We start from the raw sequence: 288,358 nt of genomic DNA on the forward strand, positions 1-288,358 counted from the left end.
CCCCACGACATACCACTGAGAACACGGAGGACATTTAGAGAACGGGTACAACGGGCAGCCAAATATGACACATGTGGAGACCAACTGTTTCCTGTCAAATGTAAAACCTAAAAATTTTGTTGTCTCCACGAATGGGAGAGCAACGGGACCGAGTCGTAAGGACGGTGGGAGAAACTCTTTGTAGCGCCAGAAGTTAATACAGACCGTCTTCTCGGCAGAAAAACGGAAGCCATTGGCGACACTCCAGGAGTAAAGACGGTCAAGAGAACGCTGAAGACAGCGCTCCAGGAAACACGTACGCTGCGCGCTGCAATAGATGGTAAAATCGTCCACGAAAAGGGAGCCTGATACATCAGCTGGGAGGCAATCCATTATTGGATTGATCGCTATGGCGAAGAGAGCGACGCTCAAAACTGAGCCCTGTGGCACCCCATTCTCCTGGCGAAAGGTGTCTGACAGGACAGAACCCACACGTACCCTGAACTGTCAATCCATTAAAAAGGAACGAATAAAAAGAGGGAGGCGACCGCGAAGGCCCCATGTATGCATGGTGTGGAGAATACCCGCCCTCCAACAGGTGTCGTAAGCCTTCTCCAAATCAAAGAACACAGCCGCGGTTGGGCGCTTCCGCAAGAAGTTATTCATAATGAAGGTCGACAAGGTAACCAGATGGTCACCAGCAGATCGGTGCCTACGAAATCCACATTGTACATTGGTAAAGAGGCGTCGAGACTCGAGCAGCCAAACCAATCTAGAGTTAACCATTCGCTCCATCACTTTACAGACACAGCTGGTAAGCGAGATGGGTCGATAACTGGAAGGCAAGTGCTTGTCCTTCCCCGGCTTAGGAATCGGGACAACAATAGACTCGCGCCAGCATGCGGGAACATGTCCCTCAATCCAGATGCGATTGTAAGTACGAAGAAGAAAACCTTTACCCGCAGGAGGAAGGTTCTTCAGCATCTGAATATGAATAGAGTCAGGCCCTGGAGCGGAGGACCATGACCGGGCAAGTGCGTTTTCGAGTTCCCGCATGGTGAATGGGGCATTATAACTTTCACGATTCGAGGAGCGGAAGTTAGGTGGCCTAGCCTCCTCTGCCTGTTTGCGGGGGAGGAAGGCAGGGTGGTAATGAGCGGAGCTCGAAGCCTCTGCGAAAAAGCGGCCGAAGGCATTGGAGACATCCTCAGGGGCCACAAGGACGTCATTTGCGACAGTCAAGCCAGAAACTGGTGAGTGGACCTTAGTGCCAGATAGCCGGCGCAGGCTACCCCAGACAACAGAAGGAGTAAAACTGTTGAAGGTGCTTGTGAAAGCAGCCCAGCTGGCTTTCTTGCTTTCTTTAATAATACGACGACACTGTGCACGTAGTCGTTTATAATTGATACCATTCGCCACTGTAGGGTGGCGTTTAAAGGTGCGTAAAGCACGTCGACGAGCACGTAAAGCGTCTCTACATGCTGTGGTCCACCAGGGGACCGGTACGCGACGTGGAGAAGAAGTAGGGTGAGGGATGGAATATTCAGCAGCCGTGAGGTGTGCGACCTGACTATCGCAGCTTGGGAATGTTTGATCCTGAAAGGTCGCCCTGGAAGAGAAGAGCCCCCAGTCTGCTTTGGAGATGTTCCAACTAGATGAGCACGGAGAGGGGGTATGCTGCAGGAGATGGATAACACACGGCAAGTGGTCGCTTGAATATGTATCAGAAAGTGCATACCACTCGAACCGGCGTGCAAGTTGGGGAGTACATATAGAGAGATCTAAATGGGAATAGGTGTGAGATGTGTCCGAAAGAAAAGTAGGGGCGCCAGTATTGAGGCAGACAAGATTGAGCTGGTTGAAAAGGTCTGCTAACAGGGAGCCCCTCAGGCAGGATGCTGGAGAGCCCCAAAGGGGATGGTGGGCATTGAAGTCTCCAGTTAACAAAAATGGTGCAGGTAGCTGAGCAATAAGTTGCATCATGTCTGCCCTGGTAACGGCAGACGACGATGGAGTGTAAACGGTACAAATGGAAAATGTAAAAGTGGGGAGAGTAATTCGGATGGCAACTGCCTGCAGGCCGGTGTGCAATGTGATGGGATCGTAGTAAATATCATCCCGGACCAGCAACATAACCCCTCCATGAGCTGGGATACCTACCACAGGGGGTAGGTCAAAACGCACAGAGGTGTAGTGTGCCAAGGCAATTTGATCGCATGGGCGTAGCTTCGTTTCCTGGAGGGCTACGACGAGCGGACGGTGCAAGCGGAGCAGCAACTTAAAGTCCTCTCGGTTGGAGCGAATGCTGCAAATATTCCAGTGAATAAGTGCCATCGTAAGAAAAAAAAGAATGAAAGAAGGGGTCACCTCGAAGGCCGCTGAGGGCCTGGCTTCGAGCGAGCACTGCCGCCGCTATCAGTAGGCGGACAGTCAGCGTCCATTGGGTCTATAGGTTCATCGGCCATCTTGGGAAGATGGCCGGGAGGGGGAGCTTCCTCCGCCGGTGAACGGCCAGATGTTCGGCTACCAGCGGTGCGGCCAGGCGAAACGGATGACGGCCTGGGGCGGCAACCGCTGGGTGGCGCAGGAGAAGAAATGCGCCGTGGCGGAGAAGGAGAACTGTGCTTCCTATTAGCCTTCTTGGAAGGTCGTTTGGTGGAAGTACCGGTCGAAGGTTGGGAGGTCGAGGTACGTAGGAAGTCTGCACGGGACAGTTCCTTCTTGAAGGCCCGTGCATCTGACTTCTGGGTCTTCGTCTTAGCAGAAGCTGATGAAGGGGCTGTTGTCTGTGGGGTGATGGGAGGAAGAGGAGACGTCGACCGCGCGATCTTAGCACTGGCCGAACGGACGACCGTGGTGCTGAAGGTCAGATCGCAGGTCTGGGTTGCCACCTCCCTGGTAGTCCGAGGAGAGGCGAGGACAGTACTGTATTTCCCCGCTGGGAGCAGTGTGGGCTTCCTACTAGCCAATAGCTTGCGAGCAGCCGAGGTGGACACTTTCTCTTTGACCCGAATTTCTTGGATACAGCGTTCTTCCTTACAGACAGGACTGTCGCGGGAGGATGCGGCATGGTCACCCTGACAGTTCACACAACGAGGAGACGGAGGTGGACAGTCACCCTCATGGGCATCCCTGCCACAAGTGACACATGTAGCCGCATTGGAACAAGACTGGCGAGTGTGATTGAAACGCTGACACTGGTAGCAGCGCGTAGGTGTCGGGACATAGGGGCGAACAGAAATAACCTCGTAGCCCGCTTTGATGCGCGATGGCAGCTGAACACTATCGAAGGTCAAGAAAAGTGTCCGGGTCGGTACAAGGTCATTGTTGACCTTTTTCATGACCCTATGGACAGCCGTCACGCCCTGCTCAGCGAGGAAAGATTGAATCTCCTCGTCAGTCAAGCCGTCGAGGGATCTAGTATAGACCACACCACGAGACGAATTCAAAGTTCGGTGAGCCTCCACCCGGACAGGGAATGTGTACAGGAGTGTGGCCCGAAGCAGTTTTTGTGCCTGAAAGGCGCTCTCAGTTTCGAGTAATAAGGTACCGTTACGCAACCTGGTACAAGATTTGACAGATCCGGCTATGGCATCGACGCCCTTCTGGATAACGAAAGGGTTGACAAGAGGAAAAATCCTTTCCGTCCTCAGATCGAGAAACGACAAGGAACTGTGGGGCAGGCGGTAGTACTTTTGTCACTGGTAGCTGGTCACGTTTCCGTTTTTGGGCAGAAGTCGAGAGAGATGGAGTGAAATCCATTGCGGAGGAATCCCCCATGATTGCCAGCGTTTCCGATGGCGCGCTCCTTCGTTGTGGGGACCCTCTCAGAGGGCACTCCCGCCTTAGGTGAATGTTTACACCTCAGGTCACACCTCCCGAGAAACAGACGGAGGGACCAATCGGCATGGTCGGAAGGTATCAGCTCAGGCAATCACCCCTCCCCGGGCCTGGCCTTTACCAGGGGGTACGCGTGTGCCTTACATGTCTACCCAGGGCGGGGAATTACGCGTTACCCCGTCACCGGCTACGCGTGCGAACGCGTGGGTCGGCCTTCAGGCGCGCACAGGGAGGAAGGAAGAAGAGGAAAAAGGAGAGAGAGAGGGAGGGGGAGAGAGAGAGAGAGGACAGTGTCTCAAACGCTGAGGCGGAGACCAGAGAAGGCAAGGAGAAGAAGGCAATGAGAAGGCAAGGAGAAGAAGGCAATGAGAAGGCAAGGAGACTATGCAGGGGAAAGAGTAAGGAAGACAGTGAGGTGGAGAAGAGCAAAGAAAGGAACCAACCAAAGGAAGGAAGAAATGAGAAGTGAAAAAGCAAAATGACCGCAAATAGAGGTCGTGGAACCGTCCGTCTCCGGACGCAGGCGCTAACTACCCCCTTGAGGGGGAGGGACTCCTTTTAGTCGCCTCTTACGACAGGCAGGAATACCTCGGGCCTATTCTAATCCCCGGACCCGCAGGGGGGTCTAAGCGACCCATGAGCTCCAACAATTATTCTGATTACATGCTTTTGTGCAATGAACACTCTTTTACTCAATTATGAGTTACCCCAGAATATGATGCCATACAAAAGCAAAGAATGAAAATAGGCGTGGTAAGCTAATTCACTGAGATGTATATCGCCAAAATTTGCAATGACCCTAATAGCATAAGTAGCTGAACTCTGACGTTTCAGCAGATCTTCAGTGTGTGTGTTTTCTAGTTCAACCCCTCATCAATGCATACACCTAGAAATTTTGAATATTCTACCTTAGCTGCAGATTTCTGATCAAAGTCCATATTTATTAATGGTGTCATTCCATTTACTGTGTGGAACTGTATGTACTATGTTTTGTCAAAGTTTAATGAGAGAGCCCATTTGCAGAGAACCACTAAAGGATTTTCTGAAAAACATCGTTTACAATTTCACCACTTAATTCTTGTCTGTTGGGTGCGATAGCTATACTTGTATCATCGGCAAAAAGTATCAGTTCCGCATCTTCATGAATATAGAATGGAAAGTCATTTATATATATTAATGACAGCAGAGGACCTAAGACCGAACCTTGCGGCACCCCATTCTTGATTGTTCCCCAGTTTGAGAAATCACCAGTTTTTTTGCATATTATGTGAACTGCTTATTTCAACTTTCTGCACTCTTCCAGTTAGGTATGATTTAAACTATTTGAGCGCTGTCCCACTCATACCACAGTACTTGAGCTTATCTGGAAGTATTCCATGATTTACACAATCAAAAGCCTTTGAGAGATCACAAAAAATCCCAACGGGTGACTTCCAGTTACTCAGAGCATTTAATATCTCGTTAGTGAAAGTATATATAGCGTTTTCCGCTGAAAATGCCTTTCTGGAAACCAAACTGACTTAGCTCAGCCTCTACCTAGTGACCAGAGCAGTGTATATAGTGGACTTTTACGTCACCAGCAGCGAGGCTAATGTGGACTATTATGAAGAGCTTGTACCACAACACCTGGACTATCTTGAGTTGAGTAATTTTCTATTCTCTTGAGTAAAGAACCCAACTAATACTTGCGGACAGTTTGTATTATAGAAGAGGATACCGGCCACCAAACAATATCCCCTCCTTGCTTCCCACGGTATGTGCCTACCGTGAGAATGAGATGACACAAAAAATTTAATTTTAACTGTTATTTTCAAACAGATAAATTTTGTAACTTCCATATTAATATTACAAATTCTGAAAAATGGTGAGTATACTTACTTGTTACAGACAGAGGGGCCACATTGGCAAAATCGACCAGTGCTACTGTTGTATTCATGTTTAGGATAAACAGTTGTTTCATTACATTAGAGTCTCTCAATCATTTTGTTAAGTCCCATAGTGCTCAGAGCCATTTGAACCATTTTGAACCAATTATTTTCACATTACAATTAAAAATGCATCAGGATACTGATTTTTTTCATATTACACAGTAGTCAGAAAAACAACAATGGCCATTTGAAATTCTCTTTTATACAGTTGTGGAAATCAAGTGGTTTAGCACTTCAGCTCTTACACCATCCAAAATTTTAGTGAAACCGTTACAGAGAGTTTCAAAGTTTTGTTCTGCTGAGCCTATCAATTTATTGACGGGGAAAAGTTACAACCTCTAAAGTTTTAAACTTCAAATAATCCATCCATATTACAAACACTTATGTATACACATATGTATATTCCACATCTCCTAAACCACTGGATCAGTTTCAACCAAATTTGGTACACACATCCCTTACTGTCAGGCAACAATTGCTGTGTGGGTAAGAACCACCTACCTATTACAGTTCAGGAGTAAAATGCCATACACATTGAGATGGAAAAACAGTCACATCATGCATGACGTTTAAATTTATTATAACTAAATAGCTGAACAGATTTCATAAAACTTGATAACAAGATAGCTCAAATCCTGAGGAAGAACAAGCCTTATTTACAAAGTTTACAGTACGAGATACTTACTGACTAAGAATCTTACGTGAATTAGGGGAAGTATTTACTCTTTCACTTTTGAACTTTATCATTTTTGTGAAAATGCTTGTGTTAATTTGTGCTACTTGATAAAATTGAAAGAAACAAATACAGTGCTTATACAATCCTCGATGTGTTTAATCCATACTTCCAAACTATTTGTTGCATAATATGTAGCTACTATGCTTGCTATCCGGTATTTGTCAATGGGAGTACTTAGTGACTTGCAACAAACTTTAATTTCAAACCGTTACTCAATTTTTTCTGACTTGCAGCCCTCACAAAATTATGAGACGAAAAAAGTTATCACATACTACATTTTGCAGTTTTGCAGTTCATGCAGTTAAAATGTCACATCAGGCATGATGTTTAAATTGATTACTACTTTGCTGCTAACTCTATTACCAACACATTTAGCAGACAGTATTCACATTTGCTGCTGAATGTACCACAGAGGGAAGGGAGGGGGCAGACAAGGACGGGGTGGAGGCGACAGATGGATGGGGATAGGTGGGAGCATTATGGATCGGTGGGGGGGGGGGGGCTTGCATACACAGGCAATGCCACATACTCAGATACTTACATATCTGAAATCACAGTTGTGCATCGGTGCATTGCAAAGACCATTACTATGTAGTAGTTTATGAAGAAACTAGTTTATTTTAATTTACATATTGCACAGATAAATGTATAAAAAGCTGTAACTCAACCAGGTTCTTGCAAGTTAACAGAGCAACATAACTTCACATTGTTATAATACTTAACAAAAGTTATCTATAAATAAATTTGTAAATCCTAATTTTCAAATATGATTTCCCCACAACTTATTCCTTCATTTGCTTTCTTTCCAAGAAAGCTGTTACACGATCCCAGTGTGCTGTATGCTGCAATATGTTCTTTCCATTTACAACCATATCTTCTGGAACACCTGTCTCAAATGGTTGTTGCCACCTAAAAAATAGAAATAAAGTGCTTTTTGTGTTGATTACCCACAGCAACAAACAGTGGATGTAAGTGATACAATCAGCAAAGAACTACAAGCACAGATTCACAGGACATCACTGGCAGAAAGAGACTTATGACACTGATATCCAGCTACACATGTAACAATAAGGACAAATAAGATTAGGCATTAACTCACATGTACATGAATTTTTTATTGGATAGTCAGTTCACTAGAAAGGGAATCACATATTAAATAAACTGATAACATTCATCTACTGTTTCAAACAGACTGTCAGTAGATTAACATGTCCATTAAGTCTAAACACTATCTAATTCCTATAATGAAGAACAAGTACAAATACATAAGCACTTAAGATGGATACATATTCATGTTTGGTGAGGAAAATCAACCAAATTTCACAGTAATCAACTACAGTGGTGTCGCGCGAGGAGATCGCTGACAGTTGCAACTGACTTGGTGCACCTGCTTTCCGCATGTACACAGTACCTCCGTGTTGTCAGTGCTCTACAGACGACTATGCTCCCATCACAATTACTCAATAGTTGACGTCTGTCACTTGCTGCTACAGTTTTGCCACATCGGTTGCCGGCTACCGCTCTGTTACAGGCGGCACAGAAACACAGCGGGCTCGCTTCTCGAATGCTGTTATTGTGTAACGTAGAGCAATGTCTGAAGCGGTTGGCACGAGATAAGACAGCAATAGGAGATGATCTGTCCACAGCTGATTTTAAGTGACACACGACTTAATTGCGCCAGAAGGATCATTGTACAGCCCTGAATTTAAACTTGTGTCCTAAACTAAACAAAACCCAGTGATTTGCAATGTAGCCAACAATGTGGCAGTCAACAATCTACAGAAGAAGTAAAATCACAATCACTTTTTTCACGGCTATTAGAGTTAACCTCTACAAGCAAACTAAGACCAAAAAACTTCAATTTCAGTGCTAAAAGCAAATTGTAAGTTCTCTCTCTGACTGATTATCTGAAATCATCCTCTCACTGCCTACACCAGCTGCCGTATTACCAACCGATGAGCAGTCCTGTTTGGCACTCAGTTGGAGGTTATAGACAGCACAAGCAGATTTCAATGAAAAGGGAATGATAGGAAGAAAAACAAGTGCAAATAGATTAAGTGCAGTCTTCAAAAATTCTGCTTCATGCAATGTCACGCGAAGCTTGTCTAACATAAGCTCGTCTCTAGGATTATAAAAACTCTATACGTAACGCTGAATTGCGCCTTGTGTATCGGGTATATTGAAATACAAAATAAGAGGGTCAGACTCAGGATTCGGGATCTGAAAACATCATCAGGAAAGAAAGCCAGACAAGCACTTGGAAGTGAACCAATTGCTGTGGCAGTTTGGCAACAGTGAATGTGTGTGACATTGAGCACTCCGATTTCAGGAAAGCAGATACAAAGCCAGAAGTGTCAACTAACACATAATTTTAATCATACTATAGTTTCCACCAGTAGTTCCCATGGAAAGCTGGCAACAGTCCTCCCAGCAATCATCTGTTGCCAGCCACTCAATGCCTGTTGTGTGTGGTGAGTAGCACTATCTCCTTTCATATTGTCCATGTTCCATCCTGGGTTTTCTATCCTTTGAAAATTTGCTCTGACAGCTATTTTGCACAGATGAATTTGTATCCTGCATCAAACTGTCAGGAATCTAGCTATTACTTATACATCTTTATCCAAATGATTTGAAGGTTTCTCTCTAAATTACAATCTATCTATCATACATATAAAACGCAATGTCGTGAATGACTCATCACACCCAAACCAAACTGCCAAAGACAGGATCTTTAAATCTGGAGAGACTGTTGATCTTATACTGAAGGCATTGTTTAGGAAGGGATTTTTGAAATCCCATGCATAATAGAAGGAAAGCTTTTTGAAAATATTAGCTATTAAGTCGATTTCGAAGATAGCTCTAAAGAACTCCTGAAGTTTCTTTGAAGCTACAGCTATGAAAATTGGTATTTGTCTTCTTGGTTATATACATTTTTTTTAAAAAAATTGTGTTAGTGTTTTTGGAAATTACAATGCTAATGTGGTGAAACAGAGAATGAGATTTTTTATGCAAATATTTCATTATGAACATATTTTAAAGCTAAATCTCAAAACTGCAATTTGGCTTCTCAGTTATAAATAAAAAAATAGCTGTTACACTGTTTTTGGAAATTAAACTCCTTAGGGGATGAAACGAGAGATAAAAGTGTGTAAGAAAATATTTTCTTGTATTAAAAAACATTTTAAAGTTAAAAATCTGCTAATTGGTATTTCACTTATCAGTTACATATAAAAAATGTGTTTTAGGGATGAACGTTTCTATGGAAATGTCTCCACAAGAATGCAAAAGGCATGATTAATGCCCATCTTTGACTCCAGCTAAAAGAATCACTTTTTGGTAAGAAGTAAATTTGGGAAATACCATGCTTCTATGGCCTTAATTAGCATGAAAAGTTTAGAAGTTAGTGCAATTTGTGAACAACATAAAAATTCAGTTTTAAAAAATCTGTGCAGAGCACACAGTCAGAGAGTGAAGCGGCAGATGCTAAGCTGGTAATCAATAAAACTAACTTTTACATGTAAATTATCTTTCCTGCAGAAGTTAGAATGGGTTAGACTTGTGAATAACTTAATCATGGGACTTTAAATTTAGATGCTTCATTACCAATATGAAAAAAAATGGCAAAACAAATTTTGTTCACCGAGTTTTTCCTAAATACCCAGGTTTTTCTCAACCCTGTAGAAGATGTCACCAGTATGGAGCTGGAAAGAAAGAAAGAAAGAAAGAGAGAGGGGGAGAGGGAGAGAGAGAGAGAGAGAGAGAGAGAGAGAGAGAGAGAGAGAGAGAGTTATGGAATCATTAGGTTAAATGGTAACCTAACAGGAAGTAAACCATAGAAGATGGTTTAAAAACCACTGAGAACAAACATGTGGGCCAGGATTGTTTTTTAATATTAATCACATTATAAGGCTGCTGCACAACCATGCCACAATGGTTTGGAATAAATTTAGTAGAATGACAATATCAATTGAGAATTCTATCTGCTGTAGATAAGGAATGCAAAGTTTGTAAATGTCTCAGAAAGCACTAGCACATGTTCACGCAAGTAGGACCACCTAACCAGAGCTTCATAAAAGATGCATGTGAAACATGTCCTGTTACCTTTAGTTGCTACTTGCTGAGAATTTCCTCACTCATTGACAGCATTTGGGAGATTCAAATGCATTATTAGCAAGTTTCTTCTTCTGAGTGTATTGTACCAGAGTTCTTGAGAATTTTATTTTCTTACAAATAAGTGTACATATTGTGAGTCAGAATAGCAAAATATAAATAGAATGTGCTGTGTATCAGACAAATATTTGGAATATGGGTTCAGGGTGAAAGTGAGGTAAGTTAGTGCATCCAGACCATACCTGAATAACAACTGAGAACTATAAACAGTGCAGATCCAAGTAAGGGTACACGTAATTCCAACAGAGCAATATACCTGTATGGTAATAGCTTGCTACCTATGCCACTTTTCCTGAGACTATTTTAACAAACAATACTGGAAATAATGTGTTTTGGACAGATCTTTAATGTGGGATACCAATCTGCACATTTCATTATACAAAAGCACGAGTACAAAACAAAAATAACAAAATAAGGCACATTGTCTTCGTATACATTTCAATTCAAATTCGGCACTTAGTTTGCTTCTGTCAGCCAAACACAGCACAGGACATGTGATTAAAAGTAACACCACTATTTTATCACACATACAGATTGAATACATGCAATGAGCATTAAATGTGTAATTCAGAATTGAAAACTGCAAAACTTTTAAGATTGCAGCAGAGTTAACATACACTGCAAAAGATCTCTTTGAAACATTTTCCGCACAGTCTATTGCAATAAAGTGTTGAGAAATGTGCTACCTGTAGATCTCATCTTGCAGTTAGGTCTTTGTATCAGTAGTTAGGAAAGCAAACACAGTCTAACCCATTTAGGGAGCCCTGGAACCAAAATTACAAATGGTAAACGTCCCAAATCTTCCCTGGTGTGGCAACCGTAACCAGCATCTGAGCTCTACTGGTCGGTTTAATGATTGTGTGTGTGTTCTCTTCCTGTAGTCTTGGAAACCATCATACTATACATTGGTTATAGAATACGAGTCATGTTGTAAGAATATACTCCAATCACAAGTAAATGAGATGAACAGTGAGAGCACACAAGATGCCACATATACCTCTCATAGAAATGAAAACAACAAACTGGTGAACAAAGGAATTCGAATCAAAACTTCCAAAACAAAACGCTAGAGTAATAATGTGTGATTCTTGTGTAGAACAAATAGGATGTATGTACTCCTGGAGGTCCCTTCCTCACACCTTGCTGTTTCAAACTGACATTACACCATGACACTGCAATAAATACTTCTAAATATGTATGTTACAATTTTTATATTCTGTAGCATAGCAGTCAGTCAGTCCACGAAGATATGAATTTTGTTATTTCAATTATTTAAATCAAGATTATACACTGGACTTCAATTGAAATATAGAAACATACATTTGCTGGAACTTACCATACAGCAATGAGGTCTCTTAATGATTGAACCAGTTGATCATTATTAGACAGTAAAGCATCCATATGTTGATTCCACTCACAGGTATTTGAGAATTTGTTGGAACTTTCAGATTCACGTGTTTCATCCGAGTGCATGCTAATGAGATGCTCTAAACGAGGATCGTCTGAAAATTATTTTTGTTTCGTAAGCCATATCAAAGTTTCATCATCCTAATGATTTTACAGGTGTCACTTTGTTCTATTTTATTAAAAATGCAGCATTTTGCAGAAATTAATTCAGCCAGACCATCGTGAACACAGTTCTTACAAAGTTCTGGCACATAAATTGAAAGACCAATCATTATTTGCAATGTTTTTCCAAGTTACCATTTCTTACCTGCGAGGGTAGGCATTTCAGGTAAACTTAGTGTCACATGTCTTGCCATCCTCTTTTGCGCCACAAGATCCAGTATATAGAACAAGTCATTATATGCTATACCAAAGTCCAATGACTCTTGTAAAGTAGAATCTCTGTTCATCAGCGATACCATGGTTTCATGCAACTGCAATCAAAGAAAGATTGGAGGCACAATTTGGATATTGCAGTTCTGTCATTAACACCTCAAATAATAATAATAATAATAATAATAATAATAATAATAATAGCTCCTGTATACAAAAAAAAATTTAAAAATGGCAGCTTCGATTCTAAGAGAGATGAAATCATTTATTACAGAAAATCTATTTCATTCACTACATGACCCTCTTCAGTGCAAATATTAGTTTTAAAATTTGTGCAATAAAAGCACATATTATAACTTCAACATGACCTCAACACACAATAAACATAGCAGCCAGTGAACAAATATTTCTTCTGTTTCTGGCCACGTTGAATGAGGATGATGATGACTGGTTTGTGGGCTGCTTAACCGCACGATCATCAGTGCCCGTACAGTGTCCCAATCTTTACACAGTCAAATTTTAGCCACGTTCACAAATAATGATGATGATGAAATGATGGTGCAACACAAACACCCAGTCCCTGGGCAAATAAAATGCCCGACCCAGCCGGGAATCGAACCCGGGACTCTGTGATCCAGAGGCAGCAACGCTAGCCACTGGACCACAAGCTGCGGACGGCCATGTTGAAGTTGTTAGTATGTGCTTTAATTACCCGAGTCTTCAATACTTATTTTTGTACTGAAAATGGCCATGCAGTGACTGAAATCAATTTGCTGTAATAAATGATTTCAAATCTCTTACAACTGAGGCTGCCATTTTTCTTGTTTACAGTACTAATACCGTGGTAGTTGAGAACATGGTTCCCAGAGGAATCCAACCTCAATAAAATAATTTACAACTACAGAAACTAACTTACAAAAATGAATCTTAAAGGGGAAAAAAAACATTTTCTCAGCTTCCGGATGGTGTTCGACACAATTTCATACCTTTGACAACAAAGCAGAAGCATATGGAATATTGGACAAGCTGAGTGATTGGACTGAAGATTTTCTAGGTAACAGAAAACAACATGTCATTTTCAATAGAGAGAAACCTTCAGATGTACAATAAATAAATGTCCAAATGTTGAAAGTACCTTGAAGATTTTCATGGAAAATACTGTTGTGTACAGAGATGTTGCAACACTAGGAAATTGAATCGAAATCCAACACAATCTGCAACTGATCAACGCTCGGTGCAGGGATTGGCAGGTGACCCTCAACGTAAAACAAATTTAATGCATTGCAAATAAATAGACAGGAAGACCCACTGCTATATGGCTGAACAACTGCAGAACACTCACTGGATGCAATCACTCCCATAAAACATTTAGGAATGTATGTATGGAGCAGTTTAAAGTAGAATGAACACATGATACTTATTGCTGAGGCTGACACCAGACTCATTGGAAGATCCTGAGGAGGTGGAGGCAACCCACAATGCAGGCAGCTTACAAAACCCTTGTTCAACCAATACTTCATGAACCTCATCAGGCTGGTTTCTGTATCAGATAGGAAAGACACAAGAACAAGGGCATACAAAGCAGAACAGCACATTTCGTTAAAGGTTCATTTAGTAAGAGAGTGAAGATGATGCTCAGCCAATCCCAGAGCGACGCTGCAAGAGAAGCATTCTGCACCACTGTGCACTTTACTGTCAAAGCTTCCAAGAGCATACATTCCTAGAATATATATATATGAAGATAGTAATTGTACTCGAGAGAACAGATACCATTGATGACTGTGCAGCTTCTCTAGAATGAATGATAATTGAAACCTTCAGCTGCCTACAGGTGTTGTTGGCATACCTCGATGGGGACAGCTGGAAATGTGTGCCCCGACCGGGACTCAAACCCGGGATCTCCTGCTTACGTGGCAGACACACATTTTCAGCTGTCCCCATCGAGGTATAGCAACACCTGTCGGCAGCTGAAGGTTTCAATCATCATTCATTCTAGAGAAGCTGCACAGTCATCAATGGTATCTGTTCTTTCGAGAACAATTACTATCATCATATATATAGTTACAGGCTACCCAGCCATTGACCTTCGTCTGTGCGAATGCGCACAGGTTGCCTGAACTCTTATGGGAACCGACAACTGAGTGTGCGCGAGTAATGAGCGAAAGGGCAAATATCTATTAGGTACATTACGTATATAGACGGTGGACAGTTGGGAATGTGGGTCTCACGGGAAGCGTGCAAGGGATAAGTCCCTGCAGTCGCGCTATTCATCTGTACCCTCGGTGGCTCAGACGGATAGAGCGTCTGCCATGTAAGCAGGAGATCCCGGGTTCAAGTCCCGGTCGGGCAACACATTTTCAGCTGTCCCCATCGACGTATATCAACAACCCCTGTCGGCAGCTGAGGGTTTCAATTAATTATCATTCCTAGAAGAGTTACTAGTATATTGATTCCTACAACATATACAGGGTGTACGTATAGTCCGGGAACACTTTCAATTATTTATTGCACAAGAACCAAACATTGGACAGAAATTATACATGTCATTTTGAAGAGAAACCCTGAAAGTTTTTTTTTTTTTTTTTTTTTATGCCACCACAGCATAGTTTGGTAAGTTGCTGATAATCAGTGCTAGTCACAAATGTAGCGCGTTCAGGTGCAGAGCAAGCTTTCTGTGTGTTGGAATTCGAGAAAAACAAGTTTGCTACAGCTGTTCAACGATTGTTTAGAACCAAGTATGGCAAGAAGCCACCAACAAGGAAGGCCATTTACCACTGGCACAACAAATTTGTTACAACGGGTTACTTGTGCCTGACAGAGAGAGGCAGATGTCTCAGTGCGAGTGAAGTGAATGTGGAGCACGTACGAGAGACATCTGTAAAGAGTCCAAAGGAATCTGTGAATCGTGCATCCCGTGAACTCTAAATTGCTCCCATGACAGTGTGGAAAGTCCTGTGACAGAAGCTGTCTATGAAACCATTCAAATTGGAGCTAGTGCAGAAGCTCAATGACGACAAAGACAAGTGTTTTGAGTTTTGTTTACAGTTGCAACAATTGAATGAGGATGGGATGGCATTGTTGATCGCTTAATTTTTAGCGATGAAGCCACTTTTCACACTAATGGGAAAGTGAACAGGCATAATTGTTGAATATGGGGTTCAAAGCATCCACACGAATGCATTGAATTTGAGCGTGATTCCCCAAAGGTAAATGTTCTTTGTGCTGTGTCGCGTCAAAAACTGTACAGGCCACATTGTTCTTTGCCGAGAGCACTGTCACTGGATATTCCTACTTGGACATGTTGGGGCAATGGCTGATGCCTCAAATGCAATCGGACTCTCCGTTCATCTTTCAGCAGGATGGGGCTCCACCTCGTTTTCATCGTGAAGTTAGTCTGTACCTGAACACGGAGCTGCTGCATCGATAGAGCGTCCTTGCTACAAAAGGGGACAGCTGTTTCGTGAAAGGGCCTTCCCGATCACCAGATCTCAATCCGTGTGACTTTTTACTGTGGGGACACATTAAAGATCTAGTGTATGTACTGCCTCCACCACGTGATTTAGCAGAGCTCTGGGAGAGAATACGGGAAGCGACTGCTGCATTCGACGATAATTGAAAGTATTCTTGGACTTTATGTACACCCTGTATTTCGCGAAAAGACCATGGAGGTAAAATTAGAGAGACCCCTGACCTAACATGAAAGCTTATCAGCAATCTTTCTTCCCACGAATCATTTGCGAATGGAATGGGGAAGAGGGTGGGGGTGAGACATGATACATAACGTACCATCCACCCACACCTGACTTTGCTTTGTGGAGTATAGATGTAGGGAATGGTTAAAACCAGCTGACTGCACTTACTTCCATGATCTCATACATTATTGAAATAATTTCAAAACAATTTAACCATTGTATCATAACGGAAGCGCATAATCCCTCCTCCATTCTAATATTTTTATTGAACAAATTTTTGCATGTCTTCATGTAGCTTAGTCTACCAACAACAAGTAAGGCACTCCTTCCTTTCTTTGGTGTACGAGGGTGGTTTGAAAAGTTCTCGGAATCACCACAAGAGGTCAGCACCAGCACGAGTGTTTCACGTGATATTCATTGGACTGTTGTCCGTAAACAGGTGTCATGCTCTTGGAAGAGAGCTGTGGCTGTGAAGTGGCTCTGTTGTTCCCACGTAGTGATTTGCAAAGATGGGGGAGGGGAATGAAAATTCAAGATTCGAGCAGTGATTAAGTACTTTGTAAAGAAATGTATGAAAGCAAAGGACATTCATGCCGATTTCCGGAATACACTGGGGGACAATGCTCCTTCATATACAACTGTTGCCAAGTGGGTAAACGAATTTACATTTGGTTGAGAGATCTTAGATGATTCGCACAGTGGCCGGCCAAGACGTGTCACTACTCCAGAAATCATTGCATAAGTGCACAAAATGGTTGTGGAGGTTCGCCCATTGAAAGTGCGTGAAATTGCTCACACTTGCCAGATATCATCTGAAAAGGTATATCGCATTTAAACTGAAGAATTAGAAATGAAAAAATTATCTGCAAAATGCGTGCTGCGACTCTTGACATGTGCCCCCACACGTGCCGGCGGCATGGCAAAATTACACGCACTAAGGTATAAATTGTTGTCACACCTACTTTATTAACCTGATATGGCTCTGACAGACTTCCATCTCTTCCCAAAACTAACAATTTTTCTCGGTGGACGCAGATTCACTTCAAATGAAGAATTGATAGCTGGAATTAACAATTATTTTGCAAGTCTGGAGGAAACTCATTTTCAAGATGGGATCAAGGCACTAACATTGTTGGACCAAGTGCATTAGTCTACAAGGAGACTACATTGAAAAATGAAAAAAGTTTCAGTGATGTAAGTACTTTTTTTCTATTCCATTCCGAGAACTTTTCAAACCATCCTCATATCTTAATTAAATTTCCAGCTTCTTATAAAATGCCAAGGTGTTCCTTCCACTTAGTGACACCTGCAACAATTTCTAAAATCTAACAATATTATGGAAAGGGCAGCTGCTACTCCTCATATAGCACAGGTGCAGAGTTGCCGAAAGGCACAAGGAAAAAACTGCCAGAAAATCAGCTTTGGAAAAAACTGCCAGAAAATCAGCTTTCAGCCAACAAGATATTTGTCAAAAATATGCTCCCCCTCCCTCTTCTCCACACACAAATACAACCTATGTTTGTGCCTATCTGCAACTCAGCATCTCCGGTATATGGTGAGAAGCAACTATCCTTTTCATAATACTGTTGTATTCCAACCTGGATTTTCCATTGTTTGACTTTCTACAATCTCTTCTTCATTAAGCACTAACCTCCATACGATTAGGTTGCTGCGTAAGTTCATAGCATTTGTACCTAAGCTTATTAAACACTACAGATACACGTAACAAGGATTTAGTCATCACTGACATATTCTTCTTCAATATTTACAACAGTCTGCCAATGCAAGGGTAGCTTTTCAATTCAACTGTAGGAATCGTGTGGCTATCAAGTGAAGAACTAGTCGAGCCATGCTCAGACAGCGCTTTCATCTGGAAAGAGAGTACCTTGAAGGTTGTTTGATAGAGCAGAGAACGTGGAAATCTGAGGTCACAAGATCAGGTGAATAAGGTGGGTGCGGAGTGACTTTCCAACCCAGCTCCAGTATTACTTTTCAGTCCCGGTCATTGTTCTTGGATTGCATTTGCCAGACATTTCAGTTGTTGACAGTAAATGTTAGCAGTAAAGGTTACACCTTAGCGAAGCAATTTGTAGTACACCATACCGTCATTGTTCTACCAGATGCATAACATTATCTTTTCTGGATGCATGCACGTCTTGTACAGTGAGTAGCTGCTGTGTTTTCCTTAAGTTAGCATAAAGACATCATTTCTCAACAACAACAACAACAACAACAACAACACAAGATACAAATGGTCGGTGTTGTTCATGAGCTAACTGATGACGCAAGCGGAGATGCATATATGGCCACCTACTCAATTTTGTGATTTTGGCTTGGGCCATGAGCTACCCAAACATCTAATTTTTTTACCCTTCCCCACTGCATGCAAATATCTTCTTGTTGTCTTCAGTCCTGAGACTGGTTTGATGCAGCTCTCCATTCTACTCTATCCTGTGCAAGCTTCATCTCCCAGTACCTACTGCAACCTACATCCTTCTGAATCTGCTTAGTGTAGTCATCTCTTTGTCTCCCTCTACTATTTTTACCATCCACCCTGCCCTCCAATACTAAATTGGTCATCCCTTGATGCCTCAGAACATGTCCTACCAACCGATCCCTTCTTCTAGTCAAGTTGTGCCACAAACTCCTCTTCTCCCCAATCCTATTCAGTACCTCCTCATTAGTTATGTGATCTACCCATCTAATCTTCAGCATTCTTCTGTAGCACCACATTTTGAAAGCTGTTATTCTATTCTTGTCCGAACTATTTATCATCCATGTTTCACTTCCATACATGGCTACACTCCTCACAAATACTTTCAGAAACGACTTCCTGACACTTAAATCTATACTCTATGTTAAATTTCTCTTCCTCAGAAAAGCTTTCCTTGAAATTGCCAGTCTACATTTTATATCCTCTCTACTTCGACCATCATCAGTTATTTTGCTGCCCAAATAGCAAAACTCCTTTACTACTTTAAGTGCCTCATTTCCTAATCTAATTCCCCTCAGCATCACCCGACTTAGACTACATTCCATTATCCTTGTTTTGCTTTTGTTGATGTTCATCTTATATCCTCCTTTCAAGACACTTTCCATTCCGTTCAACTGCTCTTCCAAGTCCTTTGCTGTCTCTGACAGAATTACAATGTCATCGGCAAACCTCAAAGTTTTTATTTCTTCTCCATGGATTTTAATACCTACTCCGAACTTTTCTTTCGTTTCCTTTACTGCTTGCTTAATATACAGATTGAATAACATCGGGGAGAGGCTACAACCCTGTCTCACTCCTTTCCCAACCACTGCTTCCCTTTCATGCCCCTCGACTCTTATAACTGCCATCTGGTTTCTGTACAAATTGTAAATAGCCTTTCAGTCCCTGTATTTTACCCCTGCCACCTTCAGAATTTGAAAGAGTATTCCAGTCAACATTGTAAAAGCTTTCTCTAAGTCTACAAATGCTAGGTACATAGGTTTGCCTTTTCTTAATCTAGCTTCTAAGATAAGTCATAGGCGTCAGTATTGCCTCACGTGTTCCATTACTTCTTCGGAATCCAAACTGATCTTCCTTTTCCTACTGTCGAATTCCAGTCACCCATGACTATTAAATTTTCGTCTCCCTTCACTACCTGAATAATTTCTTTTATCTCATCATACATCTTATCATACATTTCATCGGTTTCTTCATCATCTGCAGAGCTAGTTGGCATATAAACTTGTACTACTGCAGTAGGCGTGGGCTTCGTGTATCTTGGCCACAATAATGCGTTCACCATGCTGTTTGTAGTAGCTAACCCGCACTCCTATTTGTTTATTCATTATTAAACCTACTCCTGCATTACCCCTATTTGATTTTGTATTTATAACTCTGTATCCACCTGACCAAAAGTCTTGTTCCTTCTGCCACCGAACTTCACTAATTCCCACTATATCTAACTTTAACCTATCCATTTCCCTTTTTAAATTTTCTAACCCACCTGCCCGATTAAGGGATCTGACATTCCACACTCCGATCTGTAGAACGCCAGTTTTCTTTCTCCTGAGTCATCTTGAGTACCGTATTTACTCTAATCTAACCTGCACTTTTTTTCCGGTTTTTGTAATCCAAAATACCGCCTGCGGCTTAGAATCTAGTGCAAAGCAAGCGGGAGTTCTGAAAAATGTTGGTGGGTGCCGCCACAACTAACTTCTGCCGTCGAATATATGTAGCACTACAAAGGCATGATTTGTAGGCACAAAGATAAATACTGGCACCAAAACCTCTGCGTCAGTAAATAAATTAAAAAAAAAAAAAAAAAGGTTGAAGACTAGCCTTTTTCCTCCACCCCGAGTTTCGACCACTGCATTTTGGTAGATTATCCAACGAAGTAAATACAAATTCCGTATTGTTCATCTTCGAATGTAGCTGCATTTCAATGTACTACAAAAATGCGACTGGCAAGACTGTTTGGGATGTTTGTCAATATGGCCTACTCTGCGTTCTGAATTTTTTCCTACCTGTGAGAAGAGATGGTTGCTAATAGGAACTTTTATGAATTGTGAATCACATGCAGTATTCTCTTCACCATAAGAATAATACGAATATAAACATTTTGCCATGTATTGTTTCGTGTTTGCTACTATCTCATTTAAATCCTGTCTGCCTATTAAACTACGAAACTAGAGTGAGACAACAGCAAACACGGAAGAATATACATATCATGTAATGTTTATATTCGTATTATTCTTATGCCTAATAGTGATACAGTCAGAAATGAAGCACGGCAATTGACTAGATTTTTAAATCTAAGATGACTAATTTCTGTGCAGAATGTAATGAACTAAAAAGCCACCTGCAAAGATTTTCAAACGGAGAAAAATTTTCGTTAAAATTTCGTTCAGAACATCATCTATCATACGCAGACTATTATTTGGTTCTTGTTGATCATTATCAAAGAAAGCAATAGTGTAAGTAACAACAAATGTTTCACTAGTGAGACGATTCCTCTCTATTTTTTATTTGTAAGCGGCGGTAGCGCGCACAAAAGCAGGCCATCCCGCAAGCGGCGACAGGCCGTAAACACGCACAATCAGAATGCGACAAACAATGCATGACACAGTACAATAATGCATTTTCAGCTTAGAGTGACGTAAACACCTATAACACAGAAAACGGCGCTTATCAGATCAAAGAAAAATAAGCAATCAATTCAAACCAGACGAAGCACGTGAAAAGGAAGGGTACCCGTATAAATACGGACGGAGCGCCTGACGCATAGCAATGGCTACCTGGTAAACCTTAACTGCTAAGCTTACGACTCGAACCAAACTACTGCAGCTGTATAGTCATTCATTCGACCTAAATTGTGTCTCATATTAAAATTAGACGAACTTTGTTTCGATTTGGAGGTGGGACCTAAAACTTTTCTCTCCCCTTGAATTTCGAGTCTCAAATTTCAGGTGCGGCTTAGATTTGGGAAAATTTTTTTTCCTTGATTTCAAGTCTCATTTTTCAGGTGCGGCTTAGATTCGAGTGCGGCTTAGATTCAAGTAAATATGGTAGTTCCCGCCCGGAGATCCGAATGGGGGACTATTTTACCTCCGTAATATTTTACCCAAGAAGACGCCATAATCATGTAATCTTACAGTAAAGCTGCATGCCCTCAGGAAAAATTACGGCTGTAGTTTCCCATTGCTTTCAACCGTTCGCAGTACCAAAACAGCAAGGCCGTTTTGGTTAGTGTTACAGGGCCAGATCAGTCAGTCATCCAGACTGTTGCCCCTGCAACTACTGAAAAGGCTACTGCCCCTCTTCAGGAACCACATGTTTGTCTGGCCTCTCAACAGATACCCCTCTGTTGTGGTTGCACCTACAGTATGGCTATCTGTATCGTTGAGGCACGCCAGCCTCCCCACTAACGGCAAGGTCCATGGTTCATGGGGGGGATTTATTTCAATACTACAATATATATAACAGTACAACTGCCTACGAGAGCATAGGCTTTCACAGCCTTTGTCATCTTCAATAAAACAGTTCTGGGTGTAAAACCATGTTATGTTGATGCCACTATACTCAGAACCAGTTTATTGAAGAAACAATAGTTTAATCTACAGCCAAAGATAGATTTCGTCTTATGTTTCCAAACACAAGCTGTAACATTTCTTCTGTAACAGAAGCAGTGAAAGTAGATATTGCAGTTTTCCATTCATCGATGGATTTTGGACAGTTGCTTTTGCTAAACCCCAGAAGAAAAAAAAAAAAAAGGGTCAGGTGGTGTTAGGTCAGGCGATTGTGGAGGCCAAAGTCCCTGTTAAATAATGCGATCACCAAAAACATCAGCAAGCAGTGACATTGAAACGCGAGCTGTATGTGAAGTTACACCATCTTGTTGAAAATAACTGGTTAACAATTATACGGCACTGTGGAGAGACTTTTTGAATGTTGGCAGAGTCCACTTGATGGGAAGTAACCCAGACAACAAACTGTGTGCGTCTGCACGCGCGTGCGCCCCCCTGTATGTGTACGCACTCAATTTAGTCTATCAGTTCTAGTGGGCGCCTGTATAACACTCGTCATGTGGTGCAAGGAAAGATGAACATGACAGAATAATATTAAATAGTAGCAAGTAAGCCGCAGAACATATACTGTGCATGGGTGCTTTCGCGTTTGCAGACATTAAGCGGGCAGTGTGGAATACAAGGAAACAGCAAGAAGTGGTGACAAATTGCTTCACCCGCTGTGGGTGGCACATTTTACGTTTTGCGGTGGTGGCTTGACTGTCAAAGAGCAACCACACTCTCCAAAAATGAACATGAAAGACAGGATGGTTTTGCAACAGTTGAAATATACTGCAATCTGGACTGTCATATTGAGCCTTCAAGGCATATGTCTTATGAAAGTTGTGTTCTTCTCTAATTAATGAATCACACTAATGAGCTGTACAACTACTCAAGGAAATATATGTCTGAAACTAGAGGACGTGCTTTTTATGATATGAGTAAGTTTTCTTCTTTTGCTCCAGTAACTTCAGAATGTTAAGAAGCCAAGCCTTTCCTCAGCAACACACAGGATTTCAGAGGCACTGATTAGCAGGACCCCTACTTCAAGAGAATCAACTGTAGCACTGGATTAAAAGGAAAAGGTAAATACTTCAGATGTTACGTCGGGTAACAGATCTTGTGAAGTGTTCTGACTCGGTTTCAATTACAAGGTGCGAGCCAGCAGCTACATGAAACCCTAAAACACGAAGAAAAACACTTCAGTGTGCGTGCTCTTGTGAGATCAGACTGAAGTTTAACAATAAAGATGATGGGTGACCTGTTAAACACTTTCACTGTACATCAAACTTTGGCACACTAATGGTTTAGTCGAGTCATCACATGGATTTATGAGTGGGATCCTGAGAAAAAGTGGAAAAGTAAGGAGCGGCACACAGACATCTACTTGACCGAAGAAAGCTCAAATAAGCAAATCAAAGATCAAAACAAAGCAAATTTGCTTTTTTGACAGTAGGGCTATCGTGCATAAAGAATTTGTTCCTCCAGGACAAACTGTCAACCAAATGTTGAAAGGCTCAGGAAAGAGAGAATTATTAACTGAGAGTGGACATTGCACACAAGTGGATGCTGTTCGTGACATCGCCCCATGCAATGCGGCCACTTCCATCCTGGAATTTTTGACCTCAAAAGGCTTTCATGTTGTTCTGTGGCCTCCTATTCACCTGAACTGAGTCCTTTTGATTTTTCCCCCAAAATTGAAAAATGTCTTAAAATGACATCATTTTGGGACTCAGGAACATTCAGAAGAATGTGACAGAGAGCACTGCAACCCAGAGTGGGAACAATGACTACCAGTGTATAGTTGCCCAAGGGAGTTCCCTTGGGCAATATTATTGACTGAAAAAATAAAAACTATGGTACATAAAAAAATCAGTCTCATTACTTTTCTCCCACATCAAAAATACAGAAATGATGGTGTAACTACATATGCATCATGCAACATGCAACATGAAAGCTATACAAGATCTGCTTATCTGCATGGAAGAGGAGAAGGAGATACTTACAGCTTTAAGTTCCTCTGCTGAAGCTCTTCTCAATTTGTTCAATAGTTCTGTGAGACGATTTGGTGCTTCCTTGGATTCTATGTCTAGCTGTAAACGTTTCCTTCTAGCTTTTTCCGCTGCTTCCTCAATATTGTGCCAGCTATGAGACAAATCGCTAGCTAAATTCATTAATTCCTTCTGAGCACTTTTCTGGAAAAAAAGGCCGTACATTAAAACAATATTCATTTCAGCTGTTGCAGGTATAGAGGAACATGAGTTATTTCTTGGCAAGTATTACATTTCTTCAGCATCAATGAATGTTGATTCTACCGCACACACCGTGTGGCCTTTGTGAGAAAGCATTAACCACAGGACAAATAGCAATCACAAACTTTACACAGTTACATAAGACATAATATGGCTGATATGATTTTACTTCATTTAAAGAGTTTTGGGCGGATTGGAAAATCCCTATCTTAAACAATGTAATATTTACTCATATAAAAGGTACCTTTTTTCAGCAATTATTGGGAATAAAAACTTGAAGAAAATATGCCTTGGGTTGCACATTTCTAGCCACTAACAGAGGTATTTCTGAAAGTATTGGTTATTTTTAAGATAATTATATTTGTGAAAAGTAGACAAACTTTCTACACTTTTCGATGTACATAAGGCTAACTTCTTTGAGATTTACAAAATACGAAAACCCCCTTGTTAAAATATGCACAATACTCCAATGAGTATACCCCATAATTTTGAACAAATTCTGGTTAATAGAAACTGAGAAAGTACACTTTTTTCTTGAAAAATACAACTTACAGAAAACAGCCATTAAAGTTGTCAATGCCTCCCAGCTCCATACATTGGGTTGTCTGCATCCTCTTCCATTTCATCTTGCAATATCCTTTTTCCTGCCTGTCTACCCATTGTTTCAAAGTCTCAAACAGTTCTCAGACACAAAAAGCCTTTCTTTATCTAAATTTAACATTTGTTTTACTGCAAAATGACCAAAGGTTTCTAGCAGCCTTTTCAGTACTTCATATCTTGCAACATTTCCTTCACTGAATGTTGTCACTGCATCCAAGACATCAAAATGCAGTATACTGATTGCCACCAACACTCTCGGGAATTCTCTCCCAGATTACACTGTTCATGGACTCACTAGGATTTTGGGAGTGATTTTCGTCAGTGGACTTACATCTGACAATTCCTTGGAAGTTTCTTTCAAGATTTCTACTTGCAAAAGAAATAGCTGGTTTGTAAATAGAATCACTTTCTGGAAGGCCTATGACTGGGTTTATTGTCTCTTGAAGAGGTGAAACAAAACTGCCCGCACAGCTTTTCTAATATCTTCTATGCTACTGCTATGCCATAATAGTTTTGAATTCTTTCCACGACAGATTTTTCATGTCTATTCTTACCATCTAATCGTCAGCCATCTTCCAATTTCTTTCCCTTATATGCAGTTTTCAGTCCTCATACCCATTTGCTTTTTTGCACTCCTGCTTGGTGATCGTTACATTTTCTCCACATAGCTTCTCTTCCTCAAGTGTTTTGAAAGCTACTGAATCACTACCTCCTAAATAATTGCTCTCAGAGGTGGGGGATTCAAAAACCAAATTTCAATCTGAGAACTATTACATACGAGGGGCATCTGAAAAGTCCGTGCAAAGTCCAAGAGATGGCACCACTGGCCTGTGTCGAGGTCATGTTCAGTTAGTAGTATCTTTTCAGCCATATTGGCCTATTTCTGTGTGTTTGACATTCGTGTGAATCAAGGAAGTGGAGTGATTGTCAAAAAATGGACAAAAAAATTTCGTGTGGTGATTAAACATTACTTTATGAAAGGCAAAACACCTCAGGAGACTAAAGAGAAGCTTGATAAACACTGCAGTGACTCTGCACCTTTCATTAGAACAGTTTATAAGTGGTTTCAAAATTTTTGGAGTGGCCATATGGGCACAAGTGATGCTGAACATTATGGATGCCCTGTGGAGGTTACAATTCCAGAAATCATTGATAAAATCCATGATATGGTGACGGATGACAGAAGAGTTAAGGTGCGTGAGATTGCTAGTGCTGTGGGCATCTCAAATGAATGGGTACATATTATTTTGCATAAATATTTGGACATGAGAAAGCTATCCGCAAGATGGGTTCAGCGACTGCTTACGCTTGACCAGAAACTGAATTGTGTGAAGCATTGCAAGGATGATTTGCAGCCGTTCAGGAAGAATCCGCAGGACTAAGCGTCGTTTCGTCACTGTGGATGAAACATGGATACATTACTATACTCCTGAGCTCAAACAACAATCTAAACAATGGGTTACCAAGGGAGAATCTGCACCAAAAAAGGCGAAGACCATTCCTTCGGCCAGAAAGGTTATGGCGACTGTCTTTTGGGATTCGATTATCTGGAAAAGGTAAAACTATTACAGGTGCATATTACAGGTGCATATTATTCATCGTTATTGGACCGTTTGAAAACCGAGCTGCAAGAAAAACGCTGGTGATTGGACCACAAAAAAGTCCTTTTTATCACGACAATGCACCTTCACACACCTCAGCAGTTGTGGTCACAAAATTAATGGAAATAGGATTCCAACTCATTTCACATCCCCCTATTCTCCAGACTTGGCTCCCTCTGACTACTATTTGTTCCCCAATTTGAAGAAATAACTGACAGGACAATGATTTTATTGAAACGAGGAGGTGATTTCAGGAACTAATAGCTGTTTTGCAGACTTGGATAATTCCTATTATTCGGAAGGGATCAACAAATTAGAATCACATTGGATGAAGTGCATAAGTCTAAAAGGAGACTATTTTGAAAAACAAAGGTTTACCCCAAACACATAAGTAGCTTTTATTTATGCACAGACTTTTCAAATGCCCCTCGTATACATGGTTACTCGCACAATGTTTTGTTGAAACGAATGAATAAACCAGAACTAAGGAGACAATATGTGTTTTATTTATTATTGGGAATGGTAAATTCTGTAGACCATGACCAGAGAAAAAAAAATGGAAATTAAGATATCAACCTGTCCGGAGCCCCTTAAAATTATGGAAATGATAATTTTCTTATGCTCCTTCAGATATCGAAAAACAGTTGTTTACTGTGTGTTAGAGGATATACAGTCATTGACAACATATTCATTTCCAAGAAAGTCATACGTGGAAAACATGATCCATAATTAATCAACAAACTGAGGTTAGTGATATAAATATTCAGTGTGTAATCACAGGTTTTTCATTGTTCCACAGGTCTGTGATCAACTACTTTAAGAGAGGCTACAGATATTATCTAATAGTTGTTTCATAATGTCCACTGGACCCTCGCCCCCCTCCTCCTGACTTAGTTTTCCATTCCACAAACGATCCTGCTTACACATGTCACATGCATATATGTCAATGTGTGCACGGAAGTGAATGTGGAGAACATGTGATCTGAGTAACTGTTTATAACTCTAGAATTTTCCCATCTTCCATTTTTGTGCAGTTGCTATCTACAAATGATAAATTTGATCCATTGGTGGATTTCACACAGGACCAAAACTTATCCTTTGACAAACTGGCAATGCAGGTTTCACTTTCAAAAGCACTAAAGACATCTTGCACAGCTGATCTTATGTCTGCATGAAACTTTTTTTGGTTATGTTGCATTGCTGGCCACACCAACAGGAAGAGGCACACAATCAGAGCTCCACAGTTTGTTGTTTTGAAGAGGGTAAACTCAGTCCAGTGTTTTGAGCATGAAAACATGGTCCAAGCAGACTGTATTCTTTTTATTATCCTTGGGTCATGTTCAAGCACCCACAACACGTTCAGATATGGTGACATTGGTTTATACGTCAATTGTTGACAAGATCTTGCACATACATACACTTCATAACCCAAGTTATTTACATATCTTATGCTTCCAGCTTCTTTTCACACTCCAATACATTGTTGATACATGTGAATAGGTATGCTTCTTATTTTGGTGCGTATGTGGCACAAAGGCAATACAACAATGTATGTGATAACGTCCTTTAGCTGACAAAAACAAACTTCCTATGTCCTAGTATAGGCACAACTGTTATGGTATGACTTAAGATGTTTACAATCTTATCTGTGGATGGTCAATAACATTAAGTAAGGTACTGGTGGAATATTCACTGACATAAGCTTGTTATTCTCTCACATGCTATCTTGTTGGAAGTAAAGGATTGAAACTCTTACATCAGATATTATGTCATGTGTAATATTAGAAATTGTGGTACAGTCCAACCACAGAGGCCTTTTAATGAGGTGTGCCAGTAAGTTTAGGAAATAAAATAATACTGATGTACTAAAATAAATATCTCTCGCTCCCTCAAACACACACACACACACACACACACACACACACACACACACACACACAGTAGGTGAATCTTTTTTCACCATGCAGTGTTATAATGAAACTGGAGAACCATAGTTGGATTACACCATGTCATTAGTCATTTCAACAATATATTACAGTACAGATATTGGAACCTGAAAGTGTTATGTGAAGAAGGGCCCTACTTTGAATTGCCTGTATAGACCACCTAAATCACACTACAACTTTATGCGAAATGGAAGTAGTAGCTACAGTTTTGAGGAAAATATGATCCTCCTGTTAATAATTTACCAATGGAGATTTTAGTTTTTAGTGTGACTAATATGCCCCATGTCTATGCCCGGCATATTTTTAGAGGTATTAATATGACAATGAATGTTACATTTGTACATGTAACATGACATCATGTAAGAGCTATGAATCAGCTGGTACTATACGAGTTTCAATATAAGCTGTAAATGAGGCTATCTTCCACAAAACAGTAGCTAATACTTCCTTTCTGCATTGACTTTTACAGTAATTTAGATTCCTCATACAGGCAATCTAAAGCAGGTCCTCCTCCCTCAGACAACACCTGTAGATTCCAATATCGGTACTATAATATATTGTTGAAATAACTGTACTGACTATGGTATATAAAATTTGTAACTGGTTCTAATGTACCATTTGTTACTTAGCACTGCTTGCACCTTGTCCCGCACCTTTCACAGGGTTGGAATGGTGACTATCTGATTTGGCCAGAGGCTCTTCCTGCCGCCACCCCGTAACCCCCCCCCCCTCCCTCCCAGGACAGAATCAGTGTACCCCAGCTGTCTGCATCTAGTGTAAATCATGAAAGAGTGCAAACACGTTTCAAATGTCTGCGAGTCTTAACTGAAGCGGGTCGTGGGGACCAGTCTGGTTTACACCTAGCGGGATGTGGAAAACCTCCTAAAAACCACATCCAGGCTCGCTGGCACACCAGCCCTCATCGTTAATCCATTGGGCAGATTCGATTTGGGGCTGTTGTGCCTACCTGAGCCCAGGAAGCAGCGCATTAGCACTCTCTGCTAACCTGGCGGGTCATACCATTTGTTACTACATCAGTATTATTTCATTTTCTACACTGACTGGCACACCTCATTAAGAAGCCCAACATAATTTTCTGTAGATGGACTTTGTACTGTAGTTTCTAATATTACATGCAGCATGTCGTATGATGTAAGAGTTTCGATCCTCTACTTTTAATAAGATAGCACAAGTGAGAATAACAAATATATGTCAGTGAATATTGCACCAATAGCTTACCTAATATCATTGATCACCCACAAATCAGACTCAACATCTTTGGTCATGCCACAACAGTTGTGCCTATACTATGATGTGGCAGCTTCCCAGTTTTGTCAGCTAAGGAACCTAATCATGTACACTATTGTATTGTCTGTGCCACAAACACACAGAAATGATGCCTAACCTGTCCACATGTACCAGTGATATATCAGAATGTGAAATGAAGCTGGAAGTTTATAGCAGGTAAGTATCTTGGATTAGGAAGTATATGTATTTGCAAGAGCTTGTAGAGAATTGATGGATAAACCAACGTCACCATTTTTGAATGTATTACAGGTGCTTTAAAATCACCCACGGTTGAACTTGGTCAGTTTCACAGATGATAAGAACACAGATTACTTGGACCACGTTTCCATTCTCTGATCACATTGAGGCTGTGGGGACTGTGTGTAGCTTATCTGATTTCTGTAACTTTTGAAGTCTGCTGTAAATGTATTTTAATATCTGATCACTATTTAAAGATGTGATGTTGCTTAGTACATGATAGGAATTTTGTGAAAAAGGTCATTCCAAAGACTTCTAAGAATCAGCATGTACTTATTACAGAACAACTGCAGTTTTATGTAACAAGCAGTATAATCATTGATATGTCAGAATCAGAACTGCAAAATAAAAAGCAAATTTCCATGATTTTTCTGTTACTTTTTTTAGACAGTCCCTTCTCTGGTTGGGACAAACAGTTGTGAGAGGTACAAATCTCTGTTTGTTTGAGAAAATGGAGCAGTATTTTGTAAAATCTACATGAAGAATACACAATATAAAATATACAGGTGTTTGTGAGTTAGTTAAATGCTGTCTATTTCAAACCATACTCAATTCCCCCCCATTATGGCTAACATGGGAATAAGTATTGAAAGGAGTAATGATACAGCAGACCTTACAAGGAATCACAAGAAGCTAAAAAGTTGAATATTTCAATATTTACAGGCACTGGATTACTCAAGTGCATGACATCATCCCAAATCTAACATTTGCCGTCTATTCAGCAGGAATGATGAATAAATTCAAAAGTATCGGCACTGGTGCAAATAGCCTCTCACCTTTGATTTCTTTTAGATTTCATAAGCAGTGTAACTGGAGTAATAAGAATGGCAACATTGTTGACGGAGCGACAACACTTTACCCTCCACCTCCCATAACAACCAGAGGTAGCAGCACAGTGGATGCAAAAAGAGAGAGAGAGAGAGAGAGAGAGAGAGAGAGAGAGCGAGAGATGAGGTGAGGTGAGGCAATACTGACCCTACAACTTATCTCAGAAGATAAGTTAAGGAAAGGCAAACCTATATTTCTAGCATTTGTAGACTTAGAGAAAGCTTTTGAAAATGTTGACTGGAACACTCTCTCTCAAATTCTGAAGGTGGCAGTGGTAAAATACAGGGAGCGAAAGGCTATTTACAATTTGTACAGAAACCAGATGGCAGTTATAAGAGTCTAGGGGCATGAAAGGGAACCAGTGGTTGGGAAGGGAGTGAAACAGGGTTGTAGCCTCTCCCCGATGTTATTCAATCTGTATATTGAGCAAGCAGTAAAGGAAACAAAAGAAAAATTCAGAGTAGGTATTAAAATCCATGGAGAAGAAATAAAAACTTTGAGGTTTGCTGATGACATTGTAATTCTGTCAGACAGCAAAGGACCTGGAAGAGCAGCTGGACGGAATGGACAGTGTCTTGAAAGGAGGATATAAGATGAACATCAACAAAAGCAAAACGAGGATAATGGAATGTAGTCGAATTAAGTCGGGTGATGCTGAGGGAATTAGATTAGGAAATGAAACACTTAAGTAGTAAATGAGTTTTGCTACTTGGGGAGCAAAATAACTTATGATGGTTGAAGTAGAGAGGATATAAAATGTAGACTGGCATTGGCAAGGAAAGCATTTTTGAAGAAGAGAAATTTGTTAACATCGGTACAGATTTAAGTGTCAGGAAGTCTTTTTTCCTAAAAATATTTGTATGGAGTGTAGCCATGTACGGAGGTGAAACATGGACGATAAATAGTTTAGACAAGAAGAGAATAGAAGCCTTCGAAATGTGGTGCTACAGAAGAATGCTGAAGATTAGGTGGGTATATCACATAACTAATGAGGAGGTACTGAATAGAACTGGGGAGGAGAGAAATTTGTGGCACAACCTGACTAGAAGGGATCGGTTGGTAGGACATGTTCTGAGGCATCACGGGATCACTAATTTAGTATTGGGGGGGAAGCATGGAGGGTAAAAATCACAGAAGGATGTAGGTTGCAGTAGTTACTCGGAGATGACGACGGTTGCGTAGGATAGAGCAGCATGGAGAGCTGCATCAAACCAGTCTCTGGACTGAAGGCGGCAACAACAACAACAACAACAACAACAACAACAACAACACTTTGAAAGAATAGAAGTAAGTATTTGGAAATACAGACCACTCAGTGCTTTAGTAGTTACTTACTAGAACTATGCACTGCATATGTCCAATGGTATATTATTTCAGCTTACATATGTAATGTGTATGTAGGACAAAAGCTAATACTTACATATCTTTCATCAAGTGCATTAAGTTTCTTTTCAGCATCAATTAGAACAACACGGAGGAAGTCTCTGTCGCAACGAAGTGAGCTACTACGAGCCGAAATGATTTCCTTCAGTGAATGGCAGACTATATCACTAGTCTGTCTCGTAACTTGAAGCTTTGCCCATTCTCTTACAACTTCTCTGTCTGCTGAATCTGATAATGCGTGCTGAAAATGGACAGAACATTTACATTGCAAAAAATTCAAGTATATAATTACAAATTGATTTGCTTTCTTTCCCGCTACCCTGCTAAATATCTGACAGAGCTGCAACATCCCAGGTATAAGGACAGCTGTCACTGCCCATAAAACAGTCAATCAACAACCTTATCAGTAGTATTAGTCAAACAATATTATTGCACCTGAAAGTGATGGCACTGTAGTCAGCTTATCATGATATTTCATGAGGACATGCTGAACCACTTGACAGTATATGCACAACTGTCTTAAAGCAATTCACAGTGTGATGCACTTTTCTATTCACGACTCTAGTTGTTTACTGTAACATCACTGCATGTTTCCGGTAATGCCTACAGGTCAAGTGGAACAATTTCGTGGTCAGGTAGCACAATCCTGTAAAACTACGGTAATTTTAAAAGCTAGCCAGTTACGGTGCTGACCTAAAATATATCGATACTGAATATTATCAACTCTTGTTCTCAAAACTTAATCCACATGCACTACAATCAATCCTGTCGGAGGAACATCCACAACTGAGAATTATACCAGAGGTTGAAAATACTGCCACAGTTGCAAGGTTGTTTTATTTAACACATGACCACTTTTGGGCTCTTATACGCCCGTCTTCAGGTGTACTGAAAATAGGAAGTTATAGGAGATAATTTTTACAAGCAGCAAACATAAAAAGTAAAACAAAAAAATCCATAAATTTGAAAACATTTATAAACTGTTGGTTGGGCTAGGTGCTGTGAAACCTCAGTCAATGCCAAAGTGACAAGACAGTACTATGGAACACTGCCTGGGTAAAGAAATATGCACAGAATACCAGAACACTTACACTCGGTGCAGTGACCCCGAGTGCCACAGTGGCGAGTACAAGATGCGGTGTGCTACCAATAAGCGCAGAGCTAGGAGTAGAGCAGACACGAAGGAGGAAGCAAACTGGTAAACCAGAGTGGCAAAAGTACTGCCATCTATTGACGGGAAGAAGAACGCGAGGCCACTAGCCCAGCCATTCACAATCTGAATTGGTGATTTACATTAAAAAACATTACACAAAAAATGTTAACAGTGAATTATGCATGGTAAAGAAAGATGTTGACCAAGGCAGCACAGAACTGTAGTAAAACTGAGTGGAAGCTGTGACATAAAATTTATGTAATGTATTACCTGCACCCGTTGGTAACACACATCTTCTACTCGTCCAACACGGCCCTCGGGGTCACAGTACCGAGCGTAAGTGTTCTGGTATTATTTACACATTTCTTTACCCAGGCAGTCTTCCATAGTGCTGCCTGACGTCACTTTGGCATTGACTTACATTTCACGGCACCTATCCCAACCGCCAGTTTTTAAATTTATGGATTTTTTGTTTTCTTTGTGTGTTTTCCGAGTGTAAAAATTATTTCAAGTCTCTTACTGTTTTCAGTACGACAACTGAAGATGGGCATATTAATAGCTCAAAACTGGTCGTGTGTTAAATAAAAGACTCTTACAACTGTAGCAGTATTTTCATCCACTGGCCACATGCATTAGTCATGACTGACAGTAATAATTGTTCAGTGACATGTTTTTATTATTTTGTATACGATTTCTCCTGTGAATTGGTGCCGACTCAGAAGAGCAGTACACATTAATTATTAATAATACAGGGTGAGCCAAAAGTCTTAACACTTGAATTTTCAATACTTCACAAAATAACATAGGTAGTGATGTAAAAATTTACACATGCTTGAAATGACATAGGGTTTTATTGAAACCAAAAAGTGTGCAAAATAACCAACAGATAGCACTTTGTACGATACAAAAGCAATAATTAGGTTGTTAGGCAAGCTTTCAGAGGCAGAGGCTGCTCCTCTAGGCAGAAGAGCTGAAGGGGAGAGAGGTGAAGGAAAAGGACTGGAGAGGTCTAGGAAAAGGCACAGATTTGGGGGAAATCACCCAGAACTGCACGTCAGGGAAGACTTGAAGGACGGGACGGACAGGAAAGATGCCGTGTTCCATCTGTGTTCTGCCACCGGTTGATGAGTAAATCTTATCTATTCAATTACATTACATTGTCAAAAATTGATTGTTTTCATTGTTACAAAAGCAATAATTAGCATAACAATTGATTTTCAGTAAAGATGATGATCTTTATAACAAGCACTAAAGATTAATCACATACAGTTTATGTTCCTCACCTTTATCTACAATAATGATATAGGCTGAGGCAGAAACATCAACTTACACGATGTACAGGCAGGATTAATCCCATTTCACTCACTGCCAAGGCACTATTGCAATATTGGAGAGCCTCTGCAATACTGATGCGAGTTTAAAAGTGGAATAGCAATGGGCTGAGGTGTGAACTGCAATTTGTATATGGGAGGGAGATTACAAGAGTATTCATTGCAGCGGCAACTGTGGCACAACAGTCAACACATCTGTGGAGTGAGCAGGAAACCCGGGATCGAATCCCAGTACTGGTAAAAATTTTAGTTCATTGCTTTAGCCTGCAGCATTACTGTAAATGCTCAACATGTCCGCTGTCTCATCAACAATACCTGTGGTCGACGGACTGTGTCGCGAACAGCACTGTACAGCATATCAGTAGGCACGGCGAGAAATTGCCGTCTGATTGTACCACAGCAAATTACGAGGGCAGTTTGAGAAGTTCTCACAACGAAAAAGAAAAAAAAAAAGTACTTACATCACTGAAATGTTTGTTATTTTTCAGTGTGGTCTCCTTGTAGGTTAATGCACTGGGTCCAACGATGTTCCAGTACCTCGATCCCATCTCAAAAATGAGTTTCCTACAGGCCTGCAAAACAGTTGCCAATTCCGGCTATCAATTCTTCATTTGAAGTGAAGCGTCATCCACCAAGAAAAAGTTTCAGTTTTGGTAAGATGTGGAAGTCCGATGCAGCTACATCAGGTGAATAAGGCAGGTGTGGCAACAATTCGTGCCTTAGTTCGTGTAATTTTGCCATGGCGATGGTACATGTGTGCGGATGCGCATTGTCTTGATGGAAGATCACTTTCTTCCTTGCTAACTTTCCTCCATGATCTTTTTGTTGCAATTTGTCCAGGATGTTAGCATAGTATTCTCCAGTAACTTTTTGCCCAGTGGGGAGATAATCTACAAGTACAAACAGGATCCCTTTTGCTTCCCAGAACACTAATGCCATGACCTGAAGGAGTTGTCTTTGCTTTCTTTGGTGGCGGAGAATCAGCACGTTTCCACTGCTTTGACTACTGTTTTTGTCTCTGGGGTATAGTAGTGCACCCGAGTTTCATCTGCGGTCACAAACCGGTGAAAAAAATCCTGTTCGTTTCTCCTAAAACAGGCCAAACATTGTTCTGATATGTCCATTCTCGTGCGTTTTTGATCCAGAGTCAAGAGTCACGGCACCCATCTTGCAGATAATTCTTTCACTTCTAATTCTTCAGTTAAAATATGATATACCCTTTCAGATGACATCTGGCAAGCATGAGCAATTTCACGCGCTTTCAATCTGCAATCCTCTGTGACCAATTTGTGCGCTTTTGCAATTATTTCTGGAGTAGTGACATCTCGGTCGACCACTGCGCGGATCATCTAAGCACTCTTGACCAAATGTAAATTCATTTGTCCACTTGGCAACTGTTGTATAGGAAGGAGCAGAGTCCTCCAGTGTATTCTGGAAATCGGCATCAATGCCTTTGCTTTCATACCTTTCTGTACAAAGTACTTAATAACTGCTTGAACCTCAATTTTTTCCTCTTCGCAAATTACTTTGCAGGAACAACAGAGCCACATAACCACCACAGTTCTTTTCCAAGAGCACTGATGTGGCACGTGGTTACGGGCAACAGTCCAACGAATATCATGTTAACAACTTGTTGCAATAGTGCTGACCTCACGTGGTGATTCCAAGAACTTTTCAATCTTCCCTCGTATTATGAGTTGTCATCTTGCATTGAAAGCGTAGCTTGGCATGGACCCGTGAGGAGAGCAGATTTTGTTTCTCACACACACTGGCTACTGGGCCGTTTCGAGCCGTGTCCTTGACTAAAGCTGCATGCAATACATTCCTCATACCCTCTACGAATCTGAAGTAGTACTATTAAATATTAATCTATTTCATACTTTGTATACCAAATTCTATTGATAACACAACCGTAGTGTTAAATTTTCAAATCAATAACCTCCATACTTCCGGAGATACAAATTTTTATTTAAAACAAACAATAATGGTGCTGGCATTGTGAAACTTAATTACGGACTGTAGAGTATTGATCTTTTGTATGAACTGAAACTACAGCCAAGAGGACACGTTCACATTATCTAATTTTCTGGAATTTTCTTTAGTTTCATTACCACAGATTTCTTACATAATTAAAAATACTTTAAAAATTATTATGTCATCTGTTTTGGTTGTGTGCGTGTTTTGAGAAGGGGGGGGGGGGAGGAGGGAGGGAGAGAGAGAGAGAGAGAGAGAGAGAGAGAGAGAATGGATGACATACATAAGCTGAGAATGTGATATTTCGTTAGAACTATGTAAATGCATTCATGAGAAAGTTTGTGCAATAGGGGAATTTGCAACTTATGTCTGAGTGAGCTTGATTTTGTAAAAGGCAGCCAGAAGGGGCGTTGAGTATAAAGTTTGTTAGTAATTTGTTTTGTGAAAAGGGATCATATTTTGTTTTCATTAAATTTTATTTAGTTGCAACCATACAACTGCGATCTGAATGCAATTTGAGTCAAACTGAAACGACAATTCAGAGAACAAAATGTTATGAGGATATCTCTGCTGGGGGAGGGGGAGGGGGGGGGGCACGTTTGGGGTTGATTTGGGGGAAGACACCAAACAGTGAGGTCATCGGTCTCATTGGATTAGGGAAGGATGGGGAACGAAGTTGGCCATGCCCTTTCAAAGGAACCACCCCAGTATTTGCCTGAAGTGATTTAGGGAAATCATAGAAAACCTGAAACAGGATGGCCGGACACAGGACTGAACTGTCGTCCTCCCAAATGCGAGTCCGCAGTGCAAACCACTGCGCTACCTCAGATATCTCTGCCGGAAACGTGTCAAGTCTCACCAGTGCTATCACCAAGGACTGGGAACCTTCCTATCGAAAGATGTGAGAACTGGAGGAAGATTACTGGAGGTGTATTGGTGTGATGCAAATTGCCATTGACAACACTGTCATTAACTAGTGTCCAGCCAGCACCGCCAAATCTGTCGACTAGCATGGACACAACCATGGACAACTGCAGTGGAAGTGACTAGTTTTTTAAGGTTTTAGTTCTACCTAGACATTCTTCGTCGTTTTTGGAAGTATTACTTATATTGTAGTAATAATTTTTTTCAATTACTCAAACATTAAGCTGATGCTTATTCCATTTCTTATGAGCTGCAGCTGTAAGCTGGCTGTCCTACGAGGAGGAGGTGGGGCTCGTCGCAACATCCGATGTGCTACGAGCTGAATGCGAGCCTCTACTCCCAGCATTCTCCACTCGGGAGCCGAGTGAAAGTGTGCGGTCAGTAATTGCCATTTGTTTTATTTGCTGGGAATAAGATCAGGTCTGATATTATTATCTCCACGAAAAATTGCCACGATCTAGTTCACTTACGTGCAATGAAGTCAAGTCATGAAACAGATGCACGAGTATCACGTTCATACTGATAGAAACTGGTTGAAGTCTGCTCCTTTCCTACGAGATTCACAATACCTTTCCTATTTCGAAGAACTGCATCTGTAGTACAATGAATGGTATAATGTGTTGGATACACTGAAGTATTTATTTCAAGACTCTAAATAGTCATAACATTGTTCCGGTGCCAAAAAATCACTCTCTCAGACTTTTGTAACATCTCAGACTCTTTTCCCCTCTGTGAAACTATGTTTGTGTGTGTTCCTTAGCACAACTTATACTGCAGTGCAGTGCCGAGTACATCACATTTCTTCTGTTTATAAACAATTTGTTTCTTGTCTGGGAGAAAGTGATAAATTTTTGGAAATAAAAAGGGAATTTCTTAAGATTTAAAATAAATTTAAGGGTTGGGAAGTCTTTCCTGTACATATTCATCTGGTGTGTAGCATTGTGCAGACGTGTAATACGGTTTGGACGAGAAGGAAGATTATGTGGGCAGATCAAGTAATCGAGTAACTATGAACAAAATTGGAGAAACAAGAAATTCGTGGCACAACTTTACTAAAATACCGGATCAGTTGGTAGAGCACATCCTGCGGCACGAAGGGATCGTCAATTTGGTAATGGAGGGAAGTGCGAGGGGAAAAACTGTAGGAGAGAACAAGGGAGGACTACAATAAGCCGGTTCAAATGGATGGAGGCTGCATCAATTATTTAGAAATGAAGATGCTTGCATGGGATAGGCAGCTGTGGAGAGCTGCATTAAACTTATCTTTGGATTAAAGACCACAACCACAACAGCACAAACATTTAATTAATTTTTTCAGATTTTCAGTGACAGTGTGATAACATGCTCTCTGTTAATATGACAACTGTCCACATTTCTTTGGGAACTATTCACAAAAAGTAATGAATCTGGGAAGTCTCATAGTAACTTACCACAGCATTCTGCACCAGACTATCAATGGCCAGTTCAATATTAGATTCATTCTCTTTCAACTGCTTTTTCAGGGCTACATTGTGAACTTCTGCCTCAATCAGTTCAGCATACAATCCTACATCTGGTGTCGGTTCAGGTGGTGCCGAGATGTGAGACTTTGCAAGATCTGCAATCACCACCTCCTGTTCTGCTATAAATTTTTCGACCACGCAAGGAGTTTCTGATGGTGAAGACTGCTGCTCCTAGTAACAGAGTGAAGTATTATTGTAAGTTCACAGAATTATTAGTACGACAACAGAGACAATTATCCGTACTTTTCTTCTTATGTTACCAGTTGCACGTATCACTTATATACAACAATGTACCAACATAAGGCCATTTTAAATGAGAGGTCGCCATAACTTCGGCTATCTGAACACACTTCCTGTCCGACCAAAACTCCTAGCTTGTCACACATTACTGCTATAGCAGTTGAAATTTCAGGAATATTGATAGTTCTGATGTGAAAGCCATAAATGAAGTGTTACCTGTGTTCTGCCTCAGTTAATTTGTAGTTAAATTAGGAATGAGTTGAAAGGGTACAGGAACCATAATACAATTATCTGAGATTCCCTTTTGCTTTGCTTAGGTCAGCTTACCTTAGCTTAGCTTCTTCACAAAACATTCTAATATTAATTGGATATTGCAGCAGGAAACACTTCTTTTACTACATTTCTGTCCATGAACATTAACATTGTTCACATTAAGTAGTCTTTCCAATTTATGAGATAGACAACGTATTTTCTGCTGTCCTTGTGATGTCATCCTTTTCTGTTACGAGCTTCAGCGTTCTCTGGGGCAGTGCTGTCTCTGAGAAGTGGTGAATCTCCACAGAGTGCTGTATTGTGGTAACCAGTTGCTTGCGGAAACAAGATGTCCATCCTCCCGATTTTGTGCCCGTATAAACGAATTCTCTACTTCTCACTTATTACCCACTTAACAAAATTCCTATGTGCTGATGACCATCACTCACTGGAAACATAGCAGGTGTATAAGTACTGTATGTCACTGGAATTTGGCTGCAATAATTACACATCTGTTTGAAACTGACTGACAATATTTCATTCAAAGTAATCTCTATTGCTATTTATACATTTCTCCCACCTCTCCAGCAGGCTATGAATGCCATGCCAAAAAAATTAGTTCTTTCAAAGAGAACCAGTCAGGAGACATTTTCATTTTCATATGAATTGAAGCGTTGTTCAGTGAGAGTGTCCCAGTGATGCAAATAGATGTTAATAGGACGAAACCAAGTCTGAAAACTAAGCAGCATGCCCTAGTATTTATCAACTGAATGCCTGGATCATTTCCCTGGCCCATTTTGCTGTGTGATGGGGTGTTATCATGGAGCAATACAACTTGTCTTTTTCCCTATTCTGGTCATTTTTTACTTAATGCTCAAATTAAATAGATCGTTTATTGTTGGCAGGGACCAGTGTGAATGGCTTCACCAGATTTTAGCAGCTCATAATAGATGACATTCTTCTGGTCCCATCAAACAGAATACAGTGAAACCTCTTTATAACGTTCCTCCATATAATGTTTTCCTCTATATTACATCCGTTTTTTTTTGGTCCCAACTAAAAGTCCATATAAACAGTGTTAAATTTTCCTCTTTACCGAGTTTCCTCTATATTACAATTTCCTCCATGTAATGCTCATATTTTTGGAACCTTCGTCAATTATTCACCTCTTTATAACGTTTAAGTGACTGGATGTAGACACACAGTTTTCCGTTCTGTGGATTCACAAGAAAGCCCGCGCTCAGTGTATTTCATAGGTCAGTGGCAAAACCCGGTCACATGACATGTGACGCACATTCTGCTTGCGATCTTTTTGGTGCCATTTCAGTCAATGCTTTGGATTCATAGCGTGTTGTGTGAGCTGAGCAGCAAACAGTTTGTGTGTCTAGTGAGAGTGTGTCTTCGATATAACATTATTATTATTATTATTATTATTATTATTATTATTATTATTATTATTTCTTTACTTTCTCAGACTTTTTAGAAGTCTGGTTAAGAATGGAGTTACGCGGACCTTTATCAAGCGTCACTTCCTTTTTGCTGTACGGTATATGTTATATTGCATTTAGGAACTTTCGGGTAATTGCGCATGTATCAATAATTACGGATTTCTGTAATTGTATATATAAGTTTGGATGTAGCTGTATTGCATTGATGTACTGGTGGATATTGTGTGGTATGACTCCTGTAGTTGATAGTATAATTGGTATAATGTCAACTTTATCCTGATGCCACATGTCCTTGACTTCCTCAGCCAGTTGGATGTATTTTTCAATTTTTTCTCCGGTTTTCTTTTGTATATTTGTTGTATTGGGTATGGATATTTCGATTAGTTGTGTTAATTTCTTCTTTTTATTGGTGAGTATGATGTCAGGTTTGTTATGTGGTGTTATTTTATCTGTTATAATGGTTCTGTTCCAGTATAATTTGTATTCATCATTCTCCAGTACATTTTGTGGTTCATACTTGTATGTGGGAACGTGTTGTTTTATAAGTTTATGTTGTAAGGCAAGTTGTTGATGTATTATTTTTGCTACATTGTCATGTCTTCTGGGGTATTCTGTATTTGCTAGTATTGTACATCCACTTGTGATGTGATCTACCGTTTCTATTTGTTGTTTGCAAAGTCTGCATTTATCTGTTGTGGTATTGGGATCTTTAATAATGTGCTTGCTGTAATATCTGGTGTTTATTGTTTGATCCTGTATTGCAATCATGAATCCTTCCGTCTCACTGTATATATTGCCTTTTCTTAGCCATGTGTTGGATGCGTCTTGATCGATGTGTGGTTGTGTTAGATGATACGGGTGCTTGCCATGTAGTGTTTTCTTTTTCCAATTTACTTTCTTAGTATCTGTTGATGTTATGTGATCTAAAGGGTTGTAGAAGTGGTTATGAAATTGCAGTGGTGTAGCCGATGTATTTATATGAGTGATTGCTTTGTGTATTTTGCTAGTTTCTGCTCGTTCTAGAAAGAATTTTCTTAAATTGTCTACCTGTCCATAATGTAGGTCTTTTATGTCGATGAATCCCCTTCCTTTCTGCTTAATGTGAATCTTTCAGTTGCTGAATGTATGTGATGTATTCTATATTTGTGGCATTGTGAACGTGTAAGTGTATTGAGTGCTTCTAGGTCTGTGTTACTCCATTTCACTACTCCAAATGAGTAGGTCAATACTGGTATAGCGTAAGTATTTATAGCTTTTGTCTTGTTTCTTGCTGTCAATTCTGTTTTCAGTATTTTTGTTAGTCTTTGTCTATATTTTTCTTTTAGTTCTTCTTTAATATTTGTATTATCTATTCCTATTTTTTGTCTGTATCCTAGATATTTATAGGCATCTGTTTTTTCCATCGCTTCTATGGAGTCACTGTGGTTATTCAATATGTAATCTTCTTGTTTAGTGTGTTTTCCCTTGACTATGCTGTTTTTCTTACATTTGTCTGTTCCAAAAGCCATATTTATATCATTGCTGAATACTTCTGTTATCTTTAGTAATTGGTTGAGTTGTTGATTGGTTGCTGCCAGTAGTTTTAGATCATCCATGTATAGCAAATGTGTGATTTTGTGTGGGTATGTTCCAGTAATATTATATCCATAATTTGTATTATTTAGCATGTTGGATAGTGGGTTCAGAGCAAGACAGAACCAGAAAGGACTTAATGAGTCTCCTTGGTATATTCCACGCTTAATCTGTATTGGCTGTGATGTGATATTATTAGAGTTAGTTTGGATATTAAGTGTGGTTTTCCAGTTTTTCATAACTATGTTTAGGAACTGTATCAATTTAGGATCTACTTTGTATATTTCCAATATCTGTAGTAACCATGAGTGGGGTACACTATCAAAAGCTTTTTGGTAATCAATGTATGCGTAGTGTAGCGACCTTTGTTTAGTTTTAGCTTGATATGTCACCTCTGCATCTATTATCAGTTGCTCTTTACATCCTCGTGCTCCTTTGCAGCAGCCTTTTTGTTCTTCATTTATAATTTTGTTCTGTGTTGTATGTGTCATTAATTTCTGTGCAATGACTGAGGTTAATATTTTGTAGATTGTTGGTAGGCATGTTATGGGGCGATATTTAGCTGGGTTTGCTGTGTCTGCTTGATCTTTAGGTTTCAGATAGGTTATTCCATGTGTAAGTGTATCAGGGAATTTGTATGGGTCTGCAATGTAACTGTTAAATAATTTAGTTAGATGTGAATGTGTTGAGGTGAACTACTTTAGCCAGAAATTTGCTATTTTATCATTTCCAGGGGCTTTCCAATTGTGAGTAGAATTAATTGCTTGGGTGACTTCATGTTGCAAAATTATCGCTTCAGGCATTTGTGGTATCATCTTGTATGAGTCTGTTTCTGCTTGTATCCACCGTGCATGCCTGTTATGTTGTACCGGGTTTGACCATATGTTGCTCCAGAAGTGTTCCATGTCTGTTATGTTTGGTGGATTGTCTATTTTAATGTGTGTGTTATCTATTGTCTGGTAAAATTTCTTTTGGTTTGTGTTGAATGTTTGGTTTTGTTTCCTTCTATTTTCACTTTTTTTGTATCTTCTAAGTCGTTTGGCCAATGCTTGTAATTTCTGCTTCTTTTCATCTAATTGCTCTATTGCTTCTTGTTGTGAGATTTTACCTAACCTTTTTCGTTTTTTGTCTGATATTTCATTTCTTATAAATTGTGTTAGCTGTCCGATGTCTTTTCTCAGTTTTTCTATTCTGATCTGTAGCCTGTGTTGCCATGCTGGTTTTGTGGGTTTCTTCTGTGTGTTGGTTGGTTCTGATCTCTGCCTAGTGTGTATATTTAGTGTAGTGAGTGCTCCTACATAAACCAGTAGTTGTAACTCTTCCATTGTTGTATTTTCATTTATTTTGTTGTGTATGATTGTGTTGATAGTTGTTATTGTTGTTTCGACTTGTGGGTTATTTGGTGGTGTATGCAAGATTGGTCTAATGTCTGTATCTGTGTCTTTGTATTCTATATATGTCAGCTGAAATTTCTCTTCTATATCTAACATGTGTGTCACTTCGTGTTCTATTTGTGCTTGTTCTGGTGGCTGTCTTAAGATGTCGTTTTCCTCTGATTGTTTAATTGATGTGTGTTGTTCTTTGTTTGTTTGCTCTGGGATGTTTGAGTCCATTACTGTATTTTCTTCTTCTTCTTCTTCTTCTTCTTCTTCTTCTTCTTCTTCTTCTTCTGATTGCACATTATTTTGTTCTAGTATTTGTTGTACTTGTTGTTTGATGTTTTCTAATTCTGACTGGGGTATCCTGTTATTTTTTATTATTACACGGATCTGATCAGCTAGTCGTTGTTCTGTTAAAAATTTTAATTCTGGGTATCTGGTAATAAATGTTGTGTATACTTGTGATCTGTATCCAGTTGTGTTGGTTCCTAGGTTTGTTGCTTGGTAATAACAGAACATGAGGTGTCGATTAACTTCATCTGACCATCTCATCCTCTGTCTTTGTTTTCCTTCTAGGGTGGTTGCAGGAAGCATATCCTGCAAAACACCTCTATTTGGATTTAAATCATTATCCAGTTGGCTAGCAGTGTCGTTACCATTGTGGGCGGGCATAGGGTTCAAGCGTCGTCCCCGACCATGACGGCACTTGTCCGAGGCTTCTTTAGTTCTGTCCTGAACCAAGTAATCACACTAAAAGGGGGGTTAGCCCTATTAGTGGTTTGTTCTTTTCATCGCCTTTTACGACTGGCAGAACATACCGGAGGCCTATTCTTTTCCCGGGCCTATTATTATTATTATTATTATTATTATTATTATTATTATTAATATTTTTTTTTTTTACAAAAAAAAGCTTTCATCAGGTTACATGAGTGAAAAGTGGAAGAACATTTATCTGGAAGAGAAGTTTTCTGTTATTAAAAAAGTGGAGGCATCTCCTGGTGTGTCACGTGGAGCTAGCTAAGCAATTTGAACTGGTCCCCTCAACACTCAACACTATTATGGAAACAGATCGTCGATAATGGAAGGGTTTGAGAATTGTGGAAATTCGAAACGCATGCGTGTGAAACCATCGACTTACGATGAAATGGAGGAAGTTTTATTAACTTTGTTTCAGCATCAGCAAGCACGCACTGCAAACATTCCTATAAACTTAACTATTCTGAAGGAGAAGGTGCTTCAAATACCACTGCAGTTAGGAATGGAAAATTTTAAGGCGTCCAATGGATGGATTAATAAATTTTGACAGCATCATGGTGTTGTATACAAAGCGGAATGTGGAGAAAGTAAAAGTGTGGACGAACCAACTGTAACTCAGTGGATGCAGACTCTCCCTAATCTGATACATGGCTACAAACTGCGTGACATTTATAACACTGACGAAACCGGCATGTTTTTCAATTTAATGCTGGATAAGACATTTACTTTTTGTGGGGAAAATTGCCATGGCAGTAAGAAGAGCAAGAAATATTTTACCGTTTTGTTGTGTACAAATGCCGATGACAGTGAAAAACTGAAACCTTTGGTTATCGGGAAGCCAAAAACTCCGAGGTGCTTCAAAAACATTTCCACGTTTCCGTGCAAATATACAAACAATGCCAAGGCATGGATGACGAGTGATATATTTTTACGTTTTCTCAGAGAATTTGATGCCATAATGGGGAGTGCTCCAAGAAAAGTGCTGCTGTTTGTGGATAGATGTGCGGCACATCCACCGGATGTATCCTTTCTGAGAAATGTGAAAGTAATTTTCCTGCCACTCAACTGCACCAGCCACCTGCAACCTTTGGACTTGGGAATAGTAGACACCCTTAAGGTTAAATATAGGACAGCCCGTGTAAAAAAAGGCCTTGAATTTGATGGACCAAAGAAAACCGGGAAGCCAGCAGAGCTCACAACTGAAGCTGAATATTTTACAGGCAATGAATTTAATTATGTACTCGTGGAGGGAAGTCAGTGCTGAAACTATTAAAAACTGTTTCACAAAAGCGGATTCTGTGAGAATGAGATGGCAGCTCCTGTGGAAGATGTTGCAAGTGATTCGCAAGAGTTTCAGGAATTAATAGGCAGTGATTCTGTCACTTTTGAGGACTTTGTGGCTGTGGATGACAACGTGGCAACCACAAGAGTACAAAGTATTGAGGAGCTGACTGCAGAGAGAAGCTTGGAGAATAATAGTGGTAGTGAAAGTGGCAGTGACAAGGTAGATGACCCTATGCCCTCATATCCTAAGGCAGCTGAAGCCTTTGAAACATTCAGGAGATATATGATGGCCCATAGACTTGAGGACAGAACGAGCAATAAATGATTGCCATACAGTCAAGGAGAAATAGAAAACAAACATGCTTGCTTGAATATTATAAAAAATCATAGGTATGTGATTTTCAGATTGCATAGGTTCCTAGAGGTTTGTTCAAATTTAAGTTCCATTTCATAATTTCATTATTAAAGTAATTTTTTGTAACTAATTCTTTTTAATCTGTACTACTTACTGTGTTTTTATGTAATATGTGCAGTATAACATAAACAAAATTTGGCTCATATTCTATAAGTGGGTCAACTGAAGAATGGGATACCACCTGTCAGCTTTGGACAATGATGTCATATCTTAATAATCTGTTATAACTTTTTACAGTACAAACTGATCCATTTACTTTCACCCATCCACCTACTGGGCCCCATGTTTTAATTACAAAAAACTAATCATTTGATACATTTATCATTTGCAATGAATATCATATGGTATTGTGAAAATTTAAAATCTCATCTATGGCACCATTTGTCAAAGCTGATTAGTGGTATCCCTATCTTCAGTAATGCCCTATAATTATTATTTGGAAGCCTTCCTCTTTATAATGTCTTCCTCTATACAGTGTTCAGAATTTGTGATCCCTTGAAAAACGTTATATAGAGGTTTCACTGTATTGTCTTTTTCCAAAGCGATTTGGTCTTACACTGGATGTCTATGGTTTGCCTGAATTCACATATGATTTACAACACTTAGGATTCTCAAAATTATCCATTTTTCATCACCTGTCACTATTTGATGGAGAAACGACTTTCTTTTTATCTGATGAGTAGTATTTCACAAGTGGTCTTTTGATCTGCTTTCTGTATTTCATTCAGTTCATGCTGAACCAATTTCCCCACTTTCTGCATCTTTCACATAGCTTTCAACCAAAGAGAAATGGCTTTCTGAGCCACATTTAATTGTTCTGTGAGTTCCTGTTGAGTTTGATCCTCATCCTCATCCTCATCCCCATCCCCATCATCATCATCATCCTCCCCCTCCTCCTCACCACCACCACCACCACCACCACCACCACCACCACCACCACCATCCAATAAAGCCTGCAATTGGTTCTTTTTCGATGGTTTCCCACACTCTTTTCTCACATAAAAAAATGAATCCTGTCCATAAATCTTAGTTTGTAAGCAAAAAACTCGATATGTTTACAGGTTTGAAACATAACAATGCATGGAACTTGGGTTTGTGTGTGTTGACATTCATCATCAGCTGTTACAGGAAGCAGACGGCGCTGCAGACGCGGTCTCACAGGCCCTACATTGATGCCTAGCACGATCTATAGGGGAATTCCTGTTTCATACTTCTACACCTGGTACAGGTAGAAAGTTATCACTTTTATGAAGTGATATGTTATAATAAGAAAAACATCATTAGCTTTGTCCGGTTACAGTTGTGCAGAGGAGAAAGAAACAGTAAGTGAAATTAAGGAAACATCAAGACTAAATGGGGATCTGCCCCATATCTTTGCATGTGAAGCAAGGCACTTACCCACATAGCCACACCACCTGTGTTTCTAAACAAGCATTTCTCTCTTACAACTGAACTAGCATTCTCTCAGAAAATGCTCCCCGTGACAGAACTCAAAATACCGGTCCAGAATGCACTAGCCCTTGCTCCACATCCACAGGCTTGCTCGAATGACTGCATGCTCCACCTGCTACGGCCTATCTGCGACTTTCTCACTGCCTTATATTGTTTATCTGTTCTTAGTCTAAACAGCACAGAGTGAATTATTTATAGTTGTTGTTGTGGTCTTCAGTCCTGAGACTGGTTTGATGCAGCTCTCCATGTTATTCTATCCTGTGCAAGCTGCTTCATCTCCCAGTACCTACTGCAGCCTACATCCTTCTGAATCTGCTTGGTGTATTCATCTCTTGGTCTCCCTCTACGATTTTTACCCTCCACGCTGCCCTCCAATGCTAAATTTGTGATCCCTTCATGCCTCAGAACATGTCCTACCAACCGATCCCTTCTTCTAGTCAAGTTGTGCCACAAACTCCTCTTCTCCCCTATTCTATTCAATACCTCATTAGTTATGTGATCTACCCATCTAATCTTCAGCATTCTTCTGTAGCACCACATTTCGAAAGCTTCTATTCTCTTCTTGTCTAAACTACTTATCACCCATGTTTCACTTCCATACATGGCTACACTCCATACAAATACTTTCAGAAATGACTTCCTGACATTTAAATCTATATTCGATGTTAACAAATTTCTCTTCTTCAGAAATGCTTTCCTTGCCATTGCCAGTCTACATTTTATATCCTCTCTACTTCGACCATCATCAGTTATTTTGCTCCCCAAATAGCAAAACTCCTTTACTACTCTAAGTGTCTCATTTCCTAATCTAATACCCTCAGCATCACCTGATTTAATTCGACTACATTCCATTATCCTCGTTTTGCTTTTGTTGATGTTCATCTTATACCCTCCTTTCAAGACACTGTCCATTCCGTTCAACTGCTCTTCCAAGTCCTTTGCTGTCTCTGACAGAATTACAATGTCATCGGCGAACCTCAAAGTTTTTACTTCTTCTCCATGAATTTTAATACCTGCTCCGAATTTTTCTTTTGTTTCCTTTACTGCTTGCTCAATATACAGATTGAATATCATCGGGGAGAGGCTACAACCCTGTCTCACTCCCTTCCCAACCACTGCTTCCCTTTCATGTCCCTCGACTCTTATAACTGCCATCTGCTTTCTGTAAAATTGTAAATAGCCTTTCGCTCCCTGTATTTTACCCCTGCCACCTTCAGAATTTGAAAGAGGGTATTCCAGTTAACATTGTCAAAAGCTTTCTGTAAGTCTACAAATGCTAGAAATGTAGGTTAGCCTTTTCTTAATCTAGCTTCTAAGATAAGTCGTAGGGTCAGTACTGCCTCACGTGTTCCGATATTTCTATGGAATCCAAACTGATCTTCCCCGAGGTCGGTTTCTACTAGTTTTTCCATTTGTCTGTAAAGAATTCGCGTTAGTATTTTGCAGCTGTGACTTATTAAACCGATAGTTCGGTAATTTTCTCATCTGTCGATACCTGCTTTCTTTGGGATTGGAATTATTATTTATAGAAACCTTTAGAAAGCACCTGTCTGCACACAAATCCTTTTTATACTTTCATGTACATACATATTCAGGCCACTACAAGGTGTATGGTAGAGTGTACCTCGTACCAGGGTACTGTAATTAAAGTGCAACTACTCGCAGAGGTCCAGTTTCAGCTGTAACTATCATATAGCAGTGAAACTTTGCTGATATGCTAATGCAGAACCAATTTATATTCGAAAAAACTTGGTTCCATTTTTGGCCACCAGGTGTGAATCTGGCACTGTACCTTGTACAACAGTATGGCATCCGTGCCATATTGACGGGGTTGCTGTTTTTGTAACTGACCGTGCGGTATATGCCCCAGGTGGTGCTAGCACTTGGGCTGTGCCTCAAAAATTGTCTATCCCATGGTCAACAGTATGGAAAGTTTTGCGTTCCATTTTACACTAGTATCTGCACGACATCCACACAGTGCAGTAACTGGAATCTCACAATCTGCAGCAACTTTCTGAATTTGCTCTTCGGTTTCTGGCACAGACCAAATTTTATGACATGTGGCCTGTCATCATTTGAAGCGATGAGGCACATTTTACACTACAGGGTGCAGTGAATGCACGGCACTGCCGAATTTGGGGTACTGCTAAACCTTGTGTTGTACACAAGAGCCATTGCCCTTGTATGAGATTGTGTAATGTGGATTCCTGAGTACCTATACAGTGACATCTTCACATTATCGAGATGTCCTCTTACAGCACGATTCCTGCTTTGTGAAACAACTCTGTGAAATCCACTGTTTTCATGCAAGATGGAGCAACATCTCATGTCACTTGCCCAGTGAAAGATCTGCTTAATGCAACCTTCCATGATCGTGTTATGTCTAGAGGTTATCTACAGGGTGTTACAAAAAGGTTCAGCCAAACTTTCAGGAAACATTCCTCACACACAAATAAAGAAAAGATGTTATGTGGACATGTGTTTGGAAACAATTTCCACGTTAGAGCTCATTTTAGTTGCGTCAGTATGTACTGTACTGCCTCGATTCACCGCCAGTTGGCCCAACTGAAGGACGGTAATGTTGACTTGGGTGCTTGTGTTGACATGCGACTCATTGCTCTACAGTACTAGCATCAACAGGTTAGTGTTCACCACAAACGTGGTTTTGCAGTCAGTGCAATGTTTACAAATGCGGAGTTGGCAGATGCCCATTTGATGTATGGATTAGCACGGGGCAACAGCCGTGGCGTGGTATGTTTGTATCGAGACAGATTTCCAGAACGAAGGTGTCCCGACAGGAAGACTTTCGAAGCAATTGATCGGCGTCTTAGGGAGTTCCAGCCTATGACTCGCGACTGGGGAAGACCTAGAACGACGAGGACACCTGCAATGGACGAGGCAATTCTTCGTGCAGTTGACGATAACCCTAATGTCAGCGTCAGAAGTTGCTCCTGTACAAGGTAACGTTGACCATGTCACTGTATGGAGAGTGCTACGGAAGAACCAGTTGTTTCCGTACCATGTACAGCGTGTGCAGGCACTATCAGCAGCTGATTGGCCTCCACGGGTACACTTCTGAGAATGGTTCATCAAACAATGTGTCGATCCTCATTTCAGTGCAAATGTTCTCTTTATAGATGAGGCTTCATTCCAACGTGATCAAATTGTAAATTTTCACGATCAACATGTGTGGGCTGACGAGAATCCGCACAAAATTGTGCAATCACGTCATCATCACAGATTTTCTGTGAACGTTTGGGCAGGCATTGTTGGTGATTTCTCGATTGGGCCCCATGTTCTTCCACCTACGCTCAATGGAGCACGTTATCATGATTTCATACGGGATACTCTACCTGTGCTGCTAGAACATGTGCCTTTACAAGTACGACACAACATGTGGTTCATGCACGATGGAGCTCCTGCACATTTCAGTCTAAGTGTTCGTACGCTTCTCAACAACAGATTCGGTGAGGCAGACCAATTCCGTGGCCTCCAAGCTCTCCTGACCTCAACCCTCTTGACTTTCATTTATGGGGGCATTTGAAAGCTCTTGTCTACGCAATCCCGGTACCAAATGTAGAGACTCTTCGTGCTCGTATTGTGGACAGCTGTGATACAATACGCCATTCTCCAGGACTGCATCAGCACATCAGGGATTCCATGCGACAGAGGGTGGATGCACGTATCCTCGCTAATGGAGGACATTTTGAACATTTCCTGTAACAAAGTTTTTGAAGTCACACTGGTACGTTCTGTTGCTGTGTGTTTCCATTCCATGAGTAATGTGATTTGAAGAGAAGTAATAAAATGTGCTCTAACATGGAAAGTAAGCGTTTCCGGACACATGTCCACATAACATACTTTCTTTCTTTCTTTCTTTTTGTAACACCCTGTAGATGCGTGGCCTTCAAGATCACCTGATCATGTGACTTGGCTCTGGGAAGATCTAAAATAATGTGTTTACCTGGGACACATTTGGTCTCTACGTGCTCTGAAGGCCAGTATACAGAAACACGTTGCTCAGATTTTACCTGAACTGCTGCGGCCAACTGTCGATCGCATCATTTTACAGACACAGCATCTCGATGTCTCTGGCGCTCATATTGAACAAATTGTGTAACTGAGATTAAAAATAAAAACAACATTATGATTTTCTCACTTGTTTGACATTTTCTGACCATGTCTCATTCCTAATGCATTACATACGGATACATTTCTATACATCTTTCTAACATTAACACAACCACATTTGCGTATGGTGGCCAAAATTGGAACTAATTTTTCCAATGCATAAATCCATTCCATCTTAACACATTAGCATATCTACCAAGTTTCACTGCCATATGATGATTACAGCCTACACTGGACCTCTGTGGATAGTTGCAATTTGTTAAGTCATTCCCTTTCTTCTTGCACTCTCAAATGGAGGTAGGGGCAAAAAACTGTTTCCGTACAAGCCCTGATTAACCTCCTCTTAGTGGCCCTTACACAAGAGGTATATTGGGGGCAGTAGGTTCATTCTCCCATTTATCACAAATTCCAATTCTATAATCTTTCTCAGTTGTGATTTGCTGAAAGAATGCCTCCTTCCCTCCAGGTATTGCAATCTGAGTTCACAGAACACTTCCATAGTACTTGCCTGTTAATGGACCGATGTCAAAGAATAGCCATGCGTAAGGTTCTACCTGCATATGAAAGCTCTCTGCAGTGCAGCCTAATTTTATATAATGAAATTGCTCTATGAATCTAAAAGATATGGAGGGGGGGGGGGGGGAGGGAAGGGGAGATTTCTTTTGTGAAAGTACCCTCTGCTGGCACACTGAATGTGCAAGTAACTTAATGAATGCAGCAAGGTGATACCCTCAACAACCAAATACGTACAGTTACATTAATAACAAAATGAATGCTACAGCAGACCTCTTCACTTACCTGCTTAGCATTCTTGCTGTACGATGTGATGCAATTACTGTCACACATTAGCTTCATGCCATTCTTAAGCTGCTCAGATGCTGCATTCACAGTCAAAGTTAGGTTGTTCAGCTCACGAATTTTATGTAGCATACTTGAAGCTTTTTGATCTGAAATAAAACAGATGTCTACTACGAGTAACTGGAATCTGTAATACTGCGTGTCCTATAATAACCACACTTCCTCCTAGACCAGCATCATCTACCCCAGGATTCTAAACTCTACACACATCAATCATGCTTCACTCATGTTGTGAATGAAATATGCTGTTGAAGGAAAAGAGAGAAATGGTCTCTAACTTAGCTGCTGAACAATTGCAGGAGGAAGCAAAATTTCTTTTACACATGACAATGTTACTGGCAAATGAAGACAAACATTTTTGGCAGGGTAAGTTGATAATTACAGGAAAGAGGGAATAACTAAGTTTATGACAAACAGCATCAGTATTGCATGAGGTTATTTAATGATACTAGCATACAAAGATAATGATAACAGAACATTTCAAACATGACCTGTGTGAAAATAATGGATGTTAATCTACTCAATAAGAACCTGGTTGTCATGTTCTTTCAGAAGACCTCAAACCCACAAACATTCCTTGTGTACTCACCTTTCCTCATCTACATATTCTGTTCTCCTCAACTGCACTTCTTGGGGATGTCTCTCCATTCTCTTCTCATCTTTTGTCCAACATAGCTGACCACAAGACTGCCTCACTAAAGGAATTCACAGTTTTCAGCACTGGGATGTCTGTCTAACTGACATCTATCTAGTGTTACCATCTAGTGACAAGTTTTGGAACTTAGGAGAAAATACCATGGACCACAAACTGTTTATGAAGAAGGCAATGAGTGATGAAGTAGTATGTGCTAATAATTGTTACAGTGCATCTGTTTCATGAAAATGAAATCATCATCTCCGTTATGGAACTGCCTGAAATAACTAATTTTGTTTGTTTATACATCACTGACATTGTTTTGAAACATTACTACTGTTCTCTGATTCTGCTGGTTTATCACTGAGTTAGCCGAAAGTACATGCCCGGCAAATATGATAGAATATAAAAAACAAATATCGGTAGGCGCTACAGCAAAGCAATCTTCAAATTATACATCGACAATTTTTATGCAGTGTGTCATGTTTTTCATTTTCCTGAAAACAAATGTCTTGGCACGGTCTTATTAAACAACCAGCTCCATATTACTAACAGAAGACAAAGTTACAATCAGAATAAGACACTGCTGCATCACCATTTTGTTGCCAACTTCTGAATATTACTCTTTCAAAGAGTGCTAAATACTTAGGCACTGTTTGAACAATTTTATGAGCCAGTGCAAATGTAAGCTTCAACTGTATACACCTTTTCATTCACATAACACTGAATAATTTCCTTACTTTCAAGCAACAGGTGAAGCTGCTAGCCAATCACGCAATATTCAGATCAGGCAACCAACAAATAGTGAAATCACAATGTGTAGACTGCAGAGCAAGACTGTTTTTACCTTCAAAATATGGCACTTATAATGCTTTTATGGGATCTCAGGCTTTGATTACGAAATTGCAGACAACAAGGCCAACACAAAAATGACAGATTGCGTTTCCTGAGGACAAGCTGACATTGTCACCTTTAATTCCCATGGCAAACAGATATTATCTGCTGCATCATGCTGCAGGGAAAAGGGGGGGGGGGGGGGACTCAGCACCATAGCCAACTGTGTGATTGTCTTTGGCACTCCTCACCTTGGAGGTGGGACTTAATTGGGCATTATATTCCGACTGTTACTATGCCTTTCCATTTGGCATTAGTCAAGTTTTTTCAAAGCTTTCATTTCACCAATCAAAGAGTCCTGACAGTTTCTTTGGCTGTGTGTACTGCATAACCTTGACAACAATGTCACTGACAAAGTGGCTACATACAGACAAGACTTCTACCAGAACTTAACGGAAAGCCCGTCGGAGGGGGCATTACTTCTCAATAATCACATCTCCCTGGAGAAATGTAGGAACATATGAAGCATTACTGATCTTGCCATTTATCTTAGACGATTGATTAAAGAAAGGGAAATCGGTGTTTATAGCATTTGTAGATTTACAGAAATTCTTTTGACAAATTTGGCTAGAATACACTATTTGAAATACTGAAAGCTGCAGAATTAAAAAAAGGGAACCAAAGACTATTTACAACTTTTATAGAAACCAGAATGCAGCTGTGAGTCTGAGGACACTAAAGGGAAGCAGTGGTCAAGAATGGAGCGAGGCAGGTTTGTAGCCTATCCCCAATGCTATTCAATAGGTAGACTGGATAAGCAATGGAAGACAATGCCAAATTTTTCCTAAGGAATCAAAATGCAGGGAGAACAACTCAAAAATTTGACATTTGCAAGCAACACTAATTGTCACACAGCAAAGGACTTTGAAGAATGGTTGATCACAATGGATGTCTCTAAAAGGGGTTGTAAAATGAAGAACAAAGGATGCATTCCTGGAGCGAAGAACTATCTAGATGTTGACATGGGACCACATCTGTTACAGTGCTGTGGATCTGAAAGCAACTATATAACTCCTATCATCCAATTGATCATGGCAGGAAGGATAGTTTAAATATAGAACACTGAAAAGGAAACATCTTTGAAACAAGTGTATTTATTATGCATGTGCTTTTTACTACCAATGTACTACTAGTTCCTTTATGGTTGATCACAACAAATCGTGAAATGTTAGTTACGTGTTCTTTACTGACAACCTTCAGTCTCTCTCTCTCTCTCTCTCTCTCTCTCTCTCTCTCTCTCTCTCTCTCTCTCTCTGACCTCCTCCCCTCCTACTCATCATCATGCAACATGTGGGAATCCATAACACTGGAAATTCCTGGATGGAATAATACATATATGTGGGTAGCACACACTCAAAAACAGTTTATGACAACATTTGAATGATCACTACATATGGCCAACTCTAAAACTGGGACCAAACTTTAGCAGTATGGTGGTATAAACATTGAAACACTACTAGTAATAGTAATATTAATAATAATTAAAATCAACTAGTGCATATTACAAGGCTTTAACCAACCAACCAACATTGGAAAAGACGTACGTTTTTCTTTGATCTCTCTTTTAAGAGATTCTATCCTCTCCTTTTGTGCTAATTCCTTTGCTTTCTTCTCCTGGACTTCCATTTTTAATGCTTTGTATTCTCTTAGCAATGCTAACCTTTTTTCTTCCTCTGACTGCAAGAAATAAAATGCAGCATTATTAATAATTAGTTGTTATTTTGGTGGTTTTGGCTTTAATGTAATGACAACTGGACTGATAGGCCAGTGTCAGTCATCAGATAGCTGTTTATGGAAGACAGACATACTGTACAAATATTTTTAATAAATTTAGTAAACTGTCAGAGTTGAGAAATATGGAAAACAATCAACATGAAGAAAAAAAAAAAAAAAAAAGCTCAAGGTGATGACTCATCATACGATTTCTGAGATTTCTAGGTTGAAATTCCAAATTTTCCAGAAGTAATTTTTTTTTGTATGTGAGAACAAGCTTTATTTATCTAACCTCCATGGCTGCTAATTAAACACTTTTAGTTGCCACATGATTTAATGGTTGTTATTACACATTGAGCTAGCATTGTAAACAAGTTTGCTAAGAAATATGAATACAGGGTGTACATCAAGTCTGGGAACACTTTCAATTATTTACTGCACAAAAACCAAACATTGTACAGATATCATACATATGTCATTTTGAAGAGAAACTGTGACAGGTTTTTTTTTTTTTTTTTCACGTATACCGCCATAGCGTAGTTTGGTAATTTGCCGATAGTCAGTGCTAGTCAAAACACGGCTGTGTTACAGAAGGGGACGCTGCTTCAGGAAATGGCCTCCCCAATCGCCAAATCGCACTGTGAGACTTTTTTTCTATGGGGACACATTAATAATCTGGTGTAAGTACTGCTTCTACCACTCGACGTAGAAGAGCTCCGCGAGAATACAAGAAGCGACTGCCACAGTCAACGATGCCACGCTGGTACGGGTATGGCAAGAATTCTATTACCGTATTGACATCTTCTGCCGGGTCACTCACGGTTTGCATATTGCATGTTTGGGGGAGGGAGAGGGGGGGGGGGGGGAACACCTTTCAGAGTTTCTTTTCAAAATGCAAGATGTATGACATCTTTACAATGTTCAGTTCATGTGCAATAAATATTTTAAAGTGTTCCTGGACTTTATGTACACCCTGTGTAATGTTCAATATGAATAGCATGTTCAATATTAATACTCTTTAATAACAGAAATTTGTGATAATTTACTATATATTTTATTCATACTGAGAAAACTTATTAGAATACAGTATGAAGGAAAGGTAAAGTAACAGACAACAAATTTACTAATGAATTTTTATTGTTCTACAGTAGGAAAAATACTCACCTCAGTAGTCAAAAATAGTGTCAGCCAAAACCAAAAGAATGTCACATTAGCTTTAAACTGATTTGGAAGTAGTATTTGAAACAAAATGGTTGAGAATGTCATAATGAAATACTATTCCAAGGAATTTTTGAACGAAGGTAATTCAGATATAATATGGCACCACATTTGCTTACAAATTTTACTGAAGATAAATGAAATTAAAAAGCACTATGTTACTCTACATAACCTCCTTCACTGGGCAGTACACTTCTTAGCCTCTGTGCTCACACATCAGAAGCAATTCCCTGAAGTCGTCAGTGAATTACCCCAACTAATACCACTTTCTTTAGCTCGAGCATAAGTAATTTAGCGAGTTTAGAATAGGTGCATTTCACCAGTTCACCGACCCACGCACACTGGTGTGCAGTGCGACAGAGGGGGAGAAGAGAAGTGGGCAGAGGCAGACGGAGGACAGCAATTAGGGAAGATCGAGGCCTGGGGGTTACGGGAGAGTGTTCCAACTAGTGCAGCTATGATTAAAACAATTTATTACAGAATAACCATTTGACATAATAATTTACTAATATATAAGAAACTATCAGCCTCGATTGCGGTAATGAAACCGACCTTTACCTAGGTTTCAGCCCAAATAATTTGCCCGTCTTCAGAAGATATACCTGAATCTATAATTTGTCTAAGAGGGCATGGTCTTATTTCTAGACCATGCCCTCTTAGACAAATTATAGATTCAGGTATATCTTCTGAAGAAGGCTCAATTATTTGGGCTGAAACCTAGGTAAAGGTCGGTTTCATTACCGCAATCGAGGCTGATAGTTTCTTATATATTACATTACCACGATTGCTGACTGTGCTGCAATGTTGAAAGTACATAATAATTTACATTTGATGCTGTTACATAGTTACTGGTTTTTTTTTAGGACCACTTATGTTAGTAAACCTCAATGTGAGCTCCCTCGGTAGCTTGGAGAATGCCAAGGCGGTATTCCCGTTCCTGCCAGGTGTTTCGTAACGTGTATTCTGTCACGATATCCACAGCAACTTGTATCCCAGCCTTCAGTTCATCAAATTCAGCAACTGGTGTGACAAAGACTGTCCTCGATGTAGCCCCAGAAAAAAAAGGTTGAGGGGCGTAACATCTGGAGAGCAGGGTGGCCAGGGTGTTGGACCGTTCCTCGCAATCCACCGATCTGGAAATGTTTCGTCCAGGAAATCACTCACCATCAAAGCCCAATGGGGGGTGCTCGATCTTGCTGGAAAAGTATCCGCAGTTGATATTCTTCTAACTGTGCGGCAATGAACTGTTGCCAAACATGTAAGTAAACGTTAGCAGTAATGGATTTTTCCGTGAAGAAAAACAGACCAAAACCCTTGTTATGCACGAGGCCACACCAAACATTCATTTTTTCACTGTCTCACTGTAACTGTACAGTAGCATGCAGAGACTGAACCCCATATATGGACATTATACCTATTTACCATTCCACTGACACGAAAGGTGGATACATCAGTAAAGCATATGCAATTTAAGTAATCATTAGTGCCATCAATCCTGTTGAGATTTTAGCCCGCCGCGGGCCTAGTAATACTAGGGCCCGCGGCTGCCAGCAGCCTCGCTCAGCGGCTAAGTCCCGTTCAAGGTCACCCGCCTCTAAGGCGGCGCACACAGCCAGTTGCAAATTCAGCACGTGTCAGCAAATCATTCGGTTGCAAGGCCTGCACGATTTGCACTTTGTAAGCATGCAACCTAAGACTTTTGTGAAGAACCTTCATCACACTCGCTTGAGATATTTGAAGTTCACACGATGCTCGACGAGTCGATTTAGATGGACTGTCGAAACGATTGCCGAACACGATCGACAGTTGCATCACTCACACGAAGCCCGCCACTTCGAGGACGATCTTCAACGCTGCCTGTTTCGTTAAACTTTGCATCCCGTTGCTTTACTGATTTAACGTCAGGAGGTCTGTGTCCATAAGAAGCCCACAATTTACACCAAACACTGATGGGCGATTTCATTTCGTGAAATGAAAGCATACACTGCACTTTCTCCTGCTTCGATGCCATTTCGCCAGCAACTAACGTGACCTAACAGACCCGCATCTGTGTTGTGGAGCACTAGTGCCATCTATTGGTTACAACAACTAGCTACACTAACCTATGAAATGGCATCAAATGTAGCTTATTATGTTATTCTGTTATAAATTTCTATAATCAGGGCAAGACTTTGTGCTCACCCTGTATTTCTTCTGTCACCCAACATTTCTTTATAGTCACTTTCGTTGCCTTTATGTCTGTCCAACTTAAGTGACTGCCCTTTTTTGAAAAGTTCATTCCTCTTCAACTGAACTGCCTACTGTGAATTTTTTTGTCACAGCATCTACAGCCTTAGATAACCTCAAACACACCTCGCCCATCCTCAGTACTTCAGTATCCAACTTCTTTCCACTTTGATTCTTCCAGAAGATTATCTTACACTTCTCTCTACTCTTCATTACTCAGTTGTGATCTGAGTATCTGCAGCTGGGTATGCCTTAAAACCCAATATCCGATTTTGGAATCTTGTCTTACGATCCAGGTGCGTCTCCTCCTCTAATGAATCATTAACAGTGTATTCGCTATTACCAGCTGAAATTAGTTGCAGACGGAGCTATTGAAATAATAGTCTGCTCACTCAGAACTTGGCATACAGACTGTTATGAAAAATACCCCATCACTGAGACACGTTAACATTTCACTGTCACACCGAACACTGAAGTGGAACCGAGGCTTGCAGCAGAAAGTGACTGATTACAATCTGGCAACAACCCAAGATTCTTGGATTTCCCAAATCTTAACCACACCATTATGGCTCACCTATATTACCATCGAGGGAGTACATACAGGTTATGTAATTAACATAAGAACAATGAACAACTGGAACCAACTGAATGAAGCATTGCAGTTGTACAGACACCGACTTCATCTTCGGGAGTAGTTTGCTCTGTCCTATCACCCAGATTTTGGCTTTTTGTCATTTTCCTAAATCACTTCAGGCAAATACCAGATATGTGCCTTCAGCAAGGCCACAGCTAACCAACTGTCCTAGCCTCATAAAACATATTCTGTGTGCATGTGTACTGGAGCTACTTGTATTCCTAGTGTTATGGTGAGACATCTTACACCATCATGACAATTTCTGGGTTAAATAAGCACATACGTAAAAGAGAATGACATAGATCTGGTCTGCTGCTATCTGCTCAAGCAGTCTATGAATGATAAAGTACAGAGGAAAATCACAGGTGTATCAGTAATGGTAACGCTAATGCAAAAAACAGCAAATAATCACCACAGAGATTTTTTTAAAATAGTGCGAACTTACATTTTTTTCATCAGATACAGACTTCTTTTTCATTTCACTCATAGCCACACGTCTCCGTATCATCTTCACCTCTTCTGGACGAATGCGCATCATCATATCTTCTATGATTGGTCGTATTTGTGGATTACACACACTGGATAGTACAACATGCTATTACAATTGGTTTGCCGTGTTAAAAATAAAAGTTAAAAGTCAAAGAAATAATATAAATACAAAAGTTACAAGACACCAGAAAATATCAGGGTATTTACAAATATTTAGCAAATTACACAGCACAGTAGTGTCACCTAGTGAAATGCACAGTTACCACCGTTTTAAAGTTTTTCATTTGTTACTGTTAGAAAAAACAGCTCAGAAACAGACGAACAACTAGAAAGGCAACAGCACAACCAGTGTTCGGCTTTAGTCAACTGTTTAAATACAAACAAATATGAACCTAGACTATACTAGATGCCAGTCTTACAACAACCTTTACTTAGCATTCACATTCATTGCCTTCATCAACTCGACCAAGTTATCACCTTTCACCCTAAACTAGACTTCAGGCTACTGCTACAGAACTGTGTCATCACAACCAATCAACCCCATTTCAGCACGACTCCAGTTGTACCGTACTCATTCTAGCAGCTCACCAGAAACTGGCTAAGGTTTTTCAGCTTGCATTTAAGGAAACTTGCGAAAAATGGAAATTGTGTGTGACAGATTTGTTATACGACTTTACAATTTTTGTAATGGCCAAAATCAACAACCGTGCCTCAAATCCTATTGTTCAACTTTTGATAATCACCTTCACAGATGGCTGTTTACAATTCATCACAAACATGATTCTGTGAGAAGAAAATTATGTTAAGATGAGACCCGAAAGGACTGGCACATGACTTACTGTGATACAACCCAAGGCGCGATGAGACTGCAACGTATTTGATTTTGCATTAACATATAGCTATGAAAAAGATCTGTTCCCAACATATGCCACAAAACTTAAGTGTCAATTACTGTAAGGAAATGCTTAAAAAATTCTATCAATGGGAAGCAAGATGTCGATACAAAATCCTAACAGGAGACAAAACTGTCATATTCCAGAAACTAAGTAACGATCACGTGTTCGTGTGTCCGAGTCAAAGTGAGACCGATAGAGGTTTACGATAATGATTGAAGTAGAAAAAATAAATTAGAAACTAGAATGCAGATTACCATGGCTGGCTGATCATGAGAATAGAAAGGAGAAGCAAGCCACTCTGCATTACATTAAAACCACCACCCTAAAAGCCGTACAGTGGAGGACACAGAGGGACAAAGGACATACCCTAAAACTCATATCAAATGATAAAACACACCCTCACAAATAGAACATAGAACTAAAGCTACTGTTGGAGCATTGTCGCCTAACACCGAAGGTAGGGTGCTGGGAAATTTAAAAGTCCGCCACAGAGCGGCTAAAAGTGGGCAGTCCAGCAAGAGGTGGACGACTGTAATTTGGAAGCCACAGCGATATTGAGGTGGGTCCTCGTGACGGAGGAGGTAACTAGGTGTGAGCCACGTACGGCCAATACGGAGACGACATAGAACAACTGATTCTGTGCAAGAGGCCCGCAGGGAAGACTTCCACACATTCGCAGTCTCCTTAATGACACACAGTTTGTTGTGCATACTGTTACGTCACTCCGTCTCCCAAAGCTGAAAAACCTTGCGGCATAAGACAGAACGCAGGGCAGTTTCATCAGAGATACCCATCTCCAGTGGAGGTTTCCGCACAGCCTGTCAACAAGTTCGTTACCTGGGATTTCAACGTGTCCTGGGGTCCACACAAACACCACTGAACAAGTGGACCGTTCCCGGGCAGACGTGGCCTCCTGCATGTTTGCTACTAAAGGATGGCAAGGGTAGCACTGGTCGGTAGCTTGTAAGCTGCTCAGGGAGTCAGAACAGAGAGGAAACTGCTTACCAGAACAGGAACAAATGTACTAAAGTGGATGAGATATGGCCACCAGCTCTGCAGTAAATACACTGCAGCCGGCAGGCAAGGAATGCTGTTCAATATGTTCTCTGAACATAGGCAAAGCTAACATTACCGTCAGCCATCGAGTAAACAACTTCAGAGCCCCAGTACACGTCAAGAATTGAGAGGAAGCGACCGCGGAGAGCGTCGGGGTTAAAATGGTCCTCAGGGCCGTGAAAAAGGTCCAGACGACGCTTCGGCCGAGGTATACACCGTGGAGGTGTACGTGAATGGACCTCGAGCAGAGATGGTAAAGAGAAGGACTCCAGTTCAGAGAGAAGGGATCACACGCGAACCGAAATCGTGAGCCCTAATGTTGGCCGCCGATGCGGGAGATAAACTGCTGCATGCGGGAAAAGAAGACAGTAATTTAGATGCTCAGAGGAGCTACGAATGTGCGCAACAAAACTGTCAAGCAGTTGTGCACATCGGATCCACAATCGAGTGACTCCGGCCTCCACCAGGACACTGGTCACCGGACTCTTTCTAAAAGCTCCTGTCGCTAGGCAAATGCCACAGTGGTGCACTGGGCTGACTAAACGCAATGCTGAGGGCACCACCGAGCCGTAAACCAGACTCCCATAGTGAAGGCAGGATTGAACAAGGGCTCTGTAGAGCTGCAGCAGCGTAGAGTGATCTGCACTCCAGTTGGTGATGCTCAGGCAGTGGAGGGCATTGAGATGCTGCCAGCACTTCCGCTTAAGCTGACGAAGGTGGGGAAGCCAAGTCAATTGAGCTTCTGGATGTCCTAAGAATCGCTATATCTCCACTACAGTGAGTGGATCATCAATAAGATAAAGTTCAGGTTCCGGATGAACGGTACGACGCTGACAGAAGTGCACGACACACGACTTTGCGGCAGAAAACTGGAAGCTGTGGGCTAGAGCCCGTGACTGTGCCTTGTGAATGGTACCCTGCAGGCGCTGCTCAGCAACACCAGTACTGGAGGAGCAGTACGAAACGCAGAAGCCATCTGCATACAGAGAAGGGGAGACCGACAGCCCTACAGCTGCTGCTAAGCCGTTGATTGGCACTACAAACTTGAGATACACTCAATACGGAGCCCTGAGGAATGCCATTCTCCTGAATATGAGAGGGGGGGGGAATATGGGAGGCACCAACCTGGACACAGAGAGTACAGAGCGAGAAGAAGTTTTGGATAAAAATCAGGAGCCGGCCCCGGAGACCCCACTTATACAATGTGGCAAGGATATGACGTCACCAGGTCGTGTCAAATGCTTTACGCAAGTAAAAAAAAAAAAAACAGCAACCAGATGTTGGCGTCTGAAAAAGGCTGTTTGGATGGCAGACTTGAGGGACACAAGATTATCAGTGGTAGAGCGACCCTGGCAGAAACCGCACTGACACGGAGCTAGTAGGCCATGTGACTCCATCTCCCAACCCAACAACCAACACACAGTATGTTCCAGCAGCTTATAAAGAACATTGGTAGGGCTGACGGGCTGATTACTATCCGCATCAAGTGGGTTTTTACTGGGTTTGAGCAGTGGAACGACAGTGTTCTCCCGCCTTGCGATGAAAAGATGCCATCACAGCAGATCTAGTTGAAGACGATGAGGAAATGGCACTTGTAGTCAGAAGAGAGATCATCTGACTGTGGATCCAATCCGGCCCACGAGCTGTGTCGGGTCAATGTGCAAGTGCGCTGAGGAGCTCCCACTCCATAAATGGAGCGTTAAAGGGTTCACTGTGGCGTGTAGTGAACAAGAGGACTTTCCTTTCCACTCGCCGTTTCAGGGTGCAAAAGGCTGGGGGGGTAGTTCTCCGACGCAGAGGTTCAAACACAGTGCTCGCCATTTGCGTCTGCGTCGGTACAGAGCACGCCGTTGATGGTAACACTAGGGACACCTGTTGGGGTCTGGTACCCAAAAAGACATCTGATCTTTGTCCAGACTTGGGAAGGTGACACATGGCACCCAATGGTCGACACTTACCTCTACCAACACTCCTGTTTCCGTCGTTTTACAAGCTGGCATACACGGGTACGGAGCCGCTTAAAGGCTATCAGATACTGTAAAGAGTGCCGCTCGTGTCTCTGTAGAGCTTGCCAACTAACTGCCTCAGTAATTTCCGGCGACCACCAAGGGACTGTCTTTCGTCGGGGGGCACCCTAAAGAGCGAGGGATCACCTGCTCAACCATCACATCGATGTTACCATGTCAGGGAGAGTCAACAGTGACATCAGAGGTTAAAGTTTCCCAATCCACCTTGTTTAAAGCCCATCTGGGCAGGCATCTGTGGGCCTGGCGCTGGGGCAGTGACAGGAAGATGGGGAAGTGGTCACTACCACACAGGTCATCACGTGATCTCCAGTGGAATAGATGGGAAAAGTCCTGGGCTGCGAATTGATAAATCAATGGTCAAGTAACTAACTCTAACCACACTCAAATGTGTGGTGGGCCCAGTATTTAGGAGGCAGAGGTCGAATTGCGTCAGTAAAGTTTCGACAGCTCTGCCTCGGCCAGTAACCACGGTGCCACCCCACAAGGGGGTTATGGGCGTTAAAATCTCCCAAAAGTAGGAAAGGTTTAGGGAGTTGATAAATCAGTGCATCTAATACATTCAGGGGTACTGCACCATCTGGAGGGAGATATACGTTGCACACAGTTATTTCCTGTGTCATCCATATTCTGACAGCCACAGCTTCAAGAGGGGTTTGAAGGCACACATTTTCACTACAGACTGAGTTTACGACATAAATGTGAACTCCACCTGACACTATTATAATAGCTACGGTTCATGTAATATCCCTTATAGTTGCAGAAGGCAGGGTTCTGCATTGCTGGGAACCAGGTTTCCTAGAGGGCAATGTAGAAAGCAGGTGTAAAGCTTAACAGTTGTCATAGCTCAGCCATCTCCCGATCCCATAAATTATGATCAAAGCGCCACAAACTAGGTTGGCCACCACAATCAACACACACACACACACACACACACACACACACACACACACACACACACACACACACACACACACACACACACACACACACAAAAACCAACGAAAAAATAAACCAAAAGAAGGACATGACCCACCCACACCTCAACCCCCCAACCAACCCAACCTCCCCCCTCACCCCAAAACAAAAAACCCATTAAAAACCAACTGCAACATAAAAAATCTCAATCACACACTACAACTCAACAAAAAAGATCCTCCACAACTAAAACACAAACCAACACAGTCCCCCCCCCTCACAAACACCATCCACCCCATACTGAGCCGCAGCCACCCACCCTCCCACCCACCCAAACCACCCTAACCAACCACTTTAGGCCCATACATTTTACTAGCAGCCCTTTAAAAAAACCCGAAAAACACAATAGCCCTCAGGGACACTCTTTCGCCAACAGTACTCATCTAAATGAGACTGAAGGTTGGAAGAGCACCTCTCCCCCCCCCCCCCTCCCCAAAGAACTGACTTAACAGTCCCCCCACGTCCCCTCTATTGTATTTGTCCAAGCCCCCATCTCAATTTTTGAACTCTAAGCTATGGTTAATGACTAAATGATTGAATCCCCTCTCACCCAACCCCCTGTATGAAGAAAATGCATCAAACTACTGTGGACCCCGGTTCAATGTACCCCTCAATTAATCCCACTAATTCCGCCTTAGACCTCCCTTCCATAACCCTAAAAACACATTCAGAACACCTACTTACTCCCCCCCCCCCTCCCCCCTGGAACCGGAACAACAGCCCCCCCCACACCCAGACACCAACTACAGACTTACCCCTCCCACACTTCCTTTTCACATCAACCCCATGCTCTCCCCCCCTCCCCCCAGCTAACCCCTGTACTTAATAAACTCTGAACACACTTCACGGCAAAAAGAAAACCAATCAAGCACACTCCTCTCACTCACAACAGTCTCATGCACGCAAAAACTGTGAGAGGATCTATAACAAAAATAATAAGTCACCAGTACAATCTCGTGCATGCCCAACCTAGACTTCTCGAACCAGGAACCACACCGTATGGAACGCCAAATGTCATCCTTTCGACAGCACCACATACAACCGTCCCTGGTCCGAGATGCCAGAACTTTAGCCAACTTCATTTCTTCGCTACAAATAGAGCACTTCACGACCCTGGCAATTAAACCAAACAGCTGCAAAAACTGTCAGTTCCAAAGCAGTGTTTCCCATCATTTCCCTCAGATGCGCGCTATTAATTTTATCCGTCATATCTATTCCTTAACAAAAACCGAATAATTTACTCAAATTACCACACGACCTACAGTGAACAACACTAAATTAACCTTCACACAAAACCACTAAATCGTTAACTCACTGAAACGAATTCCATTACAAACACAGCCAACACTAACAATTCTGTATAATGAGCAAGAGCAAACTGAGCCCATTACACCACACAAACGAAAGCCCAGAACATACCACCAGAGGGCACAACAAACCACAACACGACGACATCTACAAACACACCACACTCACAAACCAAACTCCACACAGTCATGACGTCACACACCACAACACCCTTACGTCATGGGTCAAAGCCGATGCGTGGGATCGGACGCTTCTGTCGACCCTAAATTTACAGTCTTCTGAAGCAACATCAGTATGCTATGCAGTTTCAGTAATAATAATTCAAGTGAGCAGTAGCTTACACATTAAAACAGATATTGGATTGTCAATTCTGTCTATTTATGGAAAATATTCCAGGAAACAAATGTACTGAATATAGTAACAATATCTAAGCTGCAATAAGAGGCTATAGACATTACAACAAAGTGGGAAGAGAACTCACTACTGTTCCAAGTGAATAGTTTGCAAACAATGTCCTACATAAAGAGACGGACAAGCACCAAAGAAATAGGTCTTTACATGAACATGGAAACAGATGCAGCCACCAGTTACACCTCAGCAGGAAAGAAAATAAAATCTTGTGCTGTATAATGAAAGAGAGTTATGCAATTAAGTGATCGAAGACAAACATGAAATATACACCTCCTGTACACTCAAAATTATTCATTACATAGCAGTTTTGAAACTTAAGGACTACCTGAAATATATAAATTATATAGACAACTGTACTATGACTGAGGGGCTTTTGCAATACATTCAATTGAATAGTGAAGAATGCTGTACAAACATGTAACAGAGCAAATATTGCAGACCCATTTATGTAACTGTGTTTACTTGGGCACATATTTATGACATACATACAACTTACATTGTCTACACGTGGATAAATATACAGTAGTCTAGAATAGTCAATCATCAGGTTCCCAAATCAGAAGACATCTGAATTCTCGGGTCTGCTCAGGCCAAATTCAAAACTTTCTTTGGTACAATCAACATTACTTCACTCCTAAATCCAAGAAAGCTCTACAAATTAGGAGAAACAGTTAAGAAAAGTCAAATTTTAACCATGCTAGAAACAAGATTGCAAAGTGAGAATGCCACCACGTAGCAAGGATTTTGGAAATTACAGACTATTCAAAAAGCAAAAAAGGCAAAATAACACCAATCAATATACCCCATGTGGTAGATTGTATTAACAGTTTCATAAGACATTCAGAGATCAATAATCAAAGTGAAGAACAAAATTAATGACAATTTACTTTGAATGTGCAAATAAAATTTAAACAGTAATTAATGTAAATCAACCAGGGGGGAGGGGGGGGGGGGGCGGGGACAGAAAAGTAAACATGCGATGGGGGTGTGATAGAAAAATTAATCTCTAAAATTCCACAAAATCATGGGAAAATTTTAACAGAGTATTTTAATGATTAGTTAGTGCAAGAGAAAATGCAAGGAAATAATTTGTGACTTCCTTGTGCACAAATGGAACAAGCAAAATGGATACTTGTCTAACTGTGTAGAAATTGTAACCACAAAACTGTCAACACATTTCAAACAAAACAAAAAATATTGCTATCATCTGACAAGAATTTAGGCGAAATCCGTACTGATCATATCACAATCTCACAACCACATCACAAGGGGATTTTAAATATGTACAAGTACACAAATGTCCAAATATTTACAGATCACTACCTAACCACAGTGAAACTAAATTTAAAGCCTCAAAAGCTCAGCAAACAGATACAGGTAATACCGAACATGATACTGATTAACTCCAAGCAATGCTATTAGCAAATGAACTCAAAACACAAGCACAAAACTCCAAAGAAATCTCAACAGAAACTTATCGAAACTGCATAAACTCAAATTCCTCTACAAAGATGGAAAGAGACTTCCATGGTGGAACAAAGACTGCGCAAGCAGTAAAATCTTGACAAAGGGCATTCAAATCATGAAATAATAAACTGGAAAAAAAAGTGCCAAGCAACTCTAAGCAGCTTGAAAATTGAACAAAAAGACATTATGAGAAGTGATCTTCAGGCTTATAAATAACAGGGATTCTTATATGAAACACAAAGCTAAATGGATACCAGCCCCAAAAACTGTTTCATGAAAGAAAGTGCACACTTTGCACATAACCAAGAAATAGATAATTTAAAAAACTTCCAAACTGCCCTAAACCCAAAGAAAGATTTCTATCAGAAATTCTAAAAACCAATTCAGATTCACAAGCATCAAATGAAGGGGAAATTGCTGGACAAGAGGTTAAAAATAAGCATTTGGTTAGGACGGAACTGTTGCAGAAGTCCTAAAACCTCCCACAAAAATTTTAAAAGAAAATTACAGTGATCATGCAAAATATCTGACAGAAAACCATACAAACTGGAAAACTGCACCGATACATCCACTACATAAAAAAGAACCATAACCAATAATACCTTTAGACGGGCCTTCAGTTTGTGCCATACAAAATTGTCTTAGTACACACACAACAACCACCACCACCACCACCACCACCAACCTGAATTCAAATTCGGCGAATATCAAGAAAATTCCAGACCAAACAGATATTGTCTAAAACAAATTTTAGCTATGAAACTAATTCCCACATCAAAATACTTATAATAAGAAGGCATCTTTATAGATTTTAAGTAAGCTTATGAGGAAAAGTAATCAGAAAGTGGCGAAAACTGAAATTACAGTTTAAAATTGATGAACCAATCAAATTCAAGAGTGATTCTCAACCCAAATATATATGTTAAACTATTCAGTGACAGCTTCCTGACTAAAAAATGACATCCGTGACAAAAAAATGCATATCAAAATACACAAAACTGAGGCACTACAATACAGCCACAAAACCAGTCTGTCTACATGGGACTGAAGGCACTGAAGAAATCCAATGTGAAAAACGAAAATAACATTATTAGTTTGAAATCGCATTTAGGAATGAAAATACTGTACACAGAAATTGAACGGGCAGAAATTGCGCTTCAGGGTACTCGTCCTGGCACAAAAATCTAATGAGACCATTACAGTTCGATCCTATGAGCGCAAAAAGGAGCTATTCTGTAAGACAACGTAATACAAACAATAAGAAAAGGTAAAACTAAAACATAAAATGCCCCTAGTTGTACATGGTGTAGTCAATTAGGTCCCAAACGTGATAATTATTATATTACATTATGTTCTCGTTACAATAATGAAATGAAGTATTCAGCAATAATCCAGCGAGAAAACGAAAAAATAGCACTATGGTTACAGGTGGCTGTCAAGAAAAGCGGATTTAATTGAATAGCTCAAACCTTCGCAATGTTTCCTCGTCTGGTGGAGGAAGACCAAGCCCTGCTCTCCAACTGACGACTTTTAATTTAAACTCTTCCATCTTCTATTGAACTCTGTTAACACTAGCTCACTGTATGTCACGCCGATTTCCTCTTTCAACTCCCGCAGAAATTTTCAAATGTCAACAGAGTACAATTCGATTATCGACATTTGTTGTCGATTACATCAAGGTCGATTAAAAGTTAACCGAAAAAATCGGCCTTTCAAAAATTGTAATACACCACCCTCGTTTTAAGTTAAATGAGGGAATTAATCGCGATTAAAGTTAACTGAGGTTGTAGACTCGTTTACCTTGAATTCATCGCAGTTAAAACGAGGTAAGCAGCTGCCGTATGAAGATGGCGGCCCGTTTTGATGTTTTATGGGCCCGTTGTACAATCTTGGGCTGTAAATCCAGGGATGGCTAACCGCGGAATAGGCTAATCACGGGTTGGAGAGTGCAATGTACGACACCTTCTTATTCCCCGATTTGTTATTCCCGCAACTGCGTTCCCGTTCAGTTAAGTTGCCAACAACTTAATATCACACTGGCTATTTTCATGTACTTCATTTCATATACTTTAAATGTCGTCTGCAGAAATAGCAAGTCTAACGTTAACAAAATTATTCGTTTGATGGTGGTAGATACTGTAGAAGGATTCAAGAGTGTTGTAGAAAACTTCAAGGAAGACATTAGTGCAAAACATTTAACTGAGTTTGTAAGGTGCTTGCATGTACAACTTGTAACGTTCTATCGAAAAATTCGTTAAAGGATCATCAGATATTTGTTGCTTACCAGTAAGAGATCTTTCAGGATTTCCAAATAAAGTATGAGAAAAAGTATGCAACAGTTTCCATTCAACTTCATAAATATCGACAGAGCAGCTACAGCAGACGTACGATTTGTTTTCTCCCAAAAAAGAAACGCATAAATATTACACCTAGGCGAGAGATCGCTGGCGCCTGATACGTGAAATTTAAGCTTCACGTTCTATACGATGAAATTTACGATTTGATAAAGTCAATGGAAGGACATCACAGTTTAAGTAGGGACATAATATAAAAGCAACTGCGAAATGCGGTCAATCATAATCAGACCACGAAAATAAATAACTTTAATTTAACTGACTAATATGTCCAAATTAGATACATGATGATTAAAATCTTTATCTTATCTTAAATCTCTGAAATTTTTTTCTTCATACATTCTTTTCTGTTACATTGCTAAATAATGTCTCTTTTGTTGTTCTAAATCTTTATCAGCTCTTTTCTTCTTTATAACTGCTTTTACAATTGCTGCAGATACATCAGTGATGAATCAATAGTTGCTAGATATGGGAATGAAGTTAATAATAATGGTAAAAATCCACTTCATGTTTCGTTTCTTGTTTGTTCATTAAATATTCAACAATTTTTTCACAATAGGAATACCTAATCTAATAATTAAATTTCCAGCAATTTTTTTATCTCTTCTTCGTTTTTGTGCAATTGTTAAATGCTGATGAATATTATTTAATTATTCGTTATTCAATTAACTTTTACTGATTTTGATTCTATTTTGCCATTTGGATGTCCAGCATAATGAATAATAAAGTTATTCATTGATATAGATTAAAAATTAATAAACAATATTTTTGTACTCCTCATTCATTTTGATCAACATTTAACCCAAGTCCTAATTTTCGTTTTCCATACATTATTCTTCTAACTGCAATTGAAGCCAATTCTCCACCAACTGGAGCACCTACATCTTCATGTACATGGATACTCTGCAAACGACATTTAAGTGCCTGGTAGAAGGTTCATCGAACCACATTCACAATTCTCTATTATTTCAGTCTCGTATAGCATGCGAAAAGAATGAACACCTATATCTTTCTGTACGAGCTCTGATTTCCCTTATTTTATCGTGGTAATCGTTTCCTCCTACGTAGGACGGTGTCAACAACATGCTTTCACGTTTGGAGGAGCCGGTGATTGGAATTTCGTGAGAAAATTCCGTCGCAACGAAAAACGCCTTTGTTTTAATGATAGCCATCCCAAACCCTGTATCTTCAGTAACACTCTCTCCCATATTTGGCGTTAATGCAAAACGTGTCCTCTTTGAAATTTTTCGATGTACTCCATCAATTCTATCTTATAACGATCCCACACCATGGAGCAGTATTCTAAGATAGGATGGGCAAGTGTAGTGTAGGCTGTCTCCTTAGTACATCTGTTACATTTTCTAAGTGTCCTGCCAATAAAACGCAGTCTTTGATTAGCCTTCCCCACAACATTTTCTATGTGTTCCTAACCAATTTATGTTGTTTGTAATTGTAATTCCTAGGTATTTAGTTGAATTTATGGCCTTTAGATTTGACTGATGTGTCTTGTAACCGAAGTTTGACGGATTCCTTCTGGCTCTCATGTGGATGACCCCACAGGGTTTGTTATTTAGGTTCAAATGCCAATTTTCGCAACATTCAGATATCTTTTCTAAATTGTTTTTCAATTTGTTTTGATCTTTTGATGACTTTATTAGTCGATAAACGACAGCGTCATGTGCAAACAACCTAAGATGGCTACTCAGATTGTCTCCCAAATCGTTTATATAGATAAGGAACAGCAAAGGACCTATAACACTACCTTGGGGAGCTCCAGAAACCACTTCTCTTTTATTCACTGACTTTCCATCTATTACTACGAACTGACCTCTATGACAGGAAATCACAAATCACGTCACATAACTGAGACATTATTCTATAAGCACACAATTTCACTATAAGCCACTTGTGTGGTACAGTGTCATAAGCCTTCCAGAAATCCAGAAATACTGAATAAATCTGAAATCCCTTGTCAATAGCACTCAACAATTCATGCGTATAAAGAGCTAATTGTGTTTCACAAGAATGATGTTTTCTAATTCCATGTTGATGGTGTGTGAATAGACCGTTTCCTTTGAGGTAATTCATAATGTTCGAATACAATATATGTTCCAAAAACCCTGCTGCATATCGACGTTAATGATATAGGCCTGTAATTAAGTGGATAACTCCTACTGCCTTTCTTGAATATTGGTGTGACCTAAGCAAATTTCCAGTCTTTGGGTACGGATCTTTCATTGAGCGAACAGTTGTATATGATTGTTAAGTATGGGGCTAATGCATCAGCATACTCTGTAAGGAACCTAATTGGTATACAGTCTGGACCAGAAGTGATTTAAGTTGCTTCACTACTCTTAGGTTATTTACTTCTACGTGAGTCATTTTGGTAGCTGTTCTTGATTCGAATTCTGGAATATTTAATTCGTCTTCTTTTGTGAATTCATTTCGAAAGGCTGTGTTTAGTAACTCTGTTTTGGCAGCACTGTCTTCGATAATATCTTTATTGCTAGTGCACAGAGAAGGCATTGATTGTGTCTTGCCACTAACATACTTCATATACGACCAGACTCTCTTTAGACTTTCTGCCAGGTTTCGAGAAAAAGATTCCTTTTGGAAACTGTTATAAGCATTCCATACTAAATTTCAAGCTTTGTAAAAGATCGCCAATCTTGTTGATTTTGCGTCTGTTTAAACTTGGCATGTTTGTTTCGTTGTTTCAGCAACAGTGTTCTGACCCATTTTGTGTACCAGGGAGGATCAGCACTGTCGTTTCTTAATTTAGTTGGAATAAATCTTTCAATTTTTGCCGATACTGTTTCTTTGAATTCAAGCCACATCTGGTCTACACTTATATTATTAATTTGGGAGGAATGCAGATTGTCTCTCAGGAAGGCGTCAAGTGAATTTTTATCTGCTTTTTTGAATAGGTATATTTTTCGCTTATTTTTGGGGGATTTGGGGGTAACAATATTCAGTCTCGGTACGAAAATCCTATGTTCACCAGTCCCTGTATCAGCATTGATGCTTGTTATTAATTCATGATTATTTGTTGCTAATAGATCAAGTGTGTTTTCACTACCATTTACTATTCACGAGGGCTCATGGACTAACTGGTCGCAATAATTTTCAGACAATGCGTTTAGCACAATTTCGGATGATATTTTATGTGTGCCTCCACAATTAAACATATCAAGGGTAAATTAAAGTCACCACCAACGATAATCGTATAAGTCGGGTACATGTTTGAAATCAAAGTCTAGTTTTCTTTTAACATTTCAGCAAATGTATCATGTTAATTGGAGGGTCCAATAATTATATTATTCCGATTGTCAACAATGACATCTTACCCACACTAACTCACAGGAACAAACTACTTCAATTTCGTGACAAGATAAACTACCACCACCGACCATGTTTAGCCTATTCTTTCGGAACACCGTTGAGTTCTTCCCAAAAATTTCGGCTGATCTATAACGATTTGAGCATCAATGCTTTCTATTAGCGCTTGGAGCTCTGGTACTTTCTCAATATAGCTACGACAATTCACAGCTGTTATACCGAAGGTTCCTGTATCTACATTCTTCCTGTGTTCAGCCGCACCCTTTGTGACTGAAGCCCTCCTTGTGTTTTCCTGAGACCCTCTAACCTAAAGCATATGCTTTTTCTTTTGCAGCTACTTGTAGTTTTTTATCAGTATCATGGTTTTTCTACTTGTTTATCATCTCTATACAAAATATCATATTCTTACATGCTTTATCTAATGGATTTATTCCTTTATCTCCACGTTCTAATCTTTCATTTACTTTAGTCCCAGGGTCATAGCAATTATGACCAGGTTAATGCATTTCAGATGGTAAATTATTAATTGCATTTCTTTTGGATTGTTAATCATTAAATTCATTAGTAAACTTTTTTGATATTCGTAATTTTTCATTGTGATAATTTTTCTTTCCAGCTAATTCTTCTCTGAGGATTGTTTTTCTGCTATCAAAAAAATTGTTCAAATGGGTCTGAGTACTGTGGGACTTAAAATCTGAGGTCATCAGTCCCCTAGAATTCAGAACTAATTAACCCTAACTAACCTAAGGACATCACACAGGATCCTGTCAGGATTCGAACCTGCGACCATAGCGGTAGTGCGGTTCCAGACTGAAGCGCTTAGAACCACTTGGCCACACTGCCCGGCTGTTCATCTATCAATTAATTAACTTACATTATTTATCCACATATACTCAACTGGTTTTTCTGAATATTTTTTTTATTAAATCTTCACCAACATTTTGAAATGAATTAGTAAGATTCTTTCTGAAAAACTAGGAAAATAATCTTCAACAATTTTTTTATCAAATAATTATTCTTATTTTCTTTAACTGATTTTATTTTATTTGGCTTATTCTCAGAATAAGCAACATTTGAGTCATATAAAATTATAGCATAAATTTATAAATCAAAAGAATAGAATTCCTTGCCTAAATCATCCAAAGTAATTTGTTTTTCAGTTCAAAGATTCGTCAATCCATCAGTAACTAAATATTCTTTTTCATCAGTTTTTAATTTATCTTAACTGAATTCAACTGAATATTCACAGGTTGCAATCCAAAAAGAGTAGATTTACTATGACTGACAAATTTTAACGTTCTTTCACTTATTGTTTTAATATCTTTTTTTTATTTTTTCCATCATTAACTTCTTCTTCATATTTATTAAATAAGTCATGTATTTCTTGATGAAAAATATTATTTAAAGGCAAGAAAACATTTTATTAGCTTTGTAATTACACCCTGGATACGAAAAAAAAACACATTTACTGTAAGAAAATAAACAGAAGTTACACACAAGCCAAGAATAAAGATATTGACAGCAGAGTCATGGAGCAGCACATAAATATAGACGTCAAAGAATTTTTTCTTTTCTTTTAACACTTCCTACAAAAGAAAAAATCATGAAATTATTGCTTTGTCTCTTGCATGCCAATTTCTGAACATAGAAAATTAAATCGAACTCGTTCAAGAGGTTTCGTCAAAATATCTGACAACTGGTTGTGTCCATCAATGTGTTCCAAGAAAATCTCACCGTTCAGATATCTTTCACGAACATAGAAATGTCGGACCTCTATATGTTTAGAACGTCGATGATATTCTGGATTTTTTGCCAACTTCAATGCACTAGCATTGTCAATGTAAAGAACTGGAGGCTGCCCCGACATTTCCACTAATTCTGATAGCAGATGACGTAACCAAACTAACTCTTTTGCTCCTTCACTAGCTGCAATTATTTCCGCCTCGGTTGTGGATGTGGCCACTACTTTCTGCAACTGACTTGTCCATGACACTGCACCACCTGAGTACTTTGCAAGAATTCCAGTTGTTGAGCGCCTTGTCCGGTTATCACCTGCGAAATCTGCATCAGCGTAAATCTTTAACTCTTCTTTTTTATTATATACAATTCCAAAATTTAAGGTCCCTTTCAAATACCGGAAAATGCGCTTTACTCTATTCCAGTCTTCAGTGGTTGGTTTCTCCATAGCTCAAGCAGCTTTATTGACTGCAAAAGTGATGTCTGGACGAGTTACTGTTGAAAGGTACATGAGACAACCAATTGCTTCGCGGTAGGGTACAGATGACGAAACTTCTTCGTTTTGATTATTGTCCTCACGTCCAATAGGAGTTGAGATTGTATTGCATTCTGCCATTCGAAATCTTTGCAGAATTTCTTCTGTGTATTTCTCTTGACTTATCATTATTGCTCCATCTTCATATTGCTTTATTTTTATGCCAAGAAAATTGTCAAGACTGCCAGTTGTTATTTCGAATTCATGTTGTAAAACATCCATAAAAACAGCAATTTCTTTCTTGTTACTGCCGACAATCAGGCCATCATCAACGTAGATTGTCACATAAAGGCTATTTCCATTTTGTCTACGATAAAATAGGCATGGGTCTGCATCACTGTTTGAAAAACCAGCTTTCTTCATGAACTCAACAAAACGTTTGTTCCAGCAACGTGGCGCTTGCTTCAACCCATAAAGACCTTTTTTTAAGAAACATACTCGGCCTGTACCATCTTCGAAACCTTCTGGTTGTTCCATATATACTTCATCTTCAAGTATTCCATTCAAAAAAGCTGTCTTTACATCGAATTGTCCTAGCAGCATTTTCTTTGAAGCAGCTACAGCCAACAGAGTTCGCATGGTGTCATAACGTGCCACAGGGCTAAAGGCGTCGTCATAATCAATTCCTGCTTTCTGAATACAGCCTTTTGCAACCAATCTGGCTTTAAAGCGAGTACCTCCATTGACTGCGACCTTTCGCCGTAGAACCCAGCGGTTTTGCAATACTTTGGCATTCTTCGGACGGTCAACCAGCACCCAGGTATTGTTTTCCTTAAGTGATTGAAGTTCTTCACTAATAGCTTGCATCCATTCTTCCTTCTCTTTTGACTGCAATATTTCTGAAAAACAGTTTGGATCTTTGTATCCAAGTGCATCAACTTTTGTTGCCATACAAAATTCACCACTTTCCATCCTGGTTGGTTTTCTTCATTGTCTTTTATTCTTCTGTTTCTCTTCATTAGAAGATTCAGCAGCTTCTGCTTTTAGAAATTCTGTTAATTCTTTATTTTCTTCAGATTCACTCGACTCTTGACTTTCTCTAGAATCGAGAGTGCCAATTTTTTCTTGAGTTTGGCTTCCTCCAGAAGTGTACAGCCTAGGAGATTTACATTGGTCATCTTTAGATGAATTCGGATCACTAAATTCTTCCCGAGGGACTTCAAATTCAACATGATCACTATGTAAATCACAAACAATTTCTGGCTTAAATTTTACATCGTGACTCAACACCACTTTTCTTTTGGATGGAATCCAAACTCTGAACCCATCTTTGTCATTAACATATCCAACAAGTCGTCCAAACACTGCCTTATCATCAAACTTGGAACGGAATTGTTTGTTAATGTGAACATAGCAGCCTGTACCAAAAATTCTGAGATGATCAAGTCGTCCTACTGGTCGATTAAACCATAGTTCATAAGGGGTTTTATTTTCAACTGAAGATTTTCCAGTACGATTTATTAGGTAGACTGCTGTGTTACATGCCTCTGCCCACAACCCTTTAGGTAATTTACTCGGATTTAGCATTGACCGGGCAGCTTCAACAATGGTCCTATTTTCCCGTTCAGCCACACCATTTTGTTCAGGAGTGTAAGGAGGAGGAATCAGTAGCTCTATTCCCCTGTCTGCAAGCAGTTCACTGACATTCTTATTGTTAAATTCTTTGCCACCATCACATCTAAATTGTTTGACAACATGTCCATTAGTTCGTGCTTCATTTAAAAACTGCTTAAGCACAGTACACACTTCACTTTTGTGTCTTAAAAAGAAAATTCGACGAAATTTACTAAAATCGTCTTTGAAACATACATAATAATGCTTGCCTCCAAAAGATTTCGTGCTCATTGGTCCATTTACATCCGCGTGGATTAATTCACCAGTACTGGTAACGCGTATTGTTCGTGTTTTGAATGGCAGCCTATGCATCTTTCCAACCGCACAGCCGTCACAAAATTCACTCTTGGCATCTTCCACATTAATGTTCATTCCTTTTAAAATATTCTTCACATGTTGTTTATTCTGATGACCAAACCTTTCATGGTACACTTGCAATGTTTCGGATGAAGTCATCAAGCTCATACGATTCATTTTTGCATTTCTAACAACACGCATGTTCAACACATAAAGTCCATTTTTCACATAACCTGTCATAACAATATTGCCACTGACTTGTTTTCGAACACAGACATTATTATAACTAAAATTAGTACTGTAGCCTCTGCAGGCAATGGCTCTCACAGAGAACAGATTAGCACTTGCATCAGGGACGTATAAAACATTGTCCATTCTAGCATTGTACCATTTATTGTTTCGTCGGATTTGGATGTAAACTGTTCCTTGACCGTACGCACACATTTTCACATCTTGTTTTCCCAATGAAATTACTTGAGGAACATCAAATTCACTATACGAAACAAAATACTGTTTGTTGGGAGTAATATGATTTGTAGCGCCACTGTCGCAATACCATTTATTTGGGTCACTGTGATTACTGGTACACACACCCATAGCGTATGAAGTAAATGCAGCGTGTTCACTGTCTCGCTTCTTCTCTTTTCTTTTATTGCTGTCACGAGTGTTCTGTGGACACTCTGCTGCCCAGTGACCTAATTGTTTGCATTTATTACACGGAAACTTCTGTTTTAATTGTGACTTCGTCATCTTTACTTGCTGATTACTTGTTTGCAGTTTTCTTGTTTTAGAAACGACAAAAGCTGCACTTCCATTAACGTCTTGTTCACGCAGTTCAATAGTACAGAGTTTTTCAATCAATAAATTCAAGCTTTGCTTTTCTGTCGGTATCGTATCCCAGAGATCCTTAAAATTGTCGTAGTCTTTTCCCAGTGTAGACAAAATTCGACCATTTAAGATTCTTTCAGATAGCGTATTTTCTTCATGTTTTGATAATTCATCGTTCAGGTCCACAAATAACTTTTGCAGTTTGGCCACATGTGCACTAATATCTTCCGATTCATCACGTTTAACACGGAAAAATGTTTCAATCAACATATTCAAACGCTGAGTACTGCTACGTTCAAATCGGGCGCGTAATTTGTCCCAGATTTCTTTAGCATTCTTGCACGTTAAGACGAGTTCTGCAACTGGTTTACTTAGCGCACTTGCTATAAGACTTACTGCCTTTGCGTCGTCCTTGAGCCATTCCACATACGCTTCTTTTTGTTCACTTGTCGCATGTTGCGGCAACTCTACACGTTCACGTGTACCGTTAATAATATCTTCTAGTCCATATGAACGTAGCACCATAGAAATATGCCATTTCCATTTGGCCCAGTCGTCAGGTCCTTCAAGCTTATCAATGCTGGCCTTATAATCGCCGCTAGCAGTCATGTTTCTTTACAGACATACGCTCATTTCAAATATTATTTTAATTAAACTGTGTTGTTTGCCTTTACACGTGTACTGGGCCCATAACCTGATGAAAAATATTATTTAAAGGCAAGAAAACATTTTATTAGCTTTGTAATTACACCCTGGATACGAAAAAAAAAAACACATTTACTGCAAGAAAATACACAGAAGTTACACACAAGCCAAGAATAAAGATATTGATAGCAGAGTCATGGAGCAGCACATAAATATAGACGCCAAGGAATTTTTTCTTTTCTTTTAACATTTCTGATTCACTTATTGGATAATGTCTTTTATCACTACCTATTGTTCAATTAATGGAATATCGTTGAATTCTTCTAAATATTGTTGACTATATGGAACATTTGTTTTTCAACTCATATATTTTGTTCACTTGCTTTTATCACATTATCATCCATACTTTCCTTGTTTAACTTGTTCAGTTACATTGATAACTGGTTTTTACTTTTTCACAATCTGTTCTTGGTTGTTCCTTACATTTTTTAAACTCTTCTTTTAATTGTTCTTTCACTTTTCTATTTCGTTTAGATTTTTTAACAATTGCTGGGTCATATCCTGGAAACATTTATTTAGCATAAAAATACAATAATCATTTTTTATTTCTTGTCCATCTTTTATGTTCAACGTTTTTATGTTCAACTTTTATTTAACATTTCAAATTTTAAAAAAATTTTAAGCTTTTTTCCGTATTTACCATTATTAATTTTTCTTGTCACATCTATTGTTATAATCCAGATTCATCATTATTCCAACATTTGCTTCACATTTCTTTAAAAACGTCGGTGTTTAAGTTACCACCAACAAATTCATGATAAATACGATTTAAATTTGTGTCATCTTGCCTGAAAATAGTTAAAAAGTTTAGATTATCTAACCAATGTTTTGATATTATTGAATAAGTTTGAGCTAAGTAAACACAATCTATTCCTTTAATCTAGTACAATATTCTCTTACTACATTTTGATTTTCAGGAATGAAATCATCATAAACTAGAACTGAATTTCTTTGCGTTCATCTAATGGAATAATTTCATCATAATTTTCAAGTAGCAATTTTTAATTCATCTTATCTTCAATTTTTTCTCATCTTTTTATAAATTCTTGATATTTTGCCTCATTGAAACTTTTTGAACAAACTTACAAATGACTAATTTATTTTCAGTTTAACCATCCTGGAGCTAGAATATACTTATCATCCATTAATGTTGTTTTTACACAACCACTTGGTACTATCACTGATCATCGAACTGAGTGTGGCAAAAGTTCACCATGGTTTTTTTTTCACGAATTCTTATTTTTGGTTTCCAATCTGAAATTTATTTACATAATTTTTATTAATATTAATGAGTAGATTATTTCAGTTGATTGATAATTCATCTGTTCTGAAGAAAAGACTATATGTTCCATTGAAAGAAACTTATAAAAATGTTTCACTGGTTGGTTTATATTTAACTTTTTTAACTCCAAATATTACAACAAAAAATAGTAAATATACTAATGAAGAAACGACAGAAATTCCAGTTGGTCAACACAGCTCGAAAAATTAAGAAAACTTTATACAGTGGAAAAAAATATAACATACATACTGAGGAAGATAAAATTTTGAATAGAGTTGTTACTGAAAGTTAAATTATTTATAGATAAGAAGATTGTATTGTACAACTTTTACGAGTTAATAATCAAATTACTGAAGCTAATGTATAAAACAATTGCTAATAATGTTCCTAAAATTAGTTCATTTGAATTAAGAAATATTAATTTTGATCTAGCTAATGGAATGTTAGTTAAACACACTGATCATTTTCATAGAGAAACTAATATTATTTCTGCATTTAAACCAAATTCTGAATTTGGAGGACCAATCATTTATGAACCAAATTATCCTATACATGTAACCATTTTTGACACCATCAAAAATTTAATAACTACTATTACTGATGAGAATTTAATTGACTTCAATGGTGCTCATGTAACAGCAATTTTAGAATGAATTAATAATTTTTTCCTTAAAAATCATGAACCAAATCGAGCGTTATCAGTTTTAGTCATTTCCTGTAAATGAGAAGACTAAAAGTAGTTTAAACCTTCGTGACAAGGAAACAGAAATTAATATTAATATTAGTGATACATGTATTCATTCTAATTTTTCACAACTTTATATGACATTTGATGTTATTCATACAGATGAAACAGATTTTTCTGCATATGATTGTAAGTTGAATATTAAACTATTTTATAATCATGTGTTAAAAATGTTTGATGTTATTACAGTTAAAAAGAAGGAAACAATACTTTATCTAGAATAGAACATCCATTTATTCCTTCACCAAATCTTATTCCATTAACTTCATTTCTGTCCAATGACTTTACTACTGAGGGACATATTATTAACAATGATGAAATTAAAAACTAACAAAATGAATTGCTTCATCAATTAGAATTACTTGGTGGATTTTTAAGGAGTTTAAAGAAATAATTTTGTAAGGTGATCTAACAATAACTTTCACCTGGGGTTCAAGAAAATACCAAGAATATTCTGTTCTTCAATGGGCTATTAATAATGAGAATGGTACACCACCAAAAGAAGGCAAAATTGTTGTAAAAAGTATGGAAATTCGTGTTCCTATTAATAAATATGAACCAGAATATTCACCTGAACTGGAACAAGAAAGTCTTAAAAAACGCAGATGTTCCAATTTCTTTCCTTGAACTACAAACAATAAAGTTTGTTGCATTACAGGGAAAAGAAATTTTGAACCAGATACTACTAATTATTGTAATTTTGCCGAATCTTGTGTGCCTAAATTTATTTTTTTACCAAAATAATCGAAAAAATAGTCAGTTTTATGATTCTTCTTTATTGTATCATGTTAAATTACAAATACTTAAGTTAAAAAATTGAAGAATTGAAGTTTTTCCTCAAGAATGATGGATTCTTGATCCTCCAAATAATTTTTAAAAGCTTTCAATGCTTTTGAAGGTTTTAAAAGAATAATGCAATTAAATAACGATGTAAATGTAAATATTCAATTTTATTCAAAATTATCCTATCGATGTCATAAATATGAAAAGAAGAATGAATGTTTTAACTACCGAAAAAACAGCAATGAAATTATATGCACTTCTTATTGAAAATATACCTAATCATACAATAGCATATATAATTATGTATGCTAAAAAGGATTTAATTTATGATTCACAAAATACAATTTTAACTGAAAATTTTTAATTACGCAAATAAATAAAATTTTTTAACAAGTTATAAAAGTGTTATCTTCATTTTTCATTTCCTTTTGAAATGTTTTCAGAAGATTAGAGAAGACAAAAGCTGAAAAAATTACGGTTTTAATTTTTGGAAACCAGTTTTTTCTATATACATAAAACCAAAACCAAGTGCACATGAATGGTAGAGTTGAAATTCTTGTAAATCAATTTAACAGTTAAGTAATGATTGTTTGTAAGTGTTCACTAAATTATAAGAACTTAAAGTAAATAAATCTTACAATATTTAAAAAGCTGGAAGTTTAATAACTAAATATGGTGACAAACTTCTGTTTCTTTTAGTTTGTTATACTAAATATTTTCAGATTCTATGATAAATTAGAGAAAATTGTTAGATTAAATTTTGTTTATTGGGGTGAAAAACAAAACAAAGATTGTTTGGTTCTGTTACTGAATTTGAATAAATTTTAAAATTTGTATTTTTTTTTAATTTTTAAATTGAATGATAATTTTGTTTGCGGATATAGACAAATTTTTAAATGGGGGAAACAGCAAAACTAAGATCTTGGCTTCATATCGAGAAATTTTTAAAAAATTTTCTCTTTGGTCCAGAAATCCCATACATATACTACTGACCATGGTGTCATCAGCATATCTTACTAGATGTGGCTTTGAGGGTTGTGTCATGTCATTGATGTAACAAAATTAAAAAAAGAAAAGGACCAACAATTGACTCCTGCGGCAACCCCTAAATTACTGTACCCGTAGAAGACCGGAACTCTATGAACATATTACCTACAGCGGTACAGCACGTGTCACAGATGACTAGGGTGAACAATGGCTGTGGAGATGTGTACGGGTGAACAGATGTTCCACTGTTGGGATGCCTCCTCAACAGCTGATAGCAAACATTGGTGTAAATCAACCTCTACAGCAGGCGCTTGGTTCATGCATTCTAACTGCTGTTCATCAGTGACAAAAGCTGGAATTTGCATGCCAATACTGCAGCTGGATGTCCATTGAGTGGTGACAGGCGGCCTTTCCAGATGAATCACGTTTCATGCTGCACCAGACAACCAGACATTGGCGTGCGTGGCATGTAAACGTCTGAAAGCAAACACCTTGCAACCAGGAGGTAGCATTATGGTCTGGGGATTGTTTTCTGGCATTCTGTGGATGACGAAGTCATTCCGGAAGGCGCAACGGATCGACACAAATACGCATCTATTCTTGGGGAACATGTCCACCATTACGTGAAGGTTATATTTTCTTGGCATGAAGGCATCTACCGACAAGATAATGCAACATTTCACACAGCCCGCAGTGTACACGTGTGGTTCAGAGAGCAGCAGGGTGAGCTTATCATACTCTTGGCCGTCAAACTCTCTGGATTTAAAGCTAGTTGAGAATCGGTGGGACCATCTCAATCTGGCTGCTTGTGCCACGGAGTCTCATCCGAGAAACCTAACGCAGTTGGCCACTGCACTTGATTAAGTATGGCTCCACATCCCATTTGGCACCTTCCAGAACCTCACTGTCCCTCTTCTTGCATATCTAGTATTGCAAAAGATGGTTATTCAGGCTTTTGATGGGTGCTCACATTAATGTAACTGGACAGTGTGCATACTTACAGGTCTAGTATGAGAAGGATGTGACACGTAGTTGTACATGACCTTATAGTAGGGAACATCTCGGCTTCTGCCTGAAGTAATTTGAGAAAACCTGGGAAACCAAAATCAGGATGAAATCAAAAGAGTTTTATAATCAATAACTGTTTATAGAAGTCGTTGATTTTCAGCTGTTTTGCCATACAACTGTCTCCCTTGTACAAATTTAGATAAAATACACAGTAGAAATATTAATATTAATTAAGGTGCTGAACAGTTCATATAACAACAACAGGTATGTTGATTCAAGTATTGCAATAGTAGTTGAATAATTATTGCTAAACTAATATATCATAAACACAGAGTTCACTATTTTGTCATATGTTGTTTAGATATTTTCTCACTATGTCATAGACGGTGACTACTCCAAGAGGTTGCTACTGGAAAGAGGGACATGTACACGTTTCTGAAACAGATTCTTCAGTAATTCTTCATGGTGAATCCTTAATAGGGAGCAAGTAAATGGGAGGCAGTGCACATCAGCAACTGTTTCATTTCCTCCTCACAATAAGCTGCCTCATTAAGACTGAGGAGGTACAGCTGGTCTGGTAATTTCCCATGAGATAACCCCAACTTTATTAAAATGGGGCTGCTACTTCTCCTGTAGTTTGTTCTGTGGAACTGACGTCACAATGGGATCTTGAACTTCTGCGTAGTGCCTGCTCTTTAATTACCTTGATGAAATCTAGTCTTCTTGCCAAAGGATATTGATGCTGGATATGATGATGTAAAATTCTGTATGAAGTAATTTTATACTTAAAAGTATCCCTGTTGTTAATACTTCCATTGTAAGTTTGTCCACTTTTTCATTGTTTCTGACTTCTCTGTGTGCTTTTACCCAAGTCATCTCTATGACTGTTTTACTTTTCTGTTACACCGAATACAGTGTTCTATTCTATTGATAGTACAATTACACAAAAATGAACTCCAGTTTCTTGTTGACATAGAATTTAAGAGAGACATTGAATCATTGACCATCAAAACTACATTTGGGACTATGTGCATAGCATAATTTAGTTTTTCAATTATAGTGAATGCTTCTGGAGAAAAAATTGAGGTGTTTTCTGCTAACTGATATTTTCTATCATCTCTTAACCGTGGGTACTGAAAGACGCATCCTAAGTAGTCATTTAAAGTTTGCTTAGATCTAGTATAGTTGAAGAAATAACCTGGCCATTTATTGAGCATCTCCCCATACATTTTTGAGTAAGTATTGACATGATTTTTTTATGGACTAACAATAAGACGCATAGGTAATTTGTACATTATAACGGAACATAATGCTTCTTGATGACAATAATTTTCATTTTTAAATAATTCCATAACTTGTGATTATGGTATAAGGTTTGGGTGATTTTTCTTCTACAGTTACCTTTGGCCACAATAGAGAAGGGGCTTGTACATGTGATTGCTGGATGCTCACAAATGGACAGTCGCTTTAAGGTCAGTTGCTTGTGAATCTACATAAAAAATATATTTTTACTTTTTCCTCTTAAATCAAAGTTTAAAGTATTTTGAAAAATTGGTAGTTAAAAGAATCTGGCTTCAAAAAAACATTTCAAGTGCGAAAGCAGTGGAAACATAGATATGGCCACACACAGGGATCTTCAAGCTGGTTTTTAAGCAACCCCCCCCCCCCCCCCCCTGCTCTACTGAAAATTGGGAGTTCACAGAAGCAACTGCATTGCAAATGCAGTACGCCACTAGCTATGGAGACCCTTTTTTTGCGTATGTGAAGCTGACTTAAAGACGACATTTGAAGTGTGAAAGTAGCGGAAACACGGGTACGGTCACACAGTCGGGGATCTTCAAGTTGGTTTCCAAGCAACTCCCCAGTGTCCAAAAAGAGTGGCACCACAGCTATAGCCCTTATCACATAGGACAGCACATCCACGCATAGAGGTGAAGGGGTAAGAAAGCACGGAGGGATGAGAACTGCGCATGTAGCTGCAGAGAATGGGCAAAGTAAGTCGATTTTGCCAAGCTGCACTGCTGAGGACAACAGTTAGACTCATTTGCCTACAGTACATCGTATTATACGTTTCAGATCAATGATGGGAATAGTAAATATTAAAATCAGTTCTGATCAATCATCATGAGAGAAATATTAATTCACATCTTGATGACATTGCATCCACTGCTCCACAGATTTACTCTGCATGATGTTGGGAGGTGAGAACAGCTGACACAGCTTTGTGAAGATGTGAAGTACAATTTTTCTCAAAATGACAATTGTCTAATGACAAGATCACTGAAACTGCTTGCAATAATTATCATTTATTGCTCTAAGCTCTACAACCATGTTATCTGAATAACAACTTACATCACACAGTCAAACATGAAAATATATGTAGGTATATGAGCTGAGAAGGGATATAGTGGGAAATATTCAGTCTTCTCAAATAAGAACAGCAATTTACTAAAAACATACTTTTGTATTATTTCATTAGAGAATATATAATCACAAAAATTTTGTTATAAATGTCTGCAGAAAAGGCAGCAATCACATATGCTGCCAAGAATTTCATCAGACGTCCCTGATAAAGCTTCCAATACATTGTCTAGTGCTGCAAATACTGAAATATCAGTATCTCTCGTGGAATGGATACTCTGGATGTTTTGTTCTTCTGGAATAGGGAAAAAGAAAGATGAAAAAGCAATTAATAATACATACACCAACTAAATGAAGCTATGAGGCATATTATAAAATTAAAGGCCATTTGCTAATAGTAAAATTTAATCTTTTACATCCATAAAAGACACACTTCTTAAAATATTCCGGGCTATTATGCTGTTGTTTGATATATTTCTTGTTAGCTTTCAACAAGAAATTCATCTGACCACAACATAACAGTTGTAATACTTTAATAAGGGTGATATTTGTTAATATATAACAGCATTCAGCTGAAAACAATGATGCAATGCCATGTATTAATTATTTACAGAGCCACACAAGTCAGTATTTTGAAACAGTGGAAGAATGGAAAAACAGTTAGAAGCTGAGCTCAGGAAAAGTCAGTTTATGTTCCACATATAGAAAGGAACACACAAAGAAATACTGGTCCTGATGTATTCTAGAACATAAGTACAAGAAAGGGAAAACCGTGGTTATAGCATCTGTAGATTTAGAGGAAGCCCGACATACTGTTAACTGGAATACATTCTTTGAAATTCTGAAGGTAGTAGGGGTAAAATACAGAGAGTGAAATATTGTTAGAACTTGTACAGAAACCAGATGGCAGTTATAGGAGTTGAGGGGCATGAAACAGAAGCCGTGGCTGAGAAGGAAGTGAGACAGAGTTGTAGCCCATCTCCGATGTTATTGATTCTGTACATTGAGCAAGCAGTAAACAAAACCAAAGAAAAATTGTGGAGTAGAAGTTAAAGTTCAGGGAGAAGAAATAAAAAATCTGAGGTTTGTCAATGACACTGTTATGCTGTCAGGGACAGCAAAGGACTTGGAAGAGCAGTTGAATGGAATGGACAATGTCTTGAAACGAAGATACAAGATGAACATCAACAGAAGTAAAATAGGGGTAATGGAATGTTGTTGAATAAAATCAGGTGATATTGAGGGACTCAGATTACGAAAAGAGATGAGTTTTGCTATTTCAACAGCAAAATAACTGATGATGGCAGAAGTACAGAGAATACAAAATGTAGAGTGGCACGAAGAAGACAAGTGTTTCTGAAGAAGCGACATCTGTTAACACTGGAAATTAATTTAGTTGTTACTAAGTCTTTTCTGAAAGCATAGCCTTATATGCAAGTGTAACATAGATGATAAACAGTTCAGACAACAGCATGGATGATAAACAGTTCAAACAAGAGGAAGCTTTTGAATTGTGGTGCTACAGAAGAATGGTGAAAATTAGAGGGATGAGATGGTGGTGGTGGTGGTTTTCAGTCCAAAGTCTGGTTTCAAGCAGCACCCCACACTACTTTATATTGTGCAAGCATCTTCATCTCTGAATAACTACTGCAACATACATCTGCTTACTGTATTCGCCTCTCGGTCTCCCTGTACGATTTTTAACCCCTCACACTTTCCTCCAATACAAAATAGATGATCCCTTGGCATCTCAGAATGTGCCATATAAACCAACCCCTTCTATTAGTCAAATTGTCCCATAAATTTCTTATCTCTCCAGTTCTATTCAGTATCTCATTAGTTACGCTATCTACTCATCTAATCTTCTACATTCCTCTGTAACACCACGTTTCAAAAACTTCCATTCCATTCTTGTGTAATTTGTGTATTGTCCATGTTTCACTTCCACATATGACTACACTCCATACTAATACCTTCAGAGGAATGGGGGAAAAAGGAATTCATGGTACACTTTACCAAAAGAAGTGATTGGCTGACAGACTACATCCTGAGGAATCAAGGAATCACCAGTTTTGTAATGGAGGGAGTTTTAGGGGGTAAAAATTGTAGAGGGAGACGTAGGGATGAATACGGAATCAGGTTCAAGTACATGTAAGTGGCAGTAGATATGCAGAGGCATACACGCGGCATACTAGCACGGAGACCTGCATCAGACCAGTCTTTGGTCTGAAGACCACAATAACAACAGTCCTTTGGCTGCAAGTGAAAGCAAAAAAGAATGCCTTTGAAAACTGTTGATTCAACCAGATGTGAAGGGTGCACTGTAATTCAATGTTTATGTGCAAAAGGATCTCGAGACATTCAGATTCGTCAAGAATAGCGACTGGTTTATGGGCTTACAGTAATGAGTCACAGGGAACTTGAAAAACCAACAAAAGGTTGGACATAATTTCCAGCCTAAATACCTTGGTGTCACACTAGATTGGTCTCTCACATATAAAAAATACTTGGCAAAAACAAGCCAAAAACAAAAGACCGAAAACAATGTTGCAAAGAAACTAGCCGGTACAACACGGGGTGCCGACGCATCGACTCTACGTACTACCGTACTTATGCCGGTGTACCCAGTTGCTGAATACCGCGTTCCAGTGTGACAACATAGTGCCCACACAAGGTAGCTGTACATACACCTGAATGAGTCAGTGAGGATTATTACAGACACATTAAAATCCCCTTCAATCCCCTGGCTGCACCCAATCAGTAACATCCCACCACCTCAATTGCGACACCAAGAAGCAATCGATCGAGAATGGAGGAAACTACACCACACCAGCTACCCACAAGACCTCTCAATTCATAGTCTTAAACAATCCTCCCCCAGACTCCTTAAAATCTTGCAGTCCACTGTGGCATAATGAAAGGAACAGTAAGAGATTTGACATTAAAGAATTTGTTGTTATTGTGGTCTTCAGTCCTGAGACTGGTTTGATGCAGCTCTCCATGCTACTCTATCCTGTGCAAGCTTCTTCATCTCCCAGTACCTACTGCAACCTACATCCTTCTGAATCTGCTTAGTGTATTCATCTCTTGGTCTCCCTCTACGATTTTTACCCTCAACTCTGCCCTCCAATACTAAATTGGTGATCCCTTGATGCCTCAGAATATGCCCTACCAACCAATCCCTTCTTCTAGTCAAGTTGTGCGACAAATTTCTCTTCTCTCCAGTTCTGTGCAATACCTCTTCATTAGTTATGTGATCTACCCATCTAATCTTCAGCATTCTTCTGTAGCACCACATTTCGAAAGCTTCTATTCTTTTCTTGTTTAAACTATTTATCGTCCATGTTTCACTTCCATACATGGCTACACTCCATACAAATACTTTCAGAAACGACTTCCTCACACTTAAATCTATACTCTATGTTAACAAATTTCTCTGCTTCAGAAACGCTTCCCTTGCCATTGCCAGTCTACATTTTATATCCTCTCTACTTCGACCATCATCAGTTATTTTACTCCCTAAATAGCAAAACTCCTTTACTACTTTAAGTGTCTCATTTCCTAATCTAATTCCCTCAGCATCACCCGACTTAATTTGACTACATTCCATTATCCTCGTTTTGCTTTTGTTGATGGTCATCTTATATCCTCCTTTCAAGACACTGTCCATTCCGTTCAACTGCTCATCCAAGTCCTTTGCTGTCTCTGACAGAATTACAATGTCATCGGCGAACCTCAAAGTTTTTACTTCTCCATGAATTTTAATACCTACTCCGAATTTTTCTTTTGTTTCCTTTACTGCTTGCTCAATATACAGATTGAATAACATCGGGGAGAGGCTACAACCCTGTCTCACTCCTTTCCCAACCACTGCTTCCCTTTCATGCCCCTCGACTCTTATAACAGCCATCTGGTTTCTGTACAAATTGTAAATAGCCTTTCGCTCCCTGTATTTTACCCCTGTCACCTTCAGAATTTGAAAGAGAGTATTCCAGTTAACATTGTCAAAAGCTTTCTCTAAGTCTACAAATGCTAGAAACGTAGGTTTGCGTGGTGCAAATGTGGAATGCTGCAACAATAGCACACCAAGGTGTCCAAGATCCAACTGACAGCCTACCAGGATTTCATCTGCAGAGAAGTGAGTGGAAAATGCTGAATAGAATAAGAACTGGCCACACCAGATGCAATGCTATGGTGCACAAGTGGGGACTCCGAGATCCTCGAGCCTGTGACTGTGAGGCCTAAGAACAAACTATGCAACATATGTTAGAGACTGTCCTCAGAGGAAGAGTCCTGGACCATATAATAAATTTGTTAATGCTACTCCCTGTACTGTTAGTTGGCTTCAATCATTAGATATTGAAATATAATTAAATCAAACAATGGAAAATCCAGATGGAATGTAACAATACAAGAGAAGGAAAGTTGCTACTCACCATATAGCGGAGATGCTGAGCCGCGATAGGCACAACAAAAAGATTCACACAATTATAGCTTTCGGCCATTAAGGCCTCAGCAGTACACCACACACACACACACACACACACATACACACACACACACACACACACACACACACACACACACACACATGCAAGTGCAACTTGCACACACACCTGCAGTCTCAGAGAGCTGGCAGTGTAGTTTCAGCTCTCTGTGACTGCAGACGTGTGTGCAAGTTGCGTTTGCGTGAGTGTGTGTATGTGTGTGCGTGTGTGTATGTGTGCCTACTGCTGACAAAGGCCTTAATGGCCGAAAGTTATGACTGTGTGAATCTTTTTATTGTGCCTATCACGGCTCAGCATCTCTGCTATATTGAAATATGATTAAATGTATCTGGCTTTTTAAACTTGCAATTATGTCAGTAATATTAAGTTAGTAATTTTCACAATTTAAAAATGTGTATAAAATTTGTGCCAAAACGTAAAACTAGACTATATGTAAATACTTAACTAGATATACATGTATAATTAAATTTTATGTACTTGTCACTGTTTGCTGTTGTTGCCATACGATAAATAAATAAAGACTTGGAAAGTGGTAGCTTAACTCTGCATGATAAACAACCTAGTGTCAGGCATAGTATCCAGACTGACAAATCGTGCAACTCGTGGAGGAGTGGGCCAAAAATAAAAGATCTGATCAACAGATGGCCATCGGAGCTGTGGCTTACGAATTTTCTCACGACAGATGCTCCATTATTTGCACAATTATCACGAAACTCAGATGTAGTGAGTTGTAGGCAACACGGGTACTGAAAATGGTTACCGAGTGACACACTGTCACAATGCAAATGGAATACAGGGCTGTGGAGTAATTCTGGAACACAGAGATCCTCATACTGTCTGAAGGTATGTGGTTGATCACACACCTGACCTGCTAACTGCCCTCTGCATTATGTTGACGTGTGGCACCACTGCCATAACAATACAGGGCTATTACAAATGATTGAAGCGATTTCATAAATTCACTGGGGCTCTATTCATTGACATATGGTCACGACACACTACAGATACGTAGAAAAACTCATAAAGTTTTGTTCGGCTGAAGCCGCACTTCAGGTTTCTGCCGCCAGAGTGCTCGAGAGTGCAGTGAGACAAAATGGCGACAGGAGCCGAGAAAGCATATGTCGTGCTTGAAATGCACTCACATCAGTCAGTCGTAACAGTGCAACAACACTTCAAGACGAAGTTCAACAAAGATCCACCAACTGCTAACTCCATTCGGCGATGGTATGCGCAGTTTAAAGCTTCTGGATGCCTCTGTAAGGGGAAATCAACGGGTCGGCCTGTAGTGAGCGAAGAAACGGTTGAACGCGTGCGGGCAAGTTTCACGCGTAGCCCGCGGAAGTCGACGAAAAAGCAAGCAGGGAGCTAAATGTACCACAGCCGACGGTTTGGAAAATCTTACAGAAAAGGCTAAAGCAGAAGCCTTAAGGTTTACAATTGCTACAAGCCCTGACACCCGATGACAAAGTCAAACGCTTTGAATTTTCGGCGCGGTTGCAACAGCTCATGGAAGAGGATGCGTTCAGTGTGAAACTTGTTTTCAGTGATGAAGCAACATTTTTTCTTATTGGTGAAGTGAACAGACACAATGTGCGAATCTGGGCGGTAGAGAATCCTCACGCATTCGTGCAGCAAATTCGCAATTCACCAAAAGTTAACGTGTTTTGTGCAATCTCACAGTTTAAAGTTTACGGCCCCTTTTTCTTCTGCGAAAAAAACGTTACAGGACACGTGTATCTGGACATGCTGGAAAATTGGCTCATGCCACAACTGGAGACCGACAGCGCCGACTTCATCTTTCAACAGGATGGTGCTCCACCGCACTTCCATCACGATGTTCGGCATTTCTTAAACAGGAGATTGGAAAACCGATGGATCGGTCGTGGTGGAGATCATGATCAGCAATTCATGTCATGGCGTCCACGCTCTCCCGACTTAACCCCATGCGATTTCTTTCTGTGGGGTTAAGTGAAAGATTCAGTGTTTAAAGCTCCTCTACCAAGAAACGTGCCAGAACTGCGAGCTCGCATCAACGATGCTTTCGAACTCATTGATGGGGACATGCTGTGCCGAGTGTGGGAGAAACTTGATTATCGGCTTGATGTCTGCCGAATCACATATCGAACATTTGTGAATGCCTAAAAAAACTTTTCGAGTTTTTGTATGTGTGTGCACAGCATTGTGAAAATATCTCAAATAATAAAGTTATTGTAGAGCTGTGAAATCGCTTCAATCATTTGTAATAACCCTGTAAGTCGATACAGCATTTCATCAATCGCCTCTGCGCGATACCTTGCCAGACAGGAAAATAACTCGACACAGGGATGCTACAAAGGGGTATGCTCGACACTTTACCAGCAGGTGAGAGTACTGCGATAGAGTGCAGATTGGAGGGGACCTTTGTGTCAGGTCAGACAGCCTCTACCAGGCAGCTGTCTGCCACACTCGTCTAGTCCTGAGGTTCAACACTGCCGGGCTGCCCACAAAACCTTTGCCAAGTTGACACAAGTTGTAGTAAGTGCAGTCACTGGCACACGAGGGCACTGCACGGGCACCGGCTTTGTCATCACACCAACTCCCAGCAGAGTATGCGGCTTTACAGCACGACCATCCTCTCTGCTCCGGATAGGAAGCTGTCGTGGACCGATCACACTCGACAGAGGAGACCACGCACCCGTATCGGCTCCTGCTCGACGTAACGATAAATAGTTTTACTGCGACCTACTGGTCTCGCTGCAGCTGACCTCACCTCTGACAGTCTCGAGCCCTGCCTGCTGACCGAACCCACAGTACCTGGGCAGGAGAGCAGCTATATCATCCTGACAGACCGAAGCAATGTTCTCCCACCTCCCAATGATGAACTGTGACACCCATCCATTACAGCAAAGAGCAAAGAATGTCCAGTACCGACAACATGGAGAGAATTTGTCTCTCACTGTTACAGGCAACTAGATTCAGATGCCCTACACCGACATAATATCAAAAGAGCAGTCAGTGCAGTTTTAACATTTAATTTGCAAAGAAAAATAATTGCATAATCTTCTTACTCGAGTTGCAAATTATGGCTGCAACTTTCTGGAATGAGAAAGGCATGCTTTAGGTTGATTTCATGGAATGCTGCTCAATAATTACAGCTGACACGTAATGGGCAATGCACACCAAACTGAGACATACCGTCCGACATTAACGGTGTGAGGAAATTGTCATGTGCGGTAGTATTCCTTCGTGACAAAGCGTGCCCACACACTGTTGCCTGTACTGATGAGAAGATTCGTTGTTTGTGTTGGGAACTTTCTGATCATTCACCCTACAGTTCTGACTCTGCACCTGGTGGTTATTACCTTTTGTTGCATTTTAAAAAATGGATTGGTGGTCAATTATTTGAACATGACAAACTCAAAACTTGTTACTAACTGGATCAACTGACAGGTAGAGAACTTCTAAAGCAGACAGGTTGAAAAATTTAATCCAACATTACATAAAATGATCAGCAACATAAAATGAATAGCAATTATCTAGAACAACAAAGAAGGTACGCAGGAAGTAAAAGCCACTAAAAAAAAGTTTTTTCTAAAGAAGAAAGAAATGGAACCAAACAATGGAAAATCCAGGATGGAATGTAACAATATTCTGAGAAGGAAAGTTGCTACTCACCATATAGCAGAGATGCTGAGTTGCAGGTAGGCACAACAAAGAGATTTTCACACTTAAAGCGTTTGGCCAATGGCCTTTGTCAACAATAGACACACATACGTACAAACCACACTCACGCAAACGCAACTCACACACGTCTGCAGTCTCGGGCAACTGAAACAACACTGCAAGCAGCAGTACCAGTGCACGATGGGAGTGGCAACAGGGTGGGGGAAAGGAGGCTGGGGAGGGGAGGTGGAGGGATAGTATGGTGGGGATGTCAGACAGTGAAGTGCTGCAGGTTGCGCGGCTGGCAGGGAAGAGGTGGTGATGGGGGAAGGAAGTAGTAGAGAAGGACAGAAATAGGCCGCCGTCCTCACCCATCCGGCCCCGTCCCTGCTCCCATTCCAGCACTACACAGCCATCACTCCACCACCGCACCCAGTCATTTATTTTATTTTATTATTTTTTTATTTATTTATCTCTATTTCTCTCATTTTCCCCCGCCCAACCTGCAGAACTTCACTGTCGGCTTTTTTTTTGGTCATCAGTCTACTGACTGGTTTGATGCGGCCCGCCACAAATTCCTTTCCTGTGCTAACCTCTTCATCTCAGAGTAGCACTTGCAACCTACGTCCTCAATTATTTGCTTGACGTATTCCAATCTCTGTCTTCCTCTACAGTTTTTGCCCTCTACAGCTCCCTCTAGTACCATGGAAGTCATTCCCTCATGTCTTAGCAGATGTCCTATCATCCTGTCCCTTCTCCTTATCAGTGTTTTCCACGTATTCCTTTCCTCTCCGATTCTGCGTAGAACCTCCTCGTTCCTTACCTTATCAGTCCACCTAATTTTCAACATTCGTCTATAGCACCACATCTCAAATGCTTCAATTCTCTTCTGTTCCGGTTTTCCCACAGTCCATGTTTCACTACCATACAATGCTGTACTCCAGGCGTACATCTTCAGAAATTTCTTCCTCAAATTAAGGCCGGTATTTGATATTAGTAGACTTCTCTTGGCCAGAAATGCCTTTTTTGCCATAGCGAGTCTGCTTTTGATGTCCTCCTTGCTCTGTCCGTCATTGGTTATTTTACTGCCTAGGTAGCAGAATTCCTTAACTTCATTGACTTCGTGACAATCAATCCTGATGTTAAGTTTCTCGCTGTTCTCATTTCTACTACTTCTCATTACCTTCGTCTTTCTTCGATTTACTCTCAAACCATACTGTGTACTCATTAGACTGTTCATTCCGTTCAGCAGATCATTTAATTCTTCTTCACTTTCACTCAGGATAGCAATGTCATCAGCGAATCGTATCATTGATATCCTTTCACCTTGTATTTTAATTCCACTCCTGAACCTTTCTTTTATTTCCATCATTGCTTTCTCGATGTACAGAATGAAGAGAAGGGGCGAAAGGTTGTCTTACACCCTTCTTAATACGAGCACTTCGTTCTTGATCGTCCACTCTTATTATTCCCTCTTGGTTGTCGTACATATTGTATATGACCCGTCTCTCCCTATAGCTTACCCCTACTTTTTTCAGAATCTCGAACAGCTTGCACCATTTTATATTGTCGAACGCTTTTTCCAGGTCGACAAATCCTATGAAAGTGCCTTGATTTTTCTTTAGCCTTGCTTCCATTATTAGCCGTAACATCAGAATTGCCTCTCTCGTCCCTTTACTTTTCCTAAAGCCAAACTGATCGTCACCTAGTGCATTCTCAATTTTCTTTTCCATTCTTCTGTATATTATTCTTGTAAACAGCTTCGATGCATGAGCTGTTAAGCTGATTGTGCGATAATTCTCGCACTTGTCAGCTATTGCCGTCTTCGGAATTGTGTGGATGATGCTTTTCCGAAAATCAGATGGTATATCGCCAGACTCATATATTCAACACACCAACGTGAATAGTCGTTTTGTTGCCACTTCCCCCAATGATTTTAGAAATTCTGATGGAATGTTATCTATCCCTTCTGCCTTATTTGACCATAAGTCCTCCAAAGCTCTTTTAAATTCCGATTCTAATACTGGATCCCCTATCTCTTCTAAATCGGCTATCCACACCATTACTATCCCTCCCCCTCCTGTCCCAGCCTCCTTTCCCCCACCCACTTACCACTCCCATCATGCACTGGTGCTGCTGCTCACAGTGTGGTTTGGGTTGCCTGAGACTGCAGTCGTGTGTGTGAGCTGCATTTGCATGTGCGTGTGTACGTGTGCGCGCGCGCGCGTGTGTGTGTGTGTGTGTGTGTGTGTGTGTGTGTGTGTGTGTGTGTGTGTATGTGTGTGTGTGTGTATTGTTGACAAAGGCCATTGGTCATAAGCTTTAAATGTGAAAATCTTTTTGTTGTGCCTATCTGCAGCTCAGCATCTCCACTACATGGTGAATAGCAACTTTCCTTCTCAGAAGAAAGAAATCGAAGATTCCTAGACAATGTTTCACCAGTTCTATGACTAAGCATTACAGAAACATAGAATACAAAATAATTATTGCTACACTCATTAATAAATATGACTGTAATGTGATACATTATGCAACTATAAAGCAGTTTTTAGCCCATTTTCATAATTTTCAATACTGTTTCATTAGAGTACTGTGACTAATTTTACTTTTATACGATCTTCATAACAACTATTCAAAACTGACATGCTCCCACAAGAGCAGAGAAAATATTTTCAAGTTACTTTAAAGAAATTACTTACACTCATATTTATACCAGTGACGAACAATAATTAAATGTAATTGAGAACAAATTATAATCTCCCTAGTGTTAAATACATTAAAACATCGAACTTATATATAAGAGCTTTGCAACAACTGTTTGAAAGTAATGTGAACCGGAGGTATCAAGAAACCTTTACTAATTTATTTAATGACAATTACATGCAGTCATAGCCACAAGGACATACATGGCACAATATACCATTAAAGAATTGTCCACAAAGTAAGTTATAATGCGCCCAATATATCTAGAGACATGAATTGCTCCTTTGCCAAAATCACAAGTGACACTAATGTATCCAACGTAATAATGCTTCCATTTTAGCACTTGAAAATGGTCTGAGGCCAAACTCGTACATCACACATAAAATAAAGTGAATAGCAGCAGAAGGCATCATGAAATCATTCAATAAATTCATTGCACCTGCAGACCCTATTGAAACGAAAATTATAGATTTTGTGTCTTTTCTTTTTGTGACTGAATAGTGCTTAGTTTCTGAATACACCTTGTACTATTATATAAAGGTAGAAAACACACTTGCTAGGCTGCCATAGACTCACAACCAACATATACACAGTAACGAATAAAGCAATGAGAAGAGAGAATACTTACTCTGGTGCAATAGCATCATTAAACATTCGGCCCTTTGGTCCTTTGTCAAGAGCATCTAGTTCATCCATATCTTCTTGCGTCAGTTCAAAATCGAAAATCTGAAAATTTCCTGAATGGTAATGTTATTGTATCACAGGTATATGACAGGTTTTCATTTAATACCTCAGAAACTGTGTACAGGTGCGTGCAGCAGTTTCTTAAGGACGGAGGGGGAAGGAGGAGGGGGGAGGAAAGTATGCCACAATACAAACAATGGAAACTCCAGGTTGGAATACCCATGATACAATGAAAAAACAGATTGCTACAGACTGTAAAGATGACACACTGAGTTGCAAAAAGGCACAATGAAAAGACACTTACACAACAACTTGCAACCAAAGCCTTCGTCAGACACGTGCATTCGTGCAAGCAAGCACACCTCACGTACACACGTCTGTCATCTCCAGCAGCGTTAGCTGAAAGCTATTGTGCATCTTTTTGTTGTGCCTGTCTGCAACTCGAAGTGTCATCTTTATGGTGAGTTATCTTTTCCTTACATTGCTGATATGCCACAATACAGGTATACTAGTAAGGACTGCAGCAAAGGCACAATTTCTGGGAGTGGGCAATAGTGTACTTGATTAGAGCTATCACAATAAGGTGCAAAGGATGGGAAATTAAAGAGATGGAATCTGGGCAAGCTGAAACAACCAGAGATAGTCGAGAGTTTCAGAGGATGTACCATGCAATGACTAAATGAAGCAGAGGTAAGGTATATGGTAAAAGTAAAGCCAGAAGCTAGTTTACATATCCTGCCTACTTATGATGCCTATATGTTACAAATAATGTGCACAATTAGACAGACACAATTAAATGACATATCAGACTACAGATAGGATTTGGAATTTTCATTCTTTTGTGGAGCACACACATCAAACGAAAGGAAATTCTAGAGTTAAACACTTTCCTATCATACAAAAGTATTTTTCAAGTATTAACCTCGGTTATTGGATACAGCATACAAATTGGAGTAATAATGTGTTTATGTGCTGTCATGATTGTACACAGAACGGTACAATAATATGATGTTGAATGAAATGCAATCACATTCAAGAAAACTGTGACTCTGGACAAAAGTTTGTTAAATATAATTAAAATCTGCCTGTGTAAACAAAATACATTAACAAATAAATAGTATCACTTTATGTTTCCTGCGAGCTCTGCTGTCACTTCATACACATGACATTCTCTTTAGCTGGATCGCAATATAAAACTGTTTGAGTTGTAACCCTGCCTACAGAATATTCATCCACTTTCTAGATGTAACTGTTTGTTGTGCCACAGACATGTACACTCTGGTTAGCCTTGGAAGGACTGAACTATGCCTGAATAGACATCAATGAGAGCAAATGAAGTTAAACACGGTTTTGAAGAGAAGAAAAATGTTGGACATAGTAACAGTGGTGATTCTGGATAAGTATATGTAATTAAAAGTACCATTTATGAAACTCATAGGTAACCACTATAAATGCAAACTTATTTTTTTATCGCCCCCCCCCCTCCCCACCAAAGTTATAACTTGTTTGCAGAAATCTGTGGTTGGAATTCTTTCTACTTTAAATACTGTTATTCTGGTATTGTGGTACAGAAACATAAATCAATTTAATTTAGTTGTATTTACTGAATTAAAGAAACAAAAAGAATTATTGTATTCAAATACAACAGCAAACTGATGAAATTTTGATTTAAATTCCTTTCATAGCCAATTTATACATATAAAACACAACATCAAAGTGTAGATCAGCATCCATAATGCAGTATAATGTCTGCTTGTGCAATTTGATGTCTACGAAGTGCCAGTAGTAGGTGTTTGAGTGAACAGACATTTTTACACCAATTCCAGCTGCTTCTGACATCTGGTGTTCAATGTAGAAGCTGCGAACTTTCTAGACCACCACAGAGATTCACAAGAGTTGTAAATATATTTTCAACATTGTGGTAAAACATGTCAACTGAGCTGACATGATGTAAGGTTACATCCAATGCACTTTCTGACATTTTTTCTGTTACCACCATAATATCATGTGAGCTGCACACTAACTGTTCAAAATTCGTAACTATTTTTTGTGCTGTCCTTTTACTATTGAACACATATTGTATTAAAGTAGATGTTAAATATATTTAACACATACAACTGTGAATATCAAGAACTTTTTCAGATTTAGCATTATTACGTTACAACTAAGACACACTGTCATGAACATTTGAAGCCAAAGGTATTCACATTTTTGAAATAAAATTATGATAAATCTACAGCACTTTGATGCCTATGTGACAGATTACAAGTTCACAGGTTTGGGATTCTATCCTCGGAGTGTTGTAAATTTATTCTTGTAGTTAATGTGGCTTTTATCTTTGGCAACACCACATATGGGAAAAATCTAGATGCATTACTATTTTAATTCCATATTAAACTGCAGGCCTCCTAGAATGAGTAAAACAGTTGTAAAGATGGAGGAAGATCTCTAATGGGACAAACCGATCTTAAGAGAGATGATGATTACTTTTTGGACCTGTGGTACTACATTTACGACACTGCAGGCATGTATATCTTAAGACAATAAATTGAACTATAATCATACTGAATCTGAGAATCATTGCCTGCTGCTCTAATTTACTAGATAATTCACCAAAGACAAACACTGAATATATGTTCTGAAACTACACGTGTAAGTTATATACTGTTTTCACCAATTAGAATGGGGATCACAAAGTTAAGGGGACTGCTGTACGAACACATGCGGAAATCTTGCAAAATTTGTCAGTTTTCTAAATAGTGAAGCTCAAAGAATAAGAATTGTAAGTCCATGTAATGCCTATACCATCTTTTAACAGATCTTTGGAGAACATTTTGATGTAAGAACCATACAGAGATTCCAAATGACAGACAGTAATTAAATTAAATTCTTTATTTCACAAAATAAATGATGGTATCCCACAAGTTTCTATTTTGGCCCCACTTCTTCTTACTTTTTATACATACAACCTTCCAGAAACAAAGTGTAGGAAATTTATTTACACTGATGATGTTGCTTTAATCTCTCAGGATCCAAGCTTTAGGGAAGCTGAAGCAACACTAACCTCATCAGGCCTGAAGAGATTGGACAAATACTTCAAACATAATTCTCTTCGACTGAATCCTCAAAAGACTTGGCATCAAACTTTCGACCTATGGACTAAACAAGCAAACTACATACCTACCATATTTAGTGTGGTGTCACCGCTAGACACCACACTTGCTAGGTGGTAGCTTTAAATCGGCCGCGGTCCATTAGTACATGTCGGACCCGCGTGTCGCCACTGTGTGATCGCAGACCGAGCGCCACCACACGGCAGGTCTAGAGAGACGTACGAGCACTCGCCCCAGTTGTACGGACGACATTGCTAGTGACTACACGTACGAAGCCTTTCTCTCATTTGCCGAGAGACAGTTAGAATAGCCTTCAGCTAAGTCCATGGCTACGACCTAGCAAGGCGCAGTTAACCATATCTGGAGAGAGTCTCACTTGTATTATCAAGAGCGATGTACCGCAGAAGTGAATAAAAGTTAAGTATACGAGAAGCTCCGTTCTTTTCTTTATAGCATTCATAGAGTATCCTGTTTCAGACTTAACGCAAGACGGCTTGAGTTGACACGTGCCCTTTCGGCTACCTCCCTTGTGTCTAGACTGTCTTGTCTAGACACAGCATTTAGAATCTGACTCTCCAATATTTTAACACTCAAAAATACCTAGACATGACCTTTGACAGGTCTTTCACGTTAAAAATCCAACTCCAGAATGTGGCAATTAAAATCAAAACTCACAACAATATAATCCATAAGTTAATGGGAACTACCTGGGACAGCGCAACAGTTCTCAAATCATTAGCTTTAGTTCTTTCATACTCAGTTGCAGAATACCTGGATAAACAGTGCTCGCTCTAAAATAATCGAGACACAGCTCAATCAAGCAATCACAGGGTGTATTCGTCCCACAAACATGCATTGGCTACTGGTCCTTGGTAATATTCCACCACTGTCCATAAAAAAATCATAACTGATTTTGAATATGTGAACAAGAATAAAAAGCAACCCAGAATTGCCAATTCATTCAGAAATTTCATTATTAAAAACAGCAGCAACTGAGGTCTACAAAACCACTGTTTTACAAATATCTTAAATTGGAACAATCACATAGTTAATTATGTGGGTAGAGCAAACCAATGACTGCGATTCATTGGGAGAACACTTAGAAGGTGCAACAGGTCTACTAAAGAGACTGCTTACACCACACTTGTCCGCCCTATTCTGGAGTATTGCTGTGCGGCGTGGGATCTGCATCAGGTGGGACTGATGGATGACGTCAAAAAAGTTCAAGAAGGGCAGCTTATTTTGTATTATCACAAAATATATTATCACGTATCATGCCACAGACACAATACGTGAATTGGAGCTGCAATCATTAAAACAAAGACGTTTTTCATTGTGACGGGACCTTCTCATGAAATTTCAATCACCAATTTTCTCCTCCAATTGCGAAAACATTCTGTTGCCACCGACCTACACAGGGAGAAAATGGCTCTGAGCACTATGGGACTTAACATCTTAGGTCATCAGTCCCCTAGAACTTAGAACTAATTAAACCTAACTAACCTAAGGACATCACACACATCCATGCCCGAGGCAGGATTCGAACCTGCGACCGTAGCAGTCCCGCGGTTCCGGACAGCAGCGCCTAGAACCGCACGGCCACCACGGCCGGCACACAGGGAGAAATTATCATCACAATAAAATAAGAGAAATCAGGGCTCGGACAGAGAGATTTAAGCACTCATTTTTCCCATGCGCTTTTCAAGAGTGGAACAGTAAAGAGACAGCTTGAAGGTGGTTCATTGAGCCCTCTGCCAAGCTTTTTATTGTGAATACCAGAGTAATCACATAGATGTAGATATAGATGTGGGTCACAGCAATTAGCCTGCAGGATAATAACTTCAACAAGCAAGGATTAGGAACAATCAATGACAGGAGCAGTCTAACATGAAGTGTCACCAACTACTCAATATTCTCTGTGAGCAACCAAAAATTTTTATCTACCCTTATGATGCTGGCATACACTAAATTGGATCAGAACTGGCCAAGGCAGATGTGGAGTGTTGCTGCACCAATAGTATGCAAGTTCTCCCTTCCACGTGACTGCGGCAACGAGCAACAAACATCTACATCTACATCTACATCTACATTCATACTCCGCAAGCCACCCAACGGTGTGTGGCGGAGAGCACTTTACGTGCCACTGTCATTACCTCCCTTTCCTGTTCCAGTCGCGTATGGTTCGCGGGAAGAACGACTGTCTGAAAGCCTCCGTGCGCGCTCTAATCTCTCTAATTTTACATTCGTGATCTCCTCGGGAGGTATAAGTAGGGGGAAGCAATATACTCGATACCTCATCCAGAAACGCACCCTCTCGAAACCTGGCGAGCAAGCTACACCGCGATGCAGAGCGCCTCTCTTGCAGAGTCTGACACTTGAGTTTATTAAACATCTCCGTAACGCTATCACGGTTACCAAATAACCCTGTGACGAAACGCGCCGCTCTTCTTTGGATCTTCTCTATCTCCTCCGTCAACCCGATCTGGTACGGATCCCACACTGATGAGCAATACTCAAGTATAGGTCGAACGAGTGTTTTGTAAGCCACCTCCTTTGTTGCTGGACTACATTTTCTAAGGACTCTCCCAATGAATCTCAACCTGGTACCCACCTTACCAACAATTAATTTTATATGATCATTCCACTTCAAATCGTTCCGCACGCATACTCCCAGATATTTTACAGAAGTAACTGCTACCAGTGTTTGTTCCGCTATCATATAATCATACAATAAAGGATCCTTCTTTCTATGTATTCGCAATACATTACATTTGTCTATGTTAAGGGACAGTTGCCACTCCCTGCACCAAGTGCCTATCCGCTGCAGATCTTCCTGCATTTCGCTACAATTTTCTAGTGCTGCAACTTCTCTGTATACTACAGCATCATCCGCGAAAAGCCGCATGGAACTTCCGACACTATCTACTAGGTCATTTATATATATTGTGAAAAGCAATGGTCCCATAACACTCCCCTGTGACACGCCAGAGGTTACCTTAACGTCTGTAGACGTCTCTCCATTGATAACAACATGCTGTGTTCTGTTTGCTAAAAACTCTTCAATCCAGCCACACAGCTGGTCTGATATTCCGTAGGCTCTTACTTTGTTTATCAGGCGACAGTGCGGAACTGTATCGAATGCCTTCCGGAAGTCAAGAAAAATAGCATCTACCTGGGAGCCTTTATCTAATATTTTCTGGGTCTCATGAACAAATAACGCGAGTTGGGTCTCACACGATCGCTGTTTCCGGAATCCATGTTGATTCCTACATAGTAGATTCTGGGTTTCCAAAAACGACATGATACTCGAGCAAAAAACAGGTTCTACAATTCTACAACAGATCGACGTCAGAGATATAGGTCTATAGTTTTGCGCATCTGCTTGACGACCCTTCTTGAAGACTGGGACTACCTGTGCTCTTTTCCAATCATTTGGAACCCTCCGTTCTTCTAGAGACTTGCGGTACACGGCTGTTAGAAGGGGGGCAAGTTCTGATGATGATGATGTTTGGTTTGTGGGGCGCTCAACTGCGTGGTTATCAGTGCCCGTACAATTTCCCAACCTTTGCTCAGTCCAATTTCGCCACTTCCTTGGATGATGATGAAAAGATGAGGACAACACAAACACCCAGTCATCTCGAGGCAGGTGAAAATCCCTGACCCCGCCGGGAATCGAACCCGGGACCCCGTGCTCGGGAAGCGAGAACGCTACCGCGAGACCACGAGCGGCGGACAGGGCAAGTTCTTTCGCGTACTCTGTGTAGAATCGAATTGGTATCCCGTCAGGTCCAGTGGACTTTCCTCTGTTGAGTGATTCCAGTTGCTTTTCTATTCCTTGGACACTTATTTCGATGTCAGCCATTTTTTCGTTTGTGCGAGGATTTAGAGAAGGAATTCATATAACACTTGAATGTTGCCTCAAAGCATCCAAAGGAACAAATGGAAGACCTTCACGATTTTCCTGTAGAAACTTCTGACTGGATTTCAAACCTGGATTTAGAACTACGAAGCCATTACAAACTTAACATTGTGTGTCTCTGTGCAGCTACTCACAGATGTCCAGTGTGGGTTGTAATCATTATATAGCAGTGCAGCCTGGTAGATATGCTAATGCGTTATTGCAGAACTGAATAATGTTGGAAAACAAATGAGTTTCAGTTGTGGTCACCAGTTGCAAATCTGGTGCTGTACACTATTTGTATGACAGTGCGACATCCACACTGTCATTTGACAAGCCAAAATGTGAGTGAACGGTATGGTTTCACTGCCAGTGGAACTGTTTTATGTTAATGGGTACAATTACAGAGCTGCACTGATAGAGTATTGCTGACTGAAAAGTCTGAGAAGAGGTCGGATAGCATTCAATGGTTTAAGGACAATGATAATGAAATTTGAAAACACAGATGAGCTTGGAGTGGCACATGGAAGACTAAGGCATTCTACACCACAGGAATTTATTGACGAGGTTGCTGTTGCTGTAACTGACCACGCACTGCATTGCCCAGGTAGTGCTAGTGGTCGTACAATATCACAAGAATTGGCCATCCCGCGGTCAACGGTGCAGAATGTTTTGCGGTCTATTTTACATTACTACCCGTACAAGTTTGACTGGAATACTCTCTTTTAAATTCTGAAGGTGGCAGGGGTAAAATACAGGGAGCGAAAGGCTATTTACAATTTGTACAGAAACCAGATGGCAGTTATAAGAGTCGAGGAGCAAGCAGTGGTTGGGAAGAGAGTGAGACAGGGTTGTAGCCTGTCCCCAATGTTATTCAATCTGTATATTGAGCAAGCATTAAAAGAAGCAAAAGAAAAATTCGGAGTAGGAGTTAAAATCCATGGAGAAGAAATAAAAACTTTGAGGTTTGCCGATGACATTGTAATTCTGTCAGAGATGGCAAAGGACTTGGAAGAGCAGTTGAACGGAATGGACAGTGTCTTGAAAGGAGGATATAAGATGAACATCAACAAAAGCAAAATGAGGATAATGGAATGTTGTCAAATTAAATCACGTGATGCTGCGGGAATTAGATTAGGAAATGAGACACTTAAAGTAGTAAAGGAGTTTTGCTATTTGGGGAGCAAAATAACTGATGATGGTCGAAGTAGAGAGGATATAAAATGTAGACTGGCAATGGCAAGGAAAGAGTTTCTCAAGAAGAAAAATTTGTTAACATTGAGTATAAAGTGTCACGAAGTCATTTCTAAAAGTATTTGTATGGAGTGTAGCCACGTATGCAAGTGAAACACGGACGATAAATAGTTTACACAGGAAGAGAATAAAAGCTTTCGAAATGTGGTGCTACAGAAGAATGCTGAAGATTAGATGGGTAGATCACATAACTAATGAAGAGGTATTGCACAGAACTGGAGAGAAGAGAAATTTGTCGCACAACTTGTCTAGAAGAAGGGATCGGTTGGTAGGGCATATTCTGAGGCATCAAGGGATCACCAATTTAGTATTGGAGGGCAGCGTGGAGGGTAAAAATCGTAGAGGGAGACCAAGAGATGAATACACTAAACAGATTCAGAAGGATGTATGTTGCAGTAGGTACTGGGAGATGAAGAAGGCTTGCACAGGATAGAGTAGCATGGAGAGCTGCATCAAACCAGTCTCTGGACTGAAGACCACAACAATAATAACCTGTACAAGATCCAGACAGTGCAGCAACTGAAACCTCATGATCTGCAGCAATGTTCTGAATTTGCTCTTTGGTTTCTGGTATGAACTGACATTGATAACATGTCACCGGGCAACTTTCTATGGAGTGTTGAGGCACGACAAGGTGCAATGAATACACAGAAATGCCAAATTTGGGATACTGTTAAACTGAGTGTTGTGCATGAACAGACATTGCACTCACTGTACGAGAGTGTGTGGTCTGGATTGACAAGAAATTTATTCTTAATTTCTTCTTCTTTGAAAAGAATACACCTAGAGGGCCTGTCAGGTCATCTGTACATTATTGAAACCTCCTTGTACAGCATGTGATTTCTGCTTTGTGAGAATGCAGCTGTGTGGAATGCAACGTTTTCATGCAACGTGGGGTAACACAATGTGTCACTTGCACAGTAACACCAACAACCGTCAAAAAGAAATGCAAAGTACATCTACTTAAAAAAGATAAAAAATGCTCTTAATGCCTTTTTAAGAGACAGTTTCCACCCCTCCTGATCTGATCAAATTAGCGTAGAAAAGATGTGGAATGACTTCAAAGAGATAGAATTGACAGCAATTGAGAGGTATATAACACATAAATTAATAAGTGATGGTACTGATCCCCCATGAAACACAAAATGGATCAGGTCGCTGTTGCAGAAGCAATGAAAAGCATGCCAAATTTAAAAGAATGCAAAATCTCCCAGATTGGCAAAGATTGCAGAAGTTCAAAATATAGTGCGTACTTCAATGCGAGATTCTTTTATAATTGTCCAACATAACTCTGTCTTGGAATCTGGCAGAAAACCCAAAAAGATTCGGGTCGTGCATGAATCACACCAGCGGCAAGACGCAATCGATACCTTCACTGCGCGACAACAACTGTGAAATCACTGATGACAGGGTCACTGAAGCAGAATTATTAAACATGATCTTCCGAAACTCCTGCACCAAAGAAGATGAAGTAAATATTCCTGAATTCCAATCGAGAATGACTGCCAAGATGAGAAACAAAGACGTTGATATCCTGGGTGTAGCAAAGCTGCTTAAATCACTAAAGGCAAGGCCTCCAGTCCAGACTGTATACCAGTCAGGTTCCTTTCAGAATATGCTGATACAATAGCTCCACATTTAGCAATTATATACAACTGCTTGCTCACAGAAAGATATGTACCTAAAGACTGGAAAATTGCTCAAATCGCACCAATACCCAAAAAGGGAAATAGGAGTACTTTGGTGAATTATAGGCCCATATCACTAACCCTCCACGCTGCCCTCCAATACTAAATTGGTGATCCCTTGATGCCTCAGAACATGTCCTACCAACCGATCCCTTCTTCTGGTCAAGTTGTGCCACAAACTTCTCTTCTCCCCAATCCTATTCAGTACTTCCTCGTTAGTTATGTGATCTACCCATCTAATCTTCAGCATTCTTCTGTAGCACAACATTTCAAAAGCTTCTATTCTCTTCTTGTCTAAATTATTTATTGTCCATGTTTCACTTTCATACATGGCTACACTCCATACAAATACTTTTAGAAACGACTTCCTGACACTTAAATCTATACTCGATGTTAACAAATTCCTCTTCCCCAGAAATGCTTTCCTTGCCATTGCCAGTCTACATTTTATATCCTCTCTACTTCAACCATCATCAGTTATTTTACTCCCTAAATAGCAAAACTCCTTTACTACTTTAAGTGTCTCATTTCCTAATCTAATCCCCTCAGCATCACCCGATTTAATGCGACTACATTCCATTATCCTCGTTTTCCTTTTGTTGATGTTCATCCTATATCCTCCTTTCAAGACACTGTCCATTCCGTTCAACTGCTCTTCCAGGTCCTTTGCTGTTTCTGACAGAATTACAGTGTCATCGGCGAACCTCAAAGTTTTTATTTCTTCTCCATGGATTTTAATACCTACTCCGAATTTTTCTTTTGTTTCCTTTACTGCTTGTGCAATATACAGATTGAATAACATCGGGGAGAGGCTACAACCCTGTCTCACTCCCTTCCCAACCACTGCTTCCCGTTCTTGTCCCTCGACTCTTATAACTGCCATCTGGTTTCTGTACAAATTGTAAATAGCCTTTCGCTTCCTGTATTTTACCCCTGCCACCTTCAGAATTTGAAAGAGAGTATTCCAGTCAACATTGTTAAAAGCTTTCTCTAAGTCTACAAATGCTAGATACATAGGTTTGCCTTTTCTTAATCTACTTTCTAAGATAAGTCATAGGGTCAGTATTGCCTCACGTGTTCCAACATTTCTAGGGAATCCAAACTGATCTTCCCCGAGGTCAGCTTCTACCAGTTTTTCCATTCATCTGTAAAGAATTCGTGTTAGTATTTTGCAGCTGTGGCTTATTAAACTGATAGTTCGGTAATTTTCACATCTGTCAACACCTGCTTTCTTTGGGATTGGAATTATTATATTCTTCTTGAAGTCTGAGGGTATTTCGCCTGTCTCGTACATCTTGCTCACTAGATGGCAGAGTTTTGTTAGGCCTGGCTCCCCCAAGGCTGTCAGCAGTTCTAATGGAATGTTGTCTTCTTCCGGGGCTTTGTTTCAACTCAGGTCTTTCAGTGCTCTGTCAAACTCTTCACGCAGTATCATATCTCCTATTTAATCTTCGTCTACATTCTCTTCCATTTCTATAATATTGTCCTCAAGAATATCGCCCTTGTATAGACCCTCTATATACTCCTTCCACCTTTCTGCTTTCCCTTCTTTGCTTAGAACTGGGTTTCCATCTGAGCTCTTGATATTCATACAAGTGGCTCTCTTTTCTCCAAAGATCTCTTTAATTTTCCTGTAGGCAGTATCTATCTTACCCCTAGTGATATGCGTCTCTACATCCTTACATTTGTCCTCTAGTCATCCCTGCTTTGCCATTTTGCACTTCCTGTCAATCTCATTTTTGAGAGTTTGTATTCCTTTTTGCCTGCTTCCTTTACTGCATTTTTATATTTTCTCTTTTCATCAATTAAATTCATTATCTCTACTGTTACCCATGGATTTCTATTAGCCCTCGTCTTTTTACTTACTTGATCCTCTGCTACCTTCACTATTTCATCTCTCAAAGCTAGCCATTCTTCTTCTACTGTATTTCTTTCCCCCATTCTTGTCAATCGTTCCCTAATGCTCTGCCTGAAGCTCTCTACAACCTCTGGTTCTTTCAGTTTATCCAGGTCCCATCTCCTCAAATTCCCACCTTTTTGCAGTTTCTTCAGTTTTAATCTACAGTTCATAACCAATAGATTGTGGTCAGAATCCACATATGCCCCTGGAAATGTCTTACAATTTAAAACCTGGTTCCTGAATCTCTGTCTTAACATTATATAATCTATCTGCGACCTTCCAGTATCTCCAGGCTTCTTCCACGTATACAACCTTCTTTCATGATTCTTGAACCAAGTGTTAGCTATGATTAAGTTATTCTCTGTGCAAAATTCTAGCAGGCAGCTTCCCCTTTCATTCCTTAGGCCCATTCCATATTCACCTACTATGTTTCCTTCTCTTCCTTTTCCTACTATGGAGTTCCAGTCACCCATGACTATTAAATTTTCTTCTCCCTTGTCTATCTGAATAATTTCTTTTATCTCATCATACATTTCTTCAATTTCTTTGTCATCTGCAGAGCTAGCTGGCATATAAACATGACTGAGACATGAATGTGAGCTCACTGTTAAGCTCCTCAAACCACTGTAGCACAGACGTTACCCTGCTGGAAGAAGCCATTACCATCAGGGAAGACATTGAGAGCAGAGGGATGCTGGTGCATTGCAGTACTATTCACGAAGTCCACAGCTGTTACTGTGTCTTCAATTACTATGAGTTGAATATCCCATATACTGTAATTTTGTCTCCACTGGCCTATATCTGTGGCACGATGCACATTTCGAGCAGCCGTTCACTGGACAATGGTGTATCCAGACAAGAATATCGACCTGGTGTGACAAAGAATGTGATTCATCCAACCGGGCTAAAAGTTTGCACTGATCCACAGTTCAATCTCTGTGGTCTAGTACCCACAGCAACTGCAACTGATGATGACGATGTGTCACACGTGCCGCAAAAACCCACATTCGACGAAGTACGCGGGATGGCGTGCTCTGAAACACTCGTGCCTCCTATGTTACTGTACTCTGCCATTAGACACCGCTTTCCAGAGCAGCAAACCTCCGACCTCCACATCCTGTGACTCGAGATGCGGAAGTCCGACAGCTTGTTGCCTACTCACAGTTTCACTGTCCTCTATCCACAACAGTAGCACACTAACAGCTTCACCATTTTTGAGGTGCCTGTTCCCTGGGACCAGACTGTAACAATGTGTCCTTTGTCAACATTTTTTACATCAGCAGACGTCCGCATTTGTCAGTAGAATGATTCCACACTTGTCTGCTCTGCTTGTACACTATCCTTACAGCATCACATGTCCACAATGCCACCAGGAGGAACTCTATCTCAAAGTGGACAGTGCTCATCACATTTTGGATCATCAGTGTACTTTTAAGGAGGACAGTCTGTAAGGTTGCACTCGTAGGTATCAAAACACTGACAGTATTTAGGCATACACAAATATCAGTGTATTCGATTATAACAACAAATGTTGTCATTTTGATAGCAAAACCATACTTGTGCATAAAATACAATAATGATCACTGTTAACACATTGCTAAACCCTCTGAGCATGCACTTTCAAACTGACAAACAAACTGTCAGTGCTGTTCATGTGGGAAGCAAACTGACAGGGAGACCGTGCCTATTTGTCACCACCAGTTTCCTCCAAATTTATGGTGGCCTCGGCTAGAAATAAAACTGACTAAGTGTGAGCTCTACATGGCCATGCATTTAGGAAGAATTGTGGCACAGGTCTGGTGAGGCACAAGCCATTTGTGTTAGCATAGTTTCCAGGCTGCAGTCGTAATGTTTGAATACTCTATTAGTAGTGTAGCGCTTGACACAGTCACGTCGATTAAATATTTGGACGTAACATTGCAGAGCGATATGAAGTGGGACAAGCATGTAATGGCAGTTGTGGGGAAGGCAGATAGTCATCTTCGGTTCATTGGTAGAATTTTAGGAAGATGTAGTTCATCTGTAAAGGAGACCACTTATAAAACACTAATAAGACCTATTCTCGAGTACTGCTCGAGCATTTGGGATGCCTATCAGGTCGGATTGAGGGAGGACATAGAAGCAATTCAGAGGCGGGCTGCTAGATTTGTTACTGGTAGGTTTGATCATCACACGAGTGTTACGGAAATGCTTCAGGAACTCAGGTGGGAGTCTCTGGAGGAAAGCAGGCGTTCTTTTCATGAATCGCTACTGAGGAAATTTAGAGAACCAGCATTTGAGGCTGACTGCAGTACAATTTTACTGCTGCCAACTTATATTTTGCAGAAAGACCACAAATATAAGATAAGAGAGATTAGGGCTCATACAGAGGCATACAGGTAGTCATTTTTCCCTTGTTCTGTTTGGGAGTGGAACAGGGAGAGAAGATGCTAGTTGTGGTACGAGGTACCCTCCACCACGCACCGTATGGTGGATTGCGGAGTATGTATGTAGATGTAGATGATGTAGAAAGAGTACAGAACACTAATCCGTGGGTCGCGGGGTGGTTCTCTATGTGGAAGCTTGCTTTATTTTCAATTTTCGCGTTTCTTATACTGCAAATAAACAAAGTAACCCAGTAGTTTACAGTGGAATATGTTATAACCTTTCCCAAAAAAAAAAGTTGCCCACAGTCTTTGTATGCCTACAAGGAGTACTGGCTCCATTGGACTGAGGATTCAAAGAACACTGGATCAGTGCAAAGCAAAATGGAGGAATCTCATCATTACTTGTCAAAATCTCGGAAACTTATAACAACCTCATACAAAAATTTTTTGACTGATGTGATGAAACCCAATTTATAATTGACTCTTGGGGAAAATAAAAGAAATGAAACAGGATGAGATTTTTCAAGATGAAGAAGGACTGCTATCGTGCAGCATTAAAATGATTCCTTTCAAATCACCTCCACTACTGCAAGACTTGTAATGTCTATTTTTATTCTACACTCCTGGAAATTGAAATAAGAACACCGTGAATTCATTGTCCCAGGAAGGGGAAACTTTATTGACACATTCCTGGGGTCAGATACATCACATGATCACACTGACAGAACCACAGGCACATAGACACAGGCAACAGAGCATGCACAATGTCGGCACTAGTACAGTGTATATCCACCTTTCGCAGCAATGCAGGCTGCTATTCTCCCATGGAGACGATCGTAGAGATGCTGGATGTAGTCCTGTGGAACAGCTTGCCATGCCATTTCCACCTGGCGCCTCAGTTGGACCAGCGTTCGTGCTGGACGTGCAGACCGCGTGACACGACGCTTCATCCAGTCCCAAACATGCTCAATGGGGGACAGATCCGGAGATCTTGCTGGCCAGGGTAGTTGACTTACACCTTCTAGAGCACGTTGGGTGGCACGGGATACATGCGGACGTGCATTGTCCTGTTGGAACAGCAAGTTCCCTTGCCGGTCTAGGAATGGTAGAACGATGGGTTCGATGACGGTTTGGATGTACCGTGCACTATTCAGTGTCCCCTCGATGATCACCAGTGGTGTACGGCCAGTGTAGGAGATCGCTCCCCACACCATGATGCCGGGTGTTGGCCCTGTGTGCTTCGGTCGTATGCAGTCCTGATTGTGGCGCTCACTTGCACGGCGCCAAACACGCATACGACCATCATTGGCACCAAGGCAGAAGCGACTCTCATCGCTGAAGACGACACGTCTCCATTCGTCCCTCCATTCACGCCTGTCGCGACACCACTGGAGGCGGGCTGCACGATGTTGGGGCGTGAGCGGAAGACGGCCTAACGGTGTGCGGGACCGTAGCCCAGCTACATGGAGACGGTTGCGAATGGTCCTCGCCGATACCCCAGGAGCAACAGTGTCCCTAATTTGCTGGGAAGTGGCGGTGCGGTCCCCTACGGCACTGCGTAGGATCCTACGGTCTTGGCGTGCATCCGCGCGTCGTTGCCGTCCGGTCCCAGGTCGACGGGCACGTGCACCTTCCGCCGACCACTGGCGACAACATCGATGTACTGTGGAGACCTCACGCCCCACGTGTTGAGCAATTCGGCGGTACGTCCACCCGGCCTCCCGCATGCCCACTATACGCCCTCGCTCAAAGTCCGTCAACTGCACATACGGTTCACGTCGACGCTGTCGCGGCATGCTACCAGTGTTAAAGACTGCGATGGAGCTCCGTATGCCACGGCAAACTGGCTGACACTGACGGCGGCGGTGCACAAATGCTGCGCAGCTAGCGCCATTCGACGGCCAACACCACGGTTCCTGGTGTGTCCGCTGTGCCGTGCGTGTGATCATTGCTTGTACAGCCCTCTCGCAGTGTCCGGAGCAAGTATGGTGGGTCTGACACACCGGTGTCAATGTGTTCTTTTTTCCATTTCCAGGAGTGTACATCTACATACATATTCCAAAAGCCATCATAAGATGCAAGGTGGAGGGTACCCAGTAGCACTTGTAATGGGACACCCTCCTCTAGCATTGCCTTTTTTTTTTATGTTGGAGTAGCCAATAGCAGGATTAATCTCGAATCTAGTATGGGCTAACATTATCTCAGCTGTTTCACTAAATGAATTTCATATGATTTTGTATACAATGTATTATATTTTGGCTAAAATGTATAAAAAGAAATTAATTTGTTACAATCAATATGTACAGCTAAAATTACTCTTATTTTAGAAATATTTGAAACTACAAAATATCTGGCATACTTAAAATTCATATTATTAACTATGCAATCTAATGCTAATTATAAAATTAATTTCTGGACTCATTTATAAAGTAATGATATAACTTGGTGAAGATTATTCATTCGTCAAGAAAGTTTGTACACTCTTTTGCTTTGTAAACTCTTTGGAATACTCTGACGACTGCAGAATGTAGGGAGTAGTGAATATGCCTCTGATGGAAATGCACAAGTTGTTTAGTTTTGTCAATAACAAAGTAATTGTTGGTTTTATGAAAATGGAGATTGTGAAGTCACTGTGATATAGAAGAATGGGATAAAATACATTACTGGCCATGAAAATTGCTACACCACGATGACATGCTACAGATGCTAAATTTAACTGACAGGAAGAAGATGCTGTGATATGCAAATGATTAGCTTTTTAGAGCATTCACACAAGGTTGGCACCGGTGGCGACACCTACAACGTGCTGACATGATGAAAGTTTCCAACCAATTTCTCATACATAAACAGCAGATGACCGGAATTGCCTCATGAAACATTGTTGTGATGCCTCATGTAAGGAGGAGAAATGCATACCATCACATTTCCGACTTTGATAAAGCTCGGATTGTAGCCTATCGCGACTGCGGTTTATCGTATCGTGACGTTGCTGCTTGCATTGGTCGAGATCCAATGACTGTTAGCAGAATATGCAATCGGTGGATTCAGAAGGGAAATACGGAACACCGTGCTGGATCCCAACGGCCTCGTATCACTAGCAGTCGAAATGACAGGCATCTTATCCGCATGGCTGTAACGGATCGTGCAGCCACGTCTCGATCCCTGAGGCAACAGATGGAGACGTTTGCAAGACAACAACCATCTGCATGACGCCATTTGCTGCAGCATGGACTATCAGCTCGGAGACCGTGGCTGTGGTTACCCTTGACGCTGCATCACAGACAGGAGCACCTGTGATGGTGTACTCAACGACTAACCTGGGTGCACGAATGACAAAACATCATTTTTTCGGATGAATCCAGGTTCTGTTTACAGCATCATGATGGTCGCATTCGTGTTTGGCGACGTGAATGCACTTTGGAAGCATGTATTCATCATCGCCATACTGGCGTATCACCCGGCGTGATGGTATGGGGTGCCATATGTTACACGTCTCGGTCACCTCTTGTTCGCACTGACGGCACTTTGAACAGTGGACGTTACATTTCAGATGTGTTACGACCCGTGGCTCTACCCTTCATTCGATCCCTCTGAAACCCTACATTTCAGCGGGATAATGCACGACCGCATGTTGCAGGTCCTGTACGGGCCTTTCTGGATACAGAAAATGTTCGACTGCTGCCCTGGCCAGCATGTTCTCCAGATCTCTCACCAATTGAAAATGTCTGGTTAATGGTGGCCGAGCAATTGGCTCATCACAATACGCCAGTCACTGCTCATGATGAACTGTGGTATCGTGTTGAAGCTGCATGGGCAGCTGTACCTGTACACGCCATCCAAGCTCTCTTTGACTCAAAGCCCAGGCATATCGAGGCTGTTATTACGGCCAGAGGTGGTTGTTCTGGGTACTGATTTCTCAGGATCTATGCGCCCAAATTGCGAGAAAGAGTTCTAGTATAATATATTTGTCCAATGAATACCCATTTATCATCTGCATTTCTTCTTGGTGTAGCAATTTTAATGGCCAGTAGTGAAAAAGAAAGTCATAGCAACAGAAAGTACTACATTAACTATCTAGTCATCTGGAACCCACACAATTAACATTTCAGCTTCAAGAGTCTACCCTTAGATGCAAGAACTGCAGCCAACAACAAGAGAAAATGAAGATAAGTAAAAAGTTTTGCATATCTTATGCCTCTCTAAGCTTTTGACACTTTTGCAGAGACAGAGAAATTTAATGGTGACGTGTGGGAGGGTAAGATTACACACTATTAGTCACATCCTTTCCTGTTCAACTCACAAATAGTGAGAGGAAAAAACAACTGTCTATATGCCTCTATACGAGCCCTAATATCAGGTAAAGAGTAAAAATAAAGTGTAACCAAAAAGCTTCAAAACTGACTAACAACCAAAACATGGTATGATCACTTACATCGAAGTTCTGCTTGATGCGATCAGGGTTGACACTTTTTGGGATGACCACAATGCCTCGCTGTACGGTGTGACGCAGTAACACTTGGGCAGTCGTCTTCTTGTACTTCTCTGCAATACGTGACACTACCGGATCTGTCATGGGGCTCAAGCTTACTAACCTGAAAAGGAAAGCAAAGGAAGGACATCCACCCATTAATCTCATTTAACTCTTGACTCTAAAATATTCTGCTTTCTTACAGCAAAGTCATAACAGTGACACTAAAGCATTGTCAATGGGTGTGTACATGGGAGTTGAATGTTCAATAAGCCGCTGCAGATAATTGTAAAGGCAGAAAGGCTTCAGTAATGAAGTCTTCTTTGGTTATCAGTCAAGATGTTACTCTGCCACAGAACAACACCTCGATTTGGCTGATAATCCGAGAAGACTTATCATCAAAATTAGTTGAGAAACCTTGCATTCCCATAAGGGCTTCAGTACTCAATTCTTCCTCCTAACCATCACTCCCACCTCAAACTAAAGCAGCAAATGTTTTTTTTTTCAGTTTTATTCCATCAAATCAACAACTTACTGGAACATGTATTTCATGCAATGCCACTAGGAAGAAGAGTGTAAAAAAACTTTAACTATAAGTGTAAAATTATTTAATTGTATCTAAAAACAAAGATGATGTAACTTACCAAACGAAAGCGCTGGCAGGTCGATAGACACACAAAAAACACAAACATACACACAAAATTCAAGCTTTTGCAACCAATGGTTGCTTTGTCAGGAAAGAGGGAAGGAGAGGGAAAAACGAAAGGATGTGGGTTTTAAGGGAGAGGGTAAGGAGTCATTCCAATCCCGGGAGTGGAAAGACTTACCTTAGGGTGGAAAAAAAAGCTTGAATTTTGTGTGTATGTTTGTGTGTCTATCAACATGCCAGCGCTTTCGTTTGGTAAGTTACATCATCTTTGTTTTTAGATATAATTTTCCCACATGGAATGTTTCCCTCTATTATATTCAAATTATTTAATTGGATAGTTAAGAATTCTACTCACCAAGCGGCGGCAGAACACAGACATAAAAGAGTGCTGTGATTGGCAAGCTTTTGGAGCCAGTGGCTCCTTCTTTACACAGAAGTGTTGAAGGGGGAGGAAGAATGGTGAAGGGTGAAGGAAAAGGACTGAAGAGGTCTGGGAAAAAGGGTAGATTTCGGGAAAGTCACCCAGAACTGCAGGTCAAGGGAGACTTATAGTATAGGATGAGAATGAAAGACTCCTTTTCCTTCACCCTTCTTCCTTCCCCTTCAATCCTTCTGCCTGAAGAAGGAGCCACAGGCTCCAAAAGCTTGCCAATCACAATAGTCTTTTATGTGTATGTTCTGCTGCCACTTGGTGAGTAGATTTTTTATCTATCCAATTAAATAATTTGAATATAATAGAGGGAAACATTCCACGTGGGAAAAATATATCTAAAAACAAAGATGATATGATTATAATAGAGGGAAACATTCCACATAGGAAAAATATATCTAAAAACAAAGATGATGTGACTTACCAAATGAAAGTGCTGGCAGGTCGACAGACACACAAACAAACACAAACATACACACAAAATTCTAGCTTTCGCAACCAACGGTTGCCTCATCAGGAAAGAGGGAAGGAGAGGGAAAGACGAAAGGATGTGGGTTTTAAGGGAGAGGGTAAGGAGTCATTCCAGTCCCGGGAGCGGAAAGACTTACCTTAGGGGGAAAAAAGGACGGGTATACACTCGCACACACACATATATCCATCCACACATATACAGACACAAGCAGACATATTCAAAGGCAAAGAGTTTGGGCAGAGATGTCAGTCGAGGCGGAAGTGCAGAGGCAAAGATGATGTCGAATGACAGGTGAGGTATGAGTGGCGGCAACTTGAAATTAGTGGAGATTGAGGCCTGGTGGATAACGAGAAGAGAGGATATATTGAAGGGCAAGTTCCCATCTCCGGAGTTCGGGTAGGTTGGTGTTAGTGGGAAGTATCCAGATAACCCGGACGGTGTAACACTGTGCCAAGATGTGCTGGCCGTGCACCGAGGCATGTTTAGCCACAGGGTGATCCTCATTACCAACAAACACTGTCTGCCTGTGTCCGTTCATGCGAATGGACAGTTTGTTCCTCGTCATTCCCACACAGAATGCGTCACAGTGTAGGCAGGTCAGTTGGTAAATCACGTGGGTGTTTTCACACGTGGCTCTGCCTTTGATCGTGTACACCTTCCGGGTTACAGGACTGGAGTAGGTGGTGGTGGGAGGGTGCACGGGACAGGTTTTACATCGGGGGCGGTTACAAGGGTAGGAGCCAGAGGGTAGGGAAGGTGGTTTGGGGATTTCATAGGGATGAACTAAGAGGTTACGAAGGTTAGGTGGACGGCGGAAAGAAACTCTTGGTGGAGTGGGGAGGAATTAAATAATTTTGTCAATAATTGATTGTTTACATTGTTATATTAACTGTAAGTGTGTAGCTCTCCACGCAATATTAGCGATGGTGCTAGATTACTCTTTCTCCCCAAATCCATTTTTGGTTTCTCAGTTGAGGCTCCATGGCATGAACAGCCCAATCAACATGGAGACACATATTCTTGATTGGGTTTAAATCTGGGTTGTTTGGTTGCCAGGGGAGTACAATAAACTCATGCTGGTACTCTTAGAACTTGCTTGTAGTGGAGACATGGTGACCAGGGATATATGCATACTTTTCTTGGTCCATCCTGCCTTCCAGATCTTTGAGATCACCATGTACAGAATGCTGAGTTGGGGATTTTCTCCACTCAGGGTCTAGATGTTTGTGTTGTCCTCATCATTCAGGAATCAGTGAGACTGGAAGGTGAAAAGACTGGGAATTTGTACAAGTGCTGATAACTGCACTGTGGAGTGCCCCAGAAACCAAAATCATCATCATCATCATCACTATTGAGGAGCATTTAGTGACAAGGTGATTACAGATCATCGTCCAGGGCTGACTTAGACAGGGAAGTCATTTAGTGAACTCTTAGAAGTGAAGAGACAGTTGTTGTAAATTGCATTTGCTATGTACTGTGAAGTTTACCTATGATTATTTGCACTCAGCCATTGAGGGTCTTTTTTGTGTTACATTAAATGTAGTGTTGCAGACTTCATTATTCGACAAGTCACACAGATAAGTAAACCTTTTTACCCCATTTAATATAATAGAGGGAAACATTCCACGTGGGAAAAATACACTCCTGGAAATGGAAAAAAGAACACATTGACACCGGTGTGTCAGACCCACCATACTTGCTCCGGACACTGCGAGAGGGCTGTACAAGCAATGATCACACGCACGGCACAGCGGACACACCAGGAACCACGGTGTTGGCCGTCGAATGGAGCTAGCTGCGCAGCATTTATGCACCGCCGCCGTCAGTGTCAGCCAGTTTGCCGTGGCATACGGAACTCCATCGCAGTCTTTAACACTGGTAGCATGCCGCGACAGCGTGGACGTGAACCGTATGTGCAGTTGATGCACTTTGAGCGAGGGCGTATAGTGGGCATGCGGGAGGCCCCAGTGGTCGGCGGAAGGTGCACGTGCCCGTCGACCTGGGACCGGACCGCAGCGACGCACGGATGCACGCCAAGACCGTAGGATCCTACGCAGTGCCGTAGGGGACCGCACCGCCACTTCCCAGCAAATTAGGGACACTGTTGCTCCTGGGGTATCGGCGAGGACCATTCGCAACCGTCTCCACGAAGTTGGGCTACGGTCCCGCACACCGTTAGGCCGTCTTCCGCTCACGCCCCAACATCGTGCAGCCCGCCTCCAGTGGTGTCGTGACAGGCGTGAATGGAGGGACGAATGGAGACGTGTCGTCTTCAGCGATGAGAGTCGCTTCTGCCTTGATGCCAATGATGGTCGTATGCGTGTTTGGCGCCGTGCAGGTGAGCGCCACAATCAGGACTGCATACGACCGAGGCACACAGGGCCGACACCCGGCATCATGGTGTGGGGAGCGATCTCCTACACTGGCCGTACACCACTGGTGATCGTCGAGGGGACACTGAATAGTGCACGGTACATCCAAACCGTCATCGAACCCATCGTTCTACCATTCCTAGACCGGCAAGGGAACTTGCTGTTCCAACAGGACAATGCACGTCCGCATGTATCCCGTGCCACCCAACGTGCTCTAGAAGGTGTAAGTCAACTACCCTGGCCAGCAAGATCTCCGGATCTGTCCCCCATTGAGCATGTTTGGGGCTGGATGAAGCGTCGTCTCACGCGGTCTGCACGTCCAGCACGAACGCTGGTCCAACTGAGGCGCCAGGTGGAAATGGCATGGCAAGCCGTTCCACAGGACTACATCCAGCATCTCTACGATCGTCTCCATGGGAGAATAGCAGCCTGCATTGCTGCGAAAGATGGATATACACTGTACTAGTGCCGACATTGTGCATGCTCTGTTGCCTGTGTCTATGTGCCTGTGGTTCTGTCAGTGTGATCATGTGATGTATCTGACCCCAGGAATGTGTCAATAAAGTTTCCCCTTCCTGGGACAATGAATTCACAGTGTTCTTATTTCAATTTCCAGGAGTGTATATCTAAAAACAAAGATGATGTGACTTACCAAACGAAAGTGCTGGCAGGTTGATAGACACACAAACAAACACAAACATACACACAAAATTCAAGCTTTCGCAACAAACTGTTGCCTCATCAGGAAAGAGGGAAGGAGAGGGAAAGACGAAAGGATGTGGGTTTTAAGGGAGAGGGTAAGGAGTCATTCCAATCCCGGGAGCGGAAAGACTTACCTTAGGGCGAAAAAAGGACGGGTATACACTCGCACACACACACATATCCATCCACACATATACAGACACAAGCAGACATATTTAAAGACAAAGAGTTTGGGCAGAGATGTCAGTCGAGGCGGAAGTGCAGAGGCGAAAACTGACATCCTTTCGTCTTTCCCCCTCCTTCCCTCTTTCCTGATGAGGCAACAGTTTGTTACGAAAGCTTGAATTTTGTGTGTATGTTTGTGTTTGTTTGTGTGTCTATCGACCTGCCAGCGCTTTCGTTTGGTAAGTCACATCATCTTTGTTTTTAGATATATTTTTACCTCATTTGTGTGACTTTGGTACTAATTTGTTGCAGTGTTGTAGAATCTTCATTCTCCTATCCTGTTACCTGACCCTGGGGCATGGCTGTGTAATAGTGGCAGGGAGAAATTGTGTTAGCAGTGTACTGCACCAGAAGCCGTTTCACGAACTCAAAAACTCTGCCTACCGTAACAACAGTGGCAACTCGTCCTCCACAGCAGTAGCGACGAGGCCTTCACAAAACTGGCGACGAGGGTTTACAAAACTGGTGGTGAGGGTATACAAAATCAAGCAAATATTTAAGGCTCCATTGCGAAAGGCAACACTTCTGGATCGGGAAAGTTGTACTTTTGTTTTTGGCACTCTTAAAGACAGCTTGTAGAGTGGAAGGAAGAAGACAGAAGAAGAAACAAGTGCCGGAGTCTCTGCTTCGACTGAACAATGTCCTACAAAGCCGACATGGAAATGTGCCTCAGAACTCGGTATACTGAGGACAAAAATGTGAGATCACATGAAAAAAAGTCCTTAAGGTGAGATTTTTCTGAATGGCGTTCGTAAATAAGTTACCAGATGAGTGCCCTTTAGCACGCCACATTTTATACTTAATTTCCAAATGCAGTGAACTGTGCCAAGGTTATGTTTTCAGGTGAATGTGTTATATATTACACCTCACTTACTATAAATACAGGGTGTCCACAATGAGACTCGAACATTTTAATATCCTATATCTTTTTCATTTCAGATGGTGGACCTGTGAATCCTGAAGGGGTAGACAGAGCAACTCAACAAGTTTGTGGTGTGCAAATTTGATACGGCAAGTGGCCTTAGTGGAGCTGCAATCAATTGTTTTAGCAAAATGGAGGATATGAAGGAGTGTGCACAAGTGGTCTGGCGGTATGCAGAGACAAAATCGGAGACGCAAGTGCAAAGAAACTTTTGTCGAGTTTACAACAAAGCGCCCCCATCGTTGAAGACTATAAAGAAGTGGTCTGATTAGTTTTTGGCTACTGGGAGTGTTGCGAAAGGGCACAGTGGTGGTAAGCCTGGGATCAGCGAACATTGTGTGGAACAAGTGCGGTGGTCATTCGAACAAAGTCCATAGAAGTCAGTGCGACAGGCAGCACGAGAACTTCATACGAAATGCTCAATGGTGCACAAAGTGCTTCATCAGAGATTACGTTTGTACGCATATAAAGTGCAGGTTGTGCAAGAAATCAAGCTTGATGATCGATAAAAGCGAGAAGAATTTGCACGTGTCATGTTAGATCGCATTGCTGCGGACAAGACATTTTTATCACGCATGATGTTTACTGATGAGGGAACCTTTCACATATCAGGGGCAGTCAATCACCACAATGTGCGCATCTGGGGTCTGAAAATCCACGTGCACCTAGGGAACACATGCATGACAGTCCGAAAGTTAATGTGTGGTGTGGTTTTATGATAAATCTCATTGTTGGGCCATTTTTTTTTTCAGGAGCCGACTGCGGATGGAGCCATCTACCTGGACATGTCGCAACAATTTACCGTGCCACAGATAACAGACCTGCAGCCAAATGTGATGTTTCAACAGGACAGTGCACCATCCCATTGGAGCCTTGATGTCTGAATATTTTTAAATGACACATTCCCGCAATGATAGATTGGCCGTGGAGGTCCAATTCCTTGGCCGCCACGTTCGCCCGACATAACCCCCCTCGATTTTTTCTTGTGGGGTTATGTGAGATGTCGGGTATACACTACACCACTAAAGGACCAGCAAGACTTGAAACAGCGCATAAGAATTGTCATCAACTCTGTCACAGAACAGATGCTCCGCAACACATGGCACAAAATCGATTACAGACTCGATATTCTTCGCGCCACCCGTGGTGCCCATGTTAAAGGGTACTGAACTGTCCACCTGTGTATGAAAACTTGATGAGCTGCTGTATGATTTCCCTGTATTTGTTCGTCAATAAATTGTGTTTCCTCTCAGATTTTATGAGTTCAAATGTTGGAGTCTCATTGTGGACACCCTGTATTGTCATTTGGGTCAAAGAGAATCCTCATCACATAGTTCAGTTAGAAAGGAACCTGCCTCATGTAATGATACAGGCTGCAAAGACACTGCAACATCTGCTCGGACCGCAGTTTTTCGAAGGGACTGTCAATGGTGCAAATTATTTGCACATGCTACGAATATGATTAATACCTCAGCTAGAGGAAAAGGGGCCTCACAGTACACACACAGTTGGAGCAAGATGGTGCTCCTCCATACTATGCTTTTGCAGTGCCCGAGTTCCTAAATGAACACTTCCAGGATGTGGATAGGTCGTGGTTCGTCAGTAACACCAGTTACCTCGAAATGGCCGCCAAGAAGTCCTGTCCTCACCACACCTGACAGCTCGTTAGGGGAGTCATTAAAGTGCACGTGTCTGCTTGTCGTCGTGCTATGAACAAAGAATTGCACACACTGTTGATGATGTATTTCAGACTATAACACCAGACATGTTCAAGAATACGTCAAGAAGAGCGTGGAGGCATATGGAAATGTGCTTAAAGTGTGATGGGGGACATACCAATATCCTGGACACTTAATACGTAAGTAAATACTTGTGCTAAAACAAATCAAATCAATGAGCATTTGGTACTAGGAGGTATGCGGTGTCTCACACACCGTGTAGATGTAAAAGTCTAGTGAAGATGCTACTGTCCACAGAGAATAGCAGTTGATATTTGTCCTTTATTCATTTTCATTTCTTTTAGAACAGTGGTCAGCCTGGGGGCTGCACGGACCAATTTCGTCTATCCAACAGAGCTATCATCTTTTCAGTCACAATACGTACAACAAAGCTACCAGAGATGAAATGTTCTTGGGTGATCAGCTGACAGGTGGCATCAGCTTGTCACAACATTTCAACAAGTTTCGTACACATGGTCCTCGCTTGATGATGGGTATGAAATTCATCAAAATGTTGCGACAAGATGACGCCACCACTCACTTCGTCACTCTAGAAGACAGTTGTTTTCCATTTTATTTCACTACTCTGTTCAAGAATTCGTGCCCTCCTCACCGTATTGCTTTGTTTTGTGGACATCTGTAAACATTTTCAGAATACAATGGAACACAATTTGTGAAAATTTAAAAGATACGTGACAATCCCATGTAAAACAGTTTTTGAAATTTGTGGTAACTCATCACAAAGTATTCTTATTGTGAACCACTTGTTTTCACAAATTTTCTCATTCACTTTCTCAACTAAACCACCACTGACAATGGGACCCTCCATACTGTAAATCATGTATTTTGAAGCTCTTCCAATATGTTGTAGAGGCACTTACCCTGAGTACCTGGCTATCCGCTTTTTTAGTCATGGGCCTTGGTTTTTGAGAAAATCGGTTTTGAAGTTTATTGCGCCCTTTGTATACCCATAACATTACGTATATTCCAAGCAAGTCAGTGTAGCGCAATGGTATAGGGTCACGGCTACTGTGCTGAAGGTACCATGTTCAGATCCTGTTCGTGTACTTTTTTCTTTTTTTTCCAAAATCAATCGAATTTTTCACTTTTATTTCAAAGACTATCAACAAACAGTGTAAGGTGTGCAAAATTATGAAGATATATTCAGTTATTAATGTTTCCAAATACTCATTCCATTTGTGGTTCGCAGTTGGAGTTCCATATGTTTGTACAACGGTCGCTTCTTGTATTACCTGAGATCGATCTCCGCCCATTATCGTCCCCTCTCCCACGAAGAATGTTTGTCGTAACAGGAACCCCAGCTCCTAGCGGCAGCCAATGACGATGTAAATTGCTTTTCTTTACGTTCACATCTAACTTCAGCGTCAGTTGCTCACAAAGCGTCTCTAGTGCCGTGTGTTAGAAAAATTCTGTGAAATGGAAGAACCAAGTGTTTCTGCAGTAGTGCAGCCAGAAGAAGATCCACAAGTAGATGAGTTGAACGAAGGATCAAAAGGCGAAATCACAAATGCCATTAAATAGGCCGAAAATCTACTTCGCGATTTGAATCTCATAACGAATACACCGCCTAGCATGATCTCTGCCATTTCTGTTGCAATTGGCAAAGAGATATGTATCGCAATACAGGATCTCTTGGCTGAAAGACAGATCATTATTGATGATGAATTGATAGATTTCAACGAAGAAGATGAATTAGGAGACTATGTTGCGAACCACAAATGGAATGCATATTTGAAAAAATTAGTAACTGAATATATCTTTATAATTTTGCACACCTTACACTGTTTGTTGATATTCTTTCAAATAAAATTGAAAAATTCAGTCGCTGTTATCAAAAAAAAAGTACACGAGCAGGATTAGAACGCAGTACCTCCATCGCAGTAGCCATGAACTTTTGTAATGTTATGTGTGCCTCACTGTTTTTTCTTTCTTTAACTAATTTGTGCCTGATTTTATTCTGAGAAGCTCAGTAATGTATGTAAATACCGTAAATGTAAATGTGATTCAAAAAGTACTTGAAGTGAAGTGAAGCGCAACTGGACAGCAAGAAACTCTTTTGCGCACAATCCCCGCAATGAGAACCTTTGAGTATGGACTCTAAAAAAAAAAAAAAAAGTACGAGGGCTATCCACAAAGTACATTACCTTTTCGTTTGTGTCCGTTAGGGGCGGGGCTAGTGCGGCCATCTTGGTGTCATGGCATTCCGCCGCTCAGTTGGCATCCTGCCGTGTTAGTGAGAGGTTTGTGCTGTATTCCGTTGAGTTACTGTGACAGTTTGAAATGTCAGTGTTAATTGAAAATGCCGCGAAGTGTGAAGTGTGTGCTGTAATAAGGTTTCTAACTGCAAAAAACTGTACACCGATAGAAATCTATCGGCAGCTTTGTGAAGTGTATGGGGACAACATAATCACTGAGGGTGGAGTGCGTCAATGGGTCATAAAATTTAAAAATGGCCGAACTAACGTTCACGACGAAGAGCGAAGTGGAAGACCCAGCATAGTGACTGCCGAACTTGTCGAAAAAGTTGATGCCGCGGTTTGTGAAAACCGTAATTTCACAATAACGGAACTCTCTATGAGTTTTCCACAAATTTCACGAAGTTTGTTGCACAAAATCATTACCGAAAAGCTTGGTTACCACAAGCTTTGTGCAAGATGGATACCAAAAATCTTGACAGAGATTCACAAAAATCAGCGAATGGCTGCAGCATTAACGCTTTTGGACGCTTACGAGAAAGATGGTGACTCATTACTCGATCGCATCATTACTGGTGATGAAACATGGGTTAAGCATGTGAACTGCGAGACAAAATTGCAGTCAATGCAGTGAGGGCACACAAATTCCCCCCAAAAACCCAAGAAATGGATGCAGACAATGTCGGCAAAGAAGGTGATGGCGACTGTCTTTTGGGACAGAAAAGGTGTGATTTTTGTGGATCTCCTGGAAAGAGGCACTACAATAAACTCTCAAAGGTATTGCCAAACTCTGCACAACCTCAGAAGAGCAATACAAAACAAGGGCAGGGGAAAGTTGGCCTCAAAGATCTTGCTGATTCAACAACGCCCGGGCCCACACGGCAAATGCCACTCGTGAAGTTCTCGAATCTTTTAAGTGGGAGTTGTTTCCTCATCCACCGTACAGTCCCGACCTGGCACCGAGCGACTTCCACTTATTCCCAGCAATGAAGACATGGTTGGTTATGCAGCATTTTGATGGGGTGCACAGCTTCAAGAAGAGGTAACCACGTGGTTGAAGGTGCAGGCAGCCGAATTTTACAACGAAGGAATTTCCAAGCTCGTCCATTGCTACGATAAGTGCCTTAATTTAAATGGCAACTATGTAGAAAAGTAGTATTTAAGAATGGCTTTCATCTGTATATAATAAAAAAATTTCCAATACCTTATTTATTTTTAATTGTAAAACGTAATGTACTTTGTGGATAGCCCTCGTATGTGTAAGAGTTGCCACAAATTTATGTATACAAATTTTCTGGTAGCGAAGAACAGAGATATCTTGTTTTTGGAAAAGGAGGTGAACTTCATTGTCGTCGCCATCTATCAATCGACAGAATTGTAAGTGTACAAAGTTCACTAAAATACAGGAAAAGAAATACATTCTCTATAGTTTTCATTCAATAAGTAACAACCTCTCATGATTTCTTGATTACAGTAATTGGATTATGTCCTTGTACAATAGTATGGTGCTGATCTCCGCTGACCAATTTTGATGTAGCAGGACGTGTAGTTTGAAGAAAGTTTGTGTGCCAAGCAATCTCCTTTTCTCACAAAAAGCAGATTGGTGTTTGATCTTATTTACTTACAACAGTGGTCCCTTAGGTTAGAAAAGGTACAAAAACTTGGGCTCAAAGCTATCCGCAAAATGGCCAAGTAACTAACAGAGTCGTATTTTGAACCTTAAAGAACAAAAATTTCCTCCAAATTGTAATACGTCACCAACTGATGAAGAAGCTGATCATTCAAGGAGGCACCAACCAGATTTCAAGTACCAGTTATGACTTAAAGTAAAAATCTCAATCAAAAATCAATCTCTCTCTCTCTTTCTCTCTCTCTCTCTCTCTCCAAACACACATATATATATATATATATATATATATTCATATTATTATAAAAAAAAGTCATTTTATACCTTTACCGCTGCGCTACACTGACTTCCTCGAATTATATGTAATGTTACAGGTATACAAATCACGCAATGAACTTCAAAATCAATTTTCTCAAAAACCAAGGCCCATCACTAAAAGACCAGATAACCAGATACTCAGGGTAAGTGCCTCTACAACATACTTGAAGCGCATCAAAACCCGTGATTTACAGTATGGAGGGTCCCATTGTGAGAACAGGAGACCACCCCCTCTGTGCTTCGTCATGAACACACCCTGAGGAGCTGTCACCAGAGTTATTGGGGGAGGTTATTATTTTTCAAAGATCGACCTGGCAGAGGCGTATTTACAGCTGCCACTTGACGAGGAATCTAAATACCTTCTAGTTATCAATACCCCATTTGGATTTTATCAACACCAGCACTTGCCTTTTGGTGTGGCAAGCATGCCAGCTATACTTCATTGCTTTTTGGAGCAACTTATTGGATCAGTTCCAGGCTGCATCAATTATTTTGATGACATGGTAGTGTCTGGTGACTCCACAAGGGAGCATCTGCAGAACCTTCATGCTCTGTTTTCTGTTTTACAGCCTGAGGGTGAAAGTGCAGGTTGCACAAAAGACAGCTTTTTCAACTGTCAATCATTTATTTGGGTTATGAAGTGTCATATACTGGCATTAAACCATTGTACCAGCATAGTGATGCTATTACCACACTGCCACACCCCACATCCATCAAGAAATTACAGGTATTTTTAGGAAAAATTGCATACTATCACAAATTCATACCAGACGCAGCTGCTGTGCACAGCCACTCCATGCATTATTACGTGGGTCACTCCAAAAGAAATGCATGCTATTTTTGTAAAAGTACAGTTTTCATTCTGCATGTGTGAAAGTTTTACAGTGTGTAGATACATCCTTCCCACTTGTTTTCAAACTTAGTTCAACCTGTTCCCGTGAGTGGCGCTGTTACAGCATGTCTTCAACATGGCTGCTACACTTGACGTTCGTCAGAAGCAACGTGCTGTCATAGAACTCCTGTGCTGTGAAAACGAGACAGTGGGAAACTTCCAGAAGAGGTTGGAAAAGGTGTACAGAGATGCAGCTGTCGACCGCGGTACAGTTAGTCGGTGGGCAAGCAGGTTACGTGTTACGTGATGAAAGCAGAAACAGCAATATTGAGGATTGTCCTCACAGTGGCAGGCCTCGTACTGCACACACTCCAGACAATGTGCAGGGAGTTAATGAATTGGTGACTGCTGACAGACGCATCACAGTGAATGAATTGTCATGCTACGTTGGGATAGGGGAAGGAAGTGTTTGCAGAATACTGAAAGTGCTGGCATTAAAAAAGGTTTGTGCCAGGTGGGTTCCCAGGATGTTGACAGTGGCTCCCAAAGAAACAAAAAAAACGGTATGCGGCGAACTTTTGTAACAGTGCGAGAATGGTGGAGATGAATTTCTTGGTAGAATTGTGACAGGTAATGAAACGTGGCTCCATCATTTTTCACCAGAGATGAAGAGGCAATCAATTGAGTGTCATCATGCAAATTCACACAAGAAAAAAAAAATTCAAAACCACACCTTCTGCTGGAAAAGTTATGGCTACAGTGTTTTTCGATTCCGAAGGACTCTCGCTTGTGGACGTCGTGCCAAGTGGAAGCACCATAAATTCTGATGCGTATGTGATGACACTGAAGAAACTTCAAGCTCGGCTGAGTCGCGTTCGACCAAATCGGCAAAAGCAGGATGTTTTGCTGTTGCACGACAATGCACGGCCACGTGTCAGTCTAAAAACCGTGGAAGCGATCACAAAACTCGGATGGACAACACTGAAACACCCGCCTTACAGTCCTGACCTGGCTCCCTGTGACTATCATCTCTTTGGGAAACTGAAAGACTCTCTTCACGGAACAAGGTTTGAAGATGATAACCCTTGTGTACGCTGCCAAACAGTGGCTCCAACAGGTCAATCCAGAATTTTACCTTACGGGTATAGAGGCGCTCGTTCCAAGATGGTGTAAGGCAGTTGAGAGGGATGGAAATTATGTGGAGAAATGAAAATATTGTTCCTCAAGGATGTATCTACACACTGTAAAAGTTTCAAACATGTAGAATAAAATATGGATTTTTAAAATAACAGTACATAAAGATGCTCCTTTCCACTGGGCCACAGCTTGTGACCAGGCATCCAAGCTGTTGAAATCTAATCTGCAGTTGGCCTCTTGTTTGCACTTTTAAGCCAGGCCAGTAACTCGTGTTAGCAACGGACATGTCTCAGTCTGGCCCTGTGTCATCCATGTTCATAACCGTGCGGCTAGAACTGAATGCCCTATTGCATATGCCTCTGAATCCTTAAATTCAGCACAAAAGCATTAGCCTCAGACAGAGGACGAGGCTTTGGCAATCGTATATGCTCTACAAAAATATTAATGTTTTTCTATACAGATCCATGTTTCACCTGAGCCCAGCCCACAAACTGATGGTTGTCTCTTTTTAAGTCTCTGTTTTAGAGGTCCAAACACATAAAAGTCACACAGTGAAAGGTCAGGACTGTACGGTGGATGTTCCAGCGTTTCCCACCAAAACTGCTGCAATGTCATCTTCACCGCTTTGGCTGCATGTAAGAGGCATTATCGTGCAGGAGGATAATGCCGTTGGACAACATGTCTCGGCATTTCGACTCGATGGCTCGTCTAAGGTTCTGTAAGGTGGCTTGATAACGCTGGGCATTGATGGTGGTTCTCCGTTCCAGGAACTCGGCAAGCAGTGGACCCTCATAGGACATTGTGACCTTACTGGAACTGGTTGCACGGCCTTTGATTTCTTTGGAGGTGGGGAATTTGCATGTTTCCACTGTTTGCTCTGATGCTTGCTTTCCTGTTCAAAATAGGGACACCACATCTCGTCACCTGTGACAATACGCAAGAGAAAGCCGTATTCCTCCTGACAATAACATTGCAAATGACTCAAGACAGTGCCATTTGAGTATTGCACTGTTTGGCTGTCAGTTGGTGGGGAACCCTCTGTGCACAGATTTCTCAAAAGTTCAAGTGTTAGTGCATTACAGTGTGGGCGGTACTCGCACTAATACCCAGTAACCGATGGATCTCCTCCACTGCGATTCTGCAGTTGTCCGAGACTAAAGCATTCATTTCCGCAACCGTTTTCAGTGTGATGACACGAAGATCCCGTCTGGGACGAGCATCGTGTTCCAGTGACTCGCGACCCTCGAGGAATTGTTAGCGGCATTCCACAACACTTGAACGACTCAGGCTGTACTCACCCTACACGGCCTTCATCCGTCGATACATTTCACGGCCTCCAACTCCCTCTGCCACCAAAAATCGAATCCCTCCTCATCGCTCCTGCTTACTCGCCTGCACGTTCGGTAGTGCACGATAACTTGTGTGATCACCTCCTCTTTGGCATGAGACCGCACTGGCACTATGCAACATGAAACGGTGTGCACGCGTCAATCTCTCTGCCGATAGATGGCGCCACCGTACCCGCAGTTATGTGGTGCCACCTTACGTGTGAGGCAAAGGTAGACACATTGACCAGGTTTCATTTGAATGAACCTCATAGTTCAAATGGTTCAAATGGCTCTGAGCACTATAAGACTTAACTGCTGAGGTCATCAGTCCCCTAGAATTTAGAACTACTGAAACCTAACCAACCTAAGGACATCACACACAGCCATGCCCGAGGCAGGATTCGAACCTGCAACCGTAGCAGCCGCGCGGTTCCAGACTGTGACGCCTAGAACCGCTCCGCCACTCCGGCCGGCTGAACCTCACAGTTCCCTTCTACAGCTGTAGACTGGTTGAGTCATCATTCCCAGTCTTGTTAGCAGTGCTGAAAGGCTTCAACTGGTGGAGCCTTTAACATGTCAGTCACATTCTTTTGAATGTACTACAGAGTCCCAAAATTATGTCATTTTAAGGCATTTTTTTCAATTTTTGGGAAAGAAAAAAGTCATAGGGACTCAGATCAGGTGAAAAGTGACTGTGGAACAACAGGAACGCCTTTTGAAGTCAAAAATTCTGTGACGGAAGTGGGCGTGTGACACGGAGTGTTGTCGTGATGCGGCATCCACTTGTCTGCAATTTCCGGTCTCACTCAGTTCACCCTCTACCTGAGCCTTTCGAGGTCATCTTCGATCTTCATAAAACACCTGGTTGACAGTTTGTCCCGGAGGAACAATCTCACAAGAGGATGCACACATTCAATGTTTTCATTGGTTTTTAAAGCTGAAGGTCTCCCTGAGAAAAGTTCATCTTCAACGTGTTCTCGGCCTTCGTAAAATGATTTGTACCAGAGAAAAACTTGTGCTCTTTATGAGAAATGTTCCCCTGTAAGCCTAATTCAACATTTCAAGGGCCATACTTGTGAATTCCCCAAGTTCGACACAAAACCTGGTGGCATAACATTGCTCTAAATTCCGCTATTCCATTTTTGTACCACACAACAAAATACAGCTTTGGTGATGGCACTTTCAAAACCATGCAATGACTGCATGGAACTGAAACTAAGACTGAGCATCAGGAAGGGATGAGCACACTAGTCTACACAAGTAGAACAACACAGCATTGCCATTTCTCTCACCGTCTAGTCAGTCTTATTGTTTTTCTCGTACACATCATAAATTTGTGAGAATGTACATTTGGAGCACAGAATTGTATGGCACTGTGGACTCAGAAAACTGGAAAAGAAGAGGACTGAAACATTTTAGATGTGGTGCTACAGAAGGATTTTGAAAATTATGTGAAGTGTTAATATGAAAAATGAGGTGGTTCTCTGCACAATCAGCAAGGAGGTGAACAAATGGAAAATATTGACGTAAAGGAGGATGGGACGAAAGGACATGTGTTCAGCCGTTAATGAACAACTTCCGTGGTACCTGATGGAACTGTATAGGGAAGACAGATTTGAATACACCCAGCAAATTTTGGAGGCAGTTGAATGCCAGTGCTACTCTGAGATGACGATGTTGGCACAGAAGAGGAATTCACAATGGGCTCCATGAAACCAGAGAAAAAAACAAAAGGACAAGTCTAATTAGGACTAGTGCTGTGGAGTTTTTGTACAAACTTAATTATGTACAAGATTGTCAGAAACAGACTGAAAAGCTTGTAATGGTGTTGTAGGGTAGATTGTGCTGAGAGATAATTGTTAAGAAAACAGTTTGATAAGCTGTAACATTGCTCATTTAATTAGCATTGCTGCTAGCCAGTCAGGTCATTGTACACCACTGGCCATTAAAATTGCTACACCATGAAGATGACGTGCTACTGACGCGAAATTTAAATGGCAGGAAGAAGATGCTGTGATATGCAAATGATTAGCTTTTCAGAGCATTCGCACAAGGTTGGCGCCGGTGGCAACACCTACAACGTGCTAACATGAGGAAAGTTTCCAACCGATTTCTCATACACAAACAGCAGTTGACTGGTGTTGCCTGGTGAAACGTTGTTGTGATGCCTCGTGTAAGGAGGAGAAATGCGTACCATCACGTTTCCGACTTTGATAAAGGTCAGATTGTAGCCTATCGTGATTGCGGTTTATCGTATCGCGATACTGCTGCTTGCGTTGGTCGAGATCCAATGACTGTTAGCAGAATATGGAATTGCTGGGTTCAGGAGGGTAATACGGAATGCCGTGCTGGATCCCAACGGCCTCGTATCACTAGCAGTCGAGATGACAGGCATCTTATCCGCATGGCTGTAATGGATCGTGCAGCCACGTCTCAATCCCTGAGTCAACAGATGGGGACGTTTGCAAGACAACAACCATCTGCACGAACAGTTCGACGACGTTTGCAGCAGCACGGACTATCAGCTCGGAGACCGTGGCTGCGGTTACCCTTGATGCTGCATCACAGACAGGAGTGCCTGCGATGGTGTACTCGACGACGAACCTGGGTGCACGAATGACAAAACATCATTTTTTCGGATGAATCCAGGTTCTGTTTACAGCATCACGATGGTCGCATCCATGTTTGGCGACATCGTGGTGAACGCACATTGGAAGTGTGTATTTGTCATCGCCATACTGGCGTATCACCCGGTGTGATGGTATGGGGTGCCATTGGTTACACATATCGGTCACCTCTTGTTCGCATTGACGGCACTTTGAACAGTGGACGTTACATTTCAGATGTGTTATGGCCCGTGGCTCTACCCTTCATTCGAGCCCTCTGAAACCCTACATTTCAGCAGGATAATGCACGACCACATGTTGCAGGTCCTGTACGGGCCTTTCTGGATACAGTAAATGTTCGACTGCTGCCCTGGCCAGCACATTCTCCAGATCTCTCACCAATTGAAAAGTCCGGTCAATGGTGGCCGAGCAAGTGGCTCATCACAATACGCCAGTCACTACTCTTGATGAACTGTGGTATTGTGTTGAAGCTGCGTGGGCAGCTGTACCTGTACACGCCATCCATGCTCTGTTTGACTCAATGCCTAGGCGTATCAAGGCCGTTATTACGGCCAGAGGTGGTTGTCCTGGGTACTGATTTCACAGGATCTATGCACCCAAATTGTGTGAAAATGTAATCACATGTCAGTTCTAGTACAATACATTTGTCCAATGAATACCCGTTTATCATCTGCATTTGTTCTTGGTGTAGCAATTTTAATGGCCAGTAGTGTATTTGAGCACTTGCACATGGTAAAATGCGGCAATGCACAGATATCTGTAGGTTCTTGAGTTACCATGTGTTGAAATGGTCATTAAGAGTTAAAATGTGCCCGTTTCATAACTGATAAATTTAGGCCAGGTACATTTCTTTGCTTTGAGGAAACCAAACGAAGAACATATTTGGTGACACTGTCGTTGTCAGGCTGCTTGAATTTGCATGTGCAACCACCTAATTGGCTAACTTCAATGCTAATTAAATTGGAAACCACTACATATCACATTTTTCTTAGCAATTATTTATCAGCACACCCTACCTTGCAATGCCATTACTTTTTTTTTTACTCAATACCTCGTGCACTTTTTTCTATTGACCACCATTTCAGCAACTTGTGTGTCCCTAATCTACCAAAGTTATCCAATCAGGGAAATGGGGTCTATGGTTTAACATGGTATCCAAACTGCGTGTTGTTTCTGGTGAATCCTCACATCATTGAGAGCTTAAGTCTACGTTCAAATAATACAAATAACCTTTGGTCAGATCGGGATTCAATCGCACGACCTCTCAGTTTCCATTACACACACACACACACACACACACACACACACACACACACATATATATATATATACTCTTTACCACCTGGCCCAAGATGGATATAAATAGTTCATCCGCATCCCTAAGTTTTGATGACTGAGTTTGTCAGTATCAAAACATTTTATGTGTATGGCCCTATCTTTTGATTGCATTGACTTGGTAGAAGGTTAAGTTATTTAAGCTGCCAAGGGACCACAGACCTTAGTATTTGATATAGATTTCAACTTGATATATCTACCCTTTTCTGACTTAAAGGAGTCTTAACAGATGGACGACAAATGGCAAAATAAATATTTTTTAGGTGACATAATTGCAGATTAACAACTTCTGGTTTTTTTTTTTTTTTTTTTTTTTTTTTTTTTTTTTTTTTTTTTTTACTTGCGCTGTGAAACTTTGCTTCTTGCTAAATTTTATTATTGTAGGTCAACAGGAAGTATCCTACAGGTTCTGATGAGTAAGTTTTCGAGTATGAAAATATGGGATATAAACTGACTGAATTGCGTTAAGAGCTTAAATTTTTTTTGCCCCGCCAAAGGACTATAAAATTTCAACTTATATGCATACCCATTCCTGAGAGAAAGGGTTCTTGACAGACAGACAGATGGACAACAAATGGACAGAAAATATTTTTAAACTCCATGTTGGAATATCAAACAATATTGTGAAAAGGATAGATTGCCACTCACCATAAAGATCACCCACTGAGTTACTATTCACCATAAAGCATAAAGACAGCCCACTGAGTTACAGTCTTTCATTGTGCCTGTATATAACTCAACAGGTCATCTTTATGGTGAATACAATCTACACTTTCTGTAATACTGTGGAAAATATTTTTTTAGTGTGAATTAATTGCAAATTAACAATTTTCAAATTTTTTGCTTTACTCGCACTGTGGAACCTTGCTCCTTGTCAAATTTCACGTGTGTACGTCAACGGCAAGCGCTCTATAGGTTTTGATAAGTGACATACACTAGTTCAGTGTCTATATTTGATGGTGCCTGTATAGTCCAGTGCAGTAGTTCTTCAGACATGCATGCGTACATGTCCGTAGGAAAAGAAACCTCTGGCAGTTAATAACTGTATTGAATCATGAAATGTATAGACATGAAACTTCCTGGCAGATTAAAACTGTGTGCCGGACTGAGGCTCGAACTCGGGACCTTTGCCTTTCGCGGGCAAGTGCTCTACCCGAGCACGACTCACGCCCCGTCCCCACAGCTTTACTTCTGCCAGTATCTCATCTCCTACCTTCCAAACTTTACAGAACCTCTCCTGTGAACCTTTCAGAACTAGCACTCCTGAAAGAAAGGACACACTGCTGCAGAGTGAAAATCTCATTCTGGAAACATCCCCCAGGCAGTGGCTAAGCCATGTCTCAGCAATATTTTTTCTTTCAGGGGTGCTAGTTCTGCAAGGTTCGCAGGAGCGCTTCTGTAAAGTTTGGAAGGTAGGAGATGAGATACTGGCAGAAGTAAAGCTGTGAGGACAGGTGTGAGTCGTGCTTGGGTAGCTCAGATGGTAGAGCACTTGCCCGCGAAAGGCAAAGGTCCCGAGTTCGAGTCTCGGTCCGGCACAGTTTTAATCTGCCAGGAAGTTTCATATCAGTGCACACTCTGCTGCAGAGTGAAAATCTCATAGCGTATTGACAAATTGTGAATATGGTACAATAGCTAAGCAGTTTTACTGGAAACAAGTGAAAATTTGTTTTTGACTGTGAATCAAACCAGATTTACCTATTGTCATGAGTGGTCACCTTAACAACTTTGGCTATCGCTTTCAGGACTGACCCAAATTTCCATGTCCCACTGTCTGCTTCTCATAGTGCTCACACAATTCTGTGATTCCCACACAGGAAGAGACATATTTATGAGGTACTGGGAGAGACTGAATTGCGAGTCATGTCTGGAAAGTAAGTCATGTTTTGTTCTACTGCCACCGCAGCACTGGTTTTGCTGTGCCATTCGTATGCACTCGCCTCTCCACTACATTTCCTTCCCAGTGATGCCATTACATATTTGACAACCTCTGAGCCTACCGACTATGAATTGTGTTTTGTAATATGGTTTTTCAACATAGAGAATGTTAAGCAAGCTGAAATTTATCATCAACTTGTAGAGATTTATAGCGAAAATGTAATGAGTGTTAGATTGGGGAGAAAGCAAATGAGACAATTAAATGATAGAAGAAACAATGTTCATGGTGAAGCACAGAGTGGACAACCATCTATTCTCAGTGGTGGTTTGGTTGAGAAAAGTGACCGCCGATGAAACTTTGGTTTGTCACGTCACTGCAGAATCAGAATGACAGTTGATAGATGGATTTTTTTTCCTCATTACACGATACATTTTCAACATACAGCACAATGTGCAAATGTTGATACTTTATCGTGTTTACCGATCGATCTGGATCCAGAGATTGAGAAAGAGGAATTGCTATGTTTTTATTTAGGTGTTATGCTTACCGCTAATGTCAATCCTGTTCCTCCTTTATTACTTATGTCTCTCTTCATTTCATTCTCAATCTATAGTGAGTGCTCTTAGGCTGTTTACTCCATTTAACAGATCCTGCAGGTCTTCCTCCCTTCCAATGAGGTTAGTGATATCATCAGCGAGTATGGTCACTGACATATTTTCACCACGAATTTTAATCCCACTTCTGAATATGATACTGGCTGTTGTTGTTGTTGTGGTCTTCAGTCCAGAGACTGGTTTGATGCAGCTCTCCATGCTACTCTATCCTGTGCAAGCTTCTTCATCTCCCAGTGCCAACTGCAACCTGCATCCTTCTGAATCTGTTTAGTTTATTCATCTCTTGGTGCAAGCTTCTTCATCTCCCAGTGCCAACTGCAACCTACATCCTTCTGAATCTGTTTAGTTTATTCATCTCCTGGTCTCTACTCTAAGGTTTTTAACCTCTGTGCTGCCCTCCAATATTAAATTGGTGATCCTTCGTGCCTCTGAATACGTCCTACCAACCGATGCCTTCTTCTGGTCAAATTGTGCCACAAATTTCTCTTCTCCCCAATTCTATTCAATACCTTCTCAAGAGTTATGTGATCTACCCACCTAATCTTCAGCATCCTTCTGTAGCACCACATTTCGAAAGCTTCTATTCTCTTTTTGTCTAAACTATTTAATGTCCATGTTTCACTTCCATACATGGCTACACTCCATACAGATACTTTCAAAAAAAGACTTCCTGGCACTCAAATCTATACTCGACGTTAAATTTCTCCTCTTCAGAAACGCTTTCCTTGCCATATGGTCACACTGGCTATATATGCAATAAACTTACTTGCTAGCATCACCGCCTCTTGCGTGGAACAGGTTGGGCATCTGAGGAGATCCCAAGGGAGCGAATGCGCAGACCGTCACGTCGAGTGCTTTGCAAAAGGCTGCCAACTCCCGCTGCTGGAAGTAGATGTGCAGCTCCACCTGCAGGTTGGCCGGCTTGATGCGAGCGGCCTGCCAGATGCGTTTTATCTGGCCGGAGTTGAAATTCGACAGCCCGACGGAACGGGCTCGACCGGCGTCCACTTGTGCTTCCATCGCCTGTGAGATGGCAAAAAATGTACAAAAATTAGCGAGACACAAATGCCGAAGCAACATCTTTCACTTTTACAATACACTGCTAAAGTAAAATCAAACCATGGAAAATCCAGGATGGAATGCAACACTATTTTGAAAAGAAAGATTGCTACGCACCATGTAGTGGAGATGCCGAGTCACAGATAGGCACATCAAACAGACTCTCACAAATATAGCTTTCGGCCAGTAAGGCCTTCGTCAAAATTAGACAAAAAACACACACATACACACTCATACAAATGCAACTCACACACACATGACTGCAGTCTCAGGCAACTGAGACCACACTCACTGTGGCCTACTATGACTCAGCATCTCCATTGTATGGTGAGTACCAACTTTACTTTTCACAGTATTGTACTTCAGTAAAAATTATTCCATTCCATTGTGACAGGGTGTTACGGCAACAGTTTCAAAACCCGCAACTAGTGATTCTACACTCCTGGAAATTGAAATAAGAACACCGTGAATTCATTGTCCCAGGAAGGGGAAACTTTATTGACACATTCCTGGGGTCAGATACATCACATGATCACACTGACAGAACCACAGGCACATAGACACAGGCAACAGAGCATGCACAATGTCGGCACTAGTACAGTGTATATCCACCTTTCGCAGCAATGCAGGCTGCTATTCTCCCATGGCGACGATCGTAGAGATGCTGGATGTAGTCCTGTGGAACGGCTTGCCATGCCATTTCCACCTGGCGCCTCAGTTGGACCAGCGTTCGTGCTGGACATGCAGACCGCGTGAGACGACGCTTCATCCAGTCCCAAACATGCTCAATGGGGGACAGATCCGGAGATCTTGCTGGCCAGGGTAGTTGACTTACACCTTCTAGAGCACGTTGAGTGGCACGGGATACATGCGGACGTGCATTGTCCTGTTGGAACAGCAAGTTCCCTTGCCGGTCTAGGAATGGTAGAACGATGGGTTCGATGACGGTTTGGATGTACCGTGCACTATTCAGTGTCCCGTCGACGATCACCAGTGGTGTACGGCCAGTGTAGGAGATCGCTCCCCACACCATGATGCCGGGTGTTGGCCCTGTGTGCCTCGGTCGTATGCAGTCCTGATTGTGGCGCTCACCTGCACGGCGCCAAACACGCATACGACCATCATTGACACCAAGGCAGAAGCGACTCTCATCGCTGAAGACGACACGTCTCCATTCGTCCCTCCATTCACGCCTGTCGCGACACCACTGGAGGCGGGCTGCACGATGTTGGGGCGTGAGCGGAAGACGGCCTAACGGTGTGCGGGACCGTAGCCCAGCTTCATGGAGACGGTTGCGAATGGTCCTCGCCGATACCCCAGGAGCAACAGTGTCCCTAATTTGCTGGGAAGTGGCGGTGCGGTCCCCTACGGCACTGCGTAGGATCCTACGGTCTTGGCGTGCATCCGTGCGTCGCTGCGGTCCGGTCCCAGGTCGAAGGGCACGTGCACCTTCCGCCGACCACTGGCGACAACATCGATGTACTGTGGAGACCTCACGCCCCACGTGTTGAGCAATTCGGCGGTACGTCCACCCGGCCTCCCGCATGCCCACTATACGCCCTCGCTCAAAGTCCGTCAACTGCACATACGGTTCACGTCCACGCTGTCGCGGCATGCTACCAGTGTTAAAGACTGCGATGGAGCTCCGTATGCCACGGCAAACTGGCTGACACTGACGGCGGCGGTGCACAAATGCTGCGCAGCTAGCGCCATTCGACGGCCAACACCACTGTTCCTGGTGTGTCCGCTGTGCCGTGCGTGTGATCATTGCTTGTACAGCCCTCTCGCAGTGTCCGGAGCAAGTATGGTGGGTCTGACACACCGGTGTCAATGTGTTCTTTTTTCCATTTCCAGGAGTGTATAATCCGTGCTTCCTCCTGCTACCCTCATCAGTGTAAGTTGAGCATTTTTAAATCTATAGTGTGCCGAGAGAAACAAAAACAATAATATTTTTTGATTTTTATTATTATTTCTCTCCTTTCCACTACTTACCCCCTCCCCCCTGCACACCTTCTCTCCTATCCTCAATCTAAACTGCAGCACTTCACTGTCCGCCACTCCCACCACACTATCCCTCCCCCTCCCCACCCCAGCCTCCTCCTCCAGCCAATTGCCACTCCCATCATGCACTGGTGCTGCTGCTCGCAGTGTAGTTTCAGCTCTCTGAGCTGCAGATGTGTGGCCAAGTTGCGTTTGCATGAGTGTGTGTGTGTGTGTATGTGTGTGTGTGTGTGTGTGTGTGTGTGTGTGTGTGTGTGTGTCTACTGCTGACAAAGGCCTTAATGGCCGAAAGCTTTGATTGTGTGCATCTTTTTATCGTGCCTATCACGGCTCAGCATCTCCACTATATGGTGAGTAGCAACTCTCCTTCTCTCGTATTATTAGACATATACAGTCATCTTAAATTGTGCCCAGGTTAAGCTGACCCAATATGAGTACTTATGTTACTTCTTGTTAAGCGTGTCTCTTTAGAGGTACTTTAGTGATGAGGGAAACCATCTTGAAGCCCACCAAAAGGTCATCCTGGTCTGGTCAAAAGTTCTGAACCTGCTGCATTAGAAAGGCAGTATTTCATACCTGGTGCATGCATGCACACATTTGCCAACAGAGGGGCTAAGCATCACTGTCAGGTGTTTTACCAGCTCATACATTCATGTACCAATATGGCATCAATGGGAGGGAGTGGAGTCCATCTGTTATGGAGTTTACATAATCCATGAAGTTTACAGGGGGCAGCAACTTCTGGACAAATGCTTTTCCTGTGTTACTTCAGAAAGCATTCTTGTGAAGTTGAATGGTCTTTCTTTTCGCATGGTTGATTGGATTATCATCTATTCACTTTCTTGTAGACGTCATCCTCTAGTGGGTTGTAATGGGAATTTTTTAAAATCTTGTTGTTACGTATGTTCTTGATGTATTTCTGCATTTTCAGCTGTTTTGGACATTTGGTTTATAGTTGACAGTAGAAAAGGTTATACATATTTTTGATTGCATGACAAATTTTTACTTGCCAAAAAGATATATCACAGAATTTACATTAAATTTTGCTTGTAAAGTGGAATAAGGTCCAGCACCGCATTCAAAATGTTGATTGTAGCTTTTGGCAAATCTGCTATGAGTAAGACAAGAGTTTATAATTGATATAAATTTTTGAAAGAGGGTTGAGAAGATGCTGAACCAAACAGTGAAAAGACCAGGAAATTAGTATAAATCGTAAAAGTGAAGAATTAACAGAAGTGCATTCTGCCAAATTTCTAGGTCTGCACCTCGATAAGAATTTAAACTGTAACACACATATTGAGTACCTGTGCAGCAAACTGGGTAGCTTTGCATATGCCATGCATAAATTATCAAGTGCTACTAACATGTCCACTTGCAAAGTAGCATATCTAAGTTACTTTGAATCAGTGATAAGATAAGGCATTATTTTCTGCAGGAGCTTCAATAATATATCTCATGCACTGAAGCTTCAGAAGAAAATCATCAGAAATATGTGGACTGCACAGCAAAGAGAATCATGTTGTCCATTATTACAGAAACTAAAAATTTTGACTGACCCCTCTCTATACATATACGAGCTAATGATATTTTTACACAACAAACCAGAACTGTTCATTAAAAACCAATTTGATCATCCATAAAGTACAAGGAATAAAGATAATTTTATGCTTCCTGCCCATAGATTGAAATTATATGCTCAGACATGGGCATGGAAGTCTACAACAAACTTAAAGGCAAAAACATTCTAAACATGGAACTAGGGATACTAAAAAAGAAGTTACATGAAATTCTTATACACAAATGTTATTACTCGGTAGAAGAGTTCATGGAAGATGAACTGATAATTTGAGCAGAATCCAACCACAAATTAGCATTATATAGTGAAAAAAAAGTCCATTATTGAGAAAGATATTTACCTATGCTGGAAAATAAGAAAATATAGATACTGCTACATAGACTAAATATAGTTTTAAAAATTAATATTAGATTCTAGTTTTTTTTATTTTTGATGTGTCTCCTGTACCATAATCACACGATTTGTAAGTGTACGTTATGAGACTAATAAATCACACTTCACAATTCTCAATGACCGCACTGGATGCCGTAGCACATCAGTTACTGATGACAATGTGGAAGAAGTAAAGAAAATGGTTCTTGAAAATCACTGAATCACCATCAGAGAAGTTGCTGATGATGTGGACATGTCCTGTGGCTCAAGCCAAGCAATTTTTTTGCACGTAGCAGCAAAGTTTGCTTCGAAATTGTTGAATTTCGGACAAAAACGACATCGCACAGGCACCACTCAGGAGTTACCGAATAAAGTCAGCAACGATCCAGACCTCCATACGAGGTTATAACAGGTAACAAAACATGGGTACACAGGAATGACATCGAAACTGAGGCCCGATCATCCAAATGGAAACTATCTGAAGAGCCGAGACTGAAAAAAATTCAAGTTCGATCACATGTGAAGGTTGTTCTCACTGTTTTCTTCGATTACAATGGGATAGTGCATCAGGAGTTTCTGCCTTATTGTCATACAGTCAATAAGGAATACTACGCGTAAGTTGTGTGTCGCCTGCATGAAGCAATCCAGAGAAAACAAGCAGAAATGTGGCGCAACTGCTTGTGGAAGTTGCATCACAATAATGCACCCGCTCACACCTCAATGCCTGACTGCAATTCCCTGGCAAACAATGAAACCGTTATTTGCCTCAGCCACCGTATTCACTGGACATGGTCCCCTGAAGCTCCCTTCTATTCCTGAGGCTGAAGAGAACGATGAAAGGATGTCGCTTTGCCACCACTGATTTGGGGGGGGGGGGGGGGGGGAGAGAGAGAGAGAGAGAGAGAGAGAGAGAGAGAGAGAGAGAGAGAGAGAGAGTTCCTAAAGGAGCTGAACACCATTACAAAAAGTGAGTTCTGGAAGTGCTTCCAAGACTGGAGAAAGTATTGGCACAACTGCATTATATCAAAGGGCAATTACTTTGAGGGAAACACAGTTGATGTTGATGAAAAATAAATATTCTTTAAGAAAAACAAAAATTCCCATTACTTTGTGATCACACCTCATAACGTCTACCATAAATCACAATATATTAGTGATCTGTATCACCCGCAACTGTAAAAATAAGTACAGGGCTATTACAAATGATTGAAGCGATTTCATAAATTCACTGTAGCTCCATTCATTGACATATGGTCACGACACACTACAGATATGTAGAAAAACTCATAAAGTTTTGTTCGGCTGAAGCCGCACTTCAGGTTTCTGCCGCCAGAACGCTCGAGAGCGCAGTGAGACAAAATGGCGACAGGAGCCGAGAAAGCGTATGTCGTGCTTGAAATGCACTCACATCAGTCAGTCATAACAGTGCAACGACACTTCAGGACGAAGTTCAACAAAGATCCACCAACTGCTAACTCCATTCGGCGATGGTATGCGCAGTTTAAAGCTTCTGGATGCCTCTGTAAGGGGAAATCAACGGGTCGACGTGCAGTGAGCGAAGAAATGGTTGAACGCGTGCGGGCAAGTTTCACGCGTAGCCCGCGGAAGTCGACGAATAAAGCAAGCAGGGAGCTAAACGTACCACAGCCGACGGTTTGGAAAATCTTACGGAAAAGGCTAAAGCAGAAGCCTTACCGTTTACAATTGCTACAAGCCCTCACACCCGATGACGAAGTCAAATGCTTTGAATTTTCGGCGCGGTTGCAACAGGATGGTGCTCCACCGCACTTCCATCATGATGTTCGGCATTTCTTAAACAGGAGATTGGAAAACCGATGGATCGGTCGTGGTGGAGATCATGATCAGCAATTCATGTCATGGCCTCCACGCTCTCCCGACTTAACCCCATGCAATTTCTTTCTGTGGGGTTATGTGAAAGATTCAGTGTTTAAACCTCCTCTACCAAGAAACGTGCCAGAACTGCGAGCTCGCATCAACGATGCTTTCGAACTCATTGATGGGGACATGCTGCGTCGAGTGTGGGAGGAACTTGATTATCGGCTTGATGTCTGCCGAATCACTAAAGGGGCACATATCGAACATTTGTGAATGCGTAAAAAAACTTTTTGAGTTTTTGTATCGGTGTGCAAAGCATTGTGAAAATATCTCAAATAATAAAGTTATTGTAGAGCTGTGAAATCGCTTCAATCATTTGTAATAACCCTGTATAGAGAAGACATTGCAATTACAATATGGAAAAGTTGTTGCAAAACAGTTTACATCATTTAGTAGCTCGAATAGAGCAGAGCTCTCTTTCAGCACCAGCCTAAACCACAAATGATGAAGTCACACGGTAACAACTAGTGGCACACCACAGCAAGTCCACTCAAGCATTTACCTTCAAGAATAGCAACTGTGAATTATTCGTAAGGTAAAGGTGGCACACACACGCAATCAGGTGCCAGATCGTGTACGGAGTGGAGCCCAACCCGTAACACTCCGACATATATTATCCATCTAATTGTAACTGAAATACAGGGTCAGCGTTAATAAAACCAACAAACTGCAGGAACAGATTACTGACAGGAAATGGTGGAAACAAGGTCCTAAGAACATGTGTCCAGAAATGGATGGCATGTTTGCAATGAAAACAATTCCTCCCAGAACACAGTACACAGCTGCATCGCATTCACAACACAATAGAAGCTCAAAGAGGCCTCTATGAGACTGCAGGTGGTGGTGGTGGTAGTAGCAGTACGGTATTCTGCCTTACGGCAGGTCTTGTCATGGGTTAAATCTCTTCCACTTTTGTCTGTCCATAGCCAGTCTTTTCATTTCTGAATATTTGCCTCCTTTGATATTGTCCAGCATTTGATATCTTCTTTTTCCTCTTCCCCTTTTTGCCTCCACCATTCCTTCTATTCCTTCCTTCAATAAACAGTCACTCCTCAAACAATGTCCAATCCAGTTCTGTTTTTTCTTTCTGATGACTTTCAGCATGTTTCTTTCTTCTCCAACTCTTCTTAATACTTCTTCATTCCTTACTCAGTCTTCCCATTTCACTTTTTCCATTCTTCTCCATCTCCAGATCTCTAGTGCCTCCAATCTTTTTTCATCTTCCTTCCTCAATGTCCAGGTCCCTGCACCATACAGTGTAACGCTCCAGATGTAACATTTGGCAAGTCTTTTCCTCAGATCTTTATTTAGTGGTCCACAAAGTAATTTCTGTGAATCCTTCTTTTGTCATTGCAATTCTTTTCCTAATTCTACATCTACATCTACATCTATACTCCGCGAGCCACCTTACGGTGTGTGGCGGAGGGTACTTATTGTACCACTATCTGATCCCCCCTTCCCTGTTCCATTCACGAATTGTGCGTGGGAAGAACGACTGCTTGTAAGTCTCCGTATTTGCTCTAATTTTTCGGATCTTTTCGTTGTGATCATTACGCGAGATATATGTGGGCGGTAGTAATATGTTGCCCATCTCTTCCCGGAATGTGCTCTCTCGTAATTTCGATAATAAACCTCTCCGTATTGCATAACGCCTTTCTTGAAGTGTCCGCCACTGGAGCTTGTTCAGCATCTCTGTAACGCTCTTGCGCTGACTAAATGTCCCCATGACGAATCGCGCTGCTTTTCGCTGGATCATGTCTATCTCTTCTATTAATCCAACCTGGTAAGGGTCCCATACTGATGAGCAATACTCAAGAATCGGACGAACAAGCGTTTTGTAAGCTACTTCTTTCGTCGATGAGTCACATTTTCTTAGAATTCTTCCTATGAATCTCAACCTGGCGCCTGCTTTTCCCACTATTTGTTTTATGTGATCATTCCACTTCAGATCGCTCCGGATAGTAACTCCTAAGTATTTTACGGTCGTTACCGCTTCCAATGATTTACCACCTATGGCATAATCGTACTGGAATGGATTTCTGCCCCTATGTATGCGCATTATATTACATTTATCTACCTTTAGGGAAAGCTGCCAGCTGTCACACCATTCTTTAATCCTCTGCAGGTCTTCCTGGAGTACATACGAGTCTTCTGATGTTGCTACTTTCTTGTAGACAGCCGTGTCATCTGCAAATAGCCTCACGGAGCTACCGATGTTGTCAACTAAGTCATTTATGTATATTGTAAACAATAAAGGTCCTATCACGCTTCCTTGCGGTACTCCCGAAATTACCTCTACATCTGCAGATTTTGAACCGTTAAGAACGACATGTTGTGTTCTTTCTTCTAGGAAATCCTGAATCCAATCACAAACCTGGTCCGATATTCCGTAAGCTCGTATTTTTTTCACTAAACGTAAGTGCGGAACTGTATCAAATGCCTTCCTGAAGTCCAGGAATACGGCATCAATCTGCTCGCCAGTGTCTACGGCACTGTGAATTTCTTGGACAAATAGGGCGAGCTGAGTTTCACATGATCTCTGTTTGCGGAATCCATGTTGGTTATGATGAAGGAGATTTGTATTATCTAAGAACGTCATAATACGAGAACATAAAACATGTTCCATTATTCTACAACAGATTGACGTAAGCGAAATAGGCCTATAATTATTCGCATCTGATTTATGACCCTTCTTGAAAATGGGAACGACCTGCGCTTTCTTCCAGTCGCTAGGTACTTTACGTTCTTCCAGAGATCTACGATAAATTGCTGATAGAAAGGGGGCAAGTTCTTTAGCATAATCACTGTAGAATCTTACGGGTATCTCGTCTGGTCCGGATGCTTTTCCGCTACTAAGTGATAGCAGTTGTTTTTCAATTCCGATATCGTTTATTTCAATATTTTCCATTTTGGCGTCCGTGCGACGGCTGAAGTCAGGGACCGTGTTACGATTTTCCGCAGTGAAACAGTTTCGGAACACTGAATTCAGTATTTCTGCCTTTCTTCGGTCGTCCTCTGTTTCAGTGCCATCGTGGTCAACGAGTGACTGAATAGGGGATTTAGATCCGCTTACCGATTTTACATATGACCAAAACTTTTTAGGGTTCTTGTTTAGATTGTTTGCCAATGTTTTATGTTCGAATTCGTTGAATGCTTCTCTCATTGCTCTCTTTACGCTCTTTTTCGCTTCGTTCAGCTTTTCTGTTGAGCAATACATACCATCCATTATTACACTTCCCAAGTAATTGAAGTTATTCACTTGCTCTATTTCCTCTCCCCCTATTTTCATATGGCATTTTCTCCCCTTTCCTCCAATTACCGTGCTTTTTGTTTTCTTCTTGTTAATCTTCGTTCGTAGGACTTGGAATGTTTTAACCCTTCTCCAGGAAGGGAAATTAGAAAACGCCAAACCAGAAACAAATTGGATGTACTCGGAACGTGCGAGGTGAGATGGGGTGATTGTGGAGAACTAGAAAGTGACGACTTCCGATTGTACTATTCAGGTGAAGGTAAAAATGGAATGTATGGGGTTGGAATTTTGATAGGTAAAAGACTGAAGGACAAGGTTATCGAGGTTGAATATGTTAGTGGAACAATAATGATGATGAGACTGAAAGGGAAAAAGAAAGACTTAGTTATCATCCAGGTCTATATGCCAACAAGTAATCATTCAGAATGTTATGAGATGATAGAAAACTTAGCAGAGAGAGAAAAGAAATGCATGTATTGTTATAATGGGTGATTGGAATGCAGTAGTTGGCGAAGGATGAGAAGGAAAAGCTCTGGGAAAATTTGGACTGGGGGAAAGAAATGTGAGAGGGCAAAGATTGTTGGAAAACTGCAATGAAAATTTCATGGTAGTTGGAAATACTCTATTTGATAACCACAGAAGATGACAGTATACTTGGATATCTTGATTTGACAACAAAAGATATGAAACTGATTACATAATGATACAACAAAGATACCAAAGTTGCCTAAAGAGTGTCAAAAGCTATCCAGGGGCAGATATTTATTCAGATCATATATTAGTAATAGCTGAGGTCCTAGTTAAATTGAAAAGAACCTGGAAATGACAGAAGAGAGAGCACATTAGCTTTGAGAAACTGAAAGAGAAAGGCAACTGTGAAAAATTAGAGAATGCATGTTGTGAAATCATGATGAAAGGACAGGAAAACGGAATGCACAGAAGGAAGATGGGATCATTTTAAAAATGGGATCAAAAAGGCAGCTAAGGAAACTCTTGGAATCAAGGAGAGGAAAAAAGTAAAGAAAGACTGGGTAACACCAGATATGATAACACGGATGATCGCAGGAAATGGAAAACTGTAAACACAGAAGAAGGGAAGCGCAACAACAGGAGGTTAAATAATCAATTAAGAAGGGAGTCAGAAAAAGCAAAGGAGAAATGGCTGACAGAAAAGTGTGACAAGATAGAGAAGTTAGAGAAAGAAGGAAAATATTATTTTATGTACAAAGAAGCAATGGATTTGACATTCAGGGAAAAGAGAAACAACAATGGACTAAAGGAAGTAGCGGCAGCAGACGGTAAAATGGTGAGTGAACCCCAAGAAATAATGAGAAGAAGGGGAAGAATATATAGAATGGCTACACACTGCAGACAGCCGACCAAGTGAAGAAGACGTTGGGATAGAAGAAAAAGATCAAGTTGCAGATGATGACAAAGGAAATGCAATACTAACTAGTGAGATTGAACAATCTATGAAGGGCAGTAACAGGGATGTTGTTGTTGTTGTTGTGGTCTTCAGTCCTGAGACTGGTTTGATGCAGCTCTCCATGCTACTCTATCCTGTGCAAGCTTCTTCACCTCCCAGTACCTTCTGCAGCCTACATCCTTCTGAATCTGCTTTGTGTATTCATCTCTTGGTCTCCCTCTACGATTTTTACCCTCCACACTGCCCTCCAATACTAAATTGGAGCTATCCATAATCATTATTTGGCTTACATCATGTTTGCTGGCCACTTGTCTGGAGGTTGTACTAGAGTTCACCTCAATATCTGTAGAAACCAGTCCTCCAATTCTGGTAAATTCACAGTCCACTGTCCCTCTGCACGCGCATGTTTGTTCTTTTTCTGACGAAGGCTTTGGCTGAAAAATCATGTGTAAGTGTCTTTTCATAGTGCCTGTCTGTAGCTTAATGTGTCATCTTCACGGTAAGTAACAATCTATCTTTTCTTTACATTGTTCTTAAAAGGTATTGCTACTCGCTACATACAGGAAGCACTAAGTAGTGAACAGACACACTTAAAAGCAGGCTATCGGAATAAGTCTTTCCTCAGATGAATGGATACAAGTGCATGAACACACAACCACACATGCTTATGAGCACATGCACGTGCCCATGCCCATGCTCATGCTCATGTCCATGCACACATGTGCACATGCACATGGGTGCATGCGCACAGATACATGCATGTACATGCACATGGGTGCATGCGCACAGATGCATGCACGTACATGCACATGGGTGCATGCGCACAGATGCATGCACGTGTGCACGCACGCAGATGCATGCCTCCGCACGTGCGCACACACAGATGCATGCCTCCGCGCGTGCGCACACACAAAGATGCATGCATCTGCACGTGCGCGCGCACGCACGCACGCACACACACACACACACACACACACTACTTAACACACATGGCCACTGTTGTCTCAAGACACTGAGGCCCGGCTTGGGTTAAGCAGCAATCTCCACTGGGGTAGGCAGTAGGTGTATGGAAGAGTTGAGGGGGAAGGGTAGCAGGGCATAGGTGGGGGAAGATGCTGTGGTACTGCCTGAGGGAGTGTGCAGGACAGGGTGGTGGGCTGCAAGGTGCAGCATCGGGAGGCTGTGCATTTAGGGGGTGGGGGTGGGGGGGTGAGGGGGACAGAAGCAGAGAAAGGACTACAGAAGTGCACTGAGCAGGGGTCAGGATGGAGCGAGATGGAGGACAGGGACTGACAGAGGTTTGCAACAGGGTGGTTGCGGGGCCAAAAGATATATCGCAGGGACAGCTTCCCCCTGTGCAGTTCAGCAAAGCTGGTGTCAGTGACAAGAACCTAAATGGCACATGCTGTGAAGCAGTTACCACAATCGAGCACAACGTGTCGTGGGGCACACTCGGCAACTGGGTGGTCTGGCAACCACTCGGCACATTTTGGCAGTGATCACCTGTGTGGACTGACAGCTCAGAATGCAGCACAGTGATTGGACCAAAGTTGGTAGACCACATTGCAGCTTTCAGGGGTGGCTCTGCCTTTGAAGGAGTAGGAGATGCCTGTGAAAGGACTGGTCAGTGGTAATAGGAGGGAGTACAGTAACAGATAGCTCGATCGTGTTAAAAATGAGCATCGAGGCAAATTATGAGCTCGAACTGAGACATCCTGTTAACTCTTTTGCTGCTCCAGATGCGCTCTGTGCATACCGTGCCGAGCGAGACTGTCGTCACTGCACTCCTCGCCAAATGCTGTGACCTGTGCTCGGAGATGGCATTCCAGCTGCGACAAAATACTTATTGTTCAATTTTAAGAAAAATGTTAGGTGAAAAAGTTATATTTTTGCAAATCTTACAGTCCGATATCTTCTCTCGATCGAGGGCTGAATTTACTTTCTTATTTGTCATAATTACTGCACTGCCTCAAACTAAGTAAAACACTGCACAAAATGTTAAGGAGCTTGCCAAGGTAAAAATGACCTGTGTAAACTTTGCTTACAGTTGCTCATACATTGCTGTGTATAAAATGCAGATAAAATATCGAAATTTTGTTTAAAATTGAGAGCAACAAATCTCATTTCATTCTCGAGTTACTGGATTTTATATCCAGTGGATGGTCACATGTGAAATGCCCAATTGCGTGGTCATAACAATTGTCATATTTTATAAGCAGTTCAAGATTTTGAAATGAGTTTCTTTACGAATGATAGCCCATAGAGAGGGACATACGTTGTGTGACATATACTTGAAAATGTTTTTTTTTCACCGAGGTATGGAAATAACTTACGTGTGGCAGTGAGAAGTCAGTGGAACGAGACTTGTAAACACCTCAACAGCACTTATGGAAAACCCAGGGGCCAAATTTAAACACGTCCTCATCATCTGGGTGCGGTGGAAAGTGAGGTGTTAACTCGTCCACAGTAGCCGAAGGGTTAATCCGTCTTAGGTTTTTCACTTGATTGTAGTTACAGTCGCAACAACAGAGAATGAAAATGTTGTATACAGTCAAAACATTGTATAAATTATCACAGCTACAGCCGTGTGACTCAGTTTGACTCAATATGTCTCTGGTCGAGCTTAGTGTTTCTCTCAGTGCTGGCTTTGTTAACAGTCAAGCTGTCTGTTATTTAAAACCTTTTGGATTTTTGTGCAGGTCAGACACTTTTATGTCTGATACAGGAAACAGAAAATTGTAACCAGGCTCTGCCACATTACTTCTGCTTCATGGAGCCACAACCAGTTTATTTATGGTGGAAATGACATAATTTCTGGAGTCATTGTTTCTAACACTGCTACTTCCATTGATAATGTACAATGATATTATTAGCACACTTGCTAAAAAAAATCACCTTCTTGAATAAAATTTGTTTGTTAAAGTAACCAATTTTATATATTATTTAACTGGATCGATAAAAAATCTAGTCACCAAGCGGCAGCATAACACACACATAAAAGACTGTTGTGATTGGCAAGATTTTGGAGCCAGTGGGTCCTTCTTCAGGCAGAAGGTTTGAAGGGGAAGGAAGAAGGGTGAAGGGAAAGAACTGGAAAGGTCTAGAAAAAGGGATAGATTTTGGGATAATTGTACGTAACAGGTGGGAAGGGGGTCGTGAAAAATAGACGGGAAAGACAATAAAAGATGAAGAAAACTCAAATGGAGTGAAGCAGAGAGTAGTTACAGTGAAGAAAGCTGAGACGGAAGAAATTAACATAAATTAAGGCCAGGTGGGTGGCGAGAACAAAGTACATGTTGTAGTGCTAGTTCCCACCTACAGAGTTCTGAGAAACTGGTGTCTGGGGGAAGAATCCAGATGGCGCATGTGGTGAAACAGGCGCCGAAGTCACAAATGTCATGTTGTAGAGCATGCTCTGCAACAGGATACTGTGAGTTACCAGTATCTACCCCTTTTCCTAGACCTCTCCAGTCTTTTTCCTTCATACTTCTTCCTTCCCCTTCAACCCTTCTGCCTGAAGAAGGAGCCACTGGCTCAAAAAGCTTGCCAATCACAACAATCTTTTATGTGTGTGTTCTGCCACCACTTGGTGAGTCGATTTTTTATCCATCCAATTAAATAATTTTATCAATAATTGGTTGTTTTCATTGTTATAATTTTCTATATTATATGATGGAGTAATAATTTGTCAGAAAATGCATGTCTTCAAGACTCTCAATACAATGGAATTCACAATAATTGTGTAACAACAACAGCAATGAAACTTACCTTCCACAGGCTGATTATGTCAGTATTCATGTCCAAGAGAACTTTTCCATCCTTGTCTCTTGGGAAAGTATCACCACCCACATCCTGGAAGCCCACGGGTTGGTGTATCAGGTACAAGTCGACGTAATTCAACTGCAGAGCTTCCAGAGATTTTTTTAGGTACTTTTCTACAGACTCTGCGCGGTTTGCAATAGCTGGAAGCTGAAAGACAACAAGGATCATACAGTTAATCCCTCATCATCATTAACATCTTTGATAAGGAACAAAATATGTGCAATTATTCAGTTGGTGGATAAGTTCATAGCATTTTTGTTTGCATGTTGCTATTCTGGCAGGTATGGGTTTATTTATCGATTTCATTTTTTAATTTGTAGTTCACTGTTGCTATTGGAGTTTACATATTGTGATTTTGTCATTTGGAGATAGTGAGTGGAGTTGTGGACACTACAAAATGGAGAACCGAGTGGAGAAATCAGAACTTTTCCGACATATTCTTCTGTTTGAGTTCAATAGAGGGATGATAGCAGCAGAGGCAGCCAGAAACATCTTATGCCATGTATGAGGATAATGCAATTTGAAAGAGCATGGTAAGAAAATGTTTTTCTCATCTTAATGAGGATTGTTTTGACATTAGTGACTCTCCACATTCAGGAAGACCTTCGTTGTTTGATGAACATCATTTAAACACATTAACCTGCAATGATCCACATCATTGTATTCAAGAAATGGCACATGTGATGAACTGTGATCACTCTACCATTTTGTGACATTTGCATGCAAAGGGGAAGGTTCAGTAATCAGTTGTACGGGTATTGTATGCAATAAGCCAAAATCACAAAAACCAGTGGGTGGCTCTTGAACAAACCCGGTCATTCCAACCCTGTATCATTACTGTGATGAGAAATGGTGTCTTTATGCTACCATAAGGAAAAGAAAGGAATCATTGAGCCCAAACAAAGCAGCAAATCCCTGTGCCAAGACTAGCATGCATTCAAAAAAGATAATATTGTGCATCTGATGGAACAACAATGGCGTGGTGTACTACGAACTGCTTCCTTGTGGTGTACCCATCGTGGCTGACAAATTATTGTCAACAACTGAGGTGTCTTGCAGACATAATCCAAGAAGAACAACCAGGAAGACTGCAAGAAGTGTTGTTACTCCACGAAAATGCCTGCCCACATTCTGCTTGACTGGGAGTCATTCCGTACCCATCTCAATCGCCTGGTCTTGTGCCCTCAGATTTTCACCTTTTCCACTCTCTATTGAGCAACCTTCTAGGAACTTCCTTTCCAGATGAAAATGCGCCCCAAACATGGCTTGATGAGTTCTTCATCTCATAACCATGCGATTTCTACAGTTGTGGAATCAAAAAGTTATCCCAGCATTGGCAGACTGTTGTAAATCGTGAAGGAGAACATATTATTGCCTACTAAAGTCTCTCTTATGTGTATCTGTTGTGTTTTTTAAACTTATGGAAAAACTCTAAGAATTAGTGCACCAACCTAGTACATTGACACGCTTAGGTACTGGCAGATTGCTTCATAGAAATTTCCAAGAAAAATCATGAGTAGGGAAATTACTCGTTGCATTTCTTTTTTCTGACATATTCACTGTCGGCTTTTGTCTCAGGGTCATCAGCTGACAATTGTTTAATGATATTTTTATGTTTCGCCAGCACGAGCAGCTAGTACTCTTAAGGACTCACCTGAATTGTGTGTGGCAGAATACATTTGAACCCACAGCCAGAGATTCTACATCCTTGTCATGCAAACATCTGAAAGCCTTTTCCTGGTCATCATTGCTTTGGTCCTCCCCATGCTACTTGCAATGGTCATTCACAGCAGCACACGAATCCAGGTCACATTCCTCTTTCTGTCATGTGACTGAATTTCATTGGCTTCCCCAACTGTGTGTTTTTACAGGGTACTCCGTCTCAACAAATGCATGTTGTACCACAGCCAATATCTCCTCCTGTCAATATCTCCTCCTGTCCACCCTGCAATAGAATTTATGTTTGATGATGCTGGTATTGATAGATTGTCCAGTTATTTCAACATAAAACTTTTTCCCATGTACAACGCAATCAGTATACTCCTGACATTACAACTGGAACCCTCTTCAGAATGAGATTTTCACTCTGCAGCGGAGTGTGCCCTGATACGAAACTTCCAGGCAGATTAAAACTGTGTGTCGGACCGAGACTCGAACTCGGGACCTCTGCCTTTCGTGGGCAAGTGCTCTACCGACTGAGCTACCCAAGCACAACTCACACCCCCTCCTCACAGCTTTACTTCTGCCAGTACCTCGTCTCCTACCTTCCAAACTTTACAGATGCTCTCCTGCGAACCTTGCAGAACAAGCACTCCTGAAAGAAAGCATATTGCAGAGACATGGCTTAGCCACAGCCTAGGGGATGTTTCCAGAATGAGATTTTCACTGGAGCAGAGCGTGTGCTGATATGAAACTTCCTGGCAGATTAAAACTGTGTGCCGGACCAAGACTCGAACTTGGGACCTTTGCCTTTTGCGGGTAAGTGCTCTACCAATTGAGCTACCCAAGCATGATTCACGCAGAAGTAAAGCTGTGAGGAGGGGGTGTGAGTCGTACTTGGGTAGCTCAATTGGTAGAGCACTTGCGCGTGAAAGGCAAAGGTCCCAAGTTCGAGTCTCGGTCCGGCACACAGTTTTAATCTGCCTGGAACCCTTTTGTCCTTTGCTCATCTGAGACACTTTTTTTTTTGTCATCTTGGTTAGTTCTATATAGTCTTTACATTGTCTGGGCATATTCAGCTGATTTTGTCTGTCACCCTGGGGACGAATGGCAGGAAGGACTTATCCAACATTTCATTTCGCAGGGTGTTAGGTTTCATGACACTTTTTGTGTCAATGCAGAGGTACTCATTGTTCCTTAGAATTCACTCCAGTTGTCGCATCTTGAATTTGAGGTTCTGCGGTTAACATATTCATCTTGCACATGTAATACTATATGAATCACACCTCTTTTCTGAAGCCGCTGAAATTTATGAACATGACAATAGTTTTAACAATAAAGAAGTGGATGACTGTCGTAAATACCAATGGAGGAGCTACAGTGGCAGTTAATAGGAAAATGCTCCTCCCCCCCCCCCCCCCCAGGGGACATTTGTGTGTACAGCAAATATAACCTCCAGCTGTGGGCTCAACTCTGGTCCATCACCTTCAATGGAGGGTGAATCTTCATGAATGCCTACCACTCTTGCTGGTGCAAGGTCAGGAAAATCATTAAACAAATCTCAACTGAAGCTTCCAAGATGAAAGCCAATAGGCAATATGTCTGAATGTGGCTACAAAAACCTCATAAATTTTGTCTCCATTTTTAGTGTTCTGAACATCAATCAGTGAAAATGGAACCCTTATAGGATCACTTTGTTGCCTGTCAATATATCTTTTCCTCAAGAACAGGGAGAGGCATCAAACTGAAATTCGTGTTAAATATTAAGATCCACGATCCCTTGGCAGTGTAAAAAATTTAAGCTTCTAAGTCAATGTAATCAAAAGATGTGACCATTTATGTCAAATGTTTTGATACTCAAACTCTCACCCATCAAAACATATAGGATACTTCCTGTTGCCCTAGAGTTATGAAATTTGGCAAAAAGCAATGTTTCTCAGTAGTAATAACTAAAAAAATCAAAAGCTGTTAATTTGTAACCAATCACAAAAAAATATTTTATGCCATCTGTCATCTGTAGGTTAGGAACTCTTTTCTCAAAAACTGGTAGAGGTATCACATTGAAATTTATTTCAAATACTAAAATCCACGGTCCTGTGGCAGTGTAAAAGAATTTAAGTTTCTAAATAAATGAAGCCAAAAGATGCAGCCATTTATGTTGCATATTTGGATACTCGCAAACTCACTCATCAAAACCTGTAGATGATCTATCTATATACATAATTTATAACTATATACATAATTAACTTTATATAGAATCTTCAGAGAGCAATGCCTACTCCCACTTATCCAGCTATTTACTCATGTCTACTCTTCTAAGTCAACTGGCAGAATTTGTTTTCAAATGATCACGATTTGTCATCTGTTCTAAACTGACACTTTATATGCTCTATTTACTATTTATAAAAAAAATAAACATTTTTTAGTGATTCAGTGCCTCGTTTGGAGTGCTGTTGCCCATTGTATAAAAAAAAGCTTTTTGTGTGTATAGTCTTTCCTATTCACCTCAATCCCTGGAATTCTTCCCTTTACTCCCTTCTGGTCAACAAATACCCTTAATGGGTTTTGACACAGAAATGAGTTAAATATAGGACTATAAAACTCTTTCTTATGCTTATCCTATACAAAAAATGCTTGAGATGGCAGAAAGATTTGTAACTGCAGGGAAAACTTAGTCTCTCTTGAAAGCTCTGTTAGAGTACAACAGAATGGAAATCTTAGGTATATGGGTATAGCCATAACAAATTATATATCTGGGGAACTATAGTAACAGCAGAAGAAACACAGATGCACCACTACAAGCTGGAATACAAATTTCAAAGTGTGGAGAGGAATCTACGCACAATAGCTAATTACAAGTGACCACAATGGGTGCTATAAGGGGCAGTCAAATGAAAACCAAAAACCTGTCACAAAGGCACCATAGAACGGTTCCATTCAAGTTTGAAAGAATGATAGCATTCTGACAGCCCGAGAGCACATGGCAAAGTCTACAGTGGAAACATCTCACATCTCCCCCAACAAAGAAATCCACAGCTGTTCACATAAGTCTGCTAAGGTCACATGAACCTTCTTCGTTGACTGGAGGGGTCCTGTGCTTGTCAAGTTCCTCAAGTGCACAATCATTGCCCAGTGCTGCAAAGACATTTTGCAGAAAATGTGATGTGCCACAAAGTCAAAACACCCAGGAAAGTGGTCAGATTGAATCATCCTGTTGCGCAATAACACGTGCCACCACACTGCCAATTGGACGAATGCTACACTTAAGCAATTTGGTCAGGAAACACTGCAATATCCTCCACAGAGCCCAGATCTATTGCCTCTTTACTGACCTGAAGAAAGACGAGTGGATGTTGGTTTCAGTCAGACAAGTCTTGTCTTCCAGTCGAGTACATATCTTAGCACATGTGGGGATTACTTTCAAATGGAACCTTTTCATGCTGCTGTTGTGTCAGGTGTTTGGTTTTCATTTGACTGCCCCTCATAGGTGACTGTGGGATAGGTGACTGCAGCTGTGTTCTGCAAGTGTAAAATTCCAGAAAAAACTGAAGCTGTTCCTTATCTATATAAGTGATTTGGGAGACACTCTGAGCATCCGTCTTAGGTTTTTTGCAGATGACACTGTCATTTATCGACTAGTAAAGTAATCAGAAGATCAAAACAAATTGCAAAATGATTTAGAAAAGATATCTGTATGGTGTGAAAATTGACAATTGACCCCAAATAATGAAAAGTGTGAGGTCATCCACATGAGTGCTAAAAGGAATACTTTAAACTTCGGTTCCACGATAAATCAGTCAAATCTAAAGGCCATAAATTCATCTAAATACCTAGGAATTACAATTATGAACAACTTAAATTGGAAGGAATACACAGAAAATGTTGCGAGGAAGGCTAACCAAAGACTGTGTTTCATTGGCAGGACACTTAGAAAATGTAACAGATCTACTAAAGAGACTGCCTACACTATGATTGTCCGTCCTCTTTTAGAATACTTCTGCGCAATGAGGGATCCTTACCAGATGGGATTGCTGAAGTACATCGAGAAAGCTCAAAGAAGTGCAGCACATTTTATATTATTGTGAAATAGGGGAGAGAGTGCCCCTGAAATGGTACAGGATTTGGGACGGACATTATTAAAACAAAGGCGTTTTTCGCTGCGGAGGAATCTTCTCATGAAATTCCAATCACCATCTTTCTCCTTTGAATGCGAAGGTATTTTGTTGATGCTGACTTACATAGGGAGAAATGATCACTATGATGAAATAAGTGACATTAAAGCTCATACAGAAAGATACAGGTGTTCCTTTTTATCTGCACGCTGTACAAGATTGAAATAATAGAGAATTGTGAAGGTGGTTTGATTAACCCTCTGCCAGGCACTTACATGTAATTTGTGGAGTATTGATGTAGATGTAGGAATATTATAAATCTTTGGACCTTGGCTATACATTTATGAAGGGTATAAAAAGTGCATTACAGAAACTTACTTAGTTTAGCAGGTAGTCAGTAACTTATTTGGAACTGATGACTGAAATTTATCCTGAAAAAATAGTACAATTGCTGAAAATTACTGCCATGAATAAAATAACAGATGCATTATCTTGTTGAAACATTAGACTTTTGTCCCTTAGATCCTCATACAATCAAATCAGTTCTGTCTCTAACATCTCAATCTCCATGTTAGAGTTCATTCTAGTCACCCAAGCAATGCGTGACTTACCTTTAGCACAGATGGCTGCCCAAATCATAACACTTCCACCATCAAAACTTCTGCTCATTTTTACTTGTTGCTCTGTTCTCAGATCATGCCAGTAATACTGAAACCCATCCGGCCCATCTAAATTACACTCCTTCTCATCAATGAAGATGACTTTATCCTATCCTGAAGTCCATGACACATGTCTTTCAGCAAACTCCAATCTACTCTGTTTACATTTGGGGGTTAGAGTGGGTTTCTGCAGTTGCTTCTTGAATGCAAAATGTTTATCATTTGAGAAAATTTGTCATATACATCTGGGAGATACTGGTAACTGTAAATCAGCAACAAGTGGAAAAGAATAATGGTTTGCGGCCACTTTTTCTAGCAAAAGTAACCCTGAAATAATTTTCTGCTGTGTTCATATTTTCCATTCTGTCCATATCGAGTGCCCAATCTAATGAAATTATCAATCACTGTACTTGAACAGCACAACAGCTTGGTGGTTTGTCGATTACAGAGAACCATTTCCTTGTACACACCAATTTTTGACTTTTGGTCATATAATAACTGTTTTCCGTGTGGCATTGTCACAATCGTGCTTTATGTACACAACACACACTGTCATTATTGGTGTCTTTTTCCTATCTGAGTAAAGGCCTGTACGCATGCACTAACACCACACAGAGCTTACTGCCTCTACACCAAGTTCCACCCTCTACCACGTGGTCCATTGACATCTTGTTATATACTGTACGACTGACATCAAATGTGGTACCATTTGACTGCATTTATTTGGTATACTGGAACTCATACTATTGTATGTACACTGGGCACACCTATTTCAACTGACAATGTTAATTTTTGCACAAATATCCATACCTTTATACAGACTTCCACTAGCGTATGTTCTATGTATCATAAGACATTACTAGGCATCAACTTTCACATTAAACAACATAATCATGTTTACCTTCAGTGTGTAACCATTAGCAAGTACGAGTCAAGCCATCTGCTCTTCTCTGCAATAGAATCACAGAAAATGCACACTGCTGGCCCAACCAATGAAATGTTATGTCAGCTACTGGTGAATTACTAAATGATCACAAATCAGTAATTTTGTAACAGTGACAATGAAAATTAAATGGTGGCATGACATAACGCTACAGTCAACACGAGCAAGCAGTAGGGTTATTGCAAAACCTGTAAAGAGTTTGAAGGTGTTTGGGCACATGAAGCTACTATTGTTGACTACTCACCTTAGTTACAATAAAAAGATCTTCACGTTTCAATTTCCCCGAGTCAAACCATTTTTTTAAAGCTTGCCCTATTTCTGCTTCATTTCCATACAGATAAGCTGCATCAATGTGCCTGTAGCCAGTTTCCAAGGCAACATCAATAGCACGCCCAACATCACCTTTAGAAGCCTGTAAAAGCATATCAGATTCAACGTTACTACAACAAAAATGTTTCTATTTTTTAATGTTTCCCACTCCCTCTCACCACACACACACATTTTATATTGTCCATACATCATACTATTGCCCATAAAATTTGTATCCACAAATATAATGACTCAAAATCTGAGTCATAAAACCATATTACGAAAAGGAAAGATGCTACTCACAACATAGGCAACTGAAACCAGTATAGTTTCAGTTTGTGTGTGTGTGTGTGTGTGTGTGTGTGTGTGTGTGTGTGTGGTTTCAGTTGCCTGAGACCGCAGCCGTGTGTATGAGTTGCATTTGCGTGAGTTTTTGTGTGTGTATGTGTGTATTGTTGATAAAGGCCATTGGCCGAAAACTTTAAGTGTAAAAATCTTTTTGTGTGCCTATCTGCGACTCAGCATCTCCGCTATATAATGAGTAGCAACTTTCCTTCTCATAATATTGTTACATTCCGTCCCAGGTTTTCCACTGTTTGAGTCTCAAAACCTATACTTTTACATGGTGTCATTCCATTTTGCATTCATTCAATTTATTCATTTGTTTGTTCATCATTTTCTGTTGATACCATGAGGAAGGAAGAACCTTCAGGCATGTGGAACAAGTCAAAGCATACACTGCAATGAGACAAAGTCATTGTATAAACATCATCGTTATAACTGTATTAACAAAATGCTGTCACTCTCCTGCTTAATGCTATTCATAGTTATGGCATATAAATTTAATCCAGTAAATTAGAAAGAAAGTTGTTAGTTTGAAAAAAGCTGCTGCTTCCTTAGTTTTATCACATAGCTGCTGTTAATTCACTATTGCTACATTATTATTTGCTTAAATACAACAGTATTTTTCCAAGAAAATATTTTCGTACCTCTAAATTCTGAGTACTATTTATAGTACACTAGCCTTTTACCTGCAACTTCTCCCACAAATGTGTGCAACACATATATTGAATACACCCACCTCGCCCCCTCTCTGTGTCTACCTCTTCTTCCCACTCCCTTTGTTTGTCTGCCTCATCCTCCCACCTCCATCTGTATACTTCTTCCTCCCCCTCTCTTTGTCAGTTTCCTCCAACCCCACTCTCTGACTATAGCTTCCTCCCCATCCCTCTGACCATATCCTCCTGCCCTCTCTCTTTCCATCTCTATCTTCCTCTCTTCCTTTTCCACCTGTCTCACTACCCCTCTACACACTCCACCTGCCTCATCCATCTCCCTCTCCTCGTCCTCCTCTATATGTGCATTCCCTCCTCTCCCGGGACCGATGACCTCTGCAGTTTGGTCCCTTTAATCCTCAAACCAACCAACCAACCTCCTCTCCCCTTGCTCTGTCCATCCCCTCCGCTACCCACCTCAACCTGTCCCTGGCCACACTCATCAGCATGTAGCCCCTGCAATACAGTTCAATAAAGCAGGTCGAAATTACTCCCACAACATGCCTACCATGCTGGCCAGGCTACATATCTGGGGCTTGAGAAGATATGTGATATGTGGTTTATTCATCTCATTAAGTACAATTTTCAAATCATTTGATTTGAAGTACAGGAGACATGTCAAGGTTTACAAAAGAAACTTTTTTTCACTTTTTTTAAGAGAAATACAAAAGTTTACATTATATTTTACATTTCTAAGTTACAGCTACACATGTACATAAAATAACACATGTAATACAATCCCTGTGTTCAGACTGTGAAGCTGTCCTCAATGAATTCAGTGACAGAATAATAACACTTTTCCACCAGAAGAGTAAAGAGCAATCTTTTCAGTGAACCAATCTCCTTTTTAAATATATTACTGCCTTTTATTTTATTGAAAATTTTTAACCCCATATACTCTGGCATTTGGGCATAAAGTTTTAAACGTGTTGAAAGTTTGAAGTTATCTCTGTGGCGAGTGCTGTAGTTGTGGTAAAAATGGAAAGTGTCTAGTGTACGTTGATTTTTATATAGGAACGCCACCATCTCATATACGTAAAGCGAGGGGACAGATAGCATTTTTAAATTTTTCAACAGTGGTCGACAGGATTCCCATTTTTTTGCAATACACATGTTTCTAATTATTTTCTTTTGTAGTACTAGGAGCCTAGTGACATTTGCTGAATTTCCCCCGAAGATTATGCCATAACGAATAACTGACTCAAAGTAGCAGTGATAAACTATCTTTCTGGTATCCACGTTTGTGGCACCTGACAAAATACACATTGCAAATGCTAAGTTGTTCAGTTTATTAGCTAAGTAATCTATGTATACCTTCCAATTTCAATTCATCATTATGGCTTTAGTTACATTTCGTTTTAGTCCATATGAGATGCCAGCATCCCCTCTCCGGAGTTCCGCAGTAGGTGTACTTAAGATGATCATTCATACACTGACCCCCATTTTGTGTGTTTCCCAACTGAATAACATTTACAGACTTTCATAGTGACTAGGACTCGACGTATTCTGAACAGACATTGTACTGAAAAGTGCCAGATTTATAAATCTCTTTTGTCTTATTTATGCTGCCATTACAGTAACAAAGTTATATATCATTTTTACTGTTTGATATTAAATGTAGAATAAATCATTATCTGAATTCTCTGTTCATGAACAGCATCCGTTCCTTGCTCCTGTATCCACTAAAGAACTACAAAGTGTGCTAGGAAGACATAGCAATTCTGAACTAATGGTTCTTTTTTCACAGCGTTCGAAAGTGGTACTTTACCTGGACATTGACTGCAGGTATTATTTGCAGATATCACTGAAATCCATATACACCATCAGTGAATGATAGCAATATCTGACTTAATAATTAGAAACTTTGGTCTACTAGAGAAGATCTTGAAGTTATGTACTTTTCTCTATGTACAATGGTCAGCAAACCTACATATTTACAAGAAAAGTATTTCGAAGCTTTAAGAGCTAGAATTTTTACATAAAGAGAGAGAGAGAGAGAGAGAGAGAGAGAGAGAGAGTAAAAATAAAACTATAATTATACAATTTCATTTTTGTCTGTCTTTTACAAAATTTTATTGTATTTTTGGTTTTCCAGCCTATTTTTTAATGCTACTGTTCCTGTTATATAATTTTATTCAAAGATTATGTCATGTGATACCATGAAAATTACTGAAACAACCATGACCCTCTGTTGTTTAGGGGAAATAATACCCTCTTTGCAATACTTTGCTGAGAGAAACAGTACATTTAGCGTGTGAACCTGCAGTCTGTTAGGTAGTACTCCATCAGTGTCTCATAACATTTAACTTCTTTGTTATATATTGTAATATCTTGATGTATTTCAAATCACAGTTTAATTTTGTTGGCAGTTGTAATTATTGATTGGCGACTCCATGGAGTGTCCTGTGCACCACGACCAGGTAATGGGTATACTTGGAAGGAGAGACAGCATTGGTCGTATTTTTTGTTTTATTAACCGCAAAATCGATTTTCGGTCACTTAGTGACCATCTTCAGTGCTGTAATATACAATTTAAATTGGTAGGCACTGGTGTCAACAAGCTTACAGCGATCACATAAACTCCATATGTGATCGCTGTAAGCTTGTTGACACCAGTGCCTACCAATTTAAATTGTATATTACAGCACTGAAGATGGTCACTAAGTGACCGAAAATCGATTTTGCGGTTAATAAAACAAAAAAATACGACCAATGCTGTCTCTCCTTCCAAGTTGTAATTATTATTATTTTTTTTTTCCATAGAACACCAGACGAGGAGTATAATATCTTTAAAACAGCATTGTGGCACTCGACAATGTGCTTTTAAATAGAAATTTAGCTTGTGTGAAATAAAATTTTGTGTTGCCTAGAGCAATTATTTACAAGGTTTCACCCAGAAACCACAGTAAAACAACACACAATGTTTCAAAAAAATTCATCCAATTTCAAAAGACTTCATGTTCCACGTGAATGAAGATAGAATACATTTGTGACTCACTCTACTATTGTCAATTACTACAAAGATGGCGCCATTCAATCCATTATGAATGAGCCTAAATAGGGGACAAAGGGTGTTGAGATAAGAGGTGCAATGCATTATGCACGTGGCAGGAGCAGTGAATCATTTCACACATTACATTTAAGCATGAAGAGTTTCAACTATTTATTATTAGCATGGTGTTTGAAATAACATAAAAGAATATGTCATTTCTTTTGTAAATCAGGTCCTTCAGATAACAGTAACTGTTCACAATGCAGTCTTCAGCACAAGCAGGCCCATCACCTGTAACCTCTTAAAGATGTTATTCATTCATTCATTCAACATGTTCCATAAATTCCATCAATTAGGAGAACCTTCAAGGACATAGAAAGGGTCAGGGAAATCATAGACTTAATCTGTATGCAATATTAACAGAAAATCACAACTAAGGTGCATAATGCTATTCTTGCTTATGACAGCTAAATTTAATCGTTTAAATTTGAAAGAATGCTGCTACCTTGTAAACAGCTATACTATACCAATAAACCCAAGATTCCAGAATGAAATTTTCACTCTGCAGCAGAGTGTGCACTGATTTTGAAACTTCCTGGCAGATTAAAACTGTGTGCCGGACCGAGACTCGAACTCGGGACCTTTGCCTTTCGTGGGCAAGTGCTCTACCAACTGAGCTACCCAAGCACGACTCATGACCCATCCTCACAATTTTACTTCCGCCAGTACCTCGTCTCCTACCTTCCAAACTTCACAGAAGTTCTCCTACGAAACTTGCAGGACTAGCACTACTGAAAGAAAGGATATGGTGGAGACATGGCTTAGTCACAGCCTGAGGGATGTTTCCAGAACGAAATTTTCACTCTGCAGCAGAGTGTGTGCTGATTTTGAAACTTCCCGAGTTTGAGTCTTGGTCTGTCAGGAAGTTTAAAATCCATGATTATTTACAAAATCAAACTCCCACTTATAAAACAGCTTCAAATGTATGATTACCTTACAAATGAGTTAATGTGTTAAATATAAGGTTATTAATATGGTCATATGATTTTTCAGTTTGTACGTCTGTGCTGCATGCATGTGACCATATCGATTTCTGGTGTCAGTGCGCCTTTATGCAAAGAAAAATTGTTCTGTTGTCAGAGATGCCAAGCATGGATAGCAGATTTAAGCACACGTTGGGTGAGCCTGTGTTGATTGGTGGATTGAATGACAGAGGGCAGAGTAAGTCGTGTAGCAAGAGCCAGCTGCATGCTAGTTGTGCATTGCAGGCACGGGAAGTGCTACGACGTTGTCTGAGTGATGGGTCCATGACCCATAGGTTGCTGTTTAGTTGGCGGTGGTAGGAAATCCGTCACATCGAAACTAGTGCCTCACTTTCCTACTAACTTTGATGAGCGTCAGCATTCAGTTAGGAATTTGAACTGGGTCATTCGCCTTGGCTGGAACAGTAATTCGTCCGTCTATGATCGACTCCAGTCGCATGCGGATTTATTGTATAAATTAAATAGTTTTCCAACAATGGAAAATCCAGGATGGAATGTAACAATACCACAGAAGGAAAGTTGCTACTCACAATATAGCGGAGATGTTGAATCGCGATAGGCACAATAAAAAGATTCACACACTCATAGCTGCAATCTCAGAGAGCAGAAACTACACCAGCCCTCTGAGACTGCAGACGTGTGTGTGTGTGTGTGTGTGTGTGTGTGTGTGTGTACTGCTGACAAAGGCCTTAAGGGCCGAAAGCTATGAGTGTGTTATTCTTTTTATTGTGCCTATCGCGACTCAGCATCTCAGCTATATGGTGAGTAGCAACTTTCCTTCTCTGCTATTGTTAAATAGTTTTCAGTTAGCAAGTCTCGGGAGCAGTTTTCTTATGGGACACATCACATTGGATGTTATGCCGAAGAGCGAGTTGGGCTTATCATTGACAGTAGTGGCAAGAAATTGTACCGAGGGGCAGTGTTCTGCAAATTTCCATGTACATGTTGCTAATCTGATGCCCTTGTGTTGTAGACTTTCCGGAGTGTGTAAATCATGGACTATGTGCATAATATTCTACAGAAGTGATGTCAGCTTCAGGGCACTTTGTGATTGTGAATACATGTTCTCGGGTCCCACTGACCGAAATTTGTATTTCTGTGATTACAACACTGTCAATAAATCCTATCAAAGTTTAACTGTATTGTTCCAAATTGCCTCATGTTCAAGAGGCAAGGTGAATACACAGTTGTTTAAAAATGATAGTGATAATGTGTCATTTACAGAGTTTGTTCTTAGCCTGGGGCTGTAGTAAAGTGAGCCATGTAACCTTAGTTTCCAGATAACCTTTGTATTTATTTTCATTGTATTATGATGACAAATCTTATATCACTGTGACACAATTCCTCAACGAATGAATGAGTAAATAAATAATGTGTCTGGTGTCACCTTCAGAGTGAGGTCCCAGGTTATGTTGGTACCTCACGACGGCACCACAAGCTAAAGACAGTCACTGCCAGACGCAGTCACGAGTGAGTGATGTCGACGGTCCCATATGCTGCTGCTGTCGGAAGACTATTAACATCAGAGCACAGTCCCATTCACCCCATTTTGTGATCATCAATGAAGACTTTAGCATCCACACAGTTAAGTTTCAGCAGCGCTCATATTACGAGGGTCACTCCGTAAGTCACGGTAACTATGGTGTATTGTGCGAACGTGTGGCATCACCATAATTGTAGCAAATACACTTGAAATCCCACAACAAATGGTACCAAAATCAACTGACAGATGGTGATCGCATGCGAGGATGCTTTGGCAAGAAGAGTGGAACAGCGAGCAAAGCCCTAAGTGAAAATTGCCTTTCTCGCTGCTACTCGTGTCGTGCGGAACTACGAGCAGCTGTGAGTGACAGGGCACTGCCCTATCTCTGGTTGGAGATGCACCAATGTGGACATGCACCAATGACAGGCTCTCCACAATGTCAGCATCCCACACCTGCCCGTACTGACCCATCTGTGGCTGTTATCAAAAAGTGTTTAACTTCAATCTGTGTGACTTCCACCTCATTCCACAACTGAAGAAACCATTGTGTGGGAGGCACATTGCAAACAGGGCAGATACCATCAAGGCATTTTGGCAAGAAGTGGCACACACTGAAGGCAATGACAATGGCATTCAATACCTTCCCAATCACTAGCACCACTGTGTACACTGGGGGACTACACTCCTGGAAACTGAAATAAGAACACCGTGAATTCATTGTCCCAGGAAGGGGAAACTTTATTGACACATTCCTGGGGTCAGATACATCACATGATCACACTGACAGAACCACAGGCACATAGACACAGGCAACAGAGCACGCACAATGTCGGCACTAGTACAGTGTATATCCACCTTTCGCAGCAATGCAGGCTGCTATTCTCCCATGGAGACGATCGTAGAGATGCTGGATGTAGTCCTGTGGAACGGCTTGCCATGCCATTTCCACCTGGCGCCTCAGTTGGACCAGCGTTCGTGCTGGACGTGCAGACCGCGTGAGACGACGCTTCATCCAGTCCCAAACATGCTCAATGGGGGACAGATCCGGAGATCTTGCTGGCCAGGGTACTTGACTTACACCTTCTAGAGCACGTTGGGTGGCACGGGATACATGCGGACGTGCATTGTCCTGTTGGAACAGCAAGTTCCCTTGCCGGTCTAGGAATGGTAGAACGATGGGTTCGATGACGGTTTGGATGTACCGTGCACTATTCAGTGTCCCCTCGACGATCACCAGTGGTGTACGGCCAGTGTAGGAGATCGCTCCCCACACCATGATGCCGGGTGTTGGCCCTGTGTGCCTCGGTCGTATGCAGTCCTGATTGTGGCGCTCACCTGCACGGCGCCAAACACGCATACAACCATCATTGGCACCAAGGCAGAAGCGACTCTCATAGCTGAAGACGACACGTCTCCATTCGTCCCTCCATTCACGCCTGTCGCGACACCACTGGAGGCGGGCTGCACGATGTTGGGGCGTGAGCGGAAGACGGCCTAACGGTGTGCGGGACTGTAGCCCAGCTTCATGGAGACGGTTGCGAATGGTCCTCGCCGATACCCCAGGAGCAACAGTGTCCCTAATTTGCTGGGAAGTGGCGGTGCGGTCCCCTACGGCACTGCGTAGGATCCTACGGTCTTGGCGTGCATCCGTGCGTCGCTGCGGTCCGGTCCCAGGTCGACGGGCACGTGCACCTTCCGCCGACCACTGGCGACAACATCGATGTACTGTGGAGACCTCACGCCCCACGTGTTGAGCAATTCGGCGGTACGTCCACCCAGCCTCTCGCATGCCCACTATACGCCCTCGCTCAAAGTCCGTCAACTGCACATACGGTTCACGTCCACGCTGTCGCGGCATGCTACCAGTGTTAAAGACTGCATGGAGCTCCGTATGCCACGGCAAACTGGCTGACACTGACGGCGGCGGTGCACAAATGCTGCGCAGCTAGCGCCATTCGACGGCCAACACCGCGGTTCCTGGTGTGTCCGCTGTGCCGTGCGTGTGATCATTGCTTGTACAGCCCTCTCGCAGTGTCCGGAGCAAGTATGGTGGGTCTGACACACCGGTGTCAATGTGTTCTTTTTTCCATTTCCAGGAGTGTATTTTGAAGGACAGTATTTGATTCTGATTCATTTTTGTTGCATTTGCACTCGTGCACTATAAATTTACACAGAGTTCCGATGCACATGTTTCATTTCACCCTTTGCAGTGACTTCAGAACTGGAACTCTATGTTCGCATTCATATACACGTTGCTTTACTGGTTTAATGCACATCATGGAATTCCCATGTCATCACATTATCACAAAACACCACATTTTACGGACTATAGGACACACTTTTTCCTTCTAAAAATTGTTTCCAAAATTCAGGTGCATCTAATTCTCAAAATTAATATAAGAAATGCACAGTGTCTGATTTAAAATTCCTGCCAGTCTTAAAAATGGCCATATATTCGATGCCGCAAGAAACCTATCTCTATCCGGCAACATTGGATTCAACTGGCAGCAGCAGTGCACTGATGCGACGAACGCAAGTTGCGGGGATTCACAGGCTTGCTTATAAGTCTCCCCCCACTCCTCGCCACTACAAACCCTGAACACTGTATAATACCCTATGATGTGTAATTGCACAATCTGTGGTACTAGTGGACTTGAATTGAAAGTTATCTGTGTTATTGGTAAAAGTATAAAATTTTTGTTAGTAGCTAGCTTCGTAACAGAAAAAATGAAAAGTATTCTTATGATGTGGGCTACAAATTGAAAGTAATAGCATATGCAGAACAATATGGAAACAGTGCAGCTTAGTGGCATTTTGACCCTCCACCAACAGGAAAACAAAACCATCTGCAACTGCAGGTCTAGTAAAGAAAAACTGAAAAAAATGAGGAAGAATAAATGTGAAAATAGAGGACAAAATGCAAAACTAGAATATGATGCATTGAAAAGGATTCGAGGACACTGTCAAAATGGTATTGGAATTAATAGAAAAATGATTCAAATACATGTTTGAAAGCTAGCATTACAGTGGAACTTAACAGACTTCAAGGGTGTAAATAGTTGGTGCTACAGGTCTATGAAGCATTATGGATGTAGCGTGTGAACCAAAACCAAAATATCTGAGAAAATGCCACAAGAGTATGAAGAGAAAATGTTATCTTTCCATCAGTTTATTATTCAATATCAAAAGAAAACCAGTGTGGAAGGGCACCAAATAGAGAATATGGATGAAACTACTAACATTTTGTGTGCCTGGTAACAACTGTTGCATTGAAAGGTGCCAAAACTGTAGCTATAAAATCAAATGTGTGGACATAAAAAAATGCACTACACTATTGTCCTTTCAAGTCGTGCAGGTGCTACTAAACTTAACCCAGTGATCATTTTCAAGCGCAAAACAATGCCGAAACATTCTGAAATTCCATAGCCAGATGGACGAGGCTGGTACGACATTACAGATTAATAAGAAGAGAAGGAAAGGCGCTTTATTGAAGAAGAGTTCTCTTCTTGGTCTAGATCAGTTTTAGCAGTCATTTGAAAAATCCGTGAAAGAGAAACTGATACAGGGAAATATAGCGTTTGCTGTTACTCTGTGAGGACTTGCTTCACAACTGCAACCTCTTTGATGCCTCAGTGAATAAACCATCTAAAGTGTATACACTACTGGCCATTAAAATTGCTACACCAAGAAGAAACGCAGATGATAAATGGGTATTCATTGGACAAATATATCATACTAGAACTGACATGTGATTACATTTTCATGCAATTTGGGTGCATAGATCCTGAGAAATCAATACCCAGAACAACCACCTCTGGCCGTAATAAATGCCTTGATACACCTGGGCATTGAGTCAAACACAGCTTGGAGGCGTGTAAAGGTACAGCTGCCCATGCAGCTTCAACACGATACCACAGTTCATCAAGAGTAGTGACTGGCATATTGTGACGAGCCAGTTGCTCGGCCACCATTGACCAGATGTTTTAAATTGGTGAGTGACCTGGAGAATGTGCTGACCAGGGCAGCAGTCGAACATTTTCTGTATCCAGAAAGGCCCGTACAGGACCTGCAACATGCGGTCGTCCATTATCCTGCTGAAATGTAGGGTTTCGCAGGGGTCGAATGAAGGGTAGAGTCACGGGACCGTAACACATCTGAAATGTAACGTTCACTGTTCAAAGTGCCGTCATTGTGAACAAAAGGTGACCGAGACGTGTAACCAATGGCACCACATACCATCACGCCGGGTGATATGCCAGTATGGCGATGACAAATACACGCTTCCAATGTGCGTTCACCCCGATGTCACTAACACGGATGCGACCATCATGATGCTGTAAACAGAACCTGGATTCATCCGAAAAAATGACGTTTTGCCATTCGTGCACCCAGGTTCATCATCAAGTACACCATCGCAGACGCTCCTGTCTGTGATGCAGCGTCAAGGGTAACCACAGCCGTGGTCTCCGAGCTGATAGTCCATGCTGCTGCAAATGTCATCTAACTGTTCGTGCAGATGGTTGTTGTCTTGCAAATGTCCCCATCTGTTGACTCAGGGATCGAGATGTGGCTGCACGATCCGTTACAGCCATGCGGATAAGATGCTTGTCATCTCGACTGCTAGCGATACGAGACCGTTGGGATCCAGCACGGCGTTCCATATTACCCTCCTGAACCCACCAATTCCATATTCTGCTAACAGTGATCAGATCTCGACCAACGCGAGCAGCAATGTCGCGATACGATAAACCACAATCGCGATAGGCTACAATCCGACCTTTATCAAAGTCGGAAACATGATGGAACGCACTTCTCCTCCTTACACGTGGCATCACAACGTTTCACCAGACAACGCCGGTCAACTGCTGTTTGTGTATGAGAAATCGGTTGGAAACTTTCCTCATGTCGGCACGTTGTAGGTGTCGCCACCGGCGCCAACCTTATGTGAATGCTCTGAAAAGCTAATCATTTGTATATCACAGCATCTTCTTCCTATCGGTTAAATTTCATGTCTGTAGCACGTCATCTTCGTGATGTAGCAATTTTAATGGCCAGTAGTGTATGAGAGAGAAATGGAATAAATGTTTGATGGGTGAAACCCAACACGAATTCACGCCAATGAGAGCTTTAAAACAATTAAACAAGTCTGTCAGTGGATAAAACAGTCATGGTTTAGAGTGAGAGAAGGCACTGTTGTTAAATCTTTCAAGAAGTGCAGCGTAAGTGACTCTCTCAATCGCAGTGAAGACCTCCTTATATATGAAGAGGAGGACAAGAAGAGGCAGAAATAGAAAGTTCAGATGACAATCTTCAGGGATTTTAAAGGTCTGTTCAGTTTTATAAACAAAGAATTTTTTAGGCTAGTTTTCCAATCTACTACTAAAAATGGTAAAAATATTATTTTAAAAAATTGTTTAAAAATTAAGGTGTATCTTATAGTCTGTAAAATATGGTGTGCCATAATTGCCATGAATTACTGAATGATTCTTGCATTAGTCGGAACTGTGTACCAATGTTTGAAGTTAAATTGATATGTGACTGTCCTACAGTGCTAGTTACATATAAACAGTATTCTCATACTTGGTGATAGCAATAAATATATTGTGATTCAAGTGGACCTGGACTGCATACAAGTTAAGTATTAGATATTAAAGTGTTTCATGAAAGTTAACTTATCTTTTATGTGTGTTGTAATAAGCTCTCAACTTCCTCCTGAAGTAAATCCAGGCTTGCTACAATACATAGGTATGCTGATGAGAATGTCTCAAGTGTTTTCCTTTTTCTTTTCTTTTTTTTATCCACCAAAGAAAGGGCAACATTGATGGTCTTTTTTCCCATGCAGTATTCTCCCCTCGTCCGCCAGGCAAAACAACAACAATGATGTGTACATGTACCCAAGTCTGCTTTGTGGATCTTCTTCTTGTCATGCTGGTCTCAAGGGCCAAAATAATATTTCTGTTACACTTAATATAAAGTGTTTAATGATGTCTGAGTCCCCATGAGAAATGTCTCTTAACAAAGTTGTTAAGTTTCAGTTGTTACGGGTTGAACAACTGCTGGTCTGTGTACAACAGATGACAAACTTACTGTTGCAATAAACAGCACCATAGCCAGTTGTTGCACCCGAGTTTCACCAGTTTAACAGCAAAGAAGATGACTATACCACATGCAATTGGAAGCTCAGTTCACAGCATACACTATTAAAGGTATGGCACGCATTGCGTGTATTTTTGCTATCAACGTCGGAGCTGACACTTACAGACTGATTATTAAGTTATCTCCAGACTCTTGTCTGGAAGAAGTCGGTTATGAGGAACTAGTTTGAAAAATCGATGAGCATCACGAGATACAGGTTCCCGTCACTGCACTGAGATTTAAATTTTTTCATCTCAAGAAGCATCCTGAACAGTCATTAAAACAGTGGATTGCAGAACACAAAGGGCTAACAACACATTGGAGGTTCAAATGTTCTTGCAGACTGGGTTATATGAGTAGTGATGTTATGTTACGTAATGCAATCATGCAAAATGTGCCAGACACACTTACATGCTGCTATCGTAAAATCGGCAAATACAGATCTGAGAACAGTTTTGTCAACTGCGGAGCCTCAAAGTATTGTGGACACAACTGAAGTTGATTCTGAAGCTCCATAAACGAGGGTGGTTTGAAAAGTTCTCTGAATCACCGCAAGAGGTCAGCACTAGAGCAACGAGTTGTTCATGTGATATTCATTGAACTGTTGCCTGTAAACACATGCAACATCAGTGCTCTCGGAAGAGAGTTGTGGTGGTGACGTGGCTATGTTGTTGTTCCCGCATAGTGATTTGCAAATATGGAAAAAAATCGAGATTCAAACATGGTTGTGAACATCAAGTAAAAAAATTAGCATTGCCTTTTGGTTTTCAATTGCTCTACAGCAAGACACTGAAACTTCATAACAAGAAGAAAAGGAATCTACTGGACATACACTATGTGATCAAAATTATCCGGACACCCACAAAAACACACGTTTTTCATATTAGGTGCATTGTGCTGCCATCTACTCCACATCAGCTATCTCAGTAGTCATTAGACATTGTGAGAGAGCAGAATGGGGTGCTCCATGGAATTCACAGACTTCGAATGTGGTCATGTGATTGGGTGTCACTTGTGTCATATGCCTTTAAGTGTGATTTCCACATTCCTAAACATCCTTAGGTCCACTGTTTCTGGTGTGATAGTGAAGTGGAAACACAGAGGAACACATACAGCACAAAAGTGTACAGAACAACCTCATCTGTTGACTGACAGAGACCACTGACATTTGAAGAGGGTCGTAATGTGTAATAGGCAGACATCTATCCACACCATCACACAGGAATTCCAAACTCCATCAGGATCAACTGCAAGTACTGTGACACTTAGGCAAGAGGTGAGAAAACTTGGATTTCTTGGTCGAGCGGCTGCTCATAAGCCACACATCATGCTGGTAAATGCCAAACGACACCTCAGTTGGTGTAGGGAGTGTAAACATTGGATGATTGAACAGTGGAAAAATGTGTGGAGTGATAAATCACACTACACAATTTGGCGATCCGATGGCAGGGTGGGGGTATGGCGAATTCCCGGTGAATATCGTCTGCCAGTGTGTGTAGCGCCAACAGTAAAATTTGGAAGTGGTGGTGTTATGGTGTGGTCATGTTTTTCATAGAGAGAGCTTGCATTCCTTGTTGTTTAGAGTGGCACTATCACAGTTTAATGGACTGGCCTGCACAGAGTCTTCACCTGAATCCTATGGAACACCTTTGAGATGTTTTGGAACGCCGATTTTGTGCCAGGCCTCACCGACCGACATCAATACCTCTCCTCAGTGCAGCACTCCATGAAGAATGGGCTGCCATCCTCCAAGAAACCTTCCGGCACCTGATTGAACATATGCCTGTGAGAGTGGAAGCTTGATCAAGGCTAAGGGTGGACCAACACCATACCGATGTAGGGCGCCATTTTCAGCCAGGTGTCCGGATACTTTTGATCACATAGTGTAATGAAATATATGAAGCCAAAATACAGGCACTTTTATGAAAACCTGCAGTATGATAACTGAGTTTAATGTACGAGATCTGTCTCTCAATTTGATGTCAACGCCATGTTCTATTACTTTTTTCGAGACCAAAATGATCAGTTTACAATAAATATTATTTTGTATCTTGTTATAATTTTCTTACTTACATCCCTTGGATTATGAAGAACGTTACTATAACAGCAGACTACAGAGCGCTCTGGAATAATGTTGTATATCCATTGCTACACAGCATTTTTCTCTTGTAATACTTGGTTATTTTTTAAAAAACACTATGCTTAGCACATTTAGAAAGCACAAACAAGTATTTTCAACAGTATGTATGCACAAACAATACATATCTGCAATTACATAATTATTTTGCATTAAATCTCTGGAACCGACAGTTTTTGTCAATTTCCTAAAAACTGCAAGATGTTTCGTCCAAATGCTTAAATTGTTGAACCACTAGCATCTTGCACGGATGAAATTTGATATCGAGACGTCACACCTGTTACACACTTCTGTCTGATATGGTAAGTGATAGCATGTGCTGACAAATTGCTCAGTCAAAAGCAGTTCACTGCTGCAAGTTTGACAACTGTGTGGTGCCTATCCAGTGGTTTCTTGTCATCCTGAACTACCTGACATACTTTTGCATCACCTTCTCCCATGGAGCTTTGTCCATTCTGACACATGTCCAAGAGTCGCCGAACCAAACAATGTGTAGTTAGGGCATCACTGTGTTTGTTAAGACGTATAACATTCATTTGGCTAGTAAACCAAACTACCTACCATGCGAGTTTCACTGCAACTGCTTAAGGCAGCCAGACACTGTTTTTAACTTATATCACCTCTCCACCTTTTGCTTAAATTATACCTTTGGCTCTCAGATGTTGGAGGTGATGCAGTAATTCTTTCTAGTTTGTGTCACCATTCACAATGTGTCTCAATAAATGTTCATAAGAGGGCATGCTGGAAAATAGTTCAACTGAAATTTTTATGTGACAACTGTTACAGCTTTTTAAATAAAACAAACATTATTAACATTCTATACCTTTATTCTTCACGTATACATATTTGCAACCTTCTGCCGCTACAGGGCTCCAAATTATTGTGCGTAACATGGTGGTGTCTAATATAGCTATGTCGGTTCACGAGAAGCAGCATGCTGTAATCAAGTTTCTAATTTGAGGATTTCATCCCCACACGGAACACCCTCTCGTCCTACACGACAATGCCAGATCACACACGAGTGCTGCAACATCTGCAACAACCCGATGCCTCCGGTTCACTGTCACCGATCATCCTCCATATAATGTCAACTTGAGCCCACTCAATTTTCATCTGTTTCCAAAATTTAATGAACACCTTTGACAGCTTCACTTTGATAGTGATGAAGTGGTGCAAGCAGAGGTGAGGTTGCAGCTTCGTCAAAAAAGTCTAACATTCTCCTGTGACAGTATCAACAAACTAGTCTCTCGTTGGAAGAAATGTGTTCATCAACTGGGAGACAATGTTGAGATGTAAATATGTAGACATGAAGAATAAAGATGTAGAAGGTTAAGAAGTATCTGAGATGGGAACGGGAGGCACAACTCACTCAATTATGATAATTTCGGGTATCTCAGCAGCCTGGTGCAAGTTTTTCAACTGCAACCACATTAGTGATTGCATTTCTGTAACCTATCCCAAAAACCACATTGGGGAAAATCCAAACCATATGGTGTTCCTGATGGATCTTCACATCACTGACAGGTGAAGGCTATGTTTAGGACAGACTGAATAGATTCACAGCCTGACCAAGAATTTATCCAGTGATCTTTCAGTTTCCAAGCATGCACTTTACTGCTAGACCGTACCTATATAACACAATTTCGGGTGTTTCCTTTGTGTACGAATAACATCACAGTGGTCAGACAAAATTTATCTTTAAAATTTCGGTCCAAATACCTTGTGTAAAATTTTAAGATGTTTTTTGTGTTGATTGTGTCAAAATTTGTGAACGTATCATGATATAGGTATTATGTATTTTCCTACGGTGTGCGCAGTGAAATGTGTGTCCTGTGTTACAGCATCAGCTGAAATCTGTAGTTGTGCTTTATACATTTTTAGCAGCAGTAACCTCATTCAAAGAGCCATTCACCACAAACATCAGTGTATGTCAGCATGAATAAAGTTAGATTTTTGAGAATCTTGCAGAAGCTAAACATGTTGTACACAATATATTTCATATCAAATCAGTGTTTGTGATACAGTTACAGTATCACATAGTTATAACTAACATATCATGCTAAATTCAGTTTTTCCCTCCAACAGGAGCGTGTATTGTCTGTATTTATTACAAATTAATGCTATTTTTGAGTTAGTGACTATAGCCTCAAAAAATTTCAGGAAATGAGTAACTTTCATTCCAGATTTTTCTGTTGCCTTAATTGAAATCACATTTACTACTTCTAGCTTAACAGGTTCAGAAATTAAAAAGAGAGTCAAAAAACATATTTTAAAATTATTTGTTTACTGTTCTGTGCAATACTGCATCAGCCACAAAGCAGATGCTGTTCTCGAACAATGGACGAGTTAACTGATATTCATAACTGCTGGAAACAGCCCTGATTACTATCAAATAGCAGGAAGATGCTGTGGAGGGGTATGTTTGGAAGACTTCTGAGGGACATGTACCAGAGATACCAAAGGGACCTTAAGTACTATCCTCTCATGTGGATTCTGTCTCCACTACAGAAAGTACAGGATCCATCACTACTTGTCCACTCAACTGGGCAGGCACTGGCTGACGTCAGCTGCACGGAGAGGAAATTCGCAAGCAAAAAATTCTTCTGATTATGACAGATAGCCACGAGCTCTTTTTCAGAAATCTTTCTGGAAGGTTTTGCTATTACTGGGAGGAAAGAAATTTTGTACCAATACTTTCAGCAGACAAATTCAGTACATCATTTCTGTGCGAACAGCTGGTTTGGTGGATTGGTACTTGTTTTAATAAAATGACAATTTGCATCCATTAACTGCAACAGTAAAGGTCCACAATCGAATTGCCACATCAATTCACTATGTCCAATAGGTTATTGTGCTAACAATGTATGTGTAAAGGAAATTGTCTGCAACGACATAACTACGCTGACCAGAAGTCCCAGTTTTGTCAGAACCAGTCCCGTTTTCACATAAATGTCATGGTGTTCCAAGAAAATCATTCGGGACACATAACTGCCCCACTTTTCAATCAAGAAACAAAATGCGCACAATAATATTTCTCATTAATTTAGTATCTGTGAAAAACAAGTTTCTTAGAAGCAGAACATTATGGAAATATATATATTCAAAATATACAGGCTTGCTGCATTTGGTTTAATTAGTCTTATGTTTGAAGGAAAAGAAATAGATACACTGAAAAGAAAATCAGATATTACCTACTCCGGTCTCTAACTTGCCGACCTTCCACTTTGTGACCCTCGGGACAAGTAAAACCAAAACCAAAGGAGGTATAAAGAAGCATCACTTAAACTACTATTCCTAATGAGTCCGTAGCTATATGCAAGTCAATTTGTAAAGAATGTGAGTGCTGATGTGTTTGTTGGGAGTTCTTATTGAATACTGTTTGGCATGTGTGCACACTTGCCCTAACAAACTACAATCAAACAAAATCTTAAATTTTGGTATGAAATGTATAATTTGTGTCTGATTACTGATTAGTAATATTATGTAGTTTTTAAGATTAATGAATTGTACCTACGTATTTAGTAAGTGACAAAACATTGCAGAAAATACATCCAAGCTGCTACTTTAAAAAATATACATATCAATCTTTTTTTATTTCTGAAGAAATATATATGTGTAATGTACCTAAATTTTCCTTTCAAATTCACAAAATGAAGATACATTCTTATTGACTATTTTCCGTCCTTGTTTAATGGTACAAAAAAAACTTAAAGCACTTTTGCTTGAAATTCGTTTTTTGCTACTCTTGATACCAGTACAGCTGGTATCTCACTTCTTGTTTCCCGTAAGCTGCAGTAAGGATATATTCCAGTTCACAAAATGTCAGTAGCACTATGTGTCTGCCTGTTACACTAACAGACAGTAAAGTCCTGTAGTTAGTATAATGTAACAGCAAAGAGTTCCACAAAATTATGTCACTGACTATGACTCGCAATATTTGGTTCTGATTCTTCATGCTACTTAGTTCCATGTTCTCTAGGTATTTTCCATTATAACATGCTATGATATAATTACAGTTACGAACAACTTAAATTGGACCACCACATAGAAAATATTGTGGGAAAGACATAACAAAGACTGTGTCTTATTGCCACAACCCTTAAAAAACTGCCTACACTACAATAATCTGTCCTCTTCTCGAGTGTTGTTAATGCAGTATGGGATACTTACCAGCTAGGTTTGATGGAGGACATCAAAAAAGTTCAGAGAAGGTAGCTCATAGATATGACAAATGAGTTGCGGGTGGCAATGATTAAAACAAAGCCTTTCATCATTTTGGTGAGGCCTTCCCACGATATTTCAGTTACTAAGTTTTTCATCCGAATATCAAAATAATTTGTTGAATGCACATACACACAGAGAAATGACTTGGTGATTAAATGAGGGAAATCAGAGCTTGCGTGGAAAGATTTAACTGTTCATTTTCCCCACATACAAATGTGCCCAGAAAAATGTGGGCACTCTTTGATAGCTAATATCTTTGGAACAAAATGACATATTGTTCCAAATTTTGTGCAGTAGCGTAGTCCATTGTTTTCTCAACAGATCTTAGTGTGAATTTTCCAGCAGATGACAGTGCAGAAATGAATGAAGTAAGACTGTCATCTGAGCAATGCAAGACTGTACTGAAGTGGTACTGGAAGTACGAAAACATGATGGAGGAACAATGGCAATGGTGTCACGTGTACCTAACTCGGCCACCAACATGTACAACAATTTATCATAATTGGGATAAATTTGAAGCCGATGGTACTCTTCAGTATGTGCATAAGGAAAAGTCTGATTGACCATAAACATCAAGTAGGCCATCTTCCAGTGCTGCAGTGTTGCAACATTTTATTAGGTCATCTCAAAAATCTGTGAAGCAAGGTGCATGTGAAAATGGGGTAAGCCGATCAAGTGTGCAACGAATTCTGAAGGCTGCAAAGTGGAAAGTGTATGTTCCAAGATCACTGCATGCTACGAATGACGACGACCCGGATTGAAGGATGGAGTAATGCGACTGGTTTGAAGGCATGCTTCATGAGGATGAACAGTTTGTGCAAACGGTTATCTGGTCTGATGAGGTGCAATTGAAACTGAACAGTTCTGTAAACCGCCACAACTGTATGTACTGGGCTCCTGGAAATCCTCATGTTCACATGGACAAACTTGTTAATCTACTGGATGCTAAAGTGTGATATGGTGTGGTCTGTCATCACGCGGTTTGATTGGCCCACTCTTCTTTGAAGGTATTGTGTCTGGTGAAGTATACAGGGTTATTACAAATGATTGAAGCGATTTCACAGCTCTACAATAACTTTATTATTTGAGATATTTTCACAATGCTTTGCACACACATACAAAAACTCAAAAAGTTTTTTTAGGCATTCACAAATGTTCGATATGTGCCCCTTTAGTGATTCGGCAGACATCAAGCCGATAATCAAGTTCCTCCCACACTCGGCGCAGCATGTCCCCATCAGTGAGTTCGAAAGCATCGTTGATGCGAGCTTGCAGTTCTGGCACATTTCTTGGTAGAGGAGGTTTAAACACTGAGTCTTTCACGTAACTCCACAGGAAGAAATCGCATGGGGTTAAGTCGGGAGAGCGTGGAGGCCATGACATGAATTGCTGATCATGATCTCCACCACGACCGATCCACGGTTTTCCAATCTCCTGTTTAAGAAATGCCGAACATTGTGATGGAAGTGCGGTGGAGCACCATCCTGTTGAAAGATGAAGTCGGCGCTGTCGGTCTCCAGTTGTGGCATGAGCCAATTTTCCAGCATGTCCAGATACACGTGTCCTGTAACGTTCTTTTCGCAGAAGAAAAAGGGGCCGTAAACTTTAAACCGTGAGATTGCACAAAACACGTTAGCTTTTGGTGAATTGCGAATTTGCTGCACGAATGCGTGAGGATTCTCTACCGCCCAGATTCGCACACTGTGTCAGTTCACTTCACCATTAAGAACAAATGTTGCTTCATCACTGAAAACAAGTTTCGCACTGAACGCATCCTCTTCCATGAGGTGTTGCAACCGCGCCGAAAATTCAGAGCGTTTGACTTTGTCATCGGGTGTTAGGGCTTGTAGCAATTGTAAACAGTAAGGCTTCTGCTTTAGCCTTTTCCGTAAGATTTTCCAAACCGTCGGCTGTGGTACGTTTAGCTCCCTGCTTGCTTTATTCGTAGACTTCCGCGGGCTACGCGTGAAAATTGCCCGCACGCGTTCAACCGTTTCTTCGCTCACTGCAGACCGACCCGTCGATTTCCCCTTACAGAGGCATCCAAAAGCTTTAAACTGCGCATACCATCGCCGAATGGAGTTAGCAGTTGGTGGATCTTTGTTGAACTTCGTCCTGAAGTGTCGTTGCACTGTTATGACTGACTGATGTGAGTGCATTTCAAGCACGACATACGCTTTCTCGGCTCCTGTCGCCATTTTGTCTCACTGCGCTCTCGAGCGCTCTGGCGACAGAAACCTGAAGTGCGGCTTCAGCCGAACAAAACTTTACGAGTTTTTCTACGTATCTGTAGTGTGTCGTGACCATATGTCAATGAATGGAGCTACAGTGAATTTATGAAATCGCTTCAATCATTTGTAATAGCCATGTATAAGGTATTGTACCTGGTGAAGTGTATCTTCAAATGCTGCAAACATCAATTTTACCCGCCATTCAAGAGGTATTTGGAAATGAAAGATTTAACCTACAACGAGATGGCGCTCAGCCTCACCACTGCAGAGATGTCAGAGCCTACTTGGATGAAAATCTATCTGGACAATGGATAGGTTGTAGAGGAGCTGTTGAGTACCCATCACAGTCTCCAGACCTTACACCTTTTGATCTCTATGGGGGACATTGCAAAATGAAGTTTATCAACAGAAGCCAGCTACACTGAATGAGCTATGAGAGATCATCGAGGCATCTTGTGCAGCTAACACACCGACAGCACTGACACCTATAGTTCCGTCAACAGTTCAGTGACATCAACTAACCAACTCTCCTTTTGCAGCGATGTTCGATGAAATAGCACATTATTAAATAATTTGTAAATTTGGCACAGAGAATGTTGAGGGTTAACTGTTACGAGTTGCTTTACTGCCTTCCACTTAGGATCAGTATCTAGGAGTGCAAAAAGTACTTGTGATGCATCGGATCCTTCATGAGTAGAATTCTGTAGTTGGACATTTGCTCAATTAATCCATTGGTATTAGAAGATCCTTCAGGCATTCTCGATAAGGTGTCAGCCATTATATTGTCTTTGCCCTTTATATGCTCAATTTCGAAGTTGTTCTCCTGAAGAAACAGACACCAACGTGTCAATCGAGGGTGAAATATTTGGTATAACAAAAGAAAACATAAAGCTTGATGATCAGAAAAAACTTTTATCTTGCGTCCGTATATATAATAATTAAAATGCCTGAAAGCCCAAACAATAGAAAGAGCTTCCAATTCTGTCACAGAATAAGATCGTTCTGCTTCAGTAAGGACTCTGCTTGCAAAACTGATATTTCATATTTCTTTTTGTTCATTCCTTTCCTTGAGTTGAAACAAGACTGAGCCGATGGCCTGGCAAGAGTCATTTGAAGCGATACAAAATTCCTTGTTCATATCAGGATGACGTAAGATGGGACTATTTACCAAAGCATTCTTGATTGAATCAAAAGCTTGTTGACAATCGTCAGTCCAGTTCCAATGGACACTTTTCTTTAGCAATGATAATAAAAGTGTACTATTTAAAATTTGTCCAGACAAAAATTTTTGAAAAAATGAGCACATGCCAAGGAATCCTTTTAGCTGCCTTTGGGTAGTAGGTCTTGGAAAATTTCTTATGGCACTAATCTTTTGAGGATCAGGTTTTATTCCAGAGGGCGAAATAATGTGACCTAAAAATTTGATTTCTGATCGGGCAAATTGGGACTTTTGAAGATTTGCAGTCACTCCAAATTCTCTGAATTTCTGAAATATACGCTGTATAAGGTGAAGATGCTCTTCCCAAATTTTTGTGGCAATGACGAGATCATCAGCGTAAATGGTAACTTGATCAACTAAGTCATCTCCTAACACATGATCCAAAGCAGATACGAATACACCTGAACTAACGTTCAATCCAAAGGTCAATTGGCAAGAACATCATGCAAAGAGGAATGCAGTATATTTTCTAGATTCTTTATGTAGTTGCACCTGCCAATATGACATTTTTAGGTCAATGATGGTCAGATATCTCACATTATAAAATTTCTGTAGGTGTTCGTCTATGGCTTCAGGACGAGTTCTGACTGGTACAATAATTTTGTTTATATTCCTAGCATCAAGAACTAATTGTACAGTACTATCAGTCTTGGGTATAGTTAGCAAGGGGCTACTAGACAGCGAATTGGATGGTTCAATCACCTTCCACCATAACATTTTTCTAATTTCAGTTTTTACAGCCTCCCTTCTCGAAAATGGTATCGAATAGGTGGTACAACAGAAAGTGAGGTGGGGTATACCCTCCATTCTGTATTGAAAGTCTCTAATTATTCCAGATCTCGTCGAGAAAACGGATATTAAGTCAAAAAGGATTTGAAATAATTCTTGTCTCCGTTCATCTGTCAAATTGGTGGATTCTGCCACTTTAGTTGTAATTTTGTTTCTGTCTGGCAAGTAATCTGGTTCATCTGGTCCTTGTATGTCACAGTCAGAACTGTTCCAGCCGTTGTGTATTGGTATGCTTTTTCTAATAAGTTTATGTATTCTAAAAATGTTTCCAGAGAGATAATTACGTACTTTTTCATGTGTGAGTCTAATAGTTATTAGGCCTACTTGTTCATTTACATTTAGAGTGCAAGTTCCTTCGGCGAAATCAATCTTGGCCTTCATCTGTTTGAGAAACTCAATACCTAACAAGCAGGGTATTGACAAGTTCTTTACTACCAGGAAAATACATTCAAGTATTACTGTTTGTATAATAACAGGGATCAATGCTTGCATTGTGTGTGAACTAATAGCTCCTGTAATGCAACATCCTTGTACGGGTAATGTGGGTATTTTTTGTGTGGCTGTTATCTGTTTGAAAAAACATAGTGAGATTGCATTTATGTTTGCACCAGTATTCAGTACTGCTGTAGTTACATATCTTGCCTGAATTGTCACAATGAATACGTAAAATAACCTTCCCTCGTGCAAGAATTGTAATGGTATGTCATTTTGTTCCATTAATATTGACTATCAAAGAGTGTACATTTTTCTGCACCCCCCTACAGTGTTCAAGAAAGGGGGGGGGGGTTGAGTAATAGTCTGAAAGTGGTTCTACGAACTCTCTGCCAAACACCTAAGTGCGATCTGCAAAACAGTCATGAAGTTGACAACAAAAGACTGTAGACACAATTAAAGAGATTGTAGAGACAATTATTGTCATGTGTGTTTTTACAGCTTTGTAAATTGGCTAATGATTCCTGTTTAAAGAGTGCTCTATAATATAAAAGGCACTGGCAAGGAGAAACAACTTTAATCTACATTTGAAAACACTGCTGTTAACTGTCAGACATTTTGTTCCAGTGTGCAAATTATTAAAGTGTTTTATAACTGAGTATTGCACTCCTTTCTGTACCCAAGTTAGATTCACTAGAGGGAAGAACAGGTCATTTTTCCTTCTAGTATCATGTTGGCCAATATGTCTATTACACTAAAATTGCAAAGAAATGTTGATAAAGTTCATGAGTTGATGCTGTGTGTCACTTTTTATGCCACACCTTGTAGTAGCTAGATCACTTGTCATTTCTGTATGGAAGTGAAGAAATTAGTGAAGTGTTTGCCAAACTTATAGTACCACCACTTTTCTCATTATGTGCTGCCGTTGTTAGTGATTACCATGATGCATGATGGGAAGAGGAAACAACGAACCGTAAGTCAGATGTGGGTAGCAAATCGCATTTATTGTGTATAATTCCGTAAGATTTGTAAATGAAGTCTGCTGGTAACTCAACATAACAGCCCAACATAACAGCCACCTCAAAAATCACGATACATTCATAAAAGTAGAAAAGCACTTATAAGAACCAAAATTATAAGAATGGGCTAGCCTCCCTCCTATTTTATACTAACACCTGATTGGCTACGAACAACCACAATGAACAGCCAGCAGCAGCACACAATGGAACAGCTGTGGTACACTTTAAGTGCACTTTAGCCAACTGTTTTCCAAATCACTGTTCTATCATTCAGCTTTTGCCTCACACATGTAACTTTACTCCAAACTGCATTCAGTCAATAGCTATGGAAACTGGCTTCATATCAATTGTATAACAACATAAGTTACCATAACTAGTCTGAAGAACACCGAACAAGAGTTACAGCCATAACGAACAACATTAACTACAGGAAGTATAAGGAACTGCACCTTTTCTTTAATCACTTTCTTTATTTATAAAACGTGGAAAAATTCTAACAATAAGGGTTTCTGCAGTACTGAAGAAAACAGACATACATTATCTTCTCATTTGTACCATATTATTTATAAGTAATCAAGATATAATGTACTTTTGTAAATGTTCTTATAAACTTATATTACATGTTTTTCTGTGGAAAATAAATGAATAAAAACCAAGAAAAGAGAAATTAGAGGTTACACCAGTTTTAGACAAACATTCACAGACTTTTTTTATTTTTCTAAGCTGAAGACAATATAATAAAAAACTTGCAGCAGTAAGTTAGTAGCCTTTTTTAAAAAAAAAAATTAAAAGAAAAAAATTTAAGTCCCCTCACCTGCCCTGTTCCTAGTCCAACAACAGGCATTTTATGCCCATTAAAGAATGTCACAGCCTCCAGTTTTGGTGTCATCTTTTTTACGCCAAATTTGGTGCTCCAAGAAATGCTGGAAAATCCACCCCACACTGCTGCAACTTGTGAACAGCAACTGAATTTAGCCCACTGCAAGATAACAGCTTACAGCAGGACCCACTCGACTGCTAATCTATATGATAGAAGAAGTTGTCAGCCTTATCATGTTTACTGAGGGAGTAACTTGTGTTACTGCACAGATTTAGAAATAGAGTAATCCCACAAGTATACACATTTTAGGAACCATCCCCCACACCTCCAATCTGAGCCAAATTTTGCACAATGCCCCCCTAAAAATGAAATAAAACTGATAAAATTCGAGTCTAGGGGGGGGGGGGGGGGGAGAGAGAGAGAGAGAGAGAGAGAGAGAGAGAGAGAGAGAGAGAGAGAGAGAGAGAGACTTTTGTGTGGGATAGACTGTCAGGTTGAAAAATTTCATGCAAGCTCAGTGATAGTTTTGGCAAATTTAGGGCAGCTTAAACTTGAAACTAGTGGTCATCTACGGGAGATATTTGGATAATATACACAGCTTTTTGTGCTCAACGTAACAGCTCAAATTTCAAGGCTATGTTGTTCACTATTTTTATGCTGCACCAGACCAAAGTGACAATTTTTCAAACATTGGTGCCTGCAATAATTTGACTAATGTAGACTGAGTGCCCATTAGCAGCTCTGCAGAGAATTTAGCAGGTTTCAGTTGTAACAAGCTGCAACAGTTATTTGTGTATATTACAGAAGAAATATTTTGAAAAGGAATTAAAATTCTGGGAGAAATTCTAAGACTTGCTAATAACATTGCAATTCTGTCAGAGACAGCAAATGACTTGTAAGAGCAGTTGGAAGAATGGACAGTGCATTGTAAAGAGGTTAAAAGATGAACATTTAAAAAAGTAAAACAAGAGTAATGGATTGTAGTCCAATTAAATTGAAGGAAATTAGGCACTAAACATAGTAGGGAAGTTCCTTTATTAGGGTAGTAAAATAAACAATCATTGTTAAAGCAGAAAGGATATAAAAAGCAGACTGGCAATACCCAAGTAAGCATTTCTGAGAAACAGGATTCTGTTAACACAAAGTTAAATGTTAAAAAGTAGTTTTTGGGAGAGTACCCATGCACAGAAGTGAAATGTGCATGATAAACAGAGCAGATAAAAACAGAAAAGCAGATTTTTAATCGTGTTGCTACAAAAGAATTTTTTTGAGTTAGATGGTTCGATCATATAAGCTAACTAACGATGAGGTACTAAACTTAACTGGGGAGAAATAATAAAAGGATTCATTTGATTGGTCACATGGTAGAGGTGAGGACGTGTGAAAGAAACTGCAGGACACCAAGGGTTTTCTAAGTAAGCAGATGAAGTTGGTGTTTTATTGTTTGCAACGACAGTTGTATTGAGATGAGGCTTGCAGAGGCCACATTAGCATGGAGAGCTGCATCAAACAAGTCTTCGAACTTAAGACCACCACAACAACAACAATACAATTCCACAGAGAACAAAACTGTGCAAAATTTCACTCACAATGCAGATAGTCAGTTGGGTACCACTCAGTTTCTCTACATGGAATGACCCAATAAAGTACTCTGTCATCCAATCAAACAAGTCTACAAAACCCTTAACGCAAATCTTTTACATAAAGTTAATTTCAGCCTCACTTCCACAATTTTAATACCCTAGTCAGATTGCTATTTGAATCTACACTTTTCTAATTCAGAGTAAAACACGGAAACCTCCATTGCAACACAATGTGTGCTACAAACACTGCCACCACTTTTCCCACAAAGCAGCATCAGTTCTGTTTTATTTACGAAAGTTATTCCTCAACTAGGAAAGAAAGAACAAGTTTACAATGAGACTTTCATGTCTCATTAAGAGTGAGGCCAACACTTTAATTAATATATAACCTACAACCAATGTTTATACCTCTTTTACTGTGGTCTCAGGCATTAAATTTATGTCTTCCTTCTGTTTATCATTATCTATATGTTCGGGTAATTTATATAGGTGACCAATGATTTGTTGTCTAATTGGGGCAGGAAAAACAATTTAAATATCACCTCATAGTGGACTTCTGGTACTTTGATGTCTAGCTTGCCACAATTTTTTTGATGCATAACTAGGATTTAACCCGTTTCATCTTTTCAGATTTGTACTAACACAAATGTATTATGAAACTTTAATGGTTCTGGCTGTCATTTCAGAACTTTATAGGATTAATTTGAAAATGATTTGCTTGTATGGTAGATTACCCCCAGTCACAAACATTTCTACTGACCAGATAGCAAAAGAAAGTAACAGTGCACTTTACAGAATTCTAAATGGCTCATAAATAGATGATTTGGTACGCAGTCATGTCAGTGTGCAATAATACGTCCTTTATTCATACTCTACTGTTCCTCAGCAAATTCTTTCTCGGCACCAACAGTTTTATTACCCAGGACAATTCCTTGTTTTCTGCCCGGAGATATTATACGTAATAAAAATTACTGGTTACTCTCACTGGCCAAGTAATCAGGTGACTGCTGCAGTCCAAGCAGAAAGATAAAAAAAAGGTGTCTAGCTTTTCTAGTAGACACCCAAGATTTATCTATCTCAGATTATACCTATTACAATTAAAATCGCTACATGCGCTAAGACATGGCGTAAATACATAAATATGGTTTTCCCAGATTTATTTTGTCACTACACAACCTGTGCACCACCAATTACACATTATCAGAATAGAGTTCAGTGTCAAACAGCATGTTTTCTTCAAAAATAAAATAAGTTACATAACTGTTCGCCCATGTGGGGATGTCGCATTAGAAATTCATTCAGGCTGCCTAAAAATTCCTCTTATGTGGCATGATGCTTACAGTACTACAACCGAGACTATACATCACGCTAAATATTTGCAGTGTTGACAAAAATTAAGCCATTTCAGAAAAGAAGTCGGCGGTGTTGTATCAAAACAAAGTCCGAAGGAAATGCAACCATTTTCAAAGCGATAAGCAACGCTATTCACCCATATCTGATATTTTACTTTCAAATTGTTGTGCCATTCACTATACTTACGGAGCTTAGTGTTAGCGGCTATCAGCTAACAACGTAACGAATGTGAATCTAAGCGTGGTAGCGAAATTTTGCTGGCCTCTTACAATTACTGTGGTGACATTAACGTGGGGATTACTAACGATTATCGCGTCTTCGCAATCTGCACTTCTGCAGCCACCTCTGCACCTAATATGAAAGAGCTTGGCAACTGAGTTATTACAAAGCAAAATCAGCATTTTTATAGGTTACTTACACTGTATAAACAATCGCGTGCTCCTCAACTCAAGTAACAAGTATATATAACCGTGAACAAGTTATCTGCAATTGCGAAAGATGTAACGTAAGCGATCTATAGGCTGTCAGTAATATTGTGCAATATTTTATATAATGCAGTATTGTTGACCGTCTGTAGATAAAATTGACGGCGCTAATATAATTAGATATGCTGAGCCATGGCTGCCTGGTTATCTCTCAGCATCCCCTCTCCGACGGAGGATGTTAAGTTCACCCCAAGGTGAAGCTCTTTCATATTAGGTGCAGAGGTGGCTGCAGAAGTGCAGATTGCGAAGACGCGATAATCGTTAGTAATTCCCACGTTAATGTCACCACAGTAATTGTAAGAGGCCAGCAAAATTTCGCTACCACGCTTAGATTCACATTCGTTACGTTGTTAGCTGATAGCCGCTAACACTAAGCTCCGTAAGTATAGTGAATGGCACAACAATTTGAAAGTAAAATATCAGATATGGGTGAATAGCGTTGCTTATCGCTTTGAAAGTGGTTGCATTTCCTTCAGACTTTGTTTTGATACAACACCGCCGACTTCTTTTCTGAAATTGCTTAATTTTTGTCAACCTGGATATGATGTGACGTCATTATGACGTATATCCGCTTTAGTCGATTAACACACCTATCGACTTTTACGAACGTTCGAGATACTAAACTGTCGTCTGCTAGTGGTTTGTTTTGACATGTGCGATTCTGAAAACAGCTCAGTGTGGCAGCGTATATGTTTTTCGCCAAAATAAAAGTAAAAGAGCTGGATATTAGTAGAAATATTCCTGACCGTGGCCTTGAAAACACCACGGACAACACGTTTCGTAAAAAAGTGAAGTCTTCTTATGTCCCGACCAGATTAGATTGTGTGATTGTTGTATTGAATGCTTACGCCGAAAATAATATTTATTTACTATCAACATTTTAGTATGGTTTCATACAGTTGGTCTTGTTAGTACATATTAGATTGTAGCAACATACTCTTGCTGACTTTTTTTCTTAATTTATATAGCTGAAAGAGAACTCGTGCACGTTTGTTAGCTAAGTAATTTATATGTCCATCCCAAGATAGTCTTTTATCCACCATAATTCCAAGTAATTTTACACTCGGACCGCAGAGACAGGTACCTTAGTGTCCAGTAATGACTGGTGTGTAGAATGATTGAATTTCGAACTTAAAAAGAAAAATATGAGGCATTGTTGAAGAAAAATCGTCGACCGGAGATGAAATACGAGGGGAAGTGAATTTCTCAATGTAATCTTAACCAAAGGTTAGTGTCTAGTACTGATTGACGTATGAAATAATTGAATGCAGTGTCAAAGCATTCCACGGTGGTATGATAAACCAGACGTACTGTTTATTATGTCATGTATACAGCCACAATAGTTTTAGCATGTACCTGGCCATGTCAATGTGGTTTATGTCAGCAGTATAATTTGCTACAAGATTTTGCAAAATGCAAATTGCATCACAACATGAGCGGATACCTTAAACTATGCAGAAGTCTCGTTACTTTTGCTGGATGCAGCTTGCAGAAGATGGCAACAGTAAAGGTCTCTTACTCGGAGAACCAATGTGTTAGGTCATCATATACTCAGTTCAGCTTTGGAGTCTACTGTTCACAAACGAATAGCGCAGAGCACAGCGCTACCCTGTCACAACCTCTCGAAAGTTCACAAAAGTCGAATAGTTGATATACGGTTTCTATCGTTTTTGATGTAGCGTGTGTACGTCATAATGACGTCACATCGTATCCAAGTCCGGTGAACTTAGCATCCTCCCTCTCCGACAAAAAACGCACACACAATTAGTACTAATATTCGCCACCAGTGGGCTGGAGCTTGCAAGCTTCGACCATATCGAAGCCTGCAAGCGTCTCTTATCGTGGGCCAAACGGTTATTTTGGAGTAACTGTTATCACGGTTAAAGTTATTTTTATAACCGTTATTTTTAACGGTTATAAATAAGAAATATTTTTCAGCAACGAATACTCCAGACGGGGTTACAGTCACAGTCTTGTGGTTATGGTTAACGAACAAAGTAGATGGAATCCATCAGTTCACTTATCAGTGTAACTGCGAGTAGATCAAAGTGGCAGGAATGTCGTACGAATCGTGCCCTAACCTTGGCTGATTAACTGTCCGGTGCATTTCAGTTGATGTATAGACGGTTACTGGTGTTTCATATTATATGTATGTAGTTATCGGTCGCTATTAGAAATATTAACCTCGCAGCTGCGATAGAAAGTACGCTAAACTTCGCCACAGCACTGTTTAAGTGAAATAGTAAAAATGTGCTTTTTTAAGTATGCACTAAGACGAAAACTGTATAGCGTAGGCATTCGAAACTTAATTTATTGTGGTATCACTTAATACACACATAAAAAAAGTTTTACATCACCTCGGTTCCGGAACCTGCACAATGGAAATGAGCATACGGCATTGTGGGCCGGGAGTCCCCCATTCAAGGATGTTCGGCCACTGAGGACAAGTACTTATGGCATTCGACGCCACATTGGGCGACTTGCGCGTCGGGGATGGTGATGAAATGACGATGAGGACAACACAAACACCCAGCCCCAGACGCGAATCAAACCCAGGCCCATTGGCGTGGCAATCCACTTCACTGACCACGCAGCTAATGGGGGCGGACGGAACCTGTACAGAAAATTGCTCGTGAAAACCAAACATTGCATATTGTACCACCATACAGCGAGACCTTCAGAGATGCTGGTCCAGATTGCTTTACACACCGGTACCTCTAATTCCCTGTAGCAAGTCCTCTTGCATTGATGCATGCCTGTATTCGTAATGGCATACTATCCACAAGTTTATCAAGGCACTGCTGATTCGCATTGTCCCACTCCTCAACAGCGATTCGGCGTAGATCCCTCAGAGTGGCTGGCGGGTCACGTCGTCCATAAACAGCCCTTTTCAATCCATCCCAGCTATGTTCGATAGGGTTCATGTCTGGAGAACATGCTGGCCATTCTAGTCGAGCACTGTCGTTATCCTGAAGGAAGTCATTCACAAGATGTGTACTAAGGGGGCGTGAATTGTCGTCCATGAAGATGAATGCCTTGTAAATATGCTGCCGATATGGTTGCACTATCGGCTGGAGGATGGCATTCACGTATCGTATAGTCGTTACGGCCGCTTCCATGACCACCAGTGGCGTACTTCGTCACCACATAATGCAACCCCAAAACAACAGGGAACTTCCACCTTGCTGCACTCACTGGACTGTGTGTCTAAGGCGTTCAGCCTGACTGGGTTGCCTCCAAACATGTCTCTTATGATTGTCTGGTTGAAGGCATATGCAACACTCATCAGTGAAGAGAATATGATACCAATCCTAAGCAGTCCATTTGGCATGTTGTTGGGCCCATCTGTACTGTGCTGCATGGTGTCGTGGTTGCAAAGATGGACCTTGCAATGGACGTCAGGAGTGAAGTTGCGCATCATGCAGCCTATTGCGCACAGTTTGAGTCATAACACAATGTACTGTGGCTGCACGTAAAGCATTATTCAACATGGTGATGTTGCTGTCAGGGTTCCTGTCATCTGTATGTACTCCATGTCTGAACAACATCACTTTGGTTCACTCCAAGACACCTGGACACTTCCCTTGTTGAGAGCACTTCCTGGCACTAAGTAACAATGCTGACGTGATCGAACTGCAGTTTTGGCCGTCTAGGTATGGCTGAACTACAGACAACATAAACCGTGCACCTCCTTCCTGGTGGAATGACTGGAACTGGTTGGCTGTCGGACCCCCTCTGTCTAATAGGCGCTGCTCACGCACGGTTGCTTAGATCTTTGGGCGGGTTTAGTGGCATCTCTGAACAGTCAAAGGGACTGTGTCTGTGATAATATCCACAGTCAACGTCTGTTTTCAGGAGCTCTGGGAACTGGGGTGATGCAATACTGTTTTTGATGTGTGTAGAATACGTGTACAGCCTTATAATATAGCACAAAAATATACGTAACATGATAGATCCGTTTAGTCTTGTACAAGATAGTCCATCTGAGCACGCTAATCCAAGTTTTATGTGAGATTTGGAAGATGCTCGGTTTCTTCAGCCACAGTGAGGATCCAAATTTTTTGGTTGGATAATGACTAAATTACATTTCTCCAAGCCTTCAGTTTGTTGTGGCTGTTACTTTTGGCATTATTTACGCAGAATTCCAGTGGATGATTGGTTGTGTTGACCACGTAACAGATTTAAATGCCTCAGACGTCATTACAATACGTTTTTACTATGTTTATCGAATTCTTCTTTCGGTATCCGGATTGTGAGAGTCTGACTTAACACTATTCATGATGGGAATATGATTTACATCAAGCTTTCGGAAATTTCTCAATAACTAAATTTCTAATAACTAAATTTCCTGTCCTGAGGAATACTGTGCTAAACACTGTGTAGAAAATCTTTCAATTCAATAGCCAAAAACTAATTAAATAAAAAAAAGCCCATTTGTAATGGATGTGTACAAATTGAGAAAACTCATTTTTCTCTTAGTAAAGCCATGAAGCTATGTTTCAGCAAATTGCACAAGTTATTTTGTACTCAGGTTGATAAGACACAACACTTTAATGAGATTGATCTTATACACCACCGGCACTTTTTCATCATAATGATGCAGCTAAAGATTAGGGATATGGTATACTTTGAGAAGATACTAAATTATTTTCCATTTTTAGATCATTTACAATACTCAGATATTTCAGTAAGTGTAAAACCCTTTAAAAATATTAACATGTCGCGTACTCTTTACAATATTTTATAGCTTTCGATGTAATATGACTGCTGCTAGTACTAACAGCCTAGTGCCAACAACACAGAGAAAAACAAGAACACGAAACGGAAGTCAATACCCTCTAACGCAACCAAAGGGTAGCATTCATCTCACACTAGTATGATGATGCGTGCCTACATCACTATGATCTGGCTCTCCTCACCTAGCGTGAGATGAATGCTAACTGCAACGGGTAGAGGACAATGAAAGCATTTAGCATACAAACAAGTAACGATGCAGATTCAAGATGCACACAATAGTCGATATATACAGAATGCACACAACAGTCGATAGGACAACTCGGGAAACTCATGACGACGCGTGCCTACGTCACTATGACGTAGGACATTCCTCAGCTAGCGTGAGATGAATGCTACCCACAACCAAAGACCTGAAAGAAAGTGACAAATGTTCCGCAACTACAAGAAATTGAGAGAATAGAATTCTGTTATTTGTCAACTCTCTGGAACCCCCGATGGCCAGCGGTTATTTCCGTAGCACCAGGAAAATATTTTGTTCACTCCAGTAACTATTCTCTCTGGAAATATCAACGGGTTCTACGGCCTTTAACTGGAGTCATGAACACAGTTACCAACTTCCAGATTATCTGTTGAGGTAGCCTGTGAACTGCAAGAGAACAAGAACTATGAGCGAATACAACAACTGTCAGAGAAGAATACCGTCCTCTGACAGTCATTTCCATAGTCGCTCGAACTCTTTATGATAACTATTTGCACTACCCGTGAGACTCCCTGCTTAACCCACAAGGCAGGACAGGTAGTATAAATTGTGGAATGGGACCAAAATAAGAGGCTGTCAGTTACACTCGAACATACTACTTCATTATTTGATCAAACATTACAAGAACCCATTTTTTTTTTAAACACACAGCTTTAATCTTTGGGACTTAATTTCCGGCTGAAAGCCACTTTAATTTAAAAACGGCTGAAGGCCAATAACTTAAAATGCAAGCATAATGAGCAATTTAAGAGCCAAGCCTTATCTTAAAACAGTTCTTCAGTTAGGCTGAAGTAAACAAATCAGCTGAAGGCCTTAAGAGCAAAACAACTCTAATTTAAAAAAAATTGGCTAGAAGCCATAAAGGTACAAACAACAAGAACAAATTGAAAAATAAAAAAAATAGGGCAGTACACCCAAGGGCACTCAGATGTTCGAGGGTCAGCCTGGAATTCAAACACTAACGCTCGCTTAGGTGAGACAGGCAGTCGGACCAACCATTCACGATCCAACAACCCAACCGACCGGCAGTCAACGGACCAGTGATCAAGATCAGTTCCACTCCACACTTGCACCAAAACGTAAACGATGCTAACAGCAGAGACCGTGCAGCAACAACAAGAACGGATCACAGATAACCCATCAGCGGTGGACAACCCAAATACATGTCGTCTAATCAGACAACTGACCAAACGGTGAAGCAAGCTCGTTGCCATTCAAATGTGTGTGTTGGCAATCGTCGGGCGAGAGATGGATATCCTGCCCTTTCTCGCTACTCCACACCAGCCAACCAACTCAGAGCCAGTACGCCGACAACATTTAAATTAACTTGTCAGTCAAAATAACATGAATTACACACAGTTTCATGAACACTTGCACAATGAACTAGATGATGCTAAAGGCAGTGACTGAGCAATAACGAGGACGAATCAGGAGTTGGCACACACAACCAACCCATAAGTGATTGCTGGCCAAATACACGTCGTCCGACAAGACGACTGACTGATGATCAACCAAAGTTGTCCCCGCTAAAATCACATGTGTCGGCAATCATCGGAGAGTGAAGGCTAACTGCAGCCCCCGGGTGGTGCATGCCCCACTAGTGCTACGATGCGACTGTGCCAACTGACCAACTGCTACATACCAGCACGGAGACAGCACTAAAATAACTGGGAGTCGACATCACAGGGTACACACACGAAGAACACGACCAAAGTTAAAAACAGTGACTGCAATCACAAGGACGAACCACGTGTTGAGACACACACCGCCAACCCACAAGCGACCGGCCAGCAAATACACGTCGTCCGGTAAGACGACCAACCGACGATCAACCAAGACCGTCTCCACTCAATCCATGTGTGCCGGCAATGGTCGGGCGAGTCATGGCTATCGGAACCTCACTGCCGCTCCAACCCGACCAGACTTCTGCCACGTCCCAACTGTCCCATTGCCAGGTCAGAACTCCACTGCTGGCGCATTCCAACTGACTTCATTGCCCGGTCCGAACTGCACTGCTGGCGCGTTCCAACTCATTGGACGACACACGACAACCACGAAGAACAAGGCGGCAGTACGATAAAAACAGGGTGTTAAGTAAGAGATTGCACAAACACGAGCCATGCACAGTTCAACCTGCCCAAACTAAATTGACACACAAAGCAGTGACTCAAGGGAACGACCGTATATGTGCAATGCCTTGATGATTGCTCCTATCAGCCATGGCTCTGACATTAACTTTATTTAAATGTTTGTGCTGGAAGTAGTGAGAACACACGAAATAATACACGGTTGTATCAACAGATGGTGTGCATCCTCACAGTTATTTCCATGGCGTATAGAACACCTTCCAGATGGTGTATCGCTCTCCAGCATAGCCAGATCTCAGATGAGTCAACGTGAAAGCATAGTAAGATCTTCAGTTAACAGATGGCACGAGGCTTCCAGGGGTTCTGATCTGAGTTCCTGAAGCACCTCCGAAACACTTACATGTTGTTCAAATCGACCGGTAACAAATCTATCAGCCAGCCTCTGAATTTCTTCCATGACTTACTTCAACCCTACCTGGTGCGGATCCTAAACACTCGTGCAGTACTCAAGAATAGGTCGCACCAGAGTCCTATATGTGGTCTCCTTTTTAAGTGAACTGCTCTTTCCTAAAATTCTCCCAATAAACTGGAGTTGACCTTTTGCCTTCCCTGCCAGAGTTCTCACATGCTCGTTCCATCTGATATCGCTTTTCAATGTCACACCCAGATATTTAAATGACTTGACTGTTTCTAGCAGGACACAAGTATAGGGTGGTGCGCGAAATGTGTTACCATTTTGTTTTAGAATATAAATTTTATTGTCAATACAATCTGAAAGGAACATATACTACAAAGAAGAGCCGTCCATGGAGATTTGTTTTAACTCAGCACATGCTCAATATGTCCACCATTTCGTTTCCTAACTTCCTTCAAACGAACACTGAAGTTAATGATTACCCTACAGCACATGTCTTCCGTAATTACAGTGCAAGCTTGAAGAATAAGTCTTCTGAGCTCCATTAAATCACGTGGACATTTCGGGAAAATTTTTTTCCTTTAGGTACCCCCAAATAAAAAAGTCACAGAGATTGAGGTCTGGACTACTGGGGGGCCAATTTTGTCCGTCATTGAAGCGACCTGGAAACATGAGTGAAATGATCCGCACTTCAAAATGCTCGTGTAAAAACTCCAACACAGCGTTTGCAGTATGTGGCCTTGCTCCATCTTGCATGAACCACTGTGTGTTGAAGGGCAAGGCAGTAGCAAGAAGCTGTGGAATGAAGCTACTGCGAAGCATGCTCAAATAACGCTCGCTGTTCACAGTTTCTTCAAAGATAAAGGGTCCAATAAATCCGTGACTGGGAATTGCTGCCCACGCTGTAATCCTCGGAGCATAATGTTGTCGTTCATGAAGCACTTGTGGGTTTTCAGTGGCTCAAAAGCCTACGTTTTGTTTGTTAACCACACCGTCTAAATGAAAATACGGCTCGTCTGAAAACCAAACGTTGTTGAGAGTCTCTTCCCTATCCTCCGCCCACTGAGCAAACAGTAGTCTCTGCTGCTTGTGTTCTTCAGTGAGCTTCTGTGCACAGGTCATCTTGTATGGGTACATATGGAGGTCACTTTTAAGAATGCGTTGAATGGAGCGTCTGGATATTCCCAGTAGCACTGCTGCCTTTCTATACGATTTCCCGAGACTTCTCTGTACAGCAACTCACACCGCTTCAATATTCTCCAGCGAACAAGCAGGCTTAGCTCGAGGTCACTTCATTTCCAATACTGTTCCTTCCTGTACAAATTTATCGTACAACCTTGTGGGTGGTCTTCTTGCAAGGGACCCACCGTGTGTTAAACTGTTGTCGAAAATGCCTCCGAGTCACAACAAGGCTTTTCGTTTCACGGAAAAGTAACACAATTGCCGATCGTTGCTGTGTCGTCAGTCTTCCACTGTCAGCCATTGCTGCTTACTAGTCTCCTAGCGGCAGTATCGTGAATTACACGTCATTTCTTAACTCATTTGTTTTTCCAAGCTCTGCTGGTACTGCTGCAGAGATCCCAGCGGGATATCTAATGCGCGTCGTAAATTGTGAAAGAAACAAATGGTAACGCATTTCGTGTGCCACCCTGTAGTACTGTATCCAAACATTACAGGTTTGATCTTCCTATTCATCTGCATTAACTTACATTTTTCCACATTTTGGGATTGCTGCCATTCATCACAATCACTGGAAATTTTGCCTAAGTCATCTTGTATCTTCCTATACTCACTATACTGTGAACCTTATCGTATATCATGGCATCATCAGCATAGAGCTGCAGATTGCTGCCCACCCTGACTGCCATATCATTTATGCACAGGGTGTTTCAAAAATGACCGGTATATTTGAAACGGCAATAAAAACTAAACGAGCAGCGATAGAAATACACCGTTTGTTGCAATATGCTTGGGACAACAGTACATTTTCAGGCAGACAAACTTTCGAAATTACAGTAGTTACAATTTTCAACAACAGATGGCGCTGCAGTCTGGGAAACTCTATCGTACGATATTTTCCACATATCCACCATGCGTAGCAATAATATGGCGTAGTCTCTGAATGAAATTACCCGAAACCTTTGACAACGTGTCTGGCGGAATGGCTTCACATGCAGATGAGATGTACTGCTTCAGCTGTTCAATTGTTTCTGGATTCTGGCGGTACACCTGGTCTTTCAAGTGTCCCCACAGAAAGAAGTCACAGGGGTTCATGTCTGGCGAATAGGGAGGCCAATCCACGCCGCCTCCTGTATGTTTCGGATAGCCCAAAGCAATCACACGATCATCGAAATATTCATTCAGGAAATTAAAGACGTCGGCCGTGCGATGTGGCCGGGCACCATCTTGTTGCATAAACCACGAGGTGTTCGCAGTGTCGTCTAAGGCAGTTTGTACCGCCACAAATTCACGAAGAATGTCCAGATAGCGTGATGCAGTAATCGTTTCGGATCTGAAAAATGGGCCAATGATTCCTTTGGAAGACATGGCGGCCCAGACCAGTACTTTTTGAGGATGCAGGGACGATGGGACTGCAACATGGGGCTTTTCGGTTCCCCATATGCGCCAGTTCTGTTTATTGACGAAGCCGTCCAGGTAAAAATAAGCTTCGTCAGTAAACCAAATGCTGCCCACATGCATATTGCCGTCATCAATCCTGTGCACTATATCGTTAGCGAATGTCTCTCGTGCAGCAATGGTAGCGGCGCTGAGGGGTTGCCGCGTTTGAATTTTGTATGGATAGAGGTGTAAACTCTGGTGCATGAGACGATACGTGGACATTGGCGTCATTTGGACCGCAGCTGCAACACGGCGAACGGAAACCCAAGGCCGCTGTTGGATCACCTGCTGCACTAGCTGCGCGTTGCCCTCTGTGGTTGCCGTACGCGGTCGCCCTACCTTTCCAGCACGTTCACTCATCACGTTCCCAGTCTGTTGAAATTTTTCAAACAGATCCTTTATTGTATCGCTTTTCGGTCCTTTGGTTACATTAAACCTCCGTTGAAAACTTCGTCTTGTTGCAACAACACTGTGTTCTAGGCGGTGGAATTCCAACACCAGAAAAATCCTCTGTTCTAAGGAATAAACCATGTTGTCTACAGCACACGTGCACGTTGTGAACAGCACACGCTTACAGCAGAAAGACGACGTACAGAATGGCGCACCCACGGACTGCGTTGTCTTCTATATCTTTCACATCACTTGCAGCGCCATCTGTTGTTGAAAATTGTAACTACTGTAATTTCGAAAGTTTGTCCGCCTGAAAATGTACTGTTGTCCCAAGCATATTGCAACAAACGGTGTATTTCTATCGCTGCTCGTTTAGTTTTTATTGCCGTTTCAAATATACCGGTCATTTTTGAAACACCCTGTATACACAGAACAACAGCGATCCTATCACACTTCCCGGGGGCACTCGTGATGATACCCTTGTCTCTGATGAACACTCGCTGTCTAGAACAACATAATGGGTTCTATTATTTAAGAAGTCATCAAGCCACTCACATATCTGTGAACTTATTCCATATGCTCGTACCTTCGTTAACAGCATGCAATGGGGCACCGTGTCAAATACTTTCCAGAAATCTAGAAATATGGAATCTGCCCTTCATCCATATTTTGCAGTACATCATGTCCATTAGGCTACAGCACAATTCGTAATAACTCCTCTTCCGATTTACTTCACAGCAAAACCTCATTCACTGAAAACCTACAGGGGGTGTTGTATCAACTAAAGCAGTTACTAACGATCGTCATCCCAGGGAGGATCTTTTCTCTCATTGTTCTGAATAACACTTCCTCGGTTCAAAATTCAGTGCGGGGCTCGAGGAAGCATTTATTCGACCTTCGCTGATTTCCACAGAACGCATTATTTCCTAAGATTTCGCTGCCTTTGTTGTGTTTCCTTTCCCCAGATTTCACTTCACCAACTCACAACCAAACTGTTGCATTCCAACCTAACCTCAATCTCTGGCTACACTACAGATCAATCTGTCACCACAACTAGATTTTTTTCTGACAATTCATGCTGTGCTCTTATGTCCCTGGCTAACGACACCATAGGAAATAATGAGCTATTCAGAAAATATGGTCAAAAATAGCTTAACCACAATCCTGGAAAACATGAACTGTTCGTAGAACAACAGTCAAGTATTTGTAGTAACAAAGAATATAAAAGTCATTGCTCACTCCCAGCAGCTTAACCCCAAATTACTAAATCCTCCTAGAATTTATGACTGCAGTGAGTATCAGTTCGTGGTTCCTGCCAATATTATGAGCAGTGCAGATGTCAGTATAGGGTGTAAAACAGAATATTTTGTGCTCATTTTGTATGTAACATACCACTGGAGACACTGTAATTAACGAGCGCATAAACAATAAAATTTGCAGTACCAAAGTTTATTAGCAACATCACAGTGTCCCCCTGTTTAATGTTGTAGTATTAAATTCTGGTATTTGCTCATATTCGTGTCGTTCTTAACCTCGGACGCATTATCGCGAGTATTCTGGTAGCCTTTGTAATAAGGTGTCGTTTTATGAACAAAGAAAGTGTTCAGCTTTCTATCATATTGGAATTGTTGTTTCATTGCAATTTCATTCAGTATCAAGGAATAAAATCTTTCAGCCTTATTTAGCTTCTAAGGTTAATCTCTTTTTTACAAGCTTTTTGCATGAAGTGCATCCAAATCGTGGGACAGTGCACACACAGAAGGCAACTGCAAGATTTTTTTTCTAGTGCACTTGTATGCTTCATGTGATACTGATTCCCACACTACACTGTTTAATAGTATCTTCTGTCCATCTGGGAACCAATTTCTTCAAATCTCCCGCATTCTCCACAGTTTCAGTCGGAATTCAGATTGCTCAATTTTGATCACCTTTTCGTCGAAAATGTTGCACTGGATATCAACGGAAGAACGGTGGTTATTATTTCCATGATATTTGAGTGGGGAGATTGCTGAAGTAATGCTCTGATCATGAGTTTCCTCAGTTTTTTTCATATTTTCTTTTTTTTGTATGTCACATTCATTGAAAGTTTGATAGCAGGCCAACATTCTTGTTTGACTTGTCCAGCTTTATAAACTGGATAAAAAGGAACTGGATGCAGCATCTCCTTTACCTTCTTAGGTGGTCAAAACTGGGACTTATTCCTCATTTTCCCAGGACTCTGCCTATTTTGCTGTGTGTAGCACCACAGAAAGGAAAGACCACAATTGAGAGAGGAAGGAGCAAAATTGAAGGTTCATCACATGATTATTCAACACTTTCAAGTTTTCATTTCTTGTAGAGTGCGGACCTTATATGACAGGCACTGTAGCCATTCTTTCAGAACTATGTACTTCAGATGATTAATTTCATAATCCAGGTGGTCCTCTTCGGGAAGAGCTGGAGCTTGGTATAGCAGTGTATTTAATGCAGCTCTCATCTGGAACCGGAAGTGGGAACTCGACACACTGAGATATAAATTGGTGTGCATTGGCTTGCGGTACACAGAGCCGCACTTCTGACTTTCGTTGTACCAAAACATCTAAAAGTTGCAACTTTCCTTCTCTCTCTTCTCAAAGACGAGTCGGTCTTCATTTTATTTTTATTTTGACAGAAGAAAAGTTGCTATTTCTTCATGTTTTGGTAGAACAAAAGGTGGATGAGCACCTCGCCCAGTCTGTATACTGCAAGGTAATGCATCCACCATCCATTTCAGAAGAGAGCCCTTTAAATACATTTATAAACAGAGCTGTGACTGTTTCAGACAAGGGCCAGTTGGGTTCCAAGGTTAATTATCTAAAGCACGTGTTCCGAAAGAATGGCTTCTGTGTATGCACCCTTCATGAAACAGAAAAAAGAAAATGCTGAAGAACCTTGTGATGAGCCACCAACTGAGTTCCTTTCTGCAGTGCTACATCTAGCATAACAGGCAGTCCAGGGAAGGTGAGGAATAAGATCTACTTTCCAACTACCAAAAAGTTGAGGGAGTTGACAGCCTCAGCCTGAGGGTCTCTAGGATTTATAATACCCCCTGTGAGTGTAGAAGCAAGTACCTCAGTCCATTCATACCACTTTCAACTGCTACACACAATATCAACAGCCCATTAAAAGTTGGAAATTTGAGAAATCAGCAATTTCTGAGCACAGCCTCACCAATAAACATAAAATACTGTTTCAAGAAATAAAAGTTCCCCCCCCTACAGCAGTGTGAATAATGCTGACCAGTCAGAAGCCATCTGAGGTCTATATAAGGCTGTGTCAGCTGCAACCATGACAGTCAGTTGCTCCTGACAAAGATGACGGAGGTAGTTGTCGAAAGCTTGAGGTTTTATTCAGAAACGATGCGGCAAGAAGTCTGCGAATATTTTATACAAGAGTGTCACTGTGGATAACTTCATTATCAGCTTGAACAGGAGGCTGCCATTTCCGAAATCACTGTATATCACATTCTAACACATCACCAGTTCCAGCCATATCATGCTCTCATACACCAAGAATTGCATTAGGATGATTTTAATGAACTGTGTACTGTCCTGTCAGTGGCCACAGAAGCAAATCCTCACCGACGAAAACTACCTTTCTACGATCCTTTTTACCAATGAATGTCCCTTTTCAAACAAAGAACAGGTAAATACAAAACAAGCATTATTGGCCCAGTGAAAGTCACATTGGCTTAGAGAGAACATCAGTGTCAATGGAGATGTAATGTCTGTTGCATGATGCACGGTACTAGAATTATCAGTCCTTATTTCGTCAGTGGTAACCTAAACAGCAAGGCATTTGGCAATTCTCTCACACACTTTCTTCCTCATCTTCTGGATGAATTGCCGCTAAAAACAAGAATGGTTGTGTGGTACCACCAACACAGTTGATGTCCAGCATATGACTTGGGTTGAGCACATGGTGGTCTGATCCGAAGGTATCCTGACAGATGGACTGGTTGTGGAAGAACAGTGCATTAGCTTGTTTGGTCTCCTGACTTAAATTTCTCTGAACGTTTTTCTTTGGGGATACAGTCTATTACAATACCCCCATAACTGCAAAGAACATTCATGGACATGTTGTGCTTAAAGAAGAAGCCATTTGCAACCTCCACCATAAGCACAAAAATGTGTATATTTCGACACTGATGAAATGCCCGAAATATTAGTTTTGTCCAATGGCACAAAATGGATGAATGCTGGTGTCCCAAAATTATAGAAAAGGGGAGACTGACCAATTAAAGGGCTGTATTAACACAAAGTTCTTTTATTATCTGTTGAACACTGCTCACTGCCAATCTGTTACGTCTTCTATCATCCAGTTGTCAAATTATAGTCACAATGTTTCTTGAAGCCACTGTCAAAACATGTTTTTATCTTTGATTTCTTAAAAAATTCTACTGACAATTAATGAAATGCAGCGTTGCTCTTTCTGAAAACAAAATTGGAGTCACATGCTACACATCTCGCCAATCGCTGCCTCATACTCCTGAAACCATCACAGAAGAACACACAATAAGTAAAGTTTTGTGGCTACCTTGTTCATTGGACATGTCTGCTTACAAATTTTTTGAGCTATGGAGATATTTAAAAGGGAAAGTGTATGAAAACAACCATGAAACAATAGGCCAACTGAAGGAAAACATAAGTCAAATTACAAAACAATTGATGTTACAGGTCTGCATAAGGTGAGTTTGGATGTGATTTCATGAGTTGCTTCTTGTGAGTTGTTGTCGTAAGGTCTCTCTCAATTGTTTGTCATTGTTTCGTGTCCGTTCTTTCCGTTTGTTTGTTCACGGGCTGCACTCCGTTTGGTCCCGATGTGCTTTCTCGGCCACCCCGCGACCGGAACAGTCACGGTTACAACAAAATGCATCCTAGGACCAACAATGGTAGATAAGAATGTGTAAGACCATTCCTGTGGAATGGTGTGCCAAGTTCCGTGCTGGTCACAGTTTGACAGAAGGTGGCAGTTGGCCTGGGAGGCCAGCCTGATCCATTACAGGCAATTAATAGGCAGTTGATTAGTCCTGATCTCTCCCAATGTAACTGCCATGCCTTCAGACCTTTAAAAAGTCTTCAGGGCCGAAGATTCCTGTTTGATCAGAATGTGCAGCAGGCAGTTATAGACTTCTCCACACAGCAGGACACCCGGTGCATCTATGGGATGACAGCCTCAATGCTCACAGTGATTTTGCCCAATTAGCATACCTATTCTGGACTGTACAGCCTTTGAAAGAAAATTATTTGATCACCCCTTACACATCACACTGTCAAATGTGAAAATGTTATATGTATCTCAAATAACAAAGAAAACTGCAGGAAATAACAGGTAATGTCACAGAATGAAAACAACTTGCTAGAAACATATATTTGTAATTTTTTCTGAAAGAATATATACATTTTTATATCACTGTTACAAATTTTTGCAGGGAAGACAACAATCACAAAAAATGGAGACCCACACACATGCTACCAGGCATTTCCCCAGATTTCCCTGTTAAAGCCTTCTGACAGTACCTTTTGCGAGTACTGAAGGATCAGTATCTTTCATGGTAAGGATACTCTGGATGCTTGGCTCGTCTGGAAAAAAAAAAAGAAAGAGTGAGAAGGTAATCTATATTACTTACACATACTAAATGAAACTACAAGGCATATTAGAAAATTAAAGGCCTTTCACTAATAGTAAAATATAAACTTTTAAGGCCAGAAAAATCATACTTATTAAAACAGTCTGTGCTATTCATTTGACCATAGCATAATAGTCCCAAGTATTGTAATAAGTGTAATATTTGCTGAAATTTAAATGTGTGCAACTCAGAACAATGTTGCAGTACTGTAGTGCCATCTACTGCTTACTTACAGAGCCACAGAAATCATTTTGAATTAGCTTTCCACTGACGTAGGGACATGCAAGGCAATACTGATTTAAAACACGTGGATAAAAATCCTATGGCAAGATCGCAAATTTTCTTTATGGATTACCAGTTTCGCTCATGGATGAGCCATCTTCAGATCAGTCTAAAATGTTGTTCACTGAATGACAATCTTTACTCATCATCATATTCTTATAGCCAAGTTGCCCTTGAGCAGTTTTCTATAATCTCCCTTCACCTGACTAGACATTTTTATGTTGTTCTTTGACATTGTCAATGAAGAGATTCATAGAAAACTGCTCAAGGGTGACTTAGTTCTAAGAATATGACAATATGTAACAATTGTCACACACTGAACAACATTTTAGATTGATCTGAAGGTGGCTCATCCTTGAATGGAAACCAGTGATCAATAAAGAAAATTTGTAATCCTGACGTAGGACTTTTATCCACGTTTTAAATCAACAGATCGCACACCTCCCCACAAACAGTGTCAAGAATAACACAGCAGTATTGATCCTGACTTATATTAAATACACTGAAGAAAGAAAAACCAAACTTACAGCACTTAGATTAAGTGATAGCTTTTGACAAAGGTTACTAGAATACAAGTACATTCTGAAATTTCGAAGGTAGTAGTGATAAAATACAGGGAGTGAAAGGTTATTTGCAACTTTTACAGAAATTGAGTTGCCATTATAAGATTCAAAGGACAGGAAGGGAAGCAGTGGAAAAAAAGGGAGTGAAATAGGATTGTAGACTATCCCTGATGTTATTCAATCTGTACACTGAGCAAGCTGTGAAGCAAACCAAGAAGAAATTTGGAGAAGGAATTAAAGTTCAGGTGAAAGAAACAAAAAGTTTACGATTGACTCATAGCAGCGTAATTCTGTCAGACAGCTAAGGATTTGATAGAGCAGCTGAACAGAGTGGACAGTATCTTGACAAGAGGTTGTAAGATGAACTTCAACAGAGTGTAAAGGTAATGGAGTGCTACTGAATAAAAATCAGGTGATTCCGAGAGAATTAGATTCAGTAACTAGGCACTAAAAATAGTAGAGGGGTTTTGATATTTCATCAGCAAAATAGCTGATGTTGGCAAAAGAAAAGAACATATAAAATACAGACTGGCCATAGCAAGAAAATCTTTTCTGAAAACAAGAAATTTGTTAACATTAAATATAATATTAGATGCTACGAAGTCTTTTCTAAAGAAGTCTTAAGTGTGGCACTGCATAGGTTTCTTATGAGGATGATAAACAGTTGAGATAAGAAGAGAATAGAAACTTTTAAAGTGTGTGCTACAGAAGAATGCTGAAAATTAGAATGGTAGACTGAGCAACTAAAGAAGAGGTATTAAATCAAATAAAACACAATGCAAGAGAATATTGCCATTTATGAATCATTAACGAAATTTAAGGGGCGCTCATCCTACAAACAATTCAACCCAACAGAAAGAGCGATGTCTGGTATTAAAATTTATAAATTGTCCGAGTCAAGTTCAGGATACTGCTATTAATTTAACATATAAAAAGGTAGTGACAAACGTGATGCTAGTGGTGGTGCCTCTGAAAGTGTAGTTCTAGAACTATCACAGTCGGTATTACACAAAGGGCATACTCTACATTTAGATAACTGGTTTTCTTCACTGAAACTTTTCAAAACTCTCCTGACCAATAAAACTAATGTGATTGGAACAGTGCGCTCAAACAGAAAAAATATGCCCACAGACTTCCTGAAGGCAAAATAAAAGAAGGGAGAATATACAGTGAGGAGTTGCTATGGCACTAAAATGGAAAGATAAACAAGACGTTTACATGCTTTCCACAAAACATTAAACAGCAGAAATGATTGCCACAGACACTCCTCTCCATAATGCGTCGCAGAAACCGAAATGTGTCGTCAAATACAATAGAGGCATGATTGGAATTGATGAGAAAATGTATGAAAGGATACCGCAAGATATTCTTTTACCTATTTGATGTTGCTTTATTTAACACGTAAATTTAGTATTACAAAATACATTGCGGCAAACAACAGAGCCACGCAGAATATAGGATTCACATTGTAGAATCATTGCTGAAAAGTACACGTTTACCGGAATATAATCGGAAGGGACGATTAGCATCCGGCGATATACCACAAAGACTGCACGCACAGCATTGGGCACATTTTCCCAAACATATTGATCCAACGCCATCAAAAGTAAATCCTGCGAGAGCTTGTGTAGTGTGCAGAAAGCATAAACGACGCAGCGGAACAACGTGGGAATGCAAAAAGTGCAGGGTTGCATTAAGTGTGCCAGAAATAAAATGTTTGTGAATATATCGTTGCGTTTGAGACAATGAATGTTTCATTTCCAATGGGCAACTAATCATCATTATTTATGATACCTGTAAAAGTGTCACGTTACTGGTATCTCACACAGGTACCTACAAATCCCGAGGGCGTCTGCACGACTTCAAACGCCACCAGACGTAGTGCACCGCAGACTTAGTACGTGTAAGCGCTTGGAATCGTAAGGCGCATCTGTACCTTGCAGTCACTTACAGCTCACGCTAACCGAACTTAAATCATAACGCAAAGGGTTAAGTGAGTTTGAACACGGTGTTATAGTCGGCACATGAGCTACGGCACACAGCATCTCCGAAGTAGCGATGAAGTGGGTATTTTCCTGTACGACCATTTCACAAGTGTACTTTCAATATCAGGAATCTGGTAAAACATCAAATCTCTGACATCGCTACAGCCAGAAAAAGGTCGTGCCCGAACAGAACGAATGACGACCGAAAAGAATCATTCGACGTGACAGAAGTGCAACACTTCCGCAAATTGCTGCAGATTTCAATGCCGGGCCATCAACAAGTATCGATGTGCAAACCGTCGAATGTAACATCATTGATATCGGGTTCGAAACCAAAGGCCCACTCGTGTACCGTCGATGACTGCACGACACAAAGCTTTACGCCTCGCCTGCCACATCGTGTCGCAGCACTTCTTTGTGCTCGCGGGGGCCCTACACGATATTAGGCAAGTGTACCAGTTTCTTTGGCTCTTCAATATATGTATACACGGTGCCTGTCCCTTCAGACCTGTCCGAAAGAACAGACACTGTACAGAATCCGCACCTGTGATACATATCGTGTAACTGAATGTGGAGGGGGAAGAAAGGAAACAAAGGGGTAGGAACTAATGATGTCAGCTGTGTTGAGACTTTACGCAGACTCAGTAGCAATGAGTAAAACTTGTACTGGACTAGGAGTGTAACTCAGGATCTCCTGATTACTATAACCCAGGGGCGGGCAAACGTTGCACGCGGCTCACGAGCACACAGCGCTGCACGTGTGCTGCTCGCGTGCAATCGTCGACAGGGGCAGTGGCGATAGCCGGCACGTTGCGGCAGTGTAGTACCAGGCTAAGATGCGGACGTTGAAGCGAAGCGACCACTACGTAGTGAACGTTGTATTTCAATAACCGGAAAATGCAGAGTGAATCGAGGAAACAGAGAATTGGAGATTTGCTATCTTTTAAAAAGGAATGGGAGAATCATTTTTTTCTCTGTGCAAAAACGTGAAAATTGGAAATGTATAATATGTGACAGTATTCTGGCTGGTCAGCGGAAGTTTAATATTGAACGCCATTATAATAAATTTCAGTATGTTGCCGTTCTTGGTGCAATAAAAGAGGAATTTCTCAAGCGATTTGGGGATATATCTTTCTTATCCCAAGGTTTTGAATAGTTCTCGAGACAATCTGCTGTTTCTGTAGATGATATTCATCCCAGTTTGCAAATGGAATTAATAGATCTACAGTGTAATTCTCGTCTGAGAGACAAGTTCCTTTTGGCAAGACGTGTAATAGATTTTTATCATGACTTTCCACAGAAAGAGTTTCCTCGTCTCCATCGTGAAGCCATGAAGATAATGTCAATGTTTCGCTCGACATACGTTTGTGAGAGATTTTTTTCTGTTATGAAAGTCTCGGTTAAGAGCAAACATCAATAATGAAAATTTACATAACTGTTTGCGTTTGTCTGCATGTAGAAATTTTGTTGCAGACACTAAACGTATTGTAAACTCCACCTGTGATAATTAAATAAAACGTATCGTAGGTAATAGGTACTCTTTCAAACCATGATTACTTTCAAGCACTCCTACTAACCTTATTCCTTCATTCAATAAAGCAGGCCAGGAAACAAGACGCATTACAAAGGAAGAAGCGGTGAGACAGCATGGCGGGGAGGGGAGAGAAGCGGGTGGCCAGCTTGCCCCTGTGTGCGCGCAGAACATCTGTTAACTGCACACGTGCATGTGCACCGCAAACGTGCAGAATTCCTGCCTGCCCCTGCTATAACCACTGAGCCACTCTGACACAGTGTTTATTGAAAATGTGTTGACTATCTTGGCACACTCCCCGGATGACCCACATTCCCATGTAGTGCCACTTATCCACAGTCCTCCATGTTCGTTAACTGTAAATTCCTGATAGAGGTTGAACGCATTCACGTAACCGATTTGCGTCAGTGGGTAATGAATCACAACCTCCAGTGTGGATGCACATTTGTGTTCGACTTCCAGTGGGAACTTAAAATTAGCGAGCACAGAGGAAATGGATGGGACCTACGGATAGGGTACTCTAAGGTGGTAGTGGGAAACAGCTGGGGAGTGTACCGAGAGATTCTACGCATCTGCGATAAGCACTGTGCCCTTGTCACGCAGTGCTTAACTATCTAGTAAGCGAGCTATTCCAGGTTCGCGTCCTGGTCCGGCACACATTTGCACTTGTCGTCACTGATTCTGCATAAAGTCAAGATGCACCTGATCCCATTAGTTCCTTCCATTCCTTTTCCTTTCTCCCCCCTGCACCTTCAATTACATAATATATACAGGTTTACTAAGACCCAACGGTCTCGATGCAGTCACCCTCATGTCAGACAGTGCCGATTCTCTTGCCTGCAAATCAAATCCACGATGCTTGGGTGGGGAGTGGCTATGCCATCCCGACAGACTGAGGCAACTCCGTCCTGCCTCCCGACAAGACTGTGGAACCTGCCTGTTACAACGAACGGCAAAAAGCATCCGGCAGATGAGTATTTTTCGATTGCTATTCACAAGATGGAGAGGATTCATTTTCCTAAAATCATTACAGGCAATTAAGGTTCTGATGTGTGTTAATATTTAACCTTGTGGAAAAAAAGAAAAGACACGAGCACCAAAATCGTGGCTGCCATTTTCTGGAATGAGAAAGGTTGAAAAATTTAGTGCTGTATCACAAAAAGTGTTTCTAAGTCAAAAGCAATTATCTAGAGCAGTAAAGGATGTTTGTTGAAAATCAAAACCCATTAATAAAAGCTTTTTCTAGTGGGGATTTTGTTTTCTCTTTATGACTGTACGGCACTCACTTTTTGAATAAGCCTTGTCTTATTGTATAAAGGTATGAAACTACATACCACACTGCTTCAGGCACAACAATATACTTAGCAACAAACTTACTCTGGTGCGATAACATCATTAAACATTCGGCCCTTTGGTCCTTTGTCAAGAGCATCTAGTTCATCCATATCTTCTTGCGTCAGTTCAAAGTCAAAAACCTGAAAATTTCACAAGTGGTAATGTTATACTGTCATAATCAAACAACATGTTTTCATTTAACTGATTATTTGAGTCAGAAGATGACCTCAGAAACAGCATAAAAGTGTGTACAGCAGTTCGGGGGGGGGGGGGGGGGGGGGGGGGGGGAAAGAGTGAAAACTATGCTACAATGCAGGTATGCTAGTATGGGCAGCAGTAAAAGCACAATTGTGTATGGAGTGGGGAATATTGTGCTTATTTAGAGCTTTTGAGGTTGAATACTGATCTCGTAAATGCAAGCATTAAAATGTTCGATCAGCATGAGACGTCAATGTATCTCAAGTGTTGCATGTTAAGTCACAATTGGTGTGGAAAGTTTATTCACAGAATGTGGAGTACAAGAGATTATATTTTTGCATTTTGAAATATTACAGCCTTAGTGAAGGAGTTGAAAATACCAGTGTGGGAGATACAAACTGTTATTATATAAGATTACCCCACATTTGAAGCAACTGGTACACCACACCACAACAGCCTAGTGTGGAGAACCGCATCGAAACCGTCTTCGGACTAACAACAACCGTGTGGAAGATCCTCTCAGCCATATAGAGTTAGTGTGGCTACTGCAGAGTAGGTGAGAGAAGATCCCTCACAGCTGCAGTGGGCTTAGTATGGCCGCTTCACACATCAACCCATCACATAATGCGATTCTGTATACATTTTTCTGGGAATGCCTCAGTGTAGTCATAACTCTGTAGACAAGTATTGTTTTTGCCTGCATCTACTCGCATTTTGCAGTTGAAATGCTGACAATTGTGTTGCCAGCTGTCAGGAATTGTCTCTCAGCAACTGCACTACAGCCATTCCCAATTATACAGGTTCGGTACAAAGCTGAGGACACTGAAGAAGTCAATGTGAGCATCTATCGCCAGGTCCCCATAGACCCACACATAATGACCCACTGATTTTGCAATGGCAGAGCAGACACTCTGTAGTATACAGAGAAGTTGCAGCATTAGAAAATTGTAGCGAAATGCAGGAAGATCTGCAGCGGATAGGCACTTGGTGCAGGGAGTGGCAACTGACCCTTAACATAGACAAATGTAATGTATTGCGAATACATAGAAAGAAGGATCCTTTATTGTATGATTATATGATAGCGGAACAAACACTGGTAGCAGTTACTTCTGTAAAATATCTGGGAGTATGCGTGCGGAACGATTTGAAGTGGAATGATCATATAAAATTAATTGTTGGTGAGGCGGGTGCCAGGTTGAGATTCATTGGGAGAGTGCTTAGAAAATGTAGTCCATCAACAAAGGAGGTGGCTTACAAAACACTCGTTCGACCTATACTTGAGTATTGCTCATCAGTGTGGGATCCGTACCAGATCGGGTTGACGGAGGAGATAGAGAAGATCCAAAGAAGAGCGGCGCGTTTCGTCACAGGGTTATTTGGTAACCGTGATAGCGTTACGGAGATGTTTAATAAACTCAAGTGGCAGACTCTGCAAGAGAGGCGCTCTGCATCGCGGTGTAGCTTGCTGTCCAGGTTTCGAGAGGGTGCGTTTCTGGATGAGGTATCGAGTATATTGCTTCCCCCTACTTATACCTCCCGAGGAGATCACAAATGTAAAATTAGAGAGATTAGAGCGCGCACGGAGGCTTTCAGACAGTCGTTCTTCCCGCGAACCATACGCGACTGGAACAGGAAAGGGAGGTAATGACAGTGGCACGTAAAGTGCCCTCCGCCACACACCGTTGGGTGGCTTGCGGAGTATGAATGTAGATGTAGATGTCGATACACATGTTTTCTATAATTTACAGCCCCCCCCCCTCCCATTCCTTTGAGCAGCACAGCCTGTGTGCCAGTTTCTACTGCAACCAGTACACAAGGTATGATCACTTACATCAAAGTTCTGCTTGATGCGATCAGGGTTGACACTTTTCGGGATGACCACAATTCCTCGCTGCATGATGTGTCGTAGCAACACTTGGGCAGTCGTCTTCTTGTACTTCTCTGCAATACGTGACACTACCGCATCACTCATGGGACTCAAGCTCACTATCCTGAAAAGGAAAGCAAAGGAAGGACATCCACCCATTGATCTCGTTGAGGTTTCGACTCTAAAATGTTTTGCTTTCTTACAGAAAAGCTAGTATAACAGTGCCACTAAAGCATTATCAAGGGGTGTGGAGGTGGAAGTTGAGGGTTCACTATACAGGTACAGATAACTGGAAGCACAGAGAATACCAATGCTTCAGTTACTCACTCGTTCTCTCTAACCACCCGTCCTGACCAAAGCTGCAAAAGTTTTTCTTTTTCAGTTTTTATCCCATGAAATGTGGAAATTTGTGGTAAGGACTATGAGACCAAACTACGGAGGTCATCAGTCCCTAGGCCTACGCACTACTTAATCTAACTTATGCTAAGGACAACACACACACACCCATGCCCGAGGGAGGACTCCAACCTCCAACGGGGGTGAGCCCCGTGAACCGTGACAAGACGTCTCAGACCACACGGCTACCCCGTGCGGCTTTATCCCATAATATCAACACCTTATTTGAACCTTATATTCCATGCAATACTACCATGTAGAAGAAAGCACAAAAATAAAATTTATCTATAAGCAATATTAGGGATGGTGTGTGAGAGTACAGAATTTCTGCAGAATTAAATTCACAACTATATCCTTAAGAGTCAGATGTGTGTTTACTGTACCTTTGTCACCTACCAATGAGTAAATCTATCCATAGTTAATTTTATGTTAATGGCTATGCCTTTTATGTGGTAAGGAGGCATGCAGTTTCATACATATATCATATGATTGCAAATATTCGTTTGACGGACTCCTTGGGTGGCATGCAGTGGCTGCAGTTAGCCAGCAGTCACCTTTACATCGCAGCAAGTATGGTACGGAGCTTCTGACACCGCACGGACTGCTTAAGGATGGCCTCAGATTATAAATGTTCATGGTTATATGAACCAGATGAATGCTATTTCAAGCATATAAGTGGAAGAATAATTAAGTAATACCTGTATACTGTAACTAAACCTAGATCAAGAATGTTTTACAATTTTGCCACCCAGAACACTCTCAGGTGCTAGATTACTCTATCTCCAATTCATTTCATGGTTATTATTCCTCAATCAATCAATCAATCAATCATAATAATTATTTTATTATAGCTATTGTTTTCTGAACAACTGTAGTATCTATTTCACAATAAAATTCAGTTATCAGTTGCATAGATACTGCTACTTTGCTTTACTGATTTCAACAAGTTTATTATCTCCAGAAACCAGCCCGATGAATCTTGGACCTTGTCAACTGTGTGGTGGCTTGCATACCTCAGCAATATAGGTATCTTTACCATAGGCACAACCACAACAGAGGGGTGTCTGTTTAAAAGAGTGGTTCGTGAAGAGGGGCAGCTGACTTTTCAGTTGTCGCTGGGGCAACAGTCTGGATGACTGACTGACCTGGCCTTGCACCTTTTACCACAACCAAAACAGCCTTGCTGTGCTGGTATTGCAAATGGCTGAAAGAAAGGAGAAACTACAGCCATAATTTTCCCCGAGGTTATGGAGCTCTACTGTATGGTTAAAATTCGACATCCTCTTGGGTAAAATATTCCGGTAGTGAAATTACTGTTGTTCGGTCGGCCACACTTTCAAATACGCACGTGCCACCAATTATGCTGCTGGATTTCCTACAGCCACCACCACAACATGAGGGCACTGCCACGAACAATTAAGTCGCTGCCAATGAGATAGATGCAGGCACCCCCCTCTCCGGAACTCCAGCAACGGGTCAACTGAAGTTCAAACGTTCATGCACTGACCTCATTTGTGTGTTTGCAAGTTGAGTAACATTTACAGACTTTCATAGTGGCCAGGACTCAACATCTTCAGAATAGACATTGTACTGAAGAGTGACAAGCTTATAAATCTTGTGTGTCTATAAATATTTATACATTCAAATTTACTGTTAGCAACGTGAGCTGCAATGGAGTTATGTATTATTTTTGCTATTTGGTATTAAATATAAAATAAATTAACATCTGAACTCTCTGTTCATGAGCAGCATCCGTTCCTCACTCCTGTATCCACTAAAGAATCACAGAGCATGTCAACGAAGTCATAAAAAACAGTGCTCCATTTAAATCTCCAGGCAGGGACTACTTAGGAGAGTCATCGTCAGGAGAAACAAAGGTGCCTTTCTAAAGACTTGAGTGTGGAATGTCAGATCCCTTAATCAGGCAGGTAGATAAGAAAATTTAAGAAGGGAAACGGATTGACAGAAGTTAGATTTAGTGGGAATTAGTGAAGTTCAGTGGCATGGGGTAAAGGACCTCTGGCCAGGTGAATACAGGGTTATGAATACAAAATCAGATAGGGGGAACACAGGAGCAGGTTTAATAATGAATAAGAAAATAGATTTGGGTAAGTTACTATGAACAGCATAGTGAAAATACTATTGTAGCCATGTACCGCATCAGTACAAATTTAAATACCAACTAGCTCCGCAGAGGATGAAGAGATTGAAGAACGGTATGATGAAATAAACAAAATTATTCAGAGAGTTAGGACAGACAAAAATTTAATTGTGATGGAGGACTGGAATTAGATAGCAGGAAAATGTAGAGAAGGAAAAAAAAGTAGATGAATATGGACTTGGGAAAGGAATGAAAGAAGAAACTGCCTGACAGAATTTTACACAGAGCACAATTTAATCATTGCTAACACCTGGTTTAAGAATGATGAGAGAAGGCTGTGTATGTAGAGGAGACCTAGAGACACCAGAAGATCTAAGATTGATTATATAATAATACGACAGAGATTACACAACAAAATTTTAAATTGTAAGGCCTTTCCAGGGGCACATGTGGACTATGACCATATTTATTAATTATGAATTATAGATTAAAACTAAAGAAATTGCACACAGATAGCAAATTAAGGAGATAGGATCTGGATAAGTTGAAAGGACAAGAGGTTGTCGAGGATTTCAGAGGGAGCATTAGGCAACGGTTTACTAGAACAGGGGAAAGGAATACAGTAGAAGATGAATAGGTAGTGTTAAGAGATCAAATAGTAAAGGCACCAGACGATCTAATAATTAAAAAGACAAGGCCTAGTAGAAATCCTTGGATAACAAAACACACATTGAATCTAATTGAGGAAAGGATAAAATATAAAAATGCAGTCAATGAAGCATGCAAAATGGAATACAAACGTCTAAGAAATGAGACTGATAGAAAATGCACAAATGTTGAGCAGGAATGATGGCTACACGACTATCAGTTTAATAAATTGTGTAAGACTAGCATCATATTTTACTAGTGGAAAAATAGACACTGCCTATAGGAAAATTAAAGTGACTTTTGGAGAAAAGAGAGGCAGCTGTACGAATATCAAGAGCTCACATGGAAAACCAATACGAAGCAAGCAAAGAATGGAAAGCCGAAGGTGGAACGAATACATACAGTGTCATAGGAAGATGAACTTTAAGACAATATAAATGGAAGAGGACATAGATGAGGACGAGACCAGAGTTATGATACTGCCAGAAAAATTTGACAGGGCCCCCTGGAATAGACAACATTCTGTCAGGACTACTGATAGCTTTGGGAGAGCCGGCCATGACAAAACTCTTCCATCCGTGTGCAAGGTGTATGAGATAGGCAAAATACCCTCAGACTTCAAGAGGAATGTAATAATTCCAATTCCAAACAAAGCAGGTGCTGACAGGTGTGAAAACTACTAGTTTAATAAGTCATGTTTGCAAAAATACTGACAAATTATTTACAAAAAAATAATGGAAAAACTGGTAGAAGCAAATGCCAGTAAAGACCAGTCTGGACTTCGGGGAAATGTAGCAACATGCATGGCAATACTGACCCTATGACTTCTCACAGAAGATACGCGAAGGAAAGGCAAACCTACATTTTTATAGCATTTGTAGACTTGGAGAAAGCTTTTGACAATGTTGACTGGACTACTCTCTTTAAAATTTTGAAAGTAGTGGGGGTAAAATACAGATAGCAGAAGGCCATTTACAACTTCTATAGAAACCTGAAAGCAGTTATAAAAGACGAGCAACACGAAAGACAAGCAGTGATTGAGAAGGGAGTGGGACAGGGTTGTCTCTACACTGAGTAAGCAGCAAAGGAAACCAAAGAAAAATTTGGAGTAGGAATTCAAGTTCAGTGAGAAGAAATAAAAACCTTGAGTTTTGTCACTGACATTGTTGTACTCTCAGAGACAGCAAAGGGCTTGGAGGAGCAGTTGAACAATATGGACAGTCTCTTGAAAGGAGGATACAAGATGAACATAAACAAAAGCAAAACAAGGATAATGGAATATAGTCAAATTAAATCAGGTGATGCTGAGGGAATCAGATTAAGAAAAGAGACTTAAAGTAGCAGATAGGTTTTGTTATTTGGGAAGCAAAATAACTGATGATGACTGAAGTGGAGAGGATGCAAAATGTAGACTGGCAACGCGAAGAAAAGCGTTTCTGAAGAAGTGAAATTTGCAAACATTGAATATAGGTTTTAAGTGTCATGGTGTCTTCTCTGAAAGTATTTGTATGGAGTGTAGCCATGTGTGGAAGTGAAACATGGATGATAAACAGTGTAAACAAGAAAGATAATAGAGCTTTTGAAACGTGGTGCTGAAAAGAATGCTGAAGAAAAATGGTCCAAATGGCTCCAAGCCTTATGGGACTTAACATCTGAGGTCATCAGTACCCCAGACTTAGAACTAAGAGGTGCATTCAAAAAGTTCTAAGGCCTCCGATTTCTTTCTCCAGACTGGAAAGAGATAGAAACATGTGCATTGTTTTAAAATGAGGCCGCGTTCATTGTCAATACGTCCCAGAGATGGCAGCACCGTACGGCAGATGGAATTTTACCACCAGCAGCAAGAATGAGAACTGTTTTAATTACTTAAAATGGCGATGTTTTCCTTACTTGAACAGCGTGCAATCATTCGTTTTCTGAATTTGCGTGGTGTGAAAACAATTGAAATTCATCAACAGTTGAAGGAGACATGTGGTGATGGAGTTATGGATGTGTCGAAAGTGCGTTCGTGGGTGCGACAGTTTAATGAAGGCAGAGCATCATGTGACAACAAACCGAAACAACCTCGGGCTCGCACAAGCCGGTCTGACGACATGATCGAGAAAGTGGAGAGAATTGTTTTGGGGGATCGCCGAATGACTGTTGAACAGATCGCCTCCAGAGTTGGCATTTCTGTGGGTTCTGTGCACACAATCCTGCACGACGACCTGAAAATGCGAAAAGTGTCATCCAGGTGGGTGCCACAAATGCTGACGGACGACCACACGGCTGCCCGTGTGGCATGTTGCCAAGCAATGTTGACGTGCAACGACAGCATGAATGGGATTTTCTTTTCGTCGGTTGTGACAATGGATGAGACGTGGATGCCATTTTTCAATCCAGAAACAAAGCGCCAGTCAGCTCAATGGAAGCACACAAATTCACCGCCACCAAAAAAATTTCGGGTAACCGCCAGTGCTGAAAAAATGATGGTGTCCATGTTCTGGGACAGTGAGGGCGTAATCCTTACCCATTGCGTTCCAAAGGGCACTACGGTAACAGGTGCATCCTACGAAAATGTTTTGAAGAACAAATTCCTTCCTGCACTGCAACAAAAACACCCGGGAAGGGCTGCGCGTGTGCTGTTTCAACAAGACGACACACCCGCACATCGAGCTAACGTTACGCAACAGTTTCTTCGTGATAACAACTTTGAAGCGATTCCTCAGGCTCACTACTCACCTGACCTGGCTCCTAGTGACTTTTGGCTTTTTCCAACAATGAAAGACACTCTCCATGGCCGCACATTCACCAGCCGTGCTGCTATTGCCTCAGCAATTTTCCAGTGGTCAAAACAGACTCCTAAAGAAGCCTTCCCTGCTGCCGTGGAATCATGGCGTCACAGTTGTGAAAACTGTGTACGTCTGCAGGGCGATTACGTCGAGAAGTAATGCCAGTTTCATCGATTTCGGGTGAGTAGTTAATTAGAAAAAAAATTGGAGGCCTTATAACTTGAATGCACCTCGTACTTAAACCCAACTAACCTAAGGACATCACACACATCCGTGCCGAGGCAGGATTCGAACCTGCGACCATAGCAGCAGCATGTTTCCGGACTGAAGCGCCTAGAACCACTCGGCCACAGCGGCTGGCTATGATGAAGATTAGCTGGGTATACCAGTTAGTTAATGAGGAGACACTGAACAGAATTGGCGAGGCAAGAAATTTGTGGGACAACTTGACTACAAAAATGAATTGGTTGATAGTACACATACTGAGATATCAAGGGATCACCAACTTAGTATTGAAGGGTATAGTGGGAGGGAAACAAGAGATGATAACAGAAAGCAGATTCAGAAGGCTGTAGGTTGCAGTAGTTACTCGGAGATGAAGAGGCTTGCACACGATAAGAGTAGCATGGAGAGCTGCATCAAACCAGTCTTTGGACTGAAGACCACAGCAACATTGTCTTCAGAAGCCTACAAAATTAGGGCTATTACAAATCATTAGTCCTTGGCCATACATTTATGTAAAATATGAGTACTGCATTATAGAAACTAACTTATTATTGGTTTAGCAAATGTCAATATCTTCTTCACAGAAATGTAACACTATGACCTGTCCAAAACAGTACATTCTGTATGTGATTATTGTAAGCACAGATTGATAATTTACAGCATCCAAACCACGTGTGTATACATGTCAAACTGTTGTGTCAGCAGCAAAGACACATACAAAAAGCTCAAATAATAAGTATAACTAAGGTGTAAAATAGTTATCTATAACCATGCACCTTGCCGTTGGTGGGGAGGCTTGCGTGCCTCAGCGATACAGATAGCCGTACCGTAGGTACAACCACAACGGAGGGGTATCTGTTGAGAGGCCAGACAAACATGTGGTTCCTGAAGAGGGGCAGCAGCCTTTTCAGTAGTTGCAAGGGCAACAGTCTGGATGATTGACTGATCTGGCCTTGTAACAATAACCAAAACGGCCTTGCTGTGCTGGTACTGCGAACGGCTGAAAGCAAGGGGAAACTACGGCCGTAATTTTTCCCGAGGGCATGCAGCTTTACTGTATGATTAAATGATGATGGCGTCCTCTTGGGTAAAATATTCCGGAGGTAAAATAGTCCCCCATTCGGATCTCCGGGCGGGGACTACTCAAGAGGACGTCGTTATCAGGAGAAAGAAAACTGGCATTCTACGGATCGGAGCGTGGAATGTCAGATCCCTTAATCGGGCAGGTAGGTTAGAAAATTTGAAAAGGGAAATGGATAGGTTAAAGTTAGATATAGTGGGAATTAGTGAAGTTCAGTGGCAGGAGGAACAAGACTTCTGGTCAGGTGACTACAGGGTTATAAACACAAAGTCAAATAGGGGTAATGCAGGAGTAGGTTTAATAATGAATAGGAAAATAGGAACACGGGTAAGCTACTACAAACAGCTTAGTGAACGCATTATTGTGGCCAAGATAGATACGAAGCCCACACCTACTACAGTAGTACAAGTTTATATGCCAACTAGCTCTGCAGATGACGAAGAAATTGAAGAAATGTATGATGAAATAAAAGAAATTATTCAGATAGTGAAGGGAGACAAAAATTTAATAGTCATGGGTGACTGGAATTCGGTAGTAGGAAAAGGGAGAGAAGGAAACGTAGTAGGTGAATATGGATTGGGGGTAAGAAATGAAAGAGGAAGCCGCCTGGTAGAATTTTGCACAGAGCACAACTTAATCATAGCTAACACTTGGTATAAGAATCATGAAAGAAGGTTGTATACATGGAAGAACCCTGGAGATACTAAAAGGTATCAGATAGATTATATAATGGTAAGACAGAGATTTAGGAACCAGGTTTTAAATTGTAAGACATTTCCAGGGGCAGATGTGGACTCTGACCACAATCTATTGGTGATGACCTGTAGATTAAAACTGAAGAAACTGCAAAAAGGTGGGAATTTAAGGAGAAGGGACCTGGATAAACTGAAGGAACCAGAGGTTGTAGAGAGATTCACGGAGAGCATAAGGGAACAATTGACAGGAATGGGGGAAAGAAATACAGTAGAAGAAGAATGGGTAGCTTTGAGGGATGAAGTAGTGAAGGCAGCAGAGGATCAAGTAGGTAAAAAGACGAGGGCTAGTAGAAATCCTTGGGTAACAGAAGAAATACTGAATTTAATTGATGAAAGGAGAAAATATAAAAATGCAGTAAATGAAGCAGGCAAAAAGGAATACAAACGTCTCAAAAATGAGATCGACAGGAAGTGCAAAATGGCTAAGCAGGGATGGCTAGAGGACAAATGTAAGGATGTACAGGCTTATCTCACTAGGGGTAAGATAGATACCACATACAGGAAAATTAAAGAGACCTTTGGAGAAAAGAGAACCACTTGCATGAACATCAAGAGCTCAGATGGAAACCCAGTTCTAAGCAAATAAGGGAAAGCAGAAAGGTGGAAGGAGTATATAGAGGGTCTATACAAGGGCGATGTACTTGAGGACAATATTATGGAAATGGAAGAGGATGTAGGTGAAGATGAAATGGGAGATACGATACTGCGTGAAGAGTTTGACAGAGCACTGAAAGACCTTAGTCGAAACAAGGCCCCCGGAGTAGACAACATTCCATTGGAACTACTGACGGCGCTGGGAGAGCCAGTCCTGACAAAACTCTACCATCTGGTGAGCAAGATGTATGAAACAAATACCCTCAGACTTCAAGAAGAATATAATAATTCCAATCCCAAAGAAAGCAGGTGTTGACAGATGTGAGAATTACCGAACAATCAGTTTAATAAGCCACAGCTGCAAAATACTAACGCGAATTATTTACAGACGAATGGAAAAACTAGTAGAAGCCGACCTCGGGGAAGATCAGTTTGGATTCCGTAGAAATACTGAAACACGTGAGGCAATACTGACCTTACGACTTATCTTAGAAGAAAGATTAAGGAAAGGCAAACCTACGTTTCTAGCATTTGTAGACTTAGAGAAATGCTTTTGACAATGTTGACTGGAATACTCTCTTTCAAATTCTAAAGGTGGCAGGGGTAAAATACAGGGAGCGAAAGGCTATTTACAATTTGTACAGAAACCAGATGGTAGTTATAAGAGTCGAGGGGCATGAAAGGGAAGCAGTGGTTGGGAAGGGAGTAAGACAGGGTTGTAGCCTCTCCCCGATGTTATTCAATCTGTATATTGAGCAAGCAGTAAAGGAAACAAATGAAAAATTCGGAGTAGGTATTAAAATCCATGGAGAAGAAATAAAAACTTTGAGGTTCGCCGATGACATTGTAATTCTGTCAGAGACAGCAAAGGACTTGGAAGAGCAGTTGAACGGAATGGACTGAGTCTTGAAAGGAGGATATAAGATGAACATCAACAAAAGCAAAACGAGGATAATGGAATGTAGTCAAATTAAGTCGGGTGATGCTGAGGGAATTAGATTAGGAAATGAGACACTTAAAGTAGTAAAGGAGTTTTGCTATTTGGGGAGTCAAATAACTGATGATGGTCGAAGTAGAGAGGATATAAAATGTAGACTGGCAATGGCAAGGAAAGCGTTCCTGAAGAAGAGAAATTTGTTAACATCGAGTATAGATTTAAGTGTCAGGACGTCGTTTCTGAAAGTATTTGTATGGAGTGTAGCCATGTATGGAAGTGAAACATGGACGATAACTAGTTTGGACAAGAAGAGAATAGAAGCTTTCGAAATGTGGTGCTACAGAAGAATGCTGAAGATAAGGTGGGTAGATCACGTAACTAATGAGGAGGTATTGAATAGGATTGGGGAGAAGAGAAGTTTGTGGCACAACTTGACTAGAAGAAGGGATCGGTTGGTAGGACACGTTTTGAGGCATCAAGGGATCACAAATTTAGCATTGGAGGGCAGCGTGGAGGGTAAAAATCGTAGAGGGAGACCAAGAGATGAATACACTAAGCAGATTCAGAAGGATGTAGGTTGCAGTAGGTACTGGGAGATGAAGAAGCTGGCACAGGATAGAGTAGCGTGGTGAGCTGCATCAAACCAGTCTCAGGACTGAAGACCACAACAACAACAACAACAACATAATACATTTGAAAAATATGGCACATAGTATTAATATCTAAAAGGAATAAGCTAATTCGTTTTATAAGACATGCTATACAATCAAAATTGTGTGTATTTTTCAATGCAGGCTGACATCCAACAAATCTTTTGAATGTAACGTTTAGAGGACAGACTTTCCATACATGGTATTTGTTGTTTTGTTAACCTTTATTTTGTCAAAAGTGACATAATGAATCCCCGACTATCATAATAAATAAGTATACGGTTTTTTTTTTTTTTTTTTTTTTTGGCTTCTCCCATTCCACATCACGGTGGCTCTGTTCGCGCTCGCAACTCGTGCGCTGTACACTGTGCTTCACCGCCTAGCTCGGCATGTGCAGTGCGGCCACTACTGGTTGTGGCTCACCCAGTGGCTCTGTGTTGCGCTGAGTTGCTGGCATGTTCTTGTTACATGGCACAGGATGTCTTTCATCGTTCAACATTTTTTTCCCTGGCTACCAGCCCTACTGACATTATGGTTTTAGCTATGATGGTTGGACATTCTATACTGTTTACAGTGTTTTTAACATTTATATGCACCTGATGATATGGCTAAAAGGCACAGAACCAGTAGTGCCTTTATAATATTGGTTCACAATACATTGTCTGCAGAGGTTTTGCTATAAAATGTACTATCATAGTGGTGGATGCCCTGAACACAGTGTCGTTTGTGGCCTACATTATTTGTTGGGTATATTTCTAACTGTCTCTTCCTACAGTTTCCGCCCTCTACAGCTCTCACTAGTACCATGGAAGTTAGTCATTGATGGCTCAACATGTCCTAACATTCTGTCCCTTCTTCCACGTTCCCCTCCTCACTGGTTCTGCAGGGATACTCCTCATTCCTTACCTTATCAGTCGACCTAATTTTCAACGCCCTTCTACAGCACCGTATGTCAAACACTTTGATTCTCTTTTTTCCCATTTTTCCCACTGTTCCCAATCCATTTCCATACAATGTCTATGGAATAAAAGTGAAATTATGTGGGGGTATCAAACAATATTTGTGGCCGGGTTCTCGGTAGCCGAGACGCAGCACGTGTCAATGACAGCAGTAGAAGTAACGTCAGGTGTGTCCCAGGAAAATGAACATTCTCAGATGTTCCTTCTTCACTATAAGTCAGATGCCAGCAGGCTTCTCTTGGCCACGAATGCTCTGTTTGCCTGTTCTAATCCACTTTTCACATCTTCCTTGCTTTGCCTTTCATGTGTTACTTTGCTCCCTAAAAACAAACTTAAAACTCCACCTGAACAGGCCGTGAAGGGCCAACGGTACTGACCAGCCGCCGTGTCATCCTCAGCCCAAAAGTGCCACCGATTTGGATACGGAGGGGCAGCATACCGCTCTCCCAGCTGTATGTCAGTTTACAACACCGGAGTTACTTTGCTTCCCAGGTATGAGAAATCCTTCGTTTCACCTATTTCACGGTAGTCCCTACGTTCGTTTGTCTCCCAAGCCGTAGTGCATGCTCATTAGACAATTTATTCCATTTAAAACGGCCTGCAATTCTTCATCACTTTCACTAATTATAGCAATGTCATGAGCAAATCTCATCATTGACATTCTTTGACAATGAATTCTAATACTACTCCTGAATGTAACACTGGCAAAGTGTGCAATAAAGTACTGTTTAAGCTTACTTGCTAACATCACCTCCTCTCGCACGGACTAAGTTGGCCATCTGCGGAGAGCCCAAGGGAGCGTACGCACAGACTGTCACGTCGAGCGCTTTGCAAAAGGCTGCCAGCTCCCGCTGCTGGAAGTAGACGTGCAGCTCCACCTGAAGGTTGGCAGGCTTGATGCGGGCGGCCTGCCAGATGCGCTTTATCTGACTAGAGCTGAAATTTGACAGCCCGATCGAACGGGTTCGACCGGCGTCTACTTGAGCTTCCATTGCCTGGGAAATGACAAAAATCGTACAAGAATTAGTGACACACAGAATGCTGAAGTGATGTCTTTCACCCTCATGTACATTACTCAGTGTTCCCACAGAACTACACATTTGTCAAATTTAGTGCAGTAATAATGGGCTTCGGACTCTCTTCACCAAATTATTTCGGTTTCTGCCGAATGAAGAAAGTAATTAAATAAACTGCATAAAGCTGCATCTCAAATCCAGTTCATTTCACCCACATCCAGTGTAAACAGTCACATATTATTACTACAAGAACTCTCTACAGCAGGCTGTTTACAGTCAAGCACTCCTAAACAGGCAGCTGAGTACCTGCTGTAGGTTTGCTAGCAGACTCTCAGCACACAATAAAATAATTTTGGCTAGTGAGAAGGTTATGACAGAATGTGCAACTGTAACAGAATGTATTTAAAGTTCTATCTCAATAAGAAACACCAACATTTTATTATATCTGCTGAATGCAACATTCGTTTTTATTCAACAACAAAGAAGTACTGGGAACAAACAATGTATACTGAGATTTCATGAATGATAGATTGATTGATTATGTTCTTTTATATTATATAATTACAAAACACACTCAAATGAGTATTTTACAATGCCATAATCAATTTCAACCAGGCAGTTAGTCTAGTGGTTAGTGTTGCTGCCTCTAGATCCAGGGTCCCAATTTCAATTTCCGGCCAGGTCGGAGATTATGTTACCCCCGTCACCATCGACACGCAACTTACCAACGTGGCATCAAATAAAAGGATTTGCACCCCAGATAATGTCTCCCGACCGATAATGCCTTGTGCACATTCCATTTCAGTGATTATCTTCAGACCGGCACCCACTGTCATGGACCACTTCAGTGCTTCAACCCACTTCCGCAAAGCGATGACAAAAGCCAAGGACACTGACTACCCTTCAAGAACTTCGACAGAATGGGGGAATGTGGCATAATCAGCTCCAGGGCCAGACTTGTCACAGCAGAGCTAAGTAATGAAGTGTAGCCCTCGTTGGACACAACTGTGAAGATGGTGAGGTACCTGTGATGCGGCTGTCAACACCGTCACTGGGCCTCAAACCACTGACTGCTGCCCGACTGCCCGGGCTCTCAGAAGCACTGTACTCTGCCACCACTGTTGGTCTACTTGCAGTAGTCAAGCCAATTTCACGTATTTTGATACTCGAGTCTAGAAGCATCCGTCCCTGCATTGCTAGTGTCTGGCACATTCAGCCACAGCTGTCAACCTGCAGGTATGGAGTATGGGTTATTGGCACACCTTGCTGCCTTCTTTGTAATGACAGCAGTCACTGCAACTAGGTCTGAATACGAGTTGGTTATTCGAGACATAGCCCAGCCCGACACAGCACCGGCAGGCACGCACTGCACTAACAATGGTGGCACTGTGAGGTCAATGTGAAAGCATATTTGCCACACTCACTAAATTCCACAGAGATCGACAACTGTGGCCAAGAAGACTGAACATTTGTGAGTAATAACCAATAAAGGGCACTTGAATCTATGGACTGCTTACTTCTACTGCAGCTGCATCCATCTCTGGTAGAGAACCACTCTCCCACACCAAGCCACCCCTCACCCATACCAAGCCATCCCATCACCGTTATAATACACAGAAAGAGAACACAAAGAATCATCACAAAATCTAGAAAATCTGTCTACATATACACATACATATTCTAAGAGCCAATGCAAACACTTTTGTCAATGGATGTCCATTTCAATTCCATGTTATTGTCACATCCTAATCCTCTTCTAAATTTTAATTTTGTGTGTGTGTGTGTGTTTGTGTATATATATCTGGGGGGGGGGGAGGCCTCTCGCGTGTATGCTCATGGTGAATATTTGATGTGGAACATGTCATCTCAACAAACATAGAACACACAAAAAAATGAAAAAAAAAATTCCATTTGTGAAAGAATGTACTGACAGACTAAGGTTAATAACCCAAGCTGCTTAGAGATGCCTGAAAAATATACATGTGTACACCACACACGTACTTCTGATTATTTCTTTTTCAAAATAACACTTTTTGCTTAACTTACTAGTAACCCACTTTTTGCTTAACTGACTAGTAACCACAGATCATCATCCTGTAAGATATCAGTGAATGAAAATATGCAAAATATGCTTGCTTATTAACTTTTACATCCCCAAATGTGGTGGCTACTCTTACGCCAGAAGTAGCTGAACCTAAACTTTTAGCAAGTCTGGTGTCTGTTTTCTCCATGTTACGTTTTTCTCAATACGCATCTCTAAAAACTTGAACTTTCTACCTCATTTATTGTTTCTTATTGGTATACTGTGTTCATAGGAGACGTCTGCAAACCACTGAAGTGTGTGGCAAAGGGTAACTTTCGCAAGGACATCATTTACTATTTTCTCTGTTCATGGTTGTTTATTTGGCGCCACATCAATATTTGTATCATTTGCAAAGAGGTTTAATTTTACTTCCTGCTTCATATAAAATGACACTGGAGATCATCAGCTCCAGGCCACAAGCTCTCTCTGGCACTAACTCCCAGCTAGCCAGGATGTGGTTCCTTCCTTTGCACTTTTTAGTTCCATAACAATAAACTTACTTCTCAAACATGGCATCTCTTGGCCTTGTGAAGACTGATTTGCCTCATAAAATAATCTGTGTGCCAATTCGTGTACTCCGAACAGGGAATAAACTTTCTTTTCTTCACAAAAATCCTCATCTTACAATTTAATACCCTCTAAAGGAACATTACGTCTTTCAACAGAACTTGGAAAATCTGACACTGAAATGTCCAGCAATATCGCAGAACACAATACATGAAATTAATGTGCAACCTGGTACAGGGTATATTTCATATTCCTAATTTGTCTCTTCAGTATTTACACTGTCTTTTGGTTTTGTACGCTTAATTTTCACTTTTCATTATTTTTCCCATTGCTGATTTTGCTACAAAGTCAAACTGACTGTTCCGTAAAATGTTTTGGATTGTAATGTGGGTTGGATACTTTTTACCTGCTACAATAATCAGAAAATTGTAACCAGACTGTGTCAACATTATTCCTGTTTTAGAACTGGTACCAACTGATCAATCACAGAAATCAGATAAGTACTCCAGCCACTATTTCTAATATTGTCCAGATATTAGACTGTGCCCACCTGTCAAAAGCCTGAATAACCAGCTTTTGCAGAGTTCATGAGGTTCTGGATCGTACTGACAGGGATGTGGAGTCATGCCAATTCCAGTGCTGTGGCAACTGTACCAAGTTGAGGATACGGGGTGCAAACAGCCCAATCGAGGGGGTTCCACAGATCCTCAACTGAGTTTAAATCCGAGGAATTTGGTGGCCACAGGAGTACAGTAAACTCATCCTGCTGCTCTTAAATCCATGCACACGCACTGCAAGCTGTGTGACATACTCCAGTGTCCTGTTGGTACATCTACATCTACATACATACTCCACAATCCACCATACGGTGTGTCGTGGAGGGTACCTCGTACCACAACTAGCATCTTCTCTCCCTGTTCCACTCTCAAACAGAATGAGGGAAAAATGACTGCCTATATGCCTCTGTACGAGCCCAAATCTCCCTTATCTTATCTTTGTGGTCTTTCCACGAAATGTAAGTTGGTGGCAGTAAAACAGTACTGCAGTCAGCCTCAAGTGCTGGTTCTCTAAATTTCCTCAGTAGCAATTCACAAAAAGAACGCCTCCTGCCGTCCAGAGACTTCCACCAGAGTTCCTGAAGCATTTCCGTAACACTTGTGTGATGATCAAACCTACCAGTAACAAATTGCTTCTGTGTCCTCCCCCAATCCGACCTGATAGGGATCCCAAACGCTCGAGCAGTACTCAAGAATAGGTCGTATTAGTGTTTTATAAGTGGTCTGTAGATGCCAGTGTGCTCAGGGAAAACAAACAGCATAAGAGGACGGTGGGGGGCAGTGGGAGAGGGGGTGCGGGAGGGGGGGGGGGGAGGAAGGGGCATAGTCCCCAACAGTAGATGCATACTTTTCTCAATCCATTATACCTTCCATAATGACAAGATTACCCAGTAAAAGTCACAAAAACATTCTTCAGACTGTAATTGTTGCAAGGTGTTAGCTTTCAGACATTTTACACCTTACACACCAATGGCACCTGTTCAATGGAGCATAATACATGATTCTTCTGAAAAGGCCAGCTTTTGCCACTCAGTTGATGTCCAGTTGCAGCCTTCATCGCCGATGAACAGCAGGCAGCATAACTGCATGAACCAGGTGCCTGCTACAGAGGCCCATACACAGCAATGTTTGCTGAATGATCTTTGAGAAGATATTGTTTGGTAGACCCTCAGTTCACCTGGGTGGTTAGTTGCTCAACAGTAGCACACCTATTCACTTGTACACATCTCTCTAGTACCTCCCGCTGCGGAAGTCGAATACACGCCAGAACACATGGACGTGGCCAGCCCATAGAGGGCTCCGCGTCCGTGGCGGCTCTTCCGCGCAGCGGCTCTCGCCCAGCGAGGGCGCCACCGCTACACTACGTGCAGACCACGGCCAACAGCCGCTCCCTCCGGTTTCGTATATAGGGACCCGCTCTGCCCTAGTCCAGTCAGTCTGGTACTCGCTCTAGATTGCGTCTCTATCTCGGCGGTACTGCGTACTCATCGTTGCTCATTGTTGACATTTGCCTGGCTCTGGTTCCGAGTGGATTTACTGTTGGTGTTTGGTGTTGTGGTTTCTACAAGCCTCCGTCGTTTACCTCTTTCTTGTTGTGTCGGTCATAGTTGGTCGTTGTCGGTTGTCGTTGGTCTGTCATCCGACTCGTCCTCGTGTTTACCCGGTGGTGCGTGCTCCACCGCCGGCGGCTTCCACGCCTGGCGGCTCCAATCCACAGCCCAAGGCGTTCCCGCAGTTGGTTTTGGTTACTACAAGCTCCACAGCCATCGTTCACCGCTTTCATCTACGGCCCGCAGTACACCACAGTTGCCTCAGTGCTGCTTTTGGATCGCACAATTTTGTCACACACGGTATGCTTCGATCGCGGCACCGTGTGAACAATTTACAAACTTACCCGTACCAGAAATGCTTCCATCCTTGGCCCGAAAAACCATGATCAGGCCCTTTTGGACGTCACACAAATCGCTCCATTTCCGCATTACGACACTGACTGCAATGTTTTCCGTGTCCTTCTGACACACTTTATATACCTTCAGGTGGTAGTGCTGCCACCTGTTGTTTGTTAGTGGCTATTGCATGCTGATGCTGAATAAAGGTGGTGGTTCATTAAAGTGACTGGCCTGTGTATTAGCATATTTGCTACAAAAATCTCCTTGTTGAAGAAATTCATATATTAAAGTAATTAGTTTGTGTGATGGAGTGGTAATTTGACAGAAAATTCATGCTTTCAACACCCACAATAGAACAGAATTTGCAATAACTGTTTAACAGTAGCCATGTATGGAAGTGAAACATGGATGATAAATACTTTGGACAAGAAGAGAATAGAAGCTTGCGAAATACGGTGCTACAGAAGAATGCTGAAGATTAGATGGGTAGATCATATAACTAATGAGGAGGTATTGAATAGGATTGGGGAGAAGAGGAGTTTGTGGCACAACTTGACAAGAAGAAGGGACCGATTGGTAGGACATGTTCTGAGGCATCAAGGGATCACAAATTTAGCATTGGAGGGCAGCGTGGAGGGTAAAAATTGTAGAGTGAGACCAAGAGATGAATACACTAAGCAGATTCAGAAGGATGTAGGCTGCAGTAGGTACAGGGAGATGAAGAAGCTTGCACAGGATAGAGTAGCATGGAGAGCTGCATCAAACCAGTCTCAGGACTGAAGACCACAACAACAACAATGTGTAGCAGCAGCAGCAGCAGCAGCAATGAACCTTACCTTCCATAGGCTGATGAGGTCAGTTTTCATATCCAACAGAACTTTCCCATCCTTGTCTCTAGGGAAAGTATCGCCACCCACATCCTGGAAGCCCACTGGGTGGTGTATCAGGTACAAGTCAACGTAACTCAACTGCAGATTCTCCAGTGATTTCTTTAGATACTTTTCTACAGACTCCGCACGATTTCCGACAGGTGGAAGCTGAAAGACAACAAGAATTGTAAGGTCAATTTCTCACTGTGTTTAACTTCTTTGATAAGGAACAAAATCAGTGCAAGTACAATCACAAGCTTATGAATTGGCAGATTTCCTTGCAGGAATCCATAGAAAAATAAGTAGGGAATAGTGTTCATGGTACATCCGTTCTTTTTCACGCATTACCTGTTCGCTTTCTTCTTGGGATCTTTGGCCAAAATTTTTGTTTAATAATTTTTCTGACATTTCACCAACAACAGTGGCTGGCACTTAGAGACACATTCTCTGTCACTTGTGATGACTGGAGTTGAGCCCTAACTCAGAGATTGTATGCTCTTGTCGCATACGTGTCCGAAGGCCTTCCCCCTGTCATTACCACTGTGGTGCTCCCCTTGTCTTTTCCTCATCATTACCACAGTGTTTCTCCCCTTCCTACATGCAATCGTAATTTGATGCAGCAGGGGAATCTAGGATGCATTTAGTTTGAGACTTTCTAGGATATATTTGGTTTGAGACTTTCTTGGTTGTTGATAAAACTACTGTTGCGTTTGCTTCTTAACTTGCAAATTTTATGAAGTGGTCCATCTCTCACAGCATGTGCTCTGCTGTGGCCCATTTCTTCACATATTCCAGTCCTTAATACCATTTGTATTTGTTTTTCATCGTCCTGGTAATGACAGATTGTCCAGTCATTCCAACATAGGACTTTTCCATACGTGCACTGTATACATTGTACTCCTGACACTGTGATTCTCTTTTGTCCTTTGCCAATCTGAGAAACTCCCTGATCATCACTCAGTTAATTTATAGCCTTATGCTTTGTGTGAACAATATAAAGGAAATTCTGTCTGTCACCCTGGGGATGTATGGCATAAAGGCCTTAGTGCTTCTGACATAACCTGGTGTTAAAACTTGACACTTTCCATGTAACTGCTTGAGTGCTAATTGTTCCTTGGAACACATTCCAGGTATTGCATCTGAGATATGAGATATTGCAGTTCACATGTTCACCTTGCACACATACTAGTGTATGAATCATACGGTTTTCTGAAGCCAGTAAAATCCATGAACATGATCACAGTTTCAAAAAGAAAGAAGAAGGCATCAGTGCAAACAGATATCAAATTTCTAAGTTTCAATGAATGAGCATTGTAAGTAGCAACAGAAGAGCTACAGCAGTAATCAACAGGAAAATGCCCAGGCCTTTCCCTCCCCTCGCAGATATGAAATATAACTACTGGCTTTTGGCTCAAGCTGTTCATCACCACCAACAGAGGGTGCATTCCTGCAACTTGTGCTGATGAAACGTCACAAACATCAGTAAGCATATGTTGGCTGAAGATACTGAAACAAAAGTCTATAGGCATTATGTGAAAAAGTGATCATTAAAGCCTCACCAATACTGTATCCTTTTTTTCTCATATCTAACCTTCTAATTTAATTACATAATGCAATTGGATAGGTAAGAAATCTACTCACCAAGTGGTGGCAGAACACACATATTAAAGGTTATAATTAGACAAGCTTTTGGAGCCACTGGTTCTTTCTTCAGGCAGAAGGGTTGAAGGGGATGGAGGACGGATGAAGGAAAAGGACTGAAGAGGTCTAGGAAAAGGAATAGATTTCGGAAAAGTCAGTCAGAAGTGTGGGTCAGGGGAGGCTTACCGGACGGGATGAGAAGGCTCAAAATGGCTCTGAGCACTATGGGACTCAACTGCGGAGGTCATTAGTCCCCTAGAACTTAGAACTAGTTAAACCTAACTAACCTAAGGACATCACAAACATCCATGCCCGAGGCAGGATTCGAACCTGCGACCGTAGCGGTCTTGCGGTTCCAGACTGCAGCGCCTTTAACCGCACGGTCACTTCGGCCGGCGGGATGAGAAGGAAACACTGATTGTTGGGGACTGCACCGGACGAGATTTAAAAACCTGAGAGCTTGAAGGTGGAAGACAGGGTAATATGCAAGATGGAGATTACTGCTAAAACACAGTGTATGATCTAATAAAAGTGAAAAGCTAAATGCACCACCTTCTTTTACGTACGTGTCCCGCCACCGCTTTGTGAGTAGGTTTTTTATCAATACAACTGCATTATATTGTCAAAAATTCATTGTTTTTGTTCTTCTAATTTAAGTGGCAGAATTCCGCTGCCTCCCCGAAGGATTACAGTTCGACATCTGTTCTAAACTGCCACTTGAATTGCTCTATTTACTATTTATGAGAAAAATAAAATTGGTAGTGGCTCAGTACCTTGTTTGGAGCATAGTTGCTGACCGTAACATAACACAAGTACACTGAAGTGACAAAAGTCATGAGATAGCGATATGCAGATGGCAGTAGTATCGCGTACACAAGGTATAAAAGGGCAGTGCATTAGCAAAGCCGTCATTTGCACTCAGGTGATTCACGTTAAAAGGTTTCCGATTTTATTATGGCTGCACGACGGGCATTAACAGAGTCTGGACACAGAATAGCAGTTGGAGCTAGACGCACAGGATATTCCATTACAGAAATCACTAGGGAATTCAATACTCAGAGACCCGCAGTGTCAAGAGTGTGCCAAAAATACAACATTACAGGCATTACCTCTCACCACGGACAACGCAGTGGCCGACGGCCTTCACTTAACATCCGAGAGTAGCAGCCCTCGTGTAGAAATGTCAGTGCTAACAGACAAGCAACACTACGTGAAATAACCACAGAAATCAATGTGGGATGTACGACAAATGTATCTGTTAGGCCAGTGCGACAAAATTTGGCATTAGCAGGCTATGACAGAAAGACAACTGACGTGATTGCCTTTGCCGACAGCACATCACAGGGTGTATACGGGGACAAGGAAAAAAAATCCCGGATTTCCCGGTTAAAAGTACACTTTCTCCCAAGTGAAAACACACATTTTCTCTGTTTAAGTGGCAGTAAAATTTCCCTCAGAACTGTAAAATTTATCAATCTTTGAATGGTTTAGGTTTTACAGACGGGCGTAGAACTTCCTGGCACTTTAGAAAACGAACACACACTGAGGTGAAAAAAAAACTGCGCGTTTTGGGACAAGCTTCTACGTGCAGCAACATGTACACTGCCTATTTTCGTATCACGAAAGTGTATATTTGAGTTCCACCAATCAAAGCACTTTAGTGAAATCGAGATTGCGATGCATTTGTAAGTCAATCGTAGCTCGTATCACACGATCTCGCCAGCCGATGACAGCAGATGACAGCAGATCTTCAGAGGACAGGGCACGTCATGTAGTCAGCCAATAGCAACATCAGTGTTAACACATAAATAGGGAAAGTTAATGGTTTAAATTAATGAAACGCTAAGCTTTCACGTATAGTATTGGTCTTCTTCGTGTGTGTTACACTTTAAGATACATCACGCAAATGTGCCAGTAAAATTTTAAATAATGACGTAAATGTTTGCCCTTCAAAGTGTTAAGCTTTAAATGAGAGTCAAACGCTCTGTGATTTAAGAAACTCAAAGGACATTCTTGTACGTAACATAATTCATCTTGCATAAAATTATATTTATTTTGAAAGTAACACTTTTCAAACCACCATTCGCAATATTTTCCTGTGACCTGTTAGAATTCGTTTCACCAACTATCAGACAACACCAGAAAACAGGTGTTACTGCCCATGCGCAACTACGATGATGTAGGAAGCCCGTATGTTCATATACATCACATGATACTCCAAAAACATCGGAATTTCGTAAATAATACTAAAATACATAATTCGGCTTAAAGAGTGTCCAGATTCACAAAGATGTAGGCCCCAACCTGATATAAAGTTTTCGGGATGCAAATTTTCTTGGAGTACCAGTACTATATTATCTCATGTTTGGTTCTTTATTGTGGCGTAATGCTATATGTGCCAGAAGATGAAATTTAGCAAATAGTTGAAACTAGCCAATGGTGTGGAATGAAACACTTTGTTTCAAATAAATTTACTGCCTCTTCGAAAAAGACTAATAACAGACAAATTTCTTTAGCAGACTGACAAAAATAACTTCACTGTTCAGCAAGGCAATTAATACTTAACTGCCAAAAACGTGGAAATAAAATAAAATCGGAAAACTGAAACTAATAACATATTTTTGCCTTCCGTATTATGTGAATTATTTTAGTTCACTCGATAGCTCCCGGCCACAGAATTATATTTTGTTTTCATTTAACATGAGAGCTGTAAATAAAGAGTAAATAGCAAAATCACTAAAAGTGGAGACTATTGCCCCACCCCACTAAAACTCTGACTGCTCTGCGCACGTGTGAATTTAGTAGCTTGCGTTCGCTAGAAAAATTTTTCCCGGTAGCATCTGGCAGCTTGTTGGTACTGCTGATACAGCTAACACTCCTCCAAGTAGGCACAAGCGGTAGAAGGTACCGCTCACACGCAACTCAACAGCGCACGCGTAAGAGCCCGCTAGCAACTCTTCAAACGAACCTGACGTGAACAGTTGTGACGTCACGGTCATCAGGAGCAGTTTGTTGTTACGAAGAATTGCATAGTCTTCGTCCTACAGCCTTTGGCACATTTCACTGTTGGCAGACGCTTGTGCGTGCAGTGTTTCGTTGCTGTAAAGGGCGCATTTCATTTGTAACTTAGGTTTTATTTTAATTTTTTTTGTCTCGTTTACGCTTTATGGCAGCAGTATTGTTCTGCAGTCGCAGCATACAGTAAAATTCTTTGTCACAGTGTCAGTTCTTACCAGTCAAAATTACAAAAATTTAACTGAAAACTAAAACAATGAAAAATTCCCAAAATTCTAAAAATTTCCCGGATTTGTCTCGGATGAAAAAATTCCCGGGTTTTTACCAGTTTTCCCAGTTGCCCCAGGACGTATACATCCCGCATCACCACCTGCAGCGCCTCTCCTTGCCTTGTGTCTATATCGGTTGGGCCCCAGACAACTGGAAACCGTGTCCTGGTCAGATGAGTCCCGATTCCAGGCTGGTAAGAGCTGATGCTAGGGTTCGAGTGTGGCTCAGACCCACAAAGTCGAGGAGCCAAGTTGTCAACAAGGCACTGTGCAAGCTAATGGTGGCTTTATAATGGTGTGGAGTGGACTGCATCCTGGTTATGTCCAGTTACTTGGAGACCATTTGCAGACATTCACGGACACGACGTTCCCAAATAACGATGGAATTTTCGGGCACGGCAATGTGACACGTCACCAGGCCACGATTGTTCACGACTGGTTTGAAAAACATTCTAGATGATGTGGGAGAATGATCTGGCCAGCCACATTCCTTGACATGAATCCATCAGACATCTTTGGGACATAATTGAGAGCCAGCCTGTGCACAAAATCCTGCACTCACAACATCTTAGCAATTATGGATGGCTATAGAGGCACCGTGGCTCAATATTTCTGCAGGGGACTTACAAAGACTTGTTGAATCCACATCACACCAAGTTGCTGCACTACGCCCGGCAAAAGGAGGTCGACACTATATTACGAGGCATCTGGTGACTCTTGTCAACTCAGTGTTAAGCTCTTGTGTGTACAGTGTATCCTATTAATGTCAATTTCTGGTGCTATCGCCCTTTTTTTTATTTCTTTCTTTCAAATCATCGTGCCCCCTTAGCGGACATTTGTCACAGAAATGAGAAAAATACAGTGCTATAAAACTGTTACGATAATCCTACACAAAAAATATCTAAGATAGAAGAAACCATATGTAAAAGCTGGTTTTGCTTAAAACCTCTTTCTATAGTACAACTGAACAGAAATCTTAGTTATATGGATATAGCCCTAACAATTTACATAAGTGTTTAGTTTATGGATTTTTTTCTGTTGTACTTATATTCCATTTTATATTTCTTTCAGTGATCATTTGATGCCTTGTACTTCAAGATTTGTCATACACCAAAATTTATGTCAATCTAATGTACCAGCCATTTGTCGTTTTGTCTGCTTTTATTTATCAGCAGTTTGTGTGTTTCTGTTAAGTATTTCTCTACCATTCTTTACCATGCATAATACATATTCTATGGCAAATTTACATATAATGAGGCACGAGTTGTGGACCGAAAACTTGAAATGCTGTACACGGAAAAGTAAATAATGATACTAAAATGTAATAATACTAAAATGTAATGCATGCATCTCTTTCGAGTCCTGACTGTTGAACAATGGTCAAAGTGGATCCGATCAAGAAATAGTGAAATCAACTCAAATTTTGTGAGGGGAATGAACTGTGGGTTAATTCTGCCAAGCATGTGCTTTCTTATTTTTTACGTATCTTGTGGGATACTTAAGGACAATGTGCTTCTTCCACAATCAGCATACACCCTGCCTACCAAGAGGGTAAACCAAAAGAATATTGCTCACTGTGGTGCCACTACAGAAGCTCTGTGGGCTCTAGTACTCAGGCATGGAAGAGCACCAAATTCCCTGGTGGCTATCAGCAATTAAAATGTTAGAATATGGAAGGGTGATGGATCAGAGATATAAAGGCAGCTCATGTTTGGATCAGGAGGAAAGACTAATGGATAATATATTTGAAATGGTTTACCTAAAGGATTTTTAGTTCATATAAATGACTGTGTTGATTATGTGTTTACTATGAGTAAGGAAAGCCAGACTTAATGGCTGTAAATAAATAAATGAATAAATAAATAAAGAATTCCAGGAAATTAGATTATTCATGCATATGTAACCATGATTATATTTGAAAAGGAAAGTATCATGGCAGAAGTACATTTAATTACAAAACAAATTAACAAAACATGCTAAAGTAACACATGTGCACAGAAACAAATATTAGGTGCAACTTTATTCAAGCCATTCATGCAAAAATAATGCTGTACTGACCACACCATTAAATAATATCTTCATGGAAATGGAACAAGTCAAGGAAAACATTACCAGATGAATGCAGTTATTGAACATTCCCTCTCTACATTATTACTTACTCACTTCAAGAAGACTCAGCACTGTAGCTGATTGGATGTGCTAGATCTACATTCAATCATTCATTCACCATGTTTGGTAGTTCCCATCAAGAAGGATTACAAGCACGGATATAGAATGAGTCTACGCATTCGTTAAGAAAATGAGTAAATTAGTAAGGAAGCTGTGGCCTCCTCAGTCATACTATACAGCAGCTATCCACATGCTAACATTACTTTATTACAACAGTAATTTTCAAAGAAAGGATTCCTGTTTACAGGACATTTCTACTTGTCACGCAACTTGACAATCAACTCTACTTATTTCCATGTAGCTCTGACCCAGAAGACCCTTTCCATGATACAACAGGGAGGAGCAACACGCTAAATTTGCCAACACTCGCACCTTTAGTCAACACGATGAGAGATGCTTCTGAGGGCATAACATGCTTGACTGGCCTCTGAAGTGTTACATGCTATTTGGGCAAAGAACATTTCACACTTCATGGGAAGTACAAGGAACGATGATTCTGAGAGAATAATATTAAGTAGAGAGTAAGTCGTGGAACATATAGTCTACGGGCATGTTTGTTTGTTTGTTTGCTTTCTTTTGCTTAACAGGCACGTAGAAAACAGGCTAAAAATCACCATACAGAAATAGAGGCCCAAAACTAAAAATTAAATGGCCTTCGCCAGATTGCTTCAGCACATAAAAAGTAAAATGCAGTCGACAGCCCGCATTTCATTTGCTAAAACGGCTGATAAATCAGAAGGCAAACTCAAGATAGAACATAAATGGTTAAAAAAAGGGCATTGCAGTAGGAAGTGGTGGACATTTAAAATTTGGGCACAATGTGTACAAAATAGTGGGGTAGCACCACTTAGCAAATGACGGTGGCTAAAAAGGCAGTGCCCAACGCAGCCAAGTTAAAATAATCTCATCCTGTCGGGAGGGCCGAGAGAAGGTCATCAAAGGCACAGGGAGAGACTTAATAAGCCGAAGCTTATTCCCATGAAGGGAGGACCATTGGCGATGCCAAAGTGACACCACCTCCTGACAGACGGCAATGCAGAGATCATCGGAGGGAATATAGGATCTTGCGGGCTGAGGTACGAGGACTGCAGCCTTGGCATCAGCGCCAGTAGCCTTGTTTCCTGGCAGACCAACATGACCAGGAACCCACGAAAATGTGAGCAAGTGACAATTTTCCTTGACCCACTGCACTAAGGGATGGCAGTGTACAGCGCACAGACTTTGGAGGACACTGAATGAGTCTGAGCAGAGGACACAACTGGAAAGGCTGTATCGCCAGATGTATTCCGAGGCCTGATACAAGGCAAAGAGCTCGGCTGTAAATACTGAGGAGTGTGCCGGAAGGTGATATCGAAAGACACAGGTGCCAATGGCGAACGCACACCCGACCCCACGGTCAGTCCAAGAGCCCTCAGTGTAGACAAAGGTACTATCGCCAAGTTCCATGCGAATGTCGTGAAACTGGAGGCGATAGACCGAGGCTGGAGTAGTGTCCTTAGGAAGTGAATGAAGGCCAAGGTTAACATGGGCCACTTACCGAAACCAAGGTGGTAAAAGGTTCACACCCACTGGGAAAGTTAAAGGTAGTGTGAAGTTAAGCCTCCATAGCCAGTGGCAAAAGCGGACTCCAGGAGGTAAAAGAGAAGAGGGACGAGCCCCATAGCATACTCTCAACCAGGCTGGTGTAAAAGGAGCCCATGGCCAAACAGATGCCACGATGGAGGATAGTGTTGAGACGGCATAAGAGGGATGGGTGTGCAGACACATAAACAAAGCATCCCATAGTCAAGTTTCGAACAGACAAGGGACCTGTACAAATGGAGGAGGGTGGTTTGATCAGCACCCCAGGAAGTATCATTAAGGACACATAGGACACTGAGGGACCGCGTACAGCAGGCTGCCAGGTAAGACACATGGGAGGACCAAGAGAGTTTCCTATTGAGCATGAGCCCCAGGAATTTAGTAGTTTCAATGAACGGAAAGGCAAGAGGCCCAAGATGTAGAGAAGGTGGGAAAAACCATTTGCGCTGCCGCCAGAAATTCGTACAAACGGTTTTGTCAGGGGAAAAGCGAAAGCCATTGATGATGCTCCAGGAGTAAAGATGATCAAGACAGTGCTGAAGATGCCGCTCAGTGAGACAGGTCTGTGGATAGCTGCAATAGATGGCAAAATCATCAACAAAAAGGGAGATGACCAGTGGGAGACAGGCCACGATAGGGTTAAATGGCGATAGCAAAGAGGACGACACTCGGGACAGAACCCTGAGGCACACCGTATTCCTGGATAAAGGTGTCTGACAAGGCAGAACGCGCATGCACCTTGAAAACTCGATCTTTTAAAAATGACTGGAAGAAATAGGGCAGGCGGCCACAGAAGCTCCCACGTGTAAAGAGTACAGAGGATACCAGTTCTCCAGCAGGTGTCGTTAGGCCTTCTCCAAATCGAAGAACGTGGCCACAGTCTGGGATTTCTGCAGAAAGCCATTCATGACACGGGTGGACAAAGTACAAGATGGTCAACTGCAGAATGCCGTACTCAAAATCCACACTGTGCATTCGTCAGTAAATAGCGAGACTCGAGCCACCATACCAGCTGGGCATGAATCGTATGTTCCATCACCTTGCAAAGACAACTGGTAAGAGAGATCGGGTAGTAGCTAGAAGAAAGGTTTTTGTCCTTGCACGGCTTAAGTATGGGTACGGTGGCTTCACACCAGCATCCGGGAAATGTGCCCTCTGCCCAGATGCGGTTGTACGTGTTAATCAAAAAGTGCTTGCCGGAAGATAAAGGTGCTGCAACACCTGAATGCGGATAGCATCCGGCCCTGGGGCGGAGGATCGGGATGAACTGACAGCACGATCGAGCTCCCTCGTAGTAAAGGCGGCACCGTAGCACTTGCGATTCGGAGAAGAGAAGGGTATTGCCCAAGCCTCCTCCACTTGTTTCCGATGCAGGAAGGCAGGGCGATAGTGCAAAGAGCTCGAAACTTCTGCAAAATGGTGGCCCCGGATGTTGGAGATAGCAATAGGGTACACAATAACATCATCTGCTACTGTCAGGCCGGAAATTGGGGAATGGATCTCGGTCCCAGAGAGCCGTCGAGAGTTGGTCCACACGACAGAGGAAGGGGTGGAACTGTTCAAAGAACTAGTGAATGAAAGCCAGCTAGCTCGCTCGCTATCCCGAGACACGTGACAACACTTTGTGTTCATCTGTTTATAATTAATGCAGTTTGCCATCATAGGATGACAGTTAAAAATGTGAGAGCACATTTCCGTGCACGAATTGCATCGTGGCGTGCCTCAGTCCACCAAGGGACTGGAACATGATGTGGTAAAGAGGAAGTGCAAGAAATTGAATGTTCTGCAGCAGAAGGGATAATGTTGGTGAGATAGTTCACCTGGTCATCACAATTGGGGAAATCTTGTTCTGCGAAGGTCGCCAGGGAGGTGTAAAGCTGCCAGTCAGCCTTTGTAAGCTGCCATTTGGGCATGCATGCGGACGGGGTAGGAGTCAGCAAACGGAGAGCACCCAGGAAATAGTCGCTTGAGTAGATGTCAAAGACGACCTAAAGAACCGTAACTGATTTAATAAGCCATTCACTGTTTCACCTTAATGCAGCTTGCACTGAGACATGCATGGCTTAATCTTCGAGACAAGCATATGACTACTGGCGGGATCAACCAGAGAGTGGGCATGTTTGTTTTCGTGTGTGCAGACATTAAATGGGAGGTGTAGAATATGAGAAAATGGCAAGGTGTGGCAACAAGTAAACTGCTTCACCTACTGTGGGCAGTGTCTTTTACGTTTTGGTGTCGCGGCTCGGCAGTGGCTTGATCACCAAGGAGCAACCACACTCTCCAAAACTGAAAAAGACAACATGGTTTCGTGACAAATAAAATACAAGGGTTGGAACTTAAATAGTGGCAACTATTTATTCACAACCAATACAAAGGAGTTACATGTTTGCAGCTGTTACTGTCCTTCAAAGTAGTCACCAGTGTTGCGCAGAATCCGTTGCCAGTGATGTGGAAGGCATAATATACTGTTAGCAGAGCCTGTTCTGTTGATGGTGCGAATGGAGCGGTCTGAAGTTATAGTGATTCTTGTATAAGATTGTGGTGGTGTTATCCTAACGTATTACATTCCTCCACTGCAGACATTCAATGTGCAGTATTACTATTCATTTTTGGAGCATCACCTGCGACCAGCTTTGCGAAAGAGGCGACAACACTTTCTGCGCAACCCACCCATCATTTTGCACTACGATGCCCGGGTGCATACAGCAAAACCTGTGGCTGCTCTGTTCAGACGATGGGACTGGGAAGTACTGTACCATCCACCATACTCCCCAGACTTAAATCCTTGCAACTTTGATTTGATTCCAAAGATGAAGGAACCACTTTGTGGCATTCGCTTCTGAACTGTTCCCCAGATTCGACAGACAGTAGACTGCTCCATTCGCACCATCAACAGAACAGGCTCAGCTAACGGTATACTACATCCTCCACATTGCTGGCAACAGGTTATACACACCGCTGGTGACTACTTTCAAGGACAGTAACAGGGGCAAACATATAACTTTTTTGTAACAGTTGCGAATAAATAGTTGCCACTATTTAAGCTCCAACCCTCGTATATTGCAATCTTGAACGTTATTTTGAGCCTTTGAGGCATAGGTCATATGAAAAGTTGTGTTCTACTCTAATCCACAAGTTACTCTAATGATCTGTACAAAATATATGTATGAAAAGGAAAATGGTGGACGTGCTTTTTTTGTGATATGAGTAGAAGTTATCTTCTTTTGCTGGAATAGCAGCTGCAGAGCATGAAGAATCAAGCCTTTCCTTGCCTACACATGGTATTTCAGAGGCAATGATTAGCAGGACCGCTATTTCAAGAGAATCAACTACAGCAACCAGATTAAAAGAAAAAAGATAAATACATCAGATTTTACGTCAGGAGACAGATCTCATCAAGTGTTCTGACTCACCTTCAAACACAAAGGCAAGCCAGCAGCTACATAAAACCCTAAACCAACAAGTAAAACACTTTACCTCAATTAGTTTATCTGTGTGTTGACTTCATTTGATGTTGTTATCTAGCTGGGCACTGAGAAATTTTATATAGCATGTTTCATTTACCATATGACCATTAATGTCTGTTCCCAGTACTAACAAGTTTTTACTGCTGATCTGAAATTATGTAATATGACTGAGACAAATTGTGAGCTTTGATCCACTTATATAAATCTTCAGCTGTCAGCTGAGCTCTGTCTGGTAAGGTGCAGTTTGAACCCCTGGTTGGTCTGCGTGTGATATCAACCAACATTACATTTTTTTAGCCACCCTTTAAAGTTGCTGGACGATCATTGACACAGGTTGCAAACAGGAGTAGACACGGTACCCATACTTTTGACACTCCATATATTATGTCCCCCCATTGTAAGGTTATTTTCATGCCTGAGATGAGATACAGTCTGTTAATGAGACACTGTTTTCTATTACAAAGGTAAGATCCCATCCATAACATTTTAGTCTGCGAAGTAGAATTTCATGATCCACATTATCAGAGGCTTTGGAAAAGTCACAGACTATAGCAATACAATAATTGTTTCAAAAGAAAAAGGAATTTAGCAATCAGCCACAAATACACTATGTATTTTTTACTGCAATGTAAATTTCAGGTGTTGAATAGTTCACTTCAATGTATTTGAATCAAATCATATATGCTCATCAAGCTTTTGACAACATGTTGTTATATGACTATGTGATCAAAAGTATCCGGACACCTGGCTGAAAATGATGTGAAAGTTCGTGGTGCCCTCCATCGGTAATGCTGGAATTCAATATGGGGTTGGTCCACCCTTAGCCTCAATGACAGCTTCCACTCTCGCAGGCATATGTTCAAACAGGTGCTGGAAGGTTTCTTGGCGAATGGCAGCCCATTTTTCACGGAGTGCTGCACTGAGGAGAGGTATTTATGTCTGTCAGTGAAGCCTGGCACGAAGACGGCATTCCAAAACATCCTAAAGGTGTTCTATAGGATTCAGGTCAGGGCTCTGTGCAAGCCAGTCCATTACAGGGATGTTATTGTCATGTAACCACTCTGCCACAGGCCGTGCATTATGAGCAGGTGCTAAATCATGTTGAAAGACATTCCCAGATTGCTCTTCAACAGTGGGAAGCAAGAAGGTGCTTAAAACATCCATGTAAGCCTGTGCTGTGACAGTGCCATGCAAAACAACAAGGGGTGCAATCCCCCTCGATGAAGAACACGACCATACCATAACACCGCTGCCTCCGAATTTTACTGTTGGCACTACATATGATGGCAGATGACATTCACCGGGCATTCACCATGCCCACACCCTACCATTGGATCACCACATTGTGAACAATGGTTCGTCAGTCCACACAACATTTTTCCACTGTTCAATTGTCACAGCATTTTTCCACTTTTCAATTGTCACAACATTTTTCCACTGTTCAATTGTCCAATGTTTACGCCCCTTACACCAAGTGAGGCGTCTGTTTTTGCAGTATTCTCTTGAAGTAGAGGTCCCACTTATCAGTCCTCTGAAATCCCATGTGCAGCCAAGGAAAAGCTTGATTACTTCACATTCTGCTGCTGTTACTGGAACAAAAGGCGATAACTTCTACTCATATCACAAAAAAGCACATCCACTAGTTTCTACTTTCCTTTTACAAATGTATATTTCCTGGAATGGGCGTACAGATCATTAGAGCGACTCTTTCAAGAGCAGAACACAACTTTTAATACTACATATGCCTCAACATGACATTCACGATTACAATAAACTTTACTTGTCAAAAAATCATCTTGTCTTTTGTTTTCATTCTTGGAGAGTGTGGCTGCTCCTCGACAATCAAGCCACAGCCAAGCTGCGACACCGAAACTTAAAATGCCCCCTCAGTCTACAGCAGGTGAAGCTGTTTATTTGCCGTCACACCTTGCCATTTTCTCATATTCCACACCTTCCATTTAATGCCTGCGCATACAGAAACAACCACCTGCACAAAGTGTATGTTCCGTGACTTAATCCCGACTTAATATTATTCTGTCAAGATCATCTTTCCCTGTACCACACAAGGAGTGTGAAATGTCGTTTGCCTACACAAGATGTGACACTTCACGTGTTTCCGGCTCAACTAGTGGCAGCGTCCCTTCGGTGTTGAACATTCAACCGGTGGAGTCTCCATACCAGTTATCTGTCAAATGCACGGCTAAGCTTCTCTGGCCTCATCGAGAGGTCTCCCCCAACTAGGCACTGCTGCTGAACTGTGAGACTTCAGCTAGTTGTGACGACACCAGGATCTGCCGAGACAAGACCGCACGATGCGTACTATTGCCCGACACACTGGCAAGTCTCCAAGGGTCCCGAGTCTGACATGCCACATTAACTCGCCAAACTGGCAGAGCGACTAAAGGAAATACTGCAAAAACAGACATAATGTCTGATGGGATGGCAGCAATCAGTGATTGTATAATGTTACTTATAATCCGTCTTGGTTGCAAAATTTTTTATTCATATGACCGGTTTCGGTTCATTCAGAATCATCTTCAGATCTGATATTTCAGTTACAGGAGTAACCCGTCCAAATTCAGCAACTTTCACATGCTGCGTGCATTTGGACGGGTTACTCCTGTAACTGAAATATCGGATCTGAAGATGGTTCTGAATGAACCGAAACCGGTCATATGAATAAAAAAAATTTGCAATCAAGACAGATTATAAGTAACATTATAAAGGAAATACATTTGCTGCAGTGTTGAAGGTGACAGCTTATCAGTCATGTACTTTGTATTCCATCTTCATATGCACAGCCGTGAAAGTCTACATGTCATACAAATATATACAGTATAACAATGTTTTTAGCAACAGTAAAATGTGTCTTCATTCACAGGGTAGTGAGAAGTCCACAATTACAATAATTTTGTTCACGAGTGACTACCATGCAAAACCAAGGTTTTTTATGTTAATTGCCTAATAACCAGTGTTGTGATAGTGGAACTGTCAGTATTATTGGTAGCTGCTGATCTCTAGTGTTCATCTAGAGTATTCTGTTGTGGAACAGTATACATTTCCCACCTTCCCTACATTTCAGATTACTACTACAGCTCAAGCCAATGGTCTTGCCACAGTGGTCAGATAGGTTCCCATCAGATCACTGAAACTGAGCACTGCCAGGCTTGGCTAGCACTTAGATGGGTAACTGGCCAGTTGGGTGCACTCAGCCCTAGTGAGGCGAATTGAGGAGCTACTTGATTGCGAAGCAGCAACTCCGGTCACAAAAACTGACAATGGCCGGGAGGTCGGTGTGCTGACCACGTGCCCCTCCATGTGTGCTCCCAGTGATGCCTGTCAGTTGACGATTACATGTCAGTCAGTACCATAGGGCCTACTGAAGCCTGTTCAGACAGAGTTTTGCAGCTCAAGCTTCTTACGTGCACTTCTGTCTGCAAGTCGTTACTTGTTTGATTGCTATACAGTAGAGAAGTTCAGTTTATGTTGATGGTAAGGATTGATGTGTCTTTACAATTATGTTCTGTGTCAAGACACCACTAGGCATCAACTTTCATACTAGAAAGATAATCATTTGTGGCTTCAGTACGTAAACATTAGCATGCAGGGGTCAATCACCGCCCCTTTTGAGCAATGGGATCACAGAATATGCACATTGCTGATCCGACCAGTGAAATGCTTTATCAGCCACTGGATGAATTACCAAGTGATCATAAGCTAGTAAACTCCAATAGAGAGAAAGCAAATGAAACAGTAGCACACATAATGGTGTCGTCAATGCCAGTAAAATATTTGGCAAATTTATTGCGGATGATAGAAAGAGTTTGAACATGTTGTTGCAACTGTAGGTCATGTGGGAGCACCAAGGCATCGAGAGAAAATGGCACACTATGCACCAAATGTTAAAAACAGTACATCTCACAAGTTGAACAAGCACATGAAATTGCAATGCTGACTACTCACCTTAGTCACAATAAAAAGGTCTTCACGTTTCAGTTTCCCCGAGTCAAACCATTTCTTTAAAGCTTGCCCTATTTCTGCTTCATTTCCATATACGTAAGCTGTATCGATGTGCCTGTAGCCGGTTTCCAAGGCGACGTCAACAGCTTGCCCAACTTCACCCTTGGAAGACTGTAAAAAGCATAATGATTGCAATGAAAAGTAGTTCCAGTTTTTAAATATTAACAATACAACTAGTACACACACGCACGCACACCAGATTATGTACCCACAAAAGTTCTACAAATATAATGACTCCCAATTTCATTAGTACAGTATATAATTTGACATACATTAAGTCCCATTTTTATTCATTCATTCATTCAATCAATCAGTCTTCCATCCATTACATTCTCCAGATCTTGTCAAGAAGGATAATCTATAGGTATATGAGATGAATCAAAATATACATTGATATAAGACAAAGACATCATAATGACTGAATCTGTATATCACTGTGGTGACTCCCTTAGTTCGCCTCCACTAACAGCAGCAGTATGCATGCAGCACAGGCCAAAATTAGTGAAGCTTCTGCTGGGCAATGTATCACCGTGTTCTCCAACGGCCATGCTGGTCACTTCCACTGCAGGCAGATCTTCGACCACCACATTTTCTCGGAGCAACAGACCTTCAAGAGGCTCATGTCATGGCAGCCATGCCTTACGTGAGTTTGCATTAATAGCAGAGTTTCATGCCTGTATTCAGTTTCCATGTTTCCTCACAGTCTAGCAGATGAGAGAAGTTCTACCATGTCTCCCATGCCCCTTCGAGTTTCGTTTCCTTGAGGATTTAATTGCAGTTCTTTCAAAATCTGATGACAGAGATCGGTTCGTTCCCCCAGTATCAACCCCCCTATTACCAAGTGCAGCGAAATGTTTATCAATGCAGTGAAGTCTAGTGAGTGCCAGAAGTACCAGACAACTTATATTAGCATTTCTTAACTACCGTTTTGTTATCTCTCTACTGCCTAGCACACTCAGAAACGAGTTTTTTTTTTTCCCCATCCTTCACCACCAAGTGAGTCTATCTTTGTCTCGAGCCCCCTCCCCCCCTTTGTGTGTACATATTTCGCCTATATGAACATTATTCCAACAATACCCAGTAGAAACGTCTCTCCTCCAGTGTTTGTTTATATGAGCCTTTAGACATTGCTATGTCAAACCTTTGAGTAGCTTTGCCCTGTTTAAAAGACTCCAACAGGAGCAAGGGCTTCTCTTAGTTCTGGAATTTAAATTCGTTTAACTTTGTTGTGGTAGTTAGTTTTTAGGAATAAATATCTAGTTTTTATTTATTCTTGCCAACTTTGTGTACGCCTAGAAATGCAATATTAGGAACTGAAGAAAGGGCTGTCTACATAATGCAAGTAATCCGCGAGTGTCCTTCACCACAAGCAAAATTACATATTCTGATGTTTGTTTACATCACAAATGTCAATATCCAGCCAAAAACACATGTGCAGAAATAACGTCAGTTATTTGTATCTTTTGGCTAACAGTGTCATTTGCTCTACAACTGCCTGTCTCCAATTGGCTGCCACCAATCACATATGGACAGATATTGTCAACATTATTAGCACTATACCATGAACAAGAGCAGCTCATGGATGGCCCATAGTGAAATTTAACGCTGGAATCATTTGTTCCATGTGTTTTTGTTCTTCAAGATGTGCAGATTTCTGTGAAGTTTGGAGGATAGATGAGGTAGTGTGAAAGTAATGCTGTGAGGATGAGTTGCAGGTCGTACTCTGATATGACCGGGTGGGCACCTGAAGATAGATGTAAACTATTCCAGGGAAGCCTATTTGCAAAGTTTGAAGAACCAGCTTTGAGTGAGTAATCAAGGAATGTACTATAATACCTCGTGTATTGCCCTGTGTGAAGAGAATGAAACACAGTAAAAGTAATTAGGCTAAAGAGGAAAAATGCAAATGTACAGAAACATGGAAAGAAATTACCTAGATCAATGCAAGCAAACAACAATGGTTGAGAAGAAGAACAGGGATTAGGTAACTTTGCTGAATTCAGAAGGGTGGCAGGAAGAGAAGATATGTTAGAGGACAAGTTCCCATATCTGGACTTCAGAACAACTGCTGGATGGGAGGATACAAATGGGTAACAGTACACATTTAAATGTCTAACAGGGCCTACGTTGGTGCCTCTACAAACGACACTATGTAAACTGGCTCACTACGAAGATGTGACCAACAAAGTTTGTAAGTATCCTTTCAAACAATGTACACACATAATACTATAAAAGACTGGCTACACTACCATGGTCAAGCCTCTTCTGGAGTGTGACGTGGCATGGGAGTCTTGCCAGATAAGTTTGGGGACCACTGAAAAACTTTAAATAGGGCAGCTCATTCTGTAGTATCACAAAACAGAGGGAGGAAGTCAGGATATGATAAGCAAATTGGAGTGCTACTCATTTAAACAAAGCCATTTATCATTGCACTGAGTTCTTTCCACAAAATTTCAGTCACCAACATCCTTCTCCAAAAGACATAATATTTTGTTGACTCTCCCCTACATACAGAGAAATGGCCATCATGATAAAATAAGAGCAATTGGAGCTCAGTTGAAAAAAATTAAGGATACATTTTCCCACATGCTATTAAAGAGTGGAACAGTCTACAAACAGTCTGAAAGTGGTTCTATGAACTTCCTGCCAAACATGTTGCTGGTAATCAAGTTGTATTTATAACAAAAGATTTCAGACACAATTTTTACTCTCCAACTGCAATGAACTGTTGATAAATTTCACGAGTGAGTGAATAAATCTACAATGAGGCTGTGCTTGAATATAATAGGTCACTGTTTAGTAGCTGTATAGTAGCTGGTAGCTGTTTCACTCACTCATTATTTCAGTATATAAGTGAAGAAATTAGTGTAGTGTTTGCTAAAGGTAACAACAAAAGACTGCAAGAGACTAAACACACACACTATTGCATTTTAATTAGTATCTCAATATTCTGCAAAACATTTTAGCTTCTTGTTCAAAGACAATTTTACTACAATTGCATTCAGTCAACAACTATGGAAAATGGCATCATATCAAGTGCACAACTGCATCAATGCCCTAAAAATTTAATCTTACTATAACTAATCTGAAAAATAACCAAGAACACTTACATCCAAAACTAAATATACAAACTAAAAGAATTATTACACATTGGACCCATTTCACATCACTTTATTTACTTATAAAAAATGGAATTATCCTTGTTTTTATAGCAACAGACAGGAGGAGTAGATTATGTACTCAGCTGTACCATATTATTTATATGTAAGTGAGATACACTGTATTTTCGTAATTGTTTCCAAAAATTTCTATCATACATTCACAACTGAAAATAAATCTTGTAATTTTCTATGGAGAATAAATAAATAAAACACACAAATTTTGGCTTTACTCCAGCTCAAACAAACATCACACATTTTACACCTCAAGCCAAAGGTAATACATTAAAATATATTATATTTTTCTGCAATTTGTCTCTTGCAGCAACAAGTTTCAGAATAAACTTCAGTCACCTCACCTGCCAGGTTCCTAGGCCAACAATAGGCATTTTATGCCCATTGAAAAATGTCACATCATCCAACTTTGGCGCCATCTTTTTTGTGACAAATGTGCTACTCCAAGCAACGCTGGAACATCCACCCCACCAGCAACTGGACTGCTGGAACTTGTGAGCAGCTGCTGAATTTAGCCCACTGCAAGATAACAGTATATTACATAACCCACTCATCTACTAATCCACAGGATGCAGATGCTTGACAGTCTTATCATGTTTACTGTGGCAGTAACTTGAGTTACTGCACAGATTTAACACTAGAGTCATTGACCATCAAGTGGATACATTTTAGGAATCATCCCTACCTCCAGTTTGAACGAAATTTTGCACAAATGTTCACTAAAACATGAAATCAACCTATGAAAAATCTGATTCTGGATTAAAAAAAGAAAAATTTTTGGTTTTACAAGTGATAGGCAGGTTGCATAATTTCATGCAAGCTGTACGATATTTTAACCCAACTTTAGGACAGATTAAAACAAACTAATGGTCACCTATGGTGGATACCTGGATCAAATGCACAACTTTTTGTTACCAACACACAGTTAAACTTGCAAGACTACACTGTTCGCCATTTTCATGCTGCAAGTTTGGGAAAAAACAGCCATGGCAAGTTTTCAAACTTTGGTGACTGCGATAATTTGATGAACATATGTTTAGTGTCCTTTACTAGCTCTGCAGAGAAGTTAGCATTTACCACTGCTAACAACTTGCAGTAATCATTTGTGTATATTCTAGAAGAAAAATCTTAAGGAAATTAAAATCCAGGGAGAAATTTTATGATTTGTCTTGGACATTTTAATTCTGCCAGAGATGGCAAAGGACTTGTAAGAGCAGTTGGAGAGAATAGATAGTGCCTTGTTGGTTATAAGACGAACATCAAAAAATGTAAATGAACAGTAATGAAATATAGTCAATTTAAATCGGATGACGTGAGGGAATTACAATTAGAAAATTTGACACTAAAATAGTAGATACAGAATTCAGACTGAAATAGCAAGGAAAGTATTGGGTCAATGGAAGCGTCTGATTCCACCCATCAGCTTTGACTTGTGATGTAAGGCTGCTGTGGTGCGTGACGTCATGACGGCACGGAGTTTAGTGTTTGTAGGTGTCGTTTTGATGTGATCGGTGGTGCTCTCTGGTGGTGTTAGTGTGATGTTTCTGGTTTAGTTTGCGTGTGTGGCGTGTTTATAGGTGGCATATTTTTCTGGTCGGTGGTTCTCTCAGGTAGTGTGTTTATGGGTAGCATGTTATGTGGCGTATGGGGTTCATTTGCGTGGTAGCATTGCACGTGTGTGGTATCGGTGGTGACTGTGCTTTCAACGGAATATTGTTCAGCGAGTTAACGATTTTGGTTTTGTTATGTCGACAATATTGTAGTCTTTTTCCTGTTCATCATGTGTGAATTTTGGTAACTTGCTTTGTTTATGTCTTTGATAGGTGTGGATATGACTGACAAGGTCAATAGCTTTCAGGTGTCGTCAAAGAGTGGGGACAGTGTGTTGTCTCTAACAAAATTTCTTCAGCTATTCAGCCTGTTGGCTGAAGTCGTGTTCAGTGTGTTTTGAAGAAATGAGGCTTACTCAAGTTCTGGCGGCTCGGACCAGGGAGAGCTATATGTGGAAATGTCTTAAGGATAACAGGTCAAGGGAAGTGTTAGATTCCAGTTTTGATTTTCTAGGTGTTTTTTTGTGGTAGGGTTAAGTGTGGTGGTGGTCAAAGTTTTGAGATTTATAGTGTGGTATCAGTGGTTGCTGTTGACCTATATAGGTTCGATTCCAATTTCGATTTTCTTGGTTTTATTAATTAATTAATTTATTTTTTTGTGGTAAGACTTTTTTTGCTAATATTTGTAACCTTTTTCTTTCTTTTTCTTTAAATATTTGTATCTTTTATTTTTTCCTGATTTGGTTAATTTTTAAATTTCTTATTTTTTGTTCCTAAAAGTTTTATTCTTGCTTGTTTATTCACTTTTTCTTTGTATTATATGTAAGTTTTGTTAGACTAAATGTTCTTTTTGCAGTAATTTGATTTAATTATCAAGTGACTTTGGATTTAGCAATTGATTTAGTATCGGCATAATTCCTGCCAGCAGCCGCGGTTATATGATTGAAATTTCCAAGATTTCTAGTGTGGTATCGGTTGTTTCTGTTGACCTATATAGGTCAAAGGAAGTGATCGATTTCAGTGGATTTTGTGTATAATGGAATTTGGGAAGGTTGTGATGTCTTGTTATTTTAGTGTTTTTTGTCGTTTAGTGTAGTGGTATGTGTTTATATTTAGTTTGTCCTGACCCAAAAACCCCCAATTTCCCCTGCTTGTCCTGTTAGTTTCATTATATTTTTGGAAGAATATCTGTTTGGTGGTTTTTCAATCTATTTTCGTGTTTGTTGTCATGTTTACATGATGGCGTCATAGGAGCGGTATGGGAGTTGTTGTGAATGGTCTTTTCGTCATATTGGCGACGTCACTGGTCAAAGCAGAGGGGTGGAATTGGACGCTTCCGTTATCCCAAAGTATTTATGAAAACTAGAAATCTGTTAGCATCAAATATAAATTTCAGTGTTATCAAGTATTTGGCAGGAGTTGTATAGAAGTGAAATGTGATTAACAAAAATCACAGAGAAGAACAGAACAGTAATTTTGAAGTGTACTTTGTAGCAGTGGTTATGCAGAGGTGAAGTTTCTTCCTCAGCATAGACTACAATGGAGCTACATCAAATCAGTCTTTGGACTGAAGGCTACCGCCACCACCAGCACCAAATAGTCTTTTTGACATGGGACAACACAGCAGCAGATGTACTCTTGATATCCTAAGTACTCACTATGTAACCAAACATATCCACGAAAACCAGAACACCATCACATACATAGGGTTAATTTTTTACCTTGCTTCCATAATTAGGCAGTTGGATGGCTATTTGAATGTACACACCTCTAATCTTGGGTAGCATATGAAAATCTCTGTGACAGCTCAGTGTATACTTCAAACCTCACCCCTTTGCCACAGAATAGGAATACTGTTTATTTACAAAAGTTGTTTCTCTGGCAGGAAACAATAATTGGGGAAAAGAAGAAACTTGATGTTCCATCAAAAGTGAAGCTATTACAGATGAGGCAAAAGTTTTGAATGTGCAAGGACACGGTAAGAAAGTGGATTGACAGAAGTCTTCGATACTGTTTCATCAACCAAACTGCCATCTTTTAATCTAACCTAGACATCAGGCTACACCACTAATCAGCATGACATCACATCTAACATTTTGTATTCAGTGTCACTGGTTTCGCCAACTCCCAAACGAACGGTCAGCTTCCAGCCTAATCAAGGCCTTGGGCTATGCTACAGACCAATCTGTCAAAACCTACATTGCAAAATGTAATATTTATCACACAAGAAAGTTAGTGTCAGTGTTCTGTCCTTATCCTTTTTGGGTACATATGATGTTACATGTCAGATTATTGTGACATTACAGTACAAAGCCAACATCAGGTACCAGTAGGTTCAGTTGGCCCAAGCAACTCTCCATGTCATTTTAAAGGCTATCATCCCAGCTTCCACATTAATTTTGAGAATGTTGGAATATATTAAAGTTGGACTGTTGAAGGCCTACTGGGAAACCCTTTTTTATAACTGTGGATCTAATACATTAATGAGTATACAACCTACAACCCACATGTAGGCTACATCACTTGTTTGGTTACACGTATTACTTTTCTGTCTTCATTTTATTTATCATTGTCTATATGTTTGGGTAATTTTTACAGGTGACAAAAATGACAGTCGTCTACATAACACAGTAAAAACACTTCAACGATCATCTTGATGTAAACTACTTCAATATAGAGCTTGGCGGAGATCTTTGGGTACACATTCAGATTTAACCTGGTTCCTGTCTCCAGGCTTGTAATATTGATGAAATGCATTAAAATATATTACACAATCCGAAAATTATTTGTTGATATGAAGGATTATATTCTGTCACAAACATGTCTACTGATTATAGGGGAAACGACATTAGGCCCTGATTATCAATGCACTTTGAAAACTAGCCGCCGCACTCACTGCCCAACTAAATCATATAAGTTCTACAGTTTAAACATATGTACAAAAAAGTGACAAACTGCGTGGAGTTAAATTAAAAATTGTAGACCCCATTATTTCGAAGGGATATTACCCTATTTGTAGAACTGCTGAATTCTTGGTAAAGATAATAAATACGTGACGATGATTTTCTCTGATTTCATTTGAAACTGCTTATCAGCAATTACATAACATCAGAACAGTCTTGTGCCAAACAGAACGTATTCTCCAGCAGCAGCAGAAGAAGAAGAAGAAGAAGAAGAAGAAGGGAGGAAAAAAGAAACCGGTTTCACGTGACTCCTCGCCCGGGTGCGGAAGATGCACACTTGACAAAGAATTCATTCAGGCTGTCTGAAATTTGCTTACATTTACGTAGGCCACATTCGACTTACATGGCCTACTCTCGAAGTAGTACAAACTAGACTAAATATCGCACTGCAAAATTCGTTTCGAATTGGGGGGGGGGGGGGGGAAGCAATTTGAGAAAACTAGTCGCTGCAGGTAAACCAAAACGCGCTCTAAAGGAAACGCACCAAATATTTTCACTTCTACAAAAGCACAGCACCCCGTCCTTCGCACTTTTCAGAAGTGCTGATTACCACTGCACCGTCAAACACTTTCAAATTATTATGTCAGACACTCTTTTGTTTATTCGCGGTGTTGGGCAGCAATTAGCTGCCAACGTAACGAATCTGATTCAAGACGGAACAACGAAATTTTGCTGCTCTCTTACAATTACTTAAGTGAATTTAAAGTGGGAAATGTTAAAGATTATCACACCTTCGCACTCCGCAATTTGTCCAGCCAGTTATATGAACGAGCTTAGCAACTGAGTTCTTCAAATGCAAGGCCACCATCTATATAGGTTACTTCCACTGTAAAGACAATCGCCTACTGTACTAGTGGTGGGCAGGAAATCGCGTATCTGTTAGAAATCGCAGTGACTGAGAAGTCACAGATATCACAGTAGCAACTTTACAAAATCTAACTGCGATTTCAGTCACAGTTAGCAGTCGCAAGTAGTATTTCACATTCAAAGACGTGAGCCATCTATTGGTCGAATTTAGCACTGCTTTCTGCGATTTCAGTGACAAGTCGCAACTAAGAGTCACAAGTAGCTACTAAAAAGCGCGGTTAACAGTGGCATCTGTTGGCCGAAGTTCGTACTACGTCCATCTCTGCAGTACGCTATGGAGTCTAACTGCGATTTCCGTGACAAGTCGCAACTAAGAGTCGCAAGTAGCAGCTAAAAAGCGCGGTTAACAGTGCCATCTGTGGGTCAAAGTTCGTACTACGCCCATCTCTGCGGTACGCTATGGAGTCTAACTGCGATTTCCGTGACAAGTCGCAACTAAGAGTCGCAAGTAGCAACTAAAAAGCGCAGTTAGCACTGCCATCTGTTGAGCAAAGTTCATACTACGCTATTCGCTACCGAGTCAAACTGCGATTTCTGTGACAAATCGCAACTAAGAGTCGCAAGTAGCAACTAAAAAGCGCAGTTAACATACTTTTCCTAGTGTCATCTGTTGACCGACGTACGTACTTCGTTATGAGAGCCTTGTGCCTCACGAGATCGATGTGCTGTGTGTGCATATGAAGGGCTTATTTCAATAGTGGTACAAGTCCATTTTTGTTAATTTTGAGATATAGAGTCGTAAAGTTACATGAGCGCTGAAAAATCTGCAGTTGAGATACCAGAAATATTCAAGCATATGGCTTCTTGCTAGAGATGAACCTTTATTTATGTTTGTTTGGATCACTAATTTCAGAAGCATTATAGACAGAAAAGTGGAGGTAATGGACTTGTACCACTATTGAAATAAGCCTTTCATATTATATGACGACATGCACATTCAGCATCAGTTATGGTTGGTCAAATACTGCTGTGACTCTGAATGTATTATATTAATAAGAAGCAACATTGCCGTTTTCTCCTGAAAATATCAAGTAACGTAACAAATGTGTTTGATTCTGCTTCCAATATGACAGTTTTGGTTAATACTCCACATGCCTACAGGACTTTGCAATGTTAACACAGCAGAACTCAGACATCTGTATAAGTGTAGAGAAATGAAAACAGTCATATGAATGCCTCACTTTTGTTATGACACAGTTCAAGACTCGGGAGAAAAGTTTTACACCTGGTGTTCTACATGGCAACTTCACACACAAGAACTTTTTGCCGACACTACTACCACCTACATAAGTAAGCTTTTCTTGTGTTACTTTCAAGTAATGCACTTAAGCTATTCCTGATTTAACTGGAAGATCTGTACTTCCCACTTTCATATCAACAGCCTCAAAATGCATATTGTAGACTTCGGGATATGTTACAGGTCAGTGTCACACCAAGATTGTGGAGAAACGGGGCGGGGGGGCATGTCGCTCTCCAACAAGTGTTTACCAATAAGTAAGTGGCGGAAAATTATGGGTATAGGACGGCTTAAACATGTGGAAAATGAGATTTTTATTATTCACTCACTGTATTTGACATTTATTATTCCTTTAAAATCGCACAACAACTTCGATAAAACACAGCTTAATCATTAACACACTTATTTCACAATTGTTTCACTTTTAAACTGCAAATCCTCTAAGAGCTGTCTTGAATCTTCACGAGTCCCTCCCAACAGCCTTGATGTGGATAGATACGTACAGCAACCAGTAATCAGAGTCAGAACTGTGTCTGCAAAAACACAAGGATTATTAAACAATTTTTGCTGTCATTAATTACTAGAAATATAATTGACGGAGCAGATTGCTAATATTTGCTATAATGAATATCACATTTGCAAGAACGATCTCACTGAAGTAATTAAGTCCATCGAAACGCTTAGAAACTAACCTCTCGTCTGACGAAAACGGTCTAAAGATGCAGTGGCAATTTCTTCAGATCTGTTGACAATGATATTTTCAGTTATCACTTTACTGAGTGACTGAAATGTAGTTCAGGTACCTGTGAACATAACAATATGTTAGAATTCATTTTCTAAATACGAACTATTACGGTACTGTACGGCTACTTACATATTAATTACACTATTAATATTTTCACAGTTGTTTCTTTAATACAAAATTAAAGCCAACGGAAGAAAAAACGTAAAACATACTTGCCAATGACAGGTTTGTTGCGATGCAATTTTCCGTGTTGACAGATGTAACTTTTTCATACAGTAGTAAGTCGCAGAAATCGCAGGAGTCACAGAAATCGCAGAAGTAGCAGAAGTCACAGAAATCGCAGAAATAGCAGAAGTCACAGAAGTAGCAGAAATCGCAGAAGTAGCAGAAGTCACAGAAGTAGCAGAAATCGCGGAAGTAGCAGAAATCGCAGAAATAGCAGTGGCGGAGGGATACACGACCTATGTTCCTTAACTGCGACTCTTAACTGCGACAAATCGCAGTTAAGAATAGCAGATACTGAAAAGTAGCATTCACAGAAATCACTGATATCGGAAAATCGCAGTTTAGCCCATCACTATACTGTACCATACTTCAACTGTGAAGTAGTCGACCGCAATTGCGAAATATATTGTAACATTGCCTACACTGAAGATTCATGTAATACACCTTAGATAATTAACAAGCAGTGAAATATCCATACGAAAAAAAATGACTGTCACATTCGAAATTTACTATTTAAAACGATGACTTGGCAACGAAAAATTATTCAACGTAGGGGGCTGTGCAGATTGATAATGCATTGCAGTGTTCAGCGGATTTAAACAGTATACGGAATTTTCATCAGATCTTCAGACTGCTGTGAAGGTCATTTCATCTTCTACAGTCAAAGTACGATTTCAAAGTTCCGAGGCGCGTCGGAAAACCTTTCGAATTTGGCAGTTCACATGCGTAAATCTTACTCCGCATGTCACCTAAAACGCATAGCAGATGTAACTTACTTTGTAAACACTTATTAAAGTTTCTCGTTTGCATATTAACGGTTGCAAGTTGGCAATATGATTGTTTGTACGCCTCTTGAGTGAGTTGTCCATTGTAATTTTGTATCTTACCATTCGTATGGACTCAGTTGGGCTACATAGAGAGAGTCGAACATATTGTAACTAGCGCACAATCCCGGCTCCTTGATTTTTACGAGATATTAGTCATCACTCGTCCTCTGTAGTCTTCCAAATGCTCAAACTTCAAAATTCACCATGGTCTTCGCACTGTACGACACGTCGTTGGGTTTAAATGTTGTTCATCAGTCGAGGGTTTGTTACCTTACCATCAAGACAGATTACAACTCTGCGGCCAAACAAATGTGTCTGAGCCTGTCACTGAAAACAAAACCATTTCCCCAGAAGTGTTGAAAAGTTTACTTACTTGTAAAACGCTTCGCACTTGTCTGTTTAGCGTTTTAATAGCTGCTTTATTTTAGGTAGTCCCTTATATCTGAAGGCCTACAATCGGAGAACTCTTGATTTTATTAAGTAGTTGTGTGAAAAATAATTTACATACGGTAATACACAACTAATTCAATATAAAAAATATACGTAGGGTACCGGTTGTCACGTAGGCCATGGTACTACGAGAGGCGTTCAATAAGTAATACAAAACATTTTCCTTCTCAGTCAATTTCGGTTGAGAAAATGCGAAACTTGAGGTTTGTGAAATATTCCCCCTTCACTCCCTATAGTTTCCAGAACTTCCGACGGTTAAAGTAAATAGAACTGTGTGTTTCCTCACCTCTCCTACGGTGGTGCTTGGTTTCATGGAGGTAAGAAGGTTTTATGTTGTGTGAATATCTTTGCTCCTAAGAGTATCTTTTAATCCCTGTGCTTTTATCCTATGAAGATTTTTGTTATTACTATGAGTAATCTTTTAGATATTAAAGGAAAAAAAGCATTATTACTAAAAGTGTTGTGTTCTTGCTACAAAATTACACACATCAAAAAAAGTTTTGCATCATCCCGGTTCCCAGAACTCCTGAAGATAGAAGTTGACTGCGGATATTGTATCACAGACACAGTCCCTTTGACTGTTGAGAGATGTTACTACACCCACCCAAAGATGTAAACAACCATGCTTGAGCAGCGCCTATTAGTCCGGCAACCGATCAGTTCCAGTCATTACACCAGGAAGGAGATACACAGCTTGTGTTGTCTGTAGTTCAAACATGCCTAGACGGTCAATACCGCGGTTCTATCGCGTCCGCATTGTTACTTTGTCCCAGGAAGGGCTCTCAAGAAGGGAAGTGTTCAGGCATGTCGGAGTGAACCAAAGCGATGTTGTTCGGACATGGAGGAGATACAATTAGATAGGAACTGTCGATGATACGCCTCGCTCAGGCCACCCAAGGACTACTATTGCAGTGGGACCGCTATCTACAGATTGTGCTCGGAGGAACCCTGTCAGCAACGCCATCGTATTGAATAATGCTTTTCATGCCGCCACGAGACGTCCCGACTCAAACTGTGCGGAATAGGCTGCATGATGCGCAATTTCACTCCAGACATCAATGGCGGGGACCACCTTTGCGACCATGACACCATGCAGTGCGGTACAGATGGGCCCAACAACATACCGAATGGACCACTCAGAATTGGCATCACGTTCTCTTCACCAATGAGTGTCACATATGCCTTCAACTAGACAATCGTTGGACACGTGTTTGGATGCAACCCGGTCAGTCTGTACGCCTTAGACACACAGTCCAGCGAGTGCAGCAAGGTGGAGGTTCCCTGCTGTTTTGAGGTGGCATTATGTGGGGCCAGCATATGGTGCTGGTGGTCATGGGAGGCGCCGTAACGGCTGTACGATACGTGAATGCCATCCTCCGACCGATAGTGCGACCATATCGGCAACATATTGACAAGGCATTCGTCTTTGTGGACGACAATTCGCGCCCCCATTGTGCACATCTTGTGAATGACTTCCTTCAGGATAACGACATCGTTCGACTAGAGTGGCCAGCATGTTCTCCAGACATGAACCCTATCGAACATGCCCGGCCCGCATCTCGTGGTCGTGCGGTAGCGTTCTCGCTTCCCACGCCCGGGTTCGATTCCCGGCGGGGTCGGGGATTTTCTCTACCTCGTGATGGCTGGGTGTTGTGTGCTGTCCTTAGGTTAGTTAGGTTTAAGTAGTTCTAGGGGACTGATGACCATAGATGTTAAGTCCCATAGTGCTCAGAGACATTTGAACCATTTTTGAACATGCCTGGGATAGATTGGAAAGGGCTGTTTATGGATGACGTGACCCACCAACCACTCTGAAGGATCAATGCCGAATCGCCGTTGAGGACTGGGACAATCTGGACCGACAGTGCCTTGATGAACTTGCGGATAGTATGCCATGACGAATACAGGCATGCATCAAAGCGAAAAAAGTGGTCCAACTAAAACATTCATATTTATTTACGTACTACACAAATATAATGAAAAATGGGGGTTCCTATTTAAAAAAAAAAAAACGCAGTTGATATCCGTTTGACCTATGGCAGCGCCATCTAGTGGGACAACCATAGCGACATCTGGTTTCCCCCCTCAAGCTAGACAAGTTTCGTTCTTTGTAATTTTTTCGTTTGAAGCTTATTTCGCGAGATATTTGGCCCGGTCACGATCAATGGACCACCCTGTAAACGTTGTTCGATTGCTTCTTTGAAACGTCAAAAGACGACATCACGTCTATAACAAAACACACGTCGCTACTTGCGAACATTTTCCATGATTGTGTAGTCAACTGAACAAAATTAATACAAATGCAGCTTTGCCCCTTTCGCTGCTCCACCATCGTATTTTCAAAACATTAGGACCCGAATATCAGTTTTTTAGGTCGACCTGGTATCGTGTTCCTGAAACTGAGCAGACGACAAAGCCTCTTATTGAGAATTTCCGTTCGATTGAGAATTTGCTAACTTCACAGGCAGCTGGAGCTTTCTATGCAAAATCAAAATCGAATGAACAACATCAAAAACAGAAGAAATATACAACAGAGGGGAGTAAGTTAAAGAAGAAAGGAAGTCGTACGTGTCTGTCTTGCAAGAAAGCTGGACATATTATCGCAAATTGCCGAAAGCGCATGGCCACAGAAGAAGTAAAAGCGACAGCTAACAACAATAATAATTCGAGTTCCAGTTTAAAAGTGAGCTTCAAACCAAATATATTTATAGCCACTAACTTGTCGTCTTCATGTCAATTTTGATAGTGCAGATTCTTGTATTTCGGACTCTGGCCGACACACCATATTGCATCAACTAAACGGCATTTAGCTACATTCGAAAAGTTTACGATTCCACAATGTGTACAGACAGCTGGCAAAGAAGTTATTTTTGACATGGGACTGGCAGTATTCATATTGAAATATTCATAAACAAAAGGTGGACACCCGCTTTGCTTGAAAATGTCTGGTATGTACACTATGTGATAAAAAGTATCCGGACCTCTTCAAAAACATGCGTTTTTCATATTAGGTGCATTATGCTGCCAGCTACTGCCAGGTACTCCATATCAGCGACCTCGGTAGTCATTAGACATCGCGAGAGAGCAGAATGGGGCGCTCTGTGGAACACAGATTATTGGGTATCACTTGTGCCATACGTCTGTACACGCAATTTCCACACTCCTAAACATTCCTAGGTCCACTGTTTGTGTGATAGTGAAGTAGAAACGTGAAGAGACACGTACAACACAAAATTGTACAGGCCGACCTTGTCTGTTGATTGACAGAGACCGCCGACAGTTGAAGCGGGTCGTAATGTGTAATAGGCAGACATCTATCCACACCGTCATACAGGAATTCCAAACTGCATCAGGATCCACTGCAAGTACTATGACAGTTAGGTGGGAGGTGAGAAAACTTGGATTTGATGATCGAGCGGCTGCTCATAAGCCACACATCACGCCGGTAAATGTCAAACGACGCCTCGCTTGATGTAAGGAGGGTAAACATTGGACGATTGAACAGTGGAAAAGCCTTGTGTGGAGTGACGAATCACGATACACAATGTGGCGATCCGATGGCAGGGTGTGGGTATGGCGAATGCCCGGTGAACTTTATCTGCCAGCGTGTGTAGTGCCAACAGAGTAACTGGTAGGCTGTAGTGTTAAGGTGTGGTCGTGTTTTTCATGGAGGGGGCTTGCACCCCTTGTTGTTTTGCATGGCACTATCACAACACAGGCCTACATTGATGTTTTAAGCACTTTCTTGCTTCCCACTGTTGAAGAGCAATTCGGGATTTCCCACTGTTGAAGAGCAATTCGGAATTTCCCATTGTCGAAGAGCAATTCGGAATGTTTTGGACTTCGTGCTAGGCCTCACCGACCAACATCGATACCTCTCCTCAGTGCAGCACTCCGTGAAGAATGAGGTGCCATGACCCAAGCAACCTTCCAGCACCTGATTGACTGTATGCCTGTGAGAGTGGTAGCTGTCATCAAGTCTAAGGGTGGGCCAACACCATACTGAATTCCAGGTTTACCGATGAAGGGCGCCACGAACTTGTAAGTCATTTTCAGCCAAGTGTCCGGATACTTTTGATCACATAGTGTACCTGATGGCAGACACCAACTTTTCTCTGTCCGTCATGCTACACAACGTGGATATAATGTGACTTACGATAACAAAGGTATTATCATTCGGCGACATAGTGAATTAGTCGCTGCAGGAAGACTAGCTGCTTCAGTATACATTATGAACATGCGAGTTCACAAGTAATGATTAACTTAGCGACTTCAGAAGAACAACTACAATGTTGGCTTGAGAGACTCAGTCACTAAGCTAAACGTCACATACGAGATGTGTTCTCTCATTTCGGTATATCACTTAAGTGCCCTGATACCGCATCGTTTTGTAATGGATGTGTTCTTGGCAAATCCCACTGTAAACCATTTAGCCATCACAGAGATCGTCCATAAACTGTCTGTGAATTAATCAATGCAGACGTTAATGGACCCTTGTCTGTTGACTCTATAAATGGTATTTGTTGCTATGAGATTTTCAAAGAGGATTATTCTAGTTTCGTTTGGATATATTTCATGCGAAATAAATCTGAAGTGGTTAATACGAGGGCTGTTCAGAAAGTAACCTCCGGTTGATTTAAAAAAATACACCAAGTTAAATAAAAATATTTTAATATATACATCTTACAACTACATCTTTGCACTATTTTTCTACATAGTCTCCATAGCGATTGAGGCACTTATCGTATCTCTTCACAAGCTTTGAAATTCCTTCTGCATAAAAATCACCCGCTTGTGCCTGGAGCCAGCCTGTGACCGCATCTTTGAGCTCTTCGTCGTCATCAAACTGCTGTGACCCGAGCCATTTCTTCAAATGCATGAAGAGTTGATAATCACTTGGCGCCAGGTCTGGGCTGTAAGGTGGATGGTTGATAACGTCCCACTTGAAGGACTCAAGAAGGGCCGTTGTTCTGCGAGCAGAGTGAGGACGGGCGTTATCGTGCAAAAAATCGATACCGGAAGTCAGCATACCACGGCGTTTGTTCTGTATAGCCCGTTGTAACTTTTTTATTGTTTCACAGTACACGTCTTGATTAATGGTCATACCACGTTCCATGAATTCAACCAACAACACCCCTTTGGCATCCCAAAACACCGTTGCCATCAGTTTTCTGGCAGAAAAATCTTGCGAGGCTTTTCTTGGTTTGGTAGGCGAATTTGAATGTGCCCACATCTTTGATTGTTCTTTTGTCTCAGGGTTCACGTACTTAATCCAGGTTTCATCACCGGTCACGATTCTGTTTAACAATGGTTCTCCTTTGTCCTCATAACGTGACAGAAAGTCTAATGCAGAGGCCATTCTTTGAGTTTTGTGGTGGTCGGTAACAATTTTGGGCACCCATCGTGCACAGAACTTACGGTAACCCAATCTTGCTGTCACTATCTCGTACAAGAGAGTCTTAGAAATCTGTGGAAAACCAGTAGACAACTCCGACATTGAGAAACGTCGATTTTCACGAACTTTTGCATCAACTGTCTGAACGAGTTCGTCAGTCACCAATGATGGTCTACCACTCCTCTCTTCATCACGAACGTTTTCTCGTCCACTTTTAAATAAACGTACCCATTCACGGACAACTCCTTCACTCATAACTCTTGGTCCGTACACGGCACAAAGCTCACGACGAATAGCTGCTGCAGAATATCCTTTGGCTGTAAAAAACCTTATGACAGCACGCACTTCACACTTGGCGGGGTTTTCTATTGCAGCACACATTTCAAACTGCCACAAAAACTAAACTAGCGCAGGTACGACGTTCACTCGACCACGGCTTGATGCCGACTGACCTGTTGAGTGCGTGAACGCACAGATGGCGTCGCTACTCCCCCCACAACCCGCACTGTGACCAATCGGAGGTTACTTTCTGAACCGCCCTCGTACTTTGAAAACATTTTGAAGGAGTGTGATGCTGTTGATCATAAGGTAAAAGTGTTTCGGTCTGACGGCGGAGGAGAGTTTAATTGTAACGTGGTAGCTGCTGCGCTATGAGACCATGGTACTGAGTTTCGTCTTCGTGTCCAGACACTAAAGAGCAAAGTGGTGTTGCTGAACAAGCAAATCGACATATAGTTGAATTAGCTCGCTCAGTGTTAACGTCTAGCACGTTACCTAAATCATTTTGGGCTCATGCACGTGATACAGCCGTTTTTCTACTCAAGCGTACTGGGAAGTCACGTGTTGAAGGTAAAACAGAGTTCGAATTGCGGACTGGCAAGTCGTTTAACAGCTTTAGCTATCTACGCATTTCTGGATCAAAATGTTTTGTCTATTTGCCAAAGAAATCTCGTTCTAAGTTCGATGACAAGGCTATACCTGGGCATTTCATTGGCTATGCGAATGACAAAGCTGGTTACAAAGTGCGGATTCCAGCAAAACATCCTGTGATGAAATCCCGCAATGTTCATTTTCAACCAGAAAAGCTATGTACAACGGTAAATTCGATTGAATTGGAATTTAATGCCGTACCTGAAGAAACAGGTAAGAAACATGAATCTACTATTGATGAGATTGAAACTAGTGACAAAGAATAATCGAATGAGCAACAAAATCGACATCCAGTTCGTGAAATACGTTCCCCAGTAAAATTTAGTGACTACGAATTATGATACCAGCCTCACCACTTCCATGAAGCAAATTCATTAGTTTGCCTGACAAAAGCAATTCATGAAGAGCTTGCACCAACAAACTTCAACAAACCTGTGGAAAGTAGTAATTCCAATATATGGTTTAATGCGATGAAAGAAGAAACCAAGGTATCTGAAGAAACTGATACATGGGACTTGGTAGAATCACAGTCTAACATAACAGTCGCGACACTCACTGCTGTGAAAGTTGTTGCCGATTGACAGATGGAGCGACACTAGCGCTCCAAGCGGCAGGTAAGGTGAACGTCAGATGCGTCGTAAGCATAATGTTTGTTTGCATCAATTTCCTACGTAATTTCCGAATTATTCTTGCCTCCAAGAGTTTGTGTAGTATCAGAAGGCATGTATGTTTCTAAAAATGATTCTAAAATAAGTGCAAGTATGGACAAAAACCATGAATAGAGTGGCAAGCTACAACACATTCGTGAAGAAACACTCGTGACATTGGAAAGAATTGCAGCTTACCATGTTGATATCAAAAGAATATAAACACACAGATTCACATGTAAGAAGCACAGACATGTACCTCTACATGCAAAAGCGATCGACAGCTCGTTTATCGTTCTGTAGGCCTACTGTGTTTGTCATTGTCGCCAGTCCCCACAAGTACGACCTTCATCTTTATATTATTCTAAGTGGGACAAGCAACTGCCAAATAGTGGGAGAAATATACTGAAAACATTATAATGAGCTGATTACATTACATTTCACGAAAAACCAAATGAATAATTTTCAAACAATCTGTCTGTAGGCATTTTCCTTGACCCATAATAGTTTCGCTCGAAGTCTAGCGATCTGCACATTCTGACACTTCACACGCTTTTGTAAGACACGAACAGCTGCACTTAATCTGACCACTTCATCGTTAAAGCAGGTCTGTGTTGATGATTCACACGAATCTGGCACTGATACATGGAGAGTTGAACTGGATGCTTCTGTGTCATACGACAGTTTTACAGCTTTAGATTGACTGTAGAATCTTTGTGGCAGTTTCCTCTTCATCATCAGCTGAGGTGGCTTATTTGGAATGTCAGACTCTGTGGGTACTGCATTCCACACGAGTTTGTTATTGTCTGCATTCATGAACTGGTTTTGTTCGAAATGTAGCGAACAAAACCTAATATTATTATACAGGTAAACTGGTTCTTTCTTCATAAGGTCTTCTTGTCTGCTATTAACTAGCGATTTTCTGCTCCTAAAACGAAACAGTCATCGTTTATACACATACAGTTTGCAAGTGAATCCTGACGATACAGTTTAGTAACATGATGGTATTTACCTCTCAGGATCCTTAGGAAACCTAAAAAAGACAGCTGTGGTGTCTTCTTCCTGTTGCTGCTGCAATTTATTGCGCTACAAAGACTCCCGATGATAAAAACCATTGTATAAATCAAAATAAACAATCACTATTCGCTTTCACGATCGCGCCGAACTCACAGTTCAACCTACCGGCCGCTTGGGGCGCTCTGGCGCTGAAGGCAACAAAATCGAGGCGAAGTGTCGCGACTGTTATGTTAGACTGTGGTAGAACTGCCTTAAGGACAAAGTGTTATCGATAATCGATGGGTACTTCGTATAAAATGTAATGATCGATCGATATCGTGCTGGTTTGGTTGTGCGCAGTAGGTTTCAACATGCCAGACTTGATTACGATGAACCTTTGAGTCCAGTTGCTCGTTATGACGCTATTCGTGCTGTAATAGCGATTGCAGCAGAAGAAAATTTGAACTTTGGTCAGCTCGACGTTATAAGTGCATTTTTATATGATGGCTTGGATACAGAAATACATATGCCTCAGCCAGGTTGTGTTTGTCGCCTCAAGAAATCATTCAATGGACTTACGCAATTACTTCGTTACTGGAACAATAAGTTTCATTCATTCATGACAAAAAATGACTTTATTAGTTCGACAGGAGATACTTGCATTTACATTCGACAACGCAAAACAGAAAAATTGCTGATTGCTATTTACGTCGACGATGGACTTATCGCAGGAACAACTGAAAGTGCAGTGCATTCATTTTTAGATATGTTAAAGACTGAATTCAAAATAACAGTTGGAATATTAGACTCATTTTTAGGTATGCAAATAGAGCAAGGAGAGTCTGTCTTGTTTATTTCACAGCGAGCATACACAAAGAAGATTCTACATCGTTTTAACATGGCTAATTCAAAACCATTAAAACACCCTGTGATAATGAAAAATTAGACAGTGAATATAGCAATACTCTTGACAGCAACATTCCTTATTGTTCGGCTGTGGGGTCATTGATGTGTCAGGCATGATCTACTTGTCCAGATCTCGCTTGTGCTGTTTCAAAAGTTACTCGATCTGTGGCCCTACCCACTTCTGATTGGAACGCTGTAAAACGCATTTTCAGATACCTTCGTGGTACTTCAGACTTAGGTCTCTTCTATACTTCATCTGACAGTAAAATTTCTGCTTATGCTGATGCTGACTTTGCTGGCAATACTAAAACAAGACGATCAACAAATGGTTTCGTTTCAATGATTGGTGACACGGCTGTATCGTGGACATCTCAACTGCAGAAATCAGTTGCACTATCCACCACTGAAGCGGAGTTTGTTGCTGCAAGTGAAGGAGCCAAGGAATTAGTACGGCTCAATAGACGGCTGTTGGAGATCTGTGGAAAAAGGAACACCCCCGTATTGTTAATTGACAATGAAAGTGCCATGTAATCAGTGAAAAACGCAGAGTAACACAAATGCTCTATTCACATATAAGTACGGTATTATTTTGTAGGGAACTTTGTCAAAATGGGGATATCAATGTACAATATGTGTGTTCTGAAAATCAACTTGGTGACATGTTTACAAAGCCTTTGAAATCAAACAAATTGAAAGCAAATAGGGCTTCGTAACTAATGTGTTTTGACTTCTTATTTTTTATTTAAAAGTTGTTCAGAGCACCACAGTTTGATTTGGGGGGAAGTGATAAAGTAAATAAATCGTAACTGTGTGTTTCCTGTGGTGTTGGTGCTTGGTTTTATGTTGTGTGAATTTCTTTGCTCCTAAGAGCTTCTTTTATTTTCCATGCTTTTACCCTATGAAGTTTTTGTTGTTGCTATGAGTCATCTTTTAGATATTAAAGGAAGAATATCATTACTGCTAAAAGTGTTGTTTTCTTGCTATAAAATTATATCCTAAGTTCACCCACAACACCGACAGGTGGCAGCGCATTAAGTAGCCTTGAAACTAGCCGCTAATATAAGTGCGTTACAATGAGAGAGCTGTCCTTGAGTTGTTTTTGGAGAAAAACCAGAGCATCGCAGATATTTATAAGCGCTTGCAAGATATTTACAGAGACATGGCTGTGAACAAAACCTCAATGAGTCGCTGGACGAGGCATCTGTCATCAGTAGCAGATTTAGAGTGGAGGGAGGGGGGGAGGGTCGAAGAAACTTAAGCTCGCACCCCCCCCCCCCACCACCACCCCCCACAGTGATGTGAGTCCACTTCTACAAATCTCAAATTAAACTTCATATTATCCTACTTTCTTAGTTTTGTACTGCCTACAGTCAATTTTCATCAGTTATCCTTACTTAGTACATCTTAAGTAGGTATAATATGTTACCAAATTGTAAATTTCTTCAAGAAGCTGTTTACGTGACAAGTTTCTAATCCACAGGCCACTCACTCGAGATGCAGCCATACACACGCCCATCGCTTGTGACTCCAATCCAGCGCCACCGCACGCCCATTACGTGGTCGCGTGTGGTATTTCAGGTATGAGTGTGTGGTTTGCGAGTAAGCGCGCAGCCCTGCCTTTGATACGAGGGTAATCCCAAAAGTAAGGTCTCCTATTTTTTTATAAGTACAGAACTCTGTTTGTGTGCCAGGTGGTCGCACTGCTGTGTGTAAACATGCGCACGCCGCGCTGTGTCTTGGCAGCCGTTGAGAATGGAGCTCCAGTTGGATGTTGCCGCCAAGTCCGAATTTGTGCGCAGTTATTCGGTTTTTGAACGCAAAGGGCACTGCGCCGATTGAAATCCATCGCCAATTGACGGAAGCGTATGGTGACTCGTGCATAGATGTCAAAAATGTTCGTAAGTGGTGTAGAGAGTTTGCAGCTGATCGGACCGAAATTCACGACGAACAAAGGAGCGGGAGACCGTCAATTTCTGAGTAGACATCTACATCTACATCTACATCCATACTCCGCAAGCCACCTGACGGTGTGTGGCGGAGGGTACCTTGAGTACCTCTATGGGTTCTCCCTTCTATTCCAGTCTCGTATTGTTCGTGGAAAGAAGGATTGTCGGTATGCTTCTGTGTGGGCTCTAATCTCTCTGATTTTATCCTCATGGTCTCTTCGCGAGATATACGTAGGAGGGACCAATATACTGCTTGACTCTTCGTTGAAGGTATGTTCTCGAAACTTTAACAAAAGCCCGTACCGAGCTACTGAGCGTCTCTCCTGCAGAGTCTTCCACTGGAGGTTATCTATCATCTCCGTAACGCTTTCGCGATTACTAAATGATCCTGTAACGAAGCGCGCTGCTCTCCGTTGGATCTCGTCTTTCTCTTCTATCAACCCTATCTGGTACGGATCCCACACTGCTGAGCAGTATTCAAGCAGTGGGCGAACAAGTGTACTGTAACCTACTTCCTTTGTTTTCGGATTGCATTTTCTTAGGATTCTTCCAATGAATCTGAGTCTGGCATCTGCTTTACCGACGATCAACTTTATATGATCATTCCATTTTAAATTACTCCTAATGCGTACTCTCAGATAATTTACGGAATTAACTGCTTCCAGTTGCTGACCTGCTATTTTGTAGCTAAATGATAAGGGATCTATCTTTCTATGTATTCGCAGCACATTACACTTGTCTACATTGAGATTCAATTGCCATGCCCTGCACCATGCGTCAAATCGCTGCAGATCCTCGTGCATTTCAGTACAATTTTCCATTGTTACAACCTCTCGATACACCACAGCATCATCTGCAAAAAACCTCAGTGACCTTCCGATGTCATCCACAAGGTCATTTATGTATATTGTGAATAGCAACGGTCCTACGACACTCCCCTGCGGCACACCTGAAATCATTCTCACTTCGGAAGACTTCTCTCCATTGAGAATGACATGCTGCGTTCTCTTACCTAGGAACTCTTCAATCCAATCACACAATTGGTCTGATAGTCCATATGCTCTTACTTTGTTCATTAAACGACTGTGGGGAACTGTATCGAACGCCTTGCGGAAGTCAAGAAACACGGCATCTACCTGGGAACCCGTGTCTATGGCCCTCTGAGTCTCGTGGGCGAATAGCGCGAGCTGGGTTTCACACGACCGTCTTTTTCGAAACCCATGCTGATTCCTACACAGTAGATTTCTAGTCTCCAGAAAAGTCATTATACTCGAACATAATACGTGTTCCAAAATTCTACAACTGATCGACGTTAGAGATATAGGTCTATAGTTCTGCACATCTGTTCGACGTCCCTTCTTGAAAACGGGAATGACCTGTGCCCTTTTCCAATCCTTTGGAACGCTACGCTCTTCTAGAGACCTACGGTACACCGCTGCAAGAAGGGGGGCAAGTTCCTTCGCATACTCTGTGTAAAATCGAACTGGTATCCCATCAGGTCCAGCTGCCTTTCCTCTGTCGTCTATTTCGATATCTACTATTTTGTGATCTGTGCGACAATCTAGAGAAGGAACTACAGTGCAGTCTTCCTCTGTGAAACAGCTTTGGAAAAAGACATTTAGTATTTCGGCCTTTAGTCTGTCATCCTCTGTTTCAGTACCATTTTGGTGACGGAGTGTCTGGACATTTTGTTTTGATCCACCTACCGCTTTGACATAAGAGCAAAATTTCTTAGGATTTTCTACCAAGTCAGTACATAGAACTTTACTTTCGAATTCATTGAACGCCTCTCGCATAGCCCTCCTCACACTACATTTAGCTTCGCGTAATTTTTGTGTGTCTGCAAGGCTTTGGCTATGTTTATGTTTGCTGTGAAGTTCCCTTTGCTTCCGCAGCAGTTTTATAACTCGGTTGAAGGTTGAGCAAAGCACGTGTGAAGATCGGCGGATCACCCTGTATGATCTCTGCACGTTGGTTCCTGAGGTTTCCCGAAGCACCGCTCACAGAATTTTAACGGAAACATTGAACTACCGGAAGGTGTGCGCAAGATGGGTGCCACGCTTGCTGACTGAGGACCGCATGCGGCAACGAGTTGATGCTTCCCGCGCATTTCTTCACCGCCTTGCAGCCGAACAGGACAACTTTCTGGACTCAATTGTCACGGGTGACGAAACCTGGGCATACCACTGTACACCTGAGACCAGGCAACAATCACGCCAGTGGCGACATCCTTCTTCGCCAAAGTCGCGGAAATTCAAACAAACACAGTCTGCGGATGAAGTCATGACAACTGTTTTTTCGGATCGGAAAGGGGTATTGTTGGTCGACTTTATGCCCACTGGGACCACAATTGACGCTGACAGGTACTGTGAGACTCTGAAAAAACTCAAACGGGCAATTCAGAACCGGAGAAGATGAATGTTCAGCAAGGGCATACACGTTCTGCATGACAACGCTCGCCCACACATCGCTCGGCAAACCGTTGCTCTCCTGCAAGAGTTCCAGTGGAACATAATCACCCACCCACCCTGTAGTCCTGACTTGGCGCCCAGTGACTATCACCTGTTCCCTAGGTTAAAAGAACATTTAGCCGGAAAGCGATTCAGCTCTGATGACGAGGTGAAAGAAGAGGTTCGTAACTTTCTGAACAGCGCGGCAGCGAGCTGCTATGACATGGGCATACAAAAACTGCCACAGCGTCTACAAAAATGCATCGACAGAAATGGTGATTATGTCGAAAAATAGCTAAATGTTCAAGCTGTAAACTGATGTAACCCATTGTAGAAATACAGTTCTATGTACTTATAAAAAAAATACGAGACCTTACTTTTACCCTTGTATATAATCGAACGCAGTAGAATGAGCTATCAACCTTTTTTAATTGTTATCACGGCATTCTTTTGTTTTTGTCATATTTGAAAAAGTAACATCGAAGCATAAACAACGAGGTCTTCGTTCATTTTTATTTACTGAAAAGAAAGAGAAAAGAGGGCAAATCGAGTGAGAACGAACCAGTATTAGCGGGAAACAATAGCAGCCACTTTTCATTGTCGACTCAAGTTCATCCGGTACATCCTTCTGATTATTTTGTATGCACCTAAACGAAACTCATATAAAGACGATTAGCTGAGTTCGTGACTCTTTTTATTCGGCTGCGTTCATTGGTCTTTCGGCCAGTGTGGAGTGGGTGGCTGTGGACTGGACTCTTGTGTCGATCCTCCTTGCCTGCCCTGAAGGGTCAGCGTGAAGTAATATTTAACGTAAATAATGTAATACACTCCTGGAAATGGAAAAAGAACACATTGACACCGGTGTGTCAGACCCACCATACTTGCTCCGGACACTGCGAGAGGGCTGTACAAGCAATGATCACACGCACGGCACAGCGGACACACCAGGACCCGCGGTGTTGGCCGTCGAATGGCGCTAGCTGCGCAGCATTTGTGCACCGCCGCCGTCAGTGTCAGCCAGTTTGCCGTGGCATACGGAGCTCCATCGCAGTCTTTAACACTGGTAGCATGCCGCGACAGCGTGGACGTGAACCGTATGTGCAGTTGACGGACTTTGAGCGAGGGCGTATAGTGGGCATGTGGGAGGCCGGGTGGACGTACCGCTGAATTGCTCAACACGTGGGGCGTGAGGTCTCCACAGTACATCGATGTTGTCGCCAGTGGTCGGCGGAAGGTGCACGTGCCCGTCGACCTGGGACCGGACCGCAGCGACGCACGGATGCACGCCAAGACCGTAGGATCCAACGCAGTGCCGTAGGGGACCGCACCGCCACTTCCCAGAAAATTAGGGACACTGTTGCTTCTGGGGTATCGGCGAGGACCATTCGCAACCGTCTCCATGAAGCTGGGCTACGGTCCCGCACACCGTTAGGCCGTCTTCCGCTCACGCCCCAACATCGTGCAGCCCGCCTCCAGTGGTGTCGCGACAGGCGTGAATGGAGGGACGAATGGAGACGTGTCGTCTTCAGCGATGAGAGTCGCTTCTGCCTTGGTGCCAATGATGGTCGTATGCGTGTTTGGCGCCGTGCAGGTGAGCGCCACAATCAGGACTGCATACGACCGAGGCACACAGGGCCAACACCCGGCATCATGGTGTGGGGAGCGATCTCCTACACTGGCCGTACACCACTGGTGATCGTCGAGGGGACACTGAATAGTGCACGGTACATCCAAACCGTCATCGAACCCATCGTTCTACCATTCCTAGACCGGCAAGGGAACTTGCTGTTCCAACAGGACAATGCACGTCCGCATGTATCCCGTGCCACCCAACGTGCTCTAGAGGGTGTAAGTCAACTACCCTGGCCAGCAAGATCTCCGGATCTGTCCCCCATTGAGCATGTTTGGGACTGGATGAAGCGTCGTCTCACGCGGTCTGCATGTCCAGCACGAACGCTGGTCCAACTGAGTCGCCAGGTGGAAATGGCATGGCAAGCCGTTCCACAGGACTACATCCAGCATCTCTACGATCGTCTCCATGGGAGAATAGCAGCCTGCATTGCTGCGAAAGGTGGATATACACTGTACTAGTGCCGACATTGTGCATGCTCTGTTGCCTGTGTCTATGTGCCTGTGGTTCTGTCAGTGTGATCATGTGATGTATCTGACCCCAGGAATGTGTCAATAAAGTTTCCCCTTCCTGGGACAATGAATTCACGGTGTTCTTATTTCAATTTCCAGGAGTGTATATAGCTACTGGCCATTAAAATTGCTACACCAAGAAGAAATGCAGATGATAAACGGTTATTCATTGGACAAATATATTATACTAGAACTGACATGTGATTACATTTTCACGCAATTTGGGTGCATAGATCATGAGAAATCAGTTCCAAGAACAACCACCTCTGGCCGTAATAACGGCCTTGATACGCCTGGGCATTGAGTCAAACAGAGCTTGGATGGCGTGTACAGGTACAGCTGCCCATTCAGCTTCAACACGATACCACAGTTCATCAAGAGTAGTGACTGGCGTATTGTGACGAGCCAGTTGCTCGGCCACCATTGACCAGACACTTTCAGTTGGTGAAAGATCTGGAGAATGTGCTGTCCAGGGCAGCAGTCGAACATTTTCTGTATCCAGAAAGGCCCGTACGGGACCTGCAACATGCGGTCGTGCATTATCCTGCTGAAATGTAGGGTTTCGCAGGGATCGAATGAAGGGTAGAGCCACATCTGAAATGTAGCGTCCACTGTTCAAAGTGCCGTCAATGCGAACAAGAGGTGAACGAGACGTGTAACCAATGGCACCCCATACCATCACGCCGGGTGATACGCCAGTATGGTAATGACGAATACACGCTTTCAATGTGCGTTCACGGCGATGTCGCCAAACACGGATGCGACCATCCTGATGCTGTAAACAGAACCAGGATTCATCCGAAAAAATGACGTTTTTCCATTCGTGCACCCAGGTTCGTCGTCGAGTACACCATCGCAGGCGCTCCTGTCTGTGATGCAAGACCAAAAACGTGGTGTCAGAGCTGATAGTCCATGCTGCTGCAAACGTCGTCGAATTGTTCGTGCAGATGGTTGTCTTGCAAACGACCCCATCTGTTGACTCAGGGGATCGAGACGTGGCTGCACGATCTGTTACAGCCATGCGGACAAGATGCCTATCATATCGACTGCCAGTGATACGAGGCCGTTGGGATCCAGCACGGCCTTCCGTATTACGCTCCTGAACCCACAGATTCCATATTCTGCTAACAGTCATTGAATCTCGACCAACGCGAGTAGCAATGTCGTGATACGATAAACCGCAATCGCGATAGCCTACAATCGACCTTTATCAACGTCGGAAACGTGACGGTACGCATTTCTTCTCCTTACACGAGCCATCACAACAACGTTTTGCCAGACAACGCTGGTCAACTGCTGTTTGTGTATGACAAATCGGTTGGAAGCTTCCCTCATGTCAGCACGTTGTAGGTGTCGCCACCGGCGCCAACCTTGTGTGAATGCTCTGAAAAGCTAATCATTTGCACATCACAGCATCTTCTTCCTGTCGGTTAAATTTCGCGTCTGCAGCACGTCATCTTCGTGTTGTAGCAATTTTAATGGCCAGTAGTGCATAAGATCAGTCATCGGGTTTGTTCGGTTTTTCATTCTCTTTAAACTAGCTTTCTTCGCACGTGCCACGCTGCTGTGAATTTCGTAGTTTTATAGCGTGTTATTTACCTAAAATCGGTTAATAATCTCTTAGGGGTAATGATCTCACCAATAAGCATGATATTATGGGACCAAGTTTTAAATCGGAAGAAAAAGCCAGTTGTTTCAGACACTTTGACCAAGTAGCTTAACAGATAAGTAACTTTTATAGGGAATAGATAATTTTTTTTCGTGATTTCGAAGTTGCTCCCATACTAAAAATGCTGTTCTTATTCATTGATGGGTATTATTGTCACGTCGTAAAGTCAAGCACTGGCACGCCAGTCCGGAACGATAGAGAAGGGATGACTGTGAGAAGACGTCAGTCAATCGGAAGCTGATCGACCCCTCTCCAGGATGACAATGCGACAGCCTTGATCCCTATGTGAAGAGGACATAAGCGCCGCGACTGACTATGGGCAACACACGAGACATTCGGAGTCGCGCTCAAAATGCCGTTCGAGGAGCATCGTGTTACTGCGAATGGTGTGGGGGATCGCTGCCCGGGGGAGCCGGCTCAGGCGACTGGGTCAGCCTCATCGGCGGCCATCCTGCCACCCTCTTATGATGGATAGGCAGATGACTCAGGTTTACGCATCGGACTACCCACATGACTTTCGCGAGCTCTCTGTCCCGGAGCTATTCCTCATTGTTGACAGATTGGCGCCTGCCATGCCCATGCCCATGATGAAAGGCGTCATCACTCCTATAAGATGTACCAGTTGCCACATGAGTTTCCCCTGTTGCCACGAGACCTGCCGTGCGCGGCTATGCAAGGGGCGATTGTACCATCGAGAGCCCCACCGGACGCAACAACTCAAGACGTTGCTGTTCCGCCAGAGGCAGCCCCGAAGGTTGTTGCGCCTCCAAAACTGGCAAATCAAGTAGCCAGTGCCCTGCTGGTTGCCCCATAGGTCAATCCCAGCTAAGAAGCCGCTACCACACCAGTTTGTGCCACACAAGGACAGACTGACCAAGAATACACTGACTGTACAGGACAAAATTCATCTCAAGGTGCACTGGATATTCCAGAGGCAAATCTGGAATCACCTCTATCGCGAAGACGCCTGGTTACCACTGACACTGATAATTCGACTTCAACCACTTCCTTACACGACAGGAGACAAAACAACAAGAAGGCTGCCACATCAGACGACCCTAGAGCGCCCACAGCAGCAATTGAAGGAGGTTTCACTGCCCCTAACCAGAGGTGCGCTGTCAAGCCCAAATGGCTTGACCCCTGTCCCTACCTACGACAAATCGATTTGCATAGGCGCCCGATGAGGGCATGGAAGATGAGCCCACTCCTCAGGTGCGAAAGCTGTCCTGACTATGGCCGGTAGTCATGAAGCGGTCAGAGGACTTCGTGAACTTCGGCGGATGACGTGAAGTCATTCAACATTACTGGGAATGACCTTTACAAGGCCATTCCCACCTCCATTGATGAACACAAGAAGCTCATGGACTTCATTAGGGCACAGAGGCTGCATTGCTACATGCATAATGCAGAGTCCATTAAATTCCTGAACATGGTCATCTGCCACCTCCCCCTTGGGATGGACTCCAATCTCCTGAAACAAGAGCTCACAGACCTGGGCTTTGCCACCTGCACTATTGAGCAGATGACGTCCCCCAGGATACACAAGAAAATGACGTTGTTCCTTGTTGTCCTGGTTGACAACAAGGACAACTGCAAGATCTTCCAGTTAGAGTCAAACGCAGACATATGTTTCGGTAGAACCCCTCTCGGCCAAAGGCAAGAGGCCGCAGTGCTACTCTTGCCAGGGCCTGGACCAAGTGGCCTACAACTGTATCATGCCTGCGTGCTGTGTTGAGTGTGCAGGCCTGCACCAAAGTAAACAATGTTCCAAAAAACGTGAAGATCCTGTACCAATGCTGAAGATTAGATGGGTAAACCACATAACTAATGAGGAGGTATTGAATAGAATTGGAGAGAAAAGAAATTTGTAGCACAAATTGACTAGAAGAAGAAATCGGTTGGTAGGGCATATTCTGAGGCATCAAAGAATCATCAATTTAGTATTGCAGGGCAGCACAGAGGGTAAAAATCGTAGAGGGAGACCAAGAGATGAATACACTAAGCAGATTCAGAAGGACGCAGGTTGCAGTAGGCACTGGGAGATGAAGAACCTTGCACAAGATAGAGTAGCATGGAGAGCTGCATCAAACCAGTCTCTGGACTGAAGACCACAACAACAACAATCTCTCCCAATGCTGCAACTGTAGTGAGCCATATGTGGCCAGCTACAGGGGCTACACTGCTTTTAAAATACGCAAACGTGGCAAGGGGGCACGGAAAGTGCAGCCTGGGGTTAGTTTTGCGACCGTTCCTAAGGGGCAGACCGTGGAACAGCAACCTCCACCCTGCGGCGAGCGTCGCAGACCTTCCCACTCATCGCTACTGGCTGAAAGTTCAGAGCCTGTTTCTAGCGCTGCCAGGTCACCCCCTCCTCCCCCAGCCAGTGCTGGGACGGACGGGCCGCTCCTACTACCCAGAATTTTGCTCATGATCAGAGCCAGCCTGGCCCTGGCTCCCAGGCACCTGCACCCCCCCCCCCCTCCCCGCCCTCTCGGCCATGGAGGGTGTTGCCGAAGATCTGCTGCAGATCTTAAACAGACTTATGGTTCAGCTCCCACCATTTGCCTCCGCAGTTGCGACGGTCCTTCAGGCCGCCATGTAGTCCCCCAGCCATGGCAAATAATTACAGCATTCATGGCCTGACCGTCTGCATTTTCAACGCTAATAGTCTCCTACTTCAGCAGGGGGAATTTCGCGAATTTCTTCACGACGAGGCAGTAGATATCTGCCTTGTCTGTGAGACATTCCTAAGGTCGGTATTACACTTTCAAATTTCTTTGTCCAATATATTTGTCAAAGAAATTTGATGGTGTAATAGGGAACTTTGTCAAATGTCGTCAAATATTTGATCAAATCTAGGGCCTCGCTGTAGAATTGATCAAAAAAGTCACTTGTCTTCTGTTCACTGCAATGTGACATGTTACCACGTGGAGCGCTAGCATCGCTGCAGCGTTCTGTCATCTCTAGTGTTTTTACAAACACTGCCGGTAAATACAATTGGTGTGTACGGACAATTACAAAATTAATAGAGATGTATGAAGCTGATGAGACGCTTTACAACGTGAGGCACCCTGAATAGAAAAACAGATTAAGAAGATTGGAGACCCGAGTTGTCCCAACCTAACCTCACCTAACGTAACATAACCTCCCTCCTGTAGCAAGGAATCGGAGTGTTACAGTGATCCTGTCTTCTGCAGATATAGCAGTTCTTAAGTGAGTATTGTGCTTTGTGAGATGAGGATACACTTCACTGAGCACATACAGAAATGTATGCTCATATATTCTTAAGTAATTGATGTAAGAATTGACGTCCTCCGCTATAAGCTCACGTAACAAGTTTTGTTTGATGCTTTTATCGTGTCGTCGTAAAACCCACGGCTTCACCCAGGTACGTTTGGTTTTTTTGCCCTGCTTCTCTTCCTCGTGTGCACACAGTGCAATTGTGGTACGTGGAACTGCTGCAGTTAAGGGGCTCCGGAACGCCCTATACTTGCAATGTTCAAATACGCTTATAAATTACATCTTTCCTCACAAAGTATTTGAGGTAGGAAGTTGAACTTTTTACAGATTATTTATTGGAATATGAGCTACAACTTAACACAGGGATTTTACAAAATTTTAGTTCAGTTATTAAAGATGATTTTTTTTCAGTTGTAATGAAAATTCACAACATTTTTTTGCAATTTTTTATTTATATATTCAAAAATATACAGTTTTTTGGAAAAAGGCTGCGTTAAATTATGCAGAAGGTACTGTGTAAAATTTACTGAAAGTTTGAAACAAATATGTTTGGAAGATCCTTAGAAAACATGTAATTAGTATGAGAAAATAAAAGTTTTGGGAATCGAGCGACAAAGATTGGATTAACTTTTTAGTGCATTCCAGGTCCATAGGATGGATTATCTTCATCCTCTGCAAACTCCACAGCCCTGTCTGCAGCCCGAAGGCGTTCCTTGTCTAAAGCAAGCATCGCTCGTTGTTGTGTTCGTAGATTTTGCTACCATTTTCTTCAGTTGCAGTTACTGCAACACTGTTCCAAAAGGTGGTTATGTATGAACACTTATCACATTTCAGTTGTATTTCACTAGCAAGTCCTACGTGCTTTATTATGGAGAGTTCCAGACCAACTTCACTACAATGAATACATCTTACACAGTTTGAAAAAATTCCTTTGAGAACCGACATATCAAATATTTCATTCACATCCGATTCACCCAAAAAACATTCATAGTTTTCACTCGTTGAACCAAGCTTCTTCTGTGAAGTATTTTCTTTCCCACTTTGACTGCTATGGGCAGGTGTACTTGAGAGGTTAGGTTCACTCACTTGGTTATCGTCTTTATTGTTTACAGTAATAACACATACCTTTGGCTTTCCAACATTTCTCCTTTTCTTAAAAGCCTTCAGAGGATTTCTAATAACTTTACTTTTACTCATTATTATACTTCAACAAAACAGAGACTCAAGAAACAGAATTAATTACGAATATTTTCGAGATAACGACAGAGTAAATAAACATGAAACAATCGACAATCACACCAGCGATATATATTGAACCATCACAGGTTAGCCACAACACATACTTTATCTCACATCACTAAAATGTACCTGACGAACACGGACGTTAATAATAACACCATTTGACAGCAGTTTAACAGCGCCACAGTGGGTCACGCCCATGTAGAACACATTTCAAAAAAATTTAAAAATAGTTGTAGTCTTCGGAATTGAATAAATTATATATCTATTAAAAGGTAATAGTCTGCAGATTCAGAAAACGCAAAAAAGTAAAAATTGAACTTTTCATGATTTTGAGCCTTTCCGGAGCCCCTTAATAACAAGTTGTTGTTGTCAGCCATCTTGAACTTTGACGAAAAATATGACGACAGTGTAATACCCCTTTTTAGCGCCACGTCAAAGATCTTTGTCAAATATATTTGACGAATATTTGATCACATCTTTGATCAAATCTTTGACAAAGAAATTTGATAGTGTAATACTGGCCTAAAGCCAGGTGTTCATGTTAAGGCAACAAACTACTGCTGCTATCACACGGACCAGCTGCCGGCTGGCGGTGGTACAACGATATAGTAGTCATTGCGGCACTTCCCTGTGCAACTGCCCCAGCTAGACACCCTTGAGGCCACTGGTGTGATAGTTTACAATGCAATCGGCAAAATCACCTTTGTGTTGGCCTACCGGCCTCCCCAGGGTATACTGCAAGAAGCTGACTCCCTGCTGACCATGGGGAGGAGGGGGGCAGGGGGGGGGGCTTTTCATCGCACAGGACTTCATTGCAAAGTCCATTCCATGGAACTCTCGCCTCACCAATGTCAGCGGACGCCGACTAGAACGTGTTGCTCTGTAACACGGAGCCATTATTTTTGGGTCCTTTGACCCCACTGTCTACCCAGTTAATGGACAACCTGATGTGCTCTACATCGCCATTCTGAAGGAGGTCAATCAGCTTATGTCTGCCGCAATGAGGACAGCTTTTGTCATCTGATGACGTACCAGTGATTTCTGACATAGACGTCATTGGTGCGGTGGTAGAAGCTGGCTGTCCGACCTACTGAAAGGTCGATGTCGAGCGCTTCCAAACCGAGATTTTGATGTACCTCCCTCATGCACCTGATCCTGTGGAGGTGGGAGCCAAAGTGGCCAATGCCTCTCTAAATCAGGCAATTCTACATGCCACAGACGTCACCACTCCTGGATGTCCTCATCACCTGTGGGTTAGGACTTGATGTCTCCAAATATCAATTCTATAGATTGTGGCCAAATCCGCCTTTTTCGTGAGTGGCATCTTACGAGGCAGCCAGTGATGAAACGTCGCATAAACCACATTTGAGGTACCATCTCCGTGGTGGGCTTAGCGCACTGCAACAAGGCATGAGCAGCCCTCGTTGAGTTGTGTGCGGCATCCTGCGCCACAGGCAGCACATGCCCCCACTGCAGTCTGACCAAAATGACCTCTGTGAGCCGGACGCCAAGGCCAGTGCCCTGGCGGACACCTTTGAGGCTAACTTCAGGCCTGTAGTTGACGTTGTTGACAAAGCCCACGTCAGGCTCGTGGCAGAACGTCTTACAACCTTCCTTGCTGCAAGACAGGAAGATGACGTCATTGACTCCATTACCACAGAAGAGATCGCTTTGCTACTTCGGACGCTTAATGCCTGGAGAGCTTGTGGCAACGAAGGCATCCCAAATTTACTACTCCGAAATCTGCCTCCCGAGTTTCATCCATATGTGGCCAATATTTTTAACCAGATACTTGCTTTGGGTGTCTATCCTTCCGTATGGAAACATGCGGAAGTGGTGGCCGTCTCAAAGCTACAGGTCCATAAGCCTTCTCCCATTCCTCTCGAAAGTACTCGAGAGGTTATACACAAAGCGGCTCCTTCAACACATAAATCAGGAACATCTTCTCCCAGATGAGCAGTTGGGGTTTCGTGGCGGACACATCACATCCCACCAGCTGCTCCGTCTAGTGGAGCCTGCGATGAGGGCGTTGGAGACGAGGGAATACCTCGGGGTGGTATTCCTCGACATCTCCCGTGCCTTTGACTCTGTATGGCACAATGGTCTTGTCTACAAGTTGTTTGTGCATGGGGTGCTGACGTTGCACGGGGTCCTCTCGAGGACATATCTCTTCAACAAGACTTTCCACGTCCGGGCAGACCAGGGAACGTGCACCATCAGGCCCACCCATGCCGGAGTACCGCAAGGGTCTGTACTTGGTCACCTGCTCTACTAGCTCTTCACGGGTAATGCAATGCGAGTGGACAGAGTGGAGCTGGCCCTATATGCGGACGACACCACTCAGTTCACACCCAGTATGAATGTGCGCCACATGGGACGCCACCTCCAGCAAGTCTGTGAAGCACTTTGTGCTTGGGCCACCAACTGACGTCTCAAATTTAATCCTAGGAAGAGCCAGGCAGTTAGCTTCACAAGGCAGAAGGTACCTCCCAATCTGGAACCTCTTCACATCGTGGGGGCCCCATCCTGTAGACCAAAACTGAGACATGTGTGTGACTGGATCAGTGGCTTACCTGGGTCTCGCATATCCAATGGGTCAGGGACAGGGCCATAGGGAGACTTCACACCCTATCATGATCATAAACTAAAGGCTATTCCTTGTCGATTTAGCCACGTCCCTCTCTCCATTGTCATCCTCTTCAATTCCTCATACGATTTTATCTCCATATCTTCTTTGATGTTATTAAAATACGTTGCTCTTGGCCTGCCTCTTGGTTTTTTCCCTAAAACTTTTCCTTTAAATACATTCTTTAGGAACTGGTTGTGTCTCATTATGTGTCCTAACATTTTTTATTTTCTTCTTCGCCATATAATTCAGCAGCGTTCTGTTCTCATTCACTTGTCTTAAGATCTGTTCATTACTTTTTCTATCTACCCAGCTTGTTTTCGTCATTCTTCTCCATATCCTCATTCCCATTGCGTCCAGTCTCTTTTTCTCTGCCTTTCCTACAGTCCACACTTCACATCTGTATGTTATGACACTCCAGACAAAAGTTTTGGCAAACTTTTTCCTACTTTCTAGGCTTATTTGATTTTCTGTTAGTAAATTCCTTTTATTTTGGAAAGCTTGCTTTGCCAAGGCTACTCTTCTCTTTATATCTGTGATACATTTATTGTCGTCAGTGATTGTGCTCCCCAAATAACAGAAGTTCTCAAACTGTTCTAGAACATAATCTTCTAGTTTAATATTAAATTTACCATTTTCTTTTGTCTTCCCTACTACCATAGTTTTTGTTTTCTTCTTATTTATTTGTAGATTGAAGTCTCTTAGGATTTTGGCAAATTTTAGCAACATAAACTCCATTTCCTTCCTGATTCAGTAAGTACTACTATGTTGTTGTTGTGGTCTTCAGTCCTGAGACTGGTTTGATGCAGCTCTCTATCCTGTGCAAGCTTCTTCATCTCCCAGTACCTACTGCAACCTACATCCTTCTGAATCTGCTTAGTGTATTCATCTCTTGGCCTCCCCCTACGATTTTTACCCTCCACGCTGCCCTCCAATATCAAATTGGTGATCCCTTGATGCCTCAGAACATGTCCTACCAACCGATCCCTTCTTCTGGTCAAGTTGTGCCACAAACTCCTCTTCTCCCCAATCCTATTCAGTACCTCCTCATTAGTTATGTGATCTACCCATCTAATCTTCAGCATTCTTCTGTAGCACCACATTTCGAAAGCTTCTATTCTCTTCTTGTCCAAACTATTTACCGTCCATGTTTCACTTCCATACATGGCTACACTCCATACAAATACTTTCAGAAAAGACTTCCTGACACTTAAATCTATACTCGATGTTAACAAATTTCTCTTCTTCAGAAACGCTTTCCTTGCGATTGCCAGTCTACATTTTATATCCTCTCTACTTCGACCATCATCAGTTATTTTGCTCCCCAAATAGCAAAACTCCTTTACTACTTTCAGTGTCTCATTTCCTAATCTAATACCCTCAACATCACCCGACTTAATTCGACTACATTCCATTATCCTCGTTTTGCTTTTGTTGATGTTCATCTTATATCCTCCCTTCAAGACACCATCCATTCCGTTCAACTGCTCTTCCAAGTACTTTGCTGTCTCTGACAGAATTACAATGTCATCGGCGAACCTCAAAGTTTTTATTTCTTCTCCATGGATTTTAATACCTACTCCGAATTTTTCTTTTGTTTCCTTTACTGCTTGCTCAATATACAGATTGAATAACATCGGGGAGAGGCTACAACCCTGTCTTACTCCGTTCCCAACCACTGCTTCCCTTTCATGTCCCTCGACTCATAACTGCCATCTGGTTTCGGTACAAATTGTAAATAGCCTTTCGCTCCCTGTATTTTACCCCTGCCACCTTTAGAATTTGAAAGAGAGTATTCCAGTCAACATTGTCAAAAGCTTTCTCTAAGTCTACAAATGCTAGAAACGTAGGTTTGCCTTTCCTTAATCTTTCTTCTAAGATAAGTCGTAAGGTCAGTATTGCCTCACGTGTTCCATTATTTCTACGGAATCCAAACTGATCTTCCCCGAGGTCGGCATCTACTAGTTTTTCCATTCGTCTGTAAAGAATTCGTGTTAGTAATTTGCAGCTGTGGCTTATTAAACTGATTGTTCGGTAATTCTCGCATCTGTCAACACCTGCTTTCTTTGGGATTGGAATTATTATATTCTTCTTGAAGTCTGAGGGTATTTCGCCTGTTTCATACATCTTGCTCACCAGATGGTAGAGTTTTGTCAGGACTGGCTCTCCCAAGGCCGTCAGTTGTTCCAATGGAATGTTGTCTACTCCGGGGGCCTTGTTTCGACTCAGGTCTTTCAGTGCTCTGTCAAACTCTTCACGCAGTATCGTATCTCCCATTTCATCTTCATCTACATCCTCTTCCATTTTCATAATATTGTCCTCAAGTACATCGCCCTTGTATAGACCCTCTATATACTCCTTCCACCTTTCTGCTTTCCCTTCTTTGCTTAGAACTGGGTTTCCATCTGAGCTCTTGATGTTCATACAAGTGGTTCTCTTATCTCCAAAGGTCTCTTTAATTTTCCTGTAGGCAGTATCTATCTTACCCCTAGTGAGATAAGCCTCTACATCCTTACATTTGTCATCTAGCCATCCCTGCTTACCCATTTTGCACTTCCTGTCGATCTCATTTTTGAGACGTTTGTATTCCTTTTTGCCTGCTTCATTTACTGCAAGTACTACTATATCATCTGCAAAACGGATACAATGTATTCGTTCCCCGTTAATTTTAATTCCTTTGGTTATTCTTTTCATTTTTCAATGGATTTTTCAATAAATAAGTTGAACAAATATGGTGATAATGAGTATCCTTGCCTTACTCCCCTTCTTATTTTTGCTTTCTTCTTCACACCATTCA

At 41.3% G+C, this 288,358-nt stretch overlaps 3 protein-coding genes and 1 long non-coding RNA gene across 11 annotated transcripts; all 4 read right to left on the minus strand.

Annotated features, from left to right (window-relative positions):
- Positions 1-7,078: 7,078 nt before the first annotated feature.
- LOC126215145 (uncharacterized) lies at positions 7,079-70,573 on the minus strand. Its single transcript, XM_049941807.1, has 10 exons — positions 70,404-70,573; positions 60,751-60,883; positions 56,059-56,191; positions 52,927-53,075; positions 39,128-39,370; positions 32,353-32,556; positions 24,167-24,355; positions 12,368-12,533; positions 11,990-12,155; positions 7,079-7,392 (listed from the first exon to the last, which is right to left on the minus strand). The coding sequence occupies exons 1-10, from the start codon at positions 70,481-70,483 to the stop codon at positions 7,266-7,268; spliced, it is 1,590 nt and encodes a 529-aa protein (XP_049797764.1). The 5' UTR covers positions 70,484-70,573; the 3' UTR covers positions 7,079-7,265.
- Positions 70,574-87,592: 17,019 nt separating this feature from the next.
- LOC126215266 (1,5-anhydro-D-fructose reductase-like) lies at positions 87,593-191,441 on the minus strand. Of its 6 annotated transcripts, none has more exons than XM_049941950.1 (8): positions 191,154-191,441; positions 187,794-187,958; positions 162,156-162,323; positions 154,485-154,685; positions 139,903-140,159; positions 117,698-117,857; positions 98,991-99,088; positions 87,593-87,804 (listed from the first exon to the last, which is right to left on the minus strand). In XM_049941950.1, the coding sequence occupies exons 2-8, from the start codon at positions 187,866-187,868 to the stop codon at positions 87,762-87,764; spliced, it is 1,002 nt and encodes a 333-aa protein (XP_049797907.1). In that variant the 5' UTR covers positions 187,869-187,958; positions 191,154-191,441; the 3' UTR covers positions 87,593-87,761. The 6 variants fall into 6 exon arrangements, with proteins under 6 accessions (XP_049797907.1, XP_049797902.1, XP_049797903.1 ...); XM_049941945.1 differs by having other exon boundaries at positions 187,794-188,001; positions 191,154-191,440; XM_049941946.1 differs by lacking the exon at positions 191,154-191,441 and adding an exon at positions 190,922-191,060 and having other exon boundaries at positions 187,794-188,001.
- Positions 191,442-207,104: 15,663 nt separating this feature from the next.
- Positions 207,105-257,872, minus strand: LOC126215129 (1,5-anhydro-D-fructose reductase-like). Of its 3 annotated transcripts, none has more exons than XM_049941791.1 (8): positions 257,753-257,872; positions 252,853-253,027; positions 249,279-249,446; positions 233,141-233,341; positions 226,991-227,247; positions 215,100-215,259; positions 213,113-213,210; positions 207,105-207,327 (listed from the first exon to the last, which is right to left on the minus strand). In XM_049941791.1, the coding sequence occupies exons 1-8, from the start codon at positions 257,827-257,829 to the stop codon at positions 207,285-207,287; spliced, it is 1,179 nt and encodes a 392-aa protein (XP_049797748.1). In that variant the 5' UTR covers positions 257,830-257,872; the 3' UTR covers positions 207,105-207,284. The 3 variants fall into 3 exon arrangements, with proteins under 3 accessions (XP_049797748.1, XP_049797749.1, XP_049797750.1); XM_049941792.1 differs by lacking the exon at positions 257,753-257,872 and adding an exon at positions 257,506-257,626; XM_049941793.1 differs by lacking the exon at positions 257,753-257,872 and adding an exon at positions 257,067-257,189.
- Positions 257,873-259,546: 1,674 nt separating this feature from the next.
- Positions 259,547-260,192, minus strand: LOC126215044 (uncharacterized). Its single transcript, XR_007542077.1, has 3 exons — positions 260,083-260,192; positions 259,818-259,928; positions 259,547-259,658 (listed from the first exon to the last, which is right to left on the minus strand). It is a non-coding gene; the product is annotated as an uncharacterized LOC126215044 (long non-coding RNA).
- Between the last annotated feature and the right edge of the window lie 28,166 nt (positions 260,193-288,358).

Source organism: Schistocerca nitens, chromosome 12 (genome assembly GCF_023898315.1).
Source record: "Schistocerca nitens isolate TAMUIC-IGC-003100 chromosome 12, iqSchNite1.1, whole genome shotgun sequence".
NCBI classification, from domain to species: domain Eukaryota; kingdom Metazoa; phylum Arthropoda; class Insecta; order Orthoptera; family Acrididae; genus Schistocerca; species Schistocerca nitens.

What these genes read in the sequence shown, in the direction of transcription:
- LOC126215145 (XM_049941807.1), bottom strand. Translation starts at nt 70,483, where the DNA reads ATGGAAGAGTTTAAATTAAAAGTCGTCAGTTGGAGAGCAGGGCTTGGT. An exon ending in CTGTATCTGATGAAAAAAAT is followed by an intron (nt 56,192 to 60,750) that starts GTAAGTTCGCAC and finishes TATTTCTTGCAG; the next exon opens with TCAGAGGAAGAAAAAAGGTT. An exon ending in ATGCACTTGATGAAAGATAT is followed by an intron (nt 24,356 to 32,352) that starts GTAAGTATTAGC and finishes CTTTTTTTCCAG; the next exon opens with AAAAGTGCTCAGAAGGAATT.
- LOC126215266 (XM_049941950.1), bottom strand. Translation starts at nt 187,868, where the DNA reads ATGACACCAAAACTGGAGGCTGTGACATTCTTTAATGGGCATAAAATG. An exon ending in ATCTTTTTATTGTAACTAAG is followed by an intron (nt 154,686 to 162,155) that starts GTGAGTAGTCAA and finishes GTTGTCTTTCAG; the next exon opens with CTTCCAGCTATTGCAAACCG. An exon ending in AGAGGCGGTGATGCTAGCAA is followed by an intron (nt 117,858 to 139,902) that starts GTAAGTTTATTG and finishes TTTCCTTTTCAG; the next exon opens with GTTAGTAAGCTTGAGCCCCA.
- LOC126215129 (XM_049941791.1), bottom strand. Translation starts at nt 257,829, where the DNA reads ATGGTGGCCTTGCATTTGAAGAACTCAGTTGCTAAGCTCGTTCATATA. An exon ending in ACAAATTGCGGAGTGCGAAG is followed by an intron (nt 253,028 to 257,752) that starts GTGTGATAATCT and finishes GTTATCTTGCAG; the next exon opens with TGGGCTAAATTCAGCAGCTG. An exon ending in AATGATGTTATCGCACCAGA is followed by an intron (nt 207,328 to 213,112) that starts GTAAGTTTGTTG and finishes TTTTTTTTCCAG; the next exon opens with ACGAGCCAAGCATCCAGAGT.